General features: G+C 54.6%; 2 protein-coding genes across 5 annotated transcripts; both read left to right on the forward strand.

The window, feature by feature from the left end:
* Window positions 1-91,590: 91,590 nt before the first annotated feature.
* ZMIZ1 (zinc finger MIZ-type containing 1) lies at window positions 91,591-241,700 on the forward strand. 3 transcript variants are annotated; one of them, XM_065922707.1, is made up of 22 exons: window positions 91,591-91,675; window positions 129,817-129,925; window positions 136,321-136,434; window positions 143,994-144,099; window positions 205,157-205,301; window positions 215,942-216,056; window positions 217,098-217,315; window positions 218,127-218,325; window positions 219,271-219,561; window positions 222,236-222,418; window positions 223,359-223,436; window positions 224,106-224,280; window positions 224,767-224,908; window positions 226,397-226,607; window positions 227,743-227,848; window positions 228,739-228,899; window positions 230,313-230,380; window positions 230,683-230,751; window positions 231,238-231,482; window positions 232,743-232,909; window positions 236,330-236,587; window positions 238,025-241,700. In XM_065922707.1, exons 2-22 carry the CDS (start codon window positions 129,866-129,868, stop codon window positions 238,130-238,132), a joined length of 3,219 nt encoding a protein of 1,072 aa, XP_065778779.1. In that variant the 5' UTR covers window positions 91,591-91,675; window positions 129,817-129,865; the 3' UTR covers window positions 238,133-241,700. The 3 variants fall into 3 exon arrangements, with proteins under 3 accessions (XP_065778779.1, XP_065778780.1, XP_065778781.1); XM_065922708.1 differs by having other exon boundaries at window positions 219,289-219,561; XM_065922709.1 differs by lacking the exon at window positions 236,330-236,587.
* Window positions 241,701-263,790: 22,090 nt separating this feature from the next.
* On the forward strand, window positions 263,791-270,760 carry PPIF (peptidylprolyl isomerase F). 2 transcript variants are annotated; one of them, XM_065919890.1, is made up of 6 exons: window positions 263,791-264,087; window positions 265,337-265,367; window positions 265,787-265,875; window positions 267,605-267,701; window positions 268,235-268,310; window positions 269,769-269,896. In XM_065919890.1, exons 1-6 carry the CDS (start codon window positions 263,890-263,892, stop codon window positions 269,788-269,790), a joined length of 513 nt encoding a protein of 170 aa, XP_065775962.1. In that variant the 5' UTR covers window positions 263,791-263,889; the 3' UTR covers window positions 269,791-269,896. The 2 variants fall into 2 exon arrangements, with proteins under 2 accessions (XP_065775962.1, XP_065775961.1); XM_065919889.1 differs by having other exon boundaries at window positions 263,793-264,087; window positions 269,849-270,760.
* Window positions 270,761-282,156: the final 11,396 nt, after the last annotated feature.

A 282,156-nucleotide genomic window follows, 5' to 3' on the forward strand; every position in this document is an offset into this window, starting at 1 on the left:
GGCATATTTGTGAGCGCAAGTGTACGTGTGTGTGGGTGCGTATGCGTGTGGAAGCGTGTTAGTAATACTGAGTGTGGGTGCAAACGTGTGTCGTTTGGGTAGGAGTTTACGTGTGAGGGGCAGCGGACGTTAGCTGAAGTGGGTGCACTTAGACGCTCTCAAGGGTGGGTCTGCCCGGGGAACCCCGCGAGCGGCTGTATCCAACTACACCTTGTGAGTGCCATCATTCTCCCCGACTCCTGCGACAGTGCACAGCCCTAAGCCGGAATCCTTTGCCACCGCTCCGTCCTCGCCCGCCCACCCCAGCCCCCGCCGCCCACCGCCAGCGCACTTTGGGCCTGGGATGCTTCCCGCGGGGCCTTGGGGAATCCAAGCGCTTTTGAACCGCACTGAGTGCGGGGGACAGACCTTGCGCACCGCATCTGCCCAGCGCTCCAGCCTCCTCCAACATTGCCCTTGGTGGCAGGGGGCGGGAGCCTCTGCTCCCCCCACCCGCCAGCCCTCGGGCTTTAGGAGCAACCCCAAAGCCTTCTCCAGCGGAAGGCTTTGGCAATCTCGTTAGCAACTCGCTCAGCCCTAATACTGGTACCTGACAGCTTTGGCAGCCCCGAGCGCACTCCTGTCGGGGGCGTGAGAGCAGAGCGGGGGACACCGGTGAGAACGGAGATCTCAGCCTCCTTCCCAGTGTGAACACATCTTAGGCTCAGCATTTGTCTCCTGCTCCAAACTTGCTGGGGCAGGGGGGGTGAGGTCGCAGTTAGGGAGGGGGTGGGTGGGAGCGTCCAGGGAGCCGTGGAGGGAAGAGAGAGGAGGTGAGTGGGAGTGGGGAGTGGGTGACACACGAAGCCTATCAGAGCCCTAGAGAGGAAAAAGCTTGGGGAGCGCCCAGACGGAGCAGCTCGGAAGAAAGGGAGAAAAAAGAGGGAAAGGAAAGGAAGAGAAAGGCGAAAAGAGACCCAGAGAAAGGCAAGACCGCAGAGAGCGCTAGGCAAGCCGAGCTGAGCGCTGGCGGCGGCGGCGGCGGCGGCTCGGCGCTCCGCTCCTCCCTCCTCCCGCAGTTCCGCACCGGCTTTTGCGGCCGGCCGGCGGCGCGGGGCCCTTTGGAAATAGAATAGCCAATGTAATCTGACACTTCAACTTGCTCGGCTCCGGGCGAGTTGATTCACTTACTCACCCCCTAACGCCGAGTTCCTTTTCACTGTCTGTGGACATTAAAAAAGCGAGCGGCGGCGGGCGCACGGGAGAGCGATCGGCCAGGCGGCGGGCGGCGAGCGGCGACCGGGCGGCCGAGCAAGCGAGCAGCGCCGGCGCAGCGCGGTGACCCCAGCCCCGGTCGGCGCGGAGCAGAAGCCGGCGCGGAGCCCATCTCGGCGCCCTCGCAGCTCCTCTCGGCCGGAGCCGGCCCTGCCGGGCAGCGGTGGCTGTGGCAGCGGCGCGTCCTCCAGCGGCAGCAGCGGCGCTCACAGCACCGGGTAAGTTTGGGGCCAGACCCGGGCGTCCGCTGGTCCCAGGCCTTCCTCCCGCTCCCCGTGTACTCCTGGGGTGCGATCGTGGAGCGCCGGGTGCTGGGGCTTTTTCCCTTTTAGGGTCCGCTGGGACCCGGCGAGCCGGGCGAGTGCCCGGCGGCCGAGCTCGGCTGCGCTTTTCTTGGCTACCGGGGGCCGAGGCCCAAGCGACCGGGGAATGCCCGGCTGCGCGGAGCCGGTTTGGTCTGCGCGCGGGGTTCGGGGCTCTTCGGGTGTGCGGGGCGTGAGTGCAGTTGTGCGCGCGCGGACCTGGTGCCCGCCTCCTGCCGGCGCGCCTGCAACCCTGGTTCCGTACACCCGGGGGCCGGGCAGGACCAGGATTCGGGAAGGGAGGGAGAGAAGGACCGGGGTAGGATCACCTCGGTCTCCCTCCTTTCCTTCCGAAAGACGCGAAGTTGTGCGCCTATGTGTAGAAGAGCCGCCCGGGAAGGCGCCGGATTTCGGGGCGGCAAGGGGTGGTGGTGTTAAGTTGTGCATCTGAATTTCCAGGGGAAACACACACTTTTGTAAATGGGAGTGGGGGGCGCGGTTAAGTTGTTTGTGTGCGAATTGCCCGGGGAGACGCGGTGCACCGTACCAGCGGGGAACACCAAGGGGTGTGTGAAGGGTCTTCCGGTAGATCTTTAGAAACCCGGGGAGCCTTCAGGCCAAAGCCTGGATGGGGCTGCCCCGACCAGGAGGGGAGCCCAGGGGGAAGATGAGCGTGTGTGTGCGCGCGCGCGTTGCAAATACGAAAGTAATTTCCCCGTGTTCTTTCTTCCTCTCCGTCTCCGGCGGCGGCGGCCCCGGGGGAGTGGGAGGCCGGCCGGGGCGGAGGTTGGGGGGCCGGGCCGGGGCTGAGGCTGGAGCTGGGGTGGAGGGCGGGCTCTGGAAGCTTGTTTCACATTCCTGGCGTCTAGGCTGGGGGGAAAACAGTGGGGAGCGCGGCCTCGGCGTCTAGGGCGCGGGCAGCGGGCTCGCGTCGCCCCCTCGCCAGGGACATCTGTCCAGGAAGCCAGCCGGGCGAGGAGAGGGCGCGGTGCGGAGGGCAGGCTCCCCGCCCCGGAGCAGCGGGGGCGCGGGCTAGGGGCAGCCGCCTTCCCGGCCATTGTGCGCCAGCAGATTTTCACGGGAGACTGCCCCGGAGCCGCCGGAGAAGGCCGGGAGCCGGCCTCAGCCCCGGGTTTAAAAGACACTCCAGGAATGTAAACAACCCGAGCCCGAGGGCGGGCGGGCGGGGGCGCGCCAGGGCTGCCGGCCGGGGCCCCCCACCCCTCCCAGGGGGACAGCCCGACGGCTGGGTCGCCCAGCCCGACCCCTCTACCTACCACAAACTTTTTTCTCCCTTGCCTTCCCTTCCCACCTCGTTCCTCCAGCAGGGCACGGAGTGAGGGCCTCTCCGCGGGCGAGGACCCAGGGCGCCTGGCACCCGGCGCCTGACCCTGGAGGGCTGGCGGCCGGGCCCCTGCTTGGGTGTCCAGAGCCCCGGCTGGCTGCCTGAGAGCCGCAAGCTTCCTGGGCAGGCAGTGCCGGAGTAGCTGGGGCTCTGAAAGCCTGCCCGCCTGCCTCCCTCCCGCTGCTTCTTCCCCGCTCTCCCCCTTCTCCTCCCCCCTGACTGCTTTTCCAATGCCCTGACATGAGGGAGGAAGATTTAACTTGGCAGCCCAAACAAATGTTCTCTCAGAGGTCCTCCAAGAAGCTGGCGGCTGGGCTGGCAGGGTGAGGGCACTGCTCGGCCAGCCTTTTTCTTCCTTCTTGCTCTGCCGTGGCCATTTGGAGCCCCCTGGGTGGACAGCCCAGGGCATGAGAGAGTAGGGCCCAACCCTTACTCATTTAGAAGGGCAGGGGAAAGCGGCTTCTGGAAGCCCCTGACTTAGCGTTGGGCAGGAGCTGCCTGGAGCTGCCTCCTGGTGCCAAGGGTTTTCTGGAGGATTTTCTTGAGCAACAGTTTGTCTCCTCGCCGCAACCCCGGGAACAGGGCCTGGTAGACCAGAGGGTTAACCAGCGCCGTCCCCTCCTCCCTCATGGGTGTGAGGACAGGCTGGTTACACAGGGCAGGGCAGGAGGCCAGAGGCTGTTCCCAGAGGTGCCTGGGTTTGCTTATTATTGTTTCTTGAAGGTAGAGATAAAGAGGCAGGCGCTGTAGCTGGAGAATGGGCAACCTGGCTAGTGATGAATTCTGACTGGCCTTTGCTGCCATTTGTAGTTTGGTCCCCGGGAGTTTAAAAGTTGCTCTCAGGGAAGTTTAGATGAGGGAGTAAGCCAGTAACTTGCTCTGTCCTGGCTGCTTTCTGAGGGAGTCCAGACTGGGGGAAATTCCTGGTTTCTCACTTGCTCGCTGCCTGGCCCTCGTGGCCTGGTTCGAGAATGCCCCGAGCCTTGTGCTGACCTTTCTGTCTTCAGGTTGAAGATACTAAAGCACCGGCATCAAACAAAAGACACATTGAAAGCCGCAGAGCACGTGTGACTTTGGGGCCAAGGGAAAGCATTTGGAGGGCGAGGGTGTTTTCTTCTGAGTTTTATGTTTTTGGTTGGGTTTTGCTTTACCCAACAGGACAGAAACATCTCTTGGTCCCAAGTCAGAAGGTTATGAAATGCTGTTTTCACATGTAAATCCTAGAACTTTAGACTTCGGAGTTGATGGTAGTGGTGGCCTGGATGGGATGATGCAGGGGGGCGGGAGCGGTAGGGAGTTTTCAAGAGTTTTAAATGGTTTGGGGGTTGGGATTTTCAGTCATTCAGGGTATGGCTCACAGAGAAGAGTTGGGAATAAGTAATTGCTGGACCTACGGGAAACTTTGATAACTAGTCCTCTCTCTGCTGAAAAGGATTGCTGGCTTCTTTATGGGGACAGAATGTCCCTTTTTCCTCCTAAGGAAAGGGAGAGGAGGAGGAGCCTCATTCCCTTCTCAGCCAGGAGCAAAGAAAGGTCCAGAGACTTGGGCTTTTCCTCTGTCTGTCTCTCTCTCTGTTCTCCCCCCTGCTGCACCCCCCTCACTCCTCTAGTGACAGCATTATCTCCATCCCTGGTCCTCAGAGACGTGCCCCAGCCTAGGACAGGTATCCGCCTTCGATGGAAAATTGCAGAGACAAGGACCACACTAAGAGCAGCAGAGTCCACTTTTTTCCTGATTGACAGAGATGGGGGTGGGTAAAGAACGTAGACACTTGGCAGCCTGCTGTGTCCTGAGAGTTTTGTCACCAGAGCCCCCGTGTGTGTGAAGTTCTGAGTTCTCTCGCATTGGCCAGCATCCAACAGGCAGCCATGACCCTCGTCTCACGTGAGATGTTGCTCTAAGGAATTCAGGCACCAACAAGTTAATTTCCGGAAGCTTCTCTGGGCACTCTGTCACAGAACCAGGAAGCAGGGCCTGCCAGGTTCTGACTGAGTCCCATACGTTTTCATTCATAACTTGGCTCCCCAGGGCCCTAGCCTGGCTCCTATCACCACCTCATCTTTATGAGGCTCCTTAGGTTTTGTGTGGACAACAAAGGCTGGGCTGCTGTAATTACCCTGAACCCTGCTGCAGCCTTGCCTGGTGACTGCTCTGACCTCTCAGCAGGACACAGTGGCCTCTGTCCACGCCCTTGGGCGGAGGTGGAGGGCGGCTCTTTATCCCTAGAGCTCTGCCCTGATGACAGGGGGAGGCAAAGCCTGCCTAGGCTAGAAGCTCCAGGGGTGATCCTGTGGTTGGACCCTGTGGCCCTCAGGGAAGATGAGAGGCTGAGAAAACCAGTGCTAAAAGCACAGGCTCTAAGGAAAGAGTCCAGAAACCTGTCAGGATTATGCACATATTTCCTATCACCTGAGGAGATAGGGGAGAGGTGTCAGGAGGCTGTAGCTGGCTGGCTGGCTGCCTCAGGCTCATAGCTTTACTCAGCTGGGCCTCACTTTCCACATCTGTAAAATGGGTCCAAAGGCAGGACCACCCCCACCTCCAACTCTGATCCCACATGGTTGCTTTGAGGATGAGGCAGATAAGGGCGTAAAATCCCTGGATGTGTGTCGCCTGAAGGCCTGGCAGGCTGTGGGTGCAGAAGGATGGAGCACCAAAGGGTTAAATTGGAGGTGTTAGAAGCATTTGCCAGATACCGCTCTCCCATCCAAGCCTCCTGGAAGCTTATTGTCTAGCTTTGGCTTGCATGCTCCCCATGACAGGGGGTTCACCACCTCTGGGCAGCTTCTGCCTTTAATGGGTAGCTCTGACTGTTGGCATGCTCAGCTGCTTACCTTCTGGAAATCAACCCCTCCTGACCCTCGCTGGTCTTAAGGAACTAGTGGTTCTCCAGACCACAGACTCGCACTTTGCTGAATGATCCCAGATTCAATACCAGTGCCCAGGCAGGCCACACTTCCCTGGGGCGAGAGGACACCTTTCAGTTGGCTGCCTCAGCCCTTATTGGGAGTGACCTGTGGGGAGCAGAGGGGAGTCTGTCTTAGAGGCTCACGGTCACTTGTCTGCATGTCAGCTCTGCCTCCTGGCACTTGCCTTGGATCGGGTAGAAGAAAGGAGATATGTAGCAGGGAGTGGGGTCAGGTCAGGGCCCCAGCCCTGCTGCTGAAGATACTTCCTGAGAGTCCCCAGTGTGAGGACCGTGGCCTGCGAGAGACCCTGAAATGTGTAAGACAGTTCCTGTTCCTTAGGAGCTTCCAGTCCAGCAAGGGCAGGAAGATCAGTCCAAATAAATAATTAACCACCACCGGCTGGCTGCCTGCCATGGGCGCATGATGACAGTAATAACCACAGCCCCTCGCCTTTGGACGGCACTTGGTGGATTAAGAAGTGCTGTCCAACTTTGCCTAGCTCCAAGAGCAGTGGTGGAAGCTAGCTGCTATTTAGAATCAGCCCTATTAGCAGAGAAGAAAACCGAGGTTCGGTGGTGAAATGACCCCTGCTGCAGCCAGAACTCAGTGTCAGGCCTTACAGATGCCAGGCGTGCTGGTGCCTTCCCAGAGTACCAGTCAGGCAGGGACAAGGGTGCGGAAATCCATGTGGACCCCCAGTATGGGGAACTGGGGACTGAGGTTAAGTAGGAGGAGGTGTGCCCAGGAGGGGTTGCAGAGGCTCACTTGCCCCCCACTTTGGCAGCACATGGCCCACGCCCTGAGCAACTGCACCCTTTTCTTAGGGCACAGTGTCTTACAGCCAGAGCTTGCTGTGAGCCCCAGATCCTGCCATGACTGCCCAGGGCACACATGTCTGTGCATGGGGCTTCACCCCCATCCCTGGCCCTGGAGCAGGAAGCAGAGATGTTTCTAGGCCCCAGATCCCCATGCGGACCAAGGCTCTTCCCTGGGCTGTGATGGTTTCTATAGATACAGACATTGACTCAGCCTGCCCCTCCTCTGACTGAGTCAGTCCCCAAGCCGTGTGGGGTAGCCGCCCTGCGGGGGCCCTTGGATTCCTTCTGCCCCTTAGCACTGCCCTCCTGCTGACCAGGCCTCTGCACTGAGTTTTCTGGAGCCCATGTGAATGCCATCCCAGGACCAGGCTGCAGGTGGCAGGGGTCCAGAGCAGGGAGCAGTCGGGCAGCTGAGCTGGCGGCTCCCCAGGAAGCCTGGCCCAGTCTGGCACACCTGCACAGGTAATGACTGTGGCCCAGAAGGGCCCCAGGCCCCGCCTGTCAGGCCCAGCTGCTGGGGTTACTGTGGACCGTGCTGGGGGAGGCCGGGGTGTCTGAGCTAATTAGATTTCTTAGATTTCAATGCTCCCCTAATCCTGTTAGCCCGGCTGTAATTGTAACCACTCGAAGATTTCAGCCGTGGCAGGCTGTTGAGGACAGACGGTGTGGGGACTCCACTTAACCCCAGCCCCCAGCCTTAGCCAGTCGGCTGGGGACTGGGGCCTCCCTTCCTAGGTCTCCAGGGTGGGGGCCTGAATGATGTAGGTGATGTGCTTTTCCACAGAATCTGAGCATCGTGGACTGTCAGAGCAGCTGTGGCCTTAGATATCATCTCGCTAAAAGTCTTCACTATGCCAGTAGGGAAACTGAGGCCTACAGAGGGGTGGGGACTGGCCCAGTGCCTGGATGGCTGGTAGTGTCAGGGTGGCAGGGACTTTTGCTCTGACTCTGTGATCTTTGTACCTGCAGACTTCAGGGCAGGTCTGGAATTGTCCAAGGGCTAGTAAACCCTCTGGAGATGTCTACTTTATTTGGGACTTTTTTGTCTCAAAGCTGACTCCCTAGTTGGCATTCCCTATACACAGACACAGTGCTGTTGCCTCCGCTGGTCAGGATTTCTGCTGAGGACTCAGGCCTGCCTTTCCCAGGCTCCCAGACCACAGGGCCTTTCTCCTTCTTGTCCCACCCATCTATTCCAGATTCTTGATCTCTTGGAGGGTCCACCTCAGTGCAGATTATAGCTTTGCCAGGAAGTGGCAGAGTTAATCTGAATCTCAGGGAAGGGGGGTTATTTAAAATATAATCTCTTTGTATTTTCAATGGCTCTTCTAAAATTATTTTGGAATTATTTTAATGTCTGGCTTAAACGGACACTGCACCCACTTTCTGTCCTTTCTCCTACTCTGCCCCATTTTCCTTGCCTGACAGCTCTAGTCATTCACCCACAGAGGTTGGCACTTGCAGAGGAGGGGGCGGTGATGCTTTCAGAACCCCTTCCCCGGGAGGGTCCCACCCAGCAGTTACATCCTGTTCTCTTCTCTCTGGAGTGGGGAGAGGTATTTGAAACCTCTTCCTACTCTGCAATCTCCCTGCCTATGTGTTGCACCCCTAAGTATGTGTTACAGAATTGAGGGGCCGTAAGGATTACTTGGTCTGTCTGTTCTTTTTTTCTGGCCCAGGAAACCCAACTATGGAAAGAAACAATTGTCTGTATCCAAAGACAACAGTAAATTAATGGCAGACCCAAGCCTGGAACCCTCTCTCCAGCCCATTAGTTCGTTAAACATTTATTGAGCACCTGTTGTTGGCCTGGTGCAGTCCGGCTAGCCACCCTTTGGTGCTCAGAAATGAGTGATGTTCCATCTTTGAGTTGGGAGGGGCCAGATGAACCCAAGGAGGACATTTTCTGTCTTGACCCTCAGATCCTACACAGCTAGGGAAGGATATGGCAGTGAGCCCCAACCCAGCAGCATATTTCTTGAAAGGTAATAATAGGTTGGTTGCATTGGAGGTTTGAAGGGAGTAAAACAGAAACTCTTTAGGGAGAGTACAAGACTTCTCATCTGCCCAGGCCTGTTTGGGCCAAGGAGATGGGTGACTTCTTCTGCCTCCAGTCCCCCAGCCCCTCCCGGCCCTCTGCAGGCCGACTTTTGTTCTTTGAAGGACTAGTGGTCTGCTCTCCTGTTCCTGCTGACACTTCCTCTGTGGATGGAGAAGCAGGGAGGGAGCCTGCTCACTCCGCCCTGGGAGTCACCTGTGTCACCTCGGGACAAGGAAGCAGACCCAGGTGCCTGGACCTCACCCTATGCACAGCTTCCTGTCCAAACTTCCATCCTGCTCCCTGGTAGACCGTGGCCAAAGCTGGGAAGCAGGGCACCCGGCTCGGCCTAGGCAGCACTCCGACTGAGGGACAGTTAGGGCATAGCAGCCTCTGGGGGAAGGGTCCCGAAACTTTTGGCATTTGCAGGTGGGGAGGGCCCTCCCAGGGTCCCTGTCCCACCTTCGCATTTTGCAGTGGGGAAACCCAAAGTCCAGAGAGGTGAAGGGGCTGACCACATGTCACACCTTTAGATGGATCCCCTGCACCAAGGTGTCTGAGTGCGGCTCAGTATTCTGAGTGGGGAGGGGTGGAATTTCCTTATTGATGTCATTGTTTTAGTGCTTCTGCTGTTTATGTCTTTAAAACAATTAACCCAAGTCTTGCATAAACATCCTAATACCCAGCATTTCCCGGGCAGCTCATTGGCTTTAGGCTCTTACACTGCCTGGGATCAACTCTCAACTCCATCCTCTGTGATGTCTGTGACTTTGGGCAGCTCCACATCTGCAAAACAGGCTCACTAGTAATATAAAAAAAGAACATGTGGCCTTTGCCTGAGGTTGAGAAGATGGAGCACAGGCAGGGTCTGGCACATAGTACGTGCCCAAGACATGGCAGCCTCAGTCATTGTCACGGCCATTGCTCCCATGACACCTGGGCAGCTGTTAGCAGTGCATCACCTCAAAGTAAACTACGAAGAGACTCAGGGGTGTTGCCCAAGGTCACCTGGTATCTCAGGGCCAACCAAGGCAGGCTTGGGATCCAGGTTTCCTGACACCAGACCCCTGCCATGGTCTACAGTCTCCCCTCTGGAGCAGGCAGGACTGCTGGGGCATCTCAGGGAGCCCCGGTGACAACCATGGGACCTCATTCACCCTATCAGGGAAGCCTGTTCCCCTGGGAGAGGTGTTCCGAAGGTGGAGATTTACATCTGGATTCCTGCCTCGGAACTTCATCTTCCTCCCCTGTAAATTGAGGTTAGCAATGATCGGATCGTATATCCCCGGCAGACTCTTCCTGGGGCGGAGGTGGGGAGACAAGGAGAGGCAGGAGGGGCTGAGTCTCGTCAGCCGTCAACTTCTGTGCAGAATTGTGCAGGATGGTCACTGACTCTGGGACCCTAGGCCAGTCCCGGGCTCTGCTGAGCCTCAGTTTCCTCACCTGAAAATCGTGAGCTGAGACCACATCCAGGTTCCCAAAGTGGGTCCTCAGGGACACCAGTCCACAAAAGGAAGGACATATGGCAGAGCACAGCCTCTCCCGGGAAACCACCAGCCCCTTTGCCTCACCCAGGCTTTTCTAAGCCATAGGACACCCCTCTCACTTCCCTTTTTAATGCAAAATAACTTGTGAAGACACCAATGGAACCACCTGGTGAGGCTAGGTGGCTCCAGCTCTGACATCTTACAACTCAGCCAGTGGATGGTTTCCCTGTTGAAGAACTGCCTTCCCCAGGGGGTGTCCGTGGTGGGGAGTGTGAGGACAGAACCCCGCCAGCCTGTCTTCTCAGCAGTTCTACCTGATTTCCACCCCCTTCAAACCTGCAGGTCTGTCACTTTTGCTGGCCCCCTTTTCTTTTATTGTTGCCAGACCACAAATCCGTTTGTGGTTGGGCAGGCCCCAAAGCAAGGCCAGCTTGGCAGAGCGGTGGGACCCCTTCCATGCCCCTAGAGATAGGCCTTAAAGACCTGCTGGCTGTGAGAGGAGGGGCCCTTGTACCCAACCTGCAGGGTGGCGAGCCTGCCTGCACTCCTTGGCAATTAATGTGTTTTTCTGCAGAGGTGGTCCCCAGCTTTGTTCCAATCCTTGAATGAGTTTGAACAGCTGAAAGCAGTGTAAGAACCACAGCCTTCATCCGAGGGTCTAAAATTATACTGGCTCTGGACTCTTAAGAGTCCCTTGGACAGCAAGGAGATCCAACCAGTCAATCCTAAGGGAAATCAGTCCTGAATATTGCTTGGAAGGACTGATGCTAAAGCTGAAACTCCAATACTTTGAGCACCTGATGCAAAGAACTGACTCATTTGAAAAGACCCTGATGTTGGGAAAGATTGAAGGTGGGAGGAGAAGGGGACAACAGAGGATGAGATGGTTGGATGGCATCCCCGATTCAACGGACGTGAGTTTGAATAAGCTCCAGGATTTGGTGATGGACAGGGAAGCCTGCCATGCTGCAGTCCATGGAGTCACAAAGAGTCAGACACAACTGAGCGACTGAACTGAACTGGACTTAGTGGACTTACCAGGTGGTACAGTAGTAAAGAATCCATTTACTTGCCAGTGCAGGAGATGCAGGTTCAATCCCTAGGTTGGGAAGATCCCCTGGAGAAGGAAATGGCAACTCACTCCAGTATTCTTGCCTGGAGAATCCCATGGACAGAGGAGCCTGGCGGGCTGTAGTCCCTGCAGTCACTGCTAGGGAGTGGGACACGACTGAGGGGCTGAATGCACACTGGAGTTAGTATGACTGATGGTTCGTCTTTCCCTTCCTCTTGTCCAGACCCTCTGATTCCCACTCATTTGTGTGTGACCTCTCTAGTCACAGAGGCATTGTATTTAAATCCCCGCCCCCCAAACCAGCTTGCCTGGTGAGGAAGCCAAGGCCGAGGGAGGAGAAGGGACCTGACTAAGATCACTAAGAACTAAGTAGATCCCCTGGGACACAAGACCTGGCTCAGAGTGGGGCGGCTGGGGTGGCCCCCAGGGGTGACCTCTTGTGCCAGCTGACCTTGCCACTGAAACCATTTTGCCTCATCCTCTGTGAGCACCGGGATTCACCGTTGACAGAAAGAGCTAGGATTACGGTGAAGGGAGGAAGTTCCCGCCCACTCCCTCTTCTAGGAAGGCTGAGCAGGACTGGTTTAGGGCTTACCTGCTGTGGGTCAGGAGGCCAGTTTCAGCCCTGCTGGCTGCACGGCCTGTTTATCCTGCCCGGGTTCATGCCTCCTCTTCCCGGGCTGAGGGGCCTGACCACACGTACCTAGAGAGGAGTGCGCAGTGTCTTCTGGATGCTGGGCTGGCCTCAGTCAGTTGTGATCTGATGGCTGGGGTGTCGTGGTGCTGTCGGGGACGGGGGTGGGGGCAGCCTGGGGCCCTGGGGAGAGCCCTGGGCCCCAGCTGGTTTTCCACGCCGGCAGGCCCGCTGTGAGCCTGCGGATGTGTCACCTTCTCTCCCCGGCTCACACCCCTCCTGCCTTTAACTGTGTGGGACTCTGGGGAGTGGGTGTTGTGGCTGGCAGGGGGCAAGTCAGGGGGCTCCTGGGCACTCAGCCCCTCTGCGTGGTTTGCTCAGCACCCCTGCAACCCCACCCCAAGCTCTCGGACCCCCTTGTGCTTCCGATCCTGGAAAAGGAGAGGAAACCTCAAGTGTGATTTCTTGCCTGGTGTTTGGTGATGGGGCCTCACTGTGAAAGGAACTTCCCTGAAGCTGTGAACTCAGCATTGATTTATTTCCTGCAAAAGGATTGCTTTGTGATTTCTCCCACCCCTGTCCAAGTTGACACCTTCATTTCTGCATGTGTTTTGTGTACAGGGCTGATTTCTATAGGCACAGGAGTGGAGCTGCTTTGGAGCTTGGAATCCACATGGGCCCCAGGATTCTCAGAGTTTTCTGCCTTGCGGACAACTGTCCTCCCAGCCAGCTCCCCAGAGGTGTGGTTGTTCAGCCAGGGGAGATGGTCCTCCAGATCTCCCCCTCAAGGGGCTCCAAACACTACTATTCTGGGTGTTCATGGGGCCTTTGATTCTCAAGACTCCAAGGGAGCTTGGCAGCCACCTCATCTGATGTCTTGTCACACAGATGACTTCCAGTCCTCTGCCACATCCCCACAGAGCAGCGTCTGTTATAGGCTTGCATGCCTCCAGGGATAGGTTGCTCCCTGCCTCCCATAAGCTTCCTCCTAGGAAGTTCCACTTTGTGTAGCGCCTAGAAGACTGCCTCTCACTATCTCTCAGGATTGTGCAGATAGGGTGAAGTCCGTTCTTGGGAACTCCCTTCCACATCATGGGTGTTTCCCCAGAGACTTCTCCTCTCTAGCTGAGTTCAGGCTGGAGTGGGCAGAACGGGTTTCCTGGATGAGGTGGCCTTCCTGAATTCTCCAGGCCTTCTTATTATCTCTGCCTTCTGGTAAGAGCCTGGGCAGCTTGGAGACCTCAGGCCTGACCTGAAAATGGTCTAAGACATGGAAGCAGTCTGGGGATGTCCCAACAGTGGCTCATGAGGGCCCGAGGGAGAGAAAGTGGCCTGGCATCTGCTCTTTAAGTGTCAGTGCCTGGTGTTTTGAGAAGGATATCTTTCTAGTTTCTCCCAGCATGCTCACCTGTCAATGGAGCTGGGGTCCCCTTCCAGGAAGATAGCCAAGGGGCTGTGAGTACTGCCCCTTCCCTGTCTGTCTCCATCTGCCTCTTCCCAAGCCTCTCTATGCCCTGCTCTGTCCCCTGTCTCTCTGTCGGAACCTCCTGCCTAAGCGTCCCAAGGCCCCAGAGACCCGGCGTGTCTACAGAGAGTGCTGGATTTAGTCAGAACTTCTGGCATTGCCTCCCACCGACAGTGTCCCCCTATGCTGTCAGAGGGGAGGGCCAGCGCTCTGCATGCTGTCCAGTGTCACAGCGTCGGGGAGGGTGATGTTTTATTACCATGTGCCGTGATGACAATGTCAGCACAGAAAAGCCTTGGAGATTATCCAGGCCAACCCTCTCATTTAGCTGCTGAGTCTGACCTCAGAAGAGACAGAGGCCTCCCCAAGGTCACAGAGCAAGTCCTTGGCAGAACTGGAGCTAAAACCCAGGCATCCTGACCATCAGCCAGTGTCCACCCTCCACCTTGTCACTGGGCAGAAACCTTTTGCCGAGTGAGACTCAGAGGGAAGCCCCGCTGTGGCGGTGGTCGTGACACCTGGTTCACCTGGGACTTACCATCCTCATCTCACAGAGCTACTGGGCCTTGGCTCTCTGGCTGTACTCACCAGAGCCTCTGGGCCAGGGTGTCTCTATGACCCAGAGACCCAGCTGGCTCCCCGAGCCGAGCAGCCCCCCATCCCCCGCCGGGGCTGCTACCCTAGAACAAGGCTCTCCCCTTCACTTCCTGACTCAGACAGGGCTGCCCCGCATTCTGCTAGCTGTCACCTTGGCTGGAAGCTGTCATCAGGAGCCCTGATGTCACCCGAGACCCCTTGCACAGATATCTAGCCTAACAGGCTGCAGAATGTTTCCCTGGCCTGGGGCCATGGGTTGAATTTGTGACCCTTGTTTCAACCTGGTGCAGTCCCTTCCAGGGCTCTGAAGATGCAAAGATGCCCAGACTGTTGGGGCAGCTGGGACCTGGGCAACCAGCCTATCTTATCCTGTCTCATCCCCATTTCCCAGATTAGGAGACTGAGGCCCAGAGAGGGAAGGAAGCTAGCTGCAAAGCCAGCAAGGTACTAAATCCTCCGTGTGAGCCAGCCTGGCCTCCTTCCATCGCCTGCTCCCTGAGGCTAATTCCTTGGGCTGCCCAGGTCTAGTGTGTGTGGAACAGGGACATGTAACAAATAACAGCTACTGCTTTTCCTTCAGGGCTCATCCAGACCCTGAGGCCAGGCCCTGCTTCCCTTCCAGGCCTGGGAGCCCGTGCACTGGGAGGGCAGCACCTGTTTCCTACTGCCAGCAGGATCCTCATGCCAGCCTGGGAACAAGGTTTCCTGACTGGTCTGGAGCCCCCAGTGTTCTGTCCTTGAGGGGACAGGGCCTGGGATCTTTCTGTGCCTCCCTTTGCCCCGCTCTTTAAAAAAAAAAAAAAAGAAAGATGGATTACTCGATGACCCTGTATGTGAGACAGCGAAAGAGACACAGATATAAAGAACAGACTTTGGACTCTGTGGGAGAAGGCAAGGGTGGGATGGTTTGAGAGAATAGCATTGAAACATGTATATTGCCTTATGTGAAATAGATCACCAATCCAGGTTTGATACATGAGACAGGGTGCTCAAGGCTGGTGCACTGGGACAACCCTGAAGGATAGGATGGGGAGGGAGGTGGGATGGGGTTCAGGATGGGGGACACATGTACCCCCATGGCTGATTCATGTCAATATATGGCAATAAACCACTACAATATTGTAAAGTAATTAGCCTCCAATTAAAATAAATTAATTTTTTAAAAAATGAAAAGCCAAAAATAAGAAAGAAAGATGGATTACTTATGCATTCGTCAAGTTTGTTGAGCACCTATTATGTTCCAGGAACTATTCCAGACCTTGGAGATATAGTGGTGAACTTGACAGAGGCCCGCTATATTCTCCTAGGTGAGACAGTCAACAAGTCTACAACTTAATGTACAGTGTCATGCTGAGTTAGGGTAAGAGGATAAGGTGATACAAGGAGATGAGAGAATTGGGCTTTTTTAGATAGAGTGATCAGGAAAGACTTCTCTAAAGAGGCCTACATTTCAGTAGATATCTCAGGGAGATAAGGGAGTGAATCCCATAAACATTTGGTAGAAAAGCACTCTAGACAGAAGGAACAGAATGTGCAAAGACCCTGTGGCATGCTCTAAGAAAGGCAGGGAAGGGAAGTGAAGTTGCTCAGTCGTGTCCGACTCTTTGTGACCCCATGGACTGTAGCCCAACAGTCTCCTCCGTCCATGGGATTTTCCAGGCAAGAGTACTGGAGTGGGTTGCCATTTCCTTCTCCAAGAAAGGCAGGGAGGCCAGTGTAACTGGATGGAGTAGGATCAGGAGGAAGATAGGAGAGGGAGTTAGCAAGGTGGTCAGGGACCAGGTCACAGAGGGCCTTATGGAACCCAGTAAGGGCTTCTGACCTCACACTCAGTAATTTGGAAGTCATTGGAGGATTTTAATTAAAGGACTGAGACTATCTGGTTTATCTTCTAGAAAGATCCCTCTGCCTAGTGAGCCGAGTATAGATTCTAGGGGCCAAGGGTGGAAACAAGGAGACCAACTGGGGAGCTTTTACAGTAACCCACATGAGAATGCTGGTGACTTTGACCAGAGTAGTCAGTGGAGTTAGCAAGATGGATGTTAGTAAGTGGATGGTAGTGGATATATTTGAATGCCTAGAAGCCCACTGGGAACGCCTGCCTACCTCTGCAAAGCAGGCTGAGGGGTTGGGACTGGAAAGCTGGCCCAGATCTCCAAGTCCTGTGGGTATGTGCACTTTTTCTTTTGTGCTCGTCACCTCCCATGTAACTATAAACTATTTGTCATAAAGTACCCATTGAGCAGTTGGAAAAATAGAGGCATGGGGAGGTGTTTCTCACACCCTAGTCTACACTTGTCACTTACCATCTGGTTCCCATCTTGGTTTTCTTCCATTCACCTTCTACTTTCATGCCCTCTGCTCTGCACTGTCACTTTCTAACACCATCACCCTCAAGCCCTGGCACCTTTGCCTATGTCAGTCCTTACCCAGTTCTACCTGGTGAACTCCTCTGCGTCCCTAAGAGCCCATCTCCAGAGCTGCCACCTCTGACCTCCCTCCCCTGACACTTTCAGACCCTAGGATTTCTTCCTCCACTGAAAATTCTCCTGTTCCTCTCTCTTCTGCCCTCTGTGGCCTGTGATCCACCAGAATGGGTACTGGGTCAGTGCCTCCCCCTTTAAGCCCCTCTTTCCACTATGTGTCCTCACAGCCTGGCCCAGGGCTGGCACAGAGGAGGGAACACAAACATTACAGTGTATTCCTGGAGCAATAGCTGGTCGCTATGGAAACAAGGAAGTGTTGCAACTTCCCTGACTTTGGAGGTTGGGGTCACAGCAGGCAGCTCTGTCTTGGCCCCGAGGGTCAACCCATGATGACCATCCTGGGATTGTTACTGATTCAAAGTCATCTTCAACAGGTCCTTTCCCATCCCCGGGTCTCAGTTTACCTGTCAGTGACATGGGGGCACTGGGACTGCTTGGCTCGCTAAGGTCATTTCCACCCTAATATCCCTCATCCCTGTACCTCCATTTCTGCCTTGTAACTGGAGCCAGGCCCTTCACCCTCTTGAGGCCCCCATTCCCTATTCTGTTCCTCTCTCTCCTCCAAGAGGATCACCTGCCTGAGTCAGGCCCCTCCAGAATCCCAGGGTGTACACGGCCAGGAGGCCCTTGATAACTAAACTGGGATCTGTGTGACTTACAGAGGCAGTGGGAGGGAAGTCCTGCCTTCTAGATGGCAGCAGGGGCAGCAAGTGGCGGGCTTCACTCTGGTCTGAACCTGTGCCGGCCCCTGGGTCCTCTTCCCTCACCTTGAAGGTGGCCGCAGCTGGTGTTTGTCGAGCGGGCCTTGTCTCCGCAGGCTGCCGCTCAGCGTACTGTTCTGAGCAGGGCTGGTCCTGGGCGGCCCCAGAGACTGCCCGCAGCAGTGTGAGTGGGTGGACAGTGCCTTCTTGCTATGACTGTCTTCTCTCCACTTCATTACTTAGAAGCCAAGAGTTAGCCAGACACAAAACTGCAGCCTGGCTGCTGGCACCCTTCATGGCCTTGCAGCGTCTGAGTGGGGTGATTCCAGGGCTTGGCTACAATCAGGCAGGGCCCAGACCAGTGAGACCAAGGATCTGAGATGCCCAGTAAGGGCCTGGCCCAGAGCTAGGTCCCCATCTGCCATTGGTCTCAGTGGGCAGAGGGCTCGGGCTTCCTAGGTGGCTTAGTGGTAAAAGAACCTGCCTGCCATTGCAGGAGATGTGGGTTCAATCTCTGGGTTGGGAAGAGCCCCTGGAGGAGGAAATGGCAACCCGTTCCAGTATTCTTGCAGGGAAATCCCATGAACAGAGGAACCTGATGGGCTACAGTCTAGAAGGTCGCAAAGAGTCAGACATGAATGAGCCCCTGAGCTTGCATGCAGGCAGAGGACTCAGCCTGTGCCAGTCCACCTCAGCTCCCGCCTGGCACTTAGCAGGGCGTTGGTCTTTCCCATCAGGCCCATAAAGAGGAACCTGGGATGAGAGGGCCTCTGGGGCTCTCAGGTCTGCTTGCTCATCTGTAAAATGGGTGGAGAGCACCCGCCTCCCAGGGCCACCAGGAGGGGAGGCCAAGGAAGGTAGTTTGTACCCAATAAAAACACTCACTGGATTGCCAACAGGCTTCAGCCAGAGGGATGCCCCTGTAAACATCTTTTTCAGGAAATGAAAGCCGGAAATTTTTTAAGATTGAGAATCTGGTGCTGTGTGGAAATACCTCCCCCTCTGTGTCTACGTGGTTTCCAGTGGTTGGGAACTCATGTAGCCAACCAGATGTGCATTCCCTGCCCAGCACTGCTCTGATGTGGGGCTGACTAGCAGCCTCGGGGCAGCAAGGGGCCCGGGAAGTGGCTGTGGTCAGGGTCAGGAGACCCAATTCCCATCTCCACGAGGGAGATGCTTGGTGGCCCTGATTCTCTGCCCTCTGTTTCCCCGTGTGTGCATTGAGGCCTTTTCTAGCTGGGACTCTTGTGGAAGTCTGTTTGAGTATTTGTACTTCCTGCGTACTCAAGGCTGTCTGTACAAGCCCCCTCACCCCCACCAAAACTGACTGTGATCATCTCACCTCTGCTCACAGAGTTCTCAGACGTTTGTAGAATGGGGATCTGTCCACAGGGCTTTGAACATTGTTGTGGAGAGTGGCATGAGGTCTCTCAGCTTCTCCTTCTAACACATCTCAGTTTTATCATTGCCTCCTCCCGGGGGTCTCTCAGGTGCCCCCCTTTACTCCCCTAGCCCTCTGCATTCCCTCTGACTGGACTGCCACCTTCGTGAGGGTACCAGCTGCGTCTCATTCCTGTATCCCGAGACGGCCTGAAGCCAAGGTGTTCAGTAAAGCTCTGATAGAAGGAAAAAGAAATAGAAACCCTCAGTTATCTAGATATTTCCAGTTTTCTCAGCATATGGGTTTCACTCAGCTATGTTCAATTGCTGGAGTTTTGCTCAGGATATAGGATCCTTTAAAAAAAAAAATCAAATTTTTAATAAGCTCCAAGGCCAGAATTGGGCTTTCCTGGTGGCTCAGACAGTAAAGAAACTGCCTGCCATGCAGGAAACCCGGGTTCAATCCCTGGGCTGGGTTTTGGCGAATCCTTGTCTTTCAAAACTGGCGCTTTCTGACTTGTATATTTGCATGTATTTACATTGTTTGAGCAGCTATCATCTCTTTTTTGAATTACATAGAGTAAATAATCCCATCTCTCATTTCTCATGCCGAAAAAGCAAGGAGGCTTAGTAAACATTCTGCTTTGGTTGTTCTTTGTTATGTTTCTACCTTCATGGACTAGATTTTGTCTGTCTGTTCCTCCCTTCTGAACTCCAGGTCTCCAACACACCGTCTTTCCAGCGTTTGCTCAGTGCATTGTGTCTGTTGGGACTGTCGTGTTTGATCATACATGTTGTGCACTGCACAACACTCACAGTGTAATCCCCACAGATTACACATTTATTAAGTTCTGGTGGATAGTGGGGAAGTATTTTGCAGAAGGGAAGCCTTGTTCTAGTTCTTGTAAAGCCACTGTCAGGACTAGGAGCTAGGGACTGTCAGGACTAGGGACCGTCGTTGACCCATTGCCCCAGCTGAAGCTCGGGAGTCATCCTTGGCTCCACCTTAGGACTGCTGCCTATGACACTGGGTTTCCATGTCCCTGCTACACTGCCCAGAACTTGGCCTGTGGGAGTATGTAGTCAGGGAACTGACACCTCAGACTCCACCTTACAAATGTTTCCAAAGCCACCTCTCCTTTCCACTCTTATGAAGCAGCCTTTCACTCCAGTGTCTACCTCGAGCTTCCCTTCTGTCCTCCCTCCACTTGGCCGCCAGCATGACCTTAATATAAGGCACCTCTGATGCTGTCACCTCTGCTCCTCTACTTAAAACTCCTTTGTAGCTCTCTAGCACCCACAGCCTGGCACTCAGGACCCTTCTTTGGCCCCAGCTGAACTTCCACTTGTGTGTGCTTTACATAGTCTGTTCTCTACTCTGTCTGCTTGGTGAACTCCTAGGCATCCTGCAAAGCTCTGCTCAGGGTGGAGCTTGCCCTCATGCACCAGCTAGATCAAGGAGGTGGGTCCCCTACCTTTGCTCCAGTTTCCCCAGCACTGTTGCAGCCTTCATCTGGCAGGATCCCAGCTACCTTCAAGGTGCCCTATCCATATACAGGTTCTGACTCCCTAATACCCAGCACCAAGCTTGGCATCTAGCAGACTTTCCAAAATGCTTGTTAAAGAGGCAAATAAATAAATGATGGCTATACTTTACACAGAGTTGGTAGGTTTTGTGGTTTGGAGATAAATATAAATTGTTGTTGCCATTTTCATCTCTCAGTCATGTCCAACTCTTTTGCGACCCCGTGGACTATAACCCACCAGGCTTCTCTGTCCATGGAATTCTCCAGGCAAGAATACTGGAATGGGTTGCCATTTCCTTCTCCAAGGGATCTTCCCGACCTGGGGATTGAACCCGTGTCTCCTGCATCGGCAAGCAGATTCTTTACCCCTGAGCCACCAGGGAAGTCCAAATATAAATGCATAAATATACAAATATATATACATATATATATTTGCATTTTAGGTGGGTACATTAGAAGAGACTTGCATGCTTTGCTTGAGAAAGAATTAACTTCAGTCCCAGAGTTCCAGCTGCCCTGTGTACATGGTCTGACCCCTCAGTCACTTCTTTTGGGCTCCCCACTCAGCAACCCACTCCAGTACTCTTGCCTGGAAAATCCCATGGACAGAGGAGCCTGGTAGGCTACAATCCATGGGGTCACAAAGAGTCGGACACGACTAAGTGACTTCACTTCTTCCTTCTTCACTCCCCCCACACTCCACTTAAAGCCAGAGGGGTAGCTGGCCTGAGTGGTTTTGCCCAGGGTTGCCGCCCTCCTCGGTTTGGCTTCCTGGGAGAATTGGCTCAGCAGCATCCTGGCCAGGCCTCAGGGCTGCTTGGGCAAGACTCCCTGGGCAGGGCTAGGGGCTGGAGCCTCATCCATGCAACCTACGCACCAGGCCAGTCTGCGGCCGAATGAGCTCCAGCTTGCCACGGAGCCGGGGGCGGGCAGGAGGGAGGGACATCCTCTATCGGGTAAACACGGGTGTCCGGGCCTGCCGAGGCACATCCCAGTGCTCTATTGGTTAGAGGTGCTGAGCTGGGAGTTGCCAGGTGTCAGCCAGAGAGTGACAGGGAGGGAGACTTGCCTGGGACTCGAGGAGGGTGCAGGTTTGGAATCCTCAGACCCGTCTGACTGCTGTCTGTCCCTTCCCTGATGATCTTTTCACTACCTCAACTCGGGCAGCTCCTGGGGTCCTGGGGAGGCTGGGTGGGCCACAGCAGGTGATTTCACTAAGCCAAGACTGAGAGCAAAATTTCTTTTTAGCTATCCCGATTGCAAATATTGAGTTGGCCAAAAAAATCATTCGGGAGAACACGTTACAGAAAAACCTGAGCGAACTTTTTGGCAAACCCAATACGTTTAAATCCACACTCAGTTGAGGCAAAGCTCATATCCTTGGAAACACCCACTGCGCACCAGGCCTGGTTATTTGGGACCTCACAGTTGTTACAACAACCCTCTGGAGTGGGTGGTGTTCCCCCCGTTTTAACCAGGCAGAAGCTGGAGCTCAAAGGGGTGAAGTTGCTTCAGGCCTCACGGCTATTAATACCAAGGCAATGCTGGTCTCTTTCTCCCTACATATGAAAGTGAAAGTGTTAGTCTCTGTCGTGTCCAACTCTTTGTGACCCCGTGGACTTTAGCCCACTAGGCTGTTCTGTTCATGGAATTATCCAGACAAGAATACTGGAGTGGATTGCCATTTCCTTCTCCAAGGGATCTTCCTGACCCAGGGATCGAACCCAGGTCTCCTGCATTGCAGGCGGATTCTTTACCAGCTGAGCCATGAAGAAAGTTCAAGAATACTGGAGTGGGTAGCTTATCCCTTCTCCAATGGATCTTCCTGACCCAGGAATCAAACCGGAGTCTCCTGCATTACAGTTGGATTCTTTACCATCTGAATCTATTAATACCAAGGGGATGCTGGTCTCTTTCTCCCTACAGATGGCCACTTCTAGAATTTTCTTGTCAAATCCATCCCTGCTGGGGTGAGTAACCCTGCTGAGTAAACCGATAGGCATGGTTACCAGCCTTTAACTAGGGAGCCTGGGAAGGTTCCTAGGTGGGCACCTCTCTAGGGGAAGGGGACAGATGGCCAGAGAGCCTGGAGCCACTGATAGAGTTCTTTGCCACCAAGGAGAGCATCTCTGTGGCCCATGGGTGGAACACTGGTGTGCTGGATCCTTCTCCCCCACACAGCTGGATGCCAAATGAACCCGCACCAGTGGAGGAAAATGTACCCTGTGGTACTCCTGTAAGCGCAGACTGAGGACCATAGCATTGTCAGAGAAACCCAGATGCCACCCTTGAACCCAGCACTGCAGACGGGAGCGTCCACTCTCTTTCATTCTTAAACTTGTTGAAGGTGTTTCTTGATTTCCTCTTGGCTGACTTCAGCCCAGTGCTATTGGAGTTTCGCTTCATGCCAGGGGAAGCAGTGAACTGTTCTCCCTGAGCCCTGAAAACCTAAGAGGACTGTGATATTGGGTCAGACGGGGGTTAGATAGAAATTGGCAGTGCTGGGCCCCGTGGGCACTTGGGGTGCTTGCTGCATGCTCTTGAAGGTGGAACCTGACTCAGGGCATGTCAGTTGGGCGTGCCTTCAGCTGTCAGTGGGGACAACCCCCTGCCTTTGGAGGCCTGCAGTAAACATCACCTCTGTGGACTGCCCTTGGCACAGCGCACCCTCCAGCCCTTCCCAGCACGGGGGGCCGGAGCAGCCACCTTCTTCATCCCTCTCCCAAGTGCTTGTGTCTGTGTGTGCACACACAGGACTTCCTGGTTTTCGGAAGGGAGAGGGGACAGGTGGCAGAGAGACAGGATGAGCCCGAGTGTAATTTTATTTCTGTGGTTCGCCTTTCAAGCTGTCACGGTAAATCTATTTTACTTGTCACTTTGTAAATCATTATGCAGGATTAAGCCTTTTACCAGCTTTTAGGGCTTCTGCAGCCATCGACAACCCCTGCCTTCCCCATCCTGCCTTCTGAACACTCCTGGCTGCGCTGGGCACTGGTCCCACCGCTGTTTCTTCAGGCGTGATTGGTTCAAACGACAGTGGAAGCCTGGGAGACAGCTGGCCCATCGCCGACTTTAGCAGTCCCATTTCACTGACCGGAAAACAAGCTCAGCAGGAAGAGCAGGGACTCCCACACCCAGTGTCCAGGATGCTCAGGTGTTTCTGCTGCCCCTGAAGCAGTGGAGAGGGAGGCTGCTTGGGGTAACCTGTGACACTGCAAATGGAGGGTTTTCCTCATCACCTGAGGGGCTTGGAGCCCCCTCACCCCACACTGGCCGTGAGACCCACAGAGAGCACAAGCTCGGAACAGGTTTTTGAAGGAAGCAGGTTCTGCTTGGAGCCAGAGAAGAAGCTTCTACCCCCTTCTGGGGTGCAGGGACACAAGCTTGGGTGGCGAGGAGCTGGACATGGGGATATGCTGAGGCCCCCACACTGGCATGTAGCACCCCATGTAGTTCTCTAGAACTACAGAGAAGGCTTCAGGGTGGAAGAACAATGAAACCATTCGTTGAGAGGCTCAGAGCTGCGGACAGTGGCCAGGGCCCACTAGGCCAAGAGCCAGCAGTGTGCGGTGGTGCACTTTCCATCACCGGCCCATCTGGAGAGGCCTGCTCAGAAAAACAGAAAACAAAAAGGCCCCACCCACAAGGCTGACATGCATTTCAGGAGCTGAGGTTTCAGGGGCACTGGCTTTGAGGGGTAAGGGATGTGCATGCCTCAAAGAGCCCTGCCAGGTCAGACTCAGCCCTCTCTCCCCCCCTGCCTTTTCCATCCGGGTGGACTGGCCCCACCACCACCGCCCCCAGGCCCAGGCCATGGGGCTTCCTTCTTATCACTTGCGTTTGGCTCTTCTTCCTGCCTTTGTGCTGGTAGAGGCCCCAGCCTTGTTGGGCAGCATTTGCCCATACTGCTTCCCCCACCCAGACCTCCTTTGTCTTACTTTTAACCTGACAGGTGAATCACTCACCTGTAATTTTGGTCCAGCAGGAGACCCGCTGGAGCATCTCCTCAGGGTAGGGCCCCATGCTTGGCATAGTGAGGGCTCCTGATGGAGAATAAGAACCTAAACCAGGCAGTGGGTCCATAGCTTCCTGCTTCCCTGTCACAGAGCCCTCCCCCCTACCCATGCTAAGTGGCAACTGCTTGTTTATGTTTCCATTTCTAGACACGAACTCCTTCAGAAAGCCAGAACCCCATTTCCTGTGTCCCCTAGCACAGTGGGCAAGGAGATGGCATGGGCAGAGGGGCACAGGCCACGGCAGTATTTCTTGAGTGGAAGGATGGCCAAACAGAATTTCTGAGACCCTGACTTCAGGGAGTTTCATGGTCTAATTGGAAAACTAAGCCTTGGCTATTTGACAGAATAGGAATGATAACCTACTCAAAGTACCAGAGAAATCCAAGAAGTTGCAAAGAGACCTTGGAACAAATGAGCAATGAGAATGGGCTAAAGCAGTCAGGGAGGGGCTCCTGGGGGAGGGGGCTTTTAAAGGCAGTGTTGAAAATGCAGAGACTTTAGCTAGAGCAAGGCGAGGAAGACAGGGGGAGAAAGGGCACTTCTGGGAGGCAGAAAGGTGTGAAGAGAGGGAGACAGGTGTGCACGCCCCAGGGGTCCGGGGTTCCAGGGAAGCCCAGCCGTGCCTGTGTCTTCAGGGGAGTTACTGAGGCCCGGTCTCCAGGGATGGCTGGAACATCACAGAGAAGGCAATGTTGGAAGGAGACCTTTACTGTAGAAGCAAGGGAGGTCAGGGAATGGTAGTATTTGAGGAGAGTAATCGGGAGGCAGAGAACTGCTTGGATTGGAGGGAGAGACTGGAATCTGTTACACAGGTGAGTGGAGTCCCTCAGGTGCATCTCAGGGCCATCCCACCTGTGCTGGGTGGGAGGGCTGGTGGGGGCGGGGCGCAGGGGACTGGCTCCTCCTTCAGCCGGGCCCTCCACCTAAGAAGGAGGTGAAAGCAGCCAGGGTTTCTGAAGGTCCAAGTCCAGGCTTGGCCCAGCTGTCCCCTCATGGGGTGACATGGCCCCGAGCCTCTGTCCTCAGCTGGCAGACTGGGGAGATTTAACAACCCCAGCGTGTCTGCCCAGCTGCTATGAGGAGTAAATGAGGTGCAGGGAGGGGAAGGTCTTTGGGAGCTGACATCGTCCATCAGGTTACATCCCATTCGGGAAGATCAGTGGCTGCAGTGGCATGGCCATTTCACGGCTGCTGGTTTCATTACCAACAAGCTGTGTGACCTTGGGCCGGACACGGCCCTCCTCCAGGCCTCAGCTTTCTCCTCCATAAAAGGGTCCGTCCTGGTAACCCCTGTCTCGCCAGGTGCTAAACGTTGCATTGAATGCATGCCACATGCACGGTTGCTGCTGTTCTCTGCTAGGAGACTGAGGCTTGTGTGTCCCTCTGTGGGCAGGGCCCCACGTTGCCTGCCAAGCCCAGTTGTCACGACAGCATCATGCCGCCTCCTTGTAAGCCTTGGAACCTCCACCAAGAGCTTCCAGTTCACATCTTGGTCTCTGGTGACTTCTAGGTCCATATTGAGTTCACTTGCACTTCCTGTCCACCCCCTGGAGGCCCCTTATTAGTCTAGCAGGTAACGAGTTCTTATCAGTTCCCTGTTATCCCTCAGCAAGCCTTGCACAATGTGTGTGCCTTTAAGTGATGCTCACAGCTCTTTGGACATCCTGACACAAGCTGGTCACATAGTTCGCTTTTCTATGAAACACAGAGAGGTTTTTTTTTGAGAACAGATTTTGGTTTTCTGATAAAAGAGCCCTTGAGAGAGTGAAGAGATAGGGTAATGGAAAGAGCACCCCAAAGCTGTTTGACTATGATGCAGGCAGTCGAAGGGCTGAGCAGCCACCCAACAGGAGAAAGGCTCCTGGGAGCTCACTTTACAGTGGGGGAAACTGAGGATGAGACGGCAAAAGGGACCATGCTGAAGTCACCTAGCAAGTGTAACTAGGTGGCACTCGCAGGCTTCAGGTAACAGTAACAATTGTATTCCTCTTCACCACCACCACCACCTCATTCAGATTTACCAGTGTTCAGCACTGTGCCTAGCAACTTATATAGGTTATCTCATTTAATTCTCCAAAGAACCCTATAAGGGAGAGACTATTTTTTATCCCCACTTAACATACACACGGGCTTCCCTGGTAGATCAGTGGTAAATAATCTATCTGCCAATGCAGGAGATGTGGGTTCAATCCCTGGGTCAGGAAGATTCCCCTGGAGAAGAAAATGGCAACCCACTCCAGTGTTCTTTCCTGGGAAATCCTGTGGACAGAGGAGCCTGCTGGGCTACAGTTCGTGGGGTCACAAAAGAGTCAGACACGACTGAACAGGAACAACATCACACATGTGGGCATACAGAGTGATGCTCAGAGGGATTAAGGCCACAGAGCTAGGACGTGTCAGGGCAGAGTTTGAACACAGGTCTCGGAGCCTAGAACTTTCTTTCCCGCTGCTCTCATTGACCCCCCTCGCCCACCCTGAACGCCTCTGCGCGGCCTGTCCCCGGGCCAGTCCCTGTGAAGCCGAGAGAAGACATCTTCCTCTTTCTAGGAGGTGTGGGACTTTCTGTATTGAGCAGATAAAAGAGCCCGTTTGGGATGATTTTTATCAGCTTGAGCAAGCCGGTTTGACTTACAGGAAGAAGCCAATTTGCATTTTGGGAAAGAGCTGAGTGTAAAGGCCGCGGTGAGCGCCGGGTGGATTTATAAATAAACAGTCGACCGAGAGCATTGTGTGTCCCCGGTCGCACAATGCTGGGCTCATATTGACACCACAGACCATTCCGCACGTCACAGCTGCCCTTTGGACAGAAAGGGCCTAATTGAGTAAGAGCTCGCTGCTGGAAACGCCGCAGAGTCCGTCCCCCGACCTGGCTTCCCCAAGCACAGGCCAGCCAGGGGAGGCCGGCTGCAGCCGGGCCTGTTCACCGAGGCTGCTGGCATCACACGCCAGGTGCAGAGCCCGCCGACGGTGACACTGGGCGGCCCAGAAGGCTGCGAGCGTGGGGCCGGGCGGCCTAGAGGGAGGTGCGAGGGCCAGTTTCCAGGCATTAGACTGGGTGGCACAGGTTTACCAGATAGCCTCCCATCTGGGTCCAGACCCTTGCTCTGCCCAGCAATCTTTTCTCTTTCTGGAGACTTAATTCTTTGGCCATGAAATTGGTAGAACTCTCCTCTCAGGTTATTTTGAGCATTAACTGAAGCAAGGTTCACAGTGGATTTATCTCTTGTCCCTGCCATGTGTGGGATAGCTGCGTGATCTGGGGCACATCCAAGCCTTTAGATGGGGCCTGGAGGCTGCTCAGGGGGTGGACCTTTGGTCTAGAGAGGCTGCTTCCTCCACATGGGGCCCAGGAGCTTTGACTCTGTGATATACCAGGATTCATACCCTGTCTCTTCCACCAGTGGAACCTCAGGTATTCCCATGTCTGGTCTGAGCACCTCAGTTTTCCTGGGTGTGAGGTGGGGAGACTGGGACTTATTAGGATGAAACATAATGTCTGGTTAGTGCTTAGCGTAGAGCTGGGCATATGGTAAATGCTCATAAATAAATTATATCTGAAATATTTATCTCAGTAGAAAATCTATTTTCAAAACAGAACACTACCTATCAAGTCAAACATTGTAATTTAATCTCAGAAAACACTAAACAAGGCCAATAACCAAAATTCCAGTAGTTAAAAGACCACCCCTACAAGGCCCACCCGTTGGCCCTGTGAGCCTTCACGGTCACCCTCGTTCACGGCTGAACGTAACCAGTTCTCATCTGGCCTTTCAGCCTTCAGACGTCCAGCTCGCCTCTCTGCTCAGATAAGGATCTCTGTGTCCTTCTTAGCTGACTGCTCTGAGGCCTGCCGTGCTGCCTGCCCTGTCTTCGTATTTCACCTGTCTGTCGCCTCAGGGCTGGACTGCACCTAATAATCCTGCCCTGTGAACAAGGGCCCTTGGGACCTGTTCTCCAAGAGATACTGTCCAGGACTCCTGCACCCCATGAGGCACCTACTTCTTCTACGGGGTACACTGGGTCTCTCTCCCTCAGAGGCCAGTCCTCATTGTTCCAAGCCTTTGGGGGGTCCACGTCTCATGGCCACCTGGGGTCCTTGCACCTCAGTCCTCGTGGTCACTTGGAACCACTGTCATCTCCTGAGGTCCCGGGGAGGTGATTGGGCAGAACTTGATGCAGTCAGTTACATGCTCTGATTCGAGCCTGGCTCCCGGCTGGACCTCCAGCCCTCAGCTTCCTACTGGCCCTGGGGTGGTGACCAGAACAGATAAGATCCCTGTCTGTGGGGAGCCAGAGGGGAAACAGGTCAAGGAGCCGATAGATGTCCCCTTTATACACGATGATAGGTGCTAAGAAGGAAACAAGGAAAGTGCTGGATGAAGACACCGGGGGTGGGTGTAAGAGGCCTCAAGGGGGGAGGACCTTTCTGGGGAGGGCCCTGCAATGGTGGGAGTGGCGTGGAGGGAACCTGAGGGTAGAGGAGCAGCTTGTGCTCAAGCAGACCCTGACTCCAGAAGTGGCATGTTCTAGAACAGAGAGGAACCTCATGTGGCTGAGGAGTCTCTTGGTGGCCTGAGACGAGGCAGGGACCACCTCCCATATTCCATCCTATCTTGGGTCTCCCTCCTGCCCCCAGAGAGCCAGCAGAGCAACCAGGCCAGATATGGGCAGGAGACCGTGTCTGTGTGTGGGTTCCATTTAGGGCAGCTCTCTGCTCCAGCCAAGGGCAGGTGACCAGTAACATCAATGACTATTTCTGCCTCCTGCCGGTTGCCTCCATCTTTGAATGGGAGACCTGACTTCAGTTCCTGAACTTGTCCCCCAGCTCTCCTCTCCATGAGGAAGCCACGCTTGACCCTCTCTGTCACCTGTCATGTGAGTGACGCCCTGCTCTCACAGAGGAAGAAAGCAGAGGGGTGGGAGGTCCGTCACCAAGGGTCCCAAGACAAGCCAAGTTTTCCCACCTGAGGTCAACCTTGGCCCACAAACCTTTCTTTATTTACTTTGGTCTTTGCTCCAGAACTCTGGTAGCAAGCTGCCTGGAATGAAATGTGAAGAACTCGAGATAATAATAAAATCAATTGGACTGTTTCCCCAGTAATTCTAGAGGCTGATGCATCATTAATGTTGGTAATACAGTGCCTGTCAGATCACAAACTTCTCAATAAATGTGCAGCTGGCAAGCTCTGATAGAAATTGGAGGCAAGCAGAGAATGAGATTTGGGGCCTTTGATATATGGGGTGTCAGTCGTGTGGTGAAGTTTTTATCAATTTCTGTCACTTTGGGCTTTTGTGCTCACTACATATGTGGTCTCCATGGCACCTCTGTGTGAGCTGCCTGGATGCTAACTGCCCCTCAACCAGGGTGAGGAAGAACAGCTGCTGGAGGGGCCTTGACATCCAGGCCCGGAAATTACTGAGAGCTGCTCAGGTGACGAGGACAGGCTGGATGGGCAAAGCCAGAGGCCTTTGGGCCTGACCCCATGGGCCACTCAGCCACTCCACAAGCATTTATTGCGTCCTGTTGGGTCCATGGCACCACTGGGCCCTGCCCTGGGGGGCTGCAGGAGCTGCTATGGAAGTCTGTGGCTTGGGGAGCGGGAAACAGTCAAGTGGTCATTTCTTCTTGAGATCGATGGGCAGAAGGCAAGTGGAGGGAATGTCTAGGTCAGTGGCAGTGTCTGCCAGTAGACAAGTGGGGAGGCGGCATGCTCAGGACCCTGGGCTTGATGGGGTAGTGAGGAGTGTGATGAGGCTAAGCCCCAGCAGCAAGGGAGAGAAGGTTGGAACCTTCCTGGGGGCAGCGTAGCATGACGATTAATGCATGTTCTCCAGAGCCAGCCTTCTGGGGTTGTATCTTAGCTCCCCATTACCATGGGGCAACTGCAGAGAAGAGACTCCATCAGGGGGGTACAGTGGGGGATGTAGTAGCAGAACCACCCTCCTGGAGGGATCTTGAGAGCATAATGAGTTAATCCCAGTACAGAGCCTAGAACAGGGCCTGGAACCTTGTTTGCGCCTGACCAGAACTGGCATTACTTCTGCTCAGTTATCAGTTGACCCTTGGGTAACTGAGAGCCTGACAGCTGAGGTTCAGAGAGGCAGAGCAGGGCATCCCATCTCACAGAGCTGGTGGGGAGCAGAGCTGCTGCTGAAGCTAGGGAGGTGGTGGCGTGGGGACAGGGCCGGCCGCTCCCAGAGTGCGGGGTCTGGGAGGTCACTACCATTAGCCCTCGGGGTTAACTAGCAGGTGGGCAGTGGGTGGGCTCAGGTCTCGCTTGATAGTGGCCTCGGGGGCCTGGGGAGATTCCGAGTGGCCTCTGGGACCTGAGGGTGGAGCTTTGGAGTTGGCTCCCAAGATTTGGCTGGAGAAGGGTGGCTGCGTCTGTCAGATGAGCCACTTTGTTTACAAATTCCAGCAGTAGGTTGGGATTCAGATGCTTCTGGGTGCCCCCTGCTAGGGGTCAGGCCCTGAGAGCCAACAGCCTCCTTGACACCCACCGCAGAGCCTCAGCCTCAGAAACTAGAGTGAGAGGACCCCCTAAGTGGTGGGAAGGATTCGGGGGGTGTTCTGATGCTGCCACAGACCTGCTAGGGACCCACACTGAAGGCCTGGGAGTTGGGTGTGCCTGTGCTCCCCGGAAGCTGGTGCTCCCTGAGGCCCCCTGGGTTCAGGACCCCTCACTCCACTGAACAGGGGTCCCCCAGTCTGCCTTTATCGTGTTCCTCCCGTGGCTTCACGGGCACCCCAGGACTTACTCACTGGCTCTGCATTGTTTGCTTTGAGAGGAAGGCCAGGTGGTGAGGTCTCCTGGGGCCTCAGGAAAGAGGAAGCAGTCTTGTTAGATGGGAGTGTACAGATGACCGAGAGGCCTGTACCACACTACAGGCGAGGAGGTGGCAACTGGGCCCAGGCCTGCCCCAGGTCCCCCGGCCATGCCAGAGCCTCCATGACCCCTGGGGGTCCTCCTGTTGCTGAGTCTGGGGTACGGGTGCTTGTCCAGTTGAGGAGGAAGCCTGGCTCTGCATTTAGCAGGTAACTTGCCTGGAAAAATCTCTCTCCATAACTCTCCCCGCCCCCCTGCCTGTGGCTTGGGTTTAGAGGAAGTGTCCCCTTGTGGGAGTGGGAGCTGGGCGGGAGGTTGGTTGGGGAAGGCTCTGAGAGGAAGCTGTAAGGTGCAGCAGCTATAAGTGCTTTAGAAGAGGGAGCAGGTAGCCCTCTTTTCACTACCTGGGGAGCCTAGTCCCAGAAGAGCACAAATGCTGGCTGGTCCCACCCTGACCGAGTCCCACCACTACTGCTTATATGACCTTTACAGCCCCTCTGAGCACCACTCAGCTCCTCTGAGCATCACTTTCTTTATCACCAAAATGGGGGTCCACATGCTCCCCTGATTGGAGGTGTGGTGGGCATGCATGTGATGCTCAGAACCTCTTCGTGCCTGAGTGCCAACCCTGTCCCAGACTCTGGGTGACCTGTCCTGGCCTGACCCCAGGAGCTTAGAGCCTCACTAGAAAACAAGACAACCCTGTGTTCCTACAGCAGGAAGGCCCCGTGGCCACCATGAGGGGCCCGCCGTGGGGAGTGGCTCAGGTCAGGCTGTAGGGGAAGGGCATTCAGGTAAGGCTTCCCACAGGAGGTGACCTTTGAGCTGCACCCCAAAGAATGAGTCAGGGAATGTTCAGCAGAAAAGGAGCAGCGGAGACATCAGGCCTTGGTGGGTGGGAAGCAAGGCTAGGTTGCTCAGCGGGGATCTGATCACACCCTGGAGGGCTTTAAATGCCCTCCATGCCCTAGAGTTTACCCTTGGTGCAGGGTCAATGAGAAAAGATTTGGGGTGAAGAGTGATGGAGCCAGACCTGATTGATAGAATGATCACCATGGGGGCTGCCTGGAGGGTGTCTTCACAGGGGCCCAAGGGGGTCTGGCTGCCTAGGGGAGGGTGTGCCTAGTACTGGCTGGGCCTGGCTACAGCAGTACTATATGAAGGCTGGATGGTGGTTGGTGGTGGTCTTCATGGGGAGTGAATTCCAAGCACCAAGGGATGGGGGAGGGTGCCCTTGGGGCACCTGCACACAGGTGCAGGTGGGGGCTTGGGGCTTCTGCACACAGAACCCTCAGGCACTTGCTTAACCGTGCAGGTGCCAGGCCTCACCCCAGCATTTGGAAACTGAGTTGAGAACTGCAGGTCTGACGAGGAGCGCAGAGGCAGGGTGTCTGAGGGGGTCCCAATAGGACAGGAGCCTCTGATGGAAAAGAGTGGAGCTGTTTGCAGACTTGAAAGGATACAGGAAGGTGCTGCACGGGGTGGAGTGGGCTGGGCAGAGGAGAGAAGAAGAGTTAATTCAGCAAACAGGTACAGAGTGCCCTTCCTATGCCAGCCCTGTAGGTGACAGGGGTGGGCAGCCCTCCTGACTGTCCAACCAAGACAGACATACAACACTAGCTACATACTGAGCTCATACTACTGGAGAAGGAGGCAACTGACTCAGTCGTCTGGGATGAGTGGGAAATTCCCAGGTCAGGAAGTGAGGGAAAAGCATCTGAGGCATAGGGAACAGAACTTGCAAAGACTCAGAGTACCAGAGCAATGTTGTCAGAGGAACACAGCCCTTAAGTTCAGGCTAGTGGGCCTAGACTAAGTTCCCATCTAGGGGCAGCAAGTCAGCCAGACCTCCTCAGTCGGAGAAGAAAGGCCTGAGGCTGTGAGATCTTGGGAGTCCTGAGGTCCTTATCCTGGTGGGTGTTTGAGGGTGAGGGGGAGTCATCAGCGCTTGCTGGGCTCTCCCTGCCCAAGAAAGATGACAGAGCAATGTACCAGCCCTCTGACAGCCTGCATGTTTCTTTCTGGCACGAGCACATTCATGGGAGCTGTGGAGTCAGAAGGGCCTGTTTGTCCAGAGGGAGAGGCTGCCTCTAGGCGGGTGACTGGCCCCTGCCCCTCCAGTGCTGAAGTCCATCTGAGGGCACCAGGGCAGGGAGGGAGGCTGGCCAGTGATAGCCTTCTTGGCAAGTGTGCCCTGTCATCCTGCGTGAAAACAAACCAGGGGGCCCAGGGGCCAGCACCGTCCCCACACTCTCCCGTCCTCCCAAAGACACACACACACACAGACACACACACACACACAATCTGAAGGAGCACCATCAGCCCTCCCCACTCAGAGGACATGACACGAGGAACCAGGAAGGTGGCAATTACTGACTGCCAGCTGCCACAACATACAGAGGTCACTGAGGACCAGAGAGGGGAGGTGACCCGCTGCAGGCCACACCGCAGGTTAGACCACCAGTTGGCTCCTAGGCTCCACCTTGGCACCATGGCCCCGAAGCTTTGGGGGGAACTGATTGGACCCCCACACGGCTCAGAATCTGGCCACCTTCTCTTTAGCTCCTGCGTTAGCCGTGTCTCTAAGTCTTGGGAAGAGGGATTGTCTGCCAACAGTAAGCACTCTCCTGATGGATTCAGCTTGTGCAGCTTCTTTATTCCCCCCAACCTAAAACAACCCAGGGAAATAAACCCAGAAAAACTCCAATCCTTGCGTGTGCTGGGCCAGTGTTACCCAGCCCGAGTGTAAGACGTACAGTGGGAAGCGTGGACCTAGTAGAGTCCTGAACCCCTCCTGACAGGGAGGCAGAAATCCCAGTTCTGGAAGCGTGTAAACAGGGTTATTTTTAGCCTTGGGAGGGCTGTGGGTGCAGCAGCGTGACCTGCATTTGGCTCAGCCCCCCTCCTCCTGCCCCACCCGTCAGAAGGGGCCTTTTTTGCCCCTCTGCCCTCCCTCCCACCCGCCTCAGGGCTGGGCCAGTGAATTCTAGGGTCCACCAAGAGACTGAGCCGAGTGGGGGAGTCTCAGGGAGGCTGCCCACAGCCAGGAGCTGAGGCCAAGACCAGCTCACAAGGGGGCAGGATGTGGTTTACAGAGAGGCGACATTTCACGTTACAAGAGAGATACTGGAGCCACACGATTTCATGCTTTTTTCCATGGGCTCTTAGTCCCTAATCCTTGTCCCTTCCCCAGTCTGGGCGTCAGGAGGCCTGGTCCCAAAAGAATGTGCTGCCACTTTCACCATGGTGTGCTCTGACGGGTGTGACAGCTCTCAGCGTCTCATCCATGCCCTCATCCTTGAAGTGGGATCATTCCCTACCTGGCTGGTGGGTGTTGAGCGTGAGCTTAACAAGGTCGTGGCTGGTCATTCATTCATTCAGCAAACACTAGGCATTGATTTTGTGCCAGACATTCTTCTGGCCACTGAATATAAAACAAGAAGCCAAGCTGATATAGTACTTACTGACCCTCCTGGAGCTAACATCATCAGGGTGGGGGTCAGAGATAGATAATAAACAAGCACTTGCATAAACAATAATCTGCTTACAATGTGCAGTATATGAATAATACAGAGTGATGTATTATGGAGTGATTGAGGTGAGGGAGGTGGGCTTCCCAGGTGGCGCTAGTGGTGAGGAACCTGCCTGCCAGTCCAGGACACGGGTTCAGTCCCTGGGTCAGGAACATAGCCTGGAGGAGGGCATGGCAACTCAATCCAGTATTCTTGCCTGGAGAATCCCATGGACAGAGGAGCCTGGCAGGGCATGGGGTCGCAAAGAGTCGAACATGACTGAAGTGATTTCAGCATGCACGCACACATGGGGTGAGGGAAGGGGGCACATATTTAAACAAGAGCAATTAGAAAGGAACTCCTAAGAAACAAATAAAACAGAGCCAGTCACAGTGGGGAGAGGAGGTGGTTAGAGGGAAAAACAGGTGCAAAGGCCCTGGGGCAGGGAAAAGTGGCTGGAGGGCAAGCAGTGTACTTGGTAAAACGGGTAGGAGCCAGATGAACAGGGTATGTGGTCCATGGGAAAGCGTTGGAGGGGACTAAAAACAGGAAAAGATTTGCTTTACAGCTTCAGGGAAAAGCAGGAAGGAAGTGAGAATGGGAAGTCAGTGAGGGGCTGTTGCCCTCGCCCAGGCAAAGGAGCCAGCAAGCGGTGGGCGGATTAGAGCATAGGGAAGGTGAGCCGTGGAGGTGGCAGATGGTCCTGAGAGGGAGCCTCAGAATCAAGGATGGCTCCCTGACTTTGGGACTTGATGGCTGGACTGTGGGGAGGCGAGGGCAGTTGGTCAGAAGGGGCTGGTGCAGGCAGAGTGGAGGGAGAAGACCTGGGGCAGAGGAAAGCTCTTCTAGACCCTGCACTGGGGACAGCTATTCAAGCTCAACTGGAGAGAGTCACTTGGGCAAGGGGGCACCCCAGGCCCCAGGCTGGCACAGCTCTCCTCCCCGGGAGCTCTCTGCCAGCCTTGAGCCAGGCTGTGTGGGCGGGTGCTCCCTTGGGGCCTGGCCTGGGGTTTCATCTCTGTGCCTCATGGACAAAGCCCTTCCGGCTGAGTGGTTTGGGTGGGAGTGGCAGCTCCTGCACTTGGTGCAAAGAGGCCTGAAGGCTCGGCCCCAAAGCCTGGGCTGGACGGACCACAAGGCGCCCTTCTGGGGCACATTGGCATACCTTTGCCTTTGGCTGAGCCCTGGGTGTCACTACCACGCCTTGTGCCCAACTGGATTGACTTCTTATTGTGAAGTAGCAGCAGCCCCCGTGTATCTGGATCAGGATGTCCAGGACAGTGGAAGCAGCAACATGCTTAGGATTTCTCACAGCAAACTCGGTTCCCCTTCGTTTTGTCATCGGTCAGCTGTGAGACCCCAAACATGCCCCCTTCCCTCCCCTCTCTGGGCCTCGGAACTCCCATCTGAGACACCAGGATGGAGCAGGAGGTCCTCAGGCTCCTATAGCAACAATGCCTCCAGCTTTGATTGCAGAGGTTTGGTATTGAGGGTCGTGGTGTGAGCAAAGGTCTGGCAGCTGCACCGTGGAAACACTTTACAGGGACCTGGGGAGTAGATGAGTGTGGCATAGAGGCCACCGGAAGCCAGAACGCCCGGGTGTCTGTGGAGGGTCGAAGGGCCCAGCTTACCATACCAGCGGTTGTGCCTGCAGGAAACTCTCTAGACTTTTTAAAGCCTCTGTTTTGCCATCTGCCAAATGGGAGTGATAAACATCGCTGACCTCAGAGGGATGAATAGCTGCTGAGGTACCACGAGGAGACCTCAGCTCAGCCCTTGCTCATGGAATATCCTCAGTTTCTGGCGGCTGCCCTCTCCCTGGCCTCTCCAGTTTGCAGCCAGAATCCAAATTTCAGGGGCGGGCACTTTTGCTGTTGGGGCTTCCTGTGAGAGCCACAATCCTGGGCCTGGGAGTCTTGCCAAACCTAACTGTGGAGGCAGTGAACCTCGCCGTGGCCTTGGGGACCAACCCACTGGCCATGGCTTTCGCAGTGTCAGTAGAGGCACGCTGGGGCTTTAACCCAAGGTGGGGAGAAGTTCTGAAATCGTTCCAGTTTTGTGTTTATTTCTCAAAGAAGAGATGGGTTTGATTTCCTATCAGCATTGATGTGGTTGCTGTTGTTGTGTTGTGTGTGTGTGTGTTGTAACTGCTCCGGGTTTTAGAGCTGTGGTAGAAAGTGAGGAAAATAGCAGATGCTCTATCCATTTGCCACCAAACTGTCTTGAAATGCTATAAATATTTTCTAAAAAGACTAGCTTCCCGAGCCCGATGTGTTAGTTATCTCCTCCCCGAAAAACTGATTCCCCGAAAATTAAGACAAATCACCTCTTAAGTCACTGTTGTTAACCTCAGGTATAAAAACCGTTGCCACGCCAGCCGCGGGTCAGGCCGACTCTGCTCCGCCTAAGTGACTCCATGCGCAGAGACCGCGGCGGCGGTAGAAAGGGAAGAACCTTGTGCTCAGCCAGGAGGCCTGGCTCGGCCACTCACTGCTGTGTGGCCTCAGGCTGGTGGGCTCGCCTCTCTGAGCCTCTTGTGTCCTTATCTGTGTCACAGAGACATATCACCCACCACCTCTGAGAGCTGGCACTGGTGCTTCTCAGAGGTACCCACTGGTGACCGTCAGGATTCAGCTGCAACTTTCATCACAACTTGAGAAAACCCCTCAGCCCCCGGCCCTGTCCAGCCCCCTGGCCGTGTGGAGGGCAGCCTCCGAGTCCCAGGCCCCTTGCTGCCCTCTCTCTCTCCCCCGCAGAGAGAGTTGGTGAGGTTTGCAGCCTCTAGCAGGCAGGCAGCAAAGTAATGCCAGTGTTTCCTCTCTCTGCATTTGTTTTTCTGTTTAACTTCTGTTTGTGGTGAGTGAGGCTAATTTCATACTTACAGTAATCTTACAAAGTTTTTTTTAAGAAATGTATTTTTGCAAAAGCTGTGAGTGGATTTCAAGACAGATATTAAACGAATGGCAGGCTAGACGGCAGAAGGAAATGACAGAAGCCAGAAAGACATTAGGAAACGTGGTCGGGGCGGTGGTAGGTCTGCACCCTGGGCATCCCTTTTCTTTCCTGTTCACCTGTGTGAACTTTTTATCTCTGTTACCCTTATGTCTCCTCGTAGAGGAGTGGCAGGGTGCTGGGAGAACTTTGGATGAGATCTCTTGCGGCGGCACACTGTTTGGAGGTGACCACCAACTCCACAGCATGGAGGGGTCGCCGTCCTCTCTCCTGGGATCCAGGTGCGGACAAGCCCCGGCAGGTATAGCGGCCCCTCCCCTCACAGAGATGTCAGTTACTCTAGGTCTTCTTGTGTGCGCCATCAGATAGTTCATCTGCTCTAAACTATCTCTGTGAGTGGAAGGCAAAATGGCCAGAAAATACATGTCATGGGTTCAGGCTAGGTCACTGAATTATAGGCTGTGTGACTGCAAGCAAGAGACTTGCTACCTCTGGGCCTCAATTTCCTCACCTGTAAAATGGTGGTAAATGGGGCTGCCTCATCTACTGGCCAGCACTGAAGGCAATGGCAGAGTGAGAGTTCTGAGACGGGACATGACCGTAATGTGTGCCTGGGTGCCTCCCACACCCCCACCCAGGCCAGCCCATGGTAGGTACCCAGGAAGTGCCTTGACCAGACCCAGAGATCCATGTGCTGCCAAGGTTTCGGATCCCTTGTCCGTTGTTCTTGGGGTTCCTAACAGAACATATATACAGGTTTCTGGTTTGGAATTCTGGCTGCTGTGTATTCAGACATCACGGTCATGTCCCGTCATCACCCTCAGAACTCTCACTCTGCCATTGCCTTCATAGCTGGCCAGTAGGTGAGGCAGCCCCATTATCCACCATTTTACAGGTGAGGAAATTGAGGCCCAGAGTTAGCAAGTGACTTGCTTGCAGTCACACAGCCTATAATTCAGTGACCTAGCCTGAACCCATGACCCTTTTTTTCTGGTCATTTTGCCTTCCACTCACAGAGATAGTTCAAAGACCTTTATGTATCCTGCTGTTTAAATTTTATCCATTCATTCATTCATTTGGAATCTTTGTAGCCTGGTAGATAAGACCTCTGAAGCCAAATGGGCTGCTTTGCATTTCAACCACTTCCTGGCCATATGCCCTTTGGCAAATTCCTCTATCTCTTTGGCTTCCACAGTAGCTCAGATGGTAAAGAATCTGCCTGCAATGTGGGAGACCCAGGTTTGATCCCTGGGTCAGGAAGATACCCTGGAGAAAGAAATGGCAACTCACTTTGGTATTCTTGCCTGGAGAATTCCATGGACAGAGGAGCCTGGCGGACTCCAATTCACCGGTCACAAAGAGTCGGACACAACTGAGTGACTAACATGCATTTTCTTTGTGCCTCAGTTTTCTCACCTAGGAAATGGGTATAAATATCACATGGGGCTGTTGTGGTGATTAATGGGTTAGCGGTGCCTGGCTCAGGGTGAATTTCTCAAGCATGGTCAGCTCACCCCTTTGGGCAGTGCACGGGCTTCCCTGCTGTGCTGGGCACTGAAGAATCGTCGAGTCCTCTGGGCTTTGCTGCAGGCCAAGGTGAAGGTTGAAGAGAAATGGGAAGACCAAGTGGTCTGTCCTAGTGGTAGGCAAAGAGAGTCCTGCCCAGAGACTTGGCACAAGGTAATTGTCTACTGTTTATCAGCTGATGAGCCAGCTCCCCACCGTCTGTCTGTCTGTTTGCCTGCTTGTATGTCTCTCCTCTTTGTATTCATCTGTGCACTGCAGTAGAAACAGCCCCTCCCCAACATATAGCCACCGAAGATCTGCTTGCAAGCCTTGGGGGTGACACCCTAGCCCACCTGGAAACCCATGTATTCTGCTGCTGGGACATAGAGCCCAGTTTTAATCATCCTCACTCCACCACTAGATACAGATGGTTGTATTATTAATAGTCATAATTAATCAGCATCCACGGAGGCTCTTTTCCCTGGGCTTCAGATCCTCAGGGCAGGCAGCCCCAGGAGGTCTCTCTCCAGTTGGTCCTCACTTTACAGATTGGAGAGTGGAGAGTGCGAGGCCAGGAGGAGGGAGGTGACTCTGGGGAGTACAGCTGGGAGTGGCCCTGAGCTCACAGCCCAGGTCTGGTGATGGCACCCTGGTATTCCTGCCCAGAAGTGGACTCTCCACGACCCTCAGCCCCAGCCCTCCGAGGTCCTAAGGCATTAGACACTGGGAGGAGCCTTCAGTGCCCGGAGCGGGCAGGCAGCACTCAACCTAGGGGGTGAGCTCAGGAGTCTGGGGCCAGGAGCAGGGGGAGAAAGGCAGGATGGGAGGAAAGGTCGGGGGGAGGCAGGAATCTAGTGGGAGAGGAGGTCTGACTGCGGAAGGAATGAGCCCCGGCCCTTAGGACAAAGGCGGGCAGACACGGGGCAGAAGGGGGTAGCGGCACAGGGTGGAGGGGGTGTCACATACCAGGTCCCCTCCAGCCCCCACCCTGATGGTGGGCCTGGGCCTGATGCCAGCTGCTTCTCCGTTCTAAGCACCATGTCCTAGAGGTAGTGATTTAGCGTTGGCGGCAGGCTGCTTCCTGATTTATGGGCCTGCTCTGGACAGGCCCAACCCCATGAGCGCAGTGGCTGCCACGGGTTCCTGCATGGTTCTGCAGCTGGCCACCCACCCACCTGCTCCCCGCACCTGCTCTCCTGGGCCCCAGGGCTGCCAGGGCCTGCCCGTGCATCAGAACTGTCCACGTCCCTGCTCAGGCCCCCCAGATGCCCCGAGCGCATCTCTGTGCTGTCCTGGATGCAAGTGTGTACACCGATGAGCACGTGTGCCCAGGTGCCTGCAGACACTAGTAAGGGAAGTATACATGCACGTGTGTGACTTGTGTCAGGGTGTGTGATAGGGCATGCCTATGGACTTGCAGCTACCACCTCATCCTGTTTTCCTCAGGTGGATGCCATCCACCCTTAACACCTGCACACGGTGACCCATGTGGCTGGCAGAGATGTCTCAGCCTGATCACTAGACTCATCAGTAAGACTCCACCATGGTAAACAAGTCCAGAGTGCCTCCACCCAGGAGTCCTGCGGGGAAATGGAGGTGGGATCTGCCTCAGAGCAGCTCGTCCTTCTGCCATCCCCACAGTATGAGGCTGAGAGGGAGGGACACAACCCGCATCCCCAGGCCCTCACATCCTGCTCCTCAGCCACCTCTCTCCACCATGCTCCCAAGCCTACACTTACTCTGTCCCAAGTCTTGGGGACAGCCATATGTCATGGGTCAAGCAGATCAGGGCACAAACCCAGACTTCATCCCCAGCGTGTGGGACACGCTCCCTCTGCCTCTCTCCTCCTCAACATTTTCCCATCTGCAAAATGGTTTTAACAACAGCCACCTAGTGGGGTTGTTGTAAGGATTAAAGGGGTGTAAGAGCTGATAATAAGTCAAGGCCTTGCCCCGTGAAGCCTCAGTTTTCCATCTCTGATGGGAAAGAATCTGCTTGCAGTGCAGGAAGCCTGGGTTCAGTCCCTGGGTCTCGAAGATCCCCTGGAGAAGTGAATGGCTACACACACACACACACACACACACACACACACACACACACACACACACACGTAATGGTAATAGTAACCCTCACTGGCCATCTCATAGTGCTGCTTTTAGGATCACGTGAGAAAAGGACTTTGTGAAGAGAGTGGGATGGTGACCACAGGGCATCTTCCATCTCTGATCACAAGACAGGGGGCTCAGGGTTTTTGGGGTTAGGTGCTGCGCGGGGATCCAGGTCAGATGCTCCATCTGAATCCCCAGCTGCCACACTCCAGCCTTGGGACATGGGCACATTACCCCATCTTCATCCACATCTCTAGGAACCATGGATTCCTCCTCTTTCAAGCAGTCATATTAATATTAATAGTAGGTACCTTGTGGCAGGATGGAAGGACTCATGAGAAATGTGTGTTGAGCTCAGCACAGAGCTTAACACAAAGTAAATGCTCGGAGTCAGCAGTATTTGTTCTTATTTTTGCCAGCGTAATTGCCACTCAAGTGGACAAAAAGTTCAGAAACACAGGTGAATGATGTACTGGCATCATATTACAGTGGAATCTGTTTCGAGATTTTGTATCCATCAGTCCCTGTGCAAGAAGCTCCCTGTGCCTCTTCAGGGCAGTTTGGAGGGGCTGTGATGAAATTCCACTCTAGACCTGCAGGATGGTGCCCTGAGGTGGAAGGTGGTCAGTGCTGACCTCTGCTGCCTCTTGGGAATCAGGGTGCCAGGCCCCCCACAACTCCCTGGCTCTCCAGTGGGAGTTCAGCAGACATGTCTAGCCCTGCCTGAACTGCACCCTTGCTGGCCAGAAGCCCTGAAAAGAGGCCTGGAGCAGGACTTGATGTTGTCCCTGAGCCAGGTGAGGACTTCAGACCCCACTGCCAGCCAGGTGCTTACTCTGCTGGCTGCAGACTGAGCCCATGGGCAACCCCATCACAAATGGGCTCCCTGACCTGTGTTCCGCCTCATACCGGCTGATGGGGTCCAGGAGAGGGGTCAAGTCCCCATCCCGCTGAAGGAATGAGCCCTGGCACCCAGGCCAGGGCGGGCAGGCACAACCAGGGCAATAGGCACTCAGAGGTGGCGGGCCAAGGTGGGCCAGATAGGCAGGGCAGAGAGGAGGCAGGCCAGGCTGGACCCAGACCTTGAAGGACGAAGGGACTTAGCTCGCTGAGGGGACAGCACTTCTGTCCAGAAGGACAGAAGTGTGTGGCAAAGCTTTGGAGTCATTCCTGGGGAAAGGCGTGCCCTCTCCCATAAGACATCTGGGCCGCTCTGGTCCAGATGGCCTTGCCTGTCAGCGACCAGTGGCCATGGGGTGAAGCAGATGGCCAGCGAGGGGGGGCCACCCTCAGGCCTGAGCCAAGAGAGGCCAAGTGGCCCACACAGGCCAGAGCCCGAGACCTTGGCACCGGCCACTCGGAGCTCTCGACTCGAGAGTTAATGATTCATTTGTGGCCAATTTCTGCTGGCCTTTGCCTGGAAATTCCCAAGCCTGCCCCTTCCCTTGGCTCCGCGAGCTCCAAGAGTACAGTCTCATTTACACTTGGCGGAGGATATCTCCCCCACTATCCAGGGAATGGCTTTTACAATTACAGCTGTAGTGATGCTGGTTAGCTCTTAAGAGGAACTGATTCTAACCTGCAGGCTGGGTCCTGAGGTGCTTGTTGAACTGTAGTGAAGTTAGAGGCCCCTCTCTGACCCCCTGGGCAAAGTGCTGATGCAAGGAATGCTGTTTGCATCCATGGTGCTCCACATTGAGTGCAGAACCGATGCAAACAGAATTCAGTCTGATGTAATGTGAAAAGTGTGACAACAGTTACAAAGGGGGACATAGACCTTGACCTGGAGTAGGACTTGGCTGAAGGAGAGAAAACAATAATATATGCAAAGGCCCCAGGGCCTGACAGGACAGGGGAGTTTGACTCGTTCTTCTCCGGCTGGAGCAAAGGGGCTGTAAGAAACATCTGGAAGTTCAGGCACAACTCCCAGGTGAAAGGCTTAGTGGACTTGGGGGTTTGGCAGTGGGAGGTGCTGGCAGTGGGGAGTCAGAGCTGCTGCCTGAATAGGGATAGGTGTGTTTGATTGGGATTTGGGGGGGCCAGTTGCCCATATGTGTCTTGATTCTGCCAGTCGGCAAACCCTGCTTGATAGCCTGCTCTGTGCCCACTCAGGCCCAAGCCCTACACAGGTGTGGTGGTGGATGAGAGGGAACAGATCATGTGCAGCACTCCAGGTGGGGCGGCAGGGACCCAGCAGAGCCACGTGCCGCTGGCAGATGTACCGGTCTGTGCAGAGGCTGGGCGATGGCTGCTGACGTTTTCAGACTCACTGAGCCCCGTTGTCCCAAGTCTTCAGGTGAGCGTGGTGGTGTGTTCAGGTCGTCTTAAGGAACTGCATGTTCCTAGCAGACTGGAGAGACAGCCTGGAGGTTGACCCTGTCCCCTAAGACCATATGGTCTTCCTGAAGATCTAATGGGGATCTGTCACTCTGCACATGCGCAGACCGAGGCCCAGAGAGGCCAAGGCTATTGAAAGCGCTCAGGGCCCCTGTCTCCCAGTCCTTAGCTGGCTGTATGCATATCACCGCCCCCCCATATCCTCCTCCACCCCTGCTGCAAATTTAAGAATATTTCCCCAAACCAGGCAAAATATAGAGCAGCCTGGTCCTCCAGGTTGAAAAGTCCCAGGCTTGGGGAGGGGGCTTCCGTTATATGTCTTTTCAACTTTGCACATTTAGTTTCTTCTGATTATTTCTTGACAGTCCCAGGCATTGGTGGTAAACAACCACTCTCCCCAGAATGTTTCCCCGCGACAGCAGCTTTCTCTGGAGAGGGTGCTATCAACACTTGGCAGGGCCTCCTCCCAGCTCCCGGCTCGGGCTCCTGAGCAAGGAGAGCTCCTGAAAGGCGTTCAAGAATGCCGTGCTCTCCTGAGGGGCTGGAACCACAGGGTCCTGGCGGGCATGGGCCTGGCCTCTTTGTTCCCTGCAGCGGCCAGCAGCCTGGCCTGGCCTCAGAGCCTCAGATGGCCCCTGGTTGTGGACGGTCCCCGAGCGGAGAGGTGGGGCAGTATCAGGTGTCCGCTGGCTTCCACAGCCCTGGTGCCCTGGTCCTTGGCATGGCTCAGCGACAGGAGGGAGCCCGAGGACGACTCTGCCAGGCCTGTCTGTGGTCGGGAGAGCTGCGGTGCCCCGGCCCTGCAGCCTCCGTGGTCTGCGTCACGCGCTGGCTTAGGCGTCCTGAGTCAGAGCCAGGAAATGGATCTGCCATGTGGGGGTGGAGGTGCCGCTGCCCCGGGCAGCTGGGGTGAACCCCAACCTCCTGCTTGTCAGCGCTGAGTGGGGGATTGGCCTCATGCATCACTCCCCTGGCCTGGCCTGGATTTGACCAGGGCCTGGAAGAGAGGCTGAGGTGACGGCCGGCTCCCTGCTCCATACACTGTGGCCAAGCCCCTAAGCCCACACGGCCAGTACCTGCAGGGCTGTTGACAGGATGGAATGCTTGACTTAGGCTCGGCGAGGCTGCAGACCTCTGGCGGGACTGTACAGCTTTCCTGGGATGCCTTTCCCAGGTTTGTGCTCTGGGCGAGAATTTACCCAGGAATGACTTCGGTGGCAAAGCCTTCCTTAACAGCCCCACTGCAGCCAAAGTGGTTCCCTTTCCCTTGGAACCACCCTCGGAGTTGACTCCATGGCGGCTCCTATCACAATGCACTGTAACCACGATTTCCTTCAAAGGACTCCCTCCCACCTTTGCCTGCGCGAGTACTTTGAGGCTGATTTACCTGTGCACCTTGCATGCGTGGTGTATACTAGACGCTCAATAAAAGCAGGCTGGATTTAATGAAGGGGGTTCCTGAAAGTGGTATCAGAGTGTCCCTTTGTTAATAACATGGTGAAAATGGTGGGGGGCAGCCAATTGAGAGGCTAACTGCCCCACTTGCCCCCCCGACCCCCTTCGCAGCCTCTGCCTGCCTGGGTAGTAGCTGGGGGCTGCAGCGGCCCCCTCCCTTCTTCCATGTAGCCAGCGCCTTCCTTACCAGCAGGAGTCAGCTCCCTGGGCTGCCCGTGTGATCACTCTCCAGAAAACACCCCAGTGGAAACTGCATGAATGATTGATAAGAGCTGAGAGCTGTTTAATTTTTCCCCCTGTTTAATGGCTATCAATAATTTAATACGCTCTCTGTATGTTTTTAAGAAATAGCACCCATTTCGCCGTCTCCGGTTTAGCGGGCTAAATGATTTAAGTGTTGGAAATGTGCTCTGAGGATGGAGGTTTGAGAGTCAGAGGAATCTGGGGGCTGGTGGGGCTGGGGGGAGGTGGGTTCAGAGCCAGCCAGCAGCATCTCGGCCTGGGTGTGTGTGTGTGTGTCTGTGTGTCTGTGTGTGTGTGTGAAGGTGGGAGGGAGGGGGCGGGTAAAAGCCAGCGCCTTTCTGCTAAGAGCAAGATAATTGCTTTTCCGGGTCTCGCTGAGCAGCAGCTGAACAGCTGTCAACTCACCCCCTCCCCAATGCTGAGCTTTTCTGGATAACTCTGGGGGGCCTAGGGGTGCTAGGAGGGAGCGGCTGCCGGTACCACCATGGGCTAGAACCACCCTCCCCCTGACATCCCTGCCCCCTCCTAAAGCTGTTAAATCATTTTTATTTTAATGATGCAGTTAGTCTCCTGCCAGCCGCATCTTCCAGATAGGGTAGGGGAGGTGTGGCGTGCGGGGCTCAGAATCACTCATCTCAAGGCCCAGAGGGACCTGGAAGGTCATCTGCCGGTGCTCCCCTCAAACTTTCCAGATGCGCAGGATCACCTGGGAGGACTTGTTAAAAATTTAAATTTCTGGGCTGCGTTCCAGACCCACAGACTTCCATTCTCAGGGGAGAGGCCTGGGAGGCTGAGAGTTTAACGAGCAGCCCCGGGGATTCTCATCATCGGAGGGGTTTGGGACATGCAGAGTTCAGCTCCAGTTCCGAGCTTCCTATGCGCCCGCAGCAGCGCTCAGCCACTGCGTCCGCCTCTGCGGCCAGGGCCCTCACCACTCTGAGACGGCGCACCCACTTGGGGAAGATGTGCCCCAGTCCAGAGCTCCTTCTGTCATCAGTCTGGACCCAGCCGGCTGCCCTCACAGGCTCCTCACACCGAGTTACCCCTGCCACAGGACAGACTGAAACTGCCCAGCAAATAGCTGGGTCTCCTGAAACCCAAAGCTGGCTTCTCTGTGCCTCCTTGTTGGGCAAGGAGCTTCCTTTCTTAGTGAAGGAATCTGGGCACCAGGGAAAGCATGAGGGTGGGGATGGACTGGAGGGGAGACACTCCAGACCTGAGCACCCCCATCCCAGGGCCAGGTAGGTGACAAGGGGCCGTGGCCTGCCATCAATGGCCTACAGTGGCCACACCAGCCTGCTCATGGCAGGCACCATCGCTGGCACTGTGGGGAGTCTGAGAGAGGCAGAAAGATTCCCAGGCCTTTCAGGGGCCAGCCCTCCCACAGGAAAGAAAAAATGTGACTCATCAGAGAGTGTTGACTAAGCCGATCTCTGGGATAAGAGTGGAGGGGGCTGAGGCCGGAGGGGGCTACCCCAGGGCCACACACATCCATTGAGGACAAAGCTGGAACTGCAGAGATGGAATAGGAGGCCCAGAGAAGGGCATCCAGGACCGAGGCCCTGGCGCTCACCTGAGTCACAGTCACGGAGTCAGTACATGGAAGGATTTTAGCAGAGCTGATGTCCTTGTGTCTGACATTACAACTCTTCCATTGTTTCGGCAGAGATGCAGTGCTCACTGCCAGTCGGCCCTGCTATGTACTTTATTTCACTATATAATTAAGAGGGAAGGAGCAGTACCCTTTCACAGGTGTCACCATCTGGCTACAAAATGGGTGGCTCCTTAAGTCCTCCCCCTCTTTATAAATCCTCTTTGTACCCCCAAATTTAGCCTTGCCCTTGGTCTACCTGGGAGAAACCGGGTTCCCAGGAGATGGTGACATATGACCCTTCTTGTGATCATCAGTTCTCCCTGTTCCCCTTCATCCCCAAAGCCTGTTTGATCATGACAGCTCCACTGTGGAGTTTGTGACCCTAGGGGAAGAGGAAGAGGGGTACCCCCTAACCCTGACAGGGCTCCGACTTGGAGATTTCCAAGAGCTGGGGAGACTGAAGGGACAGACTTAAACCCGTGCTCAGGAAATTTCAGCTCGAGAGAGAGAGTTGTGTGAATATGGATACTTGGGCAAGGCCAAGGGCAGTCAGGGAAGGCTTCCAGGAGGAGGTGCTTCCTGCCCTCAAGCTTGAAGCTGGGCAGGAAGGGAGGGGCCTTCCCAGCACAGAGGTGTGAGGTGGCACTGTGAATGTGCAGAGGAGAGTGAGGTGAGGCCAGCAGGCCAGGGCGGGGCTGGATCTTGGCTGCCTGGGCAGAAAGCCATGGAAGGTTTGTTTGTTTTTAGCTTCAGCTGAAGTATTACATCCATGCTGAAAAAGTGTGTGTATGCTAAGCATAGCTCAACAAATTCTCGCAAAAGGAATACCCTCCTGTGATCAACGTATAGATCAAGAAACAGAACATTCCAGATCCCCTAGAAGCCCCCCCTTCCAGTCACTGCTCCCCCTCAAGGATAATGATTACATTATCCTTACACTATCAACAGTATACTGTCAGTTATCTATTACTGCCCCCAAACCACCCCGAAACTTGGTGGCTTAGAATAAACAACTACCATTTATTATGTCTCATGGTTCTGTGGTTGGCCTGGGCAGTTCCTTTGCCAGTTTCCCTTGGGCTCATGTGACTCCAGTCACCCGAAAGGCCGGCTGGACAGGATGGTCAAAGGTGGCCTCAGTCACATCTGGCAGGTTGTGCTGGCTATTGGCTGGGCAGCCTCAGTTCTCCTCCATCCTCCAATAAGGTAGACTGGCTTCCTTCCCTGGCCAGGCCACATTCCAAGAGGGCCAAAACCAGAAATAGCAGGATTTCTTGAGACCTAGTCTCTGGAAGTCACAAAATACTACTTTTACCAAGTCGTATTGGTCAAAACAAGTCTCATGGTCAGCCTGGATTCAGGGATAGAGGATAGGCTCCACCTCTTTTTTGAAACATTTATTTTTATTTATTTATTTGGCTGCACGGGGGTCTCAGTTGCGCACATGGGATCTTCGATTTTCATTGCAGTATACGGGATCTCTTAGTTGCCGCATGTGGGGTCTAGTTTCCTGACCCAGGATTGAACCCAGGCTCCCTGCATTGGGCTTGCAGAATCTTAGCCACCAGACCACCAGGGAAGTCCTAGACTTCATCTTTTGATAGAAGGAGCTGTAGAGAATCTGTGGCCATATGCATTTAGTCTACCACAAGCTAGAGTAGTTTTGCCTGTTCTTCTTGTTGTTGTTCGGTCACTAAGTCATGTCTGACTCTGCTACCCCATGGACTGCAGCATGCCAGGCTCCTCTGTCCTACACTATGTCCCGGAGTTTGCTCAGATTCTTGTCCATTGCATCGGTGTTGTTATCTAACTATCTCATCCTCTGTCGTCCCCTTCTCCTTTTGTCTTCAATTTTTCCCAGCATCAGCATCTTTTCCAATGAGTCGGCTCTTCACATCAGGTGATCTTTAAATAAATGGACTTCTTAAGTATATTCTCCACTTCCCTATTAGTGTAGTGGTAAAGAAAGCAGGAGACACGGGAGACATAGGTTCGATCCCTGGGTCGGGAAGATCTCCTGGAGGAGGGCATGGCAACCCACTCCAGTATTCTTGCCAGGAAAATCTCATGGACAGAGGAGCCTGGAGGACTATATAGTCCACAGGGTTGTAAAGAGTCAGACAAGACTGAAGTGACTGAGTACACAAGTATATTATCCATTGTATCTGGCTTTTTTGGTCAACATTATGTTCATAATACTTAACCTGTATTGTTGGATATAGTTGCAGATTATTTGTTCTCGTTGCTGTGTTGTGTGGATACACTGATTTATCCATTCTACAGTTGATGACCATTTGGGAAGTTTTCATTCTTGGGGCGTATGACTAGCACTGCTGTGAATACTCTAGTATGCATTGTTGGGTGACCACATGCACACATTTCTGTGGAGCTGGAAATGCTGGGTTGATGACAGACCACAGGCTAGGGGATGCATGCAAACTGTTCAAGGTGGTGACCATTACATGCCCCACCAACCCATGTTTGGGAGGCTCTAAAGACCTTTGTGGAGGAGAGTGAAGTGGTTAATGGGGGTTTTAGAGAGGTTCCCCAGCTGAATATGGGCTGGAGAGGTGTCTCTGACCCCAGGGTTCCCTGTAATGTCCCCTCTCTGGCCTGCCCCTGGCCTCAGGCCTCCTGGCTGGGAAAGGAGGACCATCAGACCAGAGGACTCTTTTCTGAGTTTGATCTTCATTACTGCAGTTTTTCCTATCCCAGAGCCCTCCTACTGCCCTCCCTCTTTTACTCAGAATCCACTGTCTACAGCTAGCCTCATCCCCCAACCATCAGGGAAGCTAGGTGCCTGCATCAACTGACACATGAAGATGCGGGAGCTAGAAGGGACTGCCATGGCTGCCTCCAGGCAGTGGACAAGACAAGCAGATTTGGGCTTAATTTCTGACCTTGCTCTCTCTTGCATTGGGACCTTGGGAACCCTACAATGGGAACCCTTCTCTTATTGGGACCTCAGTTTCCTCGTATGTGAATTGGCAGAGAAAGGAGTCAACCTCCCCAAGTCTCTTTTCTCTCACCAACCTGAACTCTGGGTTCTGGAATCTAACAGGGGCAAGGGTATGAGGAGGCCCATGGAAAGCTCGGCAGGCTTCTGGACTTTAGGGCACATGTCAATTGGCCCATTTTGTTCAATTTATTCACTGACTATCTTCACTGCCCCGGTCATCCATCCATCCATCCATTTATCCATCCAGCAGTCTCTGTGGCCTTGTGAGCCTCAGAGGACAGATATAAACTAGGCCTCACTCCTGATGTCCAGGAGCTCTGCTCACAGGGGAACCCGGCCAATAGAAAGCTGGGGCAGGAGGGGGCAGGGAACATGGTCAGCTGGACCCAAGCCACTGCAGGATGAACAAAGAAAGGAGCAGCAGGTCAGTGAGGCCTCCATGGGAACTTCTGAGCAGAGTGGGGCTTTGAAAGACAGAGACATGGGGGAAAGGGCTCCAGACAGAGTACCCAGCTTATCCAAAGGATGGGGTTCCTGGGGGGCAAGGCTGACTGCGACACAGTGATGGGTGTCCCAGCATGGCTGCAGCTGCAATACAAGGTACAGAGGAGCTGACCTTGGTGCTGGGGCCAGTTCTGGACCTCTGACCTTTACTTGGAGTGGAGGAGGGGGACAGCATCCAGTTTCTAGTGCGGCTCCACTTCTGTGGGCCCGCTCAACTCTCCAGGAGATGGCCAGAGGGGTCTGGGCAGGCAGGACCTAGAGGTGGGTGAAGAGGGTTGGGGCCCTCAGGCTCAGGCTTGGAGCTCACTGCACCCTCTCCTCTCTTCCACAGGACCTGCATCAGCTCTGCTCAGCCAGGTTGGACTGCTGCGGCCACAGCTTCCTTCCCCTGTGACTGCCTTTTCCTGACGCCCTTAGCAGCCTCCAGTCCCAGTGGTCAGCAGAGACCTTGGCAGGTAAGCAGAATGAGCTGGGCCCTGACCCTAGGTGTCTGCAGGTGTGGGACTCAGCCCAAGCGACTGGTGCTATTTCAGGGCCTAGCGAAGCGGGAGCTGGGCTGTCATCACTGAAGAATTAGGGGAAGGGGTTTATTTCTTAATTTTCACTTCTTCTTGGCCTCCTCCTCTCAGAGGGAGCCAGAGAGTAGAGGGTTGCGGAGAGGGATATACCCTAGCCTGACACTTGAACTTCAGGTTTTATCCAGTTGCCAACTCCCAGTATAGTGTTGGATAGCCCTGTCCCTTTGCTTTTGAGAGCCTCAGTTCTCTCATCTATCTCATGAAAATAATAATAATAATATCCTCTAACATTCTGAGCACTTAACTGTATGCTAGGCACTGGGCTAATCCACTGTGTAGTTATTAACTCTTTCCATCTTCATCACAGCCCTGTGAGGTGGGTGCTGTTATCCTCCCCATTGTACAGGCAAGAAAACTAAGGTTTGTGGTCTGAAAGGAGCTTGCCCAAGGCCACACTCCTGGCTGAGCCCCCATGGGGTTCACTTCCAGGTCTGTGTGGCGCCAGTGTGCCAGTTCCTGACATTTGGTTCATTCCGCCCCTGGCCTTGCCTCCTTTCTTCTGGTCTTTTCTTGTGGGTGGGCATCAAGAGATCATGGGTGTCTTCAGTTGGCTGGCGGGAAGCATGAGGTTAGGAAGGCTGCCATGATGTGGGATGGGGATTAACATTGGAGTTTCATGTGCGTATGGGGAGGCTGGAATCTAGGAAATCTTCTCGGAGGAGATGGCCCAGGTTATGATGGTCCAGAATGTCTCTGAGAGGACTAAGATTTTCCTGAGGAAGGAGATCATTTATAGTTACACATGAACATGAGGTTTTCATCTGGAAGTATAGATACACATACAAGTCCCAGAGGGTTCTTCCACCCCATAGTCATACCTGCATCCATGAACATATGTGTACATGCATACTCTACACAGACAACATGTGCTTGTGAACCTGTCCCTGCATGCTAAGGGGCTACAGATGTGCATGCATACACAGCCATGAATGGTTGTGTGTGCACAGATACATACAGAAACCTGTAGAGGCATGCTCCCTCTCCCGCATACACACACAGACATCACTCGTGCATGCTGTAGACATACATGTGCACAAACAGACTTGCTGCACACATACGCTTATAGATGGCATGTTCACAAACTTCTGTGTCGACTCTTTACACAGATACACAGACACAGGTTCTTACGACACATGGTGTCTCCACATACACACAGGGATGCACTCACATGCACACACAGGGAGGGATGTGTTCCAAGGAGAAAGAACCATGGCACACGGGGCATGAGTTCTGACTGGTATGTTCTCTGGTGAGGGAAGAGATCTGGGAAGGATCCTCAGGAGGTGACAAGTGAGCTGAGCATTGGAAGCCAGAGAGAAATTTGCTAGGTTGATGTAAAAGAGAAAAGAGAAGCCCAAGCAGAAGGTCCGCCTCTTGCAAAGTCCCAGAGGAGTGAAAGTTTGTGGCTGATTCATGTTGACGTATGGCAGAAACCATCACTATTTTGTAATTATCCTCTAATTAAAGAAAAAAAGTTCATTTATTGGTCCTCTGCTTCCTCTCCCAACATGTCCACCATAATCTCCTAGAATCAGGTCTGGCTACATAATTTGCAGGGCCTGGTTCAGAACAAAATTGTGGGGCCTGTCACTCAAAAATTATTAAGGATTTCACGATGGTGGCCGTAGAACATTAAACCAAGAGTGGGTCCTTTTGAGCCTGGGGCCCCAGGCAACTGCCCGTGAAGCCAGCACTGCCTAGAATAAGTGAAGAACAGACTTCACATGCAGGCTCCACCAGTCACAGACAGACCCAGTGACCTTGGGCAGGTCCCGCATCACCCTATGAGACTGATCTGTCCGAGGGAGAGATGTTGCCCTCTCCACCAGTTGCAGAAGCCCCAGTGGAGCCAGCATCTAGCTCATCTCAAGCATCTGGGGACAGTGGCTTCAGTGAGGTGGGATCACAGCCCACCCCCCAGCAGGCAGTGGTGTTCAAGGGTTTCCTGATGTGCACTGTCTGCCTTTGAGCCCTGTCCCCACACACTTTGGAAACCTGGTGTTGGTGTGCTTTTCCTAATCCACAGGGGCAGAGGGAGTTGGGGGCTGCTCTGCGTCTTATTTGCAGAGTCTCCTGCCTCATTGCCCCTTGCCTGCCCTTCTCTGTTTGACAAACTCACTTCTGTGGGCCAGATGCCGTGGAGCCTTCTCTGACCCCAGGCCCGCCCTCCTGACCTCCGCCCTGTGACCCCCCCCCCCCCCCAGTAGCTACAATGACCTCTTGTTACTGTAGAGCTCTTTATAGTGTGTAAACTCTTTCACACCCCATCAGGCCATTGAGAAAGCCCTTGAGAGGTCCTATGCCCTTTGCCAGACTGGAAAACAGAGGCCCAGAGTTGCAATCCTAGCTCCCAGGCTGAGGTCAGGCCCACCTCGGGAAGGGGTGTAGACAGTGGCCACAGAGGGTGGCACCTGGGCTCTGCTCCTAGGCAGCTTCCCATTTCGGCATTTTGGAAGACAAACTCTCCCAGTCCCTGACCCGGGAGAGGCCCCGCAGGTGCTAGGGTTGCTGAAGAGGACCCGGCGGGCTGGAGGTCTGTTCAGCTGAGTACACAAGCCCCCAGCCCTACCCACCCCTGAGTGACTTGGCCTGCTTCCCTCAGCCTGGCAAACTGGAGCCAGGTCTGGGGCATGACAGCCAACCCAGCTGGACACAGAGGATGTCTAGTCGGGGCCATGACAACTGCCCCCTCTGGCTGGCACTTCATTAAAGGTATACTCAGCACACCTTTGGTGGATGACTGCAAAGTGCAAGGATGTGGTGAAGGGTATGGATTCCGAGCCTCAGTGTTGGGGTTTTCCAGACTCTTCACACTTCTCTCTTTGTAACTTCAGATGAGTGGCTTAATCTCTCTGTGCCTCATTTCTTCATCTGTAAAATAGGGATAATAATAGAACTGACCCCACTGAGTTGTGAGGAATTCAATAAAGTCATCCGCATAAACCCTTGCTGCAGTGCCTGAGATGAGGTTAACACTCCACAGCATTGATGGTAGGTAAGCAGGCGGGGCTGGGTGATGGGGCTGATCCCCAGGGCTGTGGGCACACAGGGAGAGACGTGGTTGGATTGTTATTTCAGAGAGGCTGTAGGGGGACAGCGGGGGTTGAGGTTTCACATGAAGCAGTTCCAAACAGCTGTGGATGAGAGCTCTGTGGGCAGGGACCTGGGTTGACAGCCCCTCTAGCCCCGAGCTTGTGGCTTCACACTGACAGCATGAACACCATCAGCTGTCAGTCGACAGGTTTTCAGGGCTACATGGCTCAAGGCAAGTTTGGGGCTGGCTTTGACAACCTTGAATGCCAAGCCCAGCTCATGGCGGGCCTGGCCATGGCCACACGGAGCTTGGATTCCAGGGTCCCCATGTGGCGTGCATGTCAGCCTCCAGAGCCAGCTGGGAATGCACAGACTCCTTTCCCTCCTTGGAATTTACTGCCAGCAGTCCAGGCCTGTCAACCCCCAGCCTCTGCAGCCAGCACTGACCCTGCAACTCCTCACCCAACCTGGAGCTGGAAATACAGTCTACAGCCCACTGGTCGTCCCTCCCCAAGGTGGGGGACCCTTGGGCCATAGTCCTCACAGGCCCTCCAAGCAAAGTTTTCATTTAAACCTCAGTCCTGCTGCAGACCTGCTATATGACCTCGGACAAGCCAACATCCCTCTCTGAGCAGTGGTTCATTGATCTGTAAAACCAGAGGCTCTGCTGAGACAGGTCAGGGTTCATAACCTGCAATGTTCTCAAATGTCTCAACAACCCAGGGACACTTGGATTAGCCCACTGTGTGGATGAAGAAGCTCAAGGCTCAGTCGTGTCTGACTTTTGCTACCCTGTGGACTGTATAGTCCCTGGAATTCTCCAGGCCAGAATAATGGAGTGGGCGGCCTTTCCCTTCTCCAGGGGATCTTCCCAACCCAGGGATCGAACCCAGGTTTCCTGCATTGCAGGCGGATTCTTTACCAGCTGAGCCACGAGGGAAGCCCAAGAATACTGGAGTGGATAGCCTATCCCTTCTCCAGTGGATCTTCCCAACCCAGAAATCGAACCAGGGTCTCCTGCATTGCAGGCGGATACTTTACCAGCTGAGCTATGACAGAAGCCCCAAAGCACGAGAGGTTTAGCAATATACACAGGGTCACAGTGCTATCCGTGGAGCTGAAATTCAGTCCAGTTTTACCTGATAGCATAATATGTGTTTTCCCCACTACGTCTGTCTCTGGTAGCCACATGTATGTTTGCTGGTGAACCATTCACTGTCCGTCATAGCGGGTTGAACACTTACTGGACTCTGGCACTGGGCTAGGCGCTGGCATCCCCGGAGTCTCTTTGAGTGCTGGATGAGCACAGCCCTGGACTTGCGTGGAGGTCACGAAGTCTACCGTGCGGTGTGTGCTAGCTAGGTGGAGGCTCTCGGCATGTGAAGGCAGTAGGAAATGGGAGGGATAGCTCTTCTCTGGTGCTGGAGAAGGCAGGCAAGGGAGACTGCCTGGAGGAGGGGTCTAGATCCCTACACAGAGGAGTGAGGGAACAGGGTCTTCCTGGGGTCTCTGCACAACTTGGTGGGATAGGTCAGGAGTTTAGCTGAGAGAGGACACTTCACTCAGCCACACCTGGGAGCAGGTACTGAGGCAGCTCCCGGGGACCACAGAGTTTGACCTTGATCCTGCAGATTGCAGGGAGCCAAAGGGGGCTGTGGAGCCGTGGCAGCTCCTCTGTGAAGGCCGGGTGCGGGGACTGACCTCAGCCTGGAAGCAGAGGCTCATAGCTCACCGAGACGGTGGCAGCGGGGAGGGGCAGAGCTGGGGGTTTGTGTACCCCAGCTGGCCACATCTCCAGCACACCAGGTCCTCTTCAGCAACCCAGGCACCTTGGGACCTCTCCTAGGCCAGCAGCTGGGCCTGCTTCCCAAAGGGATGCCAGTCTGCCCAAATGCTGAAATGAGAAGCTGCCCCGGAGCAGAGCCCAGGTGCCACCTTCTATGGCCAGAGTCTGCACCCCTTCCTGATACAGACCTGACGTTAGCCCAGAGGTGGGGCTGGAAGGGAGCCAGGAACAAACCTGTCCAATGACATGGTGGACACAGAGAGACCCAGAGCCCAACCCAGGGTCACGCAGCATCGTCACGGCAGTTGCAGGAGGCTGACGGCCTAGACAGGAGGCATCCTTTCAGGGGGTGAAAGGATGATCCCCTGGTTCTCCCAGAGTCTGATGGGAGCCTTGCTGTGTCTGTGGGGCTGCCCTTGTACCCCAGGGAGCACTGACCTCAGCCACCAGCAGGGCTCTCTGAGGACAAGCAGGGATTTGGTGAACTACACCAAGAAGGATTCCTTGGGTGTTACTCACAGCGGGTGTTTTCCCTCCCTGTGGTGTTTGCTCACCATCCCTCTCTGAGCCCTAGAGTTTGTTTTCCTCTGGTCCGGGAGCCACATACTCAGGGTGAGGGCAGACACACCCATGCCCTGTGTCCCAGGTCCAAAGCCTCGGTGACCTTGCAGGCAGGGAGCAGACACTGGGTGGGGCTGCGAGGGTGGCCTCTTTATTTGAATCATAGCATCTCCGCCGCTTGGGAGAGGAATGGCCTTAGGAAATCATCTGGCCCAACCCCTTGTGGTACCGATGGGGAAACTGAGGCTCAGAGAGTGGAGGGTACACCCCAAAGTGGCCCAGCGTGCCACTGCAGGCTTTCAACTGAGCTCACTGCCACCCTAAACTGTGTGGCGGATGTGGACGCTGGCAGGGCCCAAGTCCTACAGCTGATGTGACCCAACTGTGGGGCATGGTGCTTGCAGAATTGCAGGACCCACCCCTGAGGGCCTGGGGGTGCAGAGTGGGGGGCCTGGGAAGTTCTGGGGATGTGGAGAGCAGAGCAGGGCGCCTTCAGACCTGGCTCTGTGAAGGCCTTGTTTGTGCTCCGCCTCCTGTAATCACCAGCTCCTGCCAAGGCCTGCGACCCTTATTATTCTCCTCCCTTCTGTTTACGCCGACAGCCCAGTGGGGTCTGGAGGTTGTAGGCCTGGAGGCCAGGGCAGAGAGAATGCTCCAGAGTCAGGCTCCGATCAGAAAGCTGACAGGACGCAAAAGGGTGAGGAAGGAAAGTGGACTCTGGAAACCTGAGGCCACCCGTGTCCCTTGTCAGCCCCCTTCGCCGAGCCACAGCAGGGTGCCCAGAGACCAGTCTGCAGGAGGCTCCTGGATCTGCAGTCACTAGGATGAGTTCTCAGGGTCCGCAAGGAGGGTTCCAAGTCAGGGAAGGCTTCTTGGAGGAGGTGGAGTTCTAGCTGGTTCCTGAAGAATGGACATTATTGTGATCTGAAAGCATTCCAAACACAGGGACCAGCTGGGTCATGGCTTTGAGGCAGGCACTCTGAGGACAGATCTGTCGTGCCAAGTGTGGGCAGTGAAGGAAAAAAGGTTGGAGATGCCCCCTACAGGCCAGATGGCAGAAGAAGGAGGAAGTTTGTACTCGTTTCTAACTTGCTAAACATCCCTGAGATTCCCTGCCCCGCTTCTGTGCCTGTTTGCCTCAGATCTCGGAGTTCCAGGCAGGCCACAGCAGGCCAGGGCCGCAGTGGAAGAGCCTACCTTTGGGGAGGGTGTGAGCAAGTGCCAGGGTCCTAGGCTTCCCCGGGGAGCTGGTGGGCAACTGGCCAAGGATACCAGGGGACCCGGGCTTTGCCAGAAGTCTTCCCCGGCCAGGGAGAATGGGGGACTCAGCCCTTGGGGCACTCTTCTGCTTGCTAAGAATCCAACTCCCAGAGTCGACTACGAAGCTGAGAGTCTGAGGGGGAGGTAGGCTGAGCAATGGGCTTTCTTCTCCTTCCTGTGACCAGTTGCCTCTTTCCTTCTTCTAGGGAAGGTGTGTGGGGCAAGGGCGGGAGTAGGTGACCCTCCCCTAGACTTTGGGCTGGCTCAGAGCCTGACGGAGAAGAGGCAACCCTTTGAGCTATGTGTGCCTGTGATATGCTGCAGGAACTGTGGGTGCCTGATGCCCACTTGGGTGTAGCCCTTCCCCGTAGCCAAGGGCTCAGCCCAGGTTGTGTTCACGACCCACAGAAGCCTCCCTCTCACCTTGCCTATCAGCAGAGCAGCACCTAGGGGCCCTTGGCCTCTTGGTACCCAGGATTTCACACATCCCCCCGGGACTCTGCACAGCAGCTGCCCAGGCTCCCATCAGCTTGGGAGCTGGTCTGGGGTCCCACTCAGGAAGCCTAGAATTCACTTCCTGGAGTACTACAACAGCCCTTCCACACCAAGAAGGGCGAGCTGGCCTCATAGCAAAGCTTCTTCATGACCTCTGGCTCCTATACCCTCAAAATAGATGGGCTTCTCAGGGGCCCACTTTCCAGGGGGGAATTAGAATCAGAGAAGGCATGAGACTTGGCCAGGGTCATGGGGCCAAGGCAGGACTCACCTTGGATTCCAGGTGGCAATCAGACTCCTTTTGGGATGGAGCCAGGGTTTTCTGCTCAGGCTTACAGCAGATGGGCCAGGGCTTGGGAAGAGGGGGTAGAGGAGGAGAGCTTCTGGGGGATGAGGCCCTCAAGGGAGAGGTCCCGAGTCACCGTCTCTCCTCCTTGGCTCCAGTTACCCTAATTGGCGGGTCCGCTAGTGGTGCTGACATTTACCTGGTAGGGAGACAGGCCTCCTCCCTCTTGAATCAAGATGCTAAAAATAACCAGGTCCAGCTTCCCAGGGCCCCTGCACAGCTATCGCCTGCCTGCCTGCCTCGGTGACCTTTCTCCCGGGTGCTGGAAGCTAATTGCTTCACGAGAGTATGGTTTCTCGTGCTGAGGACTTCCTAGGGGTCTGAGCAGGGATGGCATTGCTCCTGAAACTGAAGAGGGCTCTCTGCAGGGCCTCCTTTCCCTCCCCAGTGTTGGGGTTGTGGGCCCCTGCCAAGACCCTAGCACCCACCCCGTTTTCTCCCTGGGTGCAGTATCCTCCAGGCTGACCACTCCAGCCCTAGACACTTAAGCCCCTTCCTTGAACTGCTGAAGTTTATGCCTGTACCCCTCCTCCTCAGAATTATCCAATGCTCACCTTGAGACATGTACCATGTCCAACACAGTTGTCCAAGGTGTGGCTTCCTACCTTCATGCTGCATGTTCATCCTGCAGGCGAGAGGAGCCCAGACTTTAGGGCTGGACATGTTTAAATCCAGCTGTGAAACCTTAGCTCATTTCTGAGCTTCTGTCTCATCTCTGAAATGGGCATTGTGACTGACTTTATAGTGTCGTTGCAAGAATGAGACGAGGTCACATGGAGAAGACTTCAAGTCAAGAGAGCCACTCTCTTCTGACCCCTGGCCCCACCCAGCCCTGCGTGTCCCAGGCCAGGAGGAGGCCTGAGCACTTCTGGGGGTTTTTCTTTCTCTTGCTCTGTAAATCAGCCCTGGAAGCCCCCTACATGTGGTTGATGTATGTGGACTGGAAGAGGAAGGTCTTAAAAGACCCAGACTGAGAACTAGGGACTGGTCCCCCTCAGAAACAGGGGTCTCTTGCCCATTCCTGTGTGCCCTACCACACCCATCCCACCTGTGTGTTTTGTCCAGTTCTTGCCCCGGGTCAGGGTGATCAGATGTGTTGACATTGGCCTACGTGTACCTGGCTGTGGGGTGAGCCCCATGGAAATGGAAGTGGTTTTCTGGGCTCTATTCTCGCTCACTATGAGAACCTGGGCTGGTGGCTTAGCCCCTCCACGCCTTAGTGTCCTCTGAAAATGGGATAATAATGACTCTTCTGCCATCAACACTGTGAGATTAAACCAGCCGTGTTGGTATGGCGCTTCGGACAGGGCCTGGCACAGAGGGAGCCCTTGGTGCATGTCCTCTGGTCCTCTTAGCCCTCACATTAGTCGTAACCATCCATGGTAATAATAGCAGCCCCCACCCTTGGTTGAATGATGAGTATCAGAGGCTGTGTCAGAGGCTAAGCACTTAACAGTCATTATTTAACTTAATCTCCATGACAGCCCTACACAAGGTACTCCTATAATCTCTACATTCCAAAGAAAGAAATCTGAGGCCCAGAGAGGTCACTCATAGTCTGAAAACGGTAGCGCTGAAAACCAGAATTCAGGTTCAGCCCTGCTGGGGGTCAGCCGTTCGGCTTTGCCTGGGACTATCAGGTCTTAGCACTGAAAGTTTCACATCCCGGACACCTCTTCGTTCTCAACCCACAGGGACAGTTGATGAGCTAGTCCCTGCTGATCCTCTGCTCCACAGCTGTACCCTCCGCCTCCCCTGGACCCCTTCCTGACTTTGGGGCACAGCCCTGCTCTGCCCCTGCTCCTTCCCACGCCTCACTGGCCCCTCTTCTCACCAGACATCCTCGCCCATCCCCCGTGGCCTGACCCAGCCTCCCCATCCAGCTTCCCCTCCTCTTCACCCTCCGCTCTGCCAGCTGGGGGGCTGTGGGTCGCCCCAAGGGGCTCTCTGTGCCCAGGGCTGTGCCTGCAGTTGGCTGCTGGGTCCTGAGCCACTCTCTCAGGCCTCAGGCTCCCCATCTGCACTGAGGGCTTTGGCTCCTCTGCGCCCAGCCTTCCAGAGTGGCTTCAGAAACCTCTTTCTTAAAAGAGGGAAGACAAGTGGGCCCCCGCCCCCAGCCCTGGCCCCAGGCAGTCGGGAGAGATTGCACTGGCCCTTCCGGTGCATTGATGGAGATCACTGCTGACAAAGGAGAAAGGTCAGCAGTGGGACAGAGCAGGGTTGGTGTCGGCCTGCCGGCTAGCAGCACCCTCCCCCAAGTCAGGGCTTCCTGGGGGGAGGGGCCCAGTGCTCCTTGGGGTCCTGGTCAATTCATATTGACTCGGGCAGCCGCTGCTTCAGCAAAGCTGGGCATCGAAGCCCCCAGAGGGCTGGGGGGGATGCCTGGGTCGTCCTTGGCACCTCCCTCTTTCTTACCCCCCGTGGTTGATTAAATCCTCTGAGCCATCTCTGGATTTGGGTCCCCCCTCAGCACCCCTAACCCTCTGCTAGCTCTCAGATCTTACTGTCGTCCTTGCTCTCAGTTACTGAGCTCGTTCCAGTTCATGCCTGCCCGCCCTGGCTTCCCACTGTCACCAGGAATAAAGTCCAAATTCCGAGACTGACATAAAGGTTCTTTTTGAGCTCAGAGAGGCTGGCCAGTGCTGCCCGTCCTTCCCTGAGGACTTGCGATTGCTGTCCCCACCCTCAGATGAGCAACTCACAGCCCCGGGGGGGGGGGGGGGGGGGGAGGGGGCATCCTCCTCCCAGACATGCCTTTCGAGAACTCAGTCCATGACGTTCCCTCCCCCAGGACTCCCACGCTCTGGGAGAGGTTGGAAGAGGTGTGCAAGGTACTGGGGCACCCTGAGTGCCAGGCCAGCTCTGCACCCAGCGCACCAGCCTCACCCAGCCTGCAGGGTTGAACCTCAGCAAGGTTTGTGACTAGGGCCCCAGCCCCGTGCGTGGGCCAACCCACACCATGCCTCAGACTCCCACCTTGAACCGCTCTGTGCATTGCCTGCCCCGGGTCTTGGAGGCCAGGAGCCATCTGCTCCCCAATTCATATGAAGGACAAGCCCCTTGAGGACAGGAGGTACAGTGGTTAGTGCACAGGCTCTGGGGTCTGACCCCAGCTCCATCACCTACTAACTGTGTGACCTCAGGCAGTTCACATCCCTCAGAGCCTCAGTGGTGTCATTTGTGAAATGTGGGTAGTAATAGTTCCTTCTTCACAGGATGGTGAGATTCATTGAAATGACACATGTTTGAGGGACGCTGGAACGTTTTAAGGATCAATAAAGTCACCTTTCATCATCAGCTCCATCGTCGTCAGGCCAGCGGGTACCATATCCATGAGATGAGGGCCCTCTCCTCCTGGTTATTTGAATGCACCTTCTACTTCTGCTTCTCACTGTGCCCCTTTTGACCTTTTTTCCCAGCACTTCTTTCCCACATTTCCTAAAATCCCAGGAAGCCCAGCCCTCCCTGGTCTTGAGTTGTCACCTGCATAGCTGCCTTATGGACCTCGTCCTTCAGGACTGGGCCCAGGATTTAATCTCTATTTACCCCACAACTCCTTACAGGGTCCTCAAACACAGTAGGTGCCTGATAAAAGAGTGTGTTCAGTTAAACAGACATTCGTGGAGCCTAAGTCACCTCCAGGAACAACACAGCAGTGACCAGTCAGGTCCCTGGGCGCATCCTCATGTTGGTGAAGGGCCCAACGTCTGAGGCCAGGGCTGAGCCACCTCCCACCAGGTCACCGCCTGTGCCCACTCTGGGCTCCTCCGTGCAGGCCTTGGGGGAGGCAGGGTGGTGGGTTTAGGCCAGTGCATTGGAAGGTTTTTCAGAGCTGGTTTCTCTCTGGTCCTCTGTGCTGTCCCTGTGTTTTGTTTGCCCGGGTCCTTTCCCCACCCCCATGGTTCTCTGTTAAATTGTGTTATTATATTTAAACAAATCAATTCCATTGCAGAGTTTTTCCTGTCCTAATGATGAGTTTGCAGCACAAATGCCATTGATTTCTCACAGCCCTGAAAACCAGTTGATGAATAGCACCGGGCTTGTCTTTGGAGAGGCACTTAGAGCAGCTCTGGGCAGCCCCCCTGCTTCTTGCCCACACTGCCCCCCATCACCACCCCACCCCCACCCCACACTTCTTCACGTGGGGCTGAGGCTGGGTGATAAAGCGGGACCCTCAGCATCCTCCGCCGGGGGTCGGGGGGATGTCATCACAAGGGGCCTGGCCCCTCACGCTAGTGAAGCAATCATAGTGGAGAACTGTATTGATTTTGGCCAAAGGCAGGAGCGCAACTTACAGAGCAGAGAGACTGTGCGGTGTGATCTTTGTCTTCCCTTACAAGTTTAGAGCACGGTCCTGAGTGGCAGCAGATAACGGCTCAGGCGAAGCTCAGGTTTCCAGACCTCGATGGGACTGCTGTGTTTTAAAGGGGTGGTTCAGAGGTGAGGGAGAGAAGGAAATGGCAACCCACTCCAGCATTCTTGCCTGGAGAATCCCATGGACAGAGGATGTTGGCGGGCTACAGTCCTTGGGGTTGCAAAGAATCTCTGAGCACTCACTGAACACTCACTCCCTCACTCAGAGGTGAGGGAGCTGCCCCCACTGGGGAGCTAGAAACTTCCCTTTGTGAAATCCTCCCCAACCTCCTGTGTCAGGGTCAGACTGCCCCTTCAGATCACTGACTTTGAGTTTAGGAGGGCCGCCAGGGCTTGGGTGGACATGAATGATTCTTCCCACCTCCAAACTGGGCAGCCTGCTTGACAGGCAGTCCCTGGAGAGAGAGGTTCAGCTGCCACAGGAGCCTGAGTTGGGTCGGGGTAAAACAGGAGGGCGCAGAGGAACTGGGGCATACTGGAGTGTGTGCTTCACTGAAACCCCTCAAAAGTGAACGTGAAAGTCGCTCAGTCCTGTCCGACTCTTTGCGAATTCTCCAGGCCAGAATACTGGAGTGGGTAGCCTTTCCCTTCTCCAGGGGATTTTCCCAACCCAGGGATCGAACCCAGGTCTCCTGCATTGCAGGCAGAAACCCCTCGAAGTTATCCCTAAAACTATCCTGGATGGGGCTGTGAGCTGGATTGCCCACTGCTTCTCCTGGAGCCTAATTCAAGCCTTTGTTTTAGACAAGAATGCGGCCTGGAGTTGGGAGGGCTGCGTCAAGGTCACGGCACAAGGCGGTGGAGGGGCTGGGGTTTGCGCCCGGGATGGGGGCAAGGCCCCTCTGGCAGTACTGGCGCACCTGCCCCCGGCCGCCAAGTTTGGGGGCAGGGCAGAGGCTCTGTTGCAGGGAAGACAGACCCCTCACTCAGGAGACCCCTGCCTCCCTTGACCCTCAGATCCAGTCACCCTCCCCGCCTCCCTCCCCGCAGACAGACCTCCTGTCCCTCCTAATCAGGTTAGCCTCCTGCTCCCTGCTCACTCTGCTGAGCTGGGCCAGCTGCCTCTAATGGCCTGTCGACCTGGCCCTCCCCCTGGCTCTGGGGCGGGGGAGGGGAAGCTCAGAAAAGAACTGTGAGTGGGAAGGGGCTGCCCAACTCCCTGGATTCAGACCTTCCCACGGCTTCTAGGATGACATCCAAACCCTTAGCCTGGCATCCAAGACTCGTCAAAATGAGGCCCCACTTCTTTCCCCAGTCTCCATAGCCCTGATGGACTCTTCACTACGGTGTGTGCGTACTCAGGTGCTCAGTCGTGTCTGACTCTTTGTTAACCCCATGGGCTGTAGCCTGCCAGGTTTCTCTGCCCATGGGATTTCCCAGGCAAGAGTACTGGAGTGAGTTGCCATTTTCTTCTCCAGGGGGATCTTCCTGACCCCGAGATCGAACCCACGTCTCCAGCTTGGCAAGCCGCCAGGGAGACCCCTTTACTACAACCACAGGAAGCTATTTCTTACCTCCCTGCCTTTGCACATGCAGGTCCTTTTGCTACTTCCCCACTTTTCCGGAAACTCCTACGTATCCTTCAAAACCCAACTCTGGTCTCTTCCTCTGGGCTGCCTCCTCTCAAGACTCTCCTGCCTCCGTCTCCCACTGGATGCTCCATTGGTCCGGAATTCAGTACTACTGTGTTTGCTTGCATTATTCTGAGACCTGCTTCCCCTTGAGTTTCTGGAGGGAAGGGAGAACATTGTAGAAAAATATGCCTCAAGGTGCAGCAATGAAGGAATTGGGCCAGCAAAAAAGAGAGAAGTGGGGGCCGAGGAAAGAGACAGACAGGAGTACACAGAACAGCTGCTCCCAGCCCCTCCACAGCACTCTAGCTTGCTTCCTGCCAGGGAGGCCATTTCCAGTGACACATGTGGGGCCTGAAATAGACATGTGGGGGCCTTGGTGGTGCACTTGGACAGCCTAGTGCTAAGAACCACCACCACCCATTCCTTGGGCACAGAGGCTCCACTCTCCTCCCAGGGCCCTGTCCCTGCAGCCAAGACCCCTCCCCCAGCAGTACCCAGGCCTTGCCCCTCTGTTCCTGCTAACTTTGTTTTATAAATAAACTATATAAATAGGCTCCTCTGATTCCTCGGAGCAGGCAGCGTTTAAGGACTGGGGCACTGCTGCAAGCATAATTGTACTACTGAATCCATCAGCTGCCTAATTACCATTCATTTTGCATTTATTTCTGCTAATTAAAAAGAGAGAAACTCCTAACAACTTTTACGTAAATACTATATTTGTTCTATGTAAAGAAGGGATGCTAATTTGCTGGTGATTAGCTGATTATCTAATTTTATAGCTGTCACACAGGCTTGCCCTGTCTCCCCTTTGAACCCCAGATGCCGCTTGAGGCCCCTGATCAGGTGTGGGAGGAAAGGGCCCAGGGAGGTCTGTATGCATGTTTAGAGGGTCTGTCTGAGGCTTAGGTGTCCTCTGGATCACCAGATGTCACCAGGGCTCAAGAGGGCTGCAGTCTGACCCATGGAGCTGGGAGGAACCATTGGCTTATCCACCGTTTCTGCACAGATGGAGACACTGAGGTTCGGACAGGTCCAGCATCCCTAAGTCAGTCCTTAACCCAAGGACTCCAGTAACAGAGATGTACCCAGGCATTTAGGCTTCCCCTCCAGCACTCCCTCAGTATAGAGGTATTGTCAAGAGGAATTTGCAGCCTCTGTTTGCAACTGGAACAATATCTGGACCAAATTCCAGCCCAAGTGGAGGAAAGAAATAGTCTGGTCTGAGCCCATGGCCCAAACCAGACCCTCCATATGCCCTCTGTAAACCTCTGCCTCCTCACACTTTCCCATCCAGCCAGGACTCGGATCCTTCTGACATCACTTACTGAGGCTCACCTTGTCTCCCAGTCCCGGCCTTGCACACTGTGAACTACTAGGACCTGTGTGAGGGTCTGAATCTCAAATCTCAACATCATGCATTTATTCCAGTGTGAATTAGGAACAAATATAATTAATATATCAAATTTGTGATTTGTGCTTTAGATGAGTTTAAATAAAAAGAATGCGATTGGTTCAGTGATTTAGAGAACAATAAGTAAATGATTTAGGTGAAATCTGACATGGTTTAAAATTTCTAGTAACTGAAGTTGGGAACACACTGGCAGAGGGTCTGAGAACACAGGTCAGGGGCCAGGTGGCAAGTCCAGGGTCAGCAGCAAGGACTCGAGGGCAGGGTTGGCCAGTCCCTGGCCTGCAGGCCACTGCTGCCCTATCCCATGGCTGGGCCGACAGTGCTCCTGTATCATGCCCTTCTCCCAGCCCAAAGGCCAGTGGAATTAGCCCCCGGCAGAGGAAACCTCTGCCCTCAGAGGCAGTTTATCCGGGACTCTGTTTCTGTCTCAGGGCGGTCAGGAAGTAGAGCGTGTGACTTCTTGGGCTCCCTGGCCAGACAGGCTTCCCTGTATTGGTGCGCAGGAGCCTGCCTGACCCTCTCCTCTGTCTTCCTCGATCCCAACAGTCTGAAAATGGCTAGTTCTAGATGGCAAGGGAGAACAGCTTTGACCAGGTCGGGGCCAGGGTCAGCTTGGCCCATTGGAAATCCCCGAGGTGACGGTTCTGGTCCTGACCGCTGCTTTCTGCAGCCTCATACTCCTCCTTTGTAGATCGTGAGGTCACCGTGCCTTTCTCCCAGGGTTGCCAAAGGGATTCTGAGAGCCACGTGCAAAACTCCTTAGAGGAGCGCGCTGTGTAGCTGGTGGTGAGCCCAGTCCTGGCCTGGGGGCCAGGGGTGGGGGGCCCCTCTGCCTCCTACCCGCGGCCACCGTGTCTGTGCGAGGTGACCTGCTGCCGCCAGAGATCTCCCGCTCATCTGCCCTTTTATCGCCCTGCGCACAATCAGGGGAAGCCTGGAAGGCGGTGGGGGTGTAGGCAGATGGAAAACAAAGAGAGAACAAAGGCGCTGCTCCGAAGAGGCCAAAAGGCAGGGGGCCTCCTTCCCCCACCGGTCCTGGCCAGCCTGTCCCCACCAGCGCCAGGCCTGTGCCACCCCAGGCTGCAGGCCACCTAGCCCGCCCCTCCAGAGACTAGCCCTAGCCTCACAGGGGGTCCCCACTTGCTGGGTGACCCTCGGAAAGTCACTCCACTCCAAGCCACCTTTTTCTTATCTGTAAATGAGGAGGTGGGAGAGCTTGCAGGGTACTCTCCAGCAGACCCCACCCCTCTCACCTCTGCTGGGGTCTCTCTGAGGCCAACCCATTTCTTCCCACCCCCTGGTCGCAGAGGGTCAAGTTGGGGGCCCACTTCTGCCCATGGAGAGGACCCCAGAGTTTCCTGGGCCAAGCGAGGCAAACAGGAAGCCCGTGTTCACAGAATCTTGGTGCTGGGTGTAAGCATTTGCATGGAATGAATGAATGGCTTAATCAGATGGAGGCTTAGCTGTCAGCCTGTGGTCACTGATGCTGTCGGAGCCTCCAAGAGAAGGGGAAAGCCCTGGACCCTCCAGAGCAGTTGCAAAGAGGAATGGTTGAGGGCTCATAAGAGCCCCAACGCCAGGCTGTCTGGATTCATATCCTAGCTGTGTGCCCTTGGGCTACTTTCTCAAATCTTTCTGTGACTGTGTCCTCGTGTTAAAATAGGTATAGTACCTACCTCATAAGCTGTGTTGAACTTACAGGACTTAACTCACATAAAGGACTTAGAAGAATATCGACTGAATAAGATCCATTAATACTGGGTGTTATTATTATCAGAAGTTCTAGCACTGTTGTTGTTTAGAGGAAAGGTCAGCCTCCTGACCCCACCTGTACTGGGTGAAGGTGGGGTTTTGCTGGCAGCTGGGAGGGCCGCAGGTTGCCACCACGATCATTTCTGTGTAAGCATTTCTGGTAAATTGTTTAAAGGGGCCTGACTTCCTAAGGTTCTAGGAATTTGTTATTTCCTTTCTCATTCCAAATATGTATGTGTCAGGAATTCCCTGGCAGTCCAGTGGTTGGGACTGTGCTTTCACTTCCCCGGGGGCCCAGGTTCAATCCCTGGTCGGGGAACTAACATCCCTTGGCAAAAAAAGAAAAAAAAAGGAAAAAAGAAAAAAATGTAATTATACATGTATTTCTAAAGAGGACCTCCAAAATAGTTTACGCTTCAGGTCCTGCAAACCTGAACTGTCCCCTGCTTATTCCTGTTACCTTTGATTGTGTTTCTGGGACCTGGCCACCTCAGGAGGATGGCTGAAGCTTCGGGGCTGGAGGAACCTAGCCTTTTACCCTCTAAAGCTGTGTATGCACCCCAGACTGCAGTCTGTACCCTGTACTCCAGGTCAAAGGAGCCCCAGAGAGGGCAAGCAGGGAGAATGGGACCCTCTCTTGATGGAGACCCTGGATGTGCAGAGTCCAGGTGCCAAGTCGGTCCGAGTGCCCCTGCACTGTAGGCTGATGTCCTACCCGCCCCCCACCTCCCCTCCTCCACCCTGGGCGGGCTGGGTGGGCAGGCACAGGGGGCGGTTGGGGCCGTGGGAAGCAGGTTGCTGAGTAGGAACAGTTGCCGCAGAGGCTGCCACCGGTGGGGCTGGCTGTGTGCCAGTCCCTGGGTTTCGTGTCAGGTAGGTGGGGACTCAGGATGGCCCCTGCCCTTCGAGAGCTCTCGAGGTAGCTGGAACCACAAGATTTGCACCTGGAGGGGTAGAAGTGGGCACGGTTAGACCCTGTCGCATGAGGTGTCTCAGGGAGGAGTTGAGAGAGCCCAGAGGTCAGGAGTGCTGGGCACTTGTGGGGAGCGGGGGAGCCTCCTGGAAGATGGGCCCTTGCCTGGGGAGGCCCCCAGAGCAGTGGGCGCCTTGGGTCTTGGCGCCTCTGCCAGCAGCGGGGCCTCTCAGCCCAGGCTCTGACAGGGACATTTATAACTCACAGCTGTGCGGTCCTGGGCCTAACTGACTGTGGTAAACCGATCAGGCTTCAGGAAGTTGAGTCCTGAGGCCACTCCCCACCCCGACCCCACACTCTCCTTCACCTCCTGACACCCACATCCTGTTCTGGGTGGGAGGGGCGGACAGCTGGGGCACAGGGGGGCTGGGGGCCCAGTCGGGGGTCTCTAACCTGTGGGCAGAGCTGGAGGAGATGGAGAAGTTCAGTGAAACCCCAGAGCTGCACGGCAGGGCCTCCGAGATCACCAGGATCTGCCCCTCAGGACACACACGGGGAGACTCAGGCCCAGAGAGTGCCAGGGGCCACCCAAGAGCCCACGGGGGCCGAGGAGCAAGAGATCAGGCAGCGGGGCTTTGGGGTACGCGCTGTGCTTCCATATCTGACTGGAGAGGGTATTAAGCGTCTAGCCCCTACTGACCAACACCAGCCTGAGGGAGCCCAATGGAAGAGGGCAGAGGTGAACCAAAGCCGCAGAGGATCTTGGGGAAAGACACAGAGGATGCTCGGACCCTGGGGCTCTGCACAGCCTGCAGTGGGAACATCCCATCCTGAGACCAAGTTCCTCATCAGGCCTTGTGTCCACCCACCTAGCTTCTCACAGCAAAATTCACTGGAAGGAATGGGCTTGCCTGGTTCTGGGAAGAATAGTACCAAGAGCTTCCAGCATACCATGATTTCGACCCGTTCACCTCCCTGGGCCTTGTTTGCTAGCCAGTTCTTGGGCTTGCTTGACCAACCACCCCTCCCCCCGACCTCTTTCTCCTCCCTTACAAGGAGAGGGATGATAAACAGTAGAGTTTGCCAAAGCTTGGCCCACATAACTCTGGCAACCTGTGACACAATTCTAGAATGAGTACCTGAAAGAACATATATTTTTGTTTCGTAGCTTATATCCTTATTCAGGTATATTAGAAATGTATAACTAGCTTAGCAAACCAATGATTTCACAGATATGATCCCTTTGGACAAGGCCAGATTCATTAGAGCTAAAAAAAATAATAATAATGAGTTGAAGTAGAGGCAAATATTAATTAAGTTGTCATACAGATAGCACTCAGCTTGGACTGGGAGTCATGCAGTATGTAGGAGAAGGACTGAAGTTTGGGCAACACTAGGGCTCTTCTCTGCTTTAAAATCTGGTTCTTGACCTCCTCCAGAACTGTGCCCCCACAGGCAGGAGGGGACGAGGCGGGAGTAGGCTGGTTTTCCAAGGAGGTGGACACAGAATGACTCCCAAGTGTTGGGATCTGGTGAACAATTCATAATGAGGAAAGAATTCAGGCAGGGGTCAAAGAGTGGCTTTGGAAGTGGCTGCCGGCTGGCCAGCCGTATGAGATAATTCCCCGAAGCCAGGCACAGCGCAAAGAGTACACCACGGGCTTAGAGGCCCAGCTAAAAATACCCCCCGACAACTTCTCCCTGTCACCCTGCCTGGGGCTGCACAGGAAGGCCCTGGCTCTCTGCCTTTCTCACCAGGAAGAAAAAGACAACAACATAAAGCCACCAAGCCCCCAAAAAAAAACCTTACATAGATTTTACATTTTGTTAAGACTCCCACCAGGAGGAGTTGGCTCGCTGGCTAGAGCACTGCAGGGTGGGGAAGATAGCCAGCTCTGATAAACCAGGCATCCTGGGGCATGCTTTCGGGGCCTAAGAGGCCACCAAGATTAGACCACTGATGACAACAGAGGTGGGGAGGGTGGGCTGCCACCTGCGTCTCTGGCTGCTCACATGCGTCCAATCTCTCTCCCCGTGTACCCAGGACGAGGAGGAGGAGGCCCGTTGGACCAATGCTGCGAGGGGTGTGAGGATTAGAGACGCCGTCCATCATTCCCCTGCCAGGGCAATAAAGGTAACACCAGACCCCTGAGGCCCTGATGCCCAGGCTGCACTGCCACCTTCACCTAAAACCTGGCCTGGGGTGAGGTGGGGCAGTGGGTGGTGATGAGGCAGGAGTTATCACCCTTTTCGCCCAGCCCTTCCTGCCCAGTCTTCAGAGCTTCTCTATTAATGCCTTGTGTGTGTTCAGTACAAAATGCTTCTGGTTGAGCCTCTATTTTTTCGGGGGTGGGGGGTGGGGGGATGGGTGACAAAATGCTTCTGGGTTTCAGTTTGTCCATCTCCAAAATGGGTCCCCTACCATTCTGTGAATCACTTGCGCCTCCTTGTTATTTGGAGCTAAGCCATCTTCTCAGCCTAGCTCAGTTTGAACCCTGGGAGCAGAGCCAAGGGTCCCAGCCCTTGGGGGTGTAATATTAAAATCATAGGGTCTGCAGGGCCAGACAGGGCTTGAGAAGAAAGGATTTTCTAGGGCAGCCCTGACTAGAGATGTGTCTCACTGGAGATGTGGCTGTGGTCTCCTTTGTGGCAGGATTTCAACTCCAAAGTGATCTCCCTCGCAGCTCTGAGCAAGAATTACCATCTGCGTTTTTAGACTGTAGAACCAAGGCACAGGCAAGCTTATGTGCCTGCTGCAGTCACACAGCAAGCTCTGGCCGCACTGTAGCAACTCTGCCTTATCCTGTTTGTTTTATCAGTCTTTGTACGTCTATTGAACTGCAGGTCTGACCAGAGAAGTCTGGCTGTTGAGCCCAATAAACCACTAGTCTTTATTGTGTGCCCATGGTGGGATCCATCCATTCATCCACCCATCATCCATCCACTCACCTATCCATTTGTACATCCTCCTCCTCAACCTTCCTCCTACCCATCCATCCATCTATCCATCATCCTCCCACCCCAGTCATCCTTCCATTCACTCATCTATTCATTCATCTCTTTATCTACCCATTCTTCCGACCATGTATTTACTCATGAATTCACACATCAAACACACACTGACTCATATCAGGCCAGCCCTGTGCTAAGGGCTGGGTTTTGAAGATAGATCACCTCCAGCCCTGCCCTGGAGATGGTGCGCTCTGTGATAGAGGTTGATCCATGATCTCAGAGCCAGGCTCAGTTCCATAAGGTCAGTGTTCGAGGCCCCTGTGGTGTCTGAAACTACATGAGGAAGGGAGGAGCAGCCACATGCTGGTTCTACAGGCAGGCATTCGGGGAGTGCTTTCCAGGGGAGGTGGTGTTGCTCATTTATTGATGCTCCAGTTGTTTATTGAGAAAGTCTGTGCCGAGAACTGCTTGATGTTTTGGAGACCTGGCAGGGAATAAGACTGACAAAACTCCCCTTCCTCATGGCATGTACATTCTCATGAGGAGACACGGACAATAAATACTTAAAACAAGATTGTGTCATGTCAGATGATGCTAAGTTTTAAGAAGAGAAATTAGCTGAGTCAAGAAACAGAGCCTACAGGATGGATAAAGTGTTCTTAGACAAAGGATGATGAAGGAAGGCCTCTGACAAGGTGACATTTGAACATTGACATGAGTGGAAGGAGGGAGTGAACTGGGGCGCCCTTGGCATGTTCAAGGAAGTGGCAGGGATGCACGTGGAAGAAGGGAGGTGAGAGGTAGGAGGGGCAACCAGAGAAGTCCTGGGGGACCCACTCACCTAGGCACACAAAAGGAGGGCAGGGAGATGACTGAGAAGCTGTTGCCCACATCCAGGTGGAAGGTGGTGGTAGCTTGGGCTAGGGTTGCAGGGGAAACAGTGGGAAGTGTCAAAGTCTGTATTTCAAAGATCTTGCAGACTGGCTTGTGGGTGGATTAGAAGTGGAGGATGGGAGAAGAGGGGACAGTTGAGGAAGGCTCTTGGGTTTGGGAAAGAAGCCACTGGGAGAAGAGGTGGCTGTTTTCCTCAGCAGGGGATGACGGCAGGGAGGGCTGAGGGTGGCCAAGAAGCTGTGTTTTAGACCCATTAGGTTTGAGAGGCCTTTGAGACATCCAAGGGGAAAGGTTGAGAAGGCAGTTGGATATATGAGTCTGGGAGGCAGAGAGAGTCCCGACTAGAGATATGAATGTGGGAGCTGTCATGTATAGATGGTGTTGCAAGCTGATGAGGTCATCTTGGGAGTGAGTGCAGATAGAGCGCATCAGACGCCTGCCTCTGAGTCATGGGGCATGCAGCCCTTAGAGGGAGGGAAGATGGGGTGGAGGCCATGAAGGAGATGGAGAAGGTGCAGCCGGGGAGGGAGGAAGGAGAACTGAGGGGACAGGCTCTTCGTGGATCAGGAAGGTTTTGCTGGCAAATCAGGGAAAGGACTCTCCAGGTAGAGACAACAGCGTTACAGAGGCTCAGAGACCTCAATCACAGAGCCATATCTGGAGAGGAGTGTTGGAGAGGTACAGGAGACCAAAGCAGCTCCCCATTCCACACCTGGCCACACAGAGGCCAGGGCCCATGGGGTGTCTGGCTGAGCTGTGAACAAGTTCATGTTCCGGGGACCCTCCCTGTCACCCTGGTTGGCACTCCCTGATCTCAGCTGATGTCTTATACTTTGTACTTTCTTTTAAGAACCTTTGCCAACCTCCCCCAACTTCCCACCACTCCTCTAGGTCTCTTGGGCCCCTGAGACCTCCCGCTCGGCCGGAGCACTTGTCTGAAAACACAGGGCTCAAGGCAGCAGCTCAGGAGCTGTCTGCAGGGTAAGGGCACCCAACAACTTCCTACTGAATCTCTAAGCACTGATCCTGTATCTTAAGGGAAACTGTAGAAACTTCCTGGACTATGAGCTGCCCGCTCACACTCACGGAGCAGAGGTACTCACTGCCGCTGGTGGGCCAGCGCATGTGTGTTTGGGTGGGGAAGGATTGGCCTTGGTGCACCTGCAGTATTTCACACCCAGCACTCAGCTCATGGTGTAGAGAGGGACCAGGCTCATTCAGGGAAGGTTGCAGACAGAAAGGCTAGGCAAGGGTTCCACAGGGCGTGAGATGGGATGGGAGGTGCGGGGAGTGCATGTGGTGGGGCAGCAGCACAGGCCAGCTCCTCTGGCTCAGCAAACACAGCCTGCTGTGCCTGGGAAGACCTGCTGGAGAAGGGATAGGCTACCCACTCTAGTATTCTTGGGCTTCCCTGGTGGCTCAGCTGATAAAGAATCTGCCTGCAATGTGGGAGACCTGGGTTCGATCCCTGGGTTGGGAAGATCCCTTGGAGAAGAGAATGGCAACCCACTCCAGTATTCTGGCCGGAAGAATTCCACGGACTTTAGAGTCCATTGGGTCGCAGAGAGTCGGACACGACTAATGTGCAAAGGCCCAGGAGACTTCCCCATACAGAGTACACGATGGAGCCAGGTAGGGACTTGGTGACCCGCCAGTCCCCTGGGGAGGTGTGCCTGTGACTCCAGAATGGGGACCAGGGGATCCGTGGGAAGCCGCTTCGATGCTGTGTGGCTCAGTGGCAGGCCGGTGGCAGAAGGCTATGGGTAATCTAATTAGTGTGCCAGGCGGATGGGCCAAGTAATCCTGTGCCTTTAGACTCACTTTTCTTTAAGCCTGCCCCCACCCAATCTCCCGATAAATCCTTCCACTGCCTGGGCGACTTCGGAGTGGCAGTGGATTTATCTCCATTGAACAGATGGGTAAACCAGGGCCCGAGAGGAAGAGGCTTGCATGATGCCACAGCTTGTAGCTGGCAGGATGGAGCTTTGAACCGGTCTATCTGAACCCCAAGTCTATGCTCAGCCCTGCCTTCTCCCATCTCCCGGGCTCTCCTAGAATATCCAGACTTGCAAGCAACTTCATGTAAACCACCTTTCCAACAGTCTCATTTTGTCAATGAGGAAACAAATGCCCAGAGAAGGTGAGACACTCACCTAGGACTACACAGCAAGCCCAGGGCAGAACCTATACCAGAATCTAATCTGGCCCACTGTGTCCACCCAGCTCCACCCCGCCATCTGCAGGCCAGGGGATCCCACCCTGGACCCTGCCCACTTCCTCTTGGAGCATCCACTGCCTTCCTGTTCTCCCGCAGCCTTTGGCATTCTCTCGGGCTGAAGGCACCAAGTTCCTCATCAGAAGGCTCCATTGTGCCTATTGTTTAAATATAGATTACTAATGAAATGCCTTTTCATTGCCTTCCCAGTGAATAGTTTCCCTGTAAAGTTAATTTGCAGTGTTATGTAAATTCTGTTTAACTTCAATCAAGTTTCTAATTATGTTTTTACCGCAGTAATTCCCATTTGATTTGTCATCTCCTGTTAGGTATTTAATGTTCGGGTGGGCGGGTTTGCTTTCCCTCTGTCTCTCGGTTTTCCAAGGCCCGCTCCCTCCCTGACCCTGTCTGTCTCTCCTCCTTTGTTCCTGCTCCCTTCATCCCCTGCCACTTCCCTGTGAATCATTCCACCTCCTCTCCTTCTTCCCTTCTTCCTCAGGTAACCGCTCCGCCTTCCTTTCCTAGTCCTCTCTGCTCTCTCTGGCTTTGTGTCTCCCTCCTTCCACTTCCCCCCTCCCTCCTGTCCTTGCCACCTCCCTCATCTTCCTTCTCTTTCCATTTCTCCATCATTCTTTCTTGGCACTCGCTCTTCCTCCCCCTGCGTTCTTTCTCTGTCTTCCTCCACCCTGTCCCACCCCCTGCTCTAGCCCTCTCTCTCTCTCTCTCTCCTGTTCTGCATCGCCATCTCCCCTTCCCCAGCTTTTCTTCTCCCTCACCCCTCCACCCTCTTCTTCTACCCTATAGACCCTCATAGAAGCTGTGTGTAGGGGTGGCTTCCGTGTGTGCCTGGGACAGACGGAGGATGAGAGGCGGGCTGGCTGTGCATCCCTGGTGAGCCCAGGGCCTGAACTAGAAGCCTTGGGAGGAACATTGTAGAAGAAGGACCTCGCCCAGTGCTGGGGTCCTGGCCCTGGTACGGAGGGAGCTAGCTAAGAGTGTGGATGCTAAATGTGAACTCTCTGGGTACAGGTTCTGATCTGACCCTTATTAACAGTGTGACCTTCAGGTTGCTGTCTGTAAAGTGGGGTGACAACGTCACCTATCTTGTAAGGTCGTGAGTATTCAGTAAGATAATGTATGAAGAAGGGCTTAGCTTGGCCAAAGAGACTGACCCGAACTGGCTTTCATTTGAGAACTCTCAACCTCACCCCTCATTTCTCTGTGGCCTTCCTGAGGTGCCTCTGCAGTGGGTGTCTGTGCTGCTAGAGTGGCGGAGGACAGCCTTGAGGTCAGGGCAGGCGGGTAACCAGCCACAGACACCCACAGAGCCAGCGGCTGTCCCCCGGGAGCCAGGTCTCAACCCTGCCTGTCAAGAGATGTGAGTGACTTCCTTCTCCCTTAGACAGCTGGTCTTGGGGCTGTGAATGTGGCGGACTTGCTGCTCTGGGAGAGCATCTGAGGCACAGACCCCCCAAAGCCAGAAGACCCTGGGTCCCAGACCTCTCCCCAACAACAGACCAAACACAGAGCTGCTCCCATCAAGTTGGATAGATACCCCCTTTCCCCACTCTTTCATGTCTGTGTGTGACCCCGGATGCCCCTTGCGCTGCGCCATGGCCTCTTGGCTGCAGAATCACTGCTGTGGGTACTAGGCCCCGACAGGCCCGTCACTGACTCACTTGGAGATTCCCCTCTGAGCCCCAACTTCCCTGCGGCCCACATCCAGTGCTGGGCTTTGGGGTTCTCCCCACCATCCGCGGCTAGGTGGCCACAGTTTCCCAGCAGGCATCTGCCCTCTGGGTGGGGAGGGCGGAAGGAAAACACCAGACACAGCCTCTGCCGGTCGCTGCTCCTCCCTCCTCCTCCCCCCTCCTCCCCTTCCCCCCCTCCTCCCCTTCCCCCCCTCCTCCCCCCTCCTCCTCCCTCCGCTCTCTTCCCATCCAGCACGTCCCTGGCGCGTCCAGGAAGCAGAAAACAAGTGTTTGGAGAAGGCATTCTTCTGGGTGAAGAAAGGCAGGCTCGGTCCCTTGTCCTTCAGACACAGAAACCCGAGTTGGCCCTTCCCTGCCTGCAGGGCTCCATGACCACCTGACCCGCCGCAAGTGGCTGTGTGTGTGTGCGTGTCTGTGTGTGTCCCTGGTCCAGGAAACCTTAGCCGGTCACATGGCTGCCTTCCCTGTTTGTCTAAGTAAGCAGTTCAGGCCGGCTGCAGCCAGGAGGCTGAGACAGGCAGCTAGAGGCAGGGGGCCACACTGGGGATGGTGGGGAAGGTGGTGCTGGATAAAGGGCAGCCCTGAGCCAGGTCCTGGGTTTCCTTGGGCTCTCGATTTGGTGTGGGGGGGCCCTGCTTCTGATCCCCTACCCTTCCTGGACCTCCCCCACCTCCATCTGTTAAGAAAAGATATTGGGCTTGCTCGATAGAGAACACACCCAGCCCTGAGCCAGAGAGGGAGGGCACCCTCCTTCCAGGAGCAACTCAGAAAGGCCAGAAAGGGCACATGGACACAGCCACCCCCGTGGTGTCCCTGGAGCGTGCTGCTGAATCCTGGACCCTCAGCAGCAGAGCCCAGGTCAGCATGTGGTCACACATCCAGCATGCCCTTGATTAATCCAGCTACTGTGTGCCAGGACCTGAACTGAGCCAAGGGTAGGGTTGTCAGCACACAGGGCTTCCAGAACCTCTGTGGACCCCCACCCACACCTATGACATATTTTCTTCCTGTGGGATAGGTAGGATCACCTTCCACTACAAAGACCCTGTGCTTCTATTGTGAGGCAGCAATGTCCCACCCCACTGCCACTCTGGAAGGATGAAACCTCAGCATTGGGTAGGGGACTCCAGGAGGGGTTAATAGACATCACTGAATCCCTCCTGGACCAAGCAACTGGGGTCCCCATCCTCCAGAGAGATTGACATCAGAGCCAGACTTCCAGAGCAGAAGTGGGTAGAGTGCAGAGGCTGAGCTCAGACATCTGGGGTCCTTCTCCAAGCCCACGCGGACAGCAGAGTCCAGGGGAATCCTCTGAGTAGGGCCTTCCTTCATCTTCTGTGTTTACCTGACCTGCACACTATGTCTCAGCTGTAGAAAGACCTCCCCCTAGGTCCTGGAGGAGGAGGAGAAGTGTTGTGGTGGCCTGGGGAGCTTCACTTCTGAGTGCCTGCCTGGGTTCCAGTGTCTGTTTATCTCCCTTCCTCCCTGCTCTTCTCTCTCCTTCCTTTGACAAACATTTCCTGGTGACCAAGTCTGTGCCAGGTCTGCGCTCAACCCCAGCCCTGGAGATGCTCACTGCCAAGCTGGCGTCAGCAACATCTCAGGGTGAGCTGAGGGTCCAGGGAGGGCTGAGGCCCAGGCAGAGACAGTCACTGGTGGGAATCAGGCTGCGGCTGACCCCCCAGGCTGCCCTGGATTCAGGGGAGACTTAGGCACACTTTCCCTGGATGGGCTCAGCCCGACTCTACTAGGTTCTCAGGTTAAGGGGCACAGAGAGCTTGCCTCAGGGCCACACAGAGCATACCTAGACCTCGTCTCTGTTGTGATACGATTTGGGGGTGTTCAACCTTTAGGGTACCACAAGCTCATGAGCTCAAGGCCGTTCTGATACAGCTGGAAAACATCAATCCAGAAAAGGAATAGAGATGGGGTGGCCAGTAATTCAGTTGGTGACACGGGCCAGTCATCCTTCCACCCACGATTGAATATGGATTCTGGCCAGGGTAATTCTAAAGTCTGCGTATCTCTAGCCTTGACTTGCATGCCCCTGGGTCAGGAGGCTCACTATTGCCCCATGGCTATCTTAGTAACTCTCCATGGTAACTTAGGCCTGGCTGCCCACCAGGCTGAAGTCTGGCTTCTGTCTTCCACCCTGCCCACCTCAGGCCCACAGACTTGAGGTTTTAGCCCCCCTAACCTAGTCTTCCCCAAACTTCGGTGCTTCCAGGAAGATCATTAGGCTGAGCCCCCAGACAGCCCCATCTGGGCTTGTTTCTTTGGACTAGTGTGGACATGTCATCAGTGTCCCGCCCTGGGCAGCCAAGGTGAAGCCCAAGCGAGTCCCTGGCCAAGTGAGCAGGCCCGTCTTCCCAGCATAGCCCCTGAATCCTAGCTCCATCCCGGTCATCCTTGTCCCCAGGGTGATCTCAGGCAAGGACGAGCCCGCTTCAGCCCAGGCCGCCTCCCATTAGCGCTCCTCCCCAGCACTGAGCTACAAGAGGCCTTTGTCCGTGGTGGGCCCCGAGGCGGCCGCTGGAAGAGTCCTCTGCCCTCGTTGGGCTGTTTGCTTTCTGAGTCGCCTCCTTGCCCAGCAGCCCTGAGAGAGACCTGGGGTGCTTCTCCCATTGCCTGTGCCCTAGGCTGAGGGCCTTTGTTCAAACCTCTTCCCCCTCATTGGGCCAATCCACTAACTTCTCCACTCCCACCACATCTCCACCTGTGGACAGGTGAATCCCCAGCTCCTGAGGCACATGGAATGGGTTTGGTTCACCTGGAGACAATGGGTCTAGGCCCTAGGCCAAGTTCCCATCCCACCCAGACACCTGACACTTTTAGGGATTCAGGCATCCCAAACTTCGGGGGAAGGGGTAGTGGAGATGAAGGCATCTTTCTCTGGGTGCTGTTCCCATGGATTGGCATCACATTGTCCTGGGTGTGGGGTCTTCCCTGCCCAGTGGGGGATGCCACACCCACCTTTTGCAGAAGTGTCCCTTATCTTTGCCCCCCTGAGAATCTGTCCTTGAGACCTGAGATCCATCGTTCTTTAGCATCCCTCCTTGTCCCGGTCCCTTCAGCACAGCTCCTTGGAAGTGACGCTGCCCAGAGTGGGGCAAGACAGTGCCCGATGACAGGGAGAGGCCAGTTCCTGCAGTCCCTACTCAGCTGTGCCTGAAGTCCCAGGAATAAAACCCAGTGGAGCTTTTGTCAAAGCCTCTTGCTGGAAAACAGAGAGCTGGAGATCTAGAGGTCAGAGGCCAAAGGCCACTGAGGAGGCCAGTGCAGCTGCCCCTTCCTGCTCTAGAAAAGTTGATGCTTCTCAGGAAGCCTCCACGGGGCCCTGCTCTCTCCTGGGCTGGGAGGGGCCAGTGGGACAGGAAGCCAGGGCAGGCCTGGAGGATGGGACTCAGGGTGGCCTGGACTGGAGCCAGGGATGAGGCGAGACCCAGCCCTGGCCTGGCCCCAGGACCACAGGCGCACAGGTCACCCACCCAACAGGAAACCCTGCCCGGCACCCCCTTTGTCCCACCCCGTGTTTCCCGCGGGTGGCGCTTTTACTGTTTCCCGTGGGAGCTGCTGCCAGGAATCATGCCCTCTTGAGAAAGGAAGCTGGACCTCAGGCTCGCAGGCTGCCCTCCCTCTGACCTATTCCAGCCCCCTCCCAGGGCCTCCCATGGGTGGAAGTTCTGGGTCCACACCCATCCCTCAGCCACACATGCTGGTGACTTATCTTCTCCTAGACGATCAGTCACCCTATTAGGAGCCTGGCAAGAGAAACCTTATAGTGGGACCAGGCCTGGGAACCCAGAGACAGGGTTTTTTTGTCTGGGATCCATCACTAGCTTGCTGGTGCACGTGGGCTAGTCACTCGACCACTCTGCAGAAAGAGGAGAGGAAGAAGCTTTGCCAGCTATGAGCATCCCATGAGATAAAGTGTTTGGAGGTAGGATGAATCTCTACCCTGTAAGGACAGTCATGTTTGGGGTTAATTGGCCCAGACCTCCCTGCCCTCACCCCACTGCATCTTGGTGGGGCACAGTGTCTGTGATTGGCCCCTAAGTGGGGAGAGAGATGTGGGTGCTGCCAGCGTCCTCCTGGGGAATGGAAGTCATGACACTGGCATTGCCCCTCTCTGGGTCATCCCATTGACAACACGGGCCAGCTGGGCATCTCTGCCTAGACAGGAGCCCTCCCTCCTCCCTTCTCCCCTCCCCGCATCCTCCTGCCCCCTTCCCCTCCTCCCTTCTCCCTCCTCCCAAAAACTGAGGTGGAATATGCCAAGCTCTCTCTACACCACTTTGCCCTGGTCAAGCAAATGGACAAGGGTAGCAGCCTATGGGCCAGAAGCCTGGGAGGGGCCAGGGCTGAGAGCGGATTCTCCTGCCCCTCCCCAGTCCTCCTCCTCTATCCTGGTTGGTGCTTCGAGGCCTTCGGTTTTCTTTTGGTTGTGATGTTGAGCTTAAGGTGCAGGGAGGAACAGGGTGACAATGCTAAGAACTCCAGACCTCTGTAGAGCAGTCTTCAGTGCCGCTGCTCCCATCCTTTATCTACAGGAATTCACGTTCAGCATCTCTGTGAGCTCACTACTCCTATCGTCCCCATTTCTAGAGAAAAACACTGAGGCCCAGTCAGGTGAATTGACCTGCTCAGGTGGATACACTGGGGTTGTTGAACTGGGCAGCTGGCCCCAGAGTCTGTGCTCTTGGCCACTGTGCCACACAGCTTCTCAGACCTACCTCCCCCAGCTAGCTGACCCAGTCTAAGCCCAGCTCAGTATCCGAGGGTGCAGCCTGTTCCCCACGGTGGGTGGAGGGAGGGTCAGGATGCCAAGGTGAGCAGACCCAAGTCGCCGTGGCATTGGGTGAGCTAACAGACTCAGGGCCACCTGAGCTTGTGGATCAGCTGAGAGCTTGTTAGCAACAAGAAAGACCTAAGGTCCAAGCAGCCCGAGCCCCTGCTGTGTGTGGTGACAACTCAGCCTCCAACAGTCTTGGACACATGGCCACTCTGAGCCTCAGCCTCTACGTCTGTCAAATGGGCCTTTGAGAGCCAGAGATATAGGAAGCCTTCCTATATCTTCCTATGAGAAGTCTTTGAAGTTCTGGGAACATAGCTTCTGACCTCCATGGCTCCTTGCGGGGTGGAGGGAGGGTTGTGAATTCCCTTCCCGGTGCGTCAGGCCACAGGGACGGGGACATTCCTGGCAGCGGGATTAATGTGGGCAGGGTACAGAAGTGAGAGCCCAGACACTCCAGGTCAGCGTCCGTCTGGGGCCTCATGGACAATGGGGAGCCATTGAGGGTTCTTGGCCAGAGGAGTAATGCCTCCTCTGGAGAGGACCTGGCAGCAGGAAAACCTAACATGGTCGTCCAGGTGTGCGGCCCTGATGCAAAGGGTGTCACGTGGCCCTGGAGGGGTGTCAGTGCCAGCTCCCCTCCTGGGTGCGTGGTCCACCGGGCGCTGGCCTGCCCAGGGAGGGAGTGTGGGCGCTGCAGGGCGGGGCAGGGCCGTGCTCAGGCCTCTTCCTCCGTGTGTCCTGAAGTCCCCCTGGCTCAGGTCGTCTGGGTTTCCCACCCAGCCCTGGGTGGGGCCCCCACCGCTCCTTCCTCCCTCTGTGGCTTTCTGGTCCTAAATGGGAGGGGACTCCAGAGGCTGCAGCAGGCTGTGGGGTGTGAGCCAGGGTGGGGACACTGGCGGTGGGTGGAGTCACGGGCTGGGTGGCCGTGAGTCAGGAATTGCTGGGCCTGGGTGTCAGCCGGCGGCCTGCTGCTCTGGCTTCCCTGCGTCTGTCTGCCTCATCTCTCCCACCCGCGTCTGTGCCTGTGGGCTGCTCTGCTGGGGCCACAGTGCTGTTTTCAAGAGCTCCAAGCCCACGACGGAGAAGTCAGAGGAGCTGGACTCTGGGTCCCAGGCACCCCCAATGCCCAGGGTGACCTTAGACATGTTCCCTCCCTCCCTGAGCCACTGTTTCTCTGATTGGAGAGTGAGGATGGAGCTGGGCAGCGGTTCTCAGCCCCTGCTATCCATGAGATCCCGGGCAGCTTTGCAAGACAGCGCACCCCAGACCACTTAAATCCTGGGGGCAGGGCCTGGAACCTGGGTGGGAACCTTTGGCCTGGACGGCTTCTGATGAGTTGTTCTCTCCACCTTCCCCACAGCCCCCAGGCAGCCTTGTGGACCAGCACGTGGCTCCTGGAGCCCAGGGCCTACACCAAATGTAGTTCTGCCACTTTCTAACACCGTGGGCAAGTGACTTCATTCCCTGAGCCTCAGTTTCCTCATCTGTGAAATGGGAATGACCCCACCGCTTTATAGAATCACTGTGGGGACTAGTGGGTTAACCAGCATAGCCAGTGTCTGTTGGAGCCAGACTTAGGATGGATGTGGTGAGCACCATGAAAGTGTCAGCTGCTGTGTTCTCTGATCTAAATCTGTTTTCACACCACCCCTCCCTTCATTGCTCATTCATCCATCCAGCAAACATTCTGGGGGCAAGCCCTGTGCTGGGTGCTGTGAGTGAAGGAAGAAGACACCCACTGTGGGGGATGGCCTTGGCCCATCCAGGGGTCCAGTCCCAGAGGGTAGTAAGTCCAAAGGATTGATGGGCAGGTGGGGACTGGCTCCCCTAAGAATCCCACCGAGGTGCTGAGCTAAAGGAGCCCTTCTTTCTTAAAGAACAGAAAACAGACTTCCCTGGCGGTCCAGTGGTTAAGACCCTGTGTTTCCAGAGTGCATGCAGGTTTGATCCCTGGTCAGGGAACTAAGTAAGATCCCACATGCCACGTGGCACAGCCAAAAAGAGAGCGCAGAGAGACCCTGGACTCAAGAGAGAAGGAGGGGCATCCTAGGCTAGTCCTCAGCTAGGAAGCACCCAGGGGGTCCTCAGTGCCTCCTGGCAGGGCCCCTGGCACACGCTCTGGGTGTATGATGGCACAGACAGGCCTGGGCCCTGGGGCTGCCCCCAGCAAGGCAAGAGTAGCCAAGGTGGACAGGGTATGGAACAAAACCTGACCCCATCCTCCATCTCCTAGAGTCCTCTCAGCAACCAAGGATGTTAGGCAGGCCTCATTTCTCCCACTTTCAGATGGCAGATGCAGACCTAAGAGACTGGAAGGCACTTGGATTGTCAGGGCTAGAGCCTACCTGTGTGTAAACAAGATCTGATGGAAGGCTTCTCTGGGCTGCTGCATCTGTGGAGCATCTTGCAACAGGCTGCAGAGTGCAGTTGGATGATTAACACATCCTGCAGTCCTTTGCTTCCCCAGCCTTCCCAGCAGCAAGCCTGCAGACCACCACTGGGCTGCCTTGACAGGGAAGGCTGTCATCCCTACAAATAGCCAGAGCTCCCTTGGCCTGACTCCTCCGAGGGCCAGGGGTGGGGTCACACACTTACCCTAGTTCAACCTTCTCCCTCCCCATTGCGCCATGGAGTACACTGAGGTGGGCAGAGGTGCAGGGACTTGGCTGAGGCCACGTGGCTTGCAAGCAGTAGAACCAGGATTTCATCCAGGCCTAGGTGACGTCAGTGCCAGTGCTCTGACCCGCCACCTCCCGCAAGCAAGAACACTGCTCTCCTTTGTCTGGCATCTGTAAACCTGGGCCTCGGCCATCACTTCAGGCTGGCCTGGCCCACGTGTAACCAGAATCCCAGAGGGACTCCTGTTTGGAGAGTGTGACTGCCGGGGGCTGGCCCTTGGCCCGGGAAGGGGATCGTTGGGAACACTTAGTCCTAGGCGTTTTATGTGTGCTGTCCAGAGTGCCCGTGCCCTTCAGCCTCTTGACCTTGCCACCTGCCCTGGGCCTGGAGTCCAGGCTGCCAGTCCTGCACCAACCATGGGTGTCGTGTCAGCTCAGCTGATCCTCCAGCCAGGGTCAGCCCGGACCAGGAAACAGAGACCTGGAGGGACTGGGACCTCCCATGTGAGTCCTCAGCTCCTCCGTCTAACCTCCAAGCAGAGCTGGTCTGGCTTCTCATCCTGTCCCTCTCCGGACTTCTGTCCCCCACTCCGCAAGGTGGCAGGCAGAGACCGAGGACCTCCACAGCCTCTTTTGAGAGCCTCTGCCAGGCCCCATGAATGCTGTAGGGGATTGGGGATCAGGGGTATCACTGGGGTGGGGATGAAGTTCCTTCAGGGCTGAGCTCAGATGGGCAGTGCAGGGCCAGACCACCCCAAGCAGAGTGAGCAGGTGCAATAGACAAAGCCCCTAAGAGGGGCCACTGACTGAAAATTCAGTTTTGATCATCAACATTGGGAGTGGCAAGTACCCAGGTGTGTGGCAGGGCCCCTACTTTGGCCAGCCCCAATCAGGTACCTCTCTGGATAAGACCCTAATTCCTGGGAAGCATAAGCTTATGCCCAACCATGGAGTCTGATGACGTGGTGAGTGTGGAAAGAGCTCCTGGCATGGAAATTGTATCTAGAGGATGCTCAGCACCTTGGGCCATTCTGTGGGGAGTGACTGGAGGTCCCCTGTCCTGGGAGCAGGCCGTCTCTGGGAAGCAAATCCACTGGACTGACTCTTAAATTGGCCTCAGACAGGGTCTGAAGCCAGGATTCATCTTCTCAGGATCTTTCTCCATCTTTTTGGTAAGAGACCCAGTGCCTCCATCCCCAGCAAGACCCCAAGTCTCTACTTGACAGCAAACCTGAGCCAGTGATAACAATGACCATCCCTATTTACCGAGCACTTGCTATGCAAGTGCAGTGTGGGCGTAACCTAGTTACATCCTTACAGTCCTGTGAGAGGAGCGACTCAATGTCCCCATTTTACAGATGAGGAAACTGAGGCCCAGAGAAGCTAAGTTTCTTGCCCAGCTTCACAGGTCAGTGAATAGCAGAGCTATTCTATACATGCATTCTGCTGTGTCAAACCTAGAGCCACATTATGCACTCTTAGTCCATGTTGTACCTCACCCCTTGATTAGGGGAGAAATTGTTCATTTGATGGCTTGGGGAAAAGGGAGCCACTCCCCACCTCCTTCACGGGGAGCAAGCCACGTGTCACAGCCAGGCTTTGTCTGGTCTCAGTTTGCCCCTTCGCACAAGCCTGACACCAAAAGGCTAGGTGGTTCGGCACACATGTGCACCGTGAGCTGGTGCGCCTCTAAGAGTCAGGATGGATGAATGCTGCTCCTTAGGGCCTGGGTGATGCTCAGTGGAGTCAGTGAGGACTTTCCCTCTGATAGAGCTCTCCCAAGGGGTGCCTCTCTATCCTAGCCTTGAAAATGCAGCAAATCAGGCTTGGGCTCTGGGTGAAGCTTTGGAGGGGCCCTCACAGATGTGTCTGCAAGTGCCCTTGAATGCAGCTGTCCCTGCTCCTGATTTCATCTATCTTTGTCTCTTCAGTCTGAGGCTTTTCTCCTGACAAGACCATGGACCTTTGCCTGGAAGGGGTGCCCTCCTGCCAGAGAGACTCTACCCAAGACCTTGATGCCCCCGACCCCCCATTTTGCTACTCTCCAGCACTCTGTCCTAGAGTTGTTCTGTGTCTTGCCCACCTTGATTAGACAGTGTGCAAACACACTTGGGAAGTATCCAGGCTGGTGATGTTGACCCTGTCCTCTGCCCACCGTCCACCCCTACTCTTTCCTCTTCTCCTCTTCCTCCTCCAGCACGTGGTAGGCAGTGTCATTATTGTCAGGAGAAGGAAACAAATAGATGGAATAAACAGACATGAAGGAACATCTCCTAGAAGTCTGCTTATAGCCCCCATTTTCCAATTGTTGGGAAATGTCTCAGAGATGTTAAGTGGGTCGGGAGGTTCTGGGAGCCTCTTCCTTTCCCCAGCACCCTCTGTTTGGGTCCGCGTGGTGCCAAGGTGTGGACCCAGGTTGGCACTGGGCATCTCCGGCTCCTCCCACTCAGAGGCATCCCTGACGGCCCAGCAACAGACTTGCCAGGCGTGCACTTCATTCAGCAGAACCTGCCAGTCTGCCCTGCCCCAGTCACTTGCGAAGTTTCCATGCAGGAGAGGGAGGCAGGAAACCAGGGGCGCACAGAGAGGGGCATGCAGTGAGGACCTGCAGGGCAGGGCCAGACCAGACGTGCTGGGCTTCCCTCAGCCTGGGTGTGGGCAGGCTGTGAGGACAGCTCGAAATATTCTCAGAGAAAGTGAAGACAGACAGGATTATTGAACCAAGTTTGTGATTCTCAGGCAGACCGGGCCAGGAGTTTGCCCAGACCTCAACCAACCAGCTTCCTAGGTCTGTTTATTTATCTTTTCCTTGAGACCAAATGCAGCTACTGTCCTTTGGGGAAAGGACTCAGGATTTCAGGCCTGTCCTGAACACTCAGGGCTCCCTGAGCCTCTGAGCTCAACCCCACCGTTCATGGAGTGAGTACAAGGGTCTCACAACAGGAGATAATCAGACACCCAATTTTAATCATGCCAGGAGAAAGAAATACTGTCCACATATCTGGAAGTTCAGGGCAGGGAAAGCTCACTTGAGGGGAGTGTTAGGGGAGGCAGCATGGTGGAGGCAGTCCTTGGGCCATCAGAGGATGGACAGGGTTCTGATGGGCAGAGTTGGGACTGCAGAGCTGTTGAAAGTGTGGTTTGAGGTAAGACAGGGCACATTCTTCCACTTGTCAGCTGCGGGACCGCTGGTGTCTGCTGCCAAGTTGCTTCATCTGTAAAATGGGCTTACGGTCCCCTGGTGACAAGATTGTGCTGAGGATGGAGGGAGGGACTGAGAGCTTCTGGGTTGCTGAGGACGGGCTCTGGCAGGCGGGAGTCGTGCCAGGTCTGTGACAGCCTGAGTCCCTCACATCTTGAGCACGGTGGGTGTGCACAGGCGCGTGTGTAGGTGTGTGTGTGTGTTATTGACAGCAGGTGTGAGGACCTGCGGCCTAGTGACAGCCCTGGACTGCAGGCTGAGAGCTGGCATTGGTGTAGCCCCCTGCCCACCACCCCTGCCAAACAGGGTGGTCCAACCCCCTCCCCCAGGGGCTTATGGTAGCTCTGTGCTCTGGCCAATGCCCCGCTCTACAAGGTCAGCAGGGGCCTCCCCTAGTGCGTGAGTAGCTGGAGAGACACCCCGAGCCACCTTTTTCCTCCTGGCCGGCATGCCTTGGCTTCCACGAGGCCCCGGACCCTCGGTCTGTCTCCTCCACGTCTGGATTCCTCCCCCTCCCCCAGCTTGGTGAGGTCAGGGAACATGTATTCCAGGAATGCGGGAGGCGGGGCGGCCGGCCCGGTTTGGATAACCATCGGGGTAAATATTTGCCTTGCTCCCAGAGCCAGCACTGGCCGCCAGGGGAGGACGAGGGGGCCTGCTCCCAGGGTCATGTAAGGGGATGCGTCCCTGGGTGGGTCTTTGAGGTGAAGGAACCCGTGTCTCCCCGGCGACCCTGGGAGCTGGGTCTGAGGCCACCTTCCCGGACAGGGCCCCTGACCCGCAGCACCAGAAGCTGTTCGGCCCACCTGTAAAGTGAGGGTGGGAAGAGCTGCCTGGCCCGACTGAGGTGAGGAGGGTCAGACCCACGTGGGAGCCAGCGCTGGTCAGTTCAGCCAGTGGAACAGCAGGTTGGACCTAGTTTGGGTGGGTGCCCACATGACCGTGTTCTGGTCTTCACTTGGCCACCAATGACCTTGACAGTCACCCCTCTCCCAGACTCTGGACAGTCCCCATTCACTGACCTGTTACTGACCTGTGTGTAGATGCACTTGTGTCTATGTACCCGTGTCTTGTGACGCTTTCACAGCCAGCAGAACCCGAGGGGCATGTGTGCGTGATTAGCAGCAGTTGACAAGAGTCCAGAACTTCAGCTCAGCGCTGTCACTGGTGTGGTCCCCTGCCCTAGAGGCCACACAAGGGCAGCCCGAGCCCCTCTCCCGGAAGCCTGTGGGTAGGACAGTGCTCTGGCCAATGTCCGGCTCTGCAAGGTCAATGTGCAGCCTCTCTTGGCGGGTGAGTAGCTGAAGGAGTGATTAGTCCCTTTTTAGAGAGGAGATGGGTGCTCAGAGATGCCAAGTAACTTGCTCAAGGTCACCCAGCATGAAAGGGCAGAATAGGGATTCAAACTCAGCTCTACCCACCCTTGCCCTAGACCTTACCTCTGAGGACAGGGCCAGGCTCCAGTCCAGAATATGGACTCCCAACCCTTGGTGGCTTAGAGCACACTGGTCACTTAGCCATGGGCCTCTGGCCGCTATCACAGAGATGTCACAGTGCCCCACACCCCGGATGCACCGTGGCACAGGCACTTCTGTCCTCCCGGAATCCCCAGTCAGCCTTGCGTGTCTCTGGGCCAGCCGCGGCCCCAGTCCACTCGGCCTGGTGCCTGCACTCAAGCCCACACCCAGGTGGGTCCTTCCTCCCAGGGGATCCCTAGAGGAGCAAGGGATGGGAAGGGGGTGGGGCTGGGAGAATCCATCTGGGTCCTGGGACAGACCCCACCCCCGAGTGACCTCTGCCAAGTCCCAGACCCAACCTTGCCACTTCCCAGCCTTTACACCCCTGGCAGCTCTACCCTCCCTCGGAGATCAGTGTCCTGCTCTGCAAAGAGGGTGCTCGTTCCCACCCTGCCCTGCCCTTGGGAGCCCCAGACGTAAGGTGAGAGTGGAAGCACATTTCAACCTCCCCCCCCTGTGCAGGGAGGTCTGCACACCTCCCCTTCTACCCCTTCCTGCCCTCGCAGCCTGCCGCGACCTTGTAGTCGAGGTGACCCCCTCATCCAACCCAGAGGGAGGGTCCTGAGCTCAGCAGATCGCTCTCTCTGGGCAGTGGGGAACCCCTCCCTTGGGGAGCCTGGGTGGGCCCCACCACCCTTCTCAGCCCTGAGTCTCAGGCTGCCCTCCGCCCCATGGCACTGAGGGCCCTTTAAGCAGAGCACAGTTCCCTGTGTGAATCTATGTCCTTTACGGTTGTGGTCTGGCCAGGCTGGGGGCAGACATGGGACACCTCTCCCAGTCTCCCCAGGTGGCCAGAGCCCTACAGGCTGTGAGGCTCACCTACGGGCACCCAGGGGGCCAGGGGTGAGGGCAGATGACTTCACCGGTGTGTTCACAGCCCCACCTGGGCCTGAATTCCCCCACCTCCTCCCCAACCTGTCTGTACAGCCAGTGTGAGTGGGGCCCAGTGCACAGACAAGGGAGCCTGGGCGTCCAGTTGGTCATCTTGAATAGGTTGAGTCTGAGTGGACAGACCACCCACTCATGCCCAGCTCTGTCCTTATTACTTTTCTCTCTGTATTACCTGCATGACCTTAGGAAGCTATAGAAGCTCTCTAGACCTCATGTGTAAATTGGGGGTGCTATTTAGTTACTACTTCATAGCATTTCGTTGAGAGCTAAAGAAGTATCACAGGAATAGCCCCCAATGTGGACCCAGTTCAGGCAGGCTCCTGGTCCTTTCTCCTTCCCAGATGGGGGTCATAGGGAAGGGGGTCAGTCCCTAACCAGGGCCTGAGTTCATATCCTGGTGACCTCTCTGTGTGATGCCCTTTCTGTGTGACCTTGGACAGGTCGCTTCCCCTCTCTGGTCGATTGGCCTCTTTGCACAAGTCCAATAGCAAAGAACCGAGGATGGATGGGGCGGAGAGACACGTATGTGTGCGCTGTAAGCCGGGGAACCTCTGCGAGGCAGGATGGGCGGGCGTCGTTCCTCAGAGCTGGGACGTTGCTCATCGAGTGAGCGAGGACTTTCCGGCTCTGGCTTCTGTCTCAGCTGCCAAAATAATTATTTTCTCTTTGTCAGCGAGTCTGCGGCCAGCTTGCCTTTGGGAAAGGACTGAGCTGTGGCGGTGGGGAAGCAGGAGGCTGATTCCTGTTCTGCCCCAGCCACTGACTTGCTGCATGACCCCGGGATGGGGGCAGGTGCTGCCCTCTCCAGGCCTCACTGTCCTCCTCTGTGAAATGGGAGAGTTGGAGTCAAGGGCCATTTGTGTCCCCACGGTGAGCAGAGTTTTGGGACTGCCAGAGTCAGAGGGTCAGGACCCAGAGACATTCTCTTTCCCATGTGGAGTGGGGGTGCTGAGCCAGGCTGTGGGAGCCTGGGCTTTAGGGGCCTAGTGCTCCGTGGAGCCCAGCACCAGCTCCTGAAAGTAATGTCACCTCACCTAACACGGCTGGAAAGCAACCTGCGTGTCCAGCACTCAAATGCGTTACCTTTTACTGTATGTACCACTCCTTGAGAGTGGACCCCTCCTTAACCCTTTATCACCTCCCAAAAATGAGGAAACTGGGGACCAGAGAAGTTTAAGAAATTGCCCAAGGCCACATGGTAAGGGGATGAACCCAGGACTTGAACCAGATCATTTTTATTACAGTACTGAGCCCACTTCTTAAATGCCAGGCCCTGGTGCCCCTTACTGAAGCCATAGGCACACACTTGGCTCCCTGGGAACCCTGCCCACTGCACAGCCCTCTGCCAGCCCCCAACACATGTGCGAACCCAAACTTCATGTGGCCTCTGCACATCCATTCCCGTGGTAGCCCCGGGCCTCATCCCAAGAGGCACTCAGCCCTGCTGGCAGGTTTCCCATTTCTTAGAGGAGGGCACGTGGGTGCAGCGAGTGTGGCGATCACCTGGAGCCACCCAGCGAGATGCCTTCGTAGCTGGGACTCCAATTCGGGGCTCTGCAGCTCCCACCCCACAGCTAGGACTCCAGAGAAGCTACCCTGCCAGGGTCTGGGTCTGGATCTGGCCCTTCTGGATTCCCGAGGGGCCCTGTGGGTGGGGAGGAGAGCGCAGTACTGCTGGCCCATTGTGGAGATGGGGCAGTTGAACCCACTGCACTGGGGAGACACTGGGGTCCTCCTCCGCCCAGAGCCCCAGGGGGTCCTTCCACTTCTGCCTTCTGCTTCCTCCACTCTGAACACCACTGTCTCTGGCCCAGACTCTAGGGGCAGCCTCCCTGCTGGTTTCCCTGCCTCTTCCTGTCCCTTCTAAGCCCTTCTTCCTGGCATCCTTGGGGATCTTCTCAAACTAGACCCAGGCTCACATGGCTCAGCTGCTCAGACCCTCCCATCCATCCTTGCGATGGTCAGCCCTGCCTTCTGGCCATCACTCACCTCCCCACCTCCCTCCTCCACCACACCACCTAATCTCAAGTACTCCACTGAGCCAGGGTTTTTTCCCTGTTTGGAGCCTTCACATACACTGTTCCCCGTGCCTGGAACACTGTTCCACGCATCTTGGCCTACCTCTCTCTGGCTCATCCTTCAACTTTACTTCCCCAAAGAGACAGCCCTGAACCTTGAGTCTAAGCTGTGTCACCCTTGTACTTGTTCTTTCTGGCAGATACCAACTTCTAATTATGTGTTGTTTGATTCTTTGCCTATTATGAGTCCTCACAAGGGCTGATCCGTGATCCTGTTTACAGCTCAGGGTGTTCGCTAAATGTTTCTTGAGTGAATGAATGAATGTCAAGCGCTTTTGTCACCATAGGCCCTTAGATCCTCCCAGAAACCCGTGGAGAGATCATTGTGATTCCATTTGACAGGTGAGGAATCTGAAAGTCAGAGCGGCCCAGAGCTTACCCACAGTCACATAGCCAGTAACTGCCAGCTGTGGGGTGTCAGGGGCCTCTTAGGGCCCCTTGGCATTAGGCCCCCTTTCCTCTCCTTCCTTCAGATTCCCCATCTGTCCAGTGGGGATGATTTGATTTAGCTGACAGTGAGCTTTCCAGCAGGTTGGCGGGGGTCTGTGGCCGCAGGTCAGTTCTGGGGCCCTGCTGTGAGTGGTCCCTGACCACCCTTCTCATTGCAGGAGAATGGAACTGGAGTGAGGCGGAGGGACCGCCAGCTGCTGACCGGCACGCGGGACGCTGGTGATTCACAGGTCACTGAGGTAGGTGTGCAGCCGGGCTTGGGGGGGCGGCTTGGCCCCGATGCTCAGGGAAGGGGCAGGAGGCGTGTCCTGAGTGGGGGAGGTGCTGGCCCCAGTGCCCTGCGCCTTTGACTGCAGCACAGACTGGGTGGGACTGGATGCAGCCCCCACCCCACCCTCACTGAGATCTCACTAGCCCCCAAAAGGACTTCTCGGGGCCTCTCAGGCCTGATCTGTGTCTCCAGTGGCAGGGGTGGGAGATGCATGCAGGAAGAGGGATGGGTCTGACGTCTCCAGCCTTGGCTCAGCAGCCCTGTCTGTACCACTCAACCCCGTGGCACAGGGGCCTCGCACGCCCAGCAGCATGGCAGCCACACGGGAAGAGGCAGGATGGGCAGAGAAGCCTATTCACTGAGATGGGGGCTGTGGCTGCCCACCTGCTCTCTCCCACAGGCCTCTGAGCACCCACAAGTCTGGGGTCAGAGTGCCTGCATGCAAATCCTGGCCCTGCCTCTCATCCACCGTGACCCTGTGTGGTTCCTTCATGCCTCAGTTTACCTGTCTATGAAAGAGGGCTGGGCGCCACGCCCCTGACCCCACATGTGCACCGGTGCAGCTGGACACAGCAAATGCTCAGGATCTGGCGTTTCCCTTGCTTCTCGCACACCTCCATTCCCGCCATCCCTCCTCCTTGAGGGCCCACCTATGCCAGGATGGACACCAATTGGTCATTCAGCTTGATGAGGCAGCTTGGGCCCCCAAGGAGCTCCCGGAAGCATCTGGAGCCCGAAGGTCCCAAGCTTCGAGCCTCCCAGACCTGCCTCAGGCCCCGACATCAGCGTGTCTCATCACAGAGTGGCTTTTCAGGGTTGATGACACTTGGCCCTGTGCCAGAGGGCCACCCATGTAATCCCTCTTTATTCGGTGGCTCCCAACCCAGAGATGAGAGCCTGTCCCAGAAATGCTGACTTGAGGCAGGGCCCTTTGTCCCAAGGCTCTGGGGCCCAGCCAGGGGAGCCCAAGTCTTCGTCCTGGTGGGAGGCCCCGCCCGATGGTCTCCCCACTGCTCTCAACATCTCTCCTGAGACTCCAGTGCTCCCAGGTACCCACACTCAGGGCCAGGAGAGCCCTGGGGATCCTCTGCGCTTCACTCAGGTGCTGGAACCAGGCAGCAGACTCTGATCTCCCTCCCTGCCACAGGAAATCCTGGCTTCCTCCTATCCTCTTCGCGACCTTGGGCGAGTCCTTTCACTTCCGTGAGAGTTCTCATCTGAACGAGGATAATTATACCAACATTGCTGAGAGGACTGTTGGGAGGATGCTTAGAAACCTGGAATATTCCAAGTGTTACAGCTGGGTGAGAGTCGGCCGTGTACCAGGCACTGAGCTCCTTGAATGCTTATTTCCCCACACAGTGATCCCATGTGGAGGTGTGTTTAATGCCTCATTCTCCGGAGGCTCAGAGTGCTTCACAAACCTACAGAGCTGTAAGTGATGGAGTGGGGATTTGAACCAGGAGAGATACCTTAGAATTAAGCAGCCCACGGTGCCTTAGAGATCAGGGGCAGAGCCACAGGGCAGGTCCAAGGTGGATGCTCAGGAAACAACCCCCATTTCTGCCAGGCAGCCTTTGTCCAGCCCTCCAAGCCTGGCTGCCCTCAGGAGCCAGTGGGTGGCCCCTGAAGGCCGGGGGCCTGCCCCTCCCCAGAGGGCCTGCTGGCATCTCCATCAGGCTAGGGGAGCCCACTGCTAATTGTGAGGTAACCTTTGAAATTCTCCTTCACGGTGGGTTCTCTTTTCGGATGTTTTTCAAGGTAATTCATTCCCTTTCCAGAAATTGCTGGTGGAGGAGCATTAGGCAGCTGGTAATTAATCATAGGAGCGGCTTGGAGTTTATTCTTTAAAAAAAAAAAAAAAAAGAGGATAGAAAACCTTGGTGAAAAAAAAAAAAAAAGAAAAGGAAAGAAAACCGCTCCAAGGCGAGGGTGGTAATCAATACTTCGGTGTCCTAGAAACGGCTGGGGATGGGGGTGGCAGACGTGCGGCCTTCTCCCTTCCTTCCCGGGGCTGGCAGATGGTCAGTGCCGGCAGCGTCATCAGTGAGGCTCTGCCTTTGACCATCAGCCCCCAGAGTGACTCTAAGCAAGTCGCTGCTTCTCCCTGGTCTCACCTTTGACCTATAAAATGGGTGAAAGTCAAGTTGTCAGACTAGGAAAGAATTTTAAACGATCCGGGGCATATCCTAGTGCCCCGGCACATGGTCGTTGCCTGGTTGATAGTTTATCAATTGAGTGTGTAAATGAATGAATGATTTTCTTGGGTCTTTGTCAGCCATCATCAGTCAAGGAGGGGACCCTCTAGAACACTGTTTCTCTGATTCTGTTATGATGTAGAGTGAAAGCCAGGGTGATTGGCTGGCTGTGTTACTTTCCAAACCAATGACGAAGGGACAGTCTTGACCGACAGACTCTGGCCAGCGGAGCTCAGGCCCCTCGGTGGCAACCTCACTGAGTTGTCCTCAAGTTCAACTTTCCAAGAGTCTGAGCTGTCTGGAGACATTTTTTTTAAAGCTGCTTTCTGGAGAGGTAGTGAGTTCCTTGTCACTGGAAACTATGCACGCTGTGGCACTCAGGTAGCAGGCTGAGGGGCTTAGAGCTTTCCTGAGTTTGGGAGAGAGCATGAGGCTATTCAGGATGGACACCGAGGAGGCTGGACCGGCAGAGTGGAAAGCCTCTCCCCCTGGAGCTGCTGCCCAGGGCCCCCAGGGAAGACTGAGAAAGCGGCTTGTCCATGAAGGACTCCGATGCTTTGGAGCCTGTTCCTTGGAGGGGAGAAGAGTGTGCAGGGGTGTGTGTGCCAGTGTGTGCCCCTGAACAGGTGTGAGATGTATGTGTGATTAGCGAGGCTATGTATGAGGCTGTGAAGTGTGTGAATACTTGTGAGTGTGCAAGAAAAGGAGAGTGCCCCCACCCGCGTGTGCAGCTCCCAGCAAGACCTTGGCATCTCAGGCCATCCCCATACATGAGGCCTGGCTTCAGCTGCACGTTCAGACTGGCCAGATGGGCACTGCTGACCACGGCAATGCCTGAGTCTAGCCCTAAGAGTGGGTGGGTGCAGCCAGACCCCCATGGGGAGGCAGGGGTCTGCTTGGGTAGTCCTCTGAACAGCCTGACCAACTTGGCCCAATGTTTTTACGTCTCTCCTTGGCCTCCAAATCCAGCTCATGTGTGTGTGTGTGTGTCTGTGTGTCTGTTTGCCCGCCCTCCGTGTCTTTGTCTCTCTGTCTGATTCTCTCTGTGCAGGCTCCTCTCTCCTGCCCAGCTCCCCTCTCTTCTCACAGCGGCAGTCCCACAGCCCCCGTCTGCCTCCCTCCCAGCTCTGCATCATCACCTCCGTCATCCCAGGACTCCGCAGAACCAAGACCTCCCAGGCTCCCAAGCTGCCACCTTTCCCCCTGTTTGCCCAACTCTGGCAACACACAGCTCCCTCCCACCTTCCTTTTCAGGGTGTCCAAGGCGGCACCCCACAGTCCCGCTGCTTGGAGGCTTTGCACTGTGTGTGATGAGTCCCCCCTCTCCTACCCCTTGGGGAGACCACCGTCCCATCCCCATGGACCCTCACTGTGCCAACCACTCAGGATGGAGTCTGAACTCCCGGCTGAGATCTGCCCCCATGGTTGCCCCTCTGTGCCATCCTGGGAATACGTCCTGGCCACAAGCTAGAGCAGGGGAGAGGGAGCGGGCCTGCGTCCACTAGCAGAGGCAGCTGGAAACCCAGCACTTCCCTCCAGCACTAATGAAATTCTTGCTATAATTAGAAGTGAGGTGTCCAGGAGCTGGCTGCCTGGCGGGAGCGGGTGTATGCTCATGAATAAATAAATTGTCCTTTTCTGAGGAGAGAAGGAGCCAGAGGGTGGGCTCCCGGAGAACTGCAGGCCTGGAGGGTGTCTGTGACCTGTGAGGTGGGTGATGGGCCCTAGTGGTCTCCACTCATCTGGATGCCCTTGGGGACCCTTCTGAGTCCCCTTCCCTGGCCAGTCAGTCTTCCTGTAAGTGCCAGCTGCGTGCCAGGCCGACTCAGCCTGGCATCAAGGCTGCTGCCGTCCGGCCCCAGCCTCTTTCACGGCCACACCACACACTAGCTGCCGGTCAGTGTCCTAGGCTGCAGTTGCAGCCTGTGCTGCCCCTCCCCATCGTTATCACCTGTCACCAGGCTGCACCTTTCTTCTGCACTTCCTCCTGCCTCCAGAGCCCTTGGCCCTGTTGCTGTAGAGCTGGAACTTTTCGGAGCCTTCCTCAAGCTGTGCATCCCCCCCAGGGATGGACATGGCCCAGTCCCCTGGGCACTCCAAGGCCTCCAGTCCTCAGAGGCCCTGGTTGTTTCCACCCTAAGCTGTCCACCCTCTCCTTCTGCTCTGATGCCCTGCAGGGTGCTCAGCAGACTACTGGGCACATCATCTTTTATTTTGTATTCATTACATGTTGGGATAATAACATATTGGATGTTTTATACTCTTTTCTCATACTCAGTCTTCGAAGACTGCTGTGTATCTAATGCGGAGAAGACGTTTCAGACTTCGGTGGTCAGTGGCCATGTGTGGTTCTTGGCTGCCGTAGGCGACCACATGCAGCCTTGGCGACCCCGGTTTTCTGGTTCGCATGAGGGGAAACTGAAGCAGGGGAAGGAAGTTTTGCAGATGAGAGTTTGCAAAGCCAGTGTGCTCTCTATAAGACAGAGCTGCTGCCGTCCTGCTGTTCAGAGTAAAGAACTGGGCACGTCACACTGGTCATAAAGGTAAATCAAATCAGGCAAGACTGTAGCCCACACCCAGGTGACTGAACCTCAATAAGGGTAGAGGAGAAATTATGTGAGGGTTCCATTCCCCCCAAAAGGGGTTCCAGCAATTTGTGGGCTTCCCCACCTTATCCCCAAACAGAGGTGTCTCTCACAGGCTATGCCACAATAGGGGCCAGTTCCCCCACCCTGTCACCCCTAGCTTCTTTCCAACCCCACTTGAAAACGGGATTGGGGGTTGGAGTCCAGGAAGGGAGGACGCCCCTGTCCTCCACCCCCTCCCACATCATCCAGGATGCAGTCTGAATTGCAGAGGCACCCAGTGGGTGTACCTGTGAACCCAGAGGTTCCCCACAGGGTCAGGAGATGATGGAGCCGGGCTGGCTCCAGGCACAGGAGCTGGGAGAAGGGAATTGTCTCCCTTGAGCCTGGCCCCGCTCCTGCCCGCCTGGAGGGGCTCCAGCCCCACCCTCTGGAGATGACTTTCCTCTTTGTCACCCACAGCCCCAGCAGCTGCAGCGGAAAGTCAGGAGTTTCAGGGGCTGACTCGCCCTCCCTCTGTGGGACCCCTGTCCATGGAGGAGCCCCTATACCAGTGGCCTTTCCTGGTCTCTCCTGCAGCTAGCCACTTGCCCCCTCTCTGCTGGAGTGAATGCCCCTTGAAGACTCAGGGAAGCTCCGAACCATGTCCTGGTATGCATGCTAAGTTGCTTCAGTCAAGTCTGACTCTGTGCAACCCCATGGATTGTTGCCTGCCAGACTCCTCTGTCCATGGGATTTCCCAGGCAAAAATACTGAACTGGGCTGCCATGCTGTCCTCCAGGGGATCTTCCTGACCCAGGGATCGAACCCACATCCTTATGTCTCCCATATTAGCAGGCAGGTTCTTTACCACTAGCGCCACCTGAGAAGCCCAAGGTCCTGGTATGCCAGTGCTGAAGGGCAGCAGGAAGCCAGCAGGCACCTGGCCTGTGTGCCCTCAGCTTCCTTGGGAGAGGACAAGGAGGTTTTATCCGGCATGTCAGCTTTGAATGCGTTGGGCGGGCTGTGTTAAGGACTCCGAGGCTGTGCACACGTGGTGAGAAATAGTACGGGCGCTGCTCAGTGCGCATGCGCCCTTCCAGCCCCGTCTCCCCGAGCATCGCGTCTACTTGTCAGATGTGTCCGTTCTGAGCCGTGGCCAGTGGTGGGGTGGGGAGGAGGCAGTCACCCTCAGTGTGGTCCCACAGGTGTCCGTGCCGTGACTGCTGTGTGGACTGTGCTCAGGGAACCTTCTGGAGTCCCCAAGTTATGAGGACCACATACGCCCCTAGAGAGCCGATGGGGAGCACCAGCCCCTGCCTGCCATACTCCTCTGGTTACTGGAGAGCAGGGGGGCGCGTGGGAGCCCTTCCCTGTCAAGCCCTGTCTCCCCTGTCAAGTGCTTCTCGCCTTTCTGCAGTTCCCGTTTGGAAAGCTGTTTGGGACAGCTGTTTGGGACCCTTCGTTGCTGTCCTGAGGCATCCTTGGGGGCCTGTTTCAGTTCGTGTGGCAGCATCTCTGCTTCATAGCCTCCATGGAATGCTCCCCTGGTGCCTCTCCTTCGGTCGGTGGATAGTCTAGCATGGGACAGCCCTCGCCAGGTGGTACCTGCTGAGCTCCCTTCCCCACCCTAGTCATCCCCCACCTCACCCTTGGCACTGTCTGGGTGAGCCAGCCCCCTTCACCACCCTGTTTCCGCCCCCAACAAGTGCCCTCAGCCGAGGCCCCTAGATGTCCCCTGCCTGGCAGCTCTGATGATTGAGCCAAGAGGACCGTGGTGAGCTAGAACCTGCAAATAATCTGGACCATTTTTCTCTGTGGAAGAAACACAGCGAACACTCTTGCACTCTTTATCCAGCTTAGTTTGTCCCCAGTCACAGCTCCAGGAGGGTTGTTCAAGGTCATCCCTGCCTGCCAAGATCCTCTAGTGGCTGCTTGCCCACCTCTGCTGCTGGAGAGCTCACCACCCATGGGCCCACTGGTGTCTGTGGGTACAGGACACAGTGGGACACACACTTAAAGCAGGACAGACACGTGGTAAGTTGCTTCAGTCATATCCGACTCTTTGCAACCCTATGGGCTGTGGCCCTCCAGGCTTCTCTCTCCACGGAATTCTCCAGGCTGGAATACTGGAGTGGGTTGCCATTTCCTTTTCCACGGGATCTTCCCAACCCAGGGGTGAAACCTGAGTCTCTTATGTCTCCTGCACTGGCAGGCGGGGTTCTTTACCACTAGCACCACCTGGGACAGACACTTGGGGGCTCAGATCCCTGCCCTGCCACCGATCGAGTGGGTGAGCCTAGACAAGTTACTTCCTCACCGGTACCCTATGTTTCCTCATCAGTTCATGGGGAGAAAAGCCCACCTGCCTGTGGGGATGCCGTGGGGCTGGGATGCAGCAATGGCTGTGCAGTGCCAGACTTCCCTGTTGACTGTAAATAGATGCCCTGAGAGAGACACCCCCACCCCTCAGCACTAGAACATCTGCTTGAAGTTGGCACCTGTTAGATCCAGGACCCAGATACTTCCCTCCTCCAGGGATGCTGGGCTTCTGGGTCCTCTCTGGAGCTCTGGGGTGGGAACTGTCAGGATGACACTTCAATATGGCACATCTCCAAAGCGCCAACGCACACACACCAGCTGGGGCACTTGTTTAAATGCCTATTCTTAGACCCCTCTCCTGGAGTCTGATTCTGTGAGTTAGAGTTGGGCTTTGGACTCTGAATTTCTAACCCATATAACACCTGCAGTCTGGCCAATCTGGAACACATGGATGCCGGTCTCAGGGAGCTGGCCAAGAGATAGGGCCATGGACAGTATCACAGCCTCGCTGGGTAGACTTGGACAAGCCCTGTCCCTGTCTGTGGCTGTTTTCTCATGAATAAAGCAGGGGTTTAGATGATCTGTAAAGGCTCTTCCTGCTCTTAAAACCCTGTGATAATCAGAAGGACATTTCCTGGTATCCCATTTGCCAGTCTCCCTGAGTCACATCTGTGAGTTTCAGCCCCAGTCCTTCTGGCCGCAGAGTGTTCAGGTCAGCAGCCACCTGCCAGCCCCAGAGTCCTAGGGACAGAAGAGCTGTTCCCTGGGTGTGACGGCCAGTTAGTGGCGATTTCCCTGGGCCTTGCAGGAGGCCTTAGATCAAGAGGCATCTGTGGATCTGAGCTCTCTTCCCTGAGCTGAACTAGCCCCTTAGCCTGGGCCCAGCCGAGGGAGGCAGGGGAATGGGGTTGTCTGGCTCCTCTGAGAGACCTTGGCGCTTTTTAGTTAACCCACACAGAAACCTGGGGTGTCAGAATATGGCCCGGTGGAGCCCTTTCATTTTTATAGATGGAGAAATTGAGGCCCCAGGTGGAACATGACTTGCCAGGGAGAAGTGGGAAGCAGGTGCAGAACCAAGCCTCTTGGCTTGTGGTCTGGTCTCTGGGCCACGCCAAGCCACCCACCACCCCTCTCCTTAGAAAGTTCATCTGAGATGGGTAGGCTTGCCAGGCTTGAGCCCTAAATCAGCCTGTTCAGCTCCCGGGAAGAGATGAGGGCTGTCTTAGGACAGGGACCAGGGAGCCAGCTGCTCTGGAACACTGGGCCCTTTTGGAATCACACTGCTAGACTAAAACAACAACCCCCGCTCTGCCCCAAGTCTTCCTGCCCCAGCCAAGGACGCCCTGTGGAAGGTTTCCAGGAATATCCACGCAGAGGGCACCGTGCTCCAGAAATGACAAGGCTCTCCCTCCCAGATTCCCTCCCATTTTCCACTCACTGGTACTCAGGAGAATTAATAAGCAGAGGTGAAAAACCGGCCCTTGCTCTAATAAGTCCTCATTTGAGTTGGCTGGGCCCTGGCAGGTGGCAGAGGAGGAACTCTTCCCCCCAAGGCCTTCACCCCCTGTCTGGGATGATGTCAGAACTGGGGCTCAGGGTCTGGGCTACGATCCTTTGACCGCTGGCATCCTGCTTACATCACCAGTGCTGGTGTGGGCTGGGGCCGGTGACTCTGTCCCTCCCTGGGCCCAGAGCCCAGCCGGGTCCTTGGTTCAGGCTGGCACCTGGCATAGGGCCCTTGCACAGGCCGGTCCTCCCTGCAACTCTCCATCTGCAGTCAGTAAGGTAGTATTTGGTAAGCGCCTACTCGTTGTGTGGGTCTGTGCTTAGCTGCTGGGGTGATAAGGAAGCAGAAGACCCCGTGGCAGCCCTTAGGCAGCCCCAGTCTAGGCCAAGACGTACATGCAGAGGACAAATGAGTGACAGCCAGTGCCCCTGGCATCAGGAGGGGTTATTGCTGAGTAAGGGTTCTGGAAGACTTCCTGGAGGAGGCTGAATGGAGCCAATAGACAGTCAAAGGCTTTCAAGGATTTCAGGTAGGGCTGGCGTGAGGCAGGAAAAGCCATAGCCTCAGGCTGTGTGTGGTCCAGACCAGGACCCTAGATAGACAGATGCCTGTGTGTGAGTGTGCTTGTGCCTGGAGTGGGGGGGAGGTGACATTTGTGGGCCCAGCAGACAGGCCCACAGACAGTGTACCACACCCAGGCCCTCTCCTGCCTCGGGGGCAGCAGAGAGGCCCATTGGATGGAGTAGGGCTGTGGCTCTGCCGTGTGCTCAGGCCTGGCACACTGTAGACTGTGTGCCTATTAAATGGATGAACTGCACAGAATAGCTATCCTTTGAGGATTGTGGAAAGGAGCATCACATAGTAGGTGCTCAGTAGATGCAGACTGAATGAGGGCTACGTGACATACACTCGGGTATCAACCTAGTGACTGAGAAGCCAGGTCAGGAGGCAGCAGGGGCAGAGAGGTGGGGGGCACAGCCTGGGGACAGGGAGCAGAGCCTGGAGTGGCCCAGCAGAATTCCTTAGCATCCTGGGTAACTGGTGCCCACCAAGGACTCGCTCTGGGACCTGCCCAAGTGGAGATGTGGTGGACAAAGACCCTCGGGGCCTAGCTGCAGGGCAGGGGAAGCCTCCCTGGGGGGCCCCTGTACATGGCGTTCAGTGCACTCCCCAGACAGATTCCCCCCACCCTGAAGCTTCTGAGAGAGGAGGAAAATGACTGTGCATCACACCTCTGTTGCTGAAAAGCAAAGAACAACCAAGCCATGGGGCCCTTTGACAATAATAATAATGACAGTGTCACAGGCAAAGCAGCATCTCCACTGATCCCAACACCATCTTATGAAATGGGGACCAGTATCATCTCCATGTTGGGGATGGAGAAACTGAGGCAGGGGGAGGCCAGGAAAACAGTCCAAGTCGCCAAGTGGCAGAGCCAGGGTGGGGCTCGTGTTGTCTGACTCCTGCCTCCCTGGGCTCACCCCTTTCAGCCCTTACTGTCCCTGTGGTTCCCAAAGCCCCTGGAGCATCTTTCTGGACACAAAGAAGGAGGATGCAAACTCTCCAAGAAATCATTTGAGGTCTTTCATTATCGATCCTTCCAACACCTTCCCAGCTCCGTGGGAAGATGAACGCCCAGCAGTTAGAGAATGGGCCCTTCCCCTGAATCAGTCTTTTGTAACGGAAATAAATTATCTGCCGGCCTTTGGTGCCCGGGAGTTTGATAATTCAGGTGTTGAAATGGTAATGACCGTGGGGCCAGCCCGGGGAAGAGGCCAGTGAGTCAGATGGGAGATTCAATAGGAATTAAAGGCATTTAATCTCAATGCAATATGATTTTCCCAAACATGCCGCCTCTGCACCAAGAATGAGCTAACTGGAAACACCATGATGTCTCCAGCGGGGGCTGATGCTGGGCTTTCTGCAGAGACAGTGGCCCCGGGCCTGCCTGGCTCCCCCAGAGAGGGCCTGGGCCGTGGAGCTTCTGGGAAGTGGCTGGAGCTCGGTGGGCTGAGTGTGGAAAAGAACACGAAGAATCAGAGGGTAGTCAGCAAATCCCTCAGGCCCCAAAGACAACTCTGCTGGGGTTTTTTTAATATTAATATACATAATTTTGTTTGTTGATTTTTTGGCTGTGTTGGGTTTCATTGCTGCGGAGGCTTGTCTCTAGTTCTGGCGAGGGGGGCTACTCTCTAGTTGTGGTAGACGGGCTTCTCGTTGGGGTGGCCTCTTGTTGCTGAGCACAGGCTCTAAGGCATACGGGCTTCAGTACTTGCTGCTCCTGGGCTTGAGAGCACAGGCTCAACAGTTGCGGCACGCCGGCTTACTTGCTCCGCGGCATGTGGGATCCGCCTGGACCAGGGATAGAACCTACGTCTCCTATATTGGCAGGCAGATTCTTTACCACTGAGCCACCAGGGAAGCCCCAAGCCACTGCTTTTTTTAGGGGCTGAGGAGTGGGGATCTCTTGGAGAGTAATAAGGAGAAAATTTAAGAATAGACTGTGATCAGCAAAAAGAGCTAGTGACTTGCCCTGGGTCACCCAAAAAGGATTTAAGTCCTTGTTCTTGCTGTTAATCATGATGGTATGTTTCTGTGTGTGTGAGTGTGTGTATTGGGGGAGTCTTAATGACAGCTGTGTGAACTTATATGCATTATCTGATTTAATATTTATAGAGCCTGCTTTGCAAATGAGTGAACTGTGGAATAAAGAAGTTAAATAGCTCGGGCAGCCCCTGGCAGCTAGGGTCAGAATTTGAACCCGGCTTCGCCTGACTTTCAAGCCTGAGTCCTCAGCCAGACGTAAGACACAGAGCACTCACTCTGGGCCCTGCTGGGGAAGAGCCCCCCACCAACCAAGATCAGACAGGGCTTCATGGGAGTATGTCAGTTTCATCTCGACAGTCAAGTATCTTTAAATCTTCAGGTCCTGAGCTGTGTAAGGTCAGGTCACCTGACCCCCAAAAGCTCTTCCTCTTCATCATAAAATGAGGAGAATAGGGCCTCCTCACCAGGGCCTGGAGGATTGGTCACATAGTAGGTGCATTCTCCAGATTTACCTGGGCTTCTGAAGCTCCCAGCACAGCCATCAGTCAGGCCTATGTGTATCAGGGCCCAGATCCCTTCCCAGCATCTGCTCAGACAGTTCTGACAGCCAGGATGGGCTGGGCTGCAGGCCACGCCCAGATCATGGAAAGGGCAGGAGAAGGCTGAGACAGAGTGGATGGAAGTGACCCTGGGGGAAGACCATGCGCACAGCCAGTCCTGGCCACCCAGGTGTTGGCTCCAGAGAGGGGATAGGAGGAACCTCATGATGAGGCCCCCAGGCTGAATCCCACCTCTGTTTGATGGGTGTCAAGGAGCTAGTGAAGATATGGATCTATAGATGAATACAACTGTGTCGTTTCTCACTAAGCTTTCCTCAAATCCATGGTGTCAGGGAGCCCTGCTCCCTTGGGTTCTGGCCGGGAAGGGGGTCATGTCGGCAGCCCCTTTGTAGCTGAGATGTCCTGTGACACATCTGGGCTTTAAAATCCAAATGCACTGGGCACTGAGGTTGGAGAGTTCCGAGTTCATCCAGAAATAGTGGCAGAGAGAGAGAACTACACAGAAACCATGTAACACAAAGACACCCTGAATGTGGAGTTCTGGAGACCCCAGATGTCAGGGACTGGGGGAGCCGAGGAGTCAACAGATCCCACCTGCCCTAGACAGGGGGAAACTGAGGCCAAGAAGAGGACAGGAACAGGGAGAGGCTTGTCCCCGCAGAGCTGGGTGCAGCAACTTCTGCTCTGGCCTGCCCTCCCTGGGGTGGTCTCCACCTCCCTCTCTGTCTGACCTTCCTCCCATTGGCTCTCCCTAAGCATGAGCAGAAGGTGAGGGATGAGCAGGGCGGGAGAGGGAGGGTCAGCGTGTCTCACCTGGGGCACCTCCCTAGGCCTTGGAGGCACAGAGCCAGGGCTCCTTGGGAAGGGGTAGAGAAGGCCAGCTTCACGTCACAGCCCCATAACCATAGAGAGGTTTCTAAACTTCTCCAGGACTCAGTTTCCTTATCTGTAAGATAGAAAGGTCAGACTGCTCCCGAGCTGGTTCTATGGCTGAAAAGTGGTCACGGTGCCTGGCTCATAGGTGTGAGGTGGAACTCAGCTGTGGAGGGATGTGGGATGGGGGGCAGCTGCAGGATAGTCCCGTTTTGCCAGGGGACTCATTGGGAATCTGCCAATCTGATTTGAGATTGTTCTTTCTTCACTGATAATATGATGGCATTGGGAAACCTCTTCTCTCTGTGGGCCTCAGTTTCCCCATCTGTCAGCAAACTAACTGATGTGGGAGCCAGAAGGCCAGGGATTGGTGTTTATGGAGTGAAATCGCTGGGTACATATACTGCTAAAACCATAAAAACTGCCAGGGACCTGCAGCCAGAGCTGTCTCGGAGTAAGGCCCCTCAGGGATCCAGCGAGGTCCCTCTGTGGTCCTGGAGCTCCGCTGACCGGCTGAGGGCTCCCAGCTGCAGCAGGGCCTGCCATCGCTTTCTCCGTACAGCTGATTGGTGGAGTGTGGGCCTGCTTGCAGCGCCTGGCAGGGACCGGTAAATTGAAAACATGATGTTTCCTGTCGGAGGCCAGTGCGGGGCTGGACTCGGTGTGGCCTTGGAAAGCTGGCCTCGCTCTCAGGAAGCCCTGCTCCCCACAGCACCGCCACAAAAACAGCGGAAAAGTGAAACCTTTTCAAGTCTGTGTTTCCACTGTAAACAGGGGCAGAAAGCTGGCCCCTTGCCTCCTGGCGCTGCTGGGCCCGCCTCCTCCACCCTGCACTGGCCTGCCCAGTCTTTGGAGGCACCTCAGCTGCCCCTCTGCCCCCAACAGTGCCCCTCTGATCAGAGAAGCCCTGTGCCCCTAATTCACGAAGCCTTCTGAGTTTAGTTCAAGCATACCAGGACCTAGCAATCCTTAGCATCCACCCAGTGAGGCCAGTAGGGTAAAGGTAAATCCCCAGCACACAGAGAGGCACAGGACTCGCCCAAAGTCACACGGCAAGTTGAGAGCAGCCCCGGTCCCCTCCTTCTTGCCTAAAGTGACTTCATGTGGGAGGCTGGCGTGGGTGAGGACATGTGCCCGCCCTAAGTGTTAGTGTTAGTCGCTCAATTGTGTCCGACTCGTTGCCACCCCATGGATGGGTAGTTCGCCAGGCTCCTCTGTCCGTGGGATTCTCCAGGCAAGAATACTGGAGTGGGTTGCCATTCCCTTCTCCAGGGCATCTTCCTGACCCAGGGACCAAACCCACCTAAATCCAGCAAGAGTTTCTTTGACGTCCTTCACATAGAGAATGTAGCACAAGTAGCATTTAGTGGAAGTGGCTTATTGATTTTAAACTCTATAATAATGTCCTTTTTTCCCTTACTGTAAAATTAATGCATGCTTGTTGTAGAAAGTCTGGAAGTCACAGAAAAGTTAGAAGAAGAAAAACAAAAACTGCCCATCATCCTTCCAACCAGGAGTTATCCTGGTCAATATCCTGGTATATTACTTTGTGGTCACTTTATAATTTTCTTTCCTTCTCTGTTGGACTTAGTCATGAGCAGTTTTCAGGGTCATTTGGTGTTCCTGAAAAACGTGATTCTTGATGGCCCTGAGGAGGGACCCGGATAAGGGTCAAGGCTGCAACCCCTTCACAGGTCTGCTCAGCCCCAGCCTGGCATACCCACATCATGGGGACTCGGTGGGGGTCTCCCCCCCCTCGGTGGAAGGGGAGAGGCCCCCCACAAAGCTGCAGTTCACAGTGAAAGGTGGCCTGGCCTGGACACCCCAGGCTGGAGAACCCAAGGGGCTCTAATCTGTTTGTGACTCTGGGCCTGTCTCCCCATCACTCAAAAGGACAGAAGGCTCCATCTAGCCCTCGTGCTTTGAGGCCTGCTTTGAGGCCTGCTTTGAGGCCTGCTTGCCAGCTGCCCACGGACATGGGGCTGCATTCCTCCCGAGGGCCGGCTCGATGTGAAATGCCTACTGTGTGCAGGTGTCAGTCAGCCTGGGAGACAAAAGGCCCCTGTTCCTGCCATGTTCTCCTGACACCTGCACCTCCTCCACTCCTGCCCGTTTTAACTTGCAAGCGCATCCAGCCCCCCTTCTCCCTTACCCCTCACCAGTGGGGGGCTGGAACCCAGCTGGGCAGGGGTGGCAGGGGTCCCAGAAGGAGCCATCTCCAACCCCCTCCACCCGCCAGCATCCTTGGTGGCCCTAAGACAGCTTTATGGAGGACGGGTCAAGGCTGTCTTCCTCCTGGCAGGTTTATTTCTTCATTTTTCAAACCCTGCTCTGATTTTTCCATGTCTCCCCACCCCCTCCCTCTGCATGCTTCCCTCCCCTCCCCCTCTAATCTGTCAGCCCAGCCAGGAGAGAGGGCCACTGGCCTCCAGGTGATTGAATTATTGGGGGGGGAGACAGGCCAGGGTTTTCTGCGTGAGTGCTTTTGGCTTCCTGCCCTTGGAGAGGGGCTGGGGAAGGGGGTGTGATGGTGGAGGCTCTGGGCCGTGGGTTTCCCAGACGCCCTCCCCCCCACTCTCCCCCGTCTGGACCGCAGATGAGCCCTGCCTCCGACAGTGCAGGCTGGCCCAGGCTCTCTGCCACCCTGCTCTCCCCCCAGCCCAGCCCTGCTCAGGCCTCGATTTCCCCTCCCACCAAGCGGGCAGGTCTCTGTCCTGACGCCAAGGGGAAGAAGAGGCGTCTGGTCAGCTGTGACTGCTGACTCACATATGAGAAATTCTTAAACATCTGCTGTCTGTGTGTTGTGGGCCAAGGACTCAGGATGAAGAAAAGAAAGGAGGTCAGAACTTGTAAAACACCTACTATGTACACCAGGCATGTTCGCGTGTATGACTTTATATTTCCTCCCCTTACCCCCCAAGTCGTAACTCAAAGATAACGAGTAAGAATTACGGGCCTTATTTTTACAGCTTAGAAATGTACCCAGTACAGCCTCCTTCTCCCAGGAACCTTGGGTTCTTGAGGGCTGAGGCGATGTCTGGGTCCTCTCTAATTCTCTGGGGACAGCAGAAGACCAGTCATGCTCAGAAGGGACCCAGCGAATGCTGCTGGTTCTACTGAAGTGAGACCAGAGAGGTGATATCACCAGCCCAAGGTCACACAGCTAGAAATGGAGCCCCCCATTGCCTGGCTCCAAGCCACCGCTCCTGGCCTGGGTGTTGGCAGGGAGGTCTGCCGTTCTGGCTGGCATTATCCAGTTGCAAGGCTGCTGCAGCGGGTCGAGAGCTTGGGGGCTCCAGGCCTCATCCACCCCTCCTGCTGGTGTTTGTGCCTCTTCTGCTCAGGCCCCCACACACTCTCCAGCCTGCCTTTTCCCCCCACAAGAGGAGGGGCTGGAGGGGGAAGCCCCCTCCCCCGCTCTGCTCCACACTCCAGCTCATGGAAATGAAAAACACATTGGCTTCATTATCCCAGGCTGAATGAGCAGGGTTGCCATGGTGACAGCCATCTCAGGCCCGCGAGGGGGCAGGGAAGGGGCTGGCGAGGCCGTGGCAAGTGGGACCGGGCAGCGGGTGAGCAGGCGCACCGGGTGGACAGGCCCCAGGAACATCGGCCCCTCGTGCTCGGCCTCTCCGATCGGGCCCCCGCTTCCGATCCCAGTGTTTGGTCAGGGAGAAGCAGGCAGGCCCCATCCTCCAATGACTGGCCCCTCACTCACTTGTCCTACCGCCTGTCCATCTCTTCCTTTCAGGGGAGGGTTAAGGGTGCCTCACACCATCCTGGAGGTCAAGATGGAGGGAAGACCTGGGAGCTGGGGGCCAGGAGAGGGCAGGGGCCTGTCCCCCGAGGAGGTCCGCGCTGGTGCTCCACTGGCCTCCGCAGTGGCATGGCCCGAGGAAATGGCTGAGGGTGCCAGGCAGTGCACACCCAAGCACTCCTGTGTGCCCTGAGTCCTCGGGCATAACCCTCTTACTGGAGGTTGGACCTCCAGATACCCCACAGGACAACAGGTGTGATGAGAGCTGTTGGGACGCCAGCAGGGGATCCAGACCCAGAACAGCCTGTGCCCCGGGAGGCCCCAGGCAGGTGTCCTGACCTCTGGGCCTGAGCTGGGCCTTCCCCATGGCCCTGACCCAGGGGTGCTTATGCCCAGATGGGCCCTTGTCTCCACGAGACCTGGACACCCCCTTGCCCCGTGGCCTGTCACCCTGGGGCTTGAGTTCTAAGCACAGCCCCATAGGGTAGGCCTTGGCCCTGCCATCGCTGCACTCAGGCCGATCCACGGGAGGCTGGCTGCACCCCCATTTCTCTTCCAGGCTCCCTGGTGTCCCCCTGGGGTGGCCTCAAGTGAAGTCTGCCATTCCGCTCTTGAGCATGCAGCACAGCTAGTCCCATCACATGATCCAGAGACATCAGGACAGCCACCAAGGGCCCCTGCTGGGGGGTTACTGAGTGCCCTCAGGAGACTTCCCCTTCAGACAGAGCCGACCCCAACTCCAGTTTCAACCTTGACCCTAACCCTAAGGCCACATCCAGCCTCCACCCCAGTCTCCTGGCCCAGCCCACCTGGGTGTGTTGCCCACATGCTCCCGCCCCTGAGCCACTGTTCAAGCCATTCCGTCCACCCGGAATGCCCTGCCCTCACAGCCTGCATGCTGCCAAGTTCAGCCTCCTCCCACTTCCTATTTTAGATGAGGAAACCCAGGCCCAGAGAGACATGTGACTTGTCCAAGGCGATTGGAGAATCAGGGCAGCCTGGCCTGGGGCAGGATGTTCCAGGAGGCCAGGCCATTCATTCCCCGCTGAGATGGGGCGAGGGTCCACGTGACGCTGGATGAGCGCCCAGCAGCTCGGGGCTGGTGACAGTTCCCTGTCCAGGCAGGTTTGGAGGGGAGGCAAAGCGCGCCAGGGTTTCAGCACCCTGACAGCTGTTCTCAGTGGGGAGGAGCCCGTGAGGGGTGCTCAGGGGCTCCGGCCTTGCTGATCGGTCTGACCGCCCTGCAGCCCCGCCCACAAGCGGGTCACATGCGTCTAAGCAGACAGGTGGTGAGCAGCAGAGCTCAGCAGACGTGGTGTCCGTGGCACCGCTGTGGCTTTGCCTCCTGCCAAGTGGAGGGGAAGGCGGCACAGGCAGGAGAAACCCCAGCAGCTCCCTGTGACAGGGGACGTCCAGAGGTCCCCACGCAGCCACCTGCCACGCTGCTGCAACCAGATCCCAGGGCATTCCAGAATGCAGAGTCCCCCACCCTCCAGGGGAGGCTGGGGCAGAGCCCAGGAATCAGCGTGTTTGCTGCTTCCCAACCCTCAACCTGTGGGCAGGGCTTGCCTTGCAGCCTCCAGGGGCTGGCCCAGCCTCAGGGTCTTGGGCCCCAGCCTTCACGTTTATGCAGAGGCCCCCTCCTTGTGCTTCTGGCTCCAGGGTCGTGACCTCTGGCTCATCTGCCTGGGCCTTATCCTGCCCAGGGCCAGCCTCAGACCGGCCCTCCAGTCCTGTGCCCTCCCTTCCCCTTCTCCCCTCTCATCCATCGTCCAGCCACCCCAGAGCCCACAGTCCCCACGGCATTTGTCCCCCGCTGCTGACCTCCCCGGACTCGGCGGCTGTGTGTCCCGGGCCCGCCTCCCGGCCACCACCATGGCCACCGCCCGGCTCCCCGCCCGGCGGCCGAGGGCGGCTGCTGGGCAAGGCTGTCATTTTCCCAGCTGGGGATTATAGGTTTGGGGCTGAAGGAGTCTGAGCTGGAGGAGGAGGAGCAGAGACGCTCACCCTGGTGGCGGTCCCCAGAGACACCTCTCGGGTAGTGCTGCCTGGAGTGTTCTGCGGGCTGGGATGGGATTCCTCTAACCCGACGTCCTCCGGCTCTGCGTGTGCACGTGTGTGCGTGAGTGTACACACCTCTGAGAAGGGTCAGGCCCTCACTCGTGCTCATTTAATTTAATCCCCCCAACCACCATGCAGGCACGCCTGACTCACTTTCCAGCCAGAAAAGACAAAACTCAGGAAGAGCTACACGCTGGCCTGGGTCACACAGCAGGTTAGGGCAGAGCCAAGATTCGGCCTATCCCTGGCCCCCAGCTGCCACCTTCTCAGCAGCCTCTTTGCCCTGCCCTCACCCATCCTCCCACCTGTGGGGGTGGGGCATCAAGAGTATTGGCTGGGAGATGGCAGCGTGCCCAAGGGCTGGGCACCCCATGGGGTGTGCTACCGTCACCCACTGTGCCCGCTGCTGGGGAGGGTGTTGCCAAGCCAGGTTTGGGAAGAAAGCATGCATCCCTTTCCTGCTCTGTCCTCACGGCGGCCCCCCAGGCCTGGTTTAGAAGGGTCACTGTGAGCTAGACTCAAGAGTGTGGCAGCACTAGTTCTGGGCATGCAGAAGCTGGAAACATCTCGTAGTTTACAGCAGTGGGAACTGGGATGGGTTTTAAAACCAGTGAAGTGATCCCAGCCAGACCCAAGCCTGGACCCTGGGACCCCCCCACGCCATTGTCCCCTCTGGGGGAAATGCATTGAGCATTTGTGTGCCAGGACACGGCCTGGGGACCCCAATGGAGTTTGAGGATTTGATTCAACACGGTGGAGTGGTTCTCTGAACAGCCTCTGGAATCAGACTACTCCTGTTAGGATCCCATCTCAAGTCGCGTCACTTCTCTGAACCTTGCCTCTGCATGTGTCGTTGTTCAGTTGCTAAGTGGTGCCAACTCTTTGTGACCCCATGAATCACAGCACACTATCTCCAAGAGCTTGGACTCATGTCTGTTGAGTCAGTGATGCCATCTGACTATCTCATCCTCTGTCATCTTCTTCTCCTCCTGCCCTCAATCTTTCCCAGCATCAGGGGCTTTTCTGATGAGTCGGCTCTTTGCATCAGGTGGCCAAAGTATGGGAGCTTCAGCTTCAGCATCAGTCCTTCCAGTGAATATTCAGGGTTGATTTCCTTTAGGATTGACTGACTTGATCTCCTTGCTGTCCAAGGGACTTTCAAGAGTCTTCTCCAGCCTCTGCATGTGACATGTGCTCAAATGAGATAAACCTTAAACAGTTAGTACAGTACAAAAGCATGTGGTATAAGTCAAGAGACATTCGCTAGTGTCTTCAGTTCTGTAGGTACTAAAGGTCCTGATCCCAAAATTCTGAGCAGTAAGGACCAGAGTATGAGGGCTGGCTGTGGGGTGGGACCTGCCAGAGGGTAGAGGATGGGTAACCCGTGTCTGGGGGACCCCAGGGGCCGGGTTGCTCTGGAACCAGCATTTCTGATACACAGAAACAGGTCCCCCACCCCAGGTCGGTGACCACACCCAGGGCTGAGCCGGCTGTCCCCTGACTGGCCACCGCTGGTCTGGACCTCTGTGGAGCTGGCCCACAGGTGGCCAGGTCACCTGGACTCATCTCAGCAGCAGAGACTGCAGGGAGGCCTACCTGTTCTTGGAAATTCACTGCATGTCTGCCTGTCACAAGTCCCTCGATAGGGAAGATTTGTGAGTGAGCTTTGCAATTCTGTTTTCTCTGAGGGTTATAAATCAGCTGCATGCACGCCCTGGTGCTGCCCAGCCTGAGGTGCACACATGTGCACACTCACATCCACACTCAGAAACACAGTCCAGGGCCTGCCCGCCATTTCCCTGGGGTGGGAGAAGGCACTCTCTTGGAAAAACCCAGGCTCCCAGTGGCTGCCTGGCCTTCCAGGGTCCCAGAACCATCCAGAATCAAGAGCTCGCGGCTGGGAGGCAGGATGTCCCAGTGGTTGGGGAAACAGGTCGTAGTATGAGTCATTAGCATGAATCACTAGTATGAATTTCAGGAGTCTTCCTGGCCTTATAGATTAATGTATGCCCCTGGCCATGTTGCTTACAGAGCTCTGTGCCTAGGTTTTCAGGTCTATAAAATGGAGCTAATTGCAACATGTACTTTATAGGATGGCTGAGAGAATAAAATAAGTATATATGTGTAGAATGCTTGCTGTTGTTCAGTCACTAAGTCATGTCCGACTCTTTACGACCCCATGGACTGCAGCACGGCAGGCTTCCCTGTCCTTCACTCTCTCCCGGAATATGTTCAAACTCATGTCCATTGAATCAGCGATGCCATCCAACCATCTTGTCCTCTGTCGTCTCCTGCTTCTCCTGCCTTCAATCTTTCCCAGCATCAGGGGCTTTTCCAGTGAGTCAGCTCTGCACATCAGGTCGCCAACGTATTGGAGCTTCAGCATCAGACCTTCCGATGAATATTCAGGGTTAATTTCCTTTAGCATTGACTGGTTTGATCTCTTTGCTTTCCAAGGGTCTCTCAAGAGTCTTCGTAGAGTGCTTAAAATAGGGCAGACACATAGTGAGAGCTCAGGGAAGTTTGGCTATCATTATCATTGTCATTAGTTATGTATATACCTAAATTTTGGCATCAGACCAGGGCTTGAATTCCAGTTCTGCCTCTTGCTAACTAACTTGGACATGTTACTGAGCTCCCATTTCTCATCTATGAAATTGACCCTTACTACCTACTTCATAGGACCATTATGGCCTTAAAGGAGATAGAGCTTGTAAAGGATGCAGTATCAGGCCCTGAAACATCAACCAGTGCTACATCTGCCTCGAGGTGGAGTGTGGGGACTGGGGCCTCTGGGTCAGAGCCTCCGGATAACTCAGCTCTGGGGCCTGTCTTCCTGGGGAATGTTTAGATAACAACGGGGACTAGGAGGGGCTTTGGTGAAGGGAGCACAAGGGAGAATTTTAGGAAGCTCAGTCTCCCTTTCACCTCCAGGGGAGTAAACCACCAGCCAGAGCGACTCTCCCCTCCCTGCCCCTGTCATTCCATCCACCCCTCTCCTGAGAAGAGGGTCAAAACTGACAGGTGTGACTCATGGCTCTGCCACTCACTTACTGGGTGGCCTTGTGCAGGTCACTTGACCCCTTCATTCCCTCCAGCCAGGAATAATTGTGCCTGCTTCCCCTGGCAACTGGAGAGAGAGAGAGACAGAGCGTGCGGAGTACTTAGCTCAGCGCGCCCGGGGATAAGCGCTCTGCAGATTCCATCACTGGCCCCTTTCTGCCTCCTCTCCTCTCCTCCTCCCACTCACACCCCACCCCTCCCACACCTGCTACACGAATAGCATCTTCCCAGCCCAGACGTTTAAATATTTCTCTCTGGGAGACTGGGCTCTAAAAATCCACAAGATGCCTCTGGAGCCACATGAGCAGGCCTGGATAGAGGGAGGTGACTTCAGAAATTCAGACCTTCTGTCTTCCCATGCCGTTTCCCTGTGCCAGCCTCACGAGGCTAAAGCATGCTAGACACAAGACCCAGCCTTGCTGGACCACTGGCCACCCGCCCCAGAGACTTTACTGTTCCTACAAGGTCCCCAGGTGCTGTCAAACACAGGCTTGTTTCCAAGCTGTCGCTAGCATTTTTTTTCACCTGCTCAGTCATAAAGCCCTGGAAAGCAGTGATCCAGGGATGAGTAGCTGCTTGCATGAGTGCAGGGGGGAGAGATGGGGACTGGTGCCCACATTTTTGCAGAGCTGACATTTTTGCACCTCTCCCACCCAGCGCACTGCCTGGGAGAGTGGGATGGTGAGACCTTGGCCGTGGGTAATAGTCAGGAGCATCCCAGGCCAAGCCTTGGTCTCTCGGCAGAACTTTGGAGGCTGGACTTCTTGTTGCCAGGGAAACCAGTGTGTTCCCTGGAAAGGAAACCACGGCGCCTTTGGCTGTTAAGACGCCCCCCGCTCCCTCCCCCACCAAAAAAAATGAGTTCCCTCCAAAACTGATTCCCCCAAAACTGTTGAGTCGGCAGCATCTTGCCTCCTCCCTGAGCCTGCTAAAATTATAGAAAATGAAATCTGCCCTGACCTTGTGCTTTTCACCTCTTTTTTAAACATTCCACTGTAGCATGAGGACATGTTTTGTTTTTTCTTATTTATCTTCCTCCCATGCCAGCTGGGGCTCCGAGCCCTTCTCTCCTCTGTTGACTGGAGCCAGAAGGGGAAGGACTTCCACATCTTTTTTTTTTTTTTTTCGTTCAGCTGTCAGCAAAAATAAAACAAGCAGGTTTATATTTGGAAAGCAGAGGGTCTCAGCCACCAGATCACTATGTCCAGGGTAGGTCACAGCCTTGTATCCTCTCATGTGACAAAGGCTTGAAATTTGACCCACAGTTTTGCAGAGAGTGGGGCTTTTGCAGCAGGCCTGTCTTTATTCATATCGACTTTTAAATGCCATTGGAGCATCATGAAGAATTCTCCACTGGCTGGGAAAGGGTGGTTTTAGAAAACAATCCTCTGGAACACTGCTCAAGCAGTCTGACATGGACAGATCTCTATGCAAGGTTGAAGGGAACTTTCACCCCATTTCAGAAACAAGGTACCTGGGCCTTAGCAGGGTTTTGTGATTGGCTAAAGAGTGGAGTTGGGTTTCACAGCCAAGGCCACCCTGTGGGTCAATTCATTAGTAAAGTGAAAGTCATTCAGTCATGTCTGACTCTTTGTGACCCCATGAACCGTAGCCTGCCAGGCTCCTCTGTCCATAGGGATTCTCCAGGCAAGAATACTGGAGTGGGTTGCCATTCCCTTTTCCAGGGGATCTTCCTGACCCACGGATCAAACCTGGGTCTTTTGCATTGCAGGTGAATTCTTTATGGACTGAGTCATCTTAGAAACCCAATTTATAAGGAAACAAAACAATGCAGGAAAGAAAGGAGAGAGAAAGGCCACAAGTGTTCATATCAAGATCCCTGACGTTTCAGGGGAGGTGGTAGAGAAGGAAACGGCTGTGAAGAGACCTTGGTCCCAAGCCCAGCATGCCCCGCCCCAGGGCTGGGGTCGCCCCATCTGAATGGCTGTCTTGGACCTGAAGCCTCTAGAGTCCCTCCCAGGTCTGCCCCACGGTCAGTTCCCAGGACCACTTTGTCTTGGTAATCTGAGCAGTTAATTTTTCACCTAGAAGTGACTCTCTGTTCCGTAAGTAATTTTAAACAAATTCTGTTCCAGTCCCTGCACTTCCGTGGGGGAAAAAAACAAGACCCAGCTGGGTTTTCCACCATCCTCAGCAGACAAGGGTTTGCAAGCAGTATGTACTCCAGGCTGCGATCCTTCAGAGCCTGGGGCAGCGAGGGTCCTGTGCTGTGTTCAGGAGGACAGCCACGAGGGGCCCAGTGACCCGGCCTCCAATCAGCCAGATGTGTCCCAAAGAACCATCCTGAGAGGGCTCAAGTCCTTTTCAGCCCCATTCTGGGTCTTCAACAGATCTTTCTTGGTGATTCCTAAACCCCTCTGTCAGATCTTGCTATTAGCGTGAGGCTCTCAGAGTGTAGAGTAAACTAATGAATTACAGCATGATTACACAGCACATAATTAACTTTGTAATTAATATGCAACTGCCACTTAAGCTAAAACACTGCTTATAGAGATGTGCGGCAATAGTAAATCACAGGTCAGAAATAGCACTTTGGAATTTTCAAAAGAATGAACGTAAGCAGGGAATCACTTAAGGCAGCAGGGCAAGTTAATTAAAAAGCAGATGAATTGTATGCGTCCTGCTTTATTTCAATACCTTCTCCTTTAAGAAAGACCCCGATGCCATGCTTCCAGGCTGACTGGCCAGGACTGGTCAAAAGGACACTGGGCATGGGTGGCTTTATTTCCAAAATAAGTCAGGTCTTGATTGTCCCAACTCAGCCCACCTCCATGTTTTGGTCCTGTCCCCAGCCACACTGCTCCTCCTGGGGGCCTGGCTCTGCCCCTCCACCTCCAGAAAGCTTATGGGGCTGCCGCCAGACCAACTCTAGGCCTTCCACAGTCTGGACCCCATGGTGGGCATGGCCATCTGGTCAGTTAGTACAGCCTGGCTGCCTTCACCTGGATTCCAGGCTTCTGGAAATCAGGGATTCATCTTACTTTTTTACTGTTGTTTGATCTTTCCTTTCCCCAGCCTCCTGCCAGAGGAAGCTGGAAAATTCCTTAGGGATGGTCTCACCCAGGCTGAATTTCACCAAGGCTAGAACTGAGGGGCTGAGTTCTACAGTCACCTGGTGAAGTAGGCTCAGGGCTAGGAGGAATCTCTCTCTGCATCCTCTCCTAGTCTCAATTCAGGCTGGGTGGGTCTTTGAAATGAGTTAAACCCAGGTTCCAATCCCAGCAACCCTGCTGGTCCACTGTGTGATCTTAGGCAAGTTGCATAACCTCTCTGGACTACAGTTTCCTCATTTGTAAAGTCTGAGCAAGGATGTTCACCTCCCTGGGTTGGTGTGAGAGTTAGGGGAGTAATGTGTGTGTGGAAGGGCCTGGTGCAGAGGGAGTGCTCACTGTCCCCTGCTGTCCTCAGAGGTTTAGGAAGTACAAGGAGAAGTGTATGACATCTCAATCAGCCCCATCCTTTAGAGGCTGAGAAAACAGGTCCAGAGAGGCCAACTGTGCATCCACATACCGTGCATGTAACTGGCATGATCGGAACCCCCTCAAGACCAGGAGCCCCCTGAGCACAGATGACTCTTATCCACGTTCTCCAACTCTAGCCTGGGCAAAGCAATGCAGAGCTAGCAAAGGGTGGTACCCAGTGGATGGCTGAACTGAAAGGCCTCTTCCAGAAAAGCCTTGAGCTGGGTCATCTGCAAAGAAGCTTTCTCAACCCTAGCCCCTGAATGGTGTGGAGGTGGCTTGGCTTAGGGTCGCGATGCTGGACCTTCAAGTCTGACAGACAGGTTCGAATCCCAGCTGTGCCATTTTCAGATCTTGGGCAAGTTCCTTAATCATTTTCAGTCTTATTTCTCCCCTTCTATAGATGGTGCTAATCATTCTAACTATATCTTTATCATTTGTCATAAAGATAACTCACATGAAACAGCAAATGTGCCGCCCAACACACAGTAGGTACTTAATGATATTGCTCCTCTCTTAATCACAATCACAGAGGAGATTTCTGAGTGGCTGTTGAAGGGCCACACAGGCCAGTGGCCTGGGGCAGGGGACTCTGGCTGCCTGGGCCACCTTGGCCTGTGCCCTCCCTTTAGAGTTCTTGGCTTAGAGGGGGCAGAGGAGGTGCCAGCCTCCCCAGACAACCCAGCCTCTGCCTCAGGCAGCTCAGTTGACCTTCCAACTCTGGCCTTTGCCCTTCCAGAAAGTGAACGGGGCCTCTCTCCTCCTGACCTAGGCCAGCATTGCTGGGGGTAGGGAGTTGTTGGGCCCGTAGGCAGGTCCTGGCCAGTTGGGTACATCTAAGCTATTAAAAAGCAGAGATATCACTTTGCCAACAAAGGTCTGTAGTGTCAAAGCTATGGTTTTTCCAGTAGTCGTGTACGAATATGAGAGTTGGACCATAAAGAAGGCTGAGCTCAAAAGAATTGATGCTTTCAAAATGTGCTGGAGAAGACTCTAGAGAGACCCTTGGACAGCAAGGAGATCAAACCAGTCAATCCTAAAGGAAATCAACCCTGAATATTCATTGGAAGGACTGATGCTGAAACTGAAACTCCAGTATTTTGGCCACCTGATGTGAAGAGCCAACTCACTGGAAAAGCCCTTGATGCTGGGAAAGATTGAGGGCAGGAGGAAAAGGGGACGACCAAGAGGATGGCATCACCGACTCAATGGACATGAGTTTGAGCAAACTCTGGGAGATAGTGAAGGACAGGGAAGCCTGGCGTGCTGCAGTCCATGCGGGAGCAAAGAGTCAGACAAGACTGAGCGGCTGAATAACAAAAGTGATGGTGGCCTCGTGAAGCTGGTCGTAATATTGGATTCAGCATCCAAGACCCCAGTCCTCCTGGGCAGTAGGTTTCAGATGTTGATGTGAATGCTCCGTGACTTCTCTTCTCGCAGACACTTCAGTTTCTGCTCCCCTACCCTGCCAGGCACCCCTCCCCCAGCCTGCCCATCCTCCTCTGCAGTCTCTTTCCCCGCTATCCAGCCTCTTCACCCCACAGTCACTCCTCTTAGTTCGGAATTTGTCAAAGCCAGTTCTGTGGAAAACTAGTCTATGGGATTTTAAAATGTGTTTAGTGAAAAAAGTATTTTGCACTCCAGTCACTTTGGGAAAAGCCAGATGCTCTAAGGTCCTTTATGTGCAAATGTGCTTCCTCCTCACCAAGAGTGGTTGGAATATGCAGCTTCTCCCCAGCCAGTCTTAGCAGAGGATCCTTCATCAGGAAGGACCCTTTTCCGTGAAACTCACCAAAGGCAGCCTGATCTGCAATGTCCTGGCCGCTACCCTCCTTTTTCCTCCGGTGCCCCTGCCTCCTCTTGTGACGCCACCCACATGGACAGACACTGTGTGGGTGTCCAGTGCCGCTCTGGGGTGGCAGCGCTCCATTCATCTGCCCCAAAGCGGTGACCCTATCCCTCTGTCCTCCTGAACTTTTCACGACTGGCCCTTGCCTCGAGGACAGATCCCCCCACCCAGCATTCTGGCCGGTGGGCACAGGCCCCTGCCTCCGCCACCCATGTCCTCAAAGGCACCTGGCCCTGAGATGCAGGGTGGTTCCCAGAGGCACCTGTGTGAGGGTGTGTGGAGGGAGAAAAGTTGAAGGTCTTTAATGTCTAGAGTGGTGGCTTTTAATTCCCCCTCGCCCCCACAGCGGGTACCAGCTCTTCTCTCTGGCCCTGCTTTCCTCCTGCCTGTGATGGAGATGATAAGACCCACCTGGTCCTGAGCAGAGCCGGGGCCCACGTGCTTGAGGCTGTGCAGAGTGCTTCCTATTCACTGACTCATTTAACGAACTCAGCAGCCTATGAAGTTGGCACCATTGTTAATGCACCCATTTTACACATGGGGAGCCTGAGGCACACGGAGGAGAGCATTTTGCCCCAGGTCACAGAAGCTAGCACATGAAAGAGCCAGGATTTGAACCCAAGCAGCCCGGTGACCTGATCCACTAAGCTATATTACCCAGATAAATGAGGTGATAACAAGGGTTATGCACAGATGTGAGAGTTGGGTCATAAAGAAGGCTGAGCACCTGAGAATTGATGCTTCCAAATTGTGGTGCTGGAGAAGACTCTTGAGAGTCCCTTGGACAGTAAGGAGATAAAACCAGTCAATCCTAAAGGAAATTAACCCTGAATATTCATTGGAAGGACTGATGTTGAAACTGAAACTCCAATACTTTGGCCACCTGATGCAAAGAGTTGACTCACTGGAAAAGACCGAATGCTAGAGAGATTGAAGGCAGGAGAAGGGGACGACGGAGGATAATGTAGTTTGGTTGGCATCACCGACTCAATGGACATGAGTTTGAGCAAACTCCAGGAGCTGGTGATGGACAGGGAGGCCTGGTGTGCTGCAGTTCGTGGGGTCACAAAGAGTCAGACAGGACTGAGCGACTGAACAACAAGGGTCAATGAGGTTGTGACGCCAGAGCTTTGTAAACTGTAGAGCGCTATGCACAGTCAGAGTGTCAAGTCAGCACTCAGTTTTGGAGCCCCTGGTGTGAATCCCTGTCTCTCAGTAGACACTCAGGAAGCATGTCTTCAGGTTACTTGTGGGGTACCCAGCTCATCCCTGAAGGGCTCCAAAGATGAGGCCCCCACTCCCAGCCTGGGTCAGGGTGGCTTAGTCCGAGTCCCTCACACCCAGAGATTCCCTGAGTGCAGATCTGATGACAAGCAGGGTAATGGGCACCAGACCCAGCTGACTCACCCCCTTGTACCACAGGCCTTCTGGAAAGAGGCTTGGATGAACAGGGTCAGCATGCCAGCATCAGCCCAGCTGGGATGCCAAAAATCCCCAAGGAGCTGTGGGGACTTCACGGGGCTTCTGCAGAAATGAAATCACAGATGCTTCCCACTGGAAGCAGAGCCCTTGCCGCCATCAGGTTTGGCATGGCTTGCCACAGTCACCCTGTCCTTCCTCACCCCCACCTGGAGAACCCCGGGAGCTCCCTGGGGCAGGTCCCTGTCTGAGCTGTCTGGGCCACAGGTGTGCACTCGGCAGACACCTGCAGGAGGTGCCTGGATGTGGATGGAGCAGAGAGAGCCGAGACCTTCAGGGCAGCCCGGACTCCCGAGGCCTGAGTGTGGCCCTGGCCCCACTTCTGACCTGTAGCAGGGGCTCAAGGCTCTGCTGTACCTCCACCCACACCCCTGCCCTGGGCCTCAGTTTCCTCATCTGTGAACAATGGGTCTGAGCAGATCCCCAGATCCATTCTAGATCTAAGCCGTGAGGATTAGTTTTGTGTTGGTTGGTTGGTTGGTTGGTTGGTTTTTTACCATCTACCACTTTTAAGTCAAATAAATGGCTGCTTTTTGATTCCTCTGTTCCCCATCTCCCTTTTCTTGAGAAATTTTTAAATAAATCTGACAGTTCACAGAAACTCACTAAAAGAGAAGGCATACCCAATTAGTGAAAATAAGAGGCTCAGTAAAAATAAGCCCAGGCTCAGGAGAAACAGCTGCTGTCCTAGACCAGTCCATATCAGTCCTGCATGATGGGGGAGTAATGACCCACCCACCCTGAGCCTTAATTTTTCTCCTCTGCAAAATAGGCTAATACTGCCCACCAGCTGCTGTGAGGCTGTGATTGATGGAAGGTTGCTTGACATGTGGCTGGTTTGCCTGTGTGGTCCAAGCGTGGGCTCTCAGCTAGAGAAGCGCTTGGCTCTGGCTCCCAGTTTAGGGTAAAGAGAACTAAATTGGGAACTGGGAAATCCGCATGCAGGTCACTGCTAGTGTCTTGACTGGCTGGTGACCTTCAGCTAAGCTTTCCCCACTGAGAGCCTCTGTTCACCCTCCTTTTAAAAATGGACCTGCCCAGAGGTTTTCTTCTCATGTGTTGGCACCAAGTGGTTAAGAATGACTGGGCAGAAGGGTGTGTGGACAATTGGCTGGGTCGTGTGTGGACCCAGTAGAAGAATGCAGTGACTGGTTAGCCATGCCTGTCAGGGGTGCAGGAGGTGGGGGCAGCATCCTGACACCACACGCCTGCATGCTGTTGTGCTTCTTAAGGGCTCATCTAGTTATACTGACTCTCCCTTGGACCTGCTGTTGACCTGCCCCTGTCTGGAGCTCCTGGAGAATGCCAGGTGGGTGGATTTGGAGGCTCAAGAAGCTGGGGTAGGGAAGAGTTGGTGGAGAACACCTTTTTGTCCCTAGAACTGGAGCTGTAGGCATCTGCAGGGCATTTACAGCCTTCTATAGGACACCAGCTGGTAGTCATGGGGCCCTGGCTCCACCTCCAACTTCATCCTACCCTATGTCCTCTGAGTTCCTCCAGGGAATTGTTTCCACCTTCCCTATTCCCCACTTCCTGGCATCTGAGCCTTTGGAATCGCAGGCAAGAGCCTTAAGACAAAGCCAGGTCAGGGCCTCCACTTGAACACGGCTGTCCTAGGGAAGGCTTGCGGCCCAGACAGCATCAGGGAGAACTGTGACTCCCCAGCTCTGCAGTGACAGTCACTTTTGTCACACGCCGGGTAGTTGGGGCCAGGGAAGGAGATGCTGAGGAAGCCTGCCACGTTTCCGTGGAGAGCATGATGCAGTGAAACCTCATGGGCTGTGTAACCAGCCTGGGGTTCAAGTCCTGGCACTGCCACTTCTCAGTAGTGTGACCTTGGGCAAGTCATTTCACCTCCCTGAGCCTCAGTTTCTTCATCTACAGTATGGTAATAATAATCGGAACATCACAGTGGAATTCTGGGGCTTAAAGTGAGCTGATAGACGTAGAGAACCTAGTGTCTGGCACATATAGGTTCAATTTGTTGCAGTTTAGTTGCTAAGTTGTGTCTGAGTCTTTTGCCACCCCGTGGCCTATAGCTCTTGCTCTGTTTCTCTTTCCATTTAGAAGAAACAAAAAGCAGAGGTGTCATAGCCTTGGGGATGAGAGAAAACCCAGCAACATTATCCAGGACTAAAGCTGGCCCTCCTTCACCTTTTGGGAGAGAAACTGTCAGTGAAAGTTCACTGCGAGGTCATGGACTTGGAGTGTGGCCAGAGGGTGGCGGGAGGTTTTGACCCGAGGGTATGACCTGGGCCTGCTAAGGTATCATGTGCCCCAGGGAGATGAGCACACGTGGGTGCAGCTGGAATTCCCAAGACAGTGTGGGCTGGGACCGTGGGCTGGCACCTTTGTTAGAGCGACATTGACACGTGTTCTCCCAAATCAGCCATCCTCTCCTCTGGATTAGCTCTTGTGTCCCGGAACAGGTTATCGGGTATACACACCTGCTGTCAGGAGTGGCCCCTCTGAAACACCCAGGGTGTACATTGTGTTGTCCCACTAACCGCCACTGACAGTGGGGGTTCCTGTAGGGGAAGGTGGGTACTGGGAGACCTGGTCATCAAGAGAAGTGGGTCCACCCTTCCAGCAACTGTGCCAAGTCGGAGCGTCTGAACTCTGTGGCCAGGAGGTATGCAGCTTTGTCCAGTCCTGGCATAAGGGGCACTCCCCAAATTAAGGAGGGGTCCTGCATTTGGAAGAGACTGTTGTCCAAATCAGGATTTCCCTTTTCAGAACAATGTGCCCTGCGTGACTTCACTTACTCAACTCCTCCGCTCAGTGGGAAGGGAGGGGATACACCTTCCTGTTTGAGAGATGAAGGCCTGGAGAGATAAAGGGCCCTCCCACAGCCTCCCTGCCAAGAAGGTCTGACTCTCAGGACCCACCCCTACCCAGGGACCCCATCAAGAGCAAGGCCACAAGCTGGCCCCAGGGTCTGCTCCAGCTGCCTGGCCAAGCAGGGGAAGCAGCTGGTCCTGGGCAGCTGCCTGGAACTGCCTCTTCCCTCTCTCCACTCGTGTCTGTCCCTCTGCCCTCCTCCCTGACTTCCCTGGGCCAGGGCACACAGTCACCCCGACTGTGTCTGCTTCACCATCACCCTCTTCCTCTGCCTCCAAGCAGCTTGCCTGGAGACCTGCTACGCCTCTCTGAGCGCCTTTACTTTTAAGATGAGGAAGGCATCCAACTATATCAGTGCTTTCTTAACCTCCGTCTCTTTCATACCATTTATATTATGTTTAAAATGGTCCTTTAATCCTTCTAGGTTTGCCATCCCTCCCTTATTTAACCCTATCCCAAATAATAATATCCGTAGGCTCACCAGTGATCACTGTTCTAGTCCAAATACTTCAGTATGAAACTGTAAAATCTTTGCCCATGGACTACCTAAAATCATCTTTGTTCCACCTGTGGTACATGTATCACTCTCTGGGAGCCCCAGACTGGCTTATCAGAGTCTCCTTCAATCCTAAGATCCTCTAATTAGGACTGAGTCATTGGGTGTTCAGATCTTGCTGAAAACCCATCCATCCATCCATCTAATGAGCATTGCTCAGCACCCACTGAGTACCAGGCCTTAGGCTAGGCTAGACTCTAGGAATCCATAACTGGAAGACATATCAATTGATGAGGGAGCCAGATGCAAAGACATCTCACTCATCTAGTACCACCAAATTGGGGGTTCGTGACAGGGCACCAAGGACATAGAAGTGAGTGGCTCCACTGGGGGAAACCAACCAAGAGGGTGACCACCGAACCAGGCCTTGATGGATGAAGGGGGCCAGGCATTGTGGGCTGAGGCACAGAGGCAAAGACCTAGAGGTGTGATCTTCAGAACACGGTCCCAGAGGCGGGCAGCAGCCCCACGTGGAGGATATGGCATCAGCGGGGAGTAGTGGGAGGTGGGGGCCAGACAGGGGAGGACCTAGGCTGACACTGTCACACAGAGGTCACTGCTGAATCCAGGGCCCACGACATCCACCCCTCTTGGAGTCAGAGCTGGTAAAGGGGCCGGCCAGGATGCATCCCCTGGAACCCCAGGTCTCCCACCACACTGAGCAGCAGGCGCATCCCAAGCTCCCTGCCATGATGATGTCTTGGAATGCAGCCTCTGCTCTGCAGACCGTGGGTACAGTGCCCCCACCCCTGCTGCCAGCACCGCTCGTCCCGGGGGACCTGAGCTGCAGATGTGCATGGTGATTGAATCATTTCTGCACACCACTGCTCACACAGCTCCCCTGGGGACCTGGCACTTGCCTGTGCAAGCTGTCAGGAGATGTGTGTGCTCCGTGTGTCTGGGTCAGCACTCAAGTATGTGCATGTACCTATACATAAGTGTGCAAAGGGGGTACATAAGCATGTGGGTGTGCACATACAGATGCAGAAGCCTCTTGGCTGAGTTCATGTTTGTTAAGTGTACCAGTTAACTTGTTGGCCTCAAAAGGGGAAAATAAAACACCCTGACGTTAGTACCCCTGATACCAGCCCTAGGGAGCTGCCTCCAATGTTCCAGGGCCCCACTTTCCATGGAGCAGGTTAAAGCAACTCACTCTCTATTTCTAAACAGGAGCCTATGATGGCCATGTGCCTCCTCCAACATTTTAGACCAGGTGACACTCTGCCAGGGAGCCAGGAGGTGGCCCAGGTCTCTCCTTAGGCCCAGCAAGGTGGGTTCCAGTCCCACTCATCCTTTTTCCCCTGTGTCCATCCCTTCTCTCCACCCCTGCCTACCATCCCACCAGGACCACATGGTCTCCAGGCACCCTTGCCACTCTCCACAGTCTATTCTCCGAGCCGCACTACTTGCCTGAGGGCAGCAAGCTTTCCTTGAGCACATCTTCTGTGCTGAGCTCCCCTGAGGCTGGACTCACCCGAACTCCCCTGCTCGTGGTGAGTCGTGCCAAATGGAAGCTTGGCCCTTTCAAGCACTCCCCTGTGAGATGGGAAGCCAACCCAGATGTCACCATTGGAAAACCTACCTATATGCATTTAAGTCAAGTCGAACATTAGCTTCAAGGAAAAGCATGTCACAGAGAAAGGGGAAGCATCTGAGGTCTGAGGTGACCCTGGAACAGTGACCACCCCCCCTTCCAGAGTTTCCTGGGCCAGCAGGCTCCCCTCAGGCCTGCCTTGAGACAGGCTTTGCAATTCTAGAGTCAAGCCATCTTACACTTGTTGAGATGGCGTTTTCCAAACAGCTGGAGCTCCTGACACCAAAATCCTAAGATGTTGAGTTTGAAGAGCTGCCAGCAGCCGGCTAGGCTTCGTTTTACAGATGGGAAAACCAAGGAGGGTGGCAGAGCTCGACTGCCTCCAGGCCCCCACACTGACTAGCCTTGCATCTCCTGCAGGCTGGTGGCTGCTCAGACCAGGACAGAGGGCCAGGCACCCCAAGGGGTGGACCGCCTGAGCCCACTCTCCATTCGGAGGCAAACATGGCAGGAAGGGCCGAGGCCATGGGTGCACTCAGGGCCTGGCCACCAGTGATCTCCAGTTGGGAGGGAGCCTGGCCGCAGTGGGCGCTGGAGTTACAGCCGCCACCGAGAATTTGTAGCGACTTGTAAAGGCTTAGAGATGTCCAAGCTGGAAGGAGGGAGGCAGCAGCCAAGCCCGGCAGCGCTCCTGTGGTGGAGGGCGACCTCTGCTGGCCGCTGAGTGCTCCCACTTTCCCTCACCAGCCAGCATGCAGGGAGGCCAGCGGCACTGGGATGGTCTTGGAAGCAAGTGGATGGGTGTGGACAGGTTCCAGGGGAACATCTTTTTGGGCTCAGGCACAGTCTTGGGTGGGGACTTCCAGGAGGCTCTGACCTCCAGTCTTGGAGAATTGGAAAGAACATGCCTGTGATTAAAAAAGCAGAGGGTTTGAATCAGCCCAACACCGCCCCAGCTGTGTGACCCTGGGAAAGTCACTTCACCTCTCTGAACCTTTTAGGATTAAGTGAATTAGCAATACACAAGGCCTGGCCTAGTGCCTGAACACAGCAGGTGCAGAACTAATGGAAAATCTGACACTGCCCCTTAGGGAGCCATCATTTTCATGCCTCCTTCAGCACCCCCTCTTCTCTTCATGTCTGTGATCTTTAGCCTTCTAGGCCTTGACCCTTTTTCTTCCAGGGGCCAGAACCACCAGCCCATCCATTCTGGGTGTTAATAGCCCAAATTTTCCACTGATCTTGGTGGTTTAGAAGTGTCACCTCACCTGTGAGTGTCTCCTTAATCAACTAGACATTTTGTTCTTTTATAGATTGAAACATAATGACTTGCAGTTGTCCCTGTGATATGTGACGTCTCTCCTGTCAACCCTGTGGGTCTCGCAGGTGTCCCAGGCCCAGCCGTTCATGTCTTGGTTCCTACAGCATGGAGCCCTGGTCTGGGAGTAAAGCCCCCTGGGATCTAGATCCAGCCCAGAGGTGCTGTGTGACCTTAGACACTCCACCTGTGGGCCTCAGGCCCCCAATAAAACCAGCTGAACTTGAGGTGGTGGAAGAACTCAAGGCACCTTTGGTCAATGATATTCTGAGCATCTTTGAATCCAGGAGCTATCTCAGATCAGATAGGCCTCCAGATAGGATAGCGCATGAGTCAGTGTAGAGACAGACCCGAATTTGGACAGTCTGTCTCCCCTTTATTGTTTGGTTTCCTCAGGGGAAACCTGTGGCCTCCTGCTTGTGACTCAACAGGAAAGGACAACCTCTGGCCCCCCAGGTAGCTGTCTTGATGGGTTTGGTGCCTGCCTGGGGCTTCCCTGGGTGGGTTGAGCCCCCACCCCACGCCCAGGCCCCAGAAATGATCTGTCAGTCATTCTACAGGCATTTATCAAGGCCCCGCTAGGTCACTGACCCTATAGACAAAATGCTGTGCCCATCCTGGGAAAAGTTCCTTCCTAGAGACTGTCGCGAGACCACCTAAAGTGAAAGTGAAGTCGCTCAGTTGTATCTGACTCTCTGTGACCCCGTGGACTGTAGCCTACCGGGCTCCTCTGCCCATGGGATTTTCCAGGCAAGAATACTGGAGTGGGTTGCCATTTCCTTCTCCAGGAGATCTTCCTGACCCAGGGACTGAACCCGGGTCTCCCACATTGTAGGCAGACGCTTTACCGTCTGAGATCCCTCACCAAATTTCCACAGTTCAGATTTCTAACCCCCTGGGCAGTTATCTTCAGCAACAGCACCCCCTGCTGGCCAGATGGGCCAGTGCAGGCCCTTTGTCCTGGTTGGCTGCTGCCTGTGGGCAGGGGATTGAGGTCTGCACAGGCCTGGGGTTTCTTTGACTTTTCTTCAGGCTCCTCCTTTTTAATGAGGCCCTTTGGCTCAGTGCCCCTGCCCTGCTCGCTGTGGAAACAGCCGTCTGTAATTGGGACCTTGGCAACCAGTATTCGCTCGTGCCCTGGGTGGGGGCTGGAAAGGCCCAGTTCTTCGTGTACCATGTGGTGCTTGAGAGACCACCTTCAAGCCTCAGTTTACGCATCTGTAAAGTGAGGATATAGTAACCATGTCTTTATCTAATGCCCGGACCAGCATAAGAAGAGTTCAACAAATAGTCATATAAAAGGTGACGTGGAGTAGATATAGGCTTGGACCAAGAGTTCCATGAGCTCAAGAAAATGATTTCATTTTCACCTCACCATGTTCCGTAGAGTTAGCACAGTATAAGATGTTGACAAGTATTTACTGGGTGAGTTGGAAGTATGCAAGGATGAACAAGTGGAGAATAAAGATGGATGGCTGGATGGATGGACAAGACAATGGATAAGTGATGGAGAAGTTGTATATCTGGGTGTGTAAATGTGCGATAGGTGGTGTGATAGGAAGGACACTGGCAGAGTGAGGGTAGAAGAAATCAATGTGGGGATGCTACCCCCACTTTTACATTTTTGCTGGAGAGCTACAAGATAAGATGAACCCAGCAAGCACTGATCAAAGTACAGATGCCCAAATGACCCAGAAACTCCACTTCCAAGAGTGTGTTCTCTAGATTAATTCACACATGATGATGTGGCTGATATAAAAGGTGATCCTCTGGCACTGTTTGCAATGAAGAGATCTGGGGATAGCTCAGGCCTCATCTCGGGCGAGTGTGAGCCCCTAAGCAGAAGGGCCTTGCCTAGGGCCTCAGGCCTTAGAACAGCACCTGGCAGGGCTGGACATTCAGATGCCACTTGGATAAATGATTCATCAGTGCCTGGGAATGCTGTGCAGCCATTAAAAAATGAAAAGGCTCTTTATGTCTTGATATGGAATACACTTTGAAATATCGTTAAGAGGAAAATAGCAAGGTCCGGAGAGTGTGCAGAATGCTATCATTTTATGTTTTGTAAGGGATGGCAGAGGATAGTACATGTAGATATTTGCTTCTCTGAGTCCTTCAGAGGGAGACAGATGACACTGGTTGTCTCCGGAAGGGCCCCTGGGGGCAGGGAACCAGAACAGCATGACATTGGACACCTGTGATTTTTGAACCACGCCAATGAGTCGCCTTTTCAGGCACAAATGGAACAATAAGAAGTGCTTGAGGAGAGCTGTGCAGTGAAGAGCTCCTTGGAAGAGGAACAGGGCCTCTTCCCAAGGCTGTGGTCAGGCAGACTGCCGGCTTCCTGAACCAGGGTGGGGGCAGAGAGACAGGACATGGGAGCAGACGGGCAGACACACAGTCCAAGCCTCCACTTGCCATGGGAGATCTCAGACCTCAGTTTCCTCATCTGTAAAATGGAGACGATTCTAATCTTACAGAGCGGGCGTGAGGAGTTGAGGAGAGAGTGCGAGGGCCCGGTCCATAGCAAGTGCTTGGTGGATGGCACGTTTGGTGACATGGCCAGAGATGAAAGGCCTTCAGGGGGGCAGGTTCTGGGAGAGCAGAGAAGGCCAGGGGTGGGGGAACCTCTGCTGAGTCCCCTGTGTCTGAGCCATGTGTCTGCAGCCAGAAATGCCCTGGGGTTGTGGGAGGACAAACAGCCAGTAAGGAGCAGACTTCTGCTTTGGCCTGGGAACCTGGACTCCTGAGCAGTGGAGGGCCAGAATTAAACCTCTCTGCATCTGTCTGCCTCTCCTCCATCTCTGCCTTCACGCTCGTGGCCTTGCTGGAGAGGCCTGGGGGCTCCACGGGCTTTGCGGAACTGAGGGGACCTTGTCACACACTTGCTCGCCTGCCCCAGGCCCAGCATCTTTCAGGAAGAGTGAGCCTGCTGAGTGGGACAGCCCTATGCCCCGACCACTCGGCCAGGAACTGGCAGTCAGAGTCCCAGGGCCTGATTCAGGCTCCCTGTGCCACCCCGGGTAACTCCCTTCCTCTCCCTGAGCCTCGGTCTCCTTGTTTGGAAAAGGGAAGTGGTGCTGATGGCTACCCTCTTTCTTTCCTGGGAGAGCAAAGGGGAAACATGAAATTTTGGTTTGTAAACTCCAAGGCATGGGAGATGCGGGGAGGGCACCCACAGCAGGATTGCTGCCTTAAACGACACTTGCCGCCGTCAGAGTTGTCACATGGGGAGATCTCTGTACACACGTGCACACACAGCCCAGCAAGCAGGCTAAGTCCTGTACCGAGAACCTGAAGATGGGACTGCCATTGTTGCCACCACCACCCAACACACACGTGTGTGTAGACATGACTGGTGGTCATACCTGCCCAGTGCTCACATGAGCCACCCACAAAGAAACCCGGGAACACCTCCTGCCCTTAACCCAGCGCTGAGCCTAGAGAAGGGCTGCGCAGCCATGGGCCTAGTTCCTCCTCCCGGCCCAGGGCTGCCCTGGAGCAGAGGCCAGCACTCCTGTGTGGGGAGGTGAGGGTGGCTTGAGGCCGGCGGGCCTGGCACAGCCCCAGTGACACCCACTGTCCTCTGTCTTCACAGGCTGGACAACGTTCATGGCTCTCGGGTAGAGCCCAGCGAAACGGCCAGAATGAATTCTATGGACAGGCACATCCAACAGACCAACGACCGACTGCAGTGCATCAAGCAGGTGGGTGTGCAACCAGGCTCCCGCCTCCGCCTCTGCCAGCCTGGCCACTGGCAAGGGCAGAGCAGGCGAGGCGGGCAGAGCCGACGGGGTGCTGGTGTCGTAAGCACCTGAGATGCGGGGTGGAGGTCCCCGACCGCCCACCTCGTGAGAACTGGCGTGGACCGGTCTCACACTAGAATCACTCCACTGGATTCACATGCCAGCTCGGCCTCATGCCTTACCTGCCCTTCCCGGCTGTGTGACTGTGAACCAGTGTCATGCCCTCTCTGGGCTCTGCTGGGCTCTCTGGGTTGTTGTGAGGATGCAGTGAAGTGCCTAATGTCCCTCCCAGGCCCACGCTCCCCACCTCTCTGCTCTAGTGGTTCTTTGTAAAAAATTAGAAAAGGAAAGGTCTTGGGAAATCAATCATCTTACAGAAAAAGAAACCGAGGCACGGAAGGGGGAAGAGAGCTGTCGCCTGAAGTCACAGAGGGCAGCCCCACTGGTGCAGGGAGGGCCTCGTCCCCGCGGGTGCAAGTTCTGCCTCCTGCCTATGCTCACACCAAGCTTAAGAGGTGATTTGCCTGCCAGGGCTTCCCAGGTGATGCTAGTGGTGAAGAACCCACCTCCCGATGCAGGAGACAAAAGAGACAGGGGTTTGATCCCTGGGGCAGGAAGATCCCCTGGAAGAGGGCATGGCAGCCCACTCCAATATTCTTGCCTGGAGAATCCCATGGACAGAGGAGCGTGGCGGGCTACAGTCCATGGCGTCCCACAGAGTCGGACACTACTACAGCGACTTAGCATGCACACGCGCTCTCTGTCTGGATTGTTCAGACACAGGGAACCCTTCACAGTGGGCTCAGAATCCCCACTTTAAGAAGCCTGGTTGAGCCTGGGCAGGCAGGCGCCCCCCAGTGGTGATCAGGAGTGATACGCCTCTCTCTGGGTTCAGCCTCCCTGAAGCCAAATGCAGCATGTCCGTACACAGACTCTGGTGGTATGTTACTCCAGGAAAGAGGAGATAGAGCGAAGGAGTAGAGGCTTTGACATCAAACAGACCCGGTCCCAAATCCTCACTCCTCCATGCACCCACAGTGTGACTGTTGAGGTCAGGCCTGGCCCTCTGTTTCTCTGAGCCTCAGTTTTCCCTGTCAAGCAGGTCCAGTAAGGCCATCCTCGTAGGATGCTCTGAGGACATTATGGGTGAAGCGTGTAGCCTGGCCTGGTAGCAGATCATCTGCTAATTGGGGAGGGGGGCGTTGTCATTGGTGTCTCAGTGACAGGGCATGTCTTAGGGGAGGGGAGTGCTGGGGTGAGGCCCCTGGCTTAGGTGGGCTTAGCTGGCAGTTTAGGGAGCCAGTGTAGGCCTCCGGCCTCAGGATCCCCTAGGGGAGGTGGGGGCAGAGCTCACAGCCCCACCCCACCCTGCCTGCCCTCCCAGATCCCCAGGGCCCAGTGAAGCTGAGTCTAGTCAGCGGGAATGAGGGATATGTGTCCTCTCATTAGCATCAAGCAGAGCAATCGCGGAAGCCTGGGCCCTGGGTCTGCGGAGAGGAAATTGAAGACGACTTGTTACAGATTGAACTCAGTCGAACAGCTCTCCCAAACGCCAATTACGCCTCTGTTCACGGTCACAGAATAGAAACCAGACGATGGGCTCCTCCTCCCCTGCCCGTCCCTCCTCCTCCTTCCCCTCCTCCTCTAGGCTCCGTGGGGCTGTCTCCCAGCTCTGCCTCTGACCCAGTTTCTCCCACCCAGGAGGGATCCGCTGTCAGTGGCTCCACCCCCAGTAATACAGTCAAGCCCCTGTGCCCGAGCCCTCTGTGTGCTGCTGCGCAAACAGCTCCCCCTACAACCTACTCACAACTTGACTTTTCTCCCTGCATCTGATTCTCTGCAAGAATCAGGGAGCCCTTTTCTCCCTGGACCACTCAGGGGTCCAGCGGGGACCGGAGCCCACCCAGGAGCAGCCTCTCCAAGCATGGCACATGGGGTCAGATTCACCAGTCAGGAAGCCTGAGTCCCCCTTCCACCACTCGCTGGTTTCCTGACCTTGATTAAGTTGCCACTTCATCACCCATCGTCTGTAAATGGGCATCGTGATGGCAACCCAGCTATTGGGTCCTGGAGCTGCTTAAAGGCCAGGGATCGCCTCCACTGTCCTCGCCTGACCCACCCCACACGCACGTTTCCGCGCACACGCGCGCACACACCCACACATACACACACACACACACACACACGCAGCTCTGTGCTTGGACCAGACTGTGGCTCATCTGTGAGGGTGAGCAGGCTGTCCAGATGCCCCTGGGCCATCCAGAGCTCCCTGCATCCTCCACACTGCTCCCGCATCTCCAGTCAGACACAGCTCAGCGCTGATTTCTGTCTGCTCCTCAGCTGCCGCAGAGGGCAGCTGTGGTGACTGAAGACTGTTGAGTCTCAGACGTCCCATAGACTGATCAGAAGAGAAGGGTCTGCATGTTCTGAGGATGATGCATGTGTTGGCTGTGCCTCCCTCTGGCTGGTGGAGCTATGGCTCCCATCAGGGCCTCAGGGCCTCTGACTCTCCAGCCTGCCTGACTTACAGTGCAGCCTCCCCGTCCACCCGCCCAGGTTCTCACCACTGCCGGCACTTGGCCAGCCTCCGAGCACCCAGCTGTCTGTCCGTCTTCCCTCCAGACCTCTGGCTCAGCTGCCTTTCTGCTTTCTCAGCTTCAGGTACTGGGAGAACCGGTGCCCTCTCTAGGACATGCCCTAAATTGTCCCCACAGGCACATCTGGGCTCCACATGCAAAGCCGTGCCAATCAACTAATTCCTACACAGCAGCCTCCCCGAACCTCAGGTGCCCTTTTGAGTCTCTGCACTTCCCATTCCTGAGCCCTGGTGCTCCCCTGGCACCCAGTTACCTCTCCCATCCTGCTCTTTCTCTCTTAAGCTAAAAACCCTGCAGGGTGTACATCACGTCTCCCTCCAGGCTGAGTTCCTCAGGGGCAGAAGATGAGCTGTATTCATCATACATCAGCAGAGTCCAGGCCAGGATGGGGTCAAAATATGTTGGGGAAGAATGGGGATGGGGTGGGTACTCACAGATCAGTAGCTAAGGGAATGGATGGATGGACTGATGGATAGATGGATGAGCACACGGATAGGCAGTTAGGTGAGTGGATGGTGGGTGGATATAAATGATGGATAGATAAATAAATGATGAACAAATGGATAAGTGGGTGGTTGGATAAACTCTGGATGGAATGAAAGATAAGTAGGTAGATGAATGGATGGATGAGTGATGGATAAAGTAGAGAATGGATGAATGGGTAGGTGGACAAGTGGATGGATGCATGGATGAACTGATTCATTTTTGGATGGATGGATGGGTAGATGGATGGATGGGTCATTTGATTCACAGATGGATTGATAAGATGCATTCATCACTTGATCTGGGCACTGGTGTTCCCAACTCCTGCTGCAGAAGACTCAGTTGCCAGTGGATATAGCCCAAAAAGATCTTCTGAGGAATTACAGAGATGAGCAGGCTTCCTGGTGGGAGGTGGGGTATTAGTATCCAGTAACAGCCACAGCCAGGGAGGACTCTGCCTGTGATTCACATCAGTACTCCCATCCCCAGATCATCAAAGGGTGGCCAAGCTCACCCCACCCAGTCCTGGGCCCTCCAAGTATCACTGGGGACCTAGTCTGAAGCTACCAGTACACATAGCATGCCTTGGACAGCTGACTGCTCACAAACCCTTTCTGCATGGACTTGGCCTCATGCCAGTTTTGGAGGTTCTGGAGATGAAGGGGGCACTAATTCTATTCTGGGGGAGCTTGGAGGAGAAACAAGAAACCATAGAGAGGTCCTCACGTACCGAGCAATAGCAGTCTTACCCGACACCTGCTCTGTAATGGGGATGCCGTTACGGATGTTGCTTCTACACTTTGCAGCAGCCCTGCACATTGTCCCCATCCCATTTTGCAGAAGAGAGATCTGAATCTCAGGAATACATCCAGGGCTGTGAGACTCAGTGGCTGAGATGGGGTCCTCTTCATTTCACTGCATCCCTTAGCCACCTCAGAGTCTCTAAAGGGATGACAGAAGCCCAGAGGGGGTGGAGGTTTGGCCAAGGCCACACAGCCAGTGAGCAGCAGCTACCAAATGGGATGCCTGTGGTCTTTTGTACCAATGGGTTGCACCCACGAGTCACCTCCCATAGCCCAGACCAAAGACCTCATGAGCTGGCTGGGGTGAGAGTGGAGAAGCTCAGAGGTGGGCTGGCCAGGTATGGAAGGCTGGTTGCTTGGGGCCAAAACAAAACTGGACCCGTGAGACTGGCCTCGGAGACCCCGTGCAAGCCTAAAGCCCCAAAAAGGGATGTCAAAGATGGGATGCTGTGGGTGGGCAACTCTGAGAGCACCATGCGGTGGTTGCTGACCCTGTTAATTGGGTGTGACATCACGTAAATAAACGGAATAACTTGGTTAGCAGAGGGAGGCTGCTGGGCGGGGGATTAACTGATTTGCATGGCTTTCCACACGGAGACCAGATGCTGCCCGTGGCCTCGAAGGGGGCAGGTTTTAGAGAGGGCACAGGAGTCAGAGGGCCTACTGCTGCCTGCTCAGAGGGTCTGCTTCTAGCCGTGGACATCCTCCTGTCTTCATATGCAGTGAGCTCTGTCTGCAGAAAGAGCCGTGTGTGTGTGTGTATACGTGTGTGTGTGTGTATGTGTAGCTAGGGCAGGAGGTGCTGAGTGCAGCTGCGCCTCCAGCAGAGCCTTTGGGAGACAGAGTCAGGGCCAAGGGCAGCCCCACATGGGAGCACCCCACGTGCCAGGCGCTCTGCCAGCGGCCATGTAAGCCTCCTCTTGTTTAATCTTCACCACAGCCCAGTGACAGTGGGCTGTGCACACTTGCCCTCTGTCTTCCCTTCACCTCTCCCTCTCTCCTTGCTCCCACAGAGGGAGGATACTCTGATGCGTTTCTCTGTCCTCCATCCATTTTTAAATCTGGCCTTTCATAAACCACATTGTAATAGCAATCGTGGAACTCTAAGGGAAACAAAAATCCTCACCGCTAAGCCATGATCTGCTATCCCCATTTTACAGGTGGGGTGACTGAGGCTCAGAGAGGGAAGGGGATGCCCTAGGTCAGGAGATAGTTGTGGGTGAAGGCAGTGTGATTCCAGGGTCCCGGCCCATAGGGGCTCCCCAGCGCATCCTGCTCACCTGCTCGCCATGCAGTTCTGGGAACTGGCAGCTCCTAAGACCCCTCCCAGCCTTGGCTCCAGAGCAGACCTTCACTGCAGGATGGGAGCGAGTCACTGGTCCGAGGGCAGCGGCTGTCCACAATCTCTCTCAGCACCAAGGACGCAGGGATCCCCTTTGCAGCTGGCTTCTACTCCAGTCCTGTGGACACCTTCTGCCTGTCCTGCTGGAGACCTCGCAGGGAGTCACATTCAGCCCTGAAGTCCCAATTCTGCCCCAACCTGGTCCATGACCCTGGAATTGGTGCCTAACTCGGCCTGGCCCAGGAAGACACAGATAAGTGTTAATGAAGGAAAGGATAGCTGCAGCAGCCACCCTCCCCTCCCCCCACCCCCACCCCCTATCAGCCCCATGGCCTGGCTCTGAAGCAGAATCTAGAAGCCCTGGCACCAGAATTCAGCCTCTGTTAACTTAGACCCCATAACTAGGTGGGGCCTGAGCTCGGGCAGGGTCCCCTCCCAGCAACGTCAGCATCCCTGAGCCAAACCAGACTGAGCCCAGGAAACCTGAGTGTGGGGAACAGCAATGGCTGAGCCACATGCACCTGATCATGACATGACAATCACCTGGGCACATTGTGCTTGAGTGTACCTTCCCGGCTGGGTGTGGCCTGGAGGCCTCTTTCTGTGCCCCCTGCTCCTGCTATTTGACTCCAGCAGGGCTCGCTGGAGCCAGAGCAGGTGGCATACAGACCTGAGCTGTGGTGGTGGTGGTGGTGGTTTGCGAGGCAGGAGGTGGGGCTGGAGGGTGCTCATCAATAAGGAATCTCCAGGGCCAGTCTGTCCTGACTCAGGGAGAACCGGCTCCAAGGATGGGAGCCACACACCACCCTCTTGAACCCCGCAGGGCTTCCCACCCCCCACTGCCAGCATCCAGAAAACATTTTAATATCTAACGTCATTGCTCTTTTCTAGACCTCAGTTTTTCCATCTTTGCAATGGGACGGCAATTCCCATCCCATCAGAAAGTAGGCCGGAGTGGAGATGCAGAGGGAAAGTGAATGAGGAGTTTGAGAGAACTCACTCATCCTGGCCTGCCCCATCCTGTGCGTCTCCTCCCCAGGGAAACCTGGGGTCTTCGCTGCCCCAGACTCCCTCACACTGCACTGGCCTCACTTCTGGAGCCTCACGCTGCCTCCTCTCCCTCTCCCACAGCACTTACAGAACCCCGCCAACTTCCACAATGCCGCCACGGAGCTGCTGGACTGGTGCGGAGACCCGCGAGCCTTCCAGCGGCCCTTTGAGCAGAGCCTGATGGGCTGTTTGACGGTGAGTCTATGTCCTCCCGGCCTGTGCCCGCACCCAGGGAGGATGTCTGCGGACTCGTGTGCTGGGCTGCAGCCGGAGGGGAGGACCCATCTGTGTGTACCCCTGACAGGCATATACCTGCAGGGAATCTAGTCTGATGGGGAGACACATTCCTTGGGGTTATGTGCATTCTTTACACTTGATGAGTAAGACATGATCCTACTTTGAGGAGTTCCAGACTTATGAGAGTAAATGTTCCATCGTAAGTAAAGCAGAGAGGCTCTTGAAGGTTTTCAACCCTCTTTTTATCCATTCATTCATTCACTTTGGTAAACATCTGTTGAGCTCTTTTTACAGTCATCCATCCATCTATTCATATGAGCATTTATTGAGCTCCTGTTACATCCATCCATCTATCCAAATAAACACTGATTGATCTCTCATTTATCATGCACAATCCCCTCTGCTAAATCCTGGGAAACTGAAGATGGGAAAGACTTTGCCAAGCCTGATTCCCTCTTCAGTGGGTGAGATAGCTGTTGGAAGAGGCGGCTGAGGAAATCATGATAAGGTGGAGGGAACACGGAGAAAGGAAGTGTTACCCACCTTGGTGGTGGGGCAGGTTGCAGAAACTGAGGAAGGGAGCCACTAATACGTGTGTAGGAGTCTGATACATCTGCAGAAGCAACTGAGGATAGCAAGAATGTCCTAAGCACATGGAACAGAACATGCCAGCGCCCAGATGTGCGATAGAATCCAGGAAACTGAAATTAACTCATCCTGGTAAGGATCTAAGATCCAAGCTGGGCAGAGGCCAGGCCCAGAGCTAGCGGTTTGATTTGCCAAGCAGAGGAGCCTGCTGGCTGACAGCCACGTGGAAGGAGCTCAAAGCTTATGATCGTCCCCAGCCACGTGGCTTGTATCCATAAATGTGAGGGCACCTCTGCGGCCAGTGGGGACAGCTGCTCAGATGGTGCAGTCAGCTTTGAAGGGAATGTGGGTAAACAAATTGCCAGGGAGCCCAGCTACCCCAAGGCTTGGGGAGGAAGGGCCAAGATGTATGCCTCATCAGGCAGGAACAGTGGGTACAATCCAAGGCCACCATGTTTTCTGAAAAAACCTCCAGACAGGAGCGAGGCGAAAGGCCATCACTGCAGAGCACCTCCTCCGTGCCTGACACTCAGCTTGGCCCACTGGGTGTGCCTTCTCATTGACTCCTCAGAGCAGACTGGTCCTGCCTTCATCCTCACTGTATACAGAAGGAAGCTGAGAAGTGGGGACTGCCTTCCCAAGTTCACACAGCCAGTCAGACATGGACCTGGGATTCAGGTCAGCACCCGTCCACCTCTAGAGGGGATATTCCTGGCATTTAGGGATGCCAAGGAGGGATGCAACCGAGACCTTCCCAAGGGTTCTCCATGTGTCTGAAGCTGACCCCATCTGGCCCCCTCGGGGCCACTGGGCCAAACCAGGCAACCACCTGCACTTCCCAGCCCTCCTCATCCTCCAGCCCCTGGGTTGCCCCTCCCTCACCCAGCTCACTTAATCCTCTTTGTGGGGATCCTGGTTCAGGCTAAGCCCCAAGGGCAGGGCCAGATGTTACTCCTGTCCCAGCTGCTGGTAGTCATGAGGAACGGAGGAGGTAGGGCTGCCAGGCCCCACCTGCTCCCTGCCCCGAGCTTGACCCTGCCGAGAATGTAGGAACCTAAGGCTGAATCCAATGATGGCCCTGCAGGTGGCTGGATAGGTGGGCATGAGATGACTACCCTACCATGGCCCTGTCATTTATCTATTCATTCAGCAAATATTCACCAAGTCCTTGCTGTTGGTAGGTCCACACTCAGCCCTGGGGGGGCGTGCAGTGAGCAGTGTGGGCCTCTTGCAAGCCGCTTACCTTTCTGTGGGAGAGGCTGATGCTAAGGCCCATGAAGGAGGAAGTTAAGGACGCACCCCAGCACCCTGCAAGAGGGAGCAGGGTGGTGATCAGGATAAGTGTCTTGAGATGAGACCTGAGGAGCAAAAAGGAGTCTGCCAGGGAAGAGGAGAGGGAAGGGTTGTCCAAGCAGAGGGAATGGGAGTGCGAAGGCCCTGAGGCTGGGTGACAGTCTCAGGTGACAGGATCACGGGCATGGGAGAAGGGTACAAGAGGAGATCAAAGAGGGGAGCAGAAACCAGCTGACCCTAAAGGCTGCAAGCCGAGAAGGGTTTGGATGTGACTGGAAGGACAGTGGGGAGCCCTTGCAGGGCCTTCAGAAGGTGAGTGATGGGATATGATTTATGTGAGGACAAGAGCTCTGAAAGGGAGCATCCCTGGAGGGTAGGATGGAGGGATTATGGAGGTCTTCATGGAGAAGGAAGCCCAGGGAAAACTGTAGGATCTGATTGAAGGGGGGACAAGGCCATGCTTCCTAGGCACAGGAAACTGTGTAGACAAAAGCCCAGTACCCCCCAGCTTAAGGCACACACTGGGTTGAATGTCTAGCTCTGAACCCTAAACCATTCCCAACCTGCCACTTAGCCAGAAAGGGGACTCAGACCACTGGCCACAGCTGTGGAGACCTGAGTGTGATTGTGGCTTGGAGCACCATAAAACCAACAGCAGGGAAGGTTGGCAGGGGGCAGGGGTGTGGTGCCCACGTGTCTCCCTGTTACTATCTGCTTGCATCCTTGTGAAGACCCTGCAAGGGGGCAGGGAAGGGTTTATCACCTGTTTTACAAACATGGCAACAGAGTGCGGGGGAGCAGCTTGCTACAGTCCCAGGGTGGTACCGCTGCCCCTGCAAGAGCCCCAGGGCCCTGCCACCAGGCCTTCTATCCCCCTAGGGGTCCTCAACCCAGCTGTGCCCTGGGAGAGGGATGGGATGGAACAGGTGAGAGATCCCAGGGGGTCTAGGCAGGGTCCCCCGCCCCCGCCACATACACACAGACACTCGCACTGCTTCCCATCCCGAGGGATACCTGAGCCTTCCAGGTTGCCCTCACCCTCTCAGTGACCTCTAGAAACAAATTCCTCTGGATTTGGCTTACTTGAAGCGTATAAATTAAAAACCACTTAGCCTCAGACAATAAGTGGACACATGTTTGCCATCCCAGGGCCGGACCCTGGGTTGAAGAACCTTGGGCTGCTGGCAGTCCCCTACCCCACCCTCGCTTTCATGCCCTCTGACCCCAGGATGCAGACCTGCAGCCTCTCCCAAGGGGTGTCAGCCCAGGTACCACTTCCTCTTCTGGACCAGCTTCTTCCCAGGCCCTCCCCTTAGCAGCAGGGCTGATTGTCCTCTCTGGGGGTCCCTCTCAAAGTCAGGCGTCTCTGGACCTGCTCCTCCTTCCTCCTCTGAGGGGAAACATGCTTGATCTGCTTGAGGAACAGACAGAAGTCCGAGGCAGCCAGGACACAGGAGAAGGGCGATAGGTATGAGAGGAGGTGGGAAAGAGAAACCGAAAACCAGTCAACACAGCAGCAGGGCCCTCTCCACCCCTCCAGGGAGGGATTCCCCACAGCCTCAGTGTTCACTGCTGAAGTCATGGATAAACGTTCACAGACAGCATTCATTGAGCCATGTGCCTGGTCCTGGCTATCATCCTTGCAAAAAGGAGGTTTTGTACCCATTCCACAGATGAGGAAACTGAGGCCCAGAGAGGTTAAGTCACATGCCTTCGGTTGCTCAGTATAGGATGGAGCAGGATCGGAGCACAGGCCAGTTCCTGTGACTGCCTAATAGGATGATGACAGAATCCAGGCACCAGTTGGGAGCAGAAACCCCTTCTTTAGCATCTCCTAGACAATCTGTCCTGTTTTATAGCCAGGAGACTTGCTGCTTTCAAAGGCAACGCACTGCCTTTATGGGACTAACATAACTGCCATATGACCTTGAACATGCCTGTTCTCTCACCTCTGGGCTTCAGTTTTCCTCCTCTGTGGCCTGAGGGACTGGGCTGTCTGACCTGTAGCACCCCAGGGCCTAGGTCTCAGACTGCCAGGTCACGCCAGTCAGCCTTAGAAGCACCCCGTAGGCTGGGCCAAGCTGACCGGGCCCAGGCAGCCAGCAGAGGGCAGCAGTGCTGCGGCCGCTCGCCACAGGCTCTCCACTGAGGGGTCTTCACACCCGTGGGGTGGGAGCAGGCATCTCTGGAACACGACAGGAGACTACTCAGCTGGGCCACTCTCCCTACCACTGTCAATCAGGCCCTCCTCACGGGACTTTCCAGGGGGTCCTTAGGCTGGGCCAGGGGAAGACAGGGACTGCACAAAGTACTCCAGGAGCGCAGGGTCCAGCTTAGCCTGCTCAGCCACACTTGTGCTGTGTGACCTTCAGCCAGGCCCTGACCTCTCTGTGTCTTGATAAAAGGAAATTGTTGGACCCAATAACCCTTCTGAATACTGGGCTTGGGGGACTTAGTGACCGACCCTTCCAGGCCTGCAGGAGAGCCCTTAGAACCAATACCAGGCCGCTCTTGCTCAATCTAGCTAGTTTCTTTCTTTTTTTGGAACCAGAGCAACAGGATCAGCAAGTGTTGGCCCAACAGAGGGACCTTTGCCTTTCTGCCCTCAACCCAGAGCCTGAGGGTTCTCCGTGCAGATGGGGAGTGATGGCCTTAACCCTTTGCAGGTTGAAAAAGAAGTCCTCTTGTGGAAAGGGCCCAGGCTTTGCAGCCTGACTGCCTGGCATAGCATCCTAGCTCTCTCACCCTCAGACACCTCATCTGTAAAACAGAGATGGGTCATACCACCCCAATTCTCACAGAACTATTGTGAGAATTTGGCACCTCACTGCTTACAAAGCACTTACTTAGCCCTCTTTCACGGAAGCCAGCATTCTCATTGCACCAGGGTGTCAGCATAGCCCACAAGCAGCAGCCTTACCGATGCACTAGTCCAAACAAACTGCCTGTGCTCACTCGCATCCACCCCAAGGCTGTCCTACCAATGAGGGCTCTGTAGTCAACATCTGAGCTGAAGTGACCCTTCTCCCTGCTCTACTGTGTCTGTCTCCGGAACTGGAATACTCAACAGGCCAGAGAGAATTAGCCGTCTTGGGGCCTTCCCTGGCAGTCCAGTGGTTAAGATGTCACCTTCCAGGGACTTCCCTGTGATCCAGTGGTTAAGAATCTGTCTGCCAATTGCAGAGGACACAGGTTCGTTCCCTGGTCCAGGAGGATCCCACATGCCATGGGGCAACTAAGCCAGGGCACCACAACTACTGGACCCCCGTGCTGCAGTTACTGAACCCCATGCGCCTTGAGCCCGTGCTCTGCAACAGGAGAAACCACCGCAATTAGAAGCCCACGCACCACAACCAGAGGGGAGCCCCGCCCCCACCACAACTAGAGAAAGCCCGCGTAGCATCGGAGACCCGGCACAACCAAAATTTATTTTATTAATTGATTATTTTTTAAAAAAGACTTCACCTTCCAGTTCAGGGGTTACAGGATGGTCCATATAATATATATATATATATATATATATATATATATATATTTCAAAAAAAACGATTAGGGGCCCTATTTTTTTCTGCCTGTACAGTGAGGCTAACAGTGAGGAATATCTGGCCCTGAGGTGGCTCAGAGACTCTGGAACGTGGTGCGTGTGTGGCAGATGGGGGTGGGGAGCCGGGTGGGAGTTGCATAAGAACTGCAGTGCAGGGGCAGATAGATCCCATGGGAAAGAGGCCTGGGGAGACAGAAGATTACTGCGCCAGGGGCTTCTGTGTGCAGCAGAGAAGCTGAGCAAACATTCTAACCTGAGAAAGTCCTTTTTCCTCCCTGCTCAGAGAGCTCCCTGGAGATGGAGGCGGGGAGGCAGGGTCAGGAGATCATGCTGGTCCTGGAAGGAGGGATCCACTGGCTCCTTCCTGGTGCACCACGGACACTCTCTCTCTCTGGGCCTCAAGTGTCCATAGTTTCTAAATGAGAGGGTTGGCCAAGACAAGTGGTTTTCCCATCCTTTGTAGCTCTAAAGTTCTTGTGATGAACCCCTAAAATAGAAAGCCTATGATATGAAGTGAAAGTCGCTCAGTCGTGTCTGACTCTTTGTGACCCCATGGACTGTAGCCCACCAGGCTCCTCTGTCCATGGAATTCTCCAGGCAAGAACACTGGAGTGAGTAGTCATCCCCTTCTCCAGGGGACCTTCCTAACCCAGGGATCAAACTCAGATCTCCCATATCATAGACAGATTCTTAACTGTCTGAGCCACAAGGGAAGCCCAAGAATGCTGGAGTGGGTAGCCTATCCCATCTCCAGGGGACTTCCTGACCCAGGAATCGAACCAGGATCTGCATTGCAGGTGGGTTCTTTACCAGCTGAGCTACCAGGGAAGCCCTTAAAGCCTATAATGGGGTACTCTTATAATGGCTTCAGGGGCTGGGCCAAACCCCATGGCAGCCTAGACCGTCTGGGGGCCTCGGAACACCTCTGGAGCAAGTGGTCTCTAGGGGCTCAGTGATGGAGCCTTCCCTTTCTCGACAGAGTGAGCCCCCCATCTGGGAGCCCTCCTTTCCCAGTCAGCCATAGCCGCCCCAGCTGCTTCCTTAAACGACTCCATTTTCCAAGGTCCTTCTTTCTTAATAAGGAAACCTAATTTGGCGGCTGTTAATGAGGAAGGCGGGCAGGAGGGAGTTGATCTGGCTGGTGGGACACCTGGGAGTGGGCGGGTGTGAGCCTGCGGAGCCATCCGTGAGCCATCCCGCGCACCCTGTCCCTCACTGCACGGACCCCCCGGGACTGACAGCCCTCCCAGCCCCTTGCCTCTCCCCATCCCAGCACATGCTTCCGAGGTTCATGGGGAGACAGGTGGGACCTCCGGTCCAAATGCACAGACCCTGCTTTTACAGGCGTCTCCCATGGCAGGGGGCCACTGCTTGGCGCTGGCGACAGACCCCAGGCTGAGTGTGATGGCCCTGCAGTTTGGGGACTAGGGTCTGAGACGCTGCAGGGCGCTTGGCACGGAGCTGGCGATCACCAGGCGTGCATTCTGGGGAGTTCTTAGTAGTCCATTTGGGCATTTCCAAGTTGGAGCTCCAGGGAGGTGGTGAGTCCTACTTCCGTGCTTCTCTCCAGATGTAGGCTGACTCAGGAGAGGATGATGCTGCTGGGTGGGGACTGTTCTTGGAGAAGTGAGAGTAGCCAGTATCCTGTGGTAGTGGGTGCTAGGGCTCAGTGAGGGGTGGGGGCAAGGTGATGGGCATAGGAGACTTCCTAGGGGTTGGAGATTTGGGGCGATGGAGTTTGAAGGGAGGAGAGACTCTGGCCTTGGGCCATGCTAAACATGGTGGTACAGCATCACCTGCCAACTTCTAGAATGAGGCCAAATTTGGGCCCTTGAAAGAGCAGGTCCTGGGCTTTGGGGTCAGGCCCACCCTTGAGGGCAAAGCCCAGAATCCCAGGACCTGGCATGGGAGAGGTGCTTATCAGTGTTTGCTGAGTGACTGACGAGACACTTGGAGTCCCAGTTCTGCCGCGTGTTGAGGACCTGCCTTAGTCTTCCCGCCTCGCCTATGAAATGGGCGCATCCGTGACTCTGGGTTCAGAGGCCTGGCGTGGACAGTGAGTCACCCCACTTCTCCCCCATCTTGCTGGCAGGTGGTCAGCCGGGTGGCGGCTCAGCAAGGATTCGACCTGGACCTCGGCTACCGACTGCTGGCTGTGTGCGCCGCGAACCGAGACAAGTTCACTCCCAAGTCTGCTGGTAGGTGACGGCTGGGGCCTCCACGGTCTCATCGGGGGGCAGGCTGGGCAGTGGGCTCGAACCCCAGGCTATCACCACCCCTGTCTTCTGGTGCCTCGGTTCGTTCAGGTGTGGTGTGAGCCTCCAAGGGGCAGCAGCTCACCTGCTGGCCCACAGGTAGGACCTCTCCCTCGTCTCAGGGCCAGCAAGGGGTCCAGGGCGCACCACACCCCCCTGCAGGGGGCTAAAGGGAGATGCTCATCATCTTATTCCAGCACCACAGTGACCCCTTGGTGTTAGTCCTGTCGTCATCCCCCTTTTACAGCCCAGGTAACTGAGGCTCAGAGAAGCTGGAGAGATGTCCCAGGTCACACAGCTAGGAAGTGGCAGAGCTGAGATTTAAATCCAGGCCTATACTCCAGAGTCAGCACCCTTGACCCTGAGGCTCTGCTGTATTCATTCAAAATTCTTTTTTTTAATAAAAATGAATCGGTACTTTCAGAGTCCTAAAAGTTTGCTCTGTGTAGTATTCTCCACTGCAACTCCATCATCACATGGGACCTCTGACCCCTTAGTAAACAGAGGCCACAGCATTCTCTCTGCAAGGGCTTTAAGCACACCAAGGGTGAAGCTTTACCTGACCCTCCATCTTCATCACCTTGCTTAAAAGCAGGGGATGCTGTGTAAGTTTTTATTCGAACAGACCTGGACCACCCAGCCTTGTCACTTGCTCAGTATGTGACCTCTGAGCCTCAGTTTATCTCCTCGGAAAGGCAGGAGTGACAATGAGAGCTACCATGCTGGGGTCAGTGCCGAGCAGTGTCTAGATGTGGTTAACACTCTTTATCGAGTCTGAACAATTCACTGAAAAAGAACAAAAGTCAGTTATTTCCTCTGTATAACAATAAAACAGACGTTTTCTCTGAATTCGTCCGTCCGTTCTTTGGAGTATTTGTAGAAACAGCATAATGCAAGTGTTTAAAGAACATCTCATAATAGGTTTTCATCAGTCTGCACAGCCCACAATCTCTTGAACAAGGGTTTGTGCTTTACTCTGTTATGTTTATGATGGTCCATGCACGTGGATGGCGGGTCACTTATAAGAGGGGGTGAAGCTCTCATTAGCCAATAGCTGCTCTGCGATCCCTGACGCGCCGGCCTGTGTTGGGAATGTCACTAGTGTATTGAACTGCTTGCCAGACAACAGTCTTGGAATCTCGTAAGTGACGTCTGTTCCTGATGAAATCTGCAGTTTTAATAATAACTTAAGTCAATACAATTTTGACAAGGGAAAAATTGCTACTTATCCAAGATGCATATACATCCGTATTGCTCTTGAGCACCGACTCTTTGCAGGCGCCTGACTGGGGCTGGGTTGTGCTGAGGAATAAAACAGATGTGGTCTCTGCTAGGGAAACATACTGTCCAGAGCAGAGATCAGCAAACTTTCTCTGTAAAGGACCAAATCGTAAATAGTTTAGGCCTTGCAGGCAGAGCACAAAAACAACTGTAGACAATATGTAAACAAATAAGTGTGGCTAGTTCCAAGAAAATCTTATTTATAAGAGTAAGTGACAGGAGGGTTTCCTGATGCCTGGTCTAGAGGGAGAGAAAACCATGGGATCAAATAATCACAGCTGTTTGTTGTACACTAGAAACTAACACCGCATTGTAAATCAGCTATGTGCTCTGCTGAGTCGCTCAGTCATGTCCGACTCTTTGAGACCCCATGGACTGTAGCCCACCAGGCTCCTCTATCCATGGGGAGTTTCCAGGCAAGAATCCTGGAGTGGGTCACCATGCCCTCCTCCAGAGGATCTCCCCGACCCAGGGATCGAACCCAGGTCTCCCGCATTGCAGGAGGATTCTTTACTGTCTGAGCCACCCGGGGAGCCCAAGAATACTGGAGTGGGTAGCCTATCCGCTCTCAAGGGGATCTTCCCGACCCGCTCTTTACCAACTAAGCTACCAGGGAAGCCCCAAACTTCAATTAAAAGAAGAAAAAAAAAAGACATGCAAAAAAATCACAGCTCTGTATGTGTGCGCACGCATGTAAATTCAAACTGTGATAAGTGCCCTGAAGGAACAGTCTCCGGGATGCTATGAGACAATTTGGAAGTAAGGAAGTCTTCCCGGGACCTGAGAGTCAAGTCAAAGTTGAGCAGGTAAGAAAAGGAAGAAGAGCTATCCAGGCAAAGGGAGCAACCAGGCTTATGCAAAGGCCCTGAGGTAGAAGCCAGCTTGGCTTTTTGGCAGAACTGAAAGAAGGCCAGTGGTTCCACAGCCCAGAGGCAGAAGTAGAGGCAGATAAACACACAGGGCCTGTCTTGAGGGTTGTCTTAAGACTAAAGGGAACATGGCTACATTTTCATTTTGCAAGGATGGCTCCAGCTTTTCAAAGAACAGATTGCACAGGGGAGGCCGGTGTGGATGGAAGGAGCCAGATGGCAGATTGCTGGGATGTCAGGGTGCGGATGATGGTGGCTGGGCCAGGAAGGTTCCACTTCCTGTGGAGCAGAGTGGAGACAAAGGGATGACTCCAGGGGATATGCAAAAGCAAAACAGAGACAGGATTTGGGAAGAAAAATAGGAGGATGGGCTGCTCCAGAAAGTCCAGCTGCTCCCTAGGCCACCATGTTGCCCCTCCCTCAAGGGTCTCTCAGCACCCTGCTAGTACATTCTGGGGGCTCTCTCTTATTTTGCCTCAGTGCCCACCTCTATGAGATACTGGGTATTGTCTACATTTACAGAGGAGGAATCTGAAGCTCAGAGAGGTCTTGCCTGCTGTTACACAGCTCATAAGTTATAGGGCTGGGATTTGAAGTTGTGGCCTCCTAATTCAGGCCTAAAGCTCTGCCCCCTGCATCGCAGCTGACTCTGAAGCTGGTTGGGGACATAAATTTAGGAGGCCTCTGTCCTCCATTTGGGATAGCCCTTTGCTTCCCTCAAGTCTCTCTAGCGTGGCCCTGCCTGTCTCTCAGTGGTATTTCCAACATCCCTTCTGCTCCTGAGACAAGGGCTTTGTTCCTTCCCCATCTGTAACCCCAAGGTGTACAGTCTATAAAGCCCTTTCCCATAAATATGTCGATCTAGTCACATGACAGGCTCTGGGCCCCTAAGGTGAGTTCTCAGTATACCCATTCCATAGCTGAGAACACCGAGGCCCAGCAGGACCTGTGCCTTAGCTGTCACATAAATTCACTTACCAAGAGTCAAACCCTGGTCAGCACCGAGAGCCATGGCTAACCACCTCTCACAGGCCGCCAGCAGCCCCTCGAGAAGTATGGGCCTCGCAGCTCTCAGGGTCCCAGCCATGCCCCTGCTTGGCCCATCTTCTGGGAGGGCAGGGTGCCAGTCTGATGGGGAAAGCTTCAGCTGCTGGTTTCTTTGGTGGGATAAAGGGTCTGCAGGGGACAGGCCAGACCAGGAGAGGGGTGGAGACCGTGGAGAACAGGGTAGCGACCCCAAATTTCAGAAGCAGCTCCAGCACTGGTCCCCATCTTTACCACGTTGCCCACCTCCTGGAGCTGTGGCCCCATCTGTAAGGAGGGATTACATGCCCATCCCACAGGCTGCCCAGAGGACTAACTGAGCTTCCCCAGTCATGGGAGCAAGGGATGCAGCCAATATCTGGTGCATAGTGGGTGCTGGGGCAGCGTTACTTCCGGCCATCCTTCTCTGCTGTCTTTCCCCTGCATGGTTCCCGACCTCTCTAAGGCCCCTTCCACCCCAGCAAAGCTTCTTCCCACTGCTGTCTGTCCCTGGGGCTCTGTGGGTGGGTGCATGACCTGCCTAACCCCCACTCTGGGTACAGCTGGGAAGGTCCTCGGCGTGTCGGGGTTGTGTGTGCAGTGAACACACTGGCTACAACTGGGCCTCTTCCAGTCAGCCCTCTGCAGCTCTAGAACATGCTCTGTCCCTGGAGCTGCTGCAGCCTCTCTGCCTGCCCGTCTTCCTGTCTCCATCTGGGTTCCCGCTCTGCCTCACTCACTCCCAGTGTCTCCCTCTCCTTCCTCTCTGAGGGTCTCTGATGCTGTGTGTGCGTCCCTGTCTTTCCTTCCATTTCTTACTGCCTCTGACTTTCTCCATGTTGTGATGTGTGTGCGTGCACATATGTGTGTGCTAGTGGTGAATGTGTGCATGCACATATGTGTGTGCTAGTGGTGAATGTGTGTGTGCACGTGTGTGTGTGGTAGTGGTGAATGTGTGTGTGCACGTGTGTGTGGTAGTGGTGAATGTGTGTGTGCACGCGTGTATGTGTGGTGGTGAGCGTGTGTGCCTGTGTGCGCACGTGTGTGTGGTGGTGAACGTGTGTGTGTGTCTGTGTGTGCGTGTCCCCCCCTGCCTCCCCCACCCCTCTCCCGCTCCCTCTCCCTGTCTGTCTCTCTTGTCAGGAGGCCAAGCTGGGGCCAGAGGGCCGGTGGGATGAGCTCATGCGGCGAGGAGCAGAGCGGTGCTTTGTCAGGAGAGATGGCGGTGCGCTGGGTGTGTGGGCTCTGGAGCACGAGCTCAGGCCTGGGGGCAGTGCTGTGTAGTGTGTGCATGTCTGTGTGTGTGTGTGTGTGTGTGTGTGTGTGAGAGAGAGAGAGAGAGAGAGACAGAGACGGAGCGTGAGCGCAGAGCAGACACTGCAGCAAACCGCCAAGTCAGGCGTCTCCACGTGGGCCCCTCCGATGCCCAGCCCCCAGCTCTTTGTTCTGGTGCAGCCTTTAGCCTGTGCACTCGCACACGCGCACACGCGGCCGCGTCCTCCTACTTGGGAAGGTCCCTGGGGGCCAAGGGCCCCCCTCTGCCTCAATCCAGAAGGTCACCTGCCTTGCACCTCCCCTGGCTACCCCTCCCTGACCACAGCAGGCCCACCCTGCTCCCCAGGTCTCTGCATGCCAGCTCTCAGCAGTTTGGCAGGCAGTGCTGAAATGGCAACCTCCCTGGCTCCAGGAGGCCCACGCCTGCTGGCTATGTGGGCACCGAGCTCCAGGCAGTCGCCATGTCCAAGGCTCCCAAGAGCCCTCCATGTGCCTCTGCCATTGTCCTTGAATGACTCAGTCCCCTGAGCTGACCCCTTTGAGCAGCCCAGTGGCGTGTTAAAATAATAGAATAGGGAATGTCAGAACCCACGGGGTGGGGAGCCCAAGGCCTAGAGAAAGAGGGATGTGCCCCAGGTCACAGCAAGGCGGGACGGAGCCCAGACAAAAGCCTTGGATGCCCACTGCCCATCCTCATACCCCTCCTGCCTCCCTGGGCTCCTGCCTGAGAGGTGAGAGGCATGAGGCTGCTGGCAGAGTGGAAGATGTGGAGAGAGCAGCAGGTCTGGGGGTGCCGGGGTATCCCGGGGACATCCTGGGAGAGGTGGCCAACAGGTATTTGGAGCAGGGGCCAGAGAACTCAGGAGAGAGGTCAGGGCTGGAGAAGGCAGCCCCCGAAACCTCCCAGGAAGAGGAGGCCAGACTTCTAAGGGACAAGCAGAGGGAGTTGTCAATCACCCGGCTGTGGGCTGGATGTGACCTGCAGACGGCTGGTATGGAGGTTTTTAAAAATGCATATTAGTTGCCAGCATTCACTCTTTGTGAGACTGTACTGTCCAGTCAAATGCCTGGCTTCCTTTGAATGGGAACCTTGGCTTCCAACCTGCCACGGACTGGGTGGGGGCTAACCCCTAGAAAAGGTGCTGAGCTTCCTCCATGTCTCACACCCCAAGCATTTCCTGAATTTGGAAACCTGCTGGGCCCTGTGGACCTGTGTGTTTCTTACCTCTGTCCTACACACACCCTCACATCCCAGCACTGCAGCCTGAGCCCCGGGCCCAGGAGAGGTAACCCAAGCAAAGTGGATCACTTGCTCTGTGTCGACAAACATCTGCCTGATCTGGTTTCTCCAGTGCCCTGACAGCCCCCAGAGGGACGGACAGCAGACTGCGGGAGGGGGCTGAGGCCGGCCCTGGGCCCCCCGGCCAGCCTGGGAGGGGAAGAATCAGGAATGCGATGGGGCTCCAGCCCTGCCCCTCCCGGTCTGTGGCCTGTGATCCACTCAGGAGAGGCTCAGGAGAAGCTTGGGCCTCCTGGAAACCCTCATTCCCAGGGGTTCCGCAGCTCAGAGACAGACCCCAGCCCTGGAGGGGGCCAATGGCAAGTGTCCCACCCCCGTTGGACAGCTGGGATGGGACACAGGTTTCAGAGGCCAGCCAGGTCATTTCACCACTTCCACCCAGGATTCTTTAAGCAAAAAACTGGTCGTAAACCATTTTCCTCTGTCGTTGAAGACATTCCTTCTTGCTCCCACCTGACTGAATGGGATGGGGGTGGGGGGGTGGAACTCTCAGATCCCCAAGCAGTGGTCACATTCCTGGCCTCTCTTGGCATCCCAGCTCCTATCTGTACCTTCACGCCTCCCCCGTGGCCTCTCTCCACCCGCTCTGCCTCTGCCCACCCCGGAGCACGCAGCCGCCTTCCCGTCACCAGCACCAGAGAGGACAAATGGCCCCATTCAGGGACACCCTGCCAGATCTGTCTAAGACAAAGCTGTGCGCAGCTCTGCGTGAAAAACGGCTCACAGCCGCCCAGCAAGCAGGCGGGATTGGTGGGTGCAAATTGCAGGGGATTTGTTAACGCTTGCTGGCTGCCCCCAGAGACAGCGGGCAGGCGGGTCCTTGCCCTTGAAATGCCAGGCTGCCCGCCTGGGCGCCTCGTCAAGGCCAGGGACAGACTTCCTCCTGGACACCAGCCCCCACCCCCACATCTGAGCTCAGCAGAGCTGGGCTGTGGGGGAGGGACTTGGCTTCCTTCCTCCTGCTCAGCCGCCTCTGCACTCCAGGTCAGGTCCTGCTCAGTAAAGGGCTCTGGATTTCATCACCCGGCCCCTGGGAACCGACTTGCAGTCAACTCTGTTTAAAGGACAGAACCTGTTTATCACTCGTCTTCCGTCAGGTCACTGCTGTGGGAGAGGCCGCGGGGGCCTCTTATCAGCACACCCATTTCGTAGAGGAGGAAACTGAGGCTCTAACAGGGAAGAGACAGAGCAGTTATCTGAACTCCAGGGCTGGAAGCAGGACCTCCAGATGGAGCAGTGTCCCCCTTCTGAGTAACCCTCCAGGGGAAGGTAACACCTCCAGGGGAGGTGTGCCCCTTCTGAGTAACCTTGAATGAGCAGGGGGGATAGGTCGTCCTGGGCTGGTGGCCCTGGGCTCCCTCCCCTTCCCCGGCTCCCTGAGGGCTGAGGCCTGGGATCCGGTGGCCTCACTCTGCTCTTGGGGAAAAAGAACAGTGGGGAGGAGCCCACGTGACCGAGGGTTTGTGGACGCAGCGTTCCCAGGCTGAGGAATTGGGGGAGGGGTGTGTGATGGTCCCTGGGGTGACCGGAGTGAAGGAGGAGGGGGGCAGTGCCACAGAAGAATGACAGAGGGCAGATTTTGAAATAGCTTCAAGGCCTGGGGAAAAGGGAACTGAGGATTTCAGTGGCCACTCTGCAGCCTTGAAAAGTGAGGTCCCTTAAGAATGATTACTGTACGTACGGAAATGCTTATGACATAATATTAATTTTTTTCGAAGGTAACAAAATGTCATGCTCAGTAAGACCTCAGCTAGGTACAGAAACAAAATATACATTTGGTTAGGCGCAGGAAACAGAAAAAGGGAATATACCAAAGTGTCAACCTAGAAATCAGGAATCTATCTGGATGGGGGGAGGCCGTCAACTTTGTTTCCCATCTTTTCTGCAGGGAGCATGGATTCTGTCGTTAGCAGAAGCCGCCAGGGTGATTGTGGGTTTCTCTGGAGTTTGGCTGGAGTTGGCAGGGGTAGGGGAAGGGGAGAGCACCCTGGACTCTAGGCTGGCTCAGCAGTTTCCCCATCATGGCCCTCTCTGGTTCCCCGAGGGCCCCGGGGGCAGGCCCCTGCTTGTAGGGGAGGCTACTCTTCCTGCCTCCCTCTCTTCTCAGGATTAGCTCATCGCTGGCTCCCCACAAAGCCAGGGTGTGTTAGGATACAGCTGCTGGAGATCTGCTTTCCAGGCCTGTCCAGAAGGAGAGAGAGTGAGGGGATGAGGGCATCAGCTCACAGCAGGCCTGCCTAGGGGCTGGGACCCCAACAGATCATGCAGAACCCTCTCAAGAGGGGACTACTGTTCTCACCTGGATCCTCACCACTCCCGTCCAGAACCCCAGCTGGGACAGCATGCTCAGGATTGGACCACGTGATGGGGATGGGGGTCTGTGACGTGATGGGGGAAGGAAAGACTGCTGGAGGCACCTCAGTCGCATGATGTGTGTCTGAGTCTAGGTTCCCCCAGGTGCAGACCCCACCATGAAGTTTCCAGTGCAAGTGATTTGTTTAGGAAGAGCCCAGAAAACGCCAGTAGAGAAGCAGAGAAATGAGATGGGGAAGGGAACGCTGTGGTTGAAAAAGTGTGATGTAAAGTGCCATGCCTGGTGTGGGGAGCTCCTGGAGACGGAGTAGAACGCATCCCTCAGTCAGCCTAAGAGGCCTGGACAAGGAGGTTTTTATCCACCATCTGGCATCTGTTACTGGCTAGGGTCTCCTTGGGGTCGGGGCAGGTGGATGTACCCTCCAATACATGACTTGGCAGAGATGCCCAGCACAGCCACAGTGCCCATGGTCACCCGAGGGTGCATGGTGAGGCATCCACAATGCCAGCAATGAGTCACGGGCCCCGCTTCCATCACCTGCATCTCATCCTTACCTCACCCTGCCATTTTCCAGTCCCACTCATACTCTGTATGCTTCAGGTGGTTACTTACTTATTTTGACTTCAAGATGGGAATTCGAAAAGAAAACTTTCTTCTCTCTATTGCCACCTTATCTGGCAAACCAGCCTCCCTGGCCATAGTTAGACGCTAACTGTCCAAGTAAAGACAGTAGACAGTGGACCCTGCGTCCAGGTGTAGCTCCAGGTTCCTGCCCCATGGTAGAGTCTGGGCCAGCTCTCTGCCAGTTAAAACCAGAGCCTGGGATTCAGGAAACTAATGCTTTCCTCCCTGAGCTAGCAACATCTCCAGCACGGGAAGAGAGCTGCTGTAGCAGTGGTTTTTTCAGCCGGTCCCTCGATCACCTTAAGCCATCTCGGGGACTGCCTCCCCAGTCCACACTTCAGGGTGCTCCAGACAAAGAAGACAGCCCCTGGACAAGGCCGTGGGGATCTGGGAGCCACCTACCACCTCCGCCTCCCTGGGCAGGCTATGCTCCCCCACCTTCCGCATCCATTTCTTCCACAGTCTCGTGCATCCAGACCATGTCTCTACCTTCATGGCTACAGGAACAGTGATGAGGTCAAGGGTATGGGAATGCCTCTCCAAAAATACTCAACAGAAATGTTCAGGGCAAGGAACGATAAGCCGTCCTGTGCCAGGCCCACTCCGTGCCAAGCACGGGGGCTACACACACATATAAATGCACCACACACAGTCCCTGCTCTCGGATTTGAAATCAATGCTCCCTTTCTGTGGGTGAGAAGTGACAGTTATCCTACACACAGACACAGTCCTTTACACGGCCTTCCTTGTCCAGCCCCGTGAGGTCCCCGAGACAGGCTCGAAAGTGAAAAGTGAAAGTGTTCGTCACTCAGTCACATCCAACTCTTTGCGACCCCATGGTCTGTAGCCTGCCAGGCTCCTCTGTCCATGGGATTCTCCAGGCAAGAATACTGGAGTGGATTGCCATTTCCTTCTCCAGGGGATCTCCCTGACCCAGGGCTCAAACCCAGGTCTCCCGCATTGCAGGCGCAGATTCTTAACCGTCTGAGCCACCAGGGAAGCCCAAGGCAGGCTTATTCCCATTTAAAGAGGAGGAGACTGAGGCTCTGAGGGGTAGGGAGGTGGTCTCAGAGGGGGCAAAAGTGGAGCCAGAGCTGTGACTATCTCTGCTTCTCTGCTGGTGTCCCCGAGGAGGCACATGGTCTCTGGGGAGATGCAGAACCACAGGGTTATCACCCTTCAGGCATCAAGGTATCACCACCTTCCAGACCAAAGGTGTATCTGGGACAGAGGTCCTGCCAAAACAGTCTCCACCATCCCACCCCAGGGTGCCCTGAAGATGCCATGGCTGGCCTAGAAGTTAATAAAGCCGTGGGCAGCAATTAATTCTGCAGAGGAAAGAGGCAGGTAAGAGGATTAAGGAAGCCAGAGCTTTGGTTTTAAGATGGAGCTTAGCTTTCTCACCCCCAGAGGAAGGATTTCAGGGGATTCAAGGGTGTGAGAGTGAAATGGAGCAGGGACTTGGCAGAAAGTGGGCGAGGTAGTTATGGAACTTTTAAGGCATGCATTGCAAGCCACGGCCTTGTAAATACCTTCTGAGTTAGACAGACGGACAGGAATTAACAGCAGTGCAGGTATCATCAGCCTTGCCTATTTAGACTTACAGAGTCCAGGGCAAGGCAGCTGGCTTAGGAAAAGAATCTGATTTATAGCCCCTTTCAATCACGATAATAGCAAGTATCTTCTCAGTGTTTTCCCAGCACCAGGCACTGAATACAACATCCACAATGATCCTAGACCCATCTCTGCCCCCATTTTATAGATGAGGAAACTGGGGTTTAGGAAGATTGAGCAATTTGACTAAGGTCAGAATTGTAACTCAAACAAGAATACCTAGCCCTGAAGTCATCAGCTGCTGTCTCCTCTCTATGTGCAGGGTGAAATGAAATGCTGGGAAAGACAGGGTAATGACTCAGGAGAGTTTGTCAAGATCACCTGAACTATGTGCAGGTGGAAATATTAAGTATTTGACAATGATTTGTCCTTGTTGGTGGGTTAAACACCTTCGCATCTTTGAGCTCATTCAGTACTCACGGTCTCGTGGATGGTGAGGAGCAGAGAGCCTGGCATACAGTAAACATTCAGTACGTGTCAAGTGTTTATTATCACGGTTTCCTGGTTGGCCCCAATTTCAAATGTTTTCATCTCCAGAAACTATTCAGCTCTTTCATGAATGGAATAGTAGTTAAAAGCATGGACTCTGCTATAGCATGTCTGGTTTTGAAAACCACCCGGATCTCCACTCGCCACTGTGTGACCTTGAAAAAGTCACTTAACCTCTCTGTGCCAAGCTTGCCTCATTCGATGAAAGGGGATACTAATAATGCCTACATCATATGTAGTAAGAGAGTTCGTGTATAGTATATATATATATGTATATAGTGCTGAGAATGAGGCCTGGCATATACTAAGTGTGTGTGCTCAGTCAGGTCTGACTCTTTGCAACCCCATGGACTGTAGCCTGCCAGGTTTCTGTCCATGGGATTTTTCAGGCAAGAATATTGGAGCGGGTTGCCATTTCCTTCTCCAGGGGACTTTCCCAGCCCAGGGATCGAACCCACGTCTCCTGCATTGCAGGTATTCTTTACCACTCAGCCATCGGGAAAGTTCCAAGTGCTATATACATGTTAGCAATCTTATTCCAACGCACTGGCATTCAGACTTTCTTAGGATGCCTCACATACCTGGAGGTAGCCTAAAACCCTGTGCCTGACCCTGTGTTGTAGTTTCAGGTCTGGAAAATATGGAACCTCTACTTAGATAGGGCCAAAGTCAATGCCAACCGCACCCACCTCCAAGTTGGTAGATAGATGGTGTTGTTTAGTCACTAAGTCATTTCCGACTCTTTTGCGACCCTATAGCCTGTACCCTGCCAGGCTCCTCTGTCTCATGAGATTTCCCAGGCAAGCACTCTGGAGTGGGTTGCCATTTCCTTCTCCAAGGGATCTTCTTGACCCGCATCTCCTCCACTGAAGGCAGATTCTTTACCACTGAGCCACCAGGGAAACCCAGGTAGGTGAATGGGATCCTATTAACTCAGTTCAGGAAATGGCCCCTTCCTGAGTCTCCAGGACCAGAAGCCTACAGCTGTCTCCAAGACAACAGAGGATCACATGGGGTTAAGACATCATCTTCTTTTTCCCCAGAAGAGGAGGCTGGGCCCCAGTCAGGGAGGCAGACAGCCTGCTGAGTGGAGAGTAGAGAACTGCCTGAGGTGGCCTAGATAGGACCAGCAGCCTTGGCCTGGGAGGTTTGAGGGCCTCTGTCTCTCCAAATCTCCCAGCAACCTTTCTCAAAATTCTTTCAAGAGAGAAAGTGACATTTAAAGGACCATTTAATGGCCCAATAGTTAGGACTTGGGATTTCCACTGCAGGGAATAAGGGTTCAATCCTTGGTCAGGGAACTAAGATCCTATATGCTGTGCGGCATGGCCCCAGAAAAAATAAGTTTCAAATTAAAAAATAAAGTACCGTTTCCCTAGTGGCTCAGATGGTAAAGAACCCACCTGCAATACAGGAGATCTAGGTTCGATCCCTGGGTCAGGAAGATCCCCTGGAGAAGGGAATGGCTGGCTACTCACTCCAGTATTCTTGCCTGGAGAATTCCATGGACAGAGGAGCCTGAAGGGCTATAGTCCATGGAGTTGCAAAGAGTCAGACATGACTGAACGACTAACATTTTCACTACTACTACTATCACTTATAGAGCTCTTATTTCGTGCCAGGCTCTTTGCTGGGTATTTTATAAACATCAACACTGATTCTCATGATGAACCAACTCATTTTATAGATCGGAAAACAGATGAACAAAGAAATTTATTCACTTGCCCAAATCCTTTAGTGTAACAAGGCGAGGAATGAATGGACAGATGGCGCTCACCGGATAGATATTTGGACTAAAGAAAAGATGAAAAAAAGCAAGAGAATCAGGGTGATGATGTAGACCAACCTGCCCCAACTCCAAGCCTCACTCCTTCTTCTGTTCCTCCATGGTTATTGTACCTTCTCTCTCATGGATCAGGCTCATTGTGAGTGTAATGCTTGGTCTGTCCCCAGGGGCCATCTGGCAAGCAGGGGCAGACAGAAAGACCCTAGTCAACAGACCCCCATCCTCTTACCCCTCATAAGCTACCCAAGTCACACGCACAGCAGAGCCAGGGCTTAGGAGGAAACAGGCCCTGGAAGCTGTAGTCTTAGCCTGCAGGTTCCCAGCCTGGCCTCCACACTTTCAGTGGCCCTTGAGTCAGGTCCAGCCAGCCGCTGGAACAGCACTGGTCTCAGGACAAGCAGAGAAAAAGATCTAGAAACCACAGGCGGGGCAGTGTGGGACAGCGGTCCAAGCTCAGGTTTAAGGATCAGGCTGACCTGGGCTCAGCTCAGCTCCATCACTTCCATGCCACATGTGACCCCAGCTATAACTCCCAGCCTCTCACAAAGCAATAAGTACAAGGTACTTAACTCAAGCTGGCATCTCAGAAGGGCTTCGTACATAACCGTTTTGATTATTAAGTCCTGCCTTACAGTACAGTCTCTAAAACCTACTTGCTATGTGAGTTTATGCAAATCACTTCACTTTTCTAAGCTTGGGGTCCAAGAGATCTAGAATCCGGGTCTCCTGGCTGGAGCGGCAGCAATTCTGTTTCCTTGGCAACCCAGCTGCCTCTCAAGGGACCATCTGGATCACGTCACCCTGGCGAGGTGCTGCCCAGACAACCAGGTGTTTGTGCTTTGCTGTGGAAGCTCTGCAAGGCGGTAATTCCTCTCACTGGGGACAGGGTGGTGGCCAGGCAGGTGGCTGGAAGGAATCATCGCTGCCTCAGTCATTGCCTGCCCTTGCTATTCCTGGTCCACAGAGAAAAAGACTCCAGAGCTTGGAAACTCTAGCCAATGACTTTCCTTGAAGAGCTATTAACAGATGCTTCATTATATTCCTCCGCACATTTTCTGGCTTGTTGAGGCTGGCCAGGTGGAAAACGCTGCCTGGGGCTGGACTCCTGTAGGGAATTCCAAAAGACCTAGTCTCACCTGTTTGGGATGAAAAGCCACTATTGTCTCTGGCAGGAAACAGGAATTACTAGCGGGAAAAATTAGGAGCCTGCCTTTGAAACAGGCACATAATTATAATAACAGCAGAAACTTGGGTGCAAAGGATAAACTAATTCACCCCTTCCACAGACGTGCATGGGCAACTATTATATGCAGACTTCATGATTGGCACTCAGGTAACCTTAGAGATTGTCTATATCTGTGAGAAGCTCACAGACCAGGAAACAGCTTAAGGAAAACACAATGTCAACAGACGCACATCAGCCAAGGGAGAAGCTGAAGGGGAGGTGGGGTGGTGTGCAGAACCCCCTGGGGCCGGCCACTTCCAGCAGTAAGCTCTCCCAACCCAGAGCTTCTAGGAAAACCAGGAACAGTTCAGGGACACCCCGGGCTCTGCCATCACTTCACACAAGTGAGAGCCTTGACTTTTCCAACAGCCCATGAGGGAGAGCTCTGTCCCCTTTTCCAGATGGGGAACACTGAGGCTCAGAAAAGTGAAGTCCACGCCTAGGTTCCCACAGCTGGGGAGTAGGCGAGCTGAGATCAGAACCGGGTCTGCATCCACCATGCATCCTCTTAGGGCAGCGGCAGGGGGACCCCTGCTCTCCTGGTGGGCGGTCAGGAGCAGCTCCGTCACCTGGAAGCATGCAACCTCTCTCTCTGTGCTGAACACAAAAAAATAATCTTCCATCTCTGTCCTTCTGGCTCTTTCTCTTCTGATCTCTCCCTCTACCCATGTTCCCGCCCCCCCCCCCCCCCCCACTTCACGCCCCCTCCCTCTCTCCCTTCCCCTTCCCTCCCTCTCTTTTCTTCTCTCCCTCGCGGTCGTCCCCTCTCCTTTCCTCTCGCCTTCATTTCCTTTGTCTTTCCTTTCCCCTTGGGACCACAGCTCCACGCACCACTGGTACTGCTGGCTGCAGCTCAGCTCTGCCGAGGTGTCACCTGCAGCCTCTTGCTCGGTCCTCAGGTTCACTGTCCTCGGGGGCACCGCCCAGTCCACCCCCGCCCAGCCCTGGGCCGCACCCCCAGAAATAAATGCCTGCTGCTGTCTGGCGCTGTCCCCCTCCTGAGTACCCTCAGCCGAGGAAGTGACATAATTGCATGTTTTCCCATTTCCTCCAGGCTCCGTGTGGTCCCGAGCCCACTCTCAGATGTGCCGCCCAGATGTTTAGAATCACTGCCGCCCAATTAAGCGTCTGCCGGGAGGCCGGGAGGCAAGGGTCCCGCGTGTGTGTGAAGGGCCCGCGTCTGTGCAGACGGGGCCGGGAAGAGAGAAAACGGGAGCTCGCCCTCCCCAGGCACAGACGGCGGGAAATTGGTTGCCATCGAGCTCCATGGGGAAGCGGAGTGCTGGCAAGAGCGGCGAGGCGCCCGCCCCGTGTGTGAGCCGCGCCTCAGCATCTCTGGGGAGAGGCTAGCCTACCCCCTGGGACAGGGCTTCTGCATCTGTTTCTTTCCTCTCACCCCGAATGGAGAGAGAACTGTGAGGGGAGAAAAACAACAGAGGAGAAGGGCACCGCCCCTCTAGAGGGAGAGGACAGAGAGCGGGGAGGTGGCCCCTTCCATGGGGTCTGTTCCCTCCCAAGCGCCAAGGCTAGACTTAAGAGTTCAGGTCCCAGGCCTCCTCTTTGTGCAGAAGGGGCTTCCTCAGCTTGGAAGAGCCACATGTCCGCAGAGGCAGGAGGTGATAGCAAGAGCGATGGCATCAGGAAATACAGGGTGACTCTGGGGGATCAGAGAGCCCAGCACCACCAGTGGGCAGCCAAGGCGCAGAGGGCCACCTGAGGCCAGGAGAAACGCATACCCACAACTGCCAGGGCTTCCAGTTCCATGACAAATCTCCTGAGGCTTTAACGTTGTCAAGCATCTCCTATTTAAGACCCAGCGCTGGCCAGTCTAGCTGTGCCAGAGGGCTGGCTCTCAGGTGGCCAGTGGAGGCTTGGAACTTAAATCATTCTGGACCAAGTGGGGACACATGGATTCATGACTGCTAGGAGGAAGGGTCTGTCTGTGGAGTCTGTGGCACTGTGTCATCATCATTGACTACAGAAAGAGACCTCATACCATGTCAGCAGGGGAGGGCCAACAGTGAGGAGCACCTGGATGGGGTGGAGTGGGGCAACAGGACCTCTGAAGGGTAGAAATCACCCATGTGGCATGTCCAGCCATGGAGGCAGGCCACCCTGGGTTTGTATCCTGTTCCCTGCTTTCAAGCTGTGTGACTTCAGGTAACTGACATAACCTCTCTGAGCCTTAGGAGTAGTATCAGGAAACAGGTGATGATAGCCATATCTCCCTCCCAGTTGTCTGTGGTGTCTGGATTGTTGAGAATTAGATAGATGATGTGGCGGAAGCTGTGCCTTGGGCATAGTGAGGACTCAGTATCCCTTTGCCATAGCCCAGTAACTGAGGTAAAACAGGTGGGTGGAGAGTACCCTCTCCCCAAAAATCAGCCGTGAGAGGAAGACAGCTGGGTCAGGGAGGGAAGATACTGTGTCCTGGAGAGGAAAGGGGAAGCAGGAGGACTGTGTCCTTTTGGAGTAGTGTGTGTATAATAAGGATAAATAGTAAGTAAGTAAGTAAATAGTAAGTATCTGTAGTATTGTTCCAGGGGTACCACCCGCCTGATACAGTTGTTGTTCTTTAGTCGGTCTGACTCTTTTGCAAGCCCATGGACTGTAGCCCACCATGCTCCTCTGTCCATGGGATTTCCCAGGGAAGAATACTGGAGTGGGTTGCCATTCCCTTCTCCAACAGACCTTCCCAACATAGGAATTGAACCTACATCTCCTGCATTGTCAGGCGGATTCTTTACCAATAAGCCACTGGGGAAGCCCCAGCCTGATACAGAACTTACCACTGATATCCTTCCCTTTACTAGTAGTTGCACTGTTACTCCCAGGACAGCTACTCTTACTGCCATTGCTATTACTCACACTAGCCTATTGCTTCTAAAACTACCATTGTTTTACTACTACTATGAATCAATTAAGAAGTGAAGTTTTATTGAGTTCTTACCATGCTCCAGACGCTAGGCAAAATACTGCACAGACTTCCTCTCCTTTCATCTTTATAAAAATATTGAGAAGAAACCGAGACTCAGGTTAATTACCTGCTCAAGGCCACACAATTAGCAAGTGGCAGGGCTAGAATTAGACCCAGGCAGTCCCGCTCCTGCACACTGGGCTACCAGGTCAGAGCGCCTTATAGAAAAAGGAGGGAGGCTTGACAATGCCGAGCCTGGACACATGGAAGCCTGGATGCATCTGGGGGAGTAGGGCTGCACGTGAATTAGCTCACTGGGCAGCTGCCTTTGTGGAGGGATCTAATAATCTCTCTCCTGCCTTGTTTCACAAGACCTGAAATTCCACTCTTCACATGATTTTCTTTGGATTAAATTACATGTCCCTCTGTCAGTGAGCCTTGTTCATTCAGCCTGTCATTTGATAAGAGCGTGGTGAGGGGTGGTAAGACCAGGTCCTAGACTCAGGCAATCCTAGCTCCCCGTTCTAACTGCTTGCAGACTGGGCAACCCTGGACCAGTCCCTTCACCTCCCATCTCCCAGTGGTGGGATGTCATATCTGAAGCTCCCAGCTCAGGGCCCCACGGAGTGGCTCCTCTGTCCTTCCCTGTGATTCTACGGGACCCTGGTCATAGCCCCAGGTGCAATACTCCTTGCAGATGAGGCCCTCCACCCCCAAGCAAGTCCCAGGCCAGTGATGGCAGGAAACCAATAGACTGTATCTAGAAAAAAACCCATAATTTAGAGGTCATTCATTCAGCAAACAGGTGTTGAGCACCCCTGTGTCCCAGACCTATGCTGAATGCCTGGATAGCATGAGCAAGCCCAGTGCAATCCTTACCTTCTAGGAGCTCAGGGCTTGATAGGACAAACTTGGGATAAACGCCCTCCCATGATGAGGAGGTTAGAGAAAGCTCTCTCAAGGAAATGATCCTCACAGAAAGGCTCCCTGGAGAAAGTCTGCCCAAAGAGAAGGACAGAGAAAGGCATTTCAGGTAGAGGAAACAGCATGTGCAAAGGCCCCAGGTGCAGAAGGAATGTGGCTTCAACTGTTCTCTCTGCTTCTTCTGACTTTGTGCAAGATGCTTCTCTCTGAGCCTCAGTTTCCTCACCCGTAGAATGAGAACCATTGCCCCCTGCTTCCCAGGGTTCCAGGCAACTGAGAGCTTAAAGGCGATGACGGTGCGGGTGCTGGCACTGCTCCCCTAAATGCCTAGGGAACCTGGAGGCTGCCTCTTGGCTCCTGGCTTCCAATCACACCCAACACTTGAGGCTTCTGTCGGTACTGGTTGTTCCTCCGCACAATTAGGTAATTAGGCCAAATTCAATTACACACCACACTCCCAGGTCTGTCTGAGGCCCAAGGGGGGCTTGAGCTCCCTTTGCTGGGGTGGGGGAGGGAACAGCAGGAGTCCTGCTCCCAGAGTTGTGCTTTCCTACTATGTGTCTCGAACCACTGCCTGCACCCCCGATGGGGAAACTGAGGCAGGGAAGAGGCACAGCTGCTTAGCCCAAACCTCAGGGCTGATTGTTTTCCTCCTCGACAGCCCCAACCCAAGCTGAGGGCCCATGGCTTGTCCCATACCTCAAATTCATCACAGGGGTCCTGGCTCCTCTCCCCCTGGACAAACCACCCCCCACCTCAAGATTCAGATTCCCTGCCACCCTTGGATTTATGGCAATTTCTCCTCCCAGTTACATACTGGTACCCAGCCACTATTCAACACTTTGATTGGCGTATGAATTCAGAGGGGGAACACACCTCAGTAAAGTTGGGTGAACCAGGGTTTGTAAATGTCTTTGAGGCATCCAGACAGGAGCAACCCTGGTTGAGGCTAGCACACGGGTGCTCTCAGAGACCATGCATAAGGGCCTTGAGTGCCAGTCTAAGGAACTTGAATTTGAACTTGATCCTGACAGCACTGGGGAGCCAGGGAACGTTTTAGACAGAAAGTGATGTGATCACATTTGCTTTTGAGAAAGCCCAGGGTAGAAGAGGGACCTAGACCAGGGGCAGGAAAAACAGGCTGGAGGCTGTTCTCCCAGTCAAGAGACTACTGAGGTGAAATTGTGATATATGCAGAAAGAAAGGGATGGGTGGGGACTTTTCAGATATCCCTGCCCTGGCTGCCTACAGGTTGGCCCTGGGAAGCTCATTTGGTGACATGGTGGCTCAGTGGTAAAAGAATCGCCTGCCAATGCAGGAGAGACCAGTTGGATCCCTGGGTCAGAAAGATCCTTTGGAGGAGGAAATGACAACCCACTCCGGTATTCTTGCCTGGTGAATCCCATGGACAGAGATGCCCGGCGGGCTGCAATCTGTGGTGTCGCAAAAGAGTCAGACACGACTGAGCACGCACGCACAGTTGTTTTATCATTGCCTCGTGAGTTATTGCTTCTGAAGATGATGCATAGTGCTTTTCAGGGTGGGGAAAGTCTTAACTTTGAATTCATTTAATTCTAAAATGAGAGTGGTTGTATGGTGGTGTTTATTTCTCATAGCAAAAATAATACAAACTCCTTGCAGAACAATTATAGCATGCAGAAAATTAAAAAGAAATTAAAGAATAGCTGAAATTTAACTTGCCTGGGATAAAAACTTGATGAATAATCATTATTCAACAAATACTTGTTAAGCACCTACTATGCGCCAAGTATGTGCCAAGTATGAGCCACTAGGGATTCAGTAGTGATCAAAACACAAAATTTCTGTCCTCATGGAACTCACAGTCTACCAAAACTGACGTGCTTATATTTACTTGGAATCATCTCTAGATTACTTATAAAGCCTCAGTTCAGTTCAGTTCAGTCGCTCAGTCGAGTCTGACTCTTTGCGACCCCATGAATCGCAGCACACCAGGCCTCCCTGACATCACCAACTCCCGGAGTTTACTAAAACTCATGTCCATCAAAGTCGGTGATGCCATCCAACCATCTCATCCTCGGTCATCCCCTTCTCCTCCTGCCCCCAATCCCTCCCAACATCAGGGTCTTTTCCAATGAGTCAACTCTTCGCATGAGGTGGCCAAAGTATTGGAGTTTCAGCTTCAGCATCAGTCCTTCCAGTGAACACCCAGGACTGATCTCTTTTAGGATGGACTGGTTGGATCTCCTTGCAGTCCAAGGGACTCTCAAGAGTCTTCTCCAACACCACAGTTCACAAGCATCAATTCTTCGGTGCTCAGCTTTCTTCAAACCCTAGTACAATGTAAAAGTTAAGTAAACCATTATAAATACAATGTAAATGCTATGTTAATAGTTGGCAACATGTAGTGAGTTCAAGTTTTACCTTTTGGAACTTGTTGAAAAAAATTTTTTTATATTTTTGACTCACAATTGCTTGAATTCACAGATTCAAGCATGGTTATGGAGGGCCAACTGTATATCGTAAGCATCTTGCTTGGCCTGCTCCATCCTTTACGGGAAATCAGTGGGGGGATCAATAGTGCCACTTCTTGAAGCCTTCCCAGTCAGAACTGGGGAGACAGGTGCCCCCAGCAGCAAAGAAATGTCCTGCATTTGCACTAGATGTCTTCACTGGGTGAAGAAGCTGTGGCCCAGAGACATCGTGACCCGCCCTTGGTCACACAGCCAACCCCCAAGCCTCTCTCCCAGGCAGCATCTGTCTCAGTGTGGGACTTGGCTTCTGGGCTGAGGGGTGTGCTGTTCCCACCTGCTGAGCTCAGCTCTGCGGATCCTGATTTCAACATCAGGCCTCCCACTCCTTGCCTTGCCCTGGCGGCCACTTTGGATTTTCCCCAGACATTCCTCTGTGGCCTGTCTGCTCATGTCCAGAGCCCCCCGGGGTGGGGGACACCTGGGACCACACTACAGGGGTGAGAGAAGTCACTGGATCCTCTGGGCTGCCATGAGCAGAGAGCATGGGGCTGGAGAGGAGCAGGCACTTGGTGGGGGGCTGCTGTTCTCTCCCACAGGACTGTCAGGAGAGGCGGGTGGGCAGAGCACCAGAGGACGCAGGGTTCCTGGTGAGATTTATTGGGCTTAGGAAGTTCATAAAACGGCTGTACTGCTGCCCAAGATGCACTGAGGTGCTTGGGCATGCTTCTCAAGCACCCTCCTCTCTTCTTAGCTATCACAGCACCCCAGAACCAAGAGGGCCTCAGAAACCATAAGCCTACCATTTCGGGAATCCCCTCTACAACTCTCCATCCTCAACTTACACACCTTGAATGACAAGGTGCTCACTGCCAACATGGGCAACCCTGTCAGGAGCTCCTTCCTTCTTTTGAGCCCAAGCCTATCTTCTTTTGATGCCCCCGTCTATCTTCCTGGTGCACGTGACACCCCCCCCCACACACACACACACACTGTGGATGAGGAAAGGATAAAGGTCCAGGATCTGGCCCCCAACCTCCCTGCTCACAGGGGGAAGAATAGAGTGGGGCAGGCCCTCCCCCTCTGAATCCCAGCTCATAGAAAGAGACAGTGAATGGCCAAGAGCCCTTTAGAATGGTAAATCCTCATGTGTCTAGGACTTCACAGTTTGCAGAACACACCCTTGACATTACCATTGATGGAAACACAGCACTGGGAGAGATGGCTTGGGACTCTGGAATAACCCAGAAGCCCTGGATCTAGTCTTGTCTCTACCACTAACTGGCTGTGTGACTGGAGGAAGCCCTGGTCCCTCTCTGAGCCTCAGTTTCCTCATCTGAAAATTAAGACTAGGCTCTCTTTACTCCAGTGCTAAATGAGTTGGTGGTTCCAAACACGCAAGCAGAGGCTCTGTAGGGAAAGGTGCTGCATGTAACAGGCTGTGCAGGTTGCCGGGCACCCTGGGGTCAAGTGGTTGTTGGGGCAGCCTGATTCAGCCTTGCCAGCCCCCACCCACCCCAGCCTTGAGTCAGAGTGTCCAGACTGAAATCCTTTCCCCATCTGAGCTCCATTTCTTCCTCCAGAGTGGAGGACAGCACCTTCCTGGTGCGTGTGCGAGCCTTTGTCTGGGGAGCATCAGAAGTGAAGTTGGCCACCCCAACTTCAGCCCAGATAGGGAGGTGTGTCGCCCAGCCGGGCAGGCAGAGAGACCAACAGCTACAGCAGGAAGGGAAATTGCTTTTCCAACTGCAGGGAGCTCACGTCAGATCCAACTGGGGGGCTGTCCGGAAGCCGCCGCCCCCCCCTCCACCCCGTCAAAGCTGTGTCCTGGGAGAAGCAATAAAACCCCAGGAGTGCTGAGGCACGGACATTCGAGCTTCCTTGGCCGTCCCATCCCTTCAAAGGCGACTCCAAAAATCAATGGGAAGAGATTCATTAGGGGCCTGGGTGGCGAGCTCCTCACCACCTCTGGCAGCCCCTTTGTTTGCTGACCTGAGCTTCCTGTCTGCATAGGCAGCTTCCACTGAGAAACATCCCACCCTCTTGCAGACAGCACGTCAGGGACCCAGTTTCTGAGCAGCATCAGAGAACAGAAGCAGGGACCCACAGACCCTACTGTTCACTCATTCATTCCCTCATTCTTTTATTCATTCAGGTAGCTGGTCCATGCTTCATTCACACAGCAGATGTCAAGCATCTGCTTGGCATAGTTTAGATCCTATCGATAAAACATGGTACAAAACAGACAAAAGTCGCTGTTGACAGGGAGCTTGACTTCTAGCAAGAGAGACAGGGGTACCAAGAGAAATAATTGGAATAATTGATCATCAATTAAGGAGGAGCCTAAGTCAGAGCGGAGTGGTAGACACTGAGGAGGGCCTGCAGCTTTGAGCAGAGTGGCTGAGCAAGGCTTCCTGAAACTCAGGTGTCCCCTGGGTGGAGGCCTGCAGGAGGTGGGAAGTGAGTCTGGGCACCTGGAAAAGAGTGCTGGGGGCGTCCGCAGTCTGAAGTCAGGGAGACTGGAGGGAAATGAGGTCGGGGAGGTAACAGGGGCCCCGGTCAGTCTGTCTTGTGGGCCATCATAAAGACGTGGAATTTTGCAACTATTGAGCCAGAGCGGTTTAAGCAGAGGAATGATGAGCTGTGAACTTGGGTTTCGGCAGCGTCGCCGTGTGCATCAGTTTGTGGAGACGTCATAACAAAGTGGCCCAGGAGTAGCCTAAACAACAAGGGTTGTTTTGTCTCGAGGCTCTGGAGGCCAGAAGTCTGAGATCCACGTGTTGTGGTGGCGGGGCTGTGTTCCCTTAGAAGGCACGCGGGAAGGACCTCTGCCAGGCTTCTCTCTGGTAGTTTCCCGGCTCCTGAGAGCAGAACTCCAGTCCTCACACGGCACTTTCCCTGTGTGCATGTCTGTCTCTCTGTCCAAATTTCTACTTTTTATCAAAACACCAGCCATATGGGGTTAGCTGCTGCTGCTGTTTAGTCACTGAGTCGTGTCTGGCTCTTTGCGACCCCATGGACTGTAGCCCACCAGACTCCTCTGTCCATGGAATTTTCCAGGCAAGAATACTGGAATGGGTTGTCATTTCCTTCTCTAGGGGATCTTCCCAACCCAGGGATCAAACCGACATCTCCTTCATTGGCAGATGGACTCTTTACCACTGAGCCACCTGGGAAGCCCTCTGATATTAGGGTCCACCCTAATGAACTCATTTTAACTCGATCATCTGCTGTCCTGTTTCCAGAAAAGGTCATATTTACAGGTACTGGGGATTAGCACTTCAGCATCTTTTGGGGATGTGGGGACCCACAACCCTGTGGCCTCTCAACCTCTTGAGAATGATCACTGTTATCTCTTTGGTCCTCCCCGGCACCTGGTACTTGCTGGCCTCACTCCTATTTTACAAAGGAGGAGGCAGAGGTCCAAGGAAGCCAAAGTGACTTGTCCAAGGCCATCAGTTAGTCAGGGCTTGTTTCCTAAGTTTCGGCCTCCAAATCCAGGCACATCTCCACCCTCCACAACTCCTCAGCTAGCAGGGACGTGGTCAGTGCCTTCCGGCCTTGCTGAGACCCCTCCGACCTTTCTGTGTAGCTGAGAGGCTGTGGACATCCCCATGACGTGGGCAGACAGCCTGGGTGTGGCTGCCTTCCCGGCTGCGTGGGTGGAGGGGCAGGCAGCAGATCTTAAAGACAGGAGCCACCTGAGGGCCCCTGTCAGGCCTAGTTTCTGGATTCCCTCCCCCATCCTCTCTCCTCCTCTAGTCTGGCAGGAGGCTTTCCTGGATCCCCGATAACCTCACGACCATGGGGCTTCTCAGAGGTGCCGATCGAGTGTGGGGCAGGGGTTGGTTTTGTTTTCTTAACCAAATGATTATAAGATTTGGGCTGATGCCAAAGACAGACTGCTGGGAATGCAGCCTGAATGGGGGATGAGGGCCCCACTGTGGGATACATCCAGGAAGGGTGGGGAGCAGTGACAGGAGGTTCAGAGCCAGGGAAGTCTCATTCTCCACCGTCACCCCCATCCCCCACTTCAGGTGGAGGCCTGGACAAGCCAGAATGCAGGGTGGATGGTTAAATCGCACAGAGGCTAAACAGGAAAAAGAAATACAAAGAAAGTAGACATTTCCATATATGTAATATGGTGTGCTGGAAAGAATATGAGTCAGGGAGATGACTCTTATCACAGTTCTAGTTCACTGTGTGACTTTGATGATCACTCTCTGGAGTCCCATCTTGGGCATACAATCTGAAGGTTACTGGTGCAGACTTTATAGCCAGATGGCTGGTTAGTTTAAATCCTTCTGCCAGTTGTCTAACCCACTCTGTGCCTCACTATTCTCCTCTGCAGTGCGGAATTAATCATACTTCATCAGAGAGGCTTTGGGTGAGGATGGCATGTTGATACTTGGAAAGTGCCTAGAACTGTGCCTGGCACTAGCAGACACTGTCTCCAGGAGCTCTGTTTGACTGTAGACAGAGGAGAGGCCTGGAGCCAGCTTGGGACTCTCAGCTGGGTGTCCCCAGTGGGATCGTGCCCTCCCGCTGTCCCTCGGTGTGGATAGAGGCCCCAGGGCTGGCTGAGACACCTGCTCTGGCTAGCTGGGAGTCGGACCTCAGCTGGGCCTGCCTTCTTTGAGATTGTACGGGCAGAATCAAGGAGGCTGCCCAGGGTGAAGGAGGGAGGGAAAGAGGCAGAGGGAACAGGTTTAGTGAAGGACACGGGAGTTTGTGTCTTGACCCCTCAGAGGTGGGCAGAAGCCCCAGGAGAAGGTCGCTGAAGGCAGAGCCCCTGAATCAACTCACGCCCACAGTGCAGCTGCTTGAGTCTTCCTGGGGCAACTGAGCTGGCAGTGAGACAAATGCCCCATGGCCAGTTAGCCCCCATATGTGTGTGTGCCTTTTCTAAACCTACTCCATGCCCCGCACGCCCCTCCATGCACCCCGAGAAGGCCCGGTTGTGTGGAGACAGATGGCCAAGCAGCTCCCAAGACCTGAGCTCATGCCGACCACACTCCCATGGACACCACCTGGGGCCTTGTCTATTTCACTCTCCCTGCTGAGTGCTGGAGCCTGCATGGGTGACATCCTTGAGTCACTGGGATCCTTGTTGAAACCTGCTGAATCAGCAAGCCCTGCTTGAGGAAGACCTGACTCGGGGTGACTCTGGGGTTCATTGTTCTGCTTCTCAGCCTCAGCTGTAGGGAACTGGGGCTTCTTCTGCCCCGAGCCACCTCCGCCTCCCCCCGCAAAGCTTTGCAGAGGAGGTGACCCTGCCTTGGGCCTGGGAACCACTTTTCCACTCACAGGGGACCTACATCCAGTGGCTTTGCTCTTTCATACTCACTGGCCTGGGCTGGGACAGGATCCAGGAGTCCATCCCTCTGGAGGTGAGCTGGGGAGACCTGTAGGAAGCTCCTCCCACACCCCAGACTCCACCGGGAGAGTCCGTCCCATTCCCCCCACCCGACCCCCCCATGGCCTGGTTGGTCCTGTGGAGGTGGGTTCTACACGACAGGCTCCCCGGCTGGGTGAAACGTCCTCCCTCCCGCACCCTCCAGTGCAAGCCACGGCTGCCTTCCCGGCTGCAGTGCTGTGATTTATTGGCGGCTCCTCCTCGCCAGGGCCCACGGCAGAAGGAGTTCAAACACCCGCAAGAAAAGCCACCAGCTATTGATCCCCGAATCGGGCTTCCCAAGCGCTCCCGGGCATTCATCAAGGAGCCACGGTGCCGGGGCCGCAGCTCTTCCTTTCTTCTGCCTCCCAAGTCCTTCCCCCGGGCTGTGCCCCCCTTGCCGAGGTCACTCGGAGAGCTCGCCGAGTGACTGCGTGCAGAGGTGGAGAGCGCCTTTGTCTGCTGCCTCTTTCCTGTAGATCCTTATCAAGGCAGGCGCCCAGGGGGTGGAGCGGGCCACTTTGGACCTCAGGCTTTTAAGAAAATCTTTGGAAGTTAGAGAAGTGGAGTTGGAATGTGGAATAAGGAGGGGGATGCCTTTCTGAAGCAGGAACTGGTTGGAGTGTCCATGTTTCTCTAGGCTCTGGGCTGTAGTATTAAAAGCTTGCTAACCAAGTGGGCCAGAGTGGGGCTGGAATGGGACCAAGCAGGTCTTGAAATTAGCATGTGAAAACCCTAGCTTTGGCCTGGAGACCTTCTTTGCGGGCTGGTGAATAGATTCTTGAAAACAATTTGTTTTCCTAATTACATAAATCTGCTAACAGAGAATATTTACCTTTTTTTTTTTTTCCTCTCACCTGGGGAAAATCTGTTGGTCCCAGGCCTGTGAAGTTTAAATAAGCATATCAATACTCTTCTCTCACCCTACCCTGGGGCTCCTTGGAGAATAGGTTCTGGGGAGAGCTGAGAGATGGGGGAGGGGAAGGGGTGGGATTGTTACTAGTTTCCCAGACTGGGCCTCCAGGTCTGTATTCCTCAGGTAAATGTCTGCTCAGTTCCAGTCCAAATTCTGTTTCAACCTACAGGAGTGGTTTTTCTGAATTCAGTGCCTAGAGCCACATAGGTACCGATATATACAGAGTATTTCAAGAATGAATCCGGAAGTTCCAAATATTAGGGTCCTTGGTGGCTCCGAAGGTACTAAGGATCAGGCAAATATTGTGAACTATCATTGCACAGAACTTCTGGGTGGAAAGAACCCAGAAGACGGGTGCCCCGGTTATTTGAGGTCTTGGTGACTTGAGTTCTGTATAATCGAGGTTTGAGCCCTGACATCCTATTAAAACCAGATTTGTGTTAAAAAATGGGTCTTAAAGACATCCATTTCAATGTTTTCTTCTGAAAACTTGACCAAATTGTTGTGCCTCCTCTTCTTCTGGGTGTCACTGGCTGAGCACTGGGCTTTGGATAGGAGTCTGTGTTCTATAGGATCTGCAAAGCAAACTTGGCCAACCAGAAGAGAAAAATGGGAGGGTCTTCACTGGCCACAAGGCTCTTCCCTCATGGGCTCTCAGACCCCTTTGTGGCTGCTTGGGAAGGCAGGTCCTCCAATGGATGTCTCGGTGAATAAATGACTGTCCCTAAAGAAGCCATCGTAACTCAGGATGAGGGAAGGCTCCTCCGAGGACGGGAGGCTAAGCAAAGCCTGGAATTTGGACAGAGCAAGAAAGTCCTTACCCTGGCTGCCCCGGGGTTGGCCCTGCAGGAAGGTGATGCTAATTAATCTCTCTTGCAGGAAGCTAGTTCTTGTCCAAAGGCAGCAAGTTATGAAGTATGAATTAATCCATTTAACCAGCCCCTCGGAGGGAAAGCCCATGACAACTGCATTTCTAAATGCCATCTCTGAAAGTGATATTTCAAGTGGCAGTGGGTGGGATTAGAGCCTGCTAACGATTTATGTCAAATAGGGAGCAAGAACATAATTTCTAGATAAGTGATTTGTTTCAGGCACTTGCAGGGCTGGCAGTAGGACAGACAGGAAGGTTTCGGGGCCAGCCAGAGCTCAGACTGAAAATAGGGGGCTGGTAATGGGGAATAAAGGAAGGAGAACAGGAGAAGCTAAGTCAAAGGCTAGCAGACCTGGTCAATTTCCCATGATGGCAAGGAGAGCAGTGCAGGAAAGTCTCACATAGAGGGGATTTTCCAAGACAATTCTGGCTGCCTCTCTGGCTGCCTCTCATTGGAGTGAAAGATGGGGCCCCACTTACCTTCCTAATTGTTTGGGCAGTTAGGTCGCCATTCAAGAAACTTTCACTGCGAGAGGGCGGGGCTGGGGGAAAGGGGCTTAAAATAAAGTTTGTCCCAAAGAGGATCGTGGTGATGGGAAGTGCCCACGAAAGAAGAAGCGAAGAATCCTTTGGGGTAGCAGGGCGTCGTCTTGGTTTCCAGGGGTGTTCCAGGCTCAGCTTAGCGCCAGGAGCCCTTGCAACAGACAGGCTGGAAGGAAGAGGCCGCGGCCACCACAGGATGCAAAGTCAGAAGGCAGCAGCTCCCGGGGCGGGGCAGGGCCGCGCGCAGCCACCACCCCCGGCTTCCCTACCGCTGGTTCCAGGGCCCAGGGACTCCCCGAAGTCAGCGAGCTCGAGCGTACGTGCGCCCGCTCACCCTGCCTCGGGAAATCCTAGGGGTGGCAGGGGCCTCTGTGCCAGGGAAGATGCTAGACCGCCTGCCTTCTCCGCCCCTTAGCCCGTTCCGAAAATCCTTTAAACCAGGTCACAATCCGGATGCCCCAGTCCCGCCCCGCCCCCTCTCCTCCCCCGGGGCCGTGGCCGCCTCCAGGCCTGCTCCCTCCTCCGCCCCCACCCGGCCTTGGACCCTTATTAGCATGACCACTTGGGAGGATTCTCCTGGGGGGCAGGAGACACCCTAAGTCAGCCACCGCCTGTGCCTTCCCGGCGGCCCCCTTGGGCGGCAGCGTTCCGGGAGACCCACTCGTACAAGTGTTGCTTCCAATTAATTGCCTGGGCGGGGGAGGGAAGGGGGCCTGTCGCCGCCCCCGCCCGGAGGCTGGAGCGCCGCTCGTCGGGTCGTGCGTTCGCTCAGCGGCGGCGTGCACCAGCACCACCCCTGCGTGCAAGTTTGAAATGTGAGCTGCCTCGGATTCATACTCGCTCGCGCTCCCTCGCAGCAAAGTGGCTGGGCCGACGGTCTGCGCGCGCGAGTGAGTGCGGGCGGCGGGCTGCGGGGCGGGGGTGCGGACGGCGAGACTAGCGGGGCGGGGAGGGCGCGCGCGAGCCAGGGCTCCCTAGAGACGCCGAGGCAGGTCTGCTAGCCTTTCATCTTCCTCCCGCGCTCCTCCTCCTCCTTCCCCTCCCCCAGCCGCGGCGCGCCCGGCCTCCCCGGAGCCCCCAGCCCCACGCGGACGCAAGCAGGGTGGGTGGTCGCGCCGGCGGGGTGCGGGAGCGCCGCGCAGGGCGCGGGCCGTGGGAAGTTTCGCCGGCGCGCCCTGTGCGCCCCCGCCCCCCGCGCGCCCCCGGCCCATCCCCGTCCCCGGAGGGCTGTCGCTTGCGCCCGGGTGCGCGGCTGGCTGCCTCCTCGGCGGCGGCGGCCCCATTAGCAGAGCCTCCGACTGTGATTGGCTTCGCCCGGGAAGCTGGAGACGGGCGATGAATAATTGATGTGTGCGGTGCGGTAGCCGGACGGCGGCGGCGGTGGCGGGCAGCAGCGAGCGGGAGCGCGGGAGCCGGAGCGCCCTCGGAGCGGGCAGCGCGGAGCGAGCGGGCGCCGGAGCCGCCCGGGCCCCCGCGCCGCCGCCGCCGCCCCGGCGCGGAGCGGGGATGCAGGCGGCGCCCGCTGCCTGCGCGCAGCCTTTGTTCCGCGCCGGCTGAACCCTGCCCGGAGTCGCTCGCTGCGGCCGCCCCCGGCCGGGCCCCAGCCCGCTGCGGGCTCCAGGGCAGGATCGCGGCCGGTGCAACTTCCAGGTAAGTGCGGGACTGGAGGGGTCGGCGCCGGGGCGCCCGCGGGTCGGGCCGGGCTCCCTCCGGGAGCGGGGGTGAGTGTGCGTGCCTGTGTGTGACAGAGAAGGGCCGGTGCATTGTGGGTAGCGCCGTGTGCTGCATGGTGTCAGCCCGAGGCTTGGCCGCGAGTGGCCCCGGCGTGCACCGGGCCGTTTTGTGCGCTCAGACAGGGGGCCCTCATTCTCTCTGGGGCCCGGGGCCAGGTGGCTTCCCCTCCCACCACCCCCACCACTCCCGAAGGTGAAGTGTTGGCTCTTCAGCAGACATTTTATAAGGCTGCGTCCTCAATTGGCGGCTTCTATTGCAAATAGCTGAATGGGCCAGGAAGCCTTCCGCGGAGGCAGCGGCCGAGGGTCCTTAACTTCAAGCTGCGGCTTTGTCAGGATGCAGCCCTAATGCTGACAGCGCCCAGAGACCCCGATGGGCGCTGGTGGTGCCACCATTGCTGCCGGGTGCCCTTCGGAGAGGTGGTGGGCACAGAGCATACTTCTGACAAGTGTTTGCTGGGAGGCGGGCTGGAGGAGGAGAAATGGGTTTACACCAGAGAGCCTGGAAGGGGCCTTTCTGTGGTGCCTGACACCAGGCTGTGAAGATCTCATTTAAGACCTTGGAGAGAGGGTTTCTCAGAGGACTGCCTGGGCTGAAGGTCTGTCTCTGTGGTCAGGAGCACGTGGTTTTGGTGTTGGGGAAATCTTACAAGCCTTGGCGCCTGGTGCACTAGATAAGCCCCTATTCTTGAGTCCAACTGAAAGCTGGCTTGGGTGGTACTAGGAGAGGTCAGGCTGTCTTTCCATGTCTTTCCCTCCGTTTGCACCATAGATAGGCTCCAGGAGACCATCACTCTCAGGATGGAGACCTAGGTGCCCTACCCTTGACCATCAGGCTGGACTGGCAGGTGGTTACTAGGCATGGCTGGAAACTCCTCCCGCAGGAAGGTCTTGTGAGGCAGCTGGCAAGGAGCTGGCACCAGAGAGCTTCTTAATGGCCCATCCTTGAGATTGGGCCAGAAATCCAATTGGGGAGGGAGTTGGAGTGGGCAGGGTGATGGCTCCCTGAGATCAGGGTGACCCCAGATGGTTTATAGGGACTCAGCCCCTTCCACTTCTGAGGCTTTGGGCTGAAAGGTCGTCTCCCATCCGCTGCAGAGTAGAAAGCCCTATCCCACCACAGGAGGTGTAGGGAGGTGAGCCTTGAAGTCCACGTGGCTACTAGTAAGCCTGTTCCCCTTTTTTTATGTGCATTAACCAGGCGGTGACTACCCCCACAGCTAGCAGGATTCAAGTCCCCTCCTGAGCTATTTTTACCCTGAACTTCCTTAGTGAGAAACCACCAAACAGTGATGCTTTGGTGAGAATCTGGGTCTTTACCGGAAGCAGCAGCCTGCACAGAGTTTGAGACTTGCTTCACTCCGCCGTCTCTGCTCCCCTGCACAGCCACGTCCTCAGCAAGAACCCCTTTGCCTCTTGCTCTCTCTCTCTCACCTCCTGGTTCTTCCCACAGCCTGTGTGCTCAGGGACTCGGGAGCCCCATTTCAGCTGGAAAAACTGATGTCCCCGGGCCGGGACCACCCAGTAGGGGACAGAGGAAGCCAGTCATAACTGTGACCAGAGGGTGGCCTTGACTGTGAGCTCCTTGAAGGCAGGAGCCGTATGTTACTCATCCCAGTATAGCCTGGTGCCAGCCACCGTGCCTGGCAGGTGGTAAGCACTCAGTGACTCCTGAGGGAGTGCATGAGCAGATAGCTGGTCCTGTGCTGCTTTCCTCTGTTGGAGTGGGGAGGTGATGGAGAGATTGAAAGCATGCTTCTGGTTGTAAGTCAGTGTTGGCTGAGGCCAAGCTCAGTCCCTGGGAACTCTGAGATGAGTTCCAGGTCTGCTGTTAGCCAGTCAGACTGAAGACGCCCACAGATGTTCAACCAGAACCCTACCTGGGAGCTTTCTGGGTCACACCCCGGGGAATGAGGATGGCAGAGCTCTGTTTAGAACCGCACTGTGGAGTATGATAGCTACTAACCACATATGACTGTCTGTACACTTAATTACAAGTTTAGTTTCTCATTTGCACCAGCCACGTTTCAAATGGTCAACAGCCACATGTGGCTAGTGGCTGCCAGCCTGGGCAGGTCAGATCATAGAATATTTCCACTGGGGCCGAAAGTTCCACTGGATGTCTCTGGCCTGGAAGGATGGAGATGTAGGACAGATGAGGTGAGGATGTTAGACAGTGGGACAGTGCAGGAGGAGTCCATAGGATGCAGGGACCTTCCGTTTTCCTACAGCCTCCCAGTAAGGGGAGTATAGACAAGCCAGGTGCTCCCACTTAGCATGGGAGAAGGCTGAGATTCAGTTCTGCCCAAGGTCACCTAGTGAGTGGCATGAGCCCCAGGTCTCCGACTCCTCCGCCAGAGCACTCCCACCCAGCAGAGGTCAGCCAGGGGTCACGGGTGGGCAGCGGTCCCCGGAGCAGCCTCAGACCTCCCCAAGGACTGTCTTGGTGCCCGGTAGGCGTCAGTCTTTGTGAAGTCATCCATCGATCGGGCGGGAGAGCCAGCTCAGCCTCACGTCCCCAGGAACAGAGAGTTCTGCTGGCAGAGCTGAAAGGAGAGGGAGACAGGCTCTCCAGGCAAGGGAGGTGTTTACCTTGATGGATGCGGCTTTGGTCCCAAGGGAGAGGAGGCTCTTCTCCACAGGGGAGGACCCCATCAGCGGGTCTGTGGCCAGGTTCATCAGCTCCACCCCAGAGGGAGATGTACAGGCTCCAGCCAGGGCTGGGAAGGAGAAGGATCGAGGGCCATCTGACTGGCACAGTATGCCCTTTGCTCCTATCCTGGCAGGGCCTGTGCCCCTCGTGTCATGCGGCATTCAAGGTGTCACCCTCTCCTTCGCTTTTCCTGAAGCCTCAGCTGCAGGAGAAAACTCTCCCAGGGCCCAGCAGAGAGGCAGCAGCCTCACGAGGGAGGCTGCTCAGGGAAAAACAAGGCCCCTACCCTCCAAGCATTTGCAGCCTCTCCCGGAGCTCCTGGGCCAGAGGGTTAAAGGGACTTCCTGCCCCCAGGTCACATGGCAGGGCAGGCTAGTGATGGAGCTCATGCCCACTCGTGGCCACTGCAGAACTCTGTCTGCTATTTTGAAGTTGAAGTTTATATGAGATTTCATTGTGCCTTGCTTCACTTTCCTCCTCCAGCCCTGTTAGATCACTTTGTCTCTGGCCTTGTCCTGAGATATCCTGAGGTGTCCACCTCCTGTGAACAGCAGGCCTCACTGTAGCCTCTGGCTCCCCTGGGGCCTGAGCTGACTGAAGGGGGAAGTTTCAATAGGGGCTGGCCCTCTGCCAGGGACCCCAGCACACCCAAAAGAAGCTCCTCAAGGCACATCCAGGGGAGCTTGAGAGATGAGAGGAGCTTTGGGGAAAACCCCAGGTTCCCAGTCCCCTTGAGTGAGGTGGGGGCGGTGTTCAGGGCCTCTGCTTGCTGAGCCTTTCCCGAGGTGGGCCACCTGGGGATGCTCACATGCTCTTGGTCCCCAGTATCTGATGTGTTGTGTTGCCCTTCACACCTGACTGACAGAGCCAGGCTCTGCCTCGGGCACCCAGAGCGTCAGGCTGGGCTAGCCAGTAGCCCCAGACAGGCACAGATTCCTGCTTGGAGCCGCGAGATCCTTTTGGGTTCTCCGACTGTCCCCACCTACCCTTGGGGCAAAGGCAGGCCCTCCGAGTTCCTGGCCTGGGGCTGTAGTTGGTTCTTTGTGGATATTTGGTGAATGAAGATCAGGACTTTGGCCAGGACACCCACATTCCCTGAAGTTGCGACTCTCCAGTCACCCTGGAGATTCGGTAGCTCTGGGGTACATCCCAGCCTCTGTGTTCTGGCTTTGGTTCAGATAATTCCCATACCACTGGTGGCAGCATGGCTCCAGGGCCTAGCGTTCAAGTGGTAACATCTATGATCTGGTGCCAAATTAGTGTGACCTTTGGCAAGTCACTTCCCCTCTGGGGGCCTGTGTTCTCATCTCTACTAAGAACATTGCCCTGTGTCTCAGCTCTGAATGGTAGACTCCACTCCAGGAGTTAAACTACTGGAGTCTTGAGCTAGAATGAACAGGAGACTGATGAAGGCTTGGTCCTGCCTGTGGGTGCTACCTACCCCCAGCATCTGAGGATGCAGTGAATGATAGTAAGGGATGCCGGGATGAGGAGAATTGAGTGAATAGAGTCTTATGTTCCACGCTGTAGGAGCTGGAAAAGGAGGAAGGGAAAGTGGTGGCTTCGGGACTGGGATAGCCTGAAACTTCCCAGGCGGTCCTTGAGTTTGGAAATGGGTAGGATTTGGGGTCTTGGGTGAGAAAAAGAATGAATTTCAGCTGGGACACCTAGGGAAGTGGTTCCTCCAGGTGAAGCAACAGAGATGAGTACAGGAAGTGGAGCCATTGCTGAAACAGATCTTATCCCAGGAGCTCAGGTCTGATCCCCAGGGGAGGGGAGAGCTAGGGAGGAGCCAGGGAGACCTGTGGGACTCCAAGGGCTTCCGGGAGCAGGGATGCTGCTGGCTTGAGGCAGGAATCTGTGCAGGGAAGTGGGAGAACCCTGCGAGGTCGGAGCTCTGCTGCGGGAATGTCCCTGCCTCTGCTGACGCAATGGAAAGCCTGTCATGTTGCAGGGTTCCTGTTCTGCGGTTGCCCGTGGTGGGGGGCCAGGGCAGCCAGCTCTTCTGAGGAGCTCTGGGAACTTGGTGGAACTTGTCCAGGCCTCCCCTCTGCTCTCTCCTGGAAAAAAAAGAGAGAACCTTGTTTGTGGAATCTGCCCCTAGTCCCTCGGGGGTTACAGCCACGCCCTGGGAGGGGTTAAATCTCTGTGGGCGGTTCCCTGGGGTTGGGACTGGAGGGGACAGGGGACAGCCTCTAAACTGGCAGGAGTTTGGCCTCACACCCTCTCAGTGCCACCTCCCGGCAGAGCCTGAGGCTCTCAGTGCCCGCTCCGGGCAGAGCCTGAGGCTCTGGTGATTTATAGGCACCCTGTCCAGCTCCTGAGAGTGTGATCCGTTTAGCAGATTCATAGCTGTGCTCAGAAGCCTTAGAGCATCTGGTTCAGACCCTATGTGTGGGAGGGAGGCTGTGGAAAATGGGGGGCCACATTTCAGAGGGGAGGGCAGAAAAGCCCCGGGAAGAGCCCCTCTTTCTACCATCTCCTCTCCACCCTGCTGCTTCCAGGCCCACCAGCCAGCAGGTCTTCCCTAGACCCCTGCCCCCAGCACACACACACACACACAGGACCTGTCTGCTGGTGGTTTATTTCATTTCTTTGTTCATCTTGGACCCTTGTCCACCAGGTATCATCCCCACTGGAAAGTGTGTTTGTTGCTTGGTCATGTCCAACTTTGTGACCCCACAGACTGTAGTCTGCCAGGCTCCTCTATCCATAGAATTTTCCAGGCAAGAACACTGGAGTGGGTTGCCGTTTCCTTCTCCTTGGGATCTTCCCGATCCAGGGATCAAACCTGGATTGCAGGCGGATTCTTTACCCACGGAGCCACCAGGGGAACCCCTGTCATCCCCACTAGCTTGTACATTGCTAGACAGGCCATCCGTGACTTGTATCAGTGCTGGGTGCTCAATATATGTGTCCTAAATGACCAGCCCAGGCTTAGGTGTGGGTCACAGCGAAGGCAGTCACCCAGGAAGAAAAGGAGAGTTCCAAGCTCTCAGGCCAGCTCTGGCTTCCCAAGGTGACCCTGTGATGTGCGGGAGCCCTCATCCTTCGGGGATCCCACCTCTAGGAAGAATCACTGGGTTTACTGTGCTGTCTGATAGAAAGGCCACTAGCCATAGGTGGCTATTTAAGTGTATGTTGGATGAAATTAAATGAAATTCAGTGTTCAGGCCCTCAATCACACAAGTTATATTCAAGTTCTCAGTAGCCCCATGGGGCTGGTGGCTACCATATTGGGCAGCAGTGGTTGAACATTTCCATCATCACAGAAGATTCTGTTGGACAGTGCTGAAGGGTGTCTAAGGGACCTTGCAGCTATGTCATTGCGGATCTATAGGGAAGCTGGGTCCCACGGTCTCTGCCTGCCTCCTGCTAGGAGCTGCCACCCCTCCCTCCATGCACAGGGCCCTGGACTTTCCCCACTGCTCTTTCTGTGAATCATCGGGCCCTGCAGGACTTCCCTGTTTCACCCCACCCCCACCCCAGGCTCTTCAGCAAGGCCTCCCAGCGTCCTTCCCAAGACAGCGTCAGGGGAGTAATTATGAAACCCACATCTGTCATTTACTGAGTGACTTTGGGCAAGTCACTTAACTTCTCCAAGTCTCTGTCTCCTAAATTAATAAAACAGAGCTGCCCACGGCAGGGAGTAGATGAGAAGGGGCTTCGGGCGCTTAGTGTCTGGCACATAGGAATTGCTCAATGAATGGCAACTCTCATTACTATCAGGTTTTGACTTAATACCCTCGAGGCGTATGATCTGCTTCCAGACCAGCTGGGCTCAGGATTTCTCTTGAGTTCTCCAGCCCAAGAGCCTGGGTCCCACCACACCTCAGGCCTCAGTTTCCTTGTCTGTAAGGTACTGCTTGTACTGTGTGTTGTGACTGGAGACCCAGCCGTGCAGGGCGGAGGGCAGGCTGTCCAGGGGCCCCTGCCCCCATCATGCTTGGCCACTGTAACAGGGGAACCTGCCAGGGGTGCCAGTGTGCCTGCCACTCGTTCTGTCTTGAGAAGTGCCTGGGCTGCCCTGGAGGCAGCTGTCTGTGTCCTAGCCCTGGAGGAAGGGCGGGGGGCCAGAATAGGTGCCCATTTTCATTTCCCTCTTGGGAAAGGAGCTGTACGCTACATTTTGGACTCCTGAAGCCCTCTAAGCGGCTTGTCCAAGAATGTCTCCCTTCTGAGGTTCACGGATAGTTTGTTGGGGTCCATGAGCCCCCAGCCTGTGTGAAGGGCATTTGCTAGGCACAGGGTCTGTGAGCTGCATTGTGTGGAGGTGGCTTTGGGGGCCAGTAGCCCAGCAGGACGTGGGTTGGCATGATAAGGCCCACGGGTCCAGGCCCAGCTTCAGCTGTCCGGAGGGCTCCCAGAAGGACACTCAGGGAAAAGAAATCCTCGGAGTTGGGGGAGGTCCCAGGAGCCAGTGAGCTGATTTGTCTCACACCTTAGGGCTTGACAATAGCTGGGTGCTGCCTGCTGGACTCTGGAAGGCTGGAGAGCATCAGGCCCAGCCTCGGAGTCTGAGGCAGCCACAGTCTTGGGGATCAGACCTCATGCACCCGGGGCTGCAGGGCTGGGTCGTGTGGCTTCCTAGGGATGTGTCTCCTTGGGGAGAGTTTTTAGAGGCGGTGAGGGCTGGATCTTCCCAGAGAAGTGGGTATGGGGAGGCGTTGCAGGTGGGGAGGGCATGGTCCTCCCATGGCTCCCCGCTATTAGGGACTGGAGGCCCTCACACCTCAGAGGCCACCCCCGGCCCTGCCATCTTTATTCACCAGCATCTCTCCCCCTTCTCTCCTGTTTGTTCCACACAAGGTCCTCTAACCCTCTCTAAACCTCAGTTTCCTCATCTGTAAAATAGGGGAATAGCACCCATCTCATCAGGCTGTGGGAAGATTAAAGAGTATGTTCTAGCTGCAGCTTGGAACACAGCGCTGGGACCTGCTCAGCCCTGAGTAGGCATCAGCTGTCCTTGCTGCTCTGTCATGGGTTTCCTTGTGCTTTGCTGGGCCCGTTTCTCTGGGGACGCATCCTTCTGCTTACCTGCCTCATAATCCTCCATCACAGCCCAAGTGTATCCACATGTTTCCCTATCTCACCAGCACCTGCAAAGGGGTGCCTCTCCTCCCACAACAGCCCTGAACTGGCGTACATGCAGAATGCCCACCTCCCTAACCCCAGCCTGAGAAATCCTGGTGCCAGCAGCCACCCACCCTTCCCTCCACCTCTCCTTGGCCCCGGGCATAGGGCTCCCTCACTGTTTGCTGAGAGAAACTTGTGGCTTCAACCCTCACGTGTGTCTGCTTTTCATTTGCCAGCATCAGGTCCCCAAAGTTCCTGGGCAGTTCTGGGAGGCCCTGGGTCGGGGGAGGACAGACACCACCATCCTGGTGGGGGCTGGGCAGTAACACCCAAAGCAGAGGAAACCCCCCGCCCCCACCTTATTGGCCCCAGGGCAGCCTTACCACTGGGTCTCTAATGACTTCTGCCCTAGGGAGACAGCCCAGCCTGTGGAGCGGGGCGCTCAGAGGTCAGCGTCAGGACAGGAAGGCAAGCAAGGCCCAAGCAGTGGCTTCCTTTTTTGAGCACAGGCCCTGGCTCCTCCTGTCCAGGCCACTTGGATCCTTGAAACAGAAATGGGTCCTCCGCTCTCCGCATGCCCCTGCCCCAAGGTGCCAGTGAGCAGAAGAGGGATCACCACCACCCATCCACCCTCCTGAACCCACCCTGACCCTGGGAGCCAAGTCCCCACAGCCCACCCACCTCCCTGGAATTAAGCCTCCCAGCATCAGTCCTGTCAGGGGCCGGTAATCCTCTCAAAGCTTTGTGTGGTGGTATATCTTCTCTGAGAAATACGTTTGATGACCTGAATAAGATCTTTGTCCTCAGGTTACAGCCTCGCCACGGAGGTGTCCTCCCCAGTTGTGATGAATGTGGGGTGGCTTCCCGGGGTGGGTCTGACCACCCAGAGCCTGGGTTCCTCAGATGCCTCCCTGGCCTTAGACACCTGTCACCTGAAGCCTTGCTGGCACCCTACCCAGCTTGTGATTCCCCTTTGCTGTGTGAGTTGCCTCTTCCGTAAAATGTGGGCCCCCTTCCTTTACAGGAGTCCTGCCAAGGCACCGCATTCATGCCCTCCACACGTGTGCACTCACTCATGCACGCGCCTGTGCCCTCTCTGGTTCACTGCGAGGTTCGCCCGGGAATGTTTTATTTCCTCGCGGTCATGAAGTGCACGTGTGCTCAGTCGTGTCTGACTCTGTGTGACCCCCTGGACTGTAACCTGCCAGGCTTCTCTGTCCATGGAATTCTCCAGGCAAGAATATTAGAGCAGGTTGCAGTTTCTTACTCCAGGGGGATCTTCCCTAAACTCAAGGATCGAACCCACCTCCCCTGCGTTGGCAGGCAGATTCTTTGCCACTGTGCCATGGGGGAAGCCCCTCCAGTTCATGGCTATAGCTCATTCAAGTTTGTATGTTTTGCATCCAAGTAGGCAAAAAGTACACATTAGTATGTTTTGAATCACTGAACGAACAAATGAAGAGTTGGCTCTCGGTTGGTCATTGTGGGGCATGTGAAGAGAGACAGGCTTCCTGCTCTCTGGGAGCTTAAAGTCCTCAAATGAAGATGGCAGTGCTGGAAGAGCCCAGGTGTGCAGGGCTGGATGTGAAGTGGGAGTGTGCCTGTTGCAGAAAAGTATAAGATGGAATGCTGGAGAATGTTACATGAGTTTTGCATCTGCGTACATACATCATGTACCCATGAGGTTGGACAGGTGTGTCCATGTGGACACACACGGGACACACGTTTAATGACTACTGGATGAGTGTATGTGATGGTGTTCTCGTGGGTTTGTGTAGATTTGTGAACTTGGGGGATGTTGAGAGTGTCCGTGATGTGGGAGGGGCACCTTGGGAGGTGCATGGCATATGTGTGTAAGAATTAGCAAGTCCTTTTCCCTTTGGGGCAGGCAGGTGCCCACCGTGGTGGGCAGTGGCAGGGAGAGGCTGCAGCCAGCCCCTCCACTTCGCACTTGTGTGAACTCAGGCGAGTTACTGAAACTTTGAGATGCCTCAGCCTCCACGGAAGCAGGGTGGTCACAGCAGTGACCTCCAGGTGGCTGTGAGCTCCCCTCACATCCGTGTGCCTGGCACAGGGGATGCCTTTCATACATGTTAGTTGTTATCATTATGCTGGGATAGGAGGTATGGTCCCCCGATCGGCCTGGGGGCCAGGACAGAGGCAGGCACTGCATCTGGACCTTTCTTGCCCCTTCTCCCGTGCAGGGACGCCCTTAACCCACTCAAACCAGGGGGAAGACACAGGGTTCTGAGAGGGGGCCCAATCCAAGGCTCTCGGGATGTTCTTCCTCCCCAGTCACGGCTGAGGGCATCTGGCTCCGCAGCCCTCTGCCTGCACCACTCGGGGACTGGAGGAGGGGCCTGGGAAGGCTCGTGGAGCCGACCCCAGAAGTCACTTCCCATCCTCCGGTAGCTGACTGGACCCTCCCAGATCTTCAGGAAAGGCGTCTCATGGTTTCCTGGTGAAATCAGCCCTGGCTATCTACAGCTTCCTTCTGCCTGTCTCAGGGATGGCAGAAGAATTCTCTGTTCTCAGGGGTGCCTGCAGAGAGAGACTTTCAGATGGCCATTGTTTGAGAGGACAGTAGAGCCTGGAGACCATCAGGAAGTCACTTGCCTCTCGGGGGCTCTACTTTCCCATTCTGAAAAATGGGTGGTTGATTCCTGTCCTGCTTAGCACTGGGATGAGAGTCCAGACTGAGTCTCCAAGCCCTCACTGCCCCACCTCTCGGGCCCAGCACCTCCCTCCTTGGCCTGGCTCCTTCTCAAGCAGCCCTGGCTTCTGCCCGCCAGCTGCAGCCTCCTGTCAGCGACTCTGCAAGTTCACCTGGACCACTCTGCCCCTTTGGGAGGTTGTGCGGGGCCAGGTGGTCTTACCTTACACTTCCCACCCAGAGTCCTGACTTCAGGGTGCTCAATAAACAGAGGTCGGAGATTGGCTCTGAGATGGGAGCAGGGAGTAAAAACATGTGATGTTTCTAGAGTGCTTCAGGGTCCAGAAGGATGCTTCCACTTGTGTGGCACCATCTCTCCCCTGGGACGGGGGATACAATTGCTGCCAACATTGGGCAGACACGGGGGCTGAGGGTGAGTAGGGGTTGTCACATGGTATTGAGGCTCCAGCTCTGGCCTCCCACCTTCAGAGTGCAAGTCTTTGGCCCGCCAGAGACCTTCCTGTCCCTTTCCTGACAGGGCCTGGAGGGTGGAGAGTCCAGACCATAGGCTCCCAGGCTTGGTTAGGGGCTAAGAGGAGCCCATGACCCTAAAAGGGAATCCACCTGCTAATCACCCAGCCTGCGCTGTGTGGATGTGCGGGTCTGCACATGCGCGCGTGCACACACATTAACTCATGGCCCTTGGGGGTCGCTCTCCACTTAGACAACTTCATTGTAGCTTAAATTCTCATTTTAGCCAACTTTGTTTTTAATGTTGAACAACTATCACTTGTTTGTATATCCTTCAGAAGCGAGGTCCCAGGGGAGAAGCAGTCTGTTTTTTTAAGCTGAATCCTGGAAGTCCAATTAGGAGTGATTGTTCCACTTCTAAGGTTTTACCAGTGGCTGCCTGGTATGCCCTGCTGAGCCCCTAATTAGGCAGCCAGGGCACCCCAGTTCATGGCCCAGCCCGACTGGGAGGTGGCCTGTTTGAGGGCCAGGCCAGGGCAAGTTCAGGGCCTGAACCCGGGCTCAGGAGGTCTTACAAGGGACAACAGGAAGGGTCTTCTCCATTCAGGACGGGGAAGGCTTACTGCCCTCCATCCCAGGGCTCTCACCGCCTTTGAGGACAACACGCAGGGCTCAACAACAGAGTCGAGGCACGCTGGCTTGGAGAATGCCACCTCGTCGGGTCAGGGTGGCCTTCTTACCCACACCGTCGAGTGGTATTCTTGCTCTAGGCATTGCAAGGTCAGCGGTGATAGGGCCCAGCCTGCCTGCCACCCGTTGACTGTTGATTCACTGAACTGGTTCGAGCCAGCTGTGGGCCACCACCATGCGGTGTCACAGCCAGTGTGACGTTCAGCACTGTGGGGCCCAGGAGAGGAGGGTCCAGCCAGGTGAACCCCAGAAAGGCTTTCCTGGAGGGGGGGCGGGGGCAGAACCATGAAATACAGAGAGTGGTTCAGACAGGTACAGAGAACCAGGCGCCACAAGGAGAGCTGGCAGAGGCAAGGGGCGTCGAGCCTGGAGGCTTTAGAAACCAAACACCTCATGTTTTTGGCCAGAGTCGTGATTTTCAACACATTGCCTGATGGTCTCTTTTGCTGGGGAAGAGGAGCATGTAGTAGCAAATAAACATATGCCCTCAGCCAAGCTCAGCCTGCAGCCTAGGGCTTTGTCGCGCTGCACACGCAGCTGGTGCCTGCTCGCTCCCTGCGGGGCGTTGGCCTCCAGCCTGGGCTGGCTGGGTCCTGTGGTGCCACGGAGTGCCCAGCCGCCTGGAGGCACTGCCGCTGGCCCATCTCATGCCCACTCCCTGCAGCCTCTGGGAGGTTCGGATTTCTGCCTGTTGGGTGGGCGGCTCCCACCACCCCCACCCCCACCCCGTTCTTCAGAGCACACAACTCACAGCGCTGCCCTGGTCCTGCCACCTGCGCCCCCCAGGTGCCATCTGCCACCCTGTTTCCAGGTGGCAGGTAGGCGGCCTTGGGGCAGGGGCGAGGAGACCGCAGGCAGATCCCAGATGGGGCAGGTGGTGCCTGGCCTGCTACCTGGCACCTGGGTTATCCCCACCTCCCTAGGAATGGATGAGGGCAGGGCTGGTAAAGGGTGGGTGGGTGGAAAGGGGTGTCCTTTCTCTTGGCATCTCTGCATACGTGAGCAGTAGGATCTGTCTGGCACCTCTGGAGCACCCGAATATCTGACCGTCTCTGTCTCGAGCTTGGCCATTCCCTCGGCGTCCCTGCCTACCTCCCTGTGTCTCTGCTCACTTGTGTCTCTCCATCCACACCTTCCATATCTCTCTCACTGTCACTGCATCCTTGGGTCCCTCTGTCTCTGTTCTGAGCTGGTGAGGGTGTCTTCGCCGTCAGAAGCGCCTCCCCCCAACAATGAGTTGCTCTGCTTAATTTCATTTTCCCGGGGCTCCAACTCACAGAAATAAACCCTCCCTCCCAACCCCTGCACTTTTTTGATTTAACAAGCCTGCTGGAAAACAATAGTGATTTCCGCATCGATCATAAACAGAAGTGATTACCATACAATTACAGCCTGAACCGGCAGCCTCCATGCAATCACTGAGCCGCATTGTAAATAGGAAGACAATTGCCTGCAGAATTACCCCCAAATTGGTTTAAGTGGCAACAAAAGAGTGTTGGCATTTTGGCATTTTGGGGGAGTGGGGGTGGGGGGAAATGCTAGTGGTCCTGGCGGCAGAGGGTCTGGCACTGGTGTCTTCCTTGCCTTTGTGGAGGTTGCCTGGTAGGGCGAGATGCCCACCACCTTCCCCCACCTTGTTGTTTTTCCTTTAATTATTGCTGCTTGCTCATCTTGGTACTGTTTGTTACAAACTCATTTATACTAATGTGTGAGTGGCTAAGTATACCTTCGACTGGGCCAGCAGAGATGGGTGAGTCTGGTGGGAGAGGGTGTTCAGGGGAGGCTTCCTCAAGTCCCCTGATTTCCCCTCTCCCCAGCCCCGTCTCATCTCTGCCTCTTCCAGGGCACTTCATCCCTCTAGGCTCTTCTGGCCTGGCTCCCACCTAGAGCCAGATGGGCTTCCCTCCCCATCTCCCAGCCGGGTGGTGGTCTCCTGCTAGGAGCCTCCTGCCTTCCGTCCAGAGCAGCCTACTCCGTCCTACAGCTGGAGCATGTCCCCTGTATCTTCCCTAGACACCCAGGCCAGCTGGGAGCCCCTGTGCCTGGCCCGTGAGCCAGGGCAGCCCCTCCTGGGAGCCTGCCAGCCACCCCCGTGGCAAGTTCTGGGAGGAGCTCACAAAGCAGGCCTCCGTTGACCTGGGCCTGCCCCTTTCCAGCCTCTGGTTTCATGACGAGTCCTCTGCCAGCAGGCCGTCTCTTGAATGTCTGGAGACTGGACTCCTGAGCTCCAGCTGTTTCTGAGTGGGGGGGAGCGGGGGGGCTTGGCTTCCCTTAGGGAGGTGATTTCTCTCCAGGGTCAGGCTGCTCTGAAGTTACCGAGAAAGCCTGCCCACTGGCATGCTTGGATTCTATCAGATTTGTCCAAATCCAGGTTAGAAGTGTTTTTGCATGTTCTATCTGATCCTTAGAGGAGGATTAGGGCGTGCTGGTGATTTTATTCTCGTTTTTGATGGAGGTGTGATGCGGCTGGCGCCAGGTCACACAGACCACCAGTGAAGGGAGGGGTCTTCAGGTTCCTACTGGAGTGCTTGTTTCTAAAAGCCGTCTCTCCAGCCTTCCCAGACCTACAGGTTGCAGGCTAGGGGGCGACTCACCTGGTCTCTGAGACGCTCTGAGAGCTCGGACAATACCAGTGGTGTGAACAGGTCCCAGTGCGCCAACACTTGCAGGCGCTGAGTTCTGCTCGCACACTCGTGAGTGCCCCTCATCCCCACTTCAGCCCTGTGAGGGATGGTCAGGCCCCCACTGAGGACACTTAACTCTCAGAGCCCAGGTTCCTGGTGAAGCTGGCTTGAGCCCACGTGTGCCAGCCCTCTAGTCTGTGCAAACTGACATCCTATAAGGCAGAAGGCAGTCCAGGGTCCCCAGGCTCTCCCCGGTCCAGGTGTCATGGAGGTCCCCTGTGTGTTTGTCCTCTTTCAGAGTCTCAGGAGGGGGCCCCATCTACAGTTGGTGTATTTAAAAACCTTTTTTTTTTGTTCATGCCTCACAACATGCAGGATCTTAGTTCCCCAACCAGGGATTGAACCTGTGCCCCTTGCTTTTAGGCAGAGTCTTCACCACTGGACCTCCAGGGAAGTCCCTAGGGTTGGTATATTTAGAACCCAAAGTCCTGTCGGCTGCCCCAGTGCTGCCCTGCACTGGGAGGGGCTGGGGCGACTCTGGGGTGCCCCTGTGTACCTGGCACCCACCTTGGCACTGGCATTGAAGGGTCCAGTCCAGAGGGGAAGCGGGTCACAGGGCGTCTGCACACTGGTGGTCTCTGCCTCCCCAGCTGACATGCCCTCACATGCCCTGTCCCCGGGCCTTGCTCCTGGTACATGTCTGCTGGGTAAACCAGGTGTTCAGTGGGGAGACGGGAGTTCAAAACCGCAACAACCTGGACTCAAGCTGTGTCTGCCACGTCACGCTTTGTGCCATCCTAACCTCTGAGTTTTGCTTCTTTTTCTTTAAAACGAGAGTGTCCGCCCTACTGGACAACTCGACGGTAGCGGTGACCATGTTATCAGATAACCGCTGCTGTTATCCTTGGCCTCAGAGAAGGAGGGGTCCAGCCTTCACTGAGCATTTGTCATATGCAGAGCTTAGGGCTGGGCATTTGAAGGCTGCCTCGTTTGACCCTTCACCACAACCCTGAGAAAAGCAGCTACCACTGTGTCTGCGATGTCCTACACAGGAGCCAGAGCCCCATGTGGCCGGTCATACTCAAATTTAATGAAGTAACATTAAATACAGTGTAAAACTCTGCTGCTCGGGGCAGCAGCGCGTTCCAAACGCTTAGTAGCCATTCGTGGCCCATGGCCCCTCTTCTGGGCAGCACAGAGATGGAACATTTCCATCACTGCAGGAGTTCTGTTGGACAGGCTGTCCTCTGTGTTGCCATTCCCTTTCGTGGGTGTGAAGTTGAGGGCTAGATCAGTGACATGTCATACTGAGGGTCCCAGCTGGTGGAGTGGGAGCTGGGATGCAAGCCTGGGCCCCTCAGGTGTAGGATGCATTGAGCTCCTCTGTTGCTAGCCCACATACCTCCTCACACGCCCTCCGTGGGCCCCTCCAGGCCAAGGACTGCGTCTCCTCTGCACTCCAGTGCCCATCCCATGACCTAGCCCAGACTGGGCATCTGGGGTGATGCTTGCCGAGAGGATGATGGAATGAATGACCGAGTGAGCACTGCCTGCTGAAACTTGGGGCATGCTTCACTCCCCTCCTGCAGAAGGACGTGCAGAGCCAGCTGCTGAGGAGTGATGGATGGCCCCTCTCCCGAGATAAATGTGGCAGTCAAGGTAATCGGATTGTGTGTGACGGTCTCATTTGTAGGCGAGGGTAGGAAGCGCCCAGCCATGCCTCGCCCCAGCCGCCCATATTAGTTTAATCAAATGCCCAGTATCTCAATGACTGGGCCCCAGTGATGGATGATGTGAGCTTTGCTAAATGCTGTTGCCCTGTCAAGCCCAGCTTCTCAAGGCCCTGCCAGGCTCCAAGGCTCTCTCATTTGTTTTTTCTTGCTTGGTTATCTCCGAGTGGGGCAAGGAGGAGGGGGCTAGGGCTCTTCCGTCTGTCTCAATTCTCTGGCTTTTCATGGAGGAGGAGGAAGTGGCTGGAGCTGGGTGATGAGTGAGATGGAGTCACCTTCTGCCTCGTCTGAGAAGCCTTCGTGGGTGGCTGCAGGCAGTCTTGGGGAGCCTGACTCCCCAGAGCCCTTTAGTCTAGGACTCGCCATGTACTCTGCACCCTCTGTCTTGTGCAGACACTCCCCTCCCCTGTGATAGCCTTTTCGCTAGTCTTGAGGGGTATACCAGAAGTTCTTCACTTTAATGTTGAAAAATTCTCAACTTCCTTGTTAGTGATTGTTGTGTCCTCTTTGAGAGTCTTCCTTAGTCCTAGGGTCATGGAGATATTCCATCTTCATGGAAGGGGTTTCTTCCCATATACCATCTTCCAGACAATGTATTATTTTGCTTATTTTGGTCTGTGGTGTGAGGTAGGGATCAAGTTTCCAGTCTAGTCATTCTGGGCTCTGTGTGCCCCAGACCAGACTGAGTCCTCAGTTGAAACAAGGGGTACAAAAAGCACATTCCTGTCTTCTAGGAACAACGATCTGTTTGAGCTGAAACTTCTATTCTGAAAAAGGAGGCTGAACTCAGCATGTATAACATGCCACCCTCTGAGTCAAGGTGGGGTCTGCCCCTGCAGACCCATGCCCAGGCCCGTGCCAGGCGCTCCTGGTGATGTTGATCGTCACCTGTGTGTCAGGTATTATTCTAGGCACCGGGGATGTGGCAGTGAATACAGCACACAGAAAAAAAGGAAGACCTTTTGCTCTAGTGCAGGGAGTGGGGCATCAGATGAGACATGAAATAAAAAAGTAGAAGGCAGTAAGTGCCACAGAGAAGGATTGAGCAGGGGAGGGTTATAGAGTCAGATGGTGGTGTAGGTATTGCCACCTACAAGCTCGAAAGGCCAGGGAAGCCCTCCCTGAATAAGCTGGTAAGGGCTGAACTGTGTGAATATCCAGGGCAGGAAACTTCCAGGCAGATGGTGTAAAGACTGCAATACATGTCAATGACAGAACAATTCTGGAAGGAAAACCAAAGCCACGAGCACGATTTCCCTGGTGGGAGGAACTGAGCTACAAGACTGGGGAGTTGGGACTGTGTTTTTTAGAACCTATCTTGTTTCTACTTCTGTATATTTTTAATCACACGCACACACTACTTCTTCAAAAACTACCACTGAAAAGTAAAGAAGGGAGGGTGTGTAAGTGTTAACAGCGAGGTGGAACCATCAGATGTAATAGCAAAACTGTGGAGTCGAAGTCCGACAGATGTGGGTCCTAATCCCTCTATCTGAAATGTTAGCTTTCTAAGGAGACTATGTGTGCATTATTTAGGTAAATAAAAGTCATTTTATTAATTAGAAATAAGTAGATCTCACTCAGTTGTTCTGGCTGGTTTTTGTTGGGCAGGTTCAACCTCTCTGAGCACCAGTTTCCTCCTGGAAAATAGGGATAGTGATACTGCCATCACAGGATTGTTGGGAAAATGGATGGAGAAAAAGAGTGTGTCAAGTTTCTGCCTGGCCTGGACTTGACCTTCCCGAAGGCATGTCCCTGCATGACCTGGCCCTCTGCAGAGCAGAGGCAGAGACTCCTGTCCTCAGATTCTCCGAAAGCTGCAGGAAGACCCGGGCTCTGCATTCTGGCTCCCTCAGAGGCAGATGGATTTGCTCTGAACCCCGAGACCAATGGCCATCCAAGACCCCGTGGCCTGCCAGCCCGTCAGAGCCCCCTCAGCTTGCCCAACAAGAGCCTGCTTGGCTGGGACCAGCCTGTCTTCTCCAGCTGGTCATCTGGCTCCGACGCCCCTCCCTGCTCCCTGTCTCCTCTCTGGGTGCTGTGTTCATTTTTTCATGGCTTCTCTCAGGCAGAAGGCAGAATGCTGTTTCCTGCAGGGAGAGAGCAGGCGCTGGAGCAAGGAGGAGGGAGGGAGGCAGCACTGCGTGGTGATTAAACACTGCAGAGGCCTAAACAAATGACGACTCCCTCCCCCAGCTGCTCTGGGAGAGAAGCAGGGAGCTGGCCTGAACTGCAGATGGCCCAGGCTGCTGTTAGCCCCCGCCTGCCTACTTGGAGCTGCCCTGAGGGCTGTTTCCTGGGAGTCATAGGAGCCATGCTGAGTCCTGCAGGAGTCAGCTCAGTCCTGATGGCCCCCAGGAGGCAAGCCCCCAGGCAGGGAGGTCTCAGGGCCACACAGATAACACGCTAGTGATTGGTGGAGGGAAGACCGATATGAGGAGGCAGCTATATCAGTAACTACCTCTTGGAAGTGTCGCCCTGAGTGAGATGGTGTGTGCAAAGTGGCCAGGACAGCGCCCAGTCTGAATCAAGTTCTCAGTCCACAGGAGTCACTGTCAAGGTCGCCCTGTTGGGCTTCCCTGGCAGTCTAGTGTTTAAGACTCCGAGCTCCCACTGCAGGATATGCAGGTTTAATCCCTTGTCAGGGAACTAAGATCCCACATGCCATGTGGCCAAGTGTATATGACCTAGATTGGCCGGTTACACCTTCAGAGCAGCTGGGTGAGACAGGTTGACATGCAGGTGAGGAAACTGAGGTATGCACATCTGCTAGGGTGTTGCCCAGGACCACACAGTTCACATAGTAGATCAAACCCAGGCCCACCCACTCCTGACTCTGCCCAGTTTTCTTTCTCCTGGCCTGATGCCTGGAAGAGAGTCCAGGGTCAAACCTCCAGAGCCTTGAACACAGCGATCAGGGGGAATCAGCAGCGTGGTCAGAGGCCATCTGTCAGTTACTCAGTCCTCCTGGCCAGAGAGCTTGTGTAAAGGGGAGAGGGAGGAAGCTCTTCCTGCCCCCGCCCCCGCTCATGCAGCAAATGGCAACTGAGCTTAACCATCAGTCTAGGGCAGTGGTTCTGAAACTGGGGTTCCCAGCCCAGCAGCGTCAGCACCACTCGAGACCTGGTTAGAAATGCAAATTCTTAAATTCTACCCCAGGCCCACTGAATGAGAAGCCCCACTAAGAGTGAGACCCAACACTCTGAGTTTGAACAAGCCTTCCAGATGCTTCTGATGCACAGGCAGGACCAAGAACCCCTGGCCTGGAAACCCCGGTGCTTCAGTCCTGCCCTGGGACCTCACCATCCAGGCCACACTTACCTAGACATCACCCAGGTGTGCTACACTCCGAGTGACAGGTGCAGCCAGGAAGTGCTTGATGTAAATGGAATTCTTATAAATGATTCTTATTTTCATTGCAACGAGGCAGCTGGATATTTAAAGAAACCTCACAGAGAATCATTTCATCACATAAAGGAGCTTCTGCAAGGAGAAAACTCCTCTCGTGTTTCCTGCCCCGCTTCCCCCAAAGTGTTCTATAAATTCTGTCTCTGTGTCAGGTTTTCTTTGAATGGTGTTTACCTATATGTAAATAAAACAAGTAGACAGCATGCTATAAGAATGGCAGATAGTCTCCAAAATACATCAGGGACCCCTGCCGTTTAGAAGGAGAGCCCCGTGGAACAAATAGAAGCCAGTTTAGTGTTTGGGAGCAGTTGGGTCATCCACTCCCAACCCCTGCTGAGCACCTGGAGGGGGTTGTGATAGCCAGGCATGGGTGGTTTCCAGGGTTCCAGCAAACACCCACACTCAAGGGTTCTCAGAAAAAGTGGAGTGGCCAATTAGGAAGCTAAGACATAGACACAGTTGGCTGCCCTTGCTGGATAAGGGGATAAGAGAAAACCCTGCCACACAGTTCTGGGTAGGGAACCCACTGGAAGGTTGTCATCTCCCATGGTGCGGGGTCAAGAAGTAACATCTGACTGTGCCACCAAATGCCAGCTATGGGGCCCAGTCAGGTACCCTGATTTCCAGAGTGACTACAGCTGGAGTGGCCTGTCACCCCTCTAAGCCATCTGCCCAGTGCTTGGGCCTCCCCCTCACAAGCGTGGACCTGGGAGCGGCAGGTAGGGACCACTGTCTGCATTTCTTGCACCAGGAACTTGAGATCCTTTGAGGTTAAGCACGTCACTCATTCAGGGGAAGAAGGGAGTGGGGTAGGGTCCAAATAGTTGGAGGCAGGAGAGCTGGAGTCCTGGTGAGCAGCTTTTTCCAGAATCTGCTCTTTCTGAAAGAGCAGTGAGTGACCTGAACCCAACTCCCAGTGATCAAGGATCACCAGCAAAGTGCCGCCTGCCCCCTGCCCCTGTCACAACACCATAGGTCCCCTTGGCCACTCTCTTTATGGCTGGGAGGTTTTCCAGGTGGTTTCTCTATAGAAACCCTGGGGCTCTGAAACAAGGCGGTCAACCCTGGCTTTACGAGCCCAGACTGGGTGCAAGGAAACTGCCATTTGAGGGTCCTTGGGTCTGTCCCTGGCTCCTGGCTCCCACAGGAAGAGCCAAGGGCCTGAGTTTGGACGTGGGGGCTGAAGCTGATGGAGAGAGCACTCAGACTCACGGCCTTCTGGCCCTCTGCAAAGGTGGAAGGCTGTGTGTTTGGTCTCAGGGGTCTGATTGGCCCTAGGAAGGGCCTGGCCCCACATCGACCTCTCCTTCTTAAACTGGGAGCAGGAGGACGCAGCCAAGCAGAGTACACAGCTGGGAGGCCTCAGGAAAGTAAAGTGCCCAGGGAAGAAGTTGATTCCTGTATCCCCTCCATGCCCTCGGGCTCCCTGAGTCGGGAGCAGCAGGCAGAAGTGTTTAACCCCCAGGAGAAGCTGTCCATGGAGCAGAGGACATCTGTCCAGGTGGCCAGCAGGAATGAGGGGCGTGGTCTCTGCCAGCAGGCAGGTGGGTGTGACTCCCATCTTGTCTTGCAAATGCACTGGGAATGTCACCCCAGGGCTGGTGGCTTGGGCAGACCATCCTCACCACCCTGGGCCTCTCCTCCTCCTGGACCTGGATCTCCTCCACCCTGCTCCAAGGCTACCTCAGAATGAGATGAGGTAGGGAGACTCTTGGCTCTCAGTTCACACCACTCCCCAGCCCCCATGGATATTCTGGTCCATGCTTGAGTAGCCAGAGAGGTCTGTCCTGCTGGAACTCAGGTTCTCCCTGAATCTGGGGTCAAGTACACGGAGGCCTCCTGGCCTCGGCCCATTGTGGAGGTGGCTCAGGGCACCTCCCCTTCTCAGAACACTTGCTTTGCTACTAACGCTGCATAATTTTCAACTGAGATGGTCTAGACCCCCCACACTCAGCCCACCACCAGCAAATATCCCAGGTAAGATGAGGGGATCGTGCCTTAGTCATGGCCTGCCACAAGCTCAGGTGTGTCTGAGCCAGATTAGCTAGCTTCTCTGTGACCCCTTATCTCTAAGATGGGAGCTGTGACTTCCCCACCATCAGGTGGCTTATAAAAGTCCAAGGGGGCAAAGCGTGTGTGAGCCAGTGCCCCTACGGGGTTCTGTACGTGGTAGCAGTGCCTTACCAGCTGTTCTCTGCAAATAGCAATGCTTTGGCTGTTGCCCCGTCCAGGCCCATCCGTCAGGCTGGTAGGTCTGCAGGGCACCCCCCCCCCCCACCCTGGCCCGAGAAGAAAGGCGTTGTCTTTCTGATGAAACCTCCTACCCCACCTTGAGCTTGTTTCAGTTGTCTTTCCAATTGAATCTGAGCTATTCACAAGGCCCAGAGGGTGGTGTGAGGTGGACAAGGAATTTTCCGGGATGGGATTTTCCTAAAGTTCACGGACAGGTTCAACCTGTCTGACTTCTCTTGGGTCCCAGAGCATCCTCCTCCATGAGGTTGACTGACGGACAGCAGAACTGGTTTGGGAATCAGCTGTCCGCAGCTCCAGATTCCCCAGAGTTCAGTTCCCAGGATGAGTTCACAGACTTGGAGACTCCCAGCTCCTGCCACCCCAGGCAGCCCTTGGGGAGAGGGGGTGGGAACATTGGTCCCTCACACTTCCCGAGTGAGGGACAGCCCAGAGGCCCTCTCCTGCCTGCCTGGACCACAGGACTGCAGGTGGCAGGATCTGCCCGGGGAAGCAGGTAGGGCTGGGTGGGCCGGGCCACAGGCCTCTCCGCAAATCCTGGGACCGGGCACCACCCGTCTTGGTCAGTCTCTCTGCACATGATACCCGAGTGTGGGTGGGTGAGGGGCAGCCAGGAAGAGCTGGAGAGGAACAGGGTCACTCACAGCCAAAGGGCCAGTTGTCGATCCTTCCTCGTTTTGACTTTCTTTCCCACAGTGATGGGAGATGACAGAGCTGGCTGCAAAGTGTGGGAATGATCTAGAAATGCCAGAAGCGGTTGAAACTCAGGACAGTGTGCTGCTGCTGCTGCTGGTGCCAGCGCGATGATGCAGCCATTTTGCAGGAGAGCAGGGTTTTCCCTCAAGGAAAACATCTCTGGTTTTATGTTTTAGGGGTCAGCTGTCAGGGTCACCCAAGTTCAACCTACAACCTCCACCCCCTCCCCCCCACTCCAGGGAATAGCCTTTTCTGTAACCACGGGGAGGTTCTCACCCGTCAGTGGTCCCAGTTGCTGAGGCTGTCGAGTCTTTCCCGCCCACCTGCCCACCCACCCACATCTCCGGGCCCTGTGCACACTGGCGTTTGCAGGACCGAGAGGAGGGGATCAGGAGGGTCCTCTGGGGACAGGGCTGATTCATGGGGAACAGATTTCAGAAAGCACAGGCTCTCACCTTGCTTTTACATAAGGCCCAGAGAGGGAAGGAGGTTACCCGAGGTCACACAGGAAGCTAGTAGCAGACCAGGGACAGTGCACTGGGGTGGTGCCGAATCTTGGGAATGGGAGGTGGGTGGGAGGCATCTCCCGGGGATGTGCCTTCTCTCAGATAGGTAACATGACTGACGTGGGGGTGAAAGGGAAAGGATCCCAGACCAGCAGTGGAGGTGCTGCTTGGACCACCTCTTGGGCCTCCATTTCTGCTCTATAAGACACGGACAATCTCATCCTTGGCCAGCCCCTTGCTGGGCGCTGTGAGGCTGCAGTGAGGCAGAGGGCATCAGTCGGTTGGGAAAGCAAAAGGCCTGTCCGTGTGCCATTCCATGATCCCATTAGGTCCTCCCCATCCGTAGTGCGGTGCTCTCACCTCATTTCACAGATACACATGTGGCCCCAGGCTGCCCGCTGGGTCAGTGGCCACATAGAACAGATGCCTGAGTTCCTGAGGTCAGACAACCACAGCCCCCAGCCCTGATGTTCTGTGGTCACGTGTATCCTGTGCCATTTCTTGGGAGGAGATGATCCAAGAGCACTGTCAGGGAGGGGCCCTTTCTCTGTTTCTGGGGCACCCAGCAATGGTGGGCCCACAGAGGACAGGCAGGTAGTTCTGGGGACAAATTTCTTCTCAGGGGTCATGGATCAGAGCAGGAATCCTGAACTTGGCTCCTGTCCCGCCTCTTGCTGGACACACAGGGACATAGGGACTGAAGGGGGGCGAGGGTCTGCCCGCTGCCCAGGCACTCTGCAGGCAGGAGTCCACCCAGATTAGCCCCCTGCACTGCACGGCCTCAGCTGAGTCCGAGTGAGTGGCTATTGGGACTTAATTCCATGGGGGCCCTGGTCTGCCCAATTCAGAGTGTCTGGCAGAGAAAAACATTGGATGTGGTTCCCACTGGGTGCTAGGGAATAGCACCACCCAGGTTGCACCCAGTGTGAAGAAAGTAGTGTAAGAGGGGTCCAAGGCATATAAGCCTTCTTTGTGATCCTCCTGGAGATGGGTGAAAGAAATTGTATTTTATTTGAGCTACAGTATGTAGATGGGGAGACAGAGAAACCTCTTAACAACAACAGAAAGAGTAATAGTTTATTCTTATGGTCCTTCCTATATGCTCAGCATCATGTGCGTGTGTGTGTCCTAAGTCACTTCAGTGGTGTCCAAATCTTTGCGACCCTGTAGACTGTAGCCTCCCGGTCTCCTCTGTCCATGGGATTCTCCAGGCAAGAGTACTGGAGTGGGTTGCCACACCCTCCTCCAGGGGATCTTCCCGACCCAGGGATTGAACCCTCGTCTCCTGTGGCTCCTGCATTGCAGGTGAATTCCTTATCACTGAGCCACTGGGGAAGCCTGCTCAGCATCACACTAGCATTTTATGTGTATCAGCTTGTTTAATCCTCATGATGGCTTCGGAGGTAGGTACTATTTATTGTCCCCATTTTACCGAAAGGGAAACATGAGCACTGAGAGGTTAAGTAACTTGCCCATGGTCACACAACTGCTAAGTGGCTGAGCAGGGATTTGAACCCAGGTGGCCTGACTGAAGCCTGTGCTTTTAGCCACTCTGCCTTCTAAAAGCAGGAGAGAGCATTTGACCGCTTCCAGTTTCCAGCTGAGACTCTGGCATAAGACTTGCCATCTTGCACATGTGGTTTAAATCTCAGGCCCTTCCTTCATGTTAGGGCTCCTCACACAAGGCCTGTGGCTCCCCAGTTTACAGATGAGATGTAGAGGCCAGCCCAGGCTGGCATTGTCATCTCAGCAGCCCCCTTCACCCATCCCTCTTGGGCGCTCACCATTCCTCCTTTTCTCTGCCTGGATCTGCAGAGTAGAAGAACCCTGGTCCCCAGGCACAGGCAGGAGTCCTCACTGTTTTTCCCCCTCCCAAGCTTCCTTGGGCAGTGGCCCCAGGCAGGACCCCATGTTTTGGGAGATAAAAGAAGGTCAGAAGGTAGGAGGGTGTGGCCTAAGTCAGGAGGCAGAAGGAGGAGCAGCAGCTGCATCTCCAGGGAGCCTGGGATGAGATGCTCTAGGAAGGCCCTTTGTCATCCTGGGTGTGACGGACGCATCAACATGAACACCAGTGCCCACAGCTGGCCCTTCTGCATTAACGAAAGGGTGTTGTTTCTGTCATCTGCTTACCTTTCGTTCCCTAATTAGGAGTGGCTGGCTGATGGGTGTGCATGTCACAATCAGGTGTCACTTGACTTGGCGGTAGGTTTTGTTTGATGACAGCAGCAGCCTGGACACATGATGAATCAGATTCCACTCAGGACTGGTGCTCCTGGAACTGGGTCCCTGACCCCGAGGAATGGGGAGCTGCTGGCAGGCTTAAAAGCTACAGGGTGCCGGTCAGGATATGACCCTGATCGATTGGGTGTCAGATGCAATGTGTCCAGTGTCTGTCTGTCTTGCCTGTCTTCTGAGCACTGGGTAATGTCGATGCAATACATTTTCATCTGTTAGTTGTGTGTTGGCTTCATAGCCTGTGCTGGGTGCCAGGGTTGCAGAAGCGAACCCCTGGAATCCCATCCTGGCCCTCAGGGTTCACACTGTCACTGTAGAACCCCCCCACCCCCAACCGTCCCTGGGGTAGCCTGACTCTCAGTGAAATCAGCATGTTTTCTGGGCTTCTGCCACCTCCCAGGCCCTGTGCAGCCTCCGGGGACACAGACTGGAAAGAGGTGAACAGCATACATTTGTGGAAAAATTCCCCTGGCCGCCTTCTAGCGTGTGGGTTGGCAGGAGGCGGGACTGGAGACTGAGATAAATGATAGAACGCACTTGTCATCATTCAGGAGAGAAAGGACGGCGCTGCAGAAGGTGATTGGAACAGGCAAGAAGCAGAGGCGACAGACTGCAAAGATAATCAGGCTGCAGTGGCCCAAGGGTGGGGCGGGGTGGGGTGCCCGTCTTCCCGAGGTGGCTTGAGGTGATCCTGGGGAATTCGAGTGGATCCGGGAACAGGAACTCAGTTGTGGCAGGGAGGAAAGGAGGAGAGGGGGAGGAGCCCAGCATGGAGGACTGGTTCTTCTGCCCTGACTCACCAGGCATGGCCCGTGGCCAGGCTTCCCTGCTGGGAGAGGGACCACTGAGCTCCTGCTGCCACTTCAGAGGGTCTTGTGTGGATGGAGTAAGCTAATGTATGGAAGCGTTTTGAAAATGTATCATTAGTATATTTCATTGAACAGTGAACTCCATTTGCATGTTCCCAGGGGCCCTTTCTGCCACACTCTGACTCTGCCTCTCCAGCCCCCCCCCCCAAAAGCATGATTGGAGGGGCTGCTGCCTGGCAGATATGCCTCCTGGGCACCCCTGAGCCCTGCCTCATCCTTGGGTCTCAGAAGCCCTCCTTCAGCACACTCACTCACTCAGAGTTCCTCTGTTCTGCAGCAGCCTTTTAGCCGCTAAGATGCTCTTTGATACTTAATACGTCTTTGTTTCATTTTGCGTGTAGCTTCCCCGGGCTGCAGCACATTTGATAATTCTTCTGCTTGGCCCGTACATCCAGGTCTCTGTACCCTCCTCCCCAGATGGCCTTTTATCCTCCCTGCATTCCCCCCGCCCCCCCTCAGCTGTTCTCATCCCTTCCCCATTCCCAGACCTTAGCAGGACTGAATATCCTGGCCGCTCTCTGTCTGAATATCCCTCTGCTTGTCTTCATATAGAACAAACGCCTTTTGTGTGTGTGTGTGTGTGTGTGTGTGTGTCCACCTGACTGCCTGTGGTTTCTGGCTGCTTTTTAAGCCCAGGCTCTGCCTAGCAAGGGACAGTTTTTTTTGCATGTGCCCAGGCGAACTCATCTGCCCCTTTGATGCTCTGACTCCCAGACCCCAGCCTCTACCTCCCCTCCACCCATAAGTGACTCATTGTCTGCCGGTTACTCTGCTGGTCTGGAGATTACAGCTCCACCCTCCCTACCTGGAGCCCGGATGGTTCCCAGATCCAGCCATGCAGCCCCTTCCTTCTGCCGCCTCTCTCGGGTAAGACTGGCAGCCCCGCAGTAGTTCATCGGATCAGCCCAGCCTGGGCATCTCTTCTGCCGGGAGCTGCAGGCAGAGGCAGACACACAGGGCCTGTCACTGTTTCCAGGCAGGCCACATCTCAGACAGACTGGACTAAGATGCCCCATAGCTTCGCGCCAGACCTCCCCTCATTTCTACGTCTGGTATCCTTTTACTTGTCTCTAAAGGATACGGTGGTGGCTGCCAGCTGTAGGGGCAGAAGCCAGGGAGCTCTTGGGGAGCAAATCTCAGGAACTTGGCTCTCCCCCAGAGCCCACCCTCAGATCTGCATCCTGTGTCCTCTGTGATTCTCAGACCCCGAGTTCATTTTCACTCCACCTTACCATCTCACCCTCTGGCACAGGGGCCCCTGGACACATCTACTGGGTCCCAGGAATAGGAGACAGCCCCCTTTGTCACACACACCACCATTTGATGTATCGCTGGGAAAGAAAAACACACCACCAGTCACACCGTGCTACGGCCTCGACTGTAAGACACATGCTGCTGGCAGATGACTTAGTTGTTTAAGCCCATGGAACCCTAGTGTCCCCTGTGGTTTCCTGGATAAGCTGCAGAGGCACATGCAGGCAGTGGGAGTGCGAAAGGGCAACCTCCCTGGCTGGAATCCGCTTTCTCTTCTACTCACCCTCTGGGGCTGCTGCTCTATGGTCAGAGGTGGACAGAGACACCAAAGCCCATCCTCGCTTATCTACCAACCAAGGTCAATAATACCGATCATCATTGTAGCAAATATACATAGAACACCTACTATGCGCCTGATGCTGTTCCTTCACTTCATGGTGGTAACTCAGCACCTGACCAGCATCCTGACAGCCGGTCTGTGATACAGGGAGTAGAATTACTGCCACCGCCATTTAGAGATGAGGGAGCTGAGACACAGGAACTTAGGTGACTTGCTCAAGGTCTTGCATGGGTGATAGAGACCGAGCTGGAGTGATTGTGGAGTCCGTACCTCACCTGCTATCTGGGTGCTATGTGAAGGCTGAGGTGGGTGTGCGATTGAGCAGGGCTTGTGAATGCGATTTTTCTGGGGCTGCTGTGAGTTACAGGGTCATTTGGGCCTCCACCAACCCTCCTCTTTTGGCTTCTGCTTGGATGTTCCACCGACCCTCCCTCTCTTTTGGTTGACTAACAGCACCGGTTTACAGCTTATGTCCACTCTCTGAGGTGGGCAGCTCCTATAAAAATCTGTTTCACAGATTGGGAAACTGAGCTCCAAGCAGTGAAGCAGCCTGTGTGAAATCTCCCAGCTAGAGAGCATCAGGGCACAGTTCAAGCCCAGTCTGTGGAACCCCAGAGCCAGGACACTTAGTCATCACGTCCACGGCATGCTCACCATTGTCCCCTCTCCTCCCCTCCCCGGGAGTATTGTAGACATTGGTGTCACCTCATCAGAGAGGCATACTCAACTCAGCCGTGTACAGACAGCCCAGATCCAGGCATAGCCACAGACGCACACCCAGACATTCACCCTACCAGGCTGTCTTTCTGTCCTTGTATAATCCCCTCCCTGCCTCTGTCTGTCTGTCCTCCTGAGTCTCTGGTTTTGTGGCTGCAAATCCCCATGTGTTATCACTAACCAGCATTTGCCTCGGAACGGCTTGTGTTGGCTTGCAGCGTGATGAGAGCCTGCCCTGTGTCTCTCTACTCTGCGTCTGCCCGCGTGGCCTCTGCCAGCTGGCCGCTCAGGCCGAGGGGGTGACGGGTGGTGCCTCCCTCGCTCCCTGTCCTTTCCCTCTTGGTTGTAGGAATGCGGCTGTCCTGGCATCTGTGTTGTATCGGGGCCGCCTAATACCCACATCACATCTGCTCACAGCATCCCAGGCCCCTCAACACCACTCCCTTTATTCTCTCTACGGAAAACCACTCTGCTAGCAATAGGAGGACAAGGGCCGTCCTTGACCAAATGTGGGAGTGGCTTGTGACATTGGAGGAGAGCTCCGAATGCCCCCGAGGTGCCCCCAGCCCCTCCCATGGCTTGGTGGCCCCCCAGGAGGAGCGCGGGCCAGGAGGGGCAGCCGTGGGCAGGGCAGACAGCAGGCGGCACCATCTGCGGCCATCCTTTGTGCTGGCAGCCGAGCGGCCCCTCCATCACTGTGATCCGCTGGGCCTCGTGCTTGGCGTGCAAATGAGGTTCCAGATGCCCGGTGCCCCCCCGCACAGAAGCGGTAACTAGGGGCCTGGGAGAAGAATGGAGCAATCTGGAAATCCATTTCTGTTTGTTCCAGCCTCGATGAATAGGCCGCTTCCCCCTCCAGCTGCGGCAGATGTGTGCTGGGCACCCGTGTCGGGGGCGTTTTGCCGTGGTTTCTGGGCAGACAAAAGCCAGGGTGGGGGCCTCTCCTCTCTGGCAGTCTCCTCCCTGAGCAGGCGGTAGCGTCGTGAGGCCCCCCGAGGGGGCAGAATGCAGCTCTTAAGACAGCTCGGCCACTGATCCCCGCGCGTGGAGGGAGAAACAGGTGCCCTGTTGGGAAGGGCACAGATTGTATGTCAACCTCATGTGCCTCTTTGAGCATCTTTGCCCACCTCACAGGCCAGGCAAACATACTCCATGATGCTGGTGGGACCCCTCACCATCCCACCCCATCCCCACAAGAACCACCGCCCTTCCTTCACCCTTTGGTCCCCAGAAGGCCCAGGGAGCGTGAGCACCTCCCTCCTAGCTAGCACTCAGCACGGCTGGATGGACAGTGTTCTCCTGCTGGTCCTAAAAGCTGCCTGTTGGCCCGTGCCCACCCGGTGAGGGGTAGGAAAGAGCCTGCTGCCCCTCAAGATGCCAGGCCCCACTCCACACTCCTGATAGAGCCTCCCTGGGCCAGGGGCCCACGTGGAGCCTGGCAGGGCCTCAGAGGATCCCCAGCCTGCCTCTTCAGGCCTTGGGCTACTAGGGGAGCCTACCCAAGGTCTGGGTGGTTTGAACTGGCAGCACTGTGCCGTCTCTCCAGGGCCTCGTGTATCTCTGCCTCTTCCCCCATCGCCTGCTGAACACGGTAAAGGGTGTGACTCAGAAGAAGCAGGAAGAGTTTCTCATTGAGTCAGGGCACTGGAGACCGTGGCCACCTGGTTTGGGCCCCCCGCCTTTTTTTTTAAATATTTATTTATTTGGCTATGTTGGGTCTTAGTTGCCTTGTGACATGTGGGATCTTAGTTCCCTGACCAGGGATCAAACCCACATCCCCTGCATTGGCAGGCGGGGATTTTAACCACTAGACCACCAGGGAAGTCCTGGTTTGGGCCTTTTGAAGAGTTTCATCTCCTCCCCCACATTCTGGTTCAGCCTTGGGCTTCACCCACCGGGATACACAGTGGGGGCACCATCTGTGTGTCTGCCCCTCCCCGCAGTGGTTGCTGTGAGCAAGTGACTTCCTGTCTGAGCCTCAGTCCGCTTATCTGTAGAATGGAGAGAACAGCTGATACCATGGATCACAGGGGATGGATTCAGGAAAAGGACACACAGGCGTGTTGCACGGTGCTCAGATGGCTGAGCCTGGAGATGAGCTAGTGGGCTCTGCGTCCTGCCCTGCTTCAGAGGGCTCCTGACCCCCTGACTGGGTCGACTTCTTGGAACTGTCAGATCCGTCTGACTGATTACTGATGGCAGGAGGGGGGCATTGGCTGGGCTGTGATCGACCCATTTTGCTTCCGCAGTCTCCGCAGTTTCCCCTTCTGCCCCTGACCACAGCCCTGGAGGAAGGACAGAGCGTGAGTCATGACTCTTCTTTCCCTGCCAGCAGACTGAGGCCCAGAGAGCGTCTGTGAGCTCCTTAGGATCACCCAGCGAGGTGGTGACCACCCTGCCTTCCTGACTTCTGACTCCTTCCCCTAACCTCAGCTTTTAAGTACTGCCCAGAAACACTGACCTTAAGGGTGCGTCTGGCATCTGGTGGCCTCACTGGCACAGTTCAGGATGAAGGAAAGTCGTTCTCTCATCCCCCAACACCTAGCTTACTCTGGCGGCGTTTCCTGGTTTCCGAGGCCTCCCCAGGCCTGGATGTGAAGGGTTCTCCTCTGCTCCTGCCTTTGGCGCCCCTGGCAGGCTCTGGCTCAGCCCCTGCCCCACCCCTGAGCCACTCTGCCCTGGAAATCCTTTGTCCTTTCAAGCGTCTGTGCCCAGTAGCACAGGGACCCATCACAGGTTTGCCTGGAAGGTGGGTGTACCTGTGTTCTCCCGGGCACTTTGGGGGGAAGGAGAACTCTGCAAGCACTCCTGGGAACAGCAACAGGTTCTAGGAAGGAGCCAGATTTTGTTTAAACCTTGTGATTTTGGGGTCCCACTCATGGGGAGGAAGCCATGTTAGCCGACTGTCCAGAGTCCAGGGGTGTGGGCCTCCCTCAGATGTGTGGGGGCAACCAGCAGCTCCTAACCTGGGCAGATGCCAGTCTGTTCCTGGCCTCGGGCCTCAGCTTGGCCCTGCCTCTGCGGTCCTCTCCGTCGTCTTGACTCTGCCCTCTTTGCCGTTATACTCTGCCCTCCTCTGATCTTCTCTTTCAGCAACAGCAGCTTTTCGGTCCTCTTTCCTTCAGGCGTTAATCCCACTGTCTAGGCAAGAATACTGGTGTCAAGGTGGGGGCAAAGGCAGCGTGAGGAGCGCCCAGCCTGGGTGGGCGAGGTGGGCCAGGCGCGGCGGGGCGCAGTGGCCAGTCACGAGCTCGCTGACCATGCTGTCCTTCCTTGCAGCCCTGCTGTCCTCCTGGTGCGAGGAGCTCGGCCGCCTGCTGCTGCTCCGACATCAGAAGAGCCGCCAGAGCGACCCCCCCGGGAAACTCCCCATGCAGCCCCCCCTCAACTCCATGAGCTCCATGAAACCCACTCTGTCGCACAGGTGAGTGGGTGTGCACCACCCGGGGTGGGGCCGGGCGCTGCTTGGGCGGGTGCTGGACAGCCACCGCTCGGGCCCCCGGGTCTCCTTGGGCACGCCCCCAGGTGAGAGAACTGGGGTGGGGGCCCCTGAGTAGTCAGGAGGACAGTACATTTTCTAAAATCCAGGTGTCGTATTTTAAATCCTCATGGGTGAGTGCTATTTGTCCCCCATCTAAACAGAAGTTGAAAGCACCGTCTTATCCAGCCTGACTGCTTGATCCCTTCAGTGGAGAGCTGTCTCTTCTTTAGTTCTAGATTTTCAGCAGAAAGTTAGCATCCCTAAACCCAGAGCCTTCCCTCTTTCCTGAGCAGAGTCATAGTCAGGGCTGGAAGGGATTCCGGAAGGTGTCAGACAGCCCAGGCCACCCAGGCAGGAGTCAAGGGTGGCTGGGCCTTCAACACAGGGGCAGGGCCACGGAAACCCAGCGTCACAGGTGATACTGGGCTTGCCAGAGGCACCAGGCACTGAGGAACTGGCCAGTCTGCCCTCCACCAACCCCAGAAGGAGCACGTGGTCAGGACCGGCAAGTGTCCTAGTTAATTATCTCGCAGGTCCCTCGCTGAGCAGGGCTCTTCTCTCGGAGCGCTCTGCAGGCTGACCCTGGAACAGCAGGGCCTGCTGTGCTGTCTGCTCTCCCAGCGAGAGTCCTGCTGACCATAGGGAGGGGCATTTGCAGTCGGCGCTCGACACTCATTACGCAGCCTGACCGTGGCACCTGCAGCCCAGAGCGCACTGCAGGAGACCTGGGTCACACCATCAAGGCGCTGCCGGGAAGTGGGGTACTGGCCATGCTCATAAATCGAATTAGAGTCAATTGATTCTTGGAACCAGAAGGGGCGCTTAGAGCTCCTCGGGTCCAGCACCTGCTCCGGCAGGATGGGGGTTGGTTCCCTGCCTCACTCTGAAGCGCTTTTCACCACCTAGCCCCCAACCCCTTCTCAGAGTCACTGCCTCATCGCACCCTCAGTCTGACAGCTCAGACGCTTAGAGCAGCCCCCTTCTATGGGTGTTTCTGGGGGTGGGAAACTATTGGCCTTTTGGGCCAGGGTAGTTTCTTATGGTGCAGGACTTTGTGGGGCATGTCTTGGTTCCTGCCCACTTAGTTCCTATAGTTCCTTAGTGACCCCCCAGGCATTGCTAAAGGACTCTCACACATCTAGAGGACAGAGATAGCACCTGTGGTTGAGAACCACCGCTCTTGAGGCCAAACCCTCCTTCGTCTACCTTCCCCCACCTGACCCCGGCTGGGCTAGAAGCCACAGGTCTTCTCCGGCTGAATGCTGCCAGCCACTGAGCACAGGCGTGCAATCCAAGCCACACACTTTGCATTTACCCTTGTTACCTTTTCGCTCCTTAACTCTGTCCTGCCAGAATCATCCTGCCTCTCATCATCCCACATCTCACGTCCTTCTCAGCCACCCCTCCTCTGAGCCATTTCAGTAAAGCTGCTGCTGCCGATGGCAGGCCAGCTCCTCTGGAGACCTGCCACAGACCTGCCTGGCCATGACCACAGCCAGCCCTTGGCCAGGTCTTTGCTGAGTTGAGCTGAAAGCATGAGACTGCCTGGTTTGGGGGTTAAACAGATGAAGGGGAGCTCTGCTTCAGGAGCTGATTCTCGCTGGTTGGAGAAGAAAGACTCGGTGAGGCAAAACTGGGAGCTGACAGATCAAGGCAAAGCTAGGGTTTGGTGATAGACAGGTTAACTTTGGGGTTCTCTAGGAGGAAGGTGGCCAGGCTGAGACAGTCAAGAGGCTGCCCAGAGGAGGTGGACCTTGACCTTGAAGGACTTGGATGGCATTCCAGAGTTCGAACTGGCTTTTTAAAGAAAAACTGTGACTGAAGAGCCGCTGTCTGGCACCCAGCGCTGTGCTGCCACCCCCGCTTCAGCTTCCCGTGCCTGCCCATGGGTGCTAGACAGGGCAAAGCAGTGGCCTCTGAGAGAAGGGAGAACTCTGCCTGCGGGTAGACTTGTTAAGTGTTGATGAATAGCAGCACAGCAAGACGATGGGCGTTCTGGACAATATCCTTCGCTCCAGGGGCAGAACTGGGAGGGAAACCCCAGAGTGGGACAGTGACTTCCCCAAGAACACACAGCCAGGAAGGGGCAGGGCAGTGAACCACACACAGCGCTCTGCCCTTCACCCTCCTCCCCGCTGGCCATTCAAGACCAGTGACATGGTTTCTAGTCATTAACCCGATCCTGATCCACACCTCACCCCATGTCCCAGTTTATAGTGGGGCAGGTGAGACCAGAAAGAAGTGTCATCTGTTGAACAAGGCCCAAGCCACGTCCGTTCAGGCCAGAACTGTTGAGGGCACTTTGTGGCCTGTGATTGGAGAGCGGCTGCTCTCTGCCCTTAACTTCGTGAATTTCCTCCAGGTGGAGAGAGTCTCATTTTTAGAGAAACCCCACTGGGGTGCCTCACCTTCTGAGTCCCTCCTGTAATTTCCCAAATGAGAAGGGAAGGAAGTGGAAGAGAAAGTCAGGTACTGTCACAGGAGGAAACTCTATGCCTGCCCTCCTCCACAGCTGTGTTGGGTGACTTAGAGGGAGGAAGCCCTCTCTGCCTTTCATTAAGGAAACCTTGGGTGGGGGATGAGCTTAGGGACCCTGTGTGTTCATGATTCAGTACTTGGAGGTGTGTGGCTGTTCGAAGACGCAGGAGTCCTTGTCTGAATTGTCTGAGGACAAGTAAACAGGAAAGGGTGAGGGAGCCAAGATGCCCGAAGTCCCGGGCTATTGGGTGAGGAGGCTGTGATTGTTGTATTTCTGCAGTTCAGGCATCACGGTCACATCCATTACAGGCTATGGAGGTCAGCACTGCACCATCACTCTGTGAGTTGGAGCCTATGCCTCTGACCTCTGGAACCAGCTTCTGAGCATGTCGGCAGTTGGGAGGAACCCTGGGCACCCACATGTCTGGCTCAAGCTCAGTGGTCTGTGAAGCACTGTGGGTTCGTCCCTGTCTGGTCCTGACCACTGAGCTGTCAACGGGCCGTCCTTCCACTTTCCAGATGCCCACAGAGCGCTACAGAGAAGGGACCCGGGAAAGGTCAGTCCAGGGCAACCCAGACTTGACACCTACAAAGATTTCTGCCTTCTCTCATATTTTTAATGAGTAACTCAAAAAGCCATTGTGATTACCACATTGTCCTTATGCAAATCAGTGCCACGAAGGTAATTGAAAGCCTAACAAATCTTGTTTACACTCTTATTTGATTACAATCAAAGTCCACCAGAGCTGGGGAAGCCTCCAAGACCAAGGGGTGCCACCCTGCCTCTTCCAGGAGAGGGGTTTGCAGCTCCCGGTGGGGAGTCTCCTGGGAGGGGCCTTGGGGCTCCCCTTGGGTCCTGGGCGGGCCCAGGGCTGCTGTCTGTGCAGCAGGTGGGGTACACGCCCAGGAGCCAAGCTGCTGGGCATCTAGTTTCAGCTCTGCTGTCTCCTAGGTGGGTCACTTTGGACTGTTCTGTAACCTCTTTCTCTGCCTCAGTTTCCTCATGTGTAAAAATGGAACAACCGCAGCACAGGACTTAACAACACACTTGTCACCTTGCCCAGGCACAGGTCACTCCATGGACTAGTCATTGTTCTCTGAACCCTCAGCCAGGTGCCACCAGACCCAAATACCCTCTTTCACAACCAGCTAACAAAGAGGGGATCAAGTAAAGCTGACCCCTGGTGCTTGTCTTTCCTTGGTACCATCACACCGCCTTCACCGCTTTCATTTTTAGCCTTTTTTTTTTTTTTTTGCACAACCGCACCAAAAGCTCAGTTTGTTATAGATCCCCCTCTTACCCCCAGGAAAAAAGAAGCAATGAAAGGGAGGTTGGAGAATCTATAAATCCTGCTCCATCAGTTCCAGATTGCCAAGATGCAAGGATCTTTTCCTTTCCTCCTTCCTCTGGAAAAAATTTAAAACCCTCTAATATGCAGTTAGCTGCACAAGTTCCTCTCCGAGTTTCACCGCAGGGAGGGAAGGAAGCGGTCCCCAGTAATTGTGATGATAGAGAGCGCTGTTAATGGTCCCCCTAAATTAAAGAGGGTGGGAGCTTCAGCTCCTCACTGGCTTGGTGTTTCATTAGTGGTAACGCTACAGCCTTGCGCAGAGACGAGACCAATATAGCCAGATCAGGGAAATTAATTAGGGTCTGACAATACCCTTAATAGGAATTTGTTATTTCCCCCAAATAAAGTGGCTGTTAGAAGTGCAAGGGAAGAAATAACTCAGCCCTCCCTTTTTCTTCCCTCCATGAATGTCTGTGTAGATACTTTCACAGGAGGTGCCCAAGAACTGACAGTCATAGGTCCCTCTTTACTCATTTTCTCAAATTTAGTAAACATCGGTCAGTGCCCATGGGGCTGGCAAACAGACAGATAAACTGTCTGTAGCTGCAGTGTGAAGAGCTCTTCATAAAATATATGAAAAAAAAGTACTGAAGGAACAGAGGAAAATGCCCTTGGTGTTCTGCACTGGAGAGTCACAGAAGGGAACATCCAGGCTGGGCTTCAAAGTATAGATAGGAGTTTGCTAGATAGAGAAAGCAGACAGAGGGACACTGAGGAAAGCCTCAGAGTCTTGGAACACAAGTTCAAAAGGCAGGAATGATAATAACACCCCCTCCCATTGATAGCCTATTTGCAAAACTTCTAAGCGCCGTCTTTGGATCATCAAATAAACATGAGTACTTTCATCCCATTTGAGCTGGAGAAATGGAGAGAAAGGTATAGGTACAGCTGAGCAGAGACTGATTGCGAGGCACTGGACTTTGTATTTGTATGTTTCATACAAATTTGTATGTTTCATTTGTATGTTTCATCCTAGAAGAGTATTAGTCCCACTTTACAGATGAGAACATTGAGGCTGACTTAAGTAACATTTCTCAGGTCATAGGAATCATCAGTGGCCAACCATAGTCAAGGTTTGACCTCAAAGAATCTTAAGTTCAGAGCCTAGATAGTTAACCACTGGACTGAGAGGCCTCCCTCTGCCATTTGAACATTAGCTAAAAAAAGTTTAGTCAGAGCCCTTGAATATTTGCCAATACACTCAGTCCAGGACAAAGCTAGTGATGTGATGTATTAAAGTGTTTTTTCCTGGGACACTGTTTGGGTTTCGTCTGCAGCCAGTCTTTGAAGCATAACTTCATGTCCCCTCTGTGCCCTCACTGGATGGCTTCTGAAAGACAGCTTCCCCAAGAATTTTTGGGAAGCACTACCCCTTCTTGGAGCGCTCATGGACTTCTGGATTGCCTTTGTAATGTGTGCTTGCTTGCGTCATTGCCATCTTTGTAAAGGGAGGTGCCACCTTACCTGACCCTAAGCTCCCTGTTGTTCACGTGTTAAGTCGTATCTGACTCTTTGCCACCCGATGGACTGCAGCACGCCAGACTTCCCTGTCCTTCACCATCTCCCGGACTTTGCTCAATTTCATGTCCATTGAGCTAGTGATGCCATCCAACCATCTCATCCTCTGTTGTCCCCTTCTCCTCCTGCCTTCAATCTTTCCCGGCATCAGGGTCTTTTCCAATGAATCAGTTCTTTGCATCAGGTGGCGAAAGTATTGAGGCTTCAGCTCCAGCATCAGTCTTTCCAATGAATATTCAGGGTTAATTTCCTTTAGCATTGGCCAGACCCACTGTCAACCTTGTCCTCAGTTAGCCCTGTGATACTGTGAGCCTCAGATCCTATGAGAGGCACCTGTTGAGCCCACTTCAAGGGATCACATGACTTCTTGGGTGAAAGTTACTTCACACAGTTCCTTGCATGTAAAAGCCTCTCAGTGAATCATAATAATGATATTAGCAGCCAGTAGTTTCAGGGTGCGGGAGGTGAGCTGGGCTTTGCCTTACCCATGTGAGCTCACTAAATCCTCATGACTGCCCCTGAGAGAGGGGCTATCCTTGTCCCTGGGTGTGGTGAGGGGTGGCCGCAGTGGACACGGAGGCATCGTGAGAATGTCGCCACTTCATTAGCTTTCCTCTGTCCCCCTCTCTGGAGGGTAGGGCTTCTCCCTTCCTGAGTGCCCGTGGAGCCACAAGAGCCCTGCAGGTGGTCAGCACTCAGGCTGAATGAGTGAATGCATCCATTCACTCAGACATTGCTCTGGGGGCTGGCACAGAGGGGTAGTCTTTCTCTTTGGCACTTGGGTTAGTAGAGGCTTCCTGAGCCATGCAGGTGTGTGAAGACACCATGCCAGGCACAGGTGGCCGGAGAACTCAGGGCTCCTGGGGCAGAAGGAAGAGGGCAGGGGAGTACTCGGGCTCCCAGCATATGAGGAGCACGTGGAGCTCAGGTCAGTGGACGTGGTGAGGGCTTCCTGCTAGAGGCGGCCTTTGGAGGAAGAGCCTAAAGATGAGTGACATGTTTCAAGGTAAGGATGGAGCATCCCAGGCCTACATCTGGAGGCCCAGAGGTAAGGGAGTGGCTGCCCTGGGTTGGGAGTTGCTCGGCAGGTAGAACATTGCTGAGGTTGCTAGTGGTTCTGGCATTGGTGCCTCTGCAGGTGGTACAGGTTTGGCTGGATAGGACTGTGGCTTGTGGCCTGAGACCAGGCCATGCTGGACTGGAGGTGTGCAGAGCTGGGCAGGACTACTCAGAGTGGGTTCTTAGATCCCGGGGGGCCTCCCTCTGAACTGAGCCCAGCTGTGGACAGCAGGAGAGCAGTGGCTCCTGTGGGCGGCCCTGAAATGCCGGGGACCTCTGCCCCACGGGCTGAGCACATATGCTGGTGAAACAGTACTTGCCAAGGAGGGACACAGCCTCAGGGCACCCCCAGGCCCCTTGACCTCCTCTTCATTACCCTGAGCCCCTCCCACCCTGGTTGGACCCAGGAGCCTGGCTTGTCCTTGATGCTGGGGCCCCCGGGAGCCAAGCGGGCCTCCTCCCCTCCCCCGACAGCAGTGTCTGAGTCTGGGCAGAGGCGTCGGCAGGGCTGACTGCCACCATGGGCCTGTGGGGGCGAGCGGCTCCCCCGCGCCAGCGGGCGCCGTCTCCCCAGGAGATGAGTCACAGCCGTGTCGGTGCGCCTGCCACTTCTGCTTCTGCAGCAGGTGCGAGTGGGGGCGAGCAAGTCCCCGAGACCACCCCTACATGCCGGTGCCTGCCTCCTCCTCCACGCATGCACCGCATCATGCCAGCGGGGCCCCTCGTGTGCACACGCACATACATGCCCGCCCGCCCCCCCCGCCCCGCACACACACACACCGAGTCTGCATCTGGGCTCTGGGGTGAACCTTCCAGCCAGACGGCGGGATGCCCAGTTTGGGAACCTGGGTTAAGTTTGCTTCTCACTAAGCCTGGGGTGGAGGGGACAAAACAGGAAGGAGCTGGTTTCCGCCCACAAGGCCCACCCACAAGCTACAGGGCAGTTGGGAGCTTGCTCACACGCCTGTATCCCGGTGAGCCGGGGCCTCCCCGCCTGAGGTGATGAGGCAGCAGCTGGTGGCTCGTGGGGAGCTCCCAGGGGCCCTGCTTCCTGAGTCTGCTGGGTAAGAACCTCGGCCACAAGCAGATTCAGCCTAGAGGGCTGGTGGGAGTTTGTGGGGCAGGAATTCTGGGGGGAGAGGACAGACTTCGGCCTGGGCTCTGCTCAGTTTAGTTTAGTCCAGGCACACATAGGGCAAGGGCCCCACAGGAGGGAGCGTGTCCAGGGGTCTCCTCTTTGTTGTATAAAACCGTAGCCTGCGCGGCCTCCCTGTGAGACTGGAGTGGCAGCCCTGGGACTAGGGGCTACCCTGGGGTCCCCAGCAACCTCCTGGGAGGGCAGGGCTGCTTCCAGCCCAGTTGTGCCGAGGAGCAGGCTCTGCTTGTTTTCCTGTTCTTCTCCATCCTGCCCAGGCTCTCCGGGCTCCCAGGCCCCCCGGCAACACCCCCAGGTGTAGAGAGTGTGAGCTGTCGGTCACCTTTGACCTGTGCCTCTGGGCCTCACTCGTTTCCGCTGACCCACATCACATCTGGGCTGCAGAGGGACTGGTTCCCCGAGGAGGGCTCCTCACCCCCCAGTTCTAGGCCCACAGTTTTCCTCCCAGAAAGCATGAGTAATGCTGAAGTCACTCAGTGTCACTTTCCAGTTAAGAAAGACTTTTTGTTTGCAGTCTCCTCCTAGAGCCACATCATCAGACTTAGGCCACAGAGGCCTGTGTTCAGACTTAACCTGCCTGAGACCAGCGGGCTTCCCAGGTGGTGCTAGTGGTAAAGAACCCACTTACTAACGCAGGAGACATAAGCGGCTGAGTTCAATCCCTGGGTCAGAAAGATTCCTTGGAGGAGGGCATGGCAACCCACAATAGTAATCTTGTCTAGAGAATCCCATGGACAGAGGAGCCTGGAGGGCTATGGCCCATAGGGTCGCAAAAAGTCAAACGCAACTGAAGCAACTTAGCGCGCACACCTGAGACTCTCAGAAATGTGCAGATTTACCCCATGATCCAGGGCGCGTGTGTGCTCATGTATAACATCAGGAAATCAATTCAGAGGTGATGCTCCTCCTTAGTCTGTGCTCACACTTGATAGCTTTCTATTTTATTCCCTCCGTTTTCCCCCTCCGGCTGGTTCAATGTCACAACACACTTCATGTGTCATGACCTGCAGTTTGAAGACCGAATAGAATGGGAGTGGGGGTAGGTGTTGTTCTTACGCCCATTTAACAGATGAGGAGACTGAGTCCAGACAGGCTCGGAAGTTCGCACTGGGGCCCCAAGCCAGGGAGGGGCAGGACTTGTACCCAGGGTACCAAAAGAAACAGGTGAGAGTGAGAGGAAAAGGGAACAGGGGTGGAGTTGATCTCGCCAAGAGCTCAGGGCAGCAGCTCCAGTGAGGTGACTTCTGAGCAGAGACAGGAAGGAAGCCGGGGCTGGCCAGGCAAAGAGGGTGTCCGGGCAAGGGAAGTCAAGCATGGGCAGTCAGTGACACCATCCTCCCTTCAGCCTGACCTGACTTGACCAACGTGACCGAGGGCCCTGCCCGGCGAGGAGCAGTACACAAGGCTCAGACCCCCACTCCCTCAAACTTAGGGCCCCTTTTCCTGGAAGTCTGACCTCCAGGGCCTAAGCTGGCTGCTTTGCTGGGGTTCAGGTGTCTCCAGGCATGAGTGAGCATGTTGGTCTTCTGCTGACTTCCTGTGATGAAGGTGCAAGTCAGACAGAGGCGTGAGATGCTTTCCTAGCAAGCCACGCTCCTCCAGAGCCCCCTTCCCCCTCCTGCCCCCGCCGCCTTGCCGACCTCAGCCCGGTCGGAATGCCGTGGGCAGAGGTGGTAGCACAGACGTGGGTGCTCAGCGCTGCTTCTCTTTCTGGGGCCGCTTCTGGGGTTTTCTCTCCGTGAGAGGTGCTAGAAAAGTCAGCGTAGGGCGGGCTCCAGGGGACAGGCTGCCCCAGCCCGGCACTCTGGGGGAATGGGATCCTAGCGGGTCCTGTATGCTATTACCTTGCCGGCTCCTTCTCGAGTTTGTGCCCTGGTTCCCTCCCTGGGGTCTGCTGGACCTCACTCTCCATCTGTGCCATGGCAACTAGCAGAAAGCTATTATTGAGCACTTTTGATGTGAAGGGCCGGGCATGGGGCCTTGCGTCTGATGACTGGGGGCTTCTGGGGAGATGTCATCAAACAAGGTGGGTACTGCTGGGACTAGAGAGGAGACTGGGGAGGTGGGGGAATGGCTGGGGTGGGGGTCGGCTCCTGGAGAAGTGAGTGCCAAGGTGGTAAGCAGGGTAGGGTGGAATTAGTCAGTGGGGTAAACTGTTCTGCAGTGTGAGTTGGGACTTTGTGAACACTGGAAGCCACTGAAGGTCTTTGTGTCTCAGGTGTCTGAGGGAGATTAGCTTGGTGGGATGTGCATGAGAGTTTTGGTGGGAACAAGGGAGGAAGCACAGCAGGGAGGCCAGTACCTGTCATCTGGGAAGAAAAAGCAACTTGACGACCCTCGTTCCAAAGGCCAAGTCAGCTGAGCAAGGCGGTCAATTCACCATGAGGGCTTAGGAGGAGGGAAGAGCCAAGACTCAGACTGGGGCCCTGCTGACCTTTTCTGAGGGGTGCAAGTTAGTTGCTCAGTCGTGTCCAACTCTTGGCGACCCCATGGATTGTAGCCCGCCAGGCTCCTCTGTCCATGGGATTTTCCAGGCAAAAATACTGGAGTGGGTTGCCATTTCCTCCTCCAGAGAATCTTCCCAACCCAGGGATCAAACCTGAGTCTCCTGCGTTGTAGGCAGATTCTTAATCACCTGAGCCACCAGGGAAGCCCTTTCTGAGAAGGGATGGGTAGTTTTGAGGGGAAGTTGGTGCCAAGGAACCAGAGCTCTTTCTGGAGAACCTCTTAGAGCAGCTTGTGGTCGAAGGCAGAGCTTAGACTGAGCTGCAGGCCTCTTCTTCCATAATGTGACCTGTGGACTTGGTCTCACGGGAGATAGCCAGCCGTGGGGGTGGCACCTCCGCAGTGAGGATGGGAGAGCTGGTCACTGTCACACAGCAGGACACCGTGCCTGGCTCAGGGGATCCAGAACGCAGAACGGCCCGGAGCCGCAGAGCATGGTGGGGTGATGGGGCACGCCTCCCTCTGAGCCTGTGTCTGCAACACCCCTGAGGACCCTCCTCTGTCTCTCTCTGCAGTGATGGGTCATTCCCCTATGACTCTGTCCCTTGGCAGCAGAATACCAACCAGCCTCCCGGCTCCCTCTCCGTGGTCACCACGGTTTGGGGAGTGACCAACACATCCCAGAGCCAGGTAAGAGCCTGTCGTCCCTCCCAGCCACAGCCCCTTCCAGGCCCTTCCAGACCATCCATCCTGGTCACGTTGCCATGCTAGCCCTGCTGGCTCTCCCAGGCTCTTCCCCTGCTGGAAAGACCAGCTGTCCGGTCACACCCAGCTGTGGACATGCCTCTACCCAGGATGGACCCACACCCGCCCCAGGAGAATGGCACCTGGCCCTCTGCACAGCCCTAGGGCCTTGCTGGAGCAATGGCTTTCACCTGACAGAGAGCAAAGGGCTCTTTCTGGCTCACGTTTACTTAGGTTGGATTAACAGGAGAACTTCCTGGATGTTATTGCTCAGGACCCCAACACCTGGAGTCTTTGACCCTGGATGGCCTGGGATAGATTTCAGCGAAAGATTGAGCCTAAAACTTGTGGCAGACTCAACCCCACATCCCTCGTGACAGACTCCACCCCACATCCCTCGTCTACCCTGCCTCCCGCTCTTGTTCCTTCCTCTTTCCTCCACACCTTCCTTCCCGCCTCCTGGCCACGTGAATGGCTCAGGGCCCCTTGCCACCCTGGAGAGAACCAGCGCACTTTACCTGCGGTCTTGGGCCACAGGGAGCCCCTTGGCCAGGACCCCGCCACCCTCCAGAGCTAGAGGGCTGGGCTTCCCTTGGCCCTCACAGAGCAGCAGCGCCGGGCCTCTGTGTGGCCTGACCCTTGGGCATCCAGGCTGCGTGGTAGGACGGGAAGACTGAGAAGTCCAGGCCTTCCCCACCTGCAGCCAGGTGCAGGACCAGCCTCACCTTGTTCCACCCTGGGATGACATTCTCATCTACAAAGCCTGCTTCTGGGCTGGGTTACCCGCTTCTAATACTGTGTATACTGTGCCAGCAGTTCATGCCGAGGAAATTGACAAGCCCCCCCCACCCCTTTCCTCCTCCCCTTTCTCTGTTGTCCTCCCTGTTTTGATGCTTACCCCACCCCCACCCCCTGCCATTTCTCCTTTTCCCTCCCTGCACCACTTGGGGTACCCGCGTGGGTGACAGCCACTCTCTCTGCCCACAGGTCCTTGGGAACCCTATGGCCAATGCCAACAACCCCATGAATCCAGGCGGCAACCCCATGGCGTCGGGCATGACCACCAGCAACCCCGGCCTCAACTCCCCACAGTTTGCTGGGCAGCAGCAGCAGTTCTCGGCCAAGGCCGGCCCCACTCAGCCCTACATCCAGCAGAGCATGTACGGCCGGCCCAACTACCCCGGCAGCGGGGGCTTCGGGGCCAGGTGAGCAGGGCCGGCCTGCAGGTCACATGCGGCGCAGCCGGGGGGGTTGTTCTGAGGGCCGTCAGCCCGTGGGGTTGAAGGACAACCTTTTCATTCCCCCGAATGACCCTGCTCTGTGTCACACCTTTCCAAGTTGGGAGACGCCGAGAGAGCTGGGGTGCAGGAGGGTCCGCTCTGCCGTGCTGCTTGTGGAGGCGGAAGAGCACAGGGACTGGAGGCCCACGGTTCAGGAGTAAGGGAGGGAGACGGAAAGGAACCCCAGGAAGGCACTCCGGGGACGTGGGGTGGGGCAGAGGCGCCCCGTTCCTCCCCTCGCTGTCCATCCCTCCTGTCCAGGACTGCCCTGTGGCCTCGCCCCTCCCAGATCCCCAGGGCTGACCGCAGCCCTGCCAGGGGTCAGTGCAGTGGGGCCTCCTGGCTAAACACAGCTGCATCCCCATCCTGCCATCTTCTGCTGGGGCCGTGGGCCAGTGGCTCAGGTTCTCTAAGACTCGGTGTCCTCCTCCAGGAGATGGGCTCACTGGGGTGGCCGAGAGTGCCATGACCTAGGGTCTAGGAGCAAGCGCCCACTAGGACCCAGATGGGGCTCCAGGCACACAGCAACTTGGTGGCTCCCAAGTGGCCCGAGGGACTGACCGCCCACAGGAGGCCCCTGTCTCCACCGGGCTCTGAGTCTGGACCTCCTCGCTCCATGAGCTGTGGGCAGGAGGGCCTGGAACGGCCCGACCTTTCTCTCCCCACCCAAGGCTGGTCATGGGTTCATCTTTAGGCTAAGGCAACATCTAACTCACCCTTCTTTTCTCCCTCACAGTTACCCTGGGGGTCCGAATGCCCCAGCAGGCATGGGTGTCCCTCCACACACCAGGCCGCCCGCTGACTTCACTCAGCCAGCAGCTGCCGCTGCAGCAGCTGCAGTGGCGGCGGCAGCAGCCACGGCCACGGCCACAGCTACGGCCACAGTGGCAGCCTTGCAAGAAACACAGAATAAGGATATAAACCAGTATGGACCGGTAAGGGCCACACTAGTCCTGGTCCACTCAGCAGACAGCCCCGGGGATCGGAGTCGTGCTGTCCGCGTCTGTGTGCGGGGAGGAGCGGATGGTGTCATGGTGCATTTAGGTTTTCCTAGAAGCACAGGGAGGGGTTATATGTTGAGGTGTGGGTGTGTCAGTGTGAATGAGTGTGGTGGAGGGTGTTTGGGAGCTTGTGTTGGTTTTCCATGTTGCTTGTATATCTCTGTATGGGGAAAGATGTTTCATATTGCAATCTGGCCCCCACTTAACTGAAGAGCAGGCTGTGTCTAAAGCAGCCTCGATGCCATTCTGTCCCCTGGTGTCCTCTGAAGACCAGGGCTCCGCTAGTTGTCTCATCTGTGGATTTTGCCCAGGTCCCAGCTCTGACATTCAGAAGGATGGGATGGGATGTGAGGAGAGGGGGAGCGCTTGTAGAAATGCAGGACGGGTGTGGAGGTTGGGGATTTAAGTTTGGGGACAGCAGGGCAGGTGGGCAGAGACAGGCAGAGCTGAGTCCACCTCAGACTTGATGGATAGAGGGTGTGTATCTATTGGCTGAGAAACAAGGGCGGGGCCAGGGCTTCCAGGAAAGGGGCTCTTGCCTCCATCCTCATCCACCGCCATTCTCCCATGCCCTTCCCCACCCCTGCACCCCCTTTCCCGTTCCCTGCCTGCCTCCCTGGAAATGCTGCCTGTGCATTGGAGTGACTGCGCCCCACCCCTTAACACTCCTCGGGCTGCATCTTTCCTGTGCGGCCTGCAGAGGGCAGCTGTGAGCCCAGGCGGCTGGTGGTCCTTTGGAGTCAGGTCACCAGCTGCAGCCACACAGCAAAGTGCCCCAACTCCCAGTCCTGAACCCCCACTTCCCCCACCCTTCCTTCCCTGCACTTTCAATGCATGTGGCATTTTATTCTTTTTTTTTTTCTTCTTCTCCCGTTGAAGGTCTGTTCCTCTTTCCAGATGGGTCCCACCCAGGCGTATAACAGCCAATTCATGAACCAGCCCGGGCCTCGGGGGCCTGCCTCCATGGGGGGCAGCATGAACCCCGCAAGCATGGCGGCTGGCATGACGCCCTCGGGGATGAGCGGCCCTCCCATGGGCATGAACCAGCCCCGGCCGCCCGGCATCAGCCCCTTTGGCACACACGGGCAGCGGATGCCCCAGCAGACGTACCCGGGCCCCCGGCCCCAGTCCCTTCCCATTCAGAGCATAAAGAGGCCATACCCTGGAGAGGTAAGTGTGGTAGCAGGCAGACGGCGGGCAGGATGGGTGGCGGGGAGGACCTGGGACTTGCAGACACGGTGCTGTGGGCAGTACCTTGAAAAGGGCCTGGATTGACCCTCAGGGAACCCGAACCAAAAGGCAGCGTCTTAGGAGTCAGGTGCTTCTGAGTTTAAGGTCAGCACTGGCATGTCCCATCGAGAAGACTTTGAGCAAGTCACGTCTTCTCCTGGAATCTCCGTTTATTTCTTTCATGACCACCCAGCCCACGTCATGGGGCTTCCTGGAAGTCTTAAATGAGGGGATGTACCTGGAGCTCCTGGCCCTGGGGCTGGCATGAGCAGGCACTCAGCAAGCAGTGACTGCCCTTAGGACTGTCTGCTGTCTTAGTGCAGACAGTAGCTGGGCGACCTAGGGTAAGGCACTAAGATCTCCTTGGGTCCACATTCCTCACACCCACGTGAGGGCATCTCACCCAAGAGTGAGAGAGGAGACAAAGCCCTGTGACGATCTGAAGGCCCTGCACCTCGGAGAAGTGATTGGAAGGCAGGCAGCATGTTCCTAGGGCCCTGCCAGGAGCAAGGCTGCCTATCAGGCTACCCGACCAGCTCATCCACAGGATCGGGGAAAACCAAGGGAGGCAAACCCACGCCTCCTGTCCTCCAGGAGCCAGGACTTCAGCCGGAAGGATGAGGTCTAAGTTGGAAGCCACAAAGGAATGATGCACGATGGGGTGTTTGGAACTCAGCATGAGGTCTGAAGAAGAACTTTCTGGGGGGGGCGTCACAGGGCCTTCAGAGAGCCCTCAGAAAATAGGTTGACAGTGAATGGCCTATGTGGGTACCTAGGTAAAGGTTTAGTTCACCTGCGGAAGACCCAGAGATGCTTCTCGGAAGGCCCACCGTGACTCCTCACCTGGATGGAGCCCATCTCGAGCATCTCCCAGTGTCTGCTTGCACACCTCTTCTCAGCTTGGCTCCACCCCCTGTCAGGACTGTGCCTTCTCCTTGAGCTTAAATGTGGGGTTAGAGCCAAGACCTCGAGTTCCTCAAAGGTCTGTGTGCTTCCCCTCGGCATCCACCTCACCCTTGGGCTATAAGATGGCTTGGCCACTGACGGAGATGCCCTGCTGGGTCCAAGACAGAAGAGGTCAGGGTCAAACAAGGTCAAGCCCAGACCTCCTCCAGGTTGGCACCAGCTCAAAGAGAAGCCAGAGAAGGATGGCAGCCCCTGAGGCCCTGGCTGTCATTGAGGATGGGAGGGGCCCACTCCAAACCTCACTCCAAGCACAGTCCCCACACGAGTTCAGAGCCTTCTCAGCCCTCTCTGTGTTCAAAATCCCAGCATCCCCACTGGCTGGGCTGGGAGTGCATCTGTAGGCCCAGCCTTGGGACTGCTGGCACCCAAGGAGGTGACCACAGAAGAGGCAGCAGAATTGCCAGCATCAGCCTGGTGTCAGCCCTGCTCCTGTGCGTTGCTGGCTCCCCAGCTCTTGCCTGCCACAGCAGGGCACACCAAAGGCTCTCAGTTATCTTGACTACCTTTGTCTTTATCTGCGGTAAACTGCTGATGCTACCCAGCTACCCAGTGCCTGACACTGGGCTGTGGCATCAGGGGCCACAGTCTGCACAGCTTGAGCCTCTCTGGGAAGCTCTAAGTACATACACACTCGTAGAACCTCTCAGGTTGTCGGAACCCTGGGGTGGGGGCTGGCGTCAGTCACCTGGTCCCGCACAGGACTATGCTGGTGGACAGTCCCCAGCCTCCACTTCCTGTCCTGCAGTGATGTGACAGGAATCCCACCGTAACACAGAACAGCTGCTATGTGGCAGTAATATGAGCTGCACCAAGTTCTTCACTGCTGATGCAAACCTGGTTCTCCTCCGTCGCTTACCCTCTGCGCTTCTTTCATGTGTTGAGCAAGTATTCATTGCTGGCCTATTCTCTGCCAGACCCTGGGACACAACCATCTCCTGCACCTCCGAGCCGAGAGGGCAAGAGAGACAGCTAATAGACAAGGGGTTTCAACAGACAGGGAAGCAGCACCCACTCTGCAAGATGTAATGACGTGGGGTGCCCCAGGGTCACCTGATCTTACAAATGAGGCAACTGGAAGGTGGGGAGTGGTTCTCCCAGGACAGTGATCCTGCCCCTCCCAGGGATGGTTACCTTCCCCGAGAGGGGTTGTCTTGTCCCTTCAGCAGCCTGATTCTCCCGACCTCTGCATGGACGACCCAAAACTAACATCAGTGTGTTCTGCTCAGTGTGGGGTAGGGGGATAGAGCCTCCCAGATTCGGGGCTCAGCTTTTCAGATGTGCCTCCTGTGGTCTGTCAGAAACCAAGCACCAGGAGAAATCCAAAGGGGGCTTCGGAATCAAGTGCCCGCCTGATCGTGTGAACAAGAGGCTCTGGAAGTGCCCAGGGGCGTAGGACTTCCAGAAAGACAGCTTCCAGGGGAGGTGGCCCTTGAGAAGAGAGGCCAGCTGTAACGTCCCTGCCTGTCAGGGCAGGAAGGGGCCCCAGGCATCATCTGGTTTAGCTGCTCCTCTTTGCAGGCGGGGTGGACGTTTTGTGGGTGGCAGTCATCAGGGGCAGAGGAGAGGAGAGGAGGCGGCCCCAGCATCGGTGGGCAGCTTGGCTTCCAGACACTGATGACCTTCCCTGCTCCTTCCTCTGCCACCACAGCCTAACTATGGAAACCAGCAATACGGACCAAACAGCCAGTTCCCCACCCAGCCAGGCCAGTACCCTACCCCCAACCCCCCGCGGGCGCTCACCTCTCCCAACTACCCCGGGCAGCGGATGCCCAGCCAGCCGAGCACCGGGCAGTACCCGCCCCCCACGGTCAACATGGGGCAGTATTATAAGGTGAGTCCCGCTGCCCCACGGGCCCCTTCCCTCCTCACCAGCTCAGCTCCCTTCCCCGCCTGTGTCATCCTGGCCCTGGGCACCCCCTGAGGTCACCAGTGGGCCGGCGGAGATTTCTGGACGTGACCGCGTATGCTCTGAGCTGTGCATAATGACAGACTGGCTTTTCTTGGTTCCTGTTCTCACGGGGCTCAGATGATGGTTTTCCTTCTCCTTTTACTATTTATAGTGCATGCAAGATAATAACAATGAAGGAAATATATTTTTTTAAGAAAAAGCACCCGCTCGAATATATTTACGTTTGATATTCTATGCACATGGGCGCCAACAATGTTATACGGTTGTTATTATGGTTGTAATTTTGAACCTGTTTCTTTCACTTGACACAGTGTGTTACTTATTGCTACAGTCCCAGTGGTTGTCACTTTTAATGGCTGCCTAACATCCTACTGAGAACCATACGGCATTTTATCCTTTCTGTTGGACATGTGGGGTTTTTTCTGCGGTTTCACTTTTGAAATAGTACAATAATATTTTCAGGCACGTAACTCTTTCCTTCTTTGGGATTACTATAAAGTACATTCTCAGGAGCGAGGAAGACTCTGGAAATAATTTACACCTATTTGCTCATGAATCATGCCAATGTACATGATCACCCACTACTTGGCTTACGTGGGCTTACTATTTTTACCACAACTTCAACACATTAGGTGTTGGTATTTCTATAAACTCACTAAACTGGTAGCAATGGGCAGAGAGAGGCAAAGCACTGGAGACGGCGGTGACCTGCTCTGCCCCCACCCTGCCCCCCACCCCAGCACTGGGCGGGCCTCGTCACCACCCCCTGTCCTTCTGGAAGATTTTCATTTCGGGAGGGAGAGAGGGTTTCTAGGAGCTTTTCTGCCTTCCATTCACGGCTTTGTTTATCTTGCTTTACCAGCCCGAGCAGTTTAATGGACAAAATAACACCTTCTCTGGAAGCAGCTACAGCAACTACAGCCAAGGGAACGTCAATAGGGTATGTTTCAGTTTCCATCTTGGGAATTATAACCCACATGCACTGTGTTAGAGCGGGCCTCACTGTTTCTGCCCCAGTCTTTCTGGACGTTAGTAGGGCCATCTGCTCCAAGCCACAGAGATGCTTGGAGAATCCACAGTTCAGATGGGTGGGATGGGAATGGCCAGCCCTGGAAAAAAGCAATGTGGGGACTAAGAGACCAAGGGAAGGGGCTCCTGGAGATGCTTCATGCCTGACTCCATCTGGGGACCCCAGTGTGGTGGGATGGGGATGAAGGACATGGCCTACAGTCATGCTGTGGGCAGCAGGAGACCTGGAATTGTTTCCAGCTTTCTTCTTCTCCCCAGACTATATCAGGCAAGTCCTCCATTGCCCTGAGCCCGTGTCCTCATTGGTCAAATGGGCTGGGGACCCTACAGTCTTTCGATGTCGTGACCCAAGGGAAGGGTGGTAATGCCCTTCCCAGACCCACCTGTCTTCCTATGGGGGCAGAGGCCTGAGTGCGGCCAGAGTGGAGGAAGGGGTTTCCCGGGAGGGTCTCTTCCCTTGGGGGAGCAAGGGCTGCAGCCCACGGAGGCTAGGGTGGGTGGGGTCTGTGTCCAGAGCCATGGCCCCTCCTTCCTTATTCTATGAACCCATAACCTATATGTGGTTTCTCTTTCCTTCCAGCCTCCCAGGCCAGTTCCTGTGGCAAACTACCCCCACTCACCTGTTCCAGGGAACCCCACGCCCCCCATGACCCCCGGAAGCAGCATCCCCCCATACCTGTCCCCCAGCCAAGACGTTAAGCCACCCTTCCCGCCTGACATCAAGCCAAATATGAGCGCTCTGCCGCCGCCCCCAGGTGAGCGCCCCTCTCTCTCCTTCACGCCCTTCCGCCCTCTGTCCAGACACCTCCACATGCCCCCGCCTCCCCTTCCCCCAGAGTACACCAGGAGTCAGGGCTCTTGGAAGTCTGACTGCTGGCCTGTGGGGTTGGGCGTGTGAAAAGAGTGGGGGGTGTGAGAGCAGACTTCCTTCCCCCCTGCCTGAGCAGTGGGAGGCTGGGAGGCAAAGTGGCGCTCAGCTGTGGAAAAGGACTGGGAGAAGTCTTCAGGGCTTCCAGGGCAGATGGCAAGTGGGGACAGGAATAGGATACATGGGACGTGGGATGCAGGGATGCTCAGGATGGGGTCCAGTGGACCGGAAGATGCCAGGGGCTGTCTGATGTGCCCTTAGGCACACAGCCCAGCTGCTGTGGCCCTGTTCACACACACGTGCGGGCCATGCAGCCAAGGGTGCGTGTCGTGTGCCACGGCGGCCAGGGTTCACCGGCTCCTCCCCTGTGCAGCCAACCACAATGATGAGCTACGGCTCACGTTCCCCGTGCGGGACGGCGTGGTGCTGGAGCCCTTCCGCCTGGAGCACAACCTGGCTGTCAGCAACCATGTCTTTCACCTGCGGCCCACGGTCCACCAGACGCTGATGTGGAGGTGAGTGTGAGGGTGCGGCACAGCCCACGCCAGGTGGAGGCGGCCCTGAGGCTGACATCTGGGCCCTGGTCTTGCCTGGGAGAGGTGGTAACAGCATCTGTTTGACATCGTCGTCTGTTTGGCACCACTGACTGGGCCCTGCTGTGCGCAAGGCCTTGGGGATGTCATGGGAAACCTGCAGGTGCCTGGGAGACAGACAGCTGCCTTGGCGTAGTGGCCCAAGGGTGGGATCAGCTGTCACTCACCCCGGTCCTGAGCGAGCACTCAAGGACAAATTCCCAGTGGAAATGGTGGCTAGCTGAGACCTAAAGGCTGAGAAGGAAGATAATCCAGCAGGGACTCTAAGCTGGCCCTAGACTGTGGCTCATGTGGCCAGAGCCAGGAATATAGAGAGGTGCAGGAGCAGGGCTGGGTCCTTCCTGAACCAAGCAAGCAGCTGGTCACTGGGCGTGGCTGCTGTTCAAACATCCAGTGCTGGAGTGTGGGGTCTAGAGGCCCCTGCTAGCCCAGGCTCTGTGTTCTGAGCCTCTTATACCTGATCTCGTTTGATCTTATGAGCAGGCATTGCTTGCCCCATTGACAGTGAGGAAACTGAGGCCAGAGAAGTGGTTAGCTTGGGTGAGTCCTCACAGGTAGCAAGAAGCAGAACTGGGAGTTGGGCTCAGACCTCTTAGACGCCAGAACCCATCGGTGTCTCCACCCTCGGTCCCTTCTCGGCCAGGACTCAGCTGCCCGCTGAGCACCTTGAGGGCATGAGATGTGTCTGAGCTGAGCTCCTACCTGCACACACACACACCTGTGCACACACAGCTCTGCACACACAGCTGGCCCATCGCCTTGATCAGGGGGATCAGGCTTCAGAGCAGGCCTGAAACAGCCAGGGGGAGCATAAGGGCGTGGGAGCACAGACGCTCAGGCAGAAGAGATGCCCATGCAGGGGCCCTGCTCACTCACCCCTCCTTACCTGTGAGTACCCTTGCCCACGAGACCTTCTGTGCCCTGCCCACTGGCCCTGCTCACCTTTCATGCATGTGTGGTCCCTGCTGGGTTTGTGGGGATTCTTTCAGGGCCGTGTCCTTGGGGCCCACCATGGAGGGGAATGGGGTGACTGGCCCAAACATGGCCCTGGCCTGGGATGCTTCTTCCACAGGAGCCTAGGACATAATCAGTCTTCCAGCTGGTCTCGTTGAGTTAGTGACTGTCCTTTCTGTCCATCTGTCTCAGGGGGCTGGGAGACAGTGGCCAGAGTTGTGGGAGTCCTGGGGGAACTGGGGTTGTTGGGATGGGTTTTGATAGGTGGGGCCTGGGCAGTGGGAATGTCCAGGGAGAGAGAGGAGGTGGTCAGGGGAGACTTCATGGCTGAGGACGGAGTCCTGGGCCACTTGATGGGGGCTGTGATGAGGTTGAGGTGTGTGGCCCCGCCAGGCATCCTGGAGGCTCCGGGCAGCCCCCTGGCAGAGCTGCCCTGAGCCTCGGCTCCACCTCCAGGTCGGACCTGGAGCTGCAGTTCAAGTGCTACCACCACGAGGACCGGCAGATGAACACCAACTGGCCGGCCTCGGTGCAGGTCAGCGTGAACGCCACACCCCTCACCATCGAGCGCGGGGACAACAAGACGTCCCACAAGCCGTTGCACCTCAAACACGTGTGCCAGCCGGGCCGCAACACCATCCAGATCACTGTCACCGCCTGCTGCTGCGTGAGTGTGTGGGAGCTGGGGGAGCCTCAGCGCCCCGTGGGGTCAGCCATGGCCTGGGGTCCCCCTCCCAACAGCTCCCGGAGTGATCTTTTAGAAGTGCCCCAGAAATGTGCCGCTGTCCTCACGCCCCACCCCCCCGGGACTGTGGGACGAAATTCAGGCCACTGTGCTCTGGCCCAAGGCCTGGCCTTCTCCCCTCTTGCACCACAGCCTCCCCTCCACTTCCTCTTGGAGCTCTTAGATACCACCTGCCCCCATGCCCACCACCTTCTTCCACTGGGGAAGTCCTGTGTCTCCCTCAAAGCTAGGCTCCATTCATGCCTCATTTGCAAGAAATGTTTATATTCTAATCATCTTTTCCCCCTAGACCCAACTCCACCAAGTCTGGAGTTAACTCCCTCCCTTGATCATCCAGCAATGCTAGCTTAGAGCTCTGTATGTGTGTGTGTGTGTATGTGTGTGTCCCCTGACCTGTGACTCACTGCTCTGGGACCACATCTAAGCCATGCTCCTACCCCCCAGGATCAGGGCTTGGCACTTGGGTCTTGCTTGGGAATTTGCAGTTTACCTTCCCCTCACCACCGCCTGCTGGTCTCTCTGGAGGAGAAAAAAGAGCTCTGATCTGGCCCTCATGAGAGTTGGGGCTTTAAGACCACCCAGAGATAGGAGTCACAGGACTAGGAATGCTGTCAGAGTGAGGATCTTATGGGGGCTTGTTGGGGTGGGCAGTTCTGGAAGGCTTCCTGGAGGAGTGAAGACAAGACAACATTCTGTGGCAGGAAGGATGGAGTAGGCATGATGGGGAGCAGCAGGGTGCAAGGGTAGGAAGTGTTTGGCTCCAATCCTGATGCCTTGTGCCTGTGACCACCTTCGGGGGAGGGGGGTGCTATTTGAGCATCAGAGTCAGCTTTGGTGGAGACCCACTGTCCCTGGGGAGTGACCCCTGTCTGGGTCCCCAGCTCACAGGTCCCAAGACACATCCTGGTCCTTTAGGACTCTCCCAGGTCCCAGGGACCCTCTCCTAGCAGGTCATCACTGTGGACGTGGGGCCCTTTCCTGTGTTTAGCCTCTGGGGCACGGTGAGTGGGCATGGGGGCCACATGGCAGGGACCGAGTCTCCGCTTTTTCTTGGCAGTCCCACCTCTTTGTGCTGCAGCTGGTCCACCGGCCCTCTGTGCGCTCCGTGCTGCAAGGCCTCCTCAAGAAGCGGCTCCTGCCCGCGGAGCACTGTATCACGAAAAGTGAGTGGGGGCTCGGGACTGGAACCAGACCCCAGTCTCTCTGCATGCACTGTCCCTCGACCCTGACACCACTGGGCCCTGAGGGTCCCTTGGCACCAGGCCCTCCCCCTTCTCTTCCAGTGCCCCTCCTCTGGGGTTGTGGGGACAATCCGATGAGTACACAGTACTGTTATCACAGGATGTGAGGCAGATTAAACCAAGATGCCATGGTGTAGGTAGTCTGGGCAGGCTCCCTGGAGGTGATCACCTGAAAGGATGGGAGGAACTGGAGAAGAGGGTTCTTCATTGTGGGGTAAGCACAGAAGTCAGTTGCAGACTGGGCTCCTCACCTCAACAGCCCAAGCCCAACTTGAGAGGGAAGACCTTGGCTCAGAGTCCCAGGAGCAGACACTTGGGGTAGGGGGCACCATGCAGGAAGTGCGAAGTATGCTACTACACCCCCTTCAAATGTGCTTCTTTGTATGCTGAGCCCTAGAATCCTGCCAGGCCATTTCCACACTTGGGGAGCTAAGCGCAAAAGTGCCTGTGGGGCTCTCCCACTGACCCAGAAAATCAGTGAAGTGCCAGACTGTTTCTGCAGGTTTTGCAGAAAGTCCTGCCTTCCTATTGAAGGCAGGGCATGAACTGCAGAGACTGGGGGGCTGACGGCATGGCCACCTCCAGGGGCACTTCACACTTGTCACCTGAAGAGTGTCATTCCAGAGTACTGGGCGATCTAGCCAGTATGCCAGGTCTAGCTTTAGCACAGGCCAGGGTGCCCTGCACCTATTTATGAGACCTCCCAGTGTTAGGGGTCGTGGAGAACCAGGGTGTGCTTCAGTCACTTGAGGGAGTGGGGGAAGTACAGGACACTTTTGTCCTGCTTATCCACTTCTGCCTCCACCTTACAGTCAAGCGGAATTTCAGCAGCGTGGCGGCCTCATCGGGCAACACGACCCTCAATGGGGAGGATGGCGTGGAGCAGACAGCCATCAAGGTATCTCTGAAGTGCCCCATCACATTCCGGCGCATCCAACTGCCTGCTCGAGGCCATGATTGCAAGCATGTCCAGGTGAGCAGTCCTGGGAGGAGCCTCCTGGAGTCTGGCTGGGATGGCGATGGGGTAGGCTCAGGGCAGCAGGGCTGTCTCCAACCCTGGAAGGATGCCTGGCCATCAGCAGCTGATTTCACTCACTCATTCCTGCCATCATGTATCCGTCAAGCAACTTCTCTGTGTACCCAGAGCTGGGTCCATCTGGTTTGTGTATCGCCAACGAGCTGTTGAAGTGTCAGGACTTAACTTCTCTGGATTTGAGGAAGTCTTATGAGGTTTTATTGAGCAGTTAGGATGGATGTAAACCTCACTGGTGGGACCTGCTTCTTCCCGATGAACTAAGAGACATGAACAATTCAGAGAATGGACTAGTAACAAGGTTAGAAATAAGAGGATGGAGCCCCCACCCCCAAAATGAAAGTGCTGGGGATTTGGAATTCAGGCTTCATTGGTTATGCACCATCATAGCAATTCATTCTTCCCCTCTAAGCCTCAGTACCTCCTCTGGGCCGTGGGGACAGTTTCCTTGCCCAACTCACAGAACTCTTTGGATATGACAGATAATGACAATTGTCGTGATGTCTACAGATGGGAGAGGTATCCCCTCACTTCTTTTTGTTTCCTCTCTCAGAAGAAGCCAGAAAGAATTATAGAGACCTCTTCTGGAGCCCCAGAGGGCTCCAGAACTGGATTTAGACAGTCCCAGCCCTGGCAGACGTCACAAGCCAGCTGGAAATACTGCCTTTTCGGCCACCATGGCTGGTGTGAACCGGAGAGCAGGGGCACCTCCGCCCGGTTCATCTTGAGGCCTTGCCCTGAGCACGCGCTCAGGAAGTGGCGGCCGGCTGAGTGCCTGGTCACAGTTTGGGTGGCTAAACACAGGCAGCCCTAGTGTGTGAGATGCATTGGGTGGGGGCTACCCTGAGGCCAGGCCAGCCACACCTCAGCCCCCATCCTCTCACGGCAGGCCCCAAGGGCTTCACAGTGGGTCCCCCTCCATCAAAAGCTCCTTCCCTGGGAAAATGGGGGCAGGGGACGTCTGGTTCCTTTATTTGTCTCATACATGCTGATGAACCAGATGGGGCGTGTCCTCCACGCGTGGGCTCGGCCAGTGAGAGGGGCAGGATTGGTGATGGGCGGCCGCAGGGGAACTGGAAGGCTCCTCGGAGGCCGTGGGTAATCTGGTGCGCGGGGCTGGTATGAGGAGGGCTGGGCATAGGGTTGCAGGGACTCAGCGTGGCCCATAGGCTGTATACACAGCAGGAAATAGGCAAGATTATCACCCCGTCCAGCCCCCCACCCCCGGGTCTCTATCACCTGTCTCCCTCCCTGGTGGGACATCTTCATGAGGATCCCGGAGGCAGTTCCGGTTGCATATAAGTGATTTCTGAGGGCCCTGGGCTCACTGTCTTTGTCTCCCGGCTTCTGCAGTGCTTTGACTTGGAGTCATACCTGCAGCTGAACTGCGAGAGAGGGACCTGGAGGTGTCCTGTGTGCAAGTAAGTGACACCTGCCTGGCATAAGCTCAGTTGCCTGGCTGTGGGAGGAGCTCGGGGCCTGTTCTGTGGGGTCCGGCCGCCTCCCACCTGCCCTAAACGCATAGCAGAGGGGCTCAGATTACAGGGGCAGTGCATAGTCCTCTTGTACCGAGCTGTCGCAAGGCTGCCCTCTCCTGTTGGTGCCCCAGTAGTAACCAGCGGCAGGGGCCGAGTCTCTTGGGCACAGTGGGGAGGAGTGGGCTGTGTCTCTACCCCTTAGGGTCCAGCAGCCAAAGTCAAGCCCCACCTCTCTCATTTTCCAGTAAAACCGCTCTGCTGGAGGGCCTGGAGGTGGATCAGTACATGTGGGGCATCCTGAATGCCATCCAACAGTAAGTAGGCCTCTCCACGCGGGAGAAGGGAGTTGGGGGGGCAACAGGAATGCGGGCCCTGTTGGTATGAGGTGAGTATATATACATGGTTGCCCCTGACAATTTTTCCCGCTCTGGGCCAGCAGACCATTTGCCCACATCCCTCACTTCTCTGCAAATTTAAGGGCTTCTCTACCTGGGGGCAAATGAACTTTCCAGAAAGGACCACGCTGTCAGAGCAGGAAGCTGACAGTGCCTGCAGCGGTGGCCATGCCATGAGTGCAGGCTTTGGGGCCAGTTGCACAGCCACTTGATTTTCCTAGCCTCAGTCTCCCCTTCTCTCCAAAGAAGTAAAAGTCCCCGATACCTCTGTTGTAGGCAGAGTGTGATGGGCTCCCTCATCCAGAGGGAGCCTGGATGAGAGCATCACAGTGTCTATTCAAGCTGGAGGCTCTTGTGTCTACAATCTGGTACCCAGGACCCCAGCTCTGCCCCTTGTTTCCCCAGCTCCGAGTTTGAAGAGGTCACCATCGACCCCACATGCAGCTGGCGGCCAGTGCCCATCAAATCGGACCTTCACATTAAAGATGACCCTGATGGCATCCCCTCCAAGAGGTTCAAGACCATGAGTCCCAGCCAGATGATCATGCCCAATGTCATGGAGATGATCGCTGCCCTGGGCCCTGGCCCGTCCCCCTATCCACTCCCACCTCCGCCTGGGAGCACCAACTCCAACGACTACAGCAGCCAAGGTGGGTGACGGCCGATGAGGAGGGAGGGAGAAGCCACGTCAGGGGCCCAGGATTCCTGGGGTGGTGGTTTCAGGTTCAGGGAAGGTGTGGTATGAAGAGGCAGAGGTAACTTGCACCCCTAAAAACAACACCCCACCGCTGGCCTTGGGGTGCAGTGCCATCCTTCCTTCTCCGTCCTACTGCTTGGTTCCATCCAGCCTTGTGGGTTGGTACCCAGTTGGGAGGCATGCATGAGACGCTGCTCCGTGAGCCAGCCTCCTGCATCCCCGTACCCCACCCTGCTTAGCCTCCCCTCCTGACTCCTGGAGCTCCCAGGCCAGCAGCTGCCGATCTCAGGGGCTTCTGAGCCCACTTTGCTTGAGACACTACCACCACCCTGCCCCTGGAATTCTGGCCCTTCCCCAGGCCTCCTGTGTTTCCTTTTGATGTTCTATGTATTGTGCCTGTCCCTGTAACTCTCCCACCCTCTGAGAGATAGAGTCTAGGGGCCTGGAGCACCAGCCTTCAGCCACCAAGGTCACCGTCACTCCCTCACTCTCTCTGCCGCCCAGACCCAGCTGCACTGCACTGCCCTCGGTTCCCAGAGAGTACCCTCCCTGCCCCCCAGAAGTCTGGGGATGTCAGTGCCCCACGGAATCCCTGCCCTTAGGTCCCGGGGCTCCAGATGATCAGATTCCCAGAGAGGTTAGCCTACCTAGCCAGAGTCCCACAGCATACTGAGGGGCCCAGCTTTCCAGCGTGCTGATCCTCTGAGCCCTCACCACCATCACACGGCGGAGGGAGCAGCGGCTTGGGGGCCAGATGGCTGACTTCTCAGGGTGGACTCTCGAATCTAACACGGCTTCTTTGTTTACTGGGCAGATTCTGGCCACCTGCTCTGGGCCTGGTTCGTCCCAGTGTTGAAGGGCAGGCATGTGGTGGCTGTAGGGGAACAGGTCTGGGGGCTAGCTCTGCAGATCCTGCAGAGAGTTCAGATTTGGGCCTCATTCTAGGACCCTCTGCCAACAGGAGTCCCGCCCACCCTGTCCACCTATGCTGGCCCTGCTTGTAGCTGTAGACCAGCAGACACCCGGGGGTGCAAAGGCCCGCAAGGAAAAGGCCACCCTGGGCCCCACCATACAGCCTGGAGGTCTGAGCTGCCAGAGCCGACCCTAGCCTTGCAGGGGTTTGAACCTGGGTTCTTCGTTTCCACACTCTGATTCCCTGGGCAGGGAATTTTCCCTATGGATAACACCCCTCCCCATCTGGTTTTATCCCCAGGAAACAACTACCAAGGCCATGGCAACTTTGACTTCCCCCACGGGAACCCCGGCGGGACGTCCATGAATGACTTCATGCACGGGCCCCCCCAGCTCTCCCACCCCCCGGACATGCCCAACAACATGGCCACCCTCGAGAAGCCCCTCAGTCACCCCATGCAGGAGACTGTGAGTACCTTTTCCTTGCCCATGACCCTCCACCTCCCCAGTGCCCCCAACACTAGTTTAGGGCTGTTTGGAACAGAGGGCTCCCCTGGACTTTCTGATGTTTGCCTGGTTCCCTCCCAGGTAAAGGGGAGGGCGGAGAGTTGAATCTGGGGACTCAGGTGGGAGTGGGGGGCCTAACCGAAGCTGGGTCATGGCCCAACAGCATCCCTGGACTTGGCTGTTTCACCCAGGACATCAGGTTCTCAGATGGGGGAGACTTCAGGCTGTTACCTACACATACATACTGCATACATATGTACATGTGCAGATGCCTGCACACACCCTGCACGCAGGCCCACACACTGCCACACACATGGCACACATCCTACACACGTGCATGCACACACATACACACCGTCCCCCCTTACACACACTCTTACACTGACTTATAGCTCCTTCTAGCCATCTAGAATTTTGTCCCAAACCCAGGCACTTTACTCCCTGAGAGTCTGATCACCTCATTCTGCAAAAAGAAACGTGAGGACATCTACTTATCCCAAGAGGATTCACTTCTCATCCTGTTTCACATATTAACACACACTCTATCACTGAGAAAGCCCCTTTGAGTGAGGTGCCCCGTGCCGTCCAGTGCCTTCTCTTCCCGCGGCCCCAACAGCAGTGTTGGAGGTCTGCCCACCTCCCAGGTTCTCATCTAGGCAGTGCTGGATGATTCCACTTGATCTAGCGGACATTTTCTGAGCCTAACCTCCCGGCTGTGCCTTGTATCAGTAGCAAGCAAGACAGACACAGGCCTCGTGCTCATGGAGCAGAAGTTCTGGTGGTGCCTGGATGGAGGAAACACAGTTGGTGTTTTGGGAAAGCCGAGGCCCAGGAGCTGAAGACTGAGGCCTCGATTATTCTTTGTGTCTCTCATCTTAGCCAAGGGGCAGTCACGGAAGGCCTGGCAATAGGTCCTGGGTCACAGCTGCCAGAGAGAAGGGGCCAGGGAGTCTCGTCAACACCCAGCGGTGGGGTTGGGCCTGCACCCGAAGGCATCTCTCCAAGCTCTCCCTTCTCCATGGCGTAGCCTCGAAGGAAGGGGCCTCTGGATTGTACTATGTTCCCCACACTTGACATGCAATTGGTTCTGCCGCTGGGCCAGGGGATTGTTCTATACACCAGAGCCACTAATCTCAGCAGGACCGACTCTTAACCAGAAGGACTCTGAGTAAGGGGCACTGTAGCAACTTGCCCGCAGGAACCCAGAATGCCATATCAGAAATAGCTGCTTTCACAGGCCTTCGGCCATGTTTTTGTAAGTTGCTTTTTGCCCTGTGGGGCTTCTGATTTCTGGGAGCCTTTCTCCTGGCCCCCTTCCCTGGCCCTGCTCCCCAGGATCTCAGCATTGCATGCCCAGTAGTCACCCAGATCTCCCCCTGACCCCATATTCACATGGCACCTTCTGAGTCCTCACAATTCCCAACACTCGGACATGGCAGTGGGGGCAGTGTTTCCTTCCCCTATCCAAGACGACTCTCTCCTGCCTTGTCAGCTCTGCTGCCTGGGGTCTTTGCAGAGGCACCTAAGCCTGTGAGTTGACTTCACAGCCCCCCAGGATGCTTCTCAAATATGCACCATCCTCGCCCGTTTCTGGGCTTCGGTTAGATGGTGACTAGACCCAGAAGTACAGATGCACAAGACGGTGGGGTGCAGTCACAGGTCGACCAACCCCCCACACCTGTCCAACCAGTGCAGCCTCACCCGGCTGAGCACGAGGCCAGGAAGGATTCCCAGTGCACAGTGGGAGGGCCCCAAGCAGGCACTCATTCACCCAAGGGCTCTCCTGCGCCAAGTGGGAGGTTGACAGGTGTGTCGGCAGCCCCAGAGAGCACCCACCCCTCCAGGCCCTGAGATAACTCCAGCAAGATGTCAGGGCCAAGGAGGGCAGCTGTGTCAGCAGATCCAGGGGACTATCTGTCTGGGGCTGGGCTGCTTCAGGTGTGTGGAGCGCCCTCTGGCTCCCCGCTTCCCAGAGTGGTCACTGTGGAGCACTGCAGGCGTGGGGAGGAGTCACAGGCTGGCCTCACACTGACAGCCGTGGTGGCCGTCCCTCCAGCCCCTCCTGGGCCTTCTTACTTCATTTGCATCCCACACATGTTCCCCCAGAGTCACCAACCTGAAGGTCATGTGGACATCGCCTGTTCTCAGGGCTCCAGGCTGTAGGGGCAGTGCTTGGAGGGGGCCACCTGAACTGTGGGCAGAGGCCGGCCCACAGCAGGGCCTGGGAAGCAACTTTTAGGAGAAACAGGAAGAGGAACTGGGTTCTCTGGAGATTAGGACGGTGTGGCTGCTGTTTGCAAACCCACGAAGGAAGTGTCAATGTTTCTGTGTGGCCCAGAAGACGGGGCGGGGAGGAGGGTACCAAAAGACCACAGAGACATGTGGCCGCCTGGCTGCCCATTCCAAGTGAGCAGCCTGGCCCGTCAGAGAGCTCCCTCTGCTAGCAAAGTGTGAGGGGCGTTGGGACTGGGGCTGGGGTGGGGGTCACTTGGGGAATGCCGGAAATTGGGCCAGGACCTGGACTCAGCCTTTCACTCTGAGATCTGAGCTCTGAAGACAGGACTGCTTGAGGCAGCAAACAGACCAACAGGGGAAGTTCAACTCTCACTCACTTACTCACGTGTCCCCTGCCCACCCACAGCCCCGGTGCACATGGGGTGGGGCGTGGGCCCTTAGGCTGTCTATGAGAGAAGCATGCCCATGGATGCCCAGTGGGTGACCAGCAGGCAGGGTTAGGAAGCCCCAGGTTTGCTCCTTTGCCATGGACTCAATTACGTCCTACCTGGGGCAGCAGGCAGAGCTCGCACTGAAGCCCTGGCTGCCACCGGAGTCTGTGTGCCCAGCGCCACCCCCAGCCCAGGGCCCATGTGGGGGCGCAGACCCCCGCCCTGAGCTGCACGCCTGCCCCATGCTGTCGTCCGTGTCTGCTCTCCGCCAGCCCAGCTCGGGCCTGCACCACGCCGCCAGCAGCGCTCCTGCCCACCTCCCTGCCCCCTGGAAACATGCCCATTTCGCTTCTCCATCCTGCCCTTGCTGTTGTTCATTGTGCTGGTGTCCGGGCCAGGGAGGCAGAGAGGCTCCCAGGGGCCTGCCTGGACCCCGAGATCTCAGTGTCTCCGCTCATCAGAGCCCTTGGCCGCCTCCCTCCCAGCCCCACGTGGCCTCAGCCTCCCTGATGGGCGGTTTCGGGGGGAGGATTTTTGTTTGTTTGTTTCTCTGCAGAGAGAGGAAAAAAAAAAAGCATCCAGCTTTGTAGAGGGGTGGCTTTGTTTTGGGGGTTTGTTATTTTCCTGGTTTGGTTTGGTTTTCATTTCTCCAGGCGTCTCGTCGCTGTACCTCGTCACCTCACCTCTCTTTTTCCTGCTCTCTCCTCCTCCACAGATGCCACACGCTGGCAGTTCTGACCAGCCCCATCCCTCCATACAACAAGGTTTGCACGTCCCACACCCCAGCAGCCAGTCAGGGCCTCCATTACATCACAGTGGGGCTCCTCCTCCTCCTTCCCAGCCTCCCCGGCAACCGCCACAGGCCGCTCCCGGCAACCATCCACACAGCGACCTGACCTTTAACCCCTCCTCAGCCTTAGAGGGTCAGGCCGGAGCGCAGGGAGCATCTGACATGCCGGAGCCTTCGCTGGATGTAAGTTGGGGTCACCACGTGCCTTGGCCTGGGGCTAGGCCTGGCGCCGGGACCTGTCCGAGAGCAGGGGCGGGTGTTGAGGGCCTGAGGCCCGGGGTGGAGGAGGTATAGCTGTGAGGAGGGGTGGGCGGCCGGAGGGTGGGCCCCACCAACCTGCCTTCCCTGGCTCCAGGACCAGGGAACCCCACAGCGGGCCAGCCCCCTCCGAGGGTCCCGCGTCCCCTCCCCCTCTCTGCTGGCCCTGCCCCCCCCCACCGCCCACAGTCCCCCAGGCCGGCCCTGCCCCGCCTCGCCCAGGCCCCCATAGAGTCCCTCTGGGCTGGTCCTGGAGGCAGTCCGAGAGGGTCCCCACCCGTCCCCGCCTTCCCCTTCCCCCACATCGGCTTGCCATCTCTGCGTCTGCCACACTTTCTGGCCCCGAGGCCGGGGAGGGGCTGGAGGGACAGGGTCCGTCTGTCTGTGTCGCTGGTGTCTGTCTGTCTGTCTGCAGTTTCTAGTCTGTGTGTGGTCCATGCCCTGTGCTTCTGCTCACTCCATCGCTCACCGTGAGAGGCCCCTGTGTGGGGTGCCAGAGAGTTGGCCTCGGGTCACACTGGGGATGGTGGTGACTGAGGTGGAAGTGGGCAGCTGAGACTTAGGGATCACCGCCCCCCGCCCCCAACGTTGAGAACTGAGTGGTCTGGAAGGTGGGGCAGGGGGACACTGGGTGCTGGGTGCTGGGTAGCTGGGCAGGGACGCCAGGGAGAGGGACACAGCACTTACCCCTCCCACCCCTCATCCCTAGACTCTAGATTCCCAGACAGGAGGCCCGCCCTCTCCTCCATCACTCCTTTCCCTCCCGCCCCAGCCCCAGCAGATGTCACCCTTGGTCTCTGTAGTGAATGGGGCTCACTCGGCTTTTTGGCCATCTTGAGTTCTTATCTGACTGTCCTCCCCAGACCAGGCCAGGGCAGGTGCTTTTAGATTGATGAGGGTCCCCCATGAGATCAGAAGATTCCAAGGACCTCACAGGAGAGGGTAGGGTTGGTCTCCCAGCCAGCCACGGGCTCAGCAAGGAGCCAGGAGTTCTTGGGTGAGGTGTGGGGTGGTGGGATCCAAACAGACCACCCAGCCTTGCATGCAAAGCCACTTGGTTTTTGCTGAGAGGCCCAAGTGACCCCCAGTTGCTTGTGGCAAGTCTAAGGAATACTCTTCATTGAGAAGCCTTCCCAGCTGGTGGACTGCGGGCCCCACTGTCCAGACGGTGTGCTCTGGACCAGCATGGTGGCCTGGGTGTATCTGGGGACCACCAGCACTTAGTTTCCCCTGTTTGGGCCAGGACCCCAGGAGACAGGTCAAGGGCAAGCAAACAGGCCTGGGGATGCCCTGCCTTCTTCGCCCTGGGCTGGCCCAGCCCTCGGCCGACACCTCAACTGGACTTCTGTACTTCTCTTCCAGCTCCTTCCAGAACTCACAAACCCTGACGAGCTCCTCTCGTACCTGGATCCCCCCGACTTGCCGAGCAATAGTAATGATGACCTCCTGTCTCTCTTTGAGAACAACTGAAGCCCACCCCTGCATCGGGGCCACCCCTCCCCACTCGGCCTCCTTCCCCGCCCGCCCCCAACACTTCCCCGCTGGGAGCCCGAGCCCTCGGACCGCCCCTTCTGCGGCCTTCAGAGCCGAGGGGCAGGAGGGTGCGCTGTGAAGGCGGTGCAGGTCTGGAGCCCACGCCCAGAGCAGGCCCTGAAGATGACCCTCGCGATGGGGCAGCAGCCCAGGGAGGGGGCGCACGCTGATGGCGGCTTCCAGATGACCCTCCAGTGCCCCCCCAGATTCTTCCAGTTTCTAAACTGTAACCCAGCTTCCCTGCTTCCTGGCCCAGAGCCACCTCCAAGTGACTGTGAACCTGAGAGAGAGCCCCCCAGACCCCGGCGGCCCCGAGCCTTGGAGGAGCAGCGGCAGCTGGCGGCAGTGAGAACGGCCTGCCCACCACTACCACCACCGCCCCCCACAGAAAAGCACAAACCTCTGGGCAAGAGAACTCCTCAGGGGCCAAGGTTATCGCTTTGACCCTAGACCTCTAAGCCAGGATACCCTATGAACAGTCTCAGAAAGCAGAGAAAAAAGACAAGATTCTGTGTTTGGGAGAGGGTGAGCCTTTCACCCTCTTGCTCGGGGATGGGTGGAAAAGCGAGTCAGGGCCTCTCAAAGCCAGGATGGCCCTGGAACCACTGACTCAGGCCAGGGCCCAGCCTTGGGGGGACGGGGCTACAGAGAAAGAACCCAGCTGAAATTATTGTGCCCTTAGTTGGAGGGAGGGAGGGCCACCAGTCAAAGTTGGAGTCCAGTAGAATCAGCAACTTACAGTTTTGCTCCAAGCCTCTCCTTGTTTTTAAACGACCGCAACAAAGCTATGAAGTCACTTGGAGAAGAGGAACGTTGGACTTGGACAGCAAGCAAACCATTTCTCCCTGTGTGTTCTGTTTCCTTCCTCTGCTCCCCCTCCCCCACCTCTCTGAGACTGCTGCGTGGGACGCCCACGTCCCTGTGTCCCAGGGCCCCTGTGTCCACCCGGACAGCAAGGCGGGTGGTGGAAAGGCAGGGGATGCAAGGGTTCAGCAGCAGGACCCCCGGGCATCGCTCGCTCTCCGGCTCCTCTGTCTGTCTGGTCTGTGCTCCAGGCTGCCCCGGGCTGTAGCCCAGTCCAGCGCTGCGTGTGCCAGGATCAAGCATCGCATGGTGTTTCTGTGGCTGTCTCAGCCCCAGCTCTCGGCCGCCAGCCTCTCCCTCGCTTCGTGTCCCCCTGCTCTTGCAAGCTCACCCCACACTCCTGCCCCAGCAGAAGCAGCCTCTGGTTTTCCCTCTGTGCTTTGTTCCATCCAGCCAACCGCTCGCTCAGAGTGCCCCGGGTAGCTTACTGTGCGTCCATTTTGTTCCAGGCTCCCCTGTGCTCCCCGAGCCACATGGCCTGTGATGCTGGGCGGTTGGGTCGCTTGGATCGCTTGGATCTCCTCTGTAAATTTGTCGTGCCCCTCCCCTGCTGCTGCCCGGGGCCTTCACTTGCTCCCCCGCCCACTGTCTATGTTCTCAGCCTCTGTCTCCCTCTCTGTTGGCCGGGGGACACCCAGCACTCCTCTGGATTTGACCGGAATGTTGGCCGCAGCTGTTGACTTCCGGTCACCGAACCAGACAGCCCTGCACAAAGTTTTCTGTAGGAAAGCTGCCGTCGTCCCTCCCCCACCCCTTTTCCTTTGTCCCGTTGTTGAGGTTTTTTCAAACAGCGTGGTGTTCCGTATGCAAATCAATTATTTTAAGAATTGCTTTTGTAAATATCTTTGTGAATATTTTAGTATTGTCTTTGATAATATTCAACATTTTCATGACCTGGTTATAGCCTTTGCTGGTGTTTTTAAAATACCTTGACTCAACGACAAAGACCGAGTCCCTTTTTTTAAAAAAAAAAACAACAAAAACAAAAAAGCAACCAGGGCCATTTGTACAGATGAAGGGACGAAAAGCATGGGTGGCTGTACCGTGAGTTAGACGAAGACCAGGCTACCCGCTGTTGGGAGCCATTCCCAGTTGGCTGGTGGGGACACATGACACCAGGTGGCATGTGGCCATCTCCGACCAGTGACCCTTAGCCCCAGCTGTGTCAGGCCATCTGGGGATGCCCCACCCCAGACAGACCTATAGATGCCTGCCTTAGAATTTCCCGCTTCCTGCCTTGCAAGACTGTCTCAAAAAGGCCTGGGTGTGTTCTGGTTGTTATCAGGGTGTCCCCACTCTGCTCACCAACCTACCCACAGCTTTCTAGCACAGAGGGTCGATCTACTGCCCACAACCCAGGCTCCGGGCACCTCCCTCATCCGTCTCTTGAGTAAGCCGTGGGCTCAGCACCCTGAGGTGGATTTCCTGGGTCCCCTCTCAAGCAAGCCTCCACCAGCAAGTTCAGCAAAGAGCTTTCCAGACCTGCGGTGCCTGCAGCCTGCGCTCTGGGCACATACTCTTCCGGAGCGATTTTTGAGGCGGGTTGGTGGGGTGGGGGCAGGTGGGTGGGCATCAAGGCGTTCGGGGCTGAAACGAGCCCTAGTTGGTGACACATTCAGGTGACAACGGCTTCCCCAAGCAAGGGCGGTTCTGAACTCTGGGGAGATGCTTCCCTGACCCTTTCAGATGACTACTTGGAGCCATACGTAACCTCAGCAAAAACGATGCCTCAGCAAGCCACTTCTCCACGACAAGCATCCACCCAGGCCACGGGCACGTTGCTGCCTCCACTCCACGGGATGGACAGGGCGCCAGCAGGCAGGCGGGAAGGCCCAAGTACAAGCAATCACCCCATCTTCTTGGTTTGAAGCTTTACCCATGGATCATGTTCCTGTAGCCATTTTTATTTTTTAAGGAACTAATACTTTCTCCCTAATGGAAGCTCTGAACCCCCAGAGAGCTCCACGTCTGCCTCACCCAGCCAGACAGGGCGACGTGGGCAGCAGCCACTCAAGGGACATGTGTACATATGTAAATGAGAAATAGAGACATGTTAACAGACGCATTCATTTCCCTTGGAATGTGTATTGTTTTTATTTTACGGAACAAGGCAACACAAAAAGGCTTGGAACTCCATCTTAATGTGGAAAAAAAACTAGATCCTGTCTGTTAGCGTCTGTGAGGTCTCTCTCCGCATCCGTCTCATCATGTAATATACTCTGACTCTGTGTGGAAAGGAATTTTTTTGTTCCGTTTTTGTTTTTATTTTACCTACATGTACTATTTAGCTTCAGTGTACTAGTCCTGCCACCTGTGTATTTTTAGGGTGCTATGGAAATAATGAAAAGAAACGGGGATTTCAGAAGAAAATTGTAACCAAATTCATACTTTGTATAATTTTTGATATCATGATCGCAGGTGATTGACACACACACATGAACACACACCCACCATGCAGCCTGAAGTAACCCCACAGCGACCGTCATCGTCTTTGTACATCTCTGTACAATGCAATCATTTCATACTTTAAACTGGTCAGAAAACTAATTGTGATTTCTAGTCTTGCAAAACTGTATGTAGTTAGATGATGTGACAGCCTCTAATATTTATCTAATAAATATGTATTCAGATGAAACCTGTATATTAGGTGTTCATGTGGTTATTTTGTATTTAAAGATCAAATTATTTGACTATTGCTAGACATTTCTATACTCTGTTGTAACACTGAGGTATCTCATTTGCCCATGTTAATTTTTTTTTTTTCTAAATAAATGGACAAAAACGAAGGTTTGGCGAACTAGCGATTTTGTGAATGTTAAGGAGTGGTTTGGGTGTTTGCTGGTTTTGCTTTATCAACCGCCACCCCTGCCCTATCACCCTGCAAAACAAAACAAACAAAAACTACGCAGTCAGGTGTTAAGTCGGAGGAGCCCCTGACACAGGGGTCCCTGCAGAGAACCTGGAACCTCGCCCAGATTTATGTGCATAGCCCAGTGGTCTCACCTCCAGGTCTCCAGCAGCCCCTGGTTCTGGTGGAGGGATGGCCTGGCCAGCAGGAAGGGGACCCTGAATGGCGCCAGGCCCTGTCCGGGTTGCTGGGATGCAGACCCAGTGTGACTCAAAGGTTATGCAGTGCTGTCTGGGCTCTGGCAGCAAGCCCTTGGTGGATTCTCTGGGCTTCAGAACAGGAATCTCATCATGTTACAGCTGCTGTCCCGCTGACCACCTCTCTCTGGCCACCCCACTTCTCAGCACCCTCACCCCCGTCACCTTTAAGGGGGACCTTGAGTCTTCTCTTGCTCATGATTGCAACTTACATAGACTTCTTTGCTGCAGCTGCTGCCCAGGTCCTGTTTCTATTAAACTGTCCTTACAGCCTCAGACACACAACTGACTTCCCTTCCTGTCTCTCCTCCTGAACTTCGGGGAAGTGAATCTGATTCTCAGAGCCCAGCATCAGAGGAGCTCCCCTCTTCTCTCAGCTCTGGCCTCAGAAAATAGGACAGACTAGAATTTGGCTGTTGTGGCTTTTCCTCCGCAGAGACAGTGTGAGGGCGAGTCCAAAGAAGGAAGTGGTGTCTGGTAGGCACCCCAAAGTATATCCCCTGGAGTGTGTGTGTGTGTGTGGGGGGGGGGGGGGAATGTGTGTCAGGAGAGACCACAGGTCTGCATGTGAGCAGGTGTGTGTGTGCCAGAGTGAGCCAGGAGGATGTGTGCAGGGTTATCATCAGCCATAGAACTACCCATGGAGAACTGGGGGCCAGGAAGTCCCCTGCCTCCAGGCCTTCTTCATGGTGGCCAGCTTCTTTTCTTGGAGGGAGATGGAAGGGGAGGGGAGGAGGAGAGTTTACATTAAACCTGGAATCTTGTGGCCACTGCCTGCTGCTGGCAAGAGGCATTTTCTCTGAGAACTTACACTCTTGGAAGAGGGATGAGTAACATCACCTACAGCTTCCCAAAGGGGCCCCCAGTTCCCCACTGCCCTGGGGCAGAGCTTTCCCATGGCCCTGTCAGTGGCTCAGGAAATCATTTTGGTGGGTTGTGACAAGCACTCTTTAAAGAAATAGATGAGAATGAAATAGAAAACACAAACAGCACCCTTACAAAGTGAGGGTGCCAATTGTATCATGAAACTTCTGTTGCAATTGTGTGTCTGTGACTGCTGAATCATGTTGTAAAATTAATTCTTACTTGTGGGTTGTGGTTAAAAACAAAAAGTTTAAATGCCATTGCCTTAAAGGCAGGAAGTGGGCGGGGGGTGGGGGGAGGGAGAGGCAGGGCGGTATGCTCCCCTAACTTTAAGATAAAAAGCAAACCTTCCTGCCTTTCTAGCTTTGGAGCCTGAAGCCAGGGATACAGCTTAATATAGTCAGGTGACCGCCTAGCAAGGCTGCATGGAGACCCGCCCACCCCACCCCTCTAGCTCCTCCTGAGACCGCCTACTTCCTTCTGTGGGCCTAGAGTGAGAGAAGTCCATGGGAAAATCCCAGGAAGGGCCTCACTCAGAGCAGCTTGGAACTCAGCCTCCTGTTATACCGCTCTCTACCCTCTGCTTCCTCTCCCCTTACACATCTTCAGCATGTCCTTCAGCCCATGGATCATCTTGGGTTTCCATTCTTCCCAACCCACCCTGCAGAGCCCCCACCCTCTACTCAATGACTGTCCCTCCACATGAGGCCATGGAGTGCTGGAAGGGAAAGTTATTCAGCCCCACATGTGGCTTCAGAGAAAAATTAGGATCTGCTTCCCTGAGACCTCAGAGCAGGGACTCCTACCAGCCCCAATTTCTCTCTTCTTCAGCTCCAGCTTCCTGCTACACCATGCCCACCTTGCTTAGCAGGCTACCCCACTCTCACATAGACCCCCACTAACTTCCCCCCACCCACTAACCTGTGTTCATCCTCCCCCAGACTTATCTTTTTCCGCCCAGGCCCAGAGGATGTGGTGTCCCTTCCCCAGTCAGGACCAGTCCCTCCTCAGCCTCTGAAACTGTCACCTCCATCCCTTCTGGGAAGGACTTCAACCCCTTCCTGGACCCTGCCCCACTCCCTTCCCCAGGCCTGGAGCTTAAGGCTCTGGGTCTAACAGCCTCACCCCTACCCTTGGCTGTCCAGCCTCTCTGCTCCTTCTCACGCAGACTTCTCAATGTTTCCTTGATCGCTCATCATCCTTGACACGTCTCTGACGTTCTCTGAAACTTCTCTCACAAGCTTGCCTATGACCCCTTGTTTTCTCAAGTCTGCTCCCCTTTTGGAGACTGGACCTCACGGCTGCTTTTGACAGTTGTCACTTCTGCCTTGCAACTCCTTTCCCTTGGATTCCATGACAATTCCCTCTTCTGGGTCTTTGGTACTCCTGAAGTCCCCGACCCTGAGGTCATCATTGTCTTCACAGGTTCCATAGTCACTAAGAGCAGTAGAGGTCTGTCGAGCTACCCTTCTCTGGCTGGCACCCATCCCTAAGGATGCGAAGGGTATTGGCTGCCAGCAATTCTCTCTTCACAGGACAGTTGTCCTCAGCAGACAGGGACCTCCTTGCCTGGAAGGTTACTCACCCCCACCCCCACAAACACGTGCACCCCTGCCAAGGATTCCGCATTCAAAGACTGATTACTAAAAGCCACCTAATGACAACTTTTACTGCAGTGTGGTCAGCATCCTCTGTGGGTCCGGTCGGGGCTGGACTTCACCTGAGGCCAGATATTTCTTCTGCTCTTTCTCCTTCTTTTCGCCCTCACTCTCTCCTTTGTAGGTTTCTCCTGAGAACACTCCCTCAGTTAACCATGGGAATCTGAAGGCCCGTCTCAGGCTCTGCTCCTAGGGAACCAGACTAAGACAGTGGGTGCAGGAGGGGACCTGGGAGGCAGCCTTTGGGAATAGGATGCTGGAGGCAGTCACTGACTAGATGTGAATGAGGTCCCACCGCTGGTGTCAGCTGTGTATCTGCTACTCCCATCGTCTTCACCTGTGGCGCACTGGGATGGCACATGGGTGTGGGGGTTGTGCCAGCTCTTGCAATGTCTCTCGCATTTGAACGGTAGGTAGAAAGAATAACTATTAAGACTATGGAATTGAGTGGCTATTGCAACGTGTCGCTGATTCATTGAAGAAAGGAAAGAATAGCCTCAGATCTGTCCATCAGCCGTTCAAAACCAAGTGTGAGAGTCCACAGAAACTGTTGGCAAGAAGCACTGAAATTATTCTCTGCAGCTGGTGGCCAGACAGAGTGAGATGAGGCAAGGACTTCATTGTTAGAGGAGCAGGACCTCAGAAAGGCCATCTAAGTCATTCTCCTACACCAAAGTCAGATCCCTGATAGGGAAGAAGTGAGACCCCTCAAGACACGAAATGAGGATGGTGCTCCAATGCTTCCCCCTTAGCAGTTATTTATTGCTACCTGGAGGGTGCTTTATAATCAGCTGGCAACAAGGAAGATTCCTAAGCACGGTTCACAGATGAGACCACTTGATATGTGGGTGCAAATCCCATGTGGGCAGAGCCTGCACTGTAGCCCCTCTTAAAGGGCCGAAAGACTACAGTGAGAGAGCATTCTTCTAATGAGCAGAGGTTCAGGCAGTGCGCCTGGTCGTTTATTCTGCATGGAGAGAGGTCACTAAGGAAAAGATGTACAAGTGCTCATAGGCAGGGGCAAATGGCTTAGCTCACTGGTCTGGAGACTGGACCTCACGGTTACCTTTGATAGTTGCTGCTTCTGCTTTGAAATTCGATTGTCTTGGATTGCATGATAATCCCCTCTTCTGGGTCTTCAGTGCGCCTGATGTGTCCTGACCATGCACTGGAAAGAGTAATCATGGACTGGGAAGAGCAAGAATGGCCTATCTGAGATGGGAGAACTGGTAAAGAGGTATGTGGTTAGACCTATGAGACTGGGGGAAATGTGAGGATCCACAGAGCACATTTTATCAGATGCCAGGTAGGGTCTAGTACAGAAGAGCCACCAACCAACCAAGGAGATAGGGTGACTCAGCCAGCTGATTAGCCAGAATCTGTCCCTATCCCTTGCTCTCCATCTAGTGTTTTGCATAATATGGGCTTGCAGCAAGTGTCATGGAGAACAGTGTCAGGGAGATAGAGATCAAGTTACATGTAAGCCCAACAGCAGAGGTTCCTTGTCATCAGGGCTGATCTAGCTACTGCCACTGCTGAAAATCCAACATGTCAGCCATGAAGATCAAAGCTGAGCCCCTGATGCGATAACATTCCACAAGGAGATCAACGAGCCACTTGGTGCAATTTACTACATAGGACCCCTTCTATCAGGGAGAGGGGTTGACTTGACTCAAACTGATACATCTTCTGGATAAGGGGTTGCCTCTCTTTCCTATAGGGCCTGAAGCCAGCACCCTTATCTGAGGACTCGTGCTGAGTTGCTAAGCCGTGTCCGACTCTTTGTGACCCCATGGACTATAGACTGCCAGGCTCCTCTGTCCATTGGATTCTCTAGGCAAGAATACTGGAGTGGGTTGCCATTCCCTTCTTTAGGGGATCTTCCCAATCCAGGGATCGAATCCAGGTCTCCTGCATTGCAGGCAGATTCTTTAATGTCTGAACCACCAGGAAAGCCTTATCTGAGAGCTTATAGAGTGTCTAATTCACTGATGTGGGTTCCCATACAAGATCATTGCAGACTAGAGGTCTGGGTTACAGAAAAGATGGTGTGGCCATGGCTCCATGATCCTAGGTTCTACACCACACAGAGGCTGCGAACCTAAGAGATGGTAGAATGGCCTCATCAAGATGCAGCTGAGGTATCAGACTGGAGATGACACCCTGTGAGGGTGGATGCTATCCTTTGGTTACATCCCAAACCAATGATGACTCTGGTCTGTCAATAGGCAGACAAGATCAGCTTAATGTGAGAAGCAGGTGGGTCTGAGCAGTGCAAGGACTATAGGAGACACTGCTGTTTTCTGCCCACATCCCTCTGTAGGGCCAAAGCCCAAAGCTACCGTGAGTGTGGGCTCTCAGCCACAGCCCCTTTTTCTCTAGAGAATGGCCCAGAGGTGTCAAGAACTGTCTTATCTGGGAACTTATAGCCCATAGGGGCAGCCCACAAGCAATGGCTGGTACAGAGTCTAAAATGCTGGCCCTCTGCCTTAAGGAAGATGTCATGTAGTATAGTTTATGCTCCCAAGCCCTTGCTCTGTGATCAGGCCAACACCAGTCTTTCCCTGCTCCACCCTCCCTGTCTTACAGGTTGTTCTGAATAGCAGCCCTTCAATAAATCAATATTACATGGATCTCGATCTCAGGCTCTGCTTCTGGAGAACTCCACCTAACGCAGCATGTCTCAGTTCTCTGGATGTTGCTCTTGTGCCCTTTGGCCTGGTCTGCAATTTTCCATCCCTCTCATGATCTTAACAAGCAGGGTTTCATGACTTGACTTCCTAAATCTCTCTCTGTGTGTCTAGAAATTTTGGCTGCACTGTCTTTGTTGCTGAGTGTGGGCTTTCCCAAGGTGCAGCAAGTAGGGGCTGCTCTCTAGTTGCCATGCAGGACTTCTCATTGCGGTAGCTTCTCTTGTTGCCGAGCATGGGCTCTAGGACACTCGAGCTTCAGTAGTTGTGGCACAGAGGTAATCACAGTGCACAAGTAATCATGGCATGTGGCATCCCTGTTCCCTGACCAGGGCTTGAACCCATGTCCTCTGCACTGGCAGGCAGATTCCCAACCACTGGACCACCAGGGAAGCCCCCTAAATAGCTCTTTAATCTGATGTCTTCTTTGCATCCTTGATGCTTTACCATAATTTAAGACATATATAAGTACCTATATCATTGTCTCAATTTTGCCTCTTGGCCCACAAAACATAAAGAATATATTATCTGTCCCTTTAGGAAAAAGTTTGCGGACTTCTGGTTTATGCTATAGGGCTCAGGCACCTGGATACATTGATTTATAAACTCGGAAGACGTAGAGGGAGAAAGATTTCCTCCAAAGGATGTCTGAGCATTGTTAAGAAGGGGAAAACTGTGGGAGGCCTGACATGACAAAGGGGTGTGTGTGTATGTCTGCCTTAAAACAGAGATGTCTCCCCATCAGTTCTGTAATCTAGTAGGAAACCCAGGAATTAAAGTGAAAGTGATTTGGACTGGATGCCCTTCATAGTCATTGTCAAGTTAACAGAAGATGTGTTGCCATGCAGTTCATAGGAGGAAGGAGTGGGAACTCTAAATATTTAAGAGCATTAAGGTTACTGTCAGGAAAAAGGTCAAGTTATATAAGATGGAGAAACATGGATATTTCTTATAGATCTGGGAGTCCTCAGCCACCATGAAGAAGTCCATCTCTCTGAAGGCACAGTCTGGAAGGACCACAGGGAGGGACCACACAGAAAGTGAGGGATGCACCCGGAGCCCCGGCTGTCTCCAGTCCTGCCTGCCTGAGTGTTTCAGCCTGAGCACCAGACATAAGAGCGAGGAAGACTTCAAGACAACCCCAGCCTAGCCAGTATCTGGCCACATAACACCTCAAGGGAAGACTGTCAGTAAAACGGCTGGGTCCCATCAGCTCCCAGGTCCATGAGCCGAATCGGCAATTGTTATTGATTGAAGCTGCTGCTTCAGGCTAGTTTGTCATGCAACCATAGGTCGCCAAACCATCAGCGTGAAGCAAATTCACATGTGCCATGCAGGATGCGCTGGAATGGTAGTTATATTAGAAGAGCCCAAGCTCAAGGCATGGAGGGCTGGAGAGAAACCCTCTCCACCCTCCCCTTGTATCACTCCCAGGGCCAGTCCTCACAGGACCGCTGGACTCCATCACATCATGAGGACTAGGGCCCAGGTGTTGTCATGGCTTTGGGGAAAGATGGGGTGTCTCAAGAGAAAGGGGAAGAGAGAGAGAGAAAGGATATGGAGAAAGAGGCAGAGGGTGTATGTGGGCAGCTTTTCAGAGGCCTGGGGGGTTACCCCTCTGGTACATGAGGACACCACTAGTGTCAGGAAGGGCACAGAGCCTCATTGCTACCCTCAACATCCTGAGACTTTGAAACGATCACTCGCCCCCCTTTAGCACCTTCACAGCTGCTCCACCCTAGGGGAAAGGTGAGGGGCTGCAGCTAGGGGCCAAGGGTGCAGAGGAGGCAGCTTTACTCTCATTGTGGCCTCTGAGCTGTCCCCTAGTGGTGTGCAGCGGAGAAACACTGTATGTCCTGGTCAGCTCTGAGTATGTCCTGTGAGCCTCTTTCCTCCAGGTGCCAGAGGCCACTGGACAGAGACCTCCAGTCCCACAGCTTGCTGCCCAAAGAGGGAAGAGTCCCAGGAAGCACTGGGTGATGGATGTAATGGGAGTTCACTCTCCTCGTGGTGCAGCAGGAGAAAGAGGAACAGGGACACGACCCCAGGCAGGTGATCCCCCAGCCCTGGGGGCCCTGACCACAGCAAGCAAGGAGAAATGAGCTAAAAAGACCCAAGGATGAGGATTCCGGGGAGGCCTCAGATACCCTGAACTGCCTGCTGAAGACCCAGCTCCGCCCTGCTGCTGCCAGAGCAGACCTGAATCAACAAGTGCAAGGAGGAATCACATGTCTCCGAGGCCTTGGAAGCAATGTCATCATTAAAAGGACACCTGAGTATTAACCAGTCATTGAGGAGGTGTGCTCGAAGCCCTGCTCCTGCGGCTGCTCTTGTAAACTGTACTCCCCAGGAAGAGGAAGCCCAGAGGACAACTGCATGCTCAGGTGTTTGTGACTCACCTGAGCCAGGCCGAGGGCAAAGAAGGAGGCTCAGCAGACACATGGCTGCCTTAGGGTAGTCCTGCCACGTGCTGCTCCAGCCTGACACATGCCCACCACACCAACCTTGGGGGCAATGGTCCTGGCTGGGCCTGGAATCACTTCCTGGTTTGGGGCACATCCATCTTCAGCCTTCAGAGCTGACCAGGACACAAGGAACCTGCCCAGGGCAGAGAGAGAGAGAGAGAACCCGGCTTCCTGTCAGTCCCACAGCTGTGTGACCTCAAACATTCACCTATTCTCCTCTCAGGGCCTCAGTGACCCATCTGGGCAGTGGGCATCCTACCTTCTCATCTCATCACAACTCCTGCCTTGCTTGAGAAGGGTAGTGACCAGGTAGATGGGAGCAGGGCTAAGCAAGGACTCTATAAGATGGGGAGGGTGGTGGCCATGGAGGAGGCAGTGGCCTTGCTCTGATGCCCAGGAGAGCCAGTCCTGTGTCTTGACCCCACAGAGTCCTCAATTTTGTGGGAGTGGCAGTCCTGCCATCAACTTGTGAAAGTCCAGAGGGGTTGGTGTCAAAATAGAAAGCAGCAGAGGCTGGCAGGGCAGGGGCTGGGGTATGAGGCTTCACATTTACTAAGTGATACTGTCCATGAGACAGTCACGCAATCTGTGAGGGATATTGTCTGGTTTGTTTGCTGGTGTATCCACAGTGCCTAGACTAAAGCCTGGTATACAGTGGGAGCCTAATAATTACTTGATGAATAAATGAATGAACAAACAAATGAACAATCAGAAGAAAGGTGAGAGAAGTCTATCAGGTGAGTTGGACCATAAAGAATGAGTCAGAATGAGGTGGAACAAGGATTAGGAAGAAGACAAGTATGTCCACAGGCTCAGAGGCATGACGGGAGATGGAGCATCTGGAAATGGCAGAATTTCCACTGCACCTGGGGAAGAGCAAGAGGATGTGGGTGAATCTGGGTCTGAGAATCTGGGTCTTTACCTTGAGGACACTGGGGCGCTGCAGGGGGTAGCTAGCTAATTAAATGTGGTGGGTTTTGTAAACAGCTTTATGGAGATACAACTCACAGACCACACAATTCACCCATTTAAAGTGTGCAATTCAATGACTTTTAGTGTATCCACAGAGTTGTGAATCACCGTAATCGATTTTAGAACATTTTCATTACCCCCAAAAGATAACCCATGCCCATTAGTTATCATCCCTCAGCCCTCCCATCCCTTCAACCCTAGGTAAGCTTTAATTCACTTTCTGTCTCCATAGATCTGCCAGTTCTGGACATTTCATATAACTGGAATACAATCTGTGGTCATCTGTGACCGGCTCCTTTCAGTTAATGTAATGTTTTCAAGGTTCACTTGTGTTGCAGCATGTATTGCTGCTTGATTGTTGTTGTTGTTGACAAATAACCTTCCATTGTATGGATTTATCACTTTTTTATCCATTAGTTAGTTGACGTCTATTCAGGTTGTTAAGATGTGGCTTTTAACTCTATGGCTGATTCATATCAATGTATGACAAAACCCACTGAAAAATAAAAAATAAAATAAAAAAACCTTCTGATGGCTAAAATTAACAAGACTAACCACATCAAATGCTGGGATGGTTGTGACTTGACCAGAACACTCATATATTACTGGTGGGAGCTTGTAATGATAAAACCACTTTGGAAAAGCAATTTCTCACAAATATATATATATATACACACACACTTTGTATATCCCAGCAATTCAACTTGTAGGCTAAGCTATTTCCAGTCTTTTTTTTTCACTATTATGAAGAATTCTACAAGTTTTGGTATGGAAAAAAACTGGAAACAGCCTAGCTGTTCATCACCAGGAGAATGGATAAGCAAATTGAGTTATGTTCAAATATGGAAACTTCTCCAACTAGTCCAAAAGATGGATGAGGGTAGGGACTCCACTGGTGGTCCAGTGGTCAAGAATCCACCTTCCAATGCAGGAGATGCAAGTTCAGTCCCTGGTCAGGGCACTGAGATCCCCCAAGACACAGGGCAACTAAGCCGCATGCAGCGCAATGAAGGATCCACACACCACAATGAAGACCCCACATGCTGCAACTAAGACCCGATGCAGTCAAATAAATAAATGAATAAGATGGATGAGGGTAAAGCATTAAGTTGTATAAAAGAAGCCAGATGTAAAGGAATATGTTGGGTATAATTACTACGAAATTCCATTGTATGTGAAATTCAAGAATTTGCAAAACTCATCAGAACACAGATTGTTTTGGGTGCAGGGTGGCTGATTGAAAGGAGTACAAGGGAATGTCCCAGGATGATGGAAACGTTCTATACCTTGGTTGGGGTGTTGGTTGCATAAAGATAAACATTTGTCAAAACTCTTCAAACTCTACTCGTCAGATCCGTACATTTTATTGAAGGTAAATTACACTCGAATAAATTTGGAGGTGGGGTGGGAAGCACTTCCTGGAAGCACTGAGGAAGTCTGACAGAGGGGCTTAGGCTGGTGCACAGGGAGAGGCATCTTCCTGTCTCTAAGCTGGGCAGGAGGGGCAGAATGGGCACGGGGGATGTAAGCAGGTGGAGATGGCACTCCTGATTGACAGGAGGCGGGCAGTGGGGAGAAAGAGGCGAGTGTGACTCATGGGTCCCTTTCTCTGCACCTCTGGTGCTTTAGTCATCAGCCTGTTCCCACTTCATCCCTTGGACTTCCAGCTGTCACCTGTGTCACCGTCTTGTGATGCTCCATGACTTGCGGGAGAAGCAGCCCAGATAACTTGGGCCCTGGGAAATCAGCGGAGTGGGGCCCTGAGGCTTTCCAGAAGCGCTTGTTATGTTGTAGCGAGGAGACTACAGGCCGCGTGGGCCACCTTGACTCACGGGTGGTTGGGGCACCCAGGGAACCATGAGAACGTCCAGTAAAACCACCTGGGAGGGGTAGCCCAACCTCCACGTGTAACCAAGGAGAGAACCAAGGCCTGGGAGGGCAGAGGAGGAGCTCAAGGCCTGCTTTTATTCCACCTCCTCCCACGTGACGCTGACCTCACCTGGGTGAGCAGTTGCTGGTACAGTGGCCAACACAGACGCTTCCCTCCCAGAGAGGGTGGATGGGAGGCTGGTGAGGGGTCACCCTTCCCCTCAGAACATGGCACAGAAGGGTAGGGAAGCATAAAAGTTCAGCCAGCCCCCTCTGTAGGCCTCAGCAGATGAAGCCTGGGGTGGAGCTGGCAGGAAAGCCCCTGTCATCTGTCAGTCTGTCATCATATATCCCACCCTTGAACTCCCCTTAAGCGTATTCTCTCCCTGTCATCGGCCTCAGCAAGGACTCAATCACTTGTCAAAAAGTTCCTCTGAGATGCTTTACACTGAGTCTCAAGAACTGAGCATCTCAGAAGGGCCATAATGGGATTCCCTCTTGGTTTCTTCCTTTCCCCACGTCCACTGAATTATTGGTGCACTGAATTATTCCTGAACAAAGGAAACTTGGATATATTTTTTAAACTTGGATACATGTTTTATTGAGATATAGAAAGTGTGTTAGTTGCTCAGTCATGTCCAACTCTTTGCAACCCCATGGACTGTAGCCTGCCAGACTCCTCTGTCCATGGAATTCTCCAGGAAAGAATACTGGGTATCTTCCCAACCCGAGGATTGAAGCTGGATTTCCTGCATTGCAGGCAGGTTCTTTACCATCTGAGTTACCAGGGAAGCCCATTATTGAGGTATACCATAATAATATAATGACTGTATATGTTGTCAGTTTGATGAATTGCACACACATAGCCACCACCCAGATCAAGATATAGAACATCTCCAGAATTCCAGAAGGCTCCTTGTACCACCTTCCCGCTCACCTGACCCCAAAAGCAACTGCTGATTTCTCTGACTTTAGATGAGTTTTATCTTCTCTTGTGCTTCCTAAAGATGGAATCATCCAGTAGACACTCTAGCTTTTTTTTCTCTTTTTTGTTCAATATGTCTGTGAGATTCACCCATGAAGTGGTATGTATCAGTGGTTGGCTCTATTTTATTGCTGGGTGGCACTCCATTGTATGGATGTACCACAGTGTGGGTATCTATTTCACTGTTAATGGGCGTTGGGGTTGTTCCGAGTTTGGGGCTCTTATGAATGTTCAAATAAAGTATTTGTACAGATGGACATTCTCATTTCTCTTGAATATATGCCTAGAAGTGGAATTTCTCTTGAGCCATAGGTTAGCATGTTTTTAACTTTAGTAGATAAATGTCAAACAGTTTCCTAAAATGATTGTACCCATTTATATTCCCACTAACAATGCATGAAAGTTCCAGCTACGCCACATCCCCACCCTTTTAATTCTAGCCATCCAAATGGTTATATAATGCTATCTCACTAGAGCTTTAAAACATTTCAGTTCAGTTCAGTTTAGTTGCTCAGTCGTGTCCAACTCTCTGCAACCCGGTGGACTGCAGCAAGCCAGGTTTCCCTGTCCATCACCAACTCCCAGAGTTTGCTCAAACTCATGTCCATTGAGTCAGTGATGCCATCCAACCATCTCATCCTCTGTCGTCCCCTTCTCCTCCTGCCTTCAATCATTCCCAGCATCAGGATCTTTTCAAATGAGCCAGTTCTTCACATCAGGTGGCCAAAGTATTGGAGTTTCAGCTTCAGCATCAGTCCTTCCAATGAATATTCAGGACTGATTTCCTTTATGATGGACTGGTTAAAACATTTGCTTTCCCTTAATGACTTATGATAATAACTTATGATAAACTTTTCATATGCTTATGGGTTATGTGGAAACGCTTTTTTTGTGTGAAATACCCATTCAAGTGTTTTGACCACTGTTTATTGGCCTGTTTGCCTTTTTGCATTGATTTATAGGAGCTCTTAATGTTACTGGATATGAACTTCTGTCAGATGTATGCATTGTGAATATCTTCTCCCAGTTCATGGCTTCACTTCTTTACCTCTTTTTGAATTCCGTTTTTTGTTATTTTCTTCCAGTTTTATTGAGGTGTAAGAGACATAGAGCACTGTGTAAGTTCAAGTGTACGGCATAATAATGTGACTTACCTACATCATGAAATGATGACCACAGTAAGTTTAGTGAATGTCCATCATCTCATATAGATATGACTTCGCTTCTTTATTGCATTTTCTTAATGATGTCTTTTGTTGAACAGAAGTTACTAATATTAGTGAAGTCTAAGCTATCTATCTTTTCTTTTATGTTTAGTGCTTTTTACATCCTCTAAGAAATCACTGAAAAGCCCAGGTTTTGTGCTGGCAAGGGTCATGCAACTTCCATTCTTGCCTCCTCCCAGGGCAGGATTCAGACAGTTATTACTCACCCAACCCTGTCTGTGAAGTCAACTGTTTATCAGTTTGTCCACCCACCTATCCATCCACACACCCACTCACTCCCCTATCCATCCATCTATCCACCCATTGATCTTGCCCATATTTATTGCCATCACCATGAGCTGAGTGATTACACATAGTTACAGGATGGGATGGTGATGGAGTTAGAGATGAACAAGACCCCCAAGGAGCTTATGATCTGGTAGGAAAAATACAACCTACATGAAGTCCTTGACAGGTTTCTATTTATCCTCCTACTGTCCTAAAATCTGTAGCTTTCATTCATTCCTCTCTGAAACTCCCATTTATTTGTCTTTGTTCTGTGACCTCTTCTAATATCTGTACATAATCCTGTTCCTACAAATATGAGCTACAAATAGCAAAGGTGATTCTCACCTCTCACATTTTAGGTACTTGGCCTTTATCAATAAGGCCTGAGATGGTCAACAGCCCTGGCCCACCGTTGGCTTAAATCCTGCTTGTGACCAGCTTGTACTCAGAGACGTGTCCCCCTGTTGGGGGACGGGGGTGGTCAAAGGGAGACACCTTCACCAGGGCTGACTAGCCAGCATGGATATTTGAAGGCTGGCCCTGTGGGACCAGCAGGTGGCCCAACCTGGCAGCAGAGAGGTAGGCAGTGGACAAGCGGGAGTTCAACCATCTGATGGAGCTGACCAAGAAGGAAACGGGGACTGGGACTGGGGGCACAAGCTGTCATGTAGAAGAGTGGTCTCCTTCCTGGCTGAAAGGAGTGGATTCCAGCTCTCTGCTGCTGGTCTCAAGTTGTGCTGGGGCCTTGGGCCAGTAGTGAGGAGGGTAGAGAAACTGCACCCCTCCTGGGAGGCCTTCATCTAACCTCTAGCCACTAGCATGGCAACTATATCTCATCTCCCCCGGCCAAACATCTGACTGCCCCCGCTCCCCGACCTCTTTCTGGGGAAGTGGCTCAAAACCAACAAAAACAAAGAAGAGCCTGTTGGCCTTGGCCCCAACCAGCCCGGCCCTGGTCACTCCTCTGTGATCTGACCGCCCAGAACCCTTGCGGGCCTGGCTGCCATCCTGACTGCATAGCACCTGCCCTCCCAATGACACTGGCCCTTTGTCGAAGGAGATGGCTTGTGGGGACAGCCCTGGGGAGAGGAACAGCTGAGCAGACCAGGCTGGCGCCACGCGGGACAGGGGGGCCTCAACAAACAAGGCGTCCTAGAGAGTGGCCTGTGGGGCTAGGGAAGGACCAGGCAGTAAGTAGCAGTCCAGCCACAGTGCCTGATGAGACTGAAACAGGAATCAAGGATGCAAGGGTGAGCAACCGCCGAGCCTTGGACACAGGACCCTCCCCAGACACACACCTCTCTCTCCCTCCCCACCTCTCTGCTGAGTCCAACCCTCATGGTGATTCTGCCAGGTCTGGCTCAGGGGTGACTGGACCAGCCTCTCTGATCCCTCAGTAGGCAGAGAGAGCCCAAGGGTGGCCCTTCTGTTCATTGTTTGCTCAGAGCTTAGGGGTGACAGATACCCCCTGACAGACAACCCCTTGTGGGCTCTATGGCTGGGATGATTGAGAGGTAGATCCGGGCTGAAAAGAAAGTCATTTCCACCCTCCAGTGCCAAGGGCTTGACCTGCAGCATCTCATCAGACCTCACAACAACATTCAGAGGGTCAGACTCAGCTTGTAATAAGGTTACATCCCCATAAACACATCTTAAGTTGAAAATCATAAGTCAAAAATGCATTTAATACACATAACCCACCAAGCATCATAGCTTAACCTAGCCTACCTTAAACATAAGCAGATCACTTACATTGGACTACAGTTGAGGAAAATCATCTAACAGTAAACCTGTTTTATAATAAAGTGTTAAATTGCTCATGTACTTTTTTTTTTTTGACCATGCCACATGACTTGTGGGATCTTAGTTCCCCAACCAGGGATTGAACCTAGGCCAGGGACAGTCCTGTGATATTGACATGCAGTCTTAGGAACACAGCCTAAGAGTCAATCAATTTTCCAAGCTCATCTAATATCTGAAATCTTTGTTATATAAGTTGAGGCCTCTTCCAGTCTGACTGGTATCTGCTGACCTTTTATGCTAAAATTCAGGGACAATGGAGATTAATTCTGGGATTAGGCCAAGTCAGGTCAAATACAGGCTTAGCCACTTAATGCAAGGAAGACCCTGTAACGTCAGACAGCTTATATAACCTCTGTTAGTTTTGGAGACCTCCAAAGAGGAGCCCTTTATACCTGTTTTATAAAGATCAGTTAACACTAGTACCTGTTCTTAAGGGCCATGGAGGATTAAGAAGTAATATAGGGCATTCCTTGGCAGTCCAGTCTTTAGGACTCCATGCTCTCCCTGTCAAAGGCCCAGGTTCAATCCCTGGTCAAGGAACTAAGATCCCACAAGCCACGTGGTGCAGCCAAAATAGGAAGAATGTAAATTCTCAGCATGTGCAACTATATTGAGCGTGCAGTAAATGATAACTATTTTTACTGTTATCAAGCATCTAAGACTATAGTGCTTATTTCAATTGGAAGAAGAAACAACACTTGCCATCAGTGGTAGGCAATCTTGATTATGTAGAGGGTAGGAAATGTTGATTTGGAGGGAATTTATTCAACTGGAAGAGGAAGAGATATAAATGTTAGTAAGTAGAGACTGAGGGTGAAGCCAATAGATTCAATAAAAGCATACGGGTCAACAGGAGAAACAAACAAACCAAAAGAGGGAATGGGGATGCAGAATTTCAGGCTCTTTGCCTCCTGGCAGCCACAGGGCAGAGCCCAGAGCTCAGATGAGGTCGGCCCAAGCAGCCCCTTAGTTTTGGCAGAGGCTCAAGTCCCACTTTCAGGGAATGTGACAATGAGCCCCTGTCCTTAGGATAACGATACCAACCAGGGCTGGTCAACACTGGTGGGAGTGGGTGTGCACGATGGCTGACCTGAGCTTGCCTGGGAAGCAGGAAGCTCTTGAGTCCTACTGAGGGCTCCTTTTCCTGTTGATTCTGTGTGAATAACTGAATATTGTGTGTCTGTACATCGCTCACCTGTGCAAGTGGACGCCATCTCCAGCAGGGCTGGAAAGCAACGGTAGATTCTCTAGGGCAAGACGATCCAGTCAGAGGGGGACAATGCAAGCTTTGGAGTCAGCCAGACCTGGGCAAATCCTGCTCAGTCACCTGGTATCTGTGTGGCTTTGGGTAAGTCACTGGCTGGGAGCTGTCTTCACCATGTGCGGACAGGAGCCTCTCCCCTGTGGAGTTATCACAAGGATAGATGGGATTGCAGATCAAAACCATCAAGCACGGTGTCAGGTTAGCCCGAAGAAAGGTTGCATGGAAGGGATGACATCTGGTATGATCCACCTAAGAGGTGCCACTTGGAACCCACCAGCTCCTGAAGGAAGACGCATAGCCAAGGGGAATGGGGAAGAATTCCAGTCTCTGCTTGACACTGGAGGGACCTTGGAGAAATCGCTTACCCTCTCTGGACACCCATTCCTTCATCTGTAAACAGAGTTAATCCCCTGGTTAGCAGGTTCCCCCTGAGGATGGTGTGATGTCTAGAAAGTACTTAGTGCAAAGCCCAGCACCCAGTTATTAAGAAGTACTGTCCTTTCCCTGAGGCCACTGGAATGCCATGGCTAACTCCTAGCTCAGGCCCTCTAGCCAAGTGCTTCCTCCCACCTTCCCCTCTCTCTTCGGCTCCACGTATTCTCCTTCAGAGGAAGGAGACAATAGCAGCCCAGCCCACATTGTCACCAAGCCCCATCAGGCCATCTCTCAGGGCCAGCTGTCGCCAACCAGGCCCTGAGGTCTGAGGTCTCTGCCAAGAGTGGCTGAAGACATAAGCCTGCTGAGATGGCAGGTCAGCGTGGAGGTATGTGTGGAGCGACAGGATAGGAGCTGGGTTTTAAAGGGCCCTGGCTACGGGCATTATCTATCCATTAGTTATCTGTGCTACATGACACGTGAACCAACGCCAAGGGGCTTAAAGCAACAAGCATCTATTGTCTCAGTGTTCCTGTGGGTCAGATGTCCCGGCACGGTTTAGCTGGGTCTCCTGGCTCAAGGTCTCTCAGGAGGTGGTAGTCAAGGTGCCAGCTGGGCGGCAGTCACCCCAAGAATCCACTTCCAAGCTGGCTCCATGGCTGCTGGCTGCCTGCAGAAGATGCATGTCCAAGTCTCTCCTGCAGTGGCTAGCCAGTTTGGCTTCCTCACCACTGGGGCCTCCACAGGCTGCCTGAGTGTTTAACAGGGCAGCTGCTGAGGAGAGATGGATAGAGCGAGCCCAAGGTGGAAAGTCTCCTTGTCACCTAATCTTGGAAGAGGCACCCCATCACTTTTGCCGCATTCTGTTCACTAGGAGGAAGTTGTGATGTCCAGCCCACATCCAAGATGGGGGCAACGCCAGGCTGTGACTACTGGGGCATCACCGGGGACCAGCTTAGAGACCGCCTGACTCACTGGAGGTGGGATCAGGGAAAGATGCCATCATAACTTTGTATTTGTTTATTTACTTGGTCGCACTGGTCTTACCTGCAGCATGTGAGATGTCATTCCCTGACCAGGGATTGAACCCAGGCCCCCTGCATTAGAAGCATGGAGTCTTAGCCACATAACTTTTATAGCGTGAAAAGAGCCCAAACTCAGTGACCCTGGCTCAAGGGCTGGCTCCTCAGTGTAGCCTTAGGCTGTCTGCCACTTTGCTACTTACAGCTCCGGTTTCCTCCTCTACCAGATGAGATAACATTCCAGCCCCACTGACCTCACAAGTTGTGTTGTGGATCAAAAGATACACAGTCTTATGAATATACTTAAGAAAGCCTCCAAATATTACACACCAGTTGGTGTGACGATGGCATTATTATATTACTAAAGGGAGTCTTCGGTCAGCAGTGGCAAAAATCTACCCATAAAAAAATCCATCTATCAGGGACTTCCCTGGTGGTCCAGTGGCTAAGACTCCACACTCCCAATGTAGGGGCCCGGGTTTGATCCCCGGTTGAAGAACTAGATCCCACATACTCCGACTAAGGCCCAGCAAAACCAAATAAAAATAATAAATATATATGTTTTTAAACTCCACCCATAAGAAAATCCACTCACAGGAGTGCACCTTGGGGTACATTTACATAGGGCACAATATCATTCACTTGAAGTCATCCTTCCCACCTTGACTGAGTCCTCAGTTGGCCTAGGCTAGGCAGCATGCATTTATTTATTCATTCATTCATTCATTCATTCATAGAGGCCCTCATGTTCAATGCCCTTCACCAGCTCCCTAATATGAATAATTCTGTGATGCAGACATTAGTAACCCCACAGACCCCCTAGAAGAAACAGGAGCTATTCTGAATCTTGAGGGCAAAGCTCAGGCCCCGCATTTAGTAGGAGCCCTGAAAACTTGTCTGCTGAGTGAATCTTGCTGAAAGAGCCCCAGTAAGTGTAAAGAGAGGGGTTTGACCACAGTCCCAGTACTTCGAGGCTGTGTGACCAGAGGCAAGTTCCTGTCCCTCTCTGAACTTCAGGTCTCTCACCTACACAGTAGAGATCAGAGCTTGCAAACTACTGGGTTAGAGGCCCCAGCTAGGGTGTAAATATGTTGTTTAGGGCTTAATCAGGGTTTAATTTTATTTTAAAATGAGCTGCCAATATTTAAGAGTTGGGATATTTCCACAAAACCCAAAGTTTTCAGTTTTTATTGAAAAATGAAATCTGACTACACTGAACCCATTGTATACATACAGCAATTGACCGGCTGGGGCAGGAGCTGCCCTTTACCTGTGCTGTTTGGACACTGTGCCTCCTCCACTTTCTCCCTGTAGCCTTGTCCAGCATGCTTCACCCTGAGGTGTCACTGCCTGGCCCCGACAGGTATCTGAGCTTGCAACCCCAGATGTCAGCATGATCTAACTGCTCTTTGGCTCTGTGAGGCCTAAAGATGGCTTTACAGGATCGCTGAGTGATGAAAACCATTAACACCCTGGATAAAAAGCCACTAGGGCTGAGCAGAGAGAAACTGCTGTTTCTGAGGATGACACAGAGTCTATAAATAGCCTTAGAGCCAGGTGAGTGGTGACACCTGCCTCATCTCACCTGGGTGGGGACTGGGCATGTTTCAGTCCATGGCTCAGTTCAGGGACAGTCCCTGCCCCGACGCCAACTGAGGTCAGCACAGGAAGAAATGATTTCACAGCTGAGCCTGTGGAGCAGGTGGAATTTTCTCTGGCTCAGGCAAGAGGCAGTGATGACATTTGATTTTCCAAAGAGGACAGAAGGTGTAACACAGTGGGGATGAAGTATTGCACCATTCATGGTTTCCCAGTACTATTCAGCAATGTGAGACCTCAGCCTGGCCTTCAGGATTCTCTGTGACCGTCATGCCTCATCCCCTGCCAGGCTTTCAACTCATGGTTAATACTGGAGCCTTTCCTTGAAGGTGGCCTGACCTCTCCCAGTTCTGGGCTGGCCTTGGCTCACTCCTCCTCTGGAATCTCCTCTCTTCATCTTTTTGTCTCTGTCCCTCAAATGCAGTTGTCTCCAGACTGACCCCCCAGACAGAATCCATCTTCCTTGTCCCCTGAGCTCCACAGCCCCCTGGCTAACTCCTTAGTTTCTCTCTTGCTGTGTAATCTGTCCAAGGCTGGTCTCTCTTGCCCTCCCCACTCTGTCCCAACTACCAGCTCCTTGATAATCATGACAAATGCAAACCCTGATTTTGGAATCAGACTCCTTCTAGCTCTATACTTGGGTAACTCCCCACCTAACAGTTCGGGCCTTGCTTCCCCATCTATGCAATGGAACTGCTTCTCAGGCTGCACTGAGGGCTAGGCAAGGGCTTTGGAAAGTAAAGCAGTTGCACAAATGAAGGCAGCTCTTCCCTGGTGCTGGGCTCTCATACTCCATTGCGACAGAGTCCCTCCAGGAGCCGGCTTGAGAGACAACAGGGCACTGAGAACACTTGGTTAGCTGAGAGTTATATGAGCGCAGGGCCTGGAACTGACATGTAAGGCGATTCTCCTCTTCTTCTTTCGCATCTGCAGTATGCACTGATAAAGGGAAGGATGTGGGAGATGTGCTGAGGGCCCACACAGGGCAGGGAGCAAGCCAGCTTCCTAAGCAAGCCTGTTCTACTTCAAAGTACAATCACAAAAAAGGAGAAACTATTCCTCAGGACAGTGTGAGGCCCTGTCCTGGACTGGGACCTGGGGAGCATCGGGGCTCCAGGATGCAGCTGGAGTATCACTGAGTGACCAGGCTCCTCCTGGGCCAGAAATAGAGAAAAGGACTGTGGATTTCCAAAAGGGTCAAGCCAGCATTCCCATGCAGCTAGGACCCTCTGCTCTGCCCTCATGAATTGCCTCAGGGCAACATTTTGCTGCCTGACCTCTTCCCAGGAGTCAATTCATGGCCTGGAGCAGGTCAGTCTAGAGTTTAAGCTCATCTGACTTCAAGGGCCAAATCCCACCCTCTTCTCTGGCCACTCAGACCCCTGAGCCCCTGCAGCTGAGGCCCACCACTGTCTGAGCAAAGACCATCTATGCTCTGTCCCTCACTGATGCTCACGGCACAGCATTTAATAGCTGACTGAAACCCGTACTCTTGTTCCTTTTATTCGTGGAACAGACCTGGAAAACAAGCAGGGGAGAGATTAGAATCACACCTAGTCTGCAGAGTGGTCTGGGAGGGCTGGCACTGGCTGGCGGGGGGCGTCAGGGTTCGCCTCCTCTCTCCGAGCCTCGGTCATACATCTGGAGAATTGCAGGTGTTGGCTCAGATGCTCTCTCAAGCCCCCTGCCTGCCATTCATTTCCTGTGGGCCTCCCATGCCCATAGGCTGCTGTGAAGCCCACCTCAGCATGTGGGGTAGATTCCCCCTCAACTGCGGTTCCTCACCCTCAGTTCCCCTTCTCCTCCTGTCTTGCCTTCTTGCTTTTGCTTGGACGGGCCCCTGGGCTATGGTACCTGCAGGTGCAGTTTTGGGGTGAGTGGGGGCAGGAGGGGAGCTAGCAGCCATCTGTCCTGCTTGCTGGCATTCAGGACTATCAGTTTGTGGGGTCAGGGAGGGGGAGTCAGACCCAGTCCTGGTGGAGGGCTGGAGGTCTGGTGAGAGCATGACAGGCCCAGGCTGAGTCTGGAAGAGGGACTGGTTTCTAGAAGCATCTGGAGACAAGCCCAGGCTTGGACAAGGAGGCCTGTATTCACAATGGGAGGTGTCTGCCTGTCTCCTCCTGTCACCTCTCATTCTAATCCCGCCTCTCGCCTCCAGCTTTCTTTGACTGACTCTCAGTTGCCACAGTTTCTCTTGGTCTGTCTGTCCATTTGCAGGGCCTGTGGGGCAAGGGACAGTGTATGCAAAAGCCTTCAAGGCAGACTTCTGTTATATTCAAAGAAAAACACATGGAGGCTCCTATTTTGGAGTTAACCACGTTTTATCATTTACCCCTTCTTTTCATCTATTGGGACCCTCACAAAATAGAACCGGCCTCCCTTGGCGAAGTCGCATCTGTCCCTCAGATCTCCAGCCATGGTTGGGGTGTGTTCAGAAGACTTCACGCCCCACCGCCCACCAGCCGGGGTGCGCTGCCAGCTGGGACCAGCAGGGGGAGCCCGCGAACAGGTTGGAGGAGGCGGGAAGGAGGCGGGGCCGCGGGGCCTACTGGGCCAATAAAGGCGGCGGTGCGCGGCAGCTGCTGACTCTGCCCACTGGGCACTAGCGACCCTCCCTTCCGTCCTCTCCGTTCGCCGGTAGATCTCTAGCTCGGACCCGCGCGCCCATGATGCTGGCGCTCCGCTGCGGCCCCCGCCTGCTCGGCCTGCTCTCGGGCCCGCGCTCAGCGCACCTGCGCCTCCCCGCGGTCCGCGCTTGCAGCAGCGGCAGCGGCTCCCGCGGCCCGTCCTCTTCCTCCGGGAACCCGCTCGTGTACCTGGACGTGGGCGCTGACGGGCAGCCGCTCGGCCGCGTGGTGCTGGAGGTGAGACCACCGGACCGGACCGCGCTGGACTGGGCCTGGGGGACGGTCCCGGAAGAGCCTTGGACCCCAGGCCGGCGCTGTGCCTGGCTCTCTGGGTGACCTTGCTTCCTGCCCCCCGGGCTCTGGGCCTCAGTTTCCCCATCTCTTAAGAAGGGGCATCGGACTGGTCTCTCCAGCCCTCCCCTTCGGATCTTTGGACTAGTGGGAGCGGGAGGGAAGGCGCGTGTGGAGGAGAAAGCTCAAGGTCAGATAGTAGGCTAGGAGGGTCCGACCCGCTGGCCGGCCGCGGAGGGGCTCCGGGACTTCACCGGGTGGGCGCCTAGGCCCGAGTTTCGAGGTGGGTGTCAGGGGGCTCGGGGGTCGGGGCGGCGGGCCGGCGGGGAGCTCACGTGGTGGCCCTTGCAGAAGGCGGAGCCGGCCCCAGCCCCGCCCCCCGCTATCGGGCAGTCAGAACAGCTAGGCGGTTTGGGGCCGCCTCCTCTCCCAGCAGTTCGGGCCAGCCTGGCCGCAGGTTCCAGCCACCAGACAGACCTGGCGTAGACCTTTTGGGGTCAGGGCACTGTGCTCAGAGCTCTTCGTCCCAACTCTAACCTCAGCCACGCTCCCAAGGAGACACTCAGTGCCTGCCCCAGCTCTTTGGGCCTTTTTGAAAAACAAAGCAAGAAACCTACACAGTCCAGAAAGTAACAGAGGGGAAGCTTGGGTGTAGCCTTCAAGTCCATTTTGAACAAAGGGGTCTCAGTTAAACCTCGCTTCCTCTTTTGGAAAACGGAGAGCACCGGTTTATTTTATAAGTTCCGCACCAGGGTGCCTCTTGCAACTGGGAGGCAAGAGGCAGGCTTGGATGGGGCTCCAGCCTTCTCTTTCCCCCACCCTCCTGCCTCTCTCTGAGCCTCAGTTTCCCACCTGCCCACTGGGGAGCTTGGACTGGCTCCCCCTGGAGGCCACCCTCTCCAGGTCCTGGGTCTCTGATGCTTTGGGCCCAGCTGAAGCAGCTCTGCCAGTTCTGCCCCCAGAAGAAGGCCAGGGTAGTGTTGTCATCTCTTCTGACAGATTGAGAAATCGAGGCTGCCCCTCCCAACCTGCAGTTCAGGAAGCAGCTGGCAGAAATGATTGCTTAGGTGGCCTCCCACGGAGGATTGTGAATGACGGGAATGGTGCTTTCCCTGGCTCCTGGGCCGTGTAGGGGGTTGGGTCCTTCCTTCACCTGCCTCTGGACTGAACCTGTCTGCCCTCTCCTTTCCCGCAGCTGAAGGCCGATGTCGTCCCAAAGACAGCAGGTGAGACGGGGACTGGGGCCTTCTGAGTCTGGGCCACATGGAAGAGAGAGGCGCCTGGTGAGGTGGGGGGTGTTGAAAGGAGTCAGGGCAGGAGACCTATGGCCAGATGGGAGTACACCATCACATGTGGCTCAGCTGCTGGGGACCTTGGAGCAGCCTCTGACCCTCTCTGAGCCTGCTGGTGGAGGGTGGACCTACTTGGACTCACTGCCCCACTGACCCAGTGCTACTCCTGCCACAGTGCTCAGATGCTGAGGTCAGGGCACAGAATGACTGGTCCCAGGTCACACAGTCAGCAGAGACCCCGGGGGCATGTCCTGGGGGGGTGGGTGGGTAGAGAGGGCACTGGCTGGAACCAGCTGTGGCCCCTGCACTGAGGCCTGGCCCTGCTGACCTGCTTTTTTCCTTCACCCCACCAGAGAACTTCAGAGCCCTGTGCACCGGGGAGAAGGGCTTTGGATACAAAGGGTCTACCTTCCACAGAGTGATTCCATCCTTTATGTGCCAGGTATGGTGGGCCTCTTGCTGCCTCGACTTCTTCTTCTGTAAGTGGCATAGTGATGGGGCCACCTTGGAGAATGTCACGGGGATTAGCCAGTGTGATCGTGCCTGGAAAGTACTGGATAGAGGGCAACCACAGTCATTTGCTCAGCCTGTCCTCTCCTTCTGAAAGTCTGGACCTTGTCCTGGTGGCCATAGTGTCTTCCCTGTCCCAGGAGCTAAGCAACAGGACAAGCGGCAGGACAGCCCTGCCTGGCAGGGCCAGGAGAGTGGAGCAGCGGAGGGAGAATGGCATCGGGGTGTAGATGTGCTGGAGGCTTTGGAGTAACAGCGTATTCAGTCTCTGCCCACAGCCCCCAGTGTGTCCCACCGAGCACTCGGCATAGGAGATAAGGAGGAAGGGGAGGAGGAGGGAGGCCAGGCACAGACAAGAACACACAGGTCCAGACTTGGAGCCTCTCTCCAGCGAAGGGCATCTTTCTCGGTTAAATGCGTTTGCTCTTTAGTCATGTGTTTGGCCTCTTTTCAGAAGCATTAGCTTTGCTGTGTTAGAAGTTTTGTGGGTAGGTGTGGCAGGCAAGAATTTCTGCCGGTGCCAGGGCCTGAGCCATGCTAAGGGTTGTCCTGTGTTAGGTCAGACCCTGCTAAGACAGGGGTTCATGTCTGAGGCCAGCAGGCCTAGAGGCAGGAGCATGGCTGTCATGACCTCTTTGAAGTCCTCTCAGCCCAGATTTCTGCCCCCAAGCTCCCCCTATCCTGACCTGATGGCTGTCATCACATTATGGTGAGTGGCACGGGTTGGGGCTGAGCCTGCTGACATGTTGAACGTGAGGAATGCAGCGATTGGCGGGGTTGTGGCTGTGGGACAGGCCTGGCCACAGCCCGTGGCTCTCAGCTGCAGAGGCCCCCAGCTCTGCCTGAGGTTGTAGACTGAGCAGGAGCCGAAGCGGATGTCCAAGCCGGGCTAGGGTCTTCCTCTCACCACAGCAGGCAAGGGCAGGGACTCCAAGCTGGCGGGCTCTTGGAAGCATGGGATGGTGGCACCAGGAGGTCCGGTTCTCTCTGAGGACACCTTTTGACATTCGTGGATGCTTCAGCAGGACTGGTCAGGTCGCCCCTCTCACCTGAGGACGTCATCTCAGGAAAACAGCAATATGATGGGGGCTGGGGGCTGGGGTTGGCAGACCTTGGGCTCTTCTGTCTGCGGTTCCTTGTGGAAGCCTTGGGCAAACCGTGAGAAAGACCGCCAGCCCTGAGTGGACTTTGTTCTGGGCTGGGTGAAGGGGAGATGCTGGGACAGGAAGGGGGCTCAGCAGAGGGACCTGGCTCTGTGCCAGCTGCCGCCGCTCCCCACAGACCACACTGGGGAGCAGGGACTCCTGGCTTCTTCCTTGTTTACCCTCCAAGAGTTGTGGGTAGAAAATTCTAGGTCACTTAAGAAGCAGCTCGAAATGGCCAAGAATTTTTAAGGATCATTTAAAATCTCACTCAGACAAAAATGAATCATTCGGGAACCAGGGTAGTTATTGGGGCAGAAAGTACTAAACCTTTATTTTGTTATTGTTTATGCTCCTTAGCATTATATTAGCCCTTCTATCATTGGGTGTTTTCTGACCCCTTTGCCTGAGGGCTCCCAGGGTGGGCCCTGGGTGGGCTGGGGGCTGTGTCCCAGCATGGGAGCAGCACCCCTCTGCCGGCTCTGGTGGCGACACTCAGCCAGCGCTCCGTGTTCACAGGCCGGTGACTTCACCAACCACAATGGCACGGGGGGAAAGTCCATCTATGGAAGCCGCTTTCCTGATGAGAACTTCAAACTGAAGCATGAGGGGCCGGGTGAGTAAGGTTGCCAGTCCGCACCTGGGCAGTGTACCCTGAGCTGTGAGCCTGCTGCTGCCACCCCAGCAGGCCTGGAGACTGCAGCCTAATGGCTCCATATCTAGGGACACACCTTCCTTCCTTAAGTGTGATGGGTGAACTTGTTGGATTGTCCCAGAGGCTTTTTCATCCTGAGCTCTCAGTTTCAAAAACAGACCTTTCTTTGACAACCTGCAGGAGAGAGCCATTAAGCAAAGCCCTAGCATTGTGTTACCTTTAGGACCCAAGGTGCGATGTGGGAAAAGCTAGAGTTCAGAGCTGGAGGTCCTGCCCCTGCTCTACCACTGAGAGCTTCCAGGAGGCCCTTCCCTCCTGTGTTGTCAAGGCAGACAGGCCCTGGGTAGCTGTGCTCTGGGCTTGGCTCTCCTCTTCTAAGCCCCAAGTATCTTCAGCCTCACGCATCCTTCCTGTGGCTTACGTCATCCATTCTTGAACAACTCCCAGGTGAGATGCCTCCTGGGGCAGCCTGATCATCCTGCTTGTTTTTGCAGGTGTCCTGTCCATGGCCAACGCGGGCCCCAACACCAATGGCTCCCAGTTCTTCATTTGTACCACAAAGACAGACTGGTGAGTGACTGGCTGCTGGTCCAGGCCCTCTGGGAAGTAGGGCTGGCCTTGAGCTGGAAAGGGAGGGTAGTTTGAGGCCAAATTTTCTGCTCTGGGGCAGTTGCCCTCACCCGGCTGAGTGTGTAAGAGGAGAAAGTCCCCGAAAGGACTGAGGAAGAATTTGGGTTATTTTGCAACTCTGTCTTTTATCAGGCTTCCCATTGTTGCTGGAATTTCTCAGTGTTCTGAGCATGCACGTGCACGCACACACACGTACACACAGGAAAGAATTCTTTTACCAAATACACTGGGGAAATGCTGCAGAACTTACCAGACCTCAGGATGGCCTGTGGCAGAAGCCTGCTCACTTGGTTTAACCTGCCATTTTCCAGCTTATTTGATCTTGGGCTGCACCTTGGAAAATGCTGCAGTAGAAAGCATTTGGATATCACACCGGATTTCTCATCAGGCATTAGTACCAGCCTGTGGCAGCCACCAGCCCCCCTGGAACCCTCTTTTCCATTGCCCTTGTATTTTAGGGATGTCTTCCCGGGTCAGTTTTCCCACTACATAATCAGTTTTCTCTGCCCAGATTTCCCTGTGTCCTCACCCTGAGGCATCTCAGCAGGGTGAGGGGACAACAGCTGGCCTGGAGCTAAGACTTAATAAAGCCCATTTCCAAGGACTTTAGGGAGACCCAGGTGGTGGTGGATACTAGTGGTCTGTAGCCTCTGAGTCAGGAGGGACCCAGATGTCGGAGTGGTCAGGTTGTTGCTGGCCCTGCCTGCCCTCCGTCTGTGAAACCCCTGGTGGATCCTGAAGTGTAACAGGTCTTGGTTGGTGGTCCTGAAGTGAGCTGCCTTTTAGGTTCTCGGGACTCTCTCAGAGTTGCTTGGGACTTGTGTAGGTTCACCATACGTATCATCTTGGCTCTCACTTCAGAGTTCCTGACTGTTAAGATGCTTCCTTAAGGGCTTTCCCTGGTGCTCCAGTGGTTGAGTCCACCTTCTGATACAGGGGGTACAGGTTTGATCCCTGGTCAGGGAGCGCATATCCGACATGCCTCGTATCAAAAAAAAAAATACCCCAAAAACCCAAAACATAAATAAACCCCAGAAACAATATTGTAACAAATTCAATAAAGACTTTAAAAATGGCCCACATCAAAAAAAAAAAAAAAAAAACAACTTAAAAAAAAATGATTCCATTTACACAGACTTATTTCTTCAGAGTAGTTCAATATTCCATCATCTCCCTGTGCAGGATGAGAATAATTCACTCTTTGTAGGTGAGGTTCCCAGGATTCGGGTTGAGTGGCCCCGGCCAAGGTCACACAGCAGGTGAGGCAGAACAGCCTGGGAGGGAGCCATCCTCTGGTGTGTGCTGGGGGACTCAGCAAGGCTCCACATGGGACCTGTGAGAGGTCGGGCCAGCTTTTCGGTCTGAGTTCCTTTCAGAACTGCTGTTTTCGGTAAACAGTTCCATGACCGCGGGACCGTGACCCCGGGTGACGTTGCAGCACTCTCGCTTCTGCTTACCTGGCTCACCTCTCCTCCCAGGCTGGATGGCAGGCATGTTGTGTTTGGCCATGTGAAAGAGGGCATGGACGTCGTGAAGAAAATAGAATCTTTCGGCTCCAAGAGTGGGAAGACATCCAAGAAGATCGTCATCACAGACTGCGGCCAGTTGAGCTGACCCTGTATGCTTCCAGGAGGCCTCTCAGGCATGTCAGACCCCACAGGACCCACCGGGCAGCTTCCCCAGCGCCCTCCCTTCCCCAGCGCCCCGTTTCTGGACTCCCATTGTAGACACAGGGTCACCGCTCCTCGTAGGCATCGCCTGTGACTGCCTGGCTCAAGTTCACCCGTGCCTCGGGCGCACATGATGGGTTAGCTTTGAAGGCAGTTTCTGCCTCTTCTTTGGCCACAGGGGAAAACCAGTTTCTATAAAGGGCTGTCATATCTGTTTAATATTGTCTTTCTGATCGGAATAGTTTCACAAGACTCCCTGGAGCTGAAGCTGTGACACTAACTACTCCAGGCTGTGGTGTGACCTGAGTTGGTGGCACAGGCCACAGACCTACAGAGCTCGGCCTTTGGAGCACATCCAGGCCTTTGTGACGGTCCCACAGCCGAGGCCTTTAATCCCAGCCACTGTGAATCCCGTTGGTTTGCTGCTCTTGTATTTGGGGAGAGCCCGTGGGGGTGGAAGCAGCTGAACCGGGGGACAGACCCACTGCAAGCTGTGCCTTGTCAATGTGAATTCCCAAATTGAAAATAGAAATAACCTCTAAGTGCTATGTGCTCTGGAAGGAAGTCAAAGTATATTTTCCTGGTGGTCTTTGATTTGTTTTTCCTATGTGTTTAATAAATTAATCTATTGACTATGTACGCAATATACTTTTGGAAAATTTCTTTATGTTCACCTTAAATGTGAAAATAAATCCTATTTTCTGTAAAAAATGGGTGTCCTTGCCTTGAGCGAGCACTGTCTATAACAAGTGTTTGGAGCCAGCGTTTATTGTTAACTGCTGTTCCTCTGTGTTCTGAGGAGGGCCTTCACATGGACTTGCAGTCCACCAGCTACCTCTGAGGGTATTCTTGTCATGCTGTTCAAGAGAAGGGGAAAAGGCTCAGACAAACTCTCAGCATCCACAGCCCACCCGAGAGCCCTGGCGTGCCTCTGGGTGACTGAGCCTCAGTTTTGCTCAGCAGAGTAACGGGATAACAGTGCCCAGCTCACAGGGTGGTGAAGGTTGGACGTGATCTGTGTCAAGTACACAACACGGGCCTTGGCATGTGGTCTGGGGGGACAAGGGCAGCCTTTCTGGTGTGTCTGGGTCTTAGAAAAGAAGGAGCTGTGATTATGTCAGACTAGATGTGGACTTTACTTCCCTCTGTGCCATTTAAATTTGGAGTTAAATTACAGGTATTCCTAAATTCACAGGGAGGGCAGATTGAGGGGTGGGAGGAGAGTAAGAACTTCCTTAAACAGCCAGGGGAGGACAGTCTGAATAATAGAAGAATCACAAAATGATTAGCATTGCCTCACCTTGGAGTTCCCCAAGTGTGATGGTATGTGGTCCCAGATCCTTGTAGTCATTCTCAGCTCACCATGGCTGGACTTTATTTAGTGGCTCAGTGGCAGATAATCTGCCTGGCAATGCATGAGACTTGGGTTTAATTCCTGGGCTGGGAAAATCCTCTGGAGAAGGAAACAGCAACCCATTCCAGTATTCTTGCCAGGATAATCCCTTGGACAGAGGAGCCTGGTGGGCTACAGTGCATGGGGTCACAAAAGAGCTGGACATGACTTAGCAACTAAAAGCAAAAAATAAGTAGAGGATTTGGGTCATTAGAGTCATGGAGAGTTTCTGTGAAGTCAGTTCAGCTATATGTGTTGGGAACTCAGCTCCTAGTAGTTCTCAAACAGCTCTCAAAGAGCCTTGAAGCGTCCTTCAACATGAGCGTGGGCCCCTGAACCTCCTTTCAATTGTTCAGTTGCTAATTCGTGTCCAACTCTGCAACCCCATGGACTGCAGCACACCAAGCTTCCCTGTGCTTCACTATCTCCTGGGGTTTAATTAAACTCATGTCCATTGAGTTGATGATACCATCCAACCATCTCATCCCCTGTCACCCCCTTCTCCTCCTGCCTTCAATCTTTCCCAGCATCAGGGTCTTTTCCAATGGGTGGGCTCTTCACATCAGGTGGTCTTTCAGTCATAGATACCCTCTTATGTTTTCTAAAAGGGATTTCATTTGAAGAGTGGGATCTTGAGCCAAGTATCAATAACAGGTATTGCTCAGTCCATCCAGCGTTTTATAGATGGGTAAACTGAGGCTGCCAGAGAGGTCATGGTTGCCAAGGTGACTTCCTGAGTCAACTGGCAGGGCAGGGGCTAGAATCCTGGACCTGACAGACCAGATGGCTTTCCGTGGGAGGCGTTTCCACAGACCCCCTTTGTCTTCAGATCACACACATTCAGAGCTCTTTGAATTTCTTAGGTCAAAGCCATGATTTCAGTCCCTGTGGTTTCCTCTTGACCTCTGGGGATTCTGGGAGGCAGTGGTGCTGTTGACAAGTGTGAGGGCCAGCCCCTTGAGGTGTGACCGCTGGACCCCTGGTGACTTCTGAGGGGTCGCAGGGTCACAGAGCCTGTGGGGCATGTGTTCAGTTCACAGAGCATTTCCTTTTTGACAAGGAGGAAGCATATGTGTATGTGATTGTGTGTGTGCGTGTCCCTCCCATGCAGAGGAGTGTGTGTGTGTGTGTCCCTCCCATGCGGAGGAGTCTAGTGTCGGGTAGGGGACAAAAGTATTCAGAAATTTCCTAAAAACAGAATTTCCCAAAGATGGGAAGAGTTTCCTAGAACTCTTGCACAAGATCCCGAATGGTCTTACTATACAAAGCAGAGCCTACGCAACAGACAAATTAAGATACTGACTTGTTGCTGGCACACAGCGCCTACTGCCTGAAGGAAACAGTGAGCCATGCACGCGCTCTCACAGATGGAATCGTATGTGGACGTCATGTAAACACGTGTTTAAATATCTGAAATAGCAGTTTTCTGAGACAACACAGGAGAGCTTTTCAAGCTGACTTCACTGAACCTTTAAACCATGACATTTTTGCACCTTGTTTTACATCCCTGGATATGTTCCAGTACCTCCTGGCTTATAGTCTATGGGAACTTGAATAGAATTAGTATTCTGCTGTTGTGTGAAAATTGTATAAATCTTAATTATGTTGAGTTGGCTCATAGTGCTTTTCAGGTCTACTATATCCTTATATTTTTCTATTTATTGTATTAATTTTTGAGAGTTTGATATTGAAACTCCAACTGAAAAAATCTTAATTTATCGACTTAAAAATATTGTAATATATAGTGGAACCATATGTAACTTTGTATTCTCCAAGCATCCTGTAAATATGTTATAATGCTTTCATAATTTAAAAACTAAAAAAATTATAAAAGCTAAAAAATGATTTCATTGAGATATAGTTTACCTGCAATAAAATTCACACATTTTAAATGTACAGATCAATGACTTGACAAATTCATACACTGAGTAACTGCCACCAAATTAAATTAAAGAACCTATCTTCATAAGGAGATGGAGAGCTTCCATCTCTCCAGAAAGCTACCTCTGTGCCTGATCCCAGGAACCCAGTGATCTGTCTCTGTGGATGCATTTTACCTGTTCTAGAACTTGGCAGAAATGGAATCCTACAAGATTTACTTTTTGTGTCTGACTTCTTTTGTGTAGCATGTATGAGGATGTGGGAGAATTTAACACACGGCTGGGCTTTATAGAATGTTGCTCCATGAAAAGGAATGTCAGGCAGTGCTTCCAAGGTCTGGTAAGGTCTAAAGCAATGCTTCTCCTAGGAATCATGCAGTGCTGAGAAAGCATGCAGATTCCCAGGCCATGGTTGAGACCTGTGGAATACCACTTTCTGAGGGTGGAATCTAAGAATCTGGATTTTCAGATAATAATTCAACTAAAGATTGAGAATTCGTAGGCGAGAGGGGGACAATACTGAAAAGGGAGACCACCAGACCACTAGAGTCAAGGTTGACTTGTGAAACATTATTCACTGTGTGCTCCGGGAATCTGGAGTAAGACCCTCCACCTGTAAAAGATGCTGCACTTGAGTTTGCAGGTGGAAACTCTTGGGTGATGTGTAGGGCAGCCTGTTCAGCCAAGCTTTGTGGGGACTGGTGACTTGGGTGGGCCCAGACAGGAGAAAATTTCTCAGTGAACAGCTCCTGGAGGCCACGAGTCAGATCTGTGTCTGAGGTCCACTGGAGTAGGGTGAATAGAGAAAATCTTGGTTCCATGCTGAGTGTTCTGATGGCTCCATTTATCTGCAAATATACTGGAAAAACACTGAATTATATACTTCAGGTGGATGAATTGTATGACACATGAACAATATCACAATAAATCTGCTTAAAATATGTGATATAAAGTCTCAGAATTCTTTGGGTGTATAAGCTGTTTCTCTGAAGTCCTGTCGCTCTAGAAAATGCTGAGATTTGAGCTGGTGATGGAAGTGGTTTGGTAGGTCTTGGGTATTACCTTTCAAAGCACCCGTCCACAGTGAAGTCCGTTCTTCCCAGACACAGGACGGCAGGCTACTTGCACAGGCGAGGGGGGAATGGAGTGACTGGAGGGTTCAAGTTGTTAGTTTCATTTGGACCCAAACAGATGTTCCCCGACACGAACTTCAGGATCCAATTCTTTTTCACTGACGCCCTTCACGTCAAAGCCTTGGCGAGACTGTGAATTCAAATGATACTGTAATTCAGCTGCTTACACAATTAGATTTTTGTTCGATTTTAAGTGATGTCAGTCCATTTCTATAAGAAATGAAAGATGTTTTCGAGTTGTCATGGAAGCTTTCTGGTTCTCAGACCTGAACATAAGCCGAGAATTAAAGGACGTGTTTGTCATTTTCTTTTGGTGAACAATCAAGCGTGCTCAAAATAGTTCACCGCACAGTGTAGCCCTTACGGTCATGCTCCTGCCGTGACCCTCACGTGTGCAGCCACCTGGCTCCCAAGGCACGTGCTTCTCTTGTCACTTAACCGCAGGTCACAGCACTGCGGAGTCACGGCATGCCATGCATCACCATCATCCCACTTCCTCTTGTTCAGCCATGCCTTCAGGCCCAAGGGCACGGCTAAACAAATCTCTGAACACCGTTTGTGGGGTTATCTCCTGGGATCACCGCCAGTGTCAATTCTTTATCAGTCAGGGTCCAGACAGGCTATAGAAACAACACAGTACAGTTTAATATAAAAAATTGTCAACCACACGTGGGTTTACCTAACAAAGTGTCTCGCTCGCGCCCTCTACTGATTGTGTGTTGCTCAGGACGTTCTACTCTTTCCTACCCCATGGACTGTAGCTTGCCAGGCTTCTCAGTCCCGTGGGATTCTCCAGGCAAGAATACTGGAATGGGTTGCCATTTCCTCCTCCAGCGTGTCTTCCTGACCCAGGAGAGAACCCGGGTCTCCTGCACCGCAGGCAGATTCTTTAATGTCTGAGCCACCAGGGAAGCCCCTCTACTGATAAAGGTTAATAAAATTTCAGGTGGCAAGAAACAATGGTTACAGTATCACAAACAGGGTAATGAAAGGAAGATTTAGAGCTAAAAGACAAGGAACTTGTAAGTGGTGGCATTGCTCTCTTATCCAGTCTGACAAACTCTGCCGTTCAATTAAAAGTTTAGGCCACTTATATTCAACTTAATTATCAATATAGTTAGGTTTAAATTGATCTCCTTTCTATTTATTTTATCTTTGTCCCATCTGGTTTTTGTTCCCTTCTTACCTTCTTTTGGATTGAGTTTTTCCTCCCAAATGATTTCATTCTACCTCCACTATTGATGGATTAGACTTAATTCTTCATTTTGTATTTTCAGTGGTTTCTCTAGGATTTACAATATGGAGCTTAATTTATCACAGATTACCTATAAATAATATTGTACTACTTTACATATGGGTAAGAATTGCTAGCCTTAATGGCAACTTCATTTTAACATTTTGAGGAACATCAAACTGTTTTCCAGAGTGGCTAGAAAATTTTACATTCTCACAAGCAATGCATAAGCATTTTGATTTCTTCATGGCCTCACTAGCACTTTTCATTATTCATCTTTCTGAGTCTTGACGTCAAAGTAGTATTTCATTTAGGTTTTGATTTACGTACCCCCAATGACTCACCACCCTTATGGCAGAAAGTGAAGAGGAACTAAAAAGCCTCTTGATGAAAGTGAAAGAGGAGAGTGAAAAAGTTGGCTTAAAGCTTAACATTCAGAAAACTAAGATCATGGCATCTGGTCCCATCACTTCATGGGAAATAGATGGGGAAACAGTGGAAGCAGTGTCAGACTTTATTTTTTGGACCTCCAAAATCACTGCAGATGGTGATTGCAGCCGTGAAATTAAAAGACGCTTACTCCTTGGAAGGAAAGTTATGACCAACCTAGACAGCATATTAAAAAGCAGAGACATTACTTTGCCAACAAAGGTCCATCTAGTCAAGGCTATGGTTTTTCCAGTGGTCATGTATGGATGTGAGAGTTGGACTGTGAAGAAAACTGAGCACCAAAAAATTGCTGCTTTTGAGCTGTGGCGTTGGAGAAGACTCTTGAGAGTCCCTTGGACTGCAAGGAGATCCAACCAGTCCATCCTAAAAGAGATCAGTCCTGGGTGTTCATTGGATGCTGAGGCTGAAATTCTAATACTTTGGCCACCTCATGTGAAGAGTTGACTCATTGGAAAAGACCCTGATGCTGGGAGGGATTGGGGGCAGGAGGAGAAGGGGACGACAGAGGATGAGATGACTGGATGGCATCACTGACTCGATGGACATGAGTTTGAGCAAACTCCGGGAGTTGGTGATGGACAGGGAGGCCTGGTGTGCTGCAATTCATGGGGTCACAAAAAGTCAGACACGACTGAGCGACTGAACTGAACTGAATGACTAATGATGTTGAGCATCTTCTCATGTGTTTATGGACCCTTTGGACATCTTCTTTGAAGAAATGTCTATTCAGATATTTGTTGATTTTTAAGTTGGATTATTTGTCTTTTTATCATTGAGTTGTAAGAGCTGTTTATTTATTTTAGATAAAAGTCCTGACCCCAGATCTTCCTACTGTACCAAACAGAAAGATAATTAAGAAAAAAAAGATATACTTTTAAAAACAAGAATGCCCATGCTGTTCAATAGGGAATTGATAAATACATTACCTAACAGAAGAGTGCAATCAGCTGTTAGTCGAACGAAACAGATTTCTGTGCTAGCAGGAAGAGGTGATGGTGAGAACAAGGCAGGTTATGGAACAGCATGTCAAGTATAAGCCGGTGTGTGTGTGTACATTACAGTTACAAATATTTTTACAAGCAAAAAGTCTAGGGAAGGTTAGGGCCAAACTCTACAGTGGTATCTCTGGAGGAAATTGGGCTGCTATGAATTTTCACATCTTCATATTTTTGTGTTCTTTCCATTTCACATTGTGTATGCATTATTTTTATAATCAAGAAGGAAAACTCAGATATTACCACTTGACAGTTTTACTCAAGCGAAGTTGCATGAGGCTTGGATAGTACTGTGCTGGAGTGGTCAGAACCCATCTCGGGTTTGAGAGCAAAAAGATAAATCCCCTTTTGTCCCCTGTGCAGGCTTGCAGCCTGCAGGAAGTCGCAGTTCTCAGAGTTAACCACCAGGGGGCATCAGGGGACCAGCCGATTCCTGCAAGAGGAAAGGGGGCAAATTTTGAGCTGCAAATATTGGGGGAGAGAGATCTAGGCCAAACTGTTTGAAGCAGTCTCCACTGTGCGGTCGGGATGGGTCAGGTTTCCAGAGAGAGGAAGACCAGTTATGTGCTAGGCAAAGGTCACTTGCTGCAGCGCAAGAGGGAAACTCAGGTAGAAGCGCAGTCAGAGCTGAACTAACATGGTGTGGGTTTCTGGGGAGGGTGCGGGGACGGTGTACAGTCCAAGGACCAGACAGACTCACATCCTGTCCTGGGGCAAAGCCTGATCTGCCGCCTGGTTGGGATAAAATTTTCAGAAGGCCTGGCTCAAGGTGATGAGAGGTATAATAAGGAGGCAAAAGGCAGAGAGGGAATCACAAGGGGCAGGGGGAGGATGGCATTTCAAGGGCAGCACAGGCCCAGGGGACTGTCACCCCCTCCATGACTGGTGCAGTAGCTATAAAACGCTTAAGCACGTCCCAGGTGTTTAATCATGACAATGACCCTCAGCTGGGGGTCAGGCAGTATCATTTCCATTTTACAAGAGAGGAACCTGGGGTTTGGGGTGGCAGCTCAGGACGATAGCTGATGAATAGTGAAGCTGCAGTTCTGCGTCTAGTCCGTCTGACCCCAGAGTCCTTGCCAGGATGAAATGAGGGGGTGCTGAAACGGAGGACACAGCAGGTGCCACAATCCCGGACATACAAGGCAGGATTTGGATCCCAAATTGCCCCACAGGCTGCAGTAGCTGGGTGCAGAGGGGTGGTGGGGGCTGGGCCCTGACCTCTGGGGGTGACCAGAGGAGGAGTGGGGGTGTTGAGCAGGTGGGAGAGGAGGATGCTACTCAGCTCCCAGCATGGAGGGCTTGGCATGGACTTTCACTTCCAGGACCGAGAGGGAGGATGTGGGAGGGGAATGGGCATGAATACAGGGCTCCAGCGGGGGGAGGGCTGAGGAAGGGGGGCAGGGGAGCGCCAGAGTGGGTGAGTGTCCGAGGAGAGAAGGCACAGGTGCTGGCCTGGCTCTCCTGGAGGTAGTGGAGGTAGCAGCAGGTCTCCCCTTGCAACTGGGAAAGAGGACCCCAGGGAGGTTTTCAAGAGGGTTGGAAGGGGGTGGAGGCCTCCTGGGGGTTTGTGTTCTGTGTTGAGTGGCTTGGCTTGAGTTCTGGCTTCTCCCCGGGCCTGCAGTAACCACCACAGCTGCTGCACTAGCTGGTTATTGGCTCCAGGCTACCACAGGAAGGCTGTCGGACTCGGCCGGGCAGGTGTGAGGGGCGCAGAGACCTGGGGGCTGAGGCAGGCCCGCCCCATGCCTGGCTGTCTTGGGCGGTGGCACGGCTGCCAGAGGCAGGGACTAAGCCCTGGACCTGACATACCCCTGGGGCTGACAGTTGGGAAGAGTGTCTGGGAAGGGGCGCAGGTCGAGGCTCTGCTGTCATCAGTCGTATGATCTTGGACAAGTCCGTCAACCTCTCTGGACCTTGGCTTCCTCTTCTGTGAACTGGGGCTCATCCTAGCACCCAGCTCACAGAGTCGTGAAAAAGACCAAGACTGACAATGCATGTGCAGATCATGCAGCCCAGCAGCTGGCACATGGATGTTGAGCAGACCTCACTCGCTCATTCCACACTTAGCCCTGTGGTGAGCCTGGCCACACCAGCGCTGAAGGTGCACAGACTGTGGGGGAGGGGGTGGTGCTGATGCTGAATGAGGGCAGGGACAGGTCTGGAGACCCTGCCCCCACTATGCCCACCCACCTCCTTGGTCCAGCTGCCTTGAACTCATCTCCGGCCCAGGAATGGAATGCAAAGTAGAGTGTAGGACAGTAGATCCCCAGGGTCCCGGATCCCCACTCCAGACATGGTCACCATTTTGTCAATCTCACTTCAGCAACTCCCCCCACCCCTCCGTCTATATTCTGGATTATTTGAGAACAAAGCCAAAGCCTGGGTACTGTCTCGCTTCACCTTCAACACGCGTGTCTAACAGATGAGGTTACTTTTCACACAACCCTCATCACAGGCCACTTTTCACACGACCCACTTTTCACAGGGCCCTCATCACACCTGACAAGACGTGAATTCGCTCCACTGTTTGCAATACGAGGACAGGCTATGATCACTGTGTTGGACGTGTGTTTGGGGCTTGACTTCTCTCACCCACTGGATGGTTCCAGGGATCCCTGGCTCATGGCAGGGAGGTACAGCCTGTGGGGAAGGTGGCAGAGTTACATGAAGTCCATGGCCCTCTGGCCAGGAGTTTCCCCCTCTCTAAAAGTGACCCTTGGCTAACAGGAGGCAGGGAGAGGGGCTGCCCTAGGGGCTCCCTACCCCCTCAGTACTCCCAATGGGCTGCAGCCGTGCATGTTTGTGGTGTGTGTGTGTAAATGTGTCTGAGAGTGTGTGAGTGCGCATGTGTCAGTGTGTGGATATGTGTTAGTGCAAGCAAGTGCAAAGAGGTATGTGAATGTGTGTGAATGTGTGTGTGTGAGAGAGATGGAGAACCACGAGCCCAAGCCTCTAACCATTCTGCAGAAATGTGGAGAGGTGTGAGGAGGGGCCTTTGTGCCCGAGCACAGGCTGTTCCTGGCTTCAGCCAGAGATCCAGGAACAACCAAACGCCTGCCTCTGGCTGCGGGAGCCCTTCCCCAGGCGTCACCTCACCTCTATCTCACCGCCCCTATCTCAGCTCCTCTTACCCCGTCTCCCCTCCCAACACCATGGGGGAGGCGGGCCAGGGAGCAGCTAGGGTGGCCTTTGGATGCCCAACCTTAGATTGTGGGGAGCTGGGGTCTGGCAAGCAAGGCCTGACTCTCCACCCAGATCATCACGGGGCCCAGCCCTGGCTTAGGGCACTGGACCTGGCCCTAAGGAGACAGCCCTAGTTGTTTGCTGAAGGCCTGAGAGGGCTGGTGGAAATGCACTTGGAATCTCTGGCTGGAATCAGAAAAAGCACACACCGTGGAGATGGAAAGACCTGTCTGCCAGTCTGGTGCATCAGGGCCTTCCCTAGGCCTCAGTTTTCCCCCCACTGCCATATTGTTCTCTGCCCTGGCTCCTGCCTTGACTGTTAGGAGCACATATGAGCCCAGAGGGACAGGAGAGACGTGTGCCTGTGGCCAGGACCCAGGGCAGAAGCCCCATGGCAGTGGGAGCCAGTGAGAAGAGATGCATTTGGCACAGAGCGTCCTCTGCAGCCTGCAGTGGGTCCCGCTTGCCCCAGCTCATAGATAAGGACACAGGGGCTCCACGCATGTGTTTCTGGGCCCCATGAGGGTCCCCAGAGCCCCCAAGGCCTTTGGTGCTGAGGTGGTGGGGGGGGCATTGAGCACATATTCTCCCCCACCAACTCCACCCTGGGGAACTGGCTGGTTTCCCTTCCCTGTGTCTGGTGTGAAAGCTTCTTACACCAAGGCCTTCACGGGCTGGAGCTGCCCGTTCCCCAAACCACCTCTGCCCTGGAGCCCTCCTCACCCCACCCCTGCAGCTGTGGGCACAGCACGCTGCTTGGGGCTGGGCCCCGGCTCTGCCTCTAAACACTGCACCAGGAGGTGAGATCTCAGGGTTCAAATCCTGCTCTATCCCCCAAGTGACCTCAAGTGAGCCCTTCTCTCTGGAGGCCTCAACTAGGGGTGTGAAGGTGGCAGAGGACGCCAAGGGAAGAGAGGCAGGGGTGGGTCAGAGCTGGGCCCTCCCATCTGGGTCCACTGACGCCCCTTTCTGCTGTGGACTCCGCTCTCTCCACTCTTGGCCGCCAGCTGCTTCTGGACGTGGACATTAAGTCTAACCGGAAATCCTTCCTGTCCAGGGGAATTACTGGTTTCCACGGCTCCAGGAGATGTCGAAACGCAGGCTGTGCTTGCCTTGGACTTGTTTTCTTTCCACAGAAAACAAAGCAAAACAAACACACAGGCACGTGCACACGACACATAAGGGCAGAAAATCGAACGTTAACCTTGATTCCTCAGGGGTTGCTCAGCGAGTGAACAAGAGAACCAGGTTCCTGGGCTGGAGGCCTGGTGTCCCCGTGGATGCCCTGTGTGACCTTTGGCCTGAGCCACGGTGGGAGCAAGCGATCCACAGTGCTGGCCCCCCACCCACCACCCAGCTGCCAAGCTGTGTGCAGGGCCTTGCGTTCACTGGGCTGACTTATCCACACAATATCCCCATGGAAGCCACGGCTCAGAGAGGCCCGGGGAACTGCTCAGGGCCACCCAGCTGTGGGAGACAGGACTGATCTGGAAGCCAGCACGACTGGGCACAGGGCCACTGAGATGGACGGTTCTGAGTCCTCAGACCTATACCGGGAGCGCAGCCCTCCCTGGGCTAGGAGGAGATGCCCTCTTTTGGGGGATTGTTCTCTTCCCTGCCCACTCTGCTGGGCTGGGTCTCCTCTCCGCTCACTGCTTGGCTGCAATGACACCCACTTGCCCTGCCCGTCATTTCACAAAGCCTGAAGCCAGGCACCAGAGGTGAATTCTTTCTTTGCGCCAATAAAGGAAAAGGGCTTGATAGATTTCAGGATTCACTGTGCACCCCAAAGAAGGCAAGGGGTCCCGCTTCTGGAGTCAGGGACCTCTGTTCCTGCCTGTTCCC

Source organism: Muntiacus reevesi, chromosome 2, assembly GCF_963930625.1.
Source record: "Muntiacus reevesi chromosome 2, mMunRee1.1, whole genome shotgun sequence".
In the NCBI taxonomy this organism is placed as follows: Eukaryota; Metazoa; Chordata; class Mammalia; order Artiodactyla; family Cervidae; genus Muntiacus; species Muntiacus reevesi.

Coding starts and splice junctions, on each gene's coding strand:
- ZMIZ1 (XM_065922707.1), top strand. CDS start 129,866: ATGAATTCTATGGACAGGCACATCCAACAGACCAACGACCGACTGCAG. Junction 136,435..143,993: donor GCCTGATGGGCTGTTTGACG/GTGAGTCTATGT, acceptor TCTTGCTGGCAG/GTGGTCAGCCGGGTGGCGGC. Junction 228,900..230,312: donor ATGATTGCAAGCATGTCCAG/GTGAGCAGTCCT, acceptor CGGCTTCTGCAG/TGCTTTGACTTGGAGTCATA.
- PPIF (XM_065919889.1), top strand. CDS start 263,890: ATGATGCTGGCGCTCCGCTGCGGCCCCCGCCTGCTCGGCCTGCTCTCG. Junction 265,876..267,604: donor TTCCATCCTTTATGTGCCAG/GTATGGTGGGCC, acceptor CCGTGTTCACAG/GCCGGTGACTTCACCAACCA. Junction 267,702..268,234: donor ACTGAAGCATGAGGGGCCGG/GTGAGTAAGGTT, acceptor TTGTTTTTGCAG/GTGTCCTGTCCATGGCCAAC.